Here is a 288,358-nt window from a genome sequence, read left to right on the forward strand (position 1 = left end):
AAATGAAAGGGAGGAAACAGAGGGGGTGACGGCCGCTGAAGCTTCCATATTTCTGGCAGGAACGTGACCGTCCCAAAGTGAACGGGTTAGCGATGGACCCTCGTCTGTTCGTATACGAGAGGAATGTCCAGAGGCTCTCAAAGAGAGAGTGAGCCTGGGGGTTCAGTTGCAATGTTAGTGCGACCGGTGTGTGATTGGACCGTGCCGAGCTTTCATTGACATTCAGTAATTAGCGCCATCATTTGGCCGCCAGCAGAAACGCTGCGTAACTCAAATGAGGATAGTTTGAAATTGTAATTTTGAGGAAACCACCGAGACATGTTCATTATATTGTCCGACTTCTCCCCTCAAAATGTGGCCCTACAAAACGTTTACTGTGCCTAACTGTGCCTAACTAGGAGTCACGATTACCCTCGGCGCTGTGGTTAGACAAAGTTTAGCTATTTCGACTAGTTACGTACACTGGAGGGGTTGTTCTGCCTGCATGCTTTGCGAAAGCGCATGTATTACGGCGCCATGTTAGCAAACTTGTTGGGCCGCAGCGGCGAGTGTGATCGTGGTTTCGAAATTCTAAAAACTGATTTGGCTACTGTTAAGCACCCGCTACAAATCTCTAATTGCAATCAGTAGCCTAACTGTTATTGTTAAAAAGTTAATTATCAGAAGTTAGTAGAGCGGCTAACTAGTTAACATTATTTACCTGTTTTCTGATGTGTGCCAACGCAGGTGTTACTGTGCCGCAGAAGCCGCCTTCATACCAGAAAGTGCCTATTCTCAGAAATTTTGGTTCACCTTCACTGAAACACCTGGCATATGAATCACCCTGCTTGGTCTACGCGTAAGTTTGCACTGACGAGGGGAAGTGCGGATGCGCATTTGTCGTCTTGAGACAGTCCCCCAGACACGGTCGAGAAAGCACCTACCTAAGCTTTCCAGAACGCCTCCAAACCGATGGAAGGCGCTTCTCTGCAGAAAGCGAGGTCCAGGGGCAGAGGCTCTTTTTTTTTGCTTCGCTTGTGCGGCAGAGCACAATGTGTCCGACGTCGATTGCAGCAGCACAAGTCCGCTCACTCGACGATAGCCTGACAGGGTGCCATATTCGAGTTACTCACTTGGCGTCCTGTAATCAGCAGCTAGACTGCTGGCGAAAGCGAAATGAAGCGCAGTTTCGACACGGTGCGTCCGGGACTGACAACAGTGTCGCATAGCAGTGCACCGCCGTCACAACAAGACGGTTCTTGGAAAACAACGTGTGCTGCAGCCTCTGTTCAAAACTGATTGGCGTCTATTGTACCAAAGTGCGCAAATATTTCTGCTTCTTTTTATTTCAATCGCTTCTGCCAATTTTTCAAATTCGTTTTTTTTTTGTAATGGCAATGCGAGGAAAGGACCTACCGCATATCGAACCCCGAACCTCCCGCATGCGAGGACTGCCACTTGTTTATTAATTTTGCCATTATTACTACTATTACAGTATATAGGGGTACCTCTTCAGCTCTTCGGCCCGCGGTTGTGGCTTCAGGGAGAAGCCCTGCCCCATTTCGGTGCAGAGATACAGGCGCCAGATTTGCAGCTCTGTTCAGGGCAATGCGATTCAGGGAGCAGGCAAGCAAAACAAAGTCCATGTTTTTCGAGACAAAAAGGTGCCAACTCTCGCCACACGAAGGATCGGACAACACGGAGCGTATCCAAACAGTCATGACAGAAAAGGCATGTGGACAGATCTGCACGCTATGCGCAAATAAACAGCTGCAGACACACCTGTGCACGGTGAAAAGCCACGAGTAAGCGATTCTTATCGGCAGGACTGCACATCACCGGACGTTGCCACGCGCGTCCTGATAACGCGTCGATAACCTCCCGATATTGTGTGGACTTGGCCTTGTAAAACAAAGCCATCCACGTTTGCCAGATGCGGTAAGTGACTGCAGTACGGCCGGCTAGCGGGTTTAAATTTGAGAAATTGTCGACGTTCAGATACGTGGAGAAAGGCGGGGACAGGCTAAATGGTCGATGACCCGCGGTCATCGTGGAGTCTGAACACCAGAAGTCGACGTCGAACGCTATCAACTCTTCGGGAGAAAACCGGCCGTCCGCTGAGGCGAATGAAATCGCGAGCAATATCGTCAGTACACAGAGCAGTGTATTTATTCTCGCCTTTATTCTCGCTTCCAGAAGCTTGTCTGCGCGCTTATCTCGGGTGCTATCCGATCCGGCGCTGTTATACATATCGCCGTCGCCTGGGATCGGTACACAGCAGCGCCGTATAACGCGTTTTACGGAGTTGCCAGCACCGGGAAACGGAACCGAAAGACTGTTGTCAACGTCTTCCGTGGTTTGTGGCACGTGGTCTCAAAGCGGAGCACCACTGAGGCTGAACGAAGCGGCGCCCAGGCGATGACAGCTCCGATTCATCGACTGGTGTGCACGCTGCTCGTCGTTCGATGCTCTTCAGCGCGATGCGAGGAAGGCGCACTTTCTTCGCGCTGCTTGCACCTTCCTTTTTGCTGAACTTCGCTGTGCGAGAAGTCTCCGCCCTGGGAAATGGAGGTGAGTGCGGGTTGTATCGTTCATGTGCGCTTGCCCACCCACCCTCTCTGTGGCGTTAGTGACGCTGAACTTGGAAGGACTTCGGGTGGCTGCGTTCACGCTCCAAAAAAAAAAAAAAGACAAGCCTGCTTCTGCCGTACAGCGCACCGCTTTCACCGAAATTCGCGGAGGTTCTCAACTTAAACTTCATCCTAGCTTTCTTTTTTCCCAGAGTGTTTTTTTTTTCTTAAGCAAACGCACGAGCCAACAGCTGCTTATTGTGTTTCCTCGTCTTGTGTCCTTGTGTAGCATGCGCTGTTGAAATTATTATTTGACGCCCAGCATGCTTTCGGTAGGCACACATTTGGGGGCAGACATACACTAAAAGACGACGAAGCACCTAAGCAGCGCATCTTGTTCAAACCGATACGGCAGCTAAAACCCAGGACACGAACTTCACACGCACACTTTCTCTAAAGTGAAAAACTTGCACTCCACTGCTTTCTTTTCAGATTTAGATCGGAATAAAACCATGACTTCCTTTCAGAAGGTAGAGTGATTTAGTTCTCAATCGAAATACCCCGAGTGTTTCTTCATGTGGCCTGGGGTCTAAAATTGTCGGCAAACTCCGACCATGCATGATTCAGCACGTTTTCATAAGCGTTAATGAAGTGAAGCCCGCTAATTGCACGAAAAGTTCTTAGATGCCCAAAACGTCGGCGAAAAGCTGCCAAAGTCCGCTGGCCATGAACAAAGCTCTGAGCCTACCGTTAACTCCACTCCCTCAAGTAAACGGAAAGGCAATGGCCGGATGAGCCATGTGTGCAGCCAAGCAATCTTCCGGTCCCGCAAGCGGTGATGGAGGTGCGCGTGCACCCATGGTCACAGTCAGCCAAGCTTCCAACAGGACAGGGACACCTCTCCTTGCGATCGCCAGTGAGTTGCCGCCACTCTTGACCTCATCCCTCCACCTCAATATTGTAGGGCATCATTACCTGCTTGCGGGTTCTCGCTCATTTTATTTTTCGCATTCGTTCCATGGCCTCCTATTTACGACTCCTTAGGTGAAGGATAGTAGAACAGACGACTACTTAACCTTCTTCGGAGGCATATGCCGCCGACTGCTGTCTCCCACTTGTTAATGTGTGGCTCTCCGATCGATTCTTCAACTCGCGCTTGCTCTCGTGGCCTGCTTTCGCCACGACGGACGGGAATCGATGGACGTCCTCCCTTTGAAGCCTTCCAATACCAGGGGGCCGTCGTAAACCGCAGCCTCCACGCCAGGCCATTGAACTTTAATTTATACTGCTGCGTACCCATTTCACAGCGTAAGCTTTACGGAAAGCTTCCTACGGGACTAACAGCGTCGCCGCAAATGGCGTTGTATGTCGACACCGGTAAGTCCCGTTTGCTGGCCAAAAAGAGCCCTATCGAGGCGGACCTAGCTGAACCGCGACGTAGATGTTGGCTGCGAAGGGGCAGTTTTCGGAGATGTGCCTTCTCTTGCGATGTTGCTCAGATCAGAGATGCAGGTCTGGGAAAAGCCTAGGAGGTTTTCGCCGCGTCATGATTTCATGATGTTCGCTCCATCAGCCACCATCAGCCACCACCAGACCAACGTGCCCATCAGTTATTGTTGCACGCCTAAATGTTTGATGGTAGAGGCTTCAAAACTAAAAAGACCCAGACTCTTTGCCTTAACCGGTGGCGAAGAAGTCCCTTTCCTTCGTCCCCGTCTATGAAAACTCCTCCCATTCGCCTGACACATAGGTATGCACATTACCCTTTCGCAGACGAGCGCGGAAGTTTCTGGTGAACCATTTAATGGCCACAATTTTGCCCTGTTGCTCAAGCAGTTGAAAAGCAGGACCATAATTCACGGCGCATAAGAAACTTAAACATGGCGTAAGAAAAAAAATTGCTTTTATTTTCTTCTGCACAGTGCGGGGTTTCCCTTCACTCTCCTTACTCTCAGGTTCACAAGCTATTGCTAGGCTATGTCAATGCCCTATCCAGCTTTTTTGTCCTCCTCTGAAGTGCTTGAAATAAACATGATGGAAACATAAGACATGAAAAGAAACACATTTGACTCGAGTCAAATATTGTTTTCTTAAAAAAAAGTTAAAAAGTCACTTTTTTTACTTAAAGTTAAAAAGTCAGGTGGGCGGATGAGATTAAGAGGTCTGCGGGGATAGGATGGCCGCAACTGGCAAAGGACAGGGTTCAGTGTAGAGAGATATGGGAGAGGCCTTTTACCTGCAGTGGGCGTATTCAGGCTGATGATGATGATGATACTTCGGTCTGTCTGTGTGTGCGTGCGTGCGTGCGTGTGCGTGTGTGTGCGTGTGTGTGCGTGTGTGTGCGTGTGCGTGTGTGTGTGTGTGTGTGTGCGCGCGCGTGTGCGTGTGCGTGTGTGTGCGCGCGCGCGTGTGCGTGTGCGCGTGTGTGCGTGTGCGCGTGTGCGCGTGCGCGTGCGTGTGTGTGAAATTCAAAGGGCTATCGACAACACAAAGATCAAAGCCAGCGTGGCATGCGATGAAAAAGCCATATTTCAGCTGTTTAGCCTGTTTAAACTGCCACGAGCAGCTGTATGACTGTAATGACCTCCACAGAGGCATCCAGGCGAGCCGTTCAGCCTAGCAAATGACCGGCTCTTGAAGTACGGCACCTTGTCCAGCAAATCCGGTTAAGCCCAATAGGTTCTTGCATCCATCCTTGCAATCCTACCGCAAGGCCACGCAGTCGACGGCTCGATGCCATCAACATACCGCTGCAAAAGGGCTGAAAGATCCCGAACTTAATTTGCACCACACATTTTCCAGAGGAGCCATGGCATAGCCGGCCCCCGTACGTTGTACGCGAATCAGTTGCTTTCGCCGCAGCCAGGACTGGAGCGTGAAGTCATTGTGCCGAAAGCCTGCGTAATGATCATCCGACAGCATCGGCGAGGGCAGTGGCGATAACAGTATCGGGGACGCAATCTTTGAGCCCCGTCGCCGTAAGTGGGATGACGCATAATGCCTATCAAAAGTGGCGTGATCGCTTTGTGCATCCCTTATCTGCGAGGTGAGGAGCACGATGAGCAAGTGGCGACAATAAAGGTGGATGCATTTTAATTCACCAAGAAGGCACGATGAGTCATTTTGTCGCTTATCGTCTTGAACATTAATGTGAGGTAGTGATATTTATAGAAGTAATTAAAGTTCATTTCGCGCCCTTTACTCATTCTGCAGACGTTAGCTTGGTTTGATTTTCCTCCATTTTTTTGCAGGTGTTCGATGTCGTAAGTTTTAACTCTACTGCTCGACATTTCATCTTCGACATAACGGGAAGGTTTATAGCGCTACAGTGGACAGGATTAAAGAGGCAGTATTCCTTCTGAAAAGACATACACGTCACCAGTGTTTTGGTGGCCACCAACCTCAACATGCCTCATAGAGAAAGGGCATGAGAGTAGACTTCATATATATACGAATTCGAACTGTTAGCGTAACCAGCCTTCCGATATTCCGCTTTCTGAGGTCGTACCAAGTCGCCCGTAAAATTGCTGACAGTTTACTTCGGACTGCCGGTTTACTCAAAAATACAAACTTTTATAACACGCGCTTACCCGAAACATGGCATTAACCTACCCCACGCGCCAACTATGACCTTACATCGCTGAAGTACACATAACTATCTTTACTAAACAAATTAGAGCAGAAGAGGCCTCATGTGTGAAGGATTATCATTTGATGTTGCATTTAACACACTGTCCATTTTGTGAACATTTCCTACGCCTGTTTTTCCTGAATCCGCCTGTTTTATTCGTTTATCATAGCGTGCTAACTTGTTCCTGCTAAGTACGTTGTTCAAGGTTAAGTTCAGACCAATATAACAAACGAATAAGGTTTCTCTTTTTATCTATGCAACAGTATTGTGTTGCATGACGTGTGTTAACCACATTTCTAGTTTTGGCTATGTATGATGCCAGAGCTTCTATAATTTGTTTGCTGTCTTGTGTTTTACGGAATACATACTAGTGTAATTGACGCCCGCTGACGACTGCCACGTTTTGGAGAAGGGCCTCGTCAAGCTGCTACTCGCGCAGCTTTTTGCCCTAGCCACTTTCTTTCTCGTAGAGGAAGTAAACTTCAAACTTCATCTGTTCTGTTCTGTTCTTATGGACCTAATTTGACATGTCCCGCTATCGAATTGGAGGTCAGGAGCTCGCAATATTATTCAGTTATTAGCCCGTGCTATTACCCTAGAGAACACCTTTTGATTCGCTTTAATCGGCCTCCAAGCGTTTTACACTTGCAGGGACGTGACTTCCCCGACTGATATCTCTCACGTATTCGGCCAGCGCGAACACTGATGATTGCACTGCATTCTTGCCTTTGAGAGCCAGCAGACGGCATGAACACAACGTCCTTTCGCCACTGCATATGGCTCCACAAGAGCAGACAGCAAACATTATTCGCAAATAAGAAGTCGTACGCCTTCCCTCCACCGTACCCTCACTGCACTTGGAACAAAAACCGAGACTAGCACTCTCTTCCCCCCACTATTCCTCTGTGGTTCGGACGGCGTGACACAAGTTACTGCCTCAGCACTCTGTATACGCGGCCCAGACACAGAACACATTTTGAACACCCGTTGCCCCGCCGCTGTGATCTCCTATTCGCTGATTCATTTACACAACACATGCTGTAGACTTTTTGCTTAGGTCCAAGCAGGGAGGACACAAAGAGCAAATATGCAAGAGCAAAAAGTCAGGGGTAGAAAATATGCACGGCAAATAAAATTTAAAGAAATGCCTATACAGCATCTAAAGTACGTCAAGAAGGGCCTTCAAAAAGTCACCACCGGATATCACACTATCGGACAGGGCATTCCAGTCGGTCCCCACTCACGAAAAAAACAAAACAAAGAAAACTGAGAACCATTAGTTTTCGCGAAGTATGGCGCTAAGCTATGATCGCGGTGATGCTGAGTTCGACGCGTTTCTGAAAACTGCACACAGAGGGCGGGAGAAATGCCTAGTTTGCCGTGAATGGTGGAGGAAAGATAGGCGGAGAACCCTGTGTCTTACGTGAAGTGGTGTGATATTATCTGCCATCATTAATAAAGATGGGGGAACCAGTGCTTTTCCACCTATTAAAAATAAATCGTACGGAATGTCTTCGTACTTTTACCAGTTCTGTTATGTCCTTTTTGCTTTGTGCGGATCCCAAACGATCACAGAATATCCAAGTTTTAGTCTTGTGAGAGAGTTATAGGCTAGTAGTGATTTGCAGTTGCTTCCGCTGCTCCTTCAGACTCGGACGGTCGCCTGCGGGCCCTAACGGAGCAAGCACATCTTCGCAAGGCCTCAAATAAAATTGTTGCAATGTGTGCTGCTGGGCGAATTGGATTTGCAGATATTTTTAAAACATGCAGCGCTGGCAGACGAACTGCACCTTATATATTTTGAGTGAAAGTTTACGAACGATGAAAGAACCGGAAGAGTCGCAAACCTTTCTACATTTATCGTCACGAACACGAGAAGTGACACGCCCTCTTCACATTTCTTTTTTTACAGTTGTTGTTTTCTGTTTTTTTTTTTCGGACATGTCACTTCTCGTGTTCGTGACGATAAAGGCAGAAAAGGTGGCGACTCTTGCGGTTCTTGCATCGTTCAAATCTTCGGACAGCGCTGCGTATGCCCGTCTCTTGCCAGTTTTGCTTCTCAACTTTCACTCAAAATATGTAAGGTGCAGTTCGGCGCTCTCTGGAATGAAGCTGTTAGTTCAGCGCAACTGTGTCCATTTTTCGTCGTCCTTCGCCTGCCAGCGCTGCATGTCTTGTTCCCCTCCTTCAATTCCTCTGTCGCTGCCACACCATCCTCCCAGTATGCCGAATAGTGTCAGCCGTTTGCGCATTGCAAACGCGGTTATATCAGATGCGATAGCCCAAGATTTATTGTCGTTACACCAGAACTCGATCCGTCGATGTCCGGAGTGAGGAAATTCGCAGATTGGTCGACAGAGGTGACGTGATCTTGTCAGGTCATCACGACTTGCCCTGCGGGTTGTGAGCAAACTAGTTTCTGGACAAAAAACTAGATAGAGAATCGAAGTGAGAAATAAAAAATCTCTGCCTCTCCCGTAACCGAGAGTAGAGTAAGCATGAAATGTTTACGGGCCTAATGTCATCTCGGTGGACACCCGAACCGCACCGTACAGGAAGGGAGGAACGCCACCACCCGTTCAGCGCGATGCCTTGCCATTTGAACTTTGAGGAAAGGAAATGGCGCAGTAATTCTCTGCCATCTCGGTGGACACCCGAACCGCACCGTAAAGGAAGGGAGGAACGCCACCACCCGTTCGGCGCGATGCCTTGCCATTTGAACTTTGAGGAAAGGAAATGGCGCAGTAATTCTCTGCCATCTCGGTGGACACCCGAACCGCACCGTAAAGGAAGGGAGGAACGCCACCACCCGTTCGGCGCGATGCCTTGCCCTTTGAACGCAGCGCTTCTCCCCCGGGCCCCTGTGCGCCTGCGCGGCTTTGCTTCGATGCGCGAAGCCCCTAAGAGATCACGTATGACAACGAAGTGTATCGTGGCATTTATGTGCTTTTTGCACGCGTTATTGGAAATCGGAAATTATAATTCCGTGCATTATCAAACGCACAGCTCGACTGATATCTTGATAAACATTGAGAAGGCACTGGCAGCAGCTATTTTTTGTGACTCATTTGGAGACCAACCGGCGCTTGCATGCCGGTCGCGTAGGAGGGCTTAGAGAGTCTCGTTAAATCTCGTTAAGTCTCGTACGGTGCCCGGATGTTCTCGTTTCAGAGCCCGGATGACTGGAATTTAGTGGATTTCAGTGCCCGGATGATGGCTCTCGGTCTCGGCGTGACGTCACCACACTGCCGAAAACGGGAGCTAAAAGCATTTCATGCTTAAAAAAGCTTGGCAGTGGTTTAGCTCTGGTTATACCGGGTAAATGGCGTTAGCAATGGTGCGCGCGCTCTTCTGGCGATTCTTCGGCGTGTTGCCTCCGCCTGGTAGCATTGCGGCGTTCCTGAGCAGTCAGGTGTTGAGATTCATCGGTGACCGATGACGTGGAACCACTCTGCGAGGTAGAACGTTGTCGCCGAGCTGCATCCTTAGCACGACGCTTTGCAAGACGTTCTTCACGCTGTTGTGGCGTCTCTTGTGCACGTTGTCGCTTTCTCGCTTCTTCCTGTCGCTGCCACTTCTCCTTAGAGGACTGCATAGCAAAGCATTCACGCCAAGGCAAGCGCGCATTTATAGACGCTTTACAGCGCCGGAGCATGGGCGCAACCATATTTGGTCACGTGACCATTCCGCCACGCTGCCAGGGAGTGCACAGAACGTTAGAGCGGAAGCTTGGGCGAGTTGGTACGATATTTTTTTTTTCTGATTAACAGCGCGAACTTGGCCGAGGACAGAAGAAAGACACATGGACGGGCGCTGTGTCAGTGCCCGTCCATGTGTCTTTCTTCTGTCCTCGGCCAAGTTCGCGCTGTTATTCAGAAAAAATGCCCACAGAACGCCATCGCCCGTTCGGCTCTACGCCTTGCCCGTCGGTAAATTGGTTTTTGAGGAAAGGAAATGTATCTGCCTCGCATATCTCGGCGTATATATGCGAAATATGCGCATATCTCGCATATCTCGCATATATACGCCCAGATATGCGAGGCAGATGCGAGGCGTAACGGGAAGGGAGGAAGATGGGAGTGAACGAAGAGACCATATTCACTAGACGCGCCTTTGTTCATTCCAAACCTCCGAGCTGGCGGGGCTGAGTGGTTAGCGTGCTCGGCTCGCAATCCGGAGTCCCTAGTTCGATTCCCCAGCCCGACCAATTTCCTACTCGGTGTTATTTATTTATGTGGTCTGTCTAGAAAGTAGGCTAATTGCTTAACCGATATCATTTGAATGCCATCGATGAACTGCGCGCCAATGCTGCTAACGCCGGCCTTCGAAGCCGGCGTTAGCAGCTAATGTCCAACCAGCCAATGTCATTAGCATCTCTGCAGCGCCGTGACACTAACGTACCCACAAGAAATGAAGATTTGTGGGAAATCCCAAGGTTCCTAACATTTTATAAATATCAAGCCCTGTCACATAACCTTCCATTTATACTAAACAAAATTACACACACTTTAGAATTTGTTTTGTTACACTTTATTATGTTTTCTTTTTCTTTCTTTCTGTTCTTGTACTTTATTTCTACTAATTGATTGTACAATGCTGTTGTCACGTTCTTGAAATGTGTTTTCTTACATATATGTAGTTTCACTTATGTTGCTTACCTGCTATAATTTCAGTGCTAATGATCTTGTACAAACTCTTTAATTATTGTTGCAAATTATAGGTAACATGTCTGTTTTAAATATATTATGATGTTACTGATACCGTTATGTGACGGTCTTCTTGGCCTTAGTCAACCTGCATGAGCGGCTTTTAGCCAAGAAGACCCTCCAGGCACTTTCTGGAAAAAATAAACATCGAATCGAAATTGAATTGAAAGTGGCGGACCTCCTAGTGGCGCCATCTGGCGTAGACAGAGCAAACTGCTCGGCGCCGCTGCCGCGCGGCGCGTCGACGGCGCTGCCATCTGGAGGAGCGCGGCTGAAGCAACGCTGTTCAAGGTTATCCGTCCCTACCGACCAGGGCTACGCGACGAGGCGAAACTCACAGTAGTATTGCTAACGCAATAAGTGAATAAGTCAACGTAATAAGTCAATTTATTCCTAACGCAATAAATTGACATATGCAAATATCGCGACCGTCACAGCATAGTGGATACCTGCCACTGCAGCTAGGAGTACGAATATAGCGGTTGATGCACCGACAGTCGCAAGGAAACTTACACAAAACCAAACGGAAGTTGCAACAAAACCTGCGACAGTAGTGAAATCTAATGTCATTGCATTGCATTTTTGAGGTGGCTGAAGCGTTCCCATATTTTTTTTTTGTTTGGCGCAGACGGAATTACCAAAAGGTGTTACGGCGAGCTGGGCTGCTTCAGCATCGACGGCGTATTCTACCATCCGCTCTACCGGCCCATCAACTTCTTCCCCGAGGAGCGACACGTGGTCAACACCGAGTTCCTGCTGTTCACGCGTCAGAATCCCGTGCAGGAGGACTTCCTCTTGTGGAACTCCACCGCGGAGCAGATCGGCAGGAGTCACTTCAATGCCACTCGCCCGACCAAGATCATCACGCACGGTTGGCTGGACACCGTCTTCTTTGGAGCGTGGCTCAAGGTTCGGCAACTTATTAGGGGTGGCTCATGACCGTGTGCTAAGTGAAAAATGCTCATGATGGGTGATGGACAGAGACGTCAAAGCGTTTTGTAGAAATTCGTTTTCTTGAATTCTCTTCACCCCTTGTCATTTACCTCAGCCAATGAAGAGGCTTGGGCCAGTGACAACGTTATGCCAAGACATTGTAATTAGGAAATCCTCAATACGCAGACTGGCTTCTCATGAGCAGTAGAACGTTTCTTTGGGGAGTATATCAGAGCTCAACTGAAAGCTCACGTCACTGGCCAATGAGCCGATAACTAAGGGCCATCGCCCCATTACCGTCGGAATCGCTCACTCAGTGATTCGGATAACTTTATTTATTTACCACAACACCCACAGCTCCAATTTTTAGATGGCATTAGAGTGGTGGTGAGGAGGATAGTACAAAGAACATGTCATGTGAAGATTTGCATATGCATACATGAACACTGAAAACAAAGAGTCACTTTTCTTTGTGAAAACATTGAAATGCGCTTCAACAACGAATCGCAAAAAAGTAATGATAAAAATAAGGCAGAAAGAAGAAGCAATGAGGCACAACAGAACGAAACTGGCCGAAAGTCTATTATTACTCCAGCCCTTTGTTGGGTGAAGGTCCAGCCTTGCTGCTCCCCAGTGTCGAATAGTCTTGCCGCATGACCGAATCGCGAAAAAATGGCATCCTTGTCGGGCCGGAGATCAACGCGTTTGTCTTTCCATTCCAGCACTGCACAGCTGAGCTGCGAGCTCTTCAGGGACCTCCAGAAGGGCTAGCTGAGCGCAGGGCGCAACATTTTGGATTGGGGCCCTGCGTATAAACCGCACTCACTGCAACCGAACCGACAGAACGCAATGAATGACGGTCCCCACTCTAAGTTATGGCCTGGTATATATATATATATATATATATATATATATATATATATATATATATATATATATATATATATATATATATATATATATTGTATAGTTAGTCCTGCTGCTGCACGGCTGGCATATTTTTTTTCGGCAGAACAGATGAACAAATCATACACGGGTGCCTCGGCTTCGACCAGTGCGCATATCGATTTCCTTTACTAGTCGTACTGGATCCGACATTTCTGTGCCCGAACTCGACTTTGCATCATGCATAGCGGGTTTGAAAACTCACGAACTTTCGAGCTGAAACGCAAAAGGCTGCAGCGGTTTAATCATGACGACTCAGCAAATGTAACCCGTCCTTGCACATAAGCGACACCGATATGTCTAAAAAGGAATTAATGCGATGGAAAGCTGAAGTTGGATCCGCTAACAAGCACGTACGGTTTCCTGCCGCGGTGCAATATGCAGGTCTGCGTATGGCCTCTTCAGATTACAGCAATTCGGCTCGATCAGTTCGCATAAGATTAACCTTTCAGGGCAATCTACCGGGAATAAGAAAAATCGGAAATAAGAAGAATCTAGCGGCAGACAGTCTAATGTGAGAAGCGGTTTATACGCCTGGAAGAAATCCAGAGATACAGCCTTGAAACTTTTTCCTATCGCTTATTCTGCGATTTCTTCCACAGAACATGAAAACGGCCTTCTTGCTAGTCGGGGACTACAACGTCATAATCGTCGACTGGCGAGGAGGAAACGGCCTTCCTTACACGCAAGCCGCAGCCAACACGAGGCTGGTCGGAGCCGAAATCGCTGTCTTCATCAGGAAGCTTCAGGCAAGTCCTGAAACGAATACGTTGACGACTGCAATAGTTCTTGTTTGTGGGATCTGTAAGCTCTGCAGCGCTCCTGAAATACAGGCGTCCACACGGCTGACGTTTAAATACAGTCACTCCACGACAGTATGAGCTGTCATAGATGTTCCTCCTCCAAAAATTTGCCTGATCGTTCTCCTAAGGTTCCGTATGTGCATACGCTGACACGAAAGCCTCCACAAGTGAAGCAAGTTTCACAATTTTATTTGCGAACGTAGCCACCGTGTGTGTGAAAGGCGGAATCCTTTGCGACAGAAAGCCTTCTCATCTTCAGACTTTCTTCCGACTCTTAGTGTGAATTTTTTTTCTCATCGTTAGCCGCGAAATCATGGCCTGTTGCGAAGGTTTGCCTCGCTGTTGTGTCTTGGCGCTGCCGCAGACGACTTTAGTTCTGTGTAAGAGAAAGATGTTCAGGCTTCCTTCTTGCAACATTTTTAATAGCTCGGAATCCAATTTTTGAAGCTACCATCCTTCGCGTAGCATGTTCCCAAAGTGCAGGATAAGGAACACAAAAAAAAGAAGAGACTAAGCTCCCGACTTCCAGGAGGCGGGGATCACTCCTATCGGCACCGCTGACGCACTTGCAGAAGTCACGTAATTATCCGATATGACAGCCTCGCACTCCTTGGCGAAAAACGGCGCCAGACGCAGTGGCGCTCTTCTGTGGCGAGGGAGATGGGCCATGCGGAGGCACGAGCGAAACCGCCGAACCTCCAGTGCCGCTGCTGCACGACCACCGCGATCGCTCATGGGCGCCGGTGCACGTGAGCCGCATTTCGCTGCTGCGGATGGCCAGCGTGTGCGCTTGGTTGCAACTCGCAGACGGCGCTCGGTGCACAGCCCGAGACTTTCCACATACTGGGCCACAGCCTGGGTTCCCACGTGGCCGGCTACGCGGGCGAACGATTGCCGAATCTCGGACGAATCACGGGTAAGGCGACCTTTTTCCTCCCTTCGGTTGTTTCCCTCGGCCGCGCATTTGGCGGCCCTTGCAGACCCGGCTGCCACATGCCACAGCCGCATGCGCAAGGAGGATGTTCTGTGGCGGCATGGCAGACAGCTCCACTAGCTGAATTAGCCGGTGGCTGGACACCACATTTACGGAATCGCATAGTGTAATGCGCATTAAAGCTCCAAGTTGTGCAAGCTAGCTGGTACTGACTCAGTGTTGAACAGCACGGGAGGACAGGACATACTGTACTAGAATGCTCAGCAGCGTTTAACTGAATAGTTAAATATTTTATTTTAACTCTATAGGTATGTTTTTTAATAGTGTTAAACTGTTTAACAATGAAAAGTGTAATGTGTGCGGCGAGTGTGATCATTGGCTGACATGGACCTATGAGCCAAGATCGCTTTGCGCGAGTCCCAGAGTCCCCCATAGTACGCAGTATGCAGCCCAGCAGAATGGCGTAGCAGTGAGCATTACAACGAGCGACGTAGGTACCATGGCAATGCGCACAGCGCCGATATTAATTAACACGCGTGCCGAATGGGGATGACAGCATGCGCTAACAATACTCAGGCAGCAGTTTTAGTCAGGCTGAACAGCTTCGACGCAGTTCGTCTATTTCAATTCGTAATGAGCCGCCGCGGCGTCTCAATGGTTACGGCTCTCGGCTGCAGACCCGAAAGACGCGGGTTCGGTAATGTTGATGGAGGCGAAATTCTAGAGGCCCGTGTACTGTGCGATGTCAGTGCACGTTGAAGAATACCAGGTGGTCGAAATTTCCGGAGACCTTCACAACGGCGTCCCTCATAACTTGAGTCGCTATGGGACGTTATACGCCCAGAAACCAAGCAATTCATACTGAGAATCTTGACATGTTACAACGCTTGCGTATTTCGAGAGGAGTAATCTTAAGAATGAATATTCTGGTAGCACTCGCGCGTTACCACGCGTGTCAGGATCACTCCAGCCTTCTGAGCACACACACGCACACAACCGTTGAGCGACGCAGGGAGTGCGCTCACGTGGTTTTTAATATGGCGCAAATACCTCCTCAACAGGTCCCGATATCTTCCGAGGAAGAGAGGCTGAACGGGAGCCCCGCCGCTATCGCGTTACCAGTAAAATGCGCGGTAACTGAATTCAGCTGGATACCCATCGGAGATGAATGGCTTTGCTATTGAAGAACTCCAATGCCCCGCAGATGGAAGGACAAGGGTGGCCACTAGACGGTGTCAAGGTTTGAAGCCCGAAATAAGCTTCTACCAGAAATGTTAAGAAGCCGGGTATAGCGAAAATACTTTGACTCGGAGATAGACTGTCCTGCATTTTACTGAAAACGCTTCGACTCGGACAAGCAGTGCGGCTCTAAGGGAGTGGGCCCCTTAAGAAATACTTCGTTTAGCTGGCGCATCCGAACCGTTCCTGCAGCGCTTTCACCAGACACGCGCCCATTCCCTGGTTCTAGGTTTGGACCCCGCCGAACCGTACTTCCAGAAAATGCCGAAGGAGGTACGCCTCGACCCGACGGACGCCCATTTTGTTGACGCCGTGCATACCGACGGAGCATCCTTTGTTACAGACATATGTAAGTTTTCTAGCACTAGTCAAATCTACTTGAAAAAATTTTTTGATGGCCTTCCGAAAGGAACGCGCTTGACCACAGTGCCACGCGATCGCAGGACACGGCTGTGAGCGCACTGCGCAACAGTTTGTCTTTTTGTAACGACCACGTGACCAGCTCTCTGTAAGCCCTTGTGGTGTCCTCTCTTGTGAGCACCGGTTCAACGCATAGACTACTACTGCGTTTCCTTGGGCTAGCTGACAATCGCGCACGCGCAAAAAGCACTCCTTGGTAAGCGTGAACTCTCATAAAGGTTGTTCCAGGCGGAATAAGAGCATGCCGACTATGCGTGAACTGCGTACGGACACCTTCTCACTCGGACAGCCCGACTGACTGCCCGACTGAGAGCAGTGTCGGATAAGCCTAGGCAGTTCTCTTTGAGTGCCGCGGTGCCCTCTTGTCGACGCAGACAGCGCACGGCTTGGAGAAAAACGTGTGGGAAGGGAGAGATGATGCCCGCAGGCCGTTACTGTGAGGGTGCACAGGGCGCGCACTAAAAGTTCAGCCTGAAACTCAACCCTGAGTGTTTTAAAAATTTCAGCAGCGCCCTCGTAGCTTTCCTCAGAGATGGAGTTTCAGGCCTCTGAGAGGGGACGAGGATTGTGTGCTGCGTAGCAACCGAAGCACCCTCTCCTCCCAGTGAAAGGCGAAGGCCTTGGCATGTACGACCCCGTGGGCCACGTCGACTTCTACCCGAACGGCGGCATCAAGATGCCCGGTTGCGACCTGGGCTCAAGGGTGTTCAAGTTCGTCACGGAAGGCCTGGTTGGCGGTGAGCGTTTTTCAGCCTCGCTCTCACTAATCAGATTTCTCTGTAAGTGCCTGAACCTGAAATCAGTTAGGTAAAGCAAAAAGAAAGGTAATTAGATTTTGTTGCGGAAGCAACACTACGCAAGGTGTGAGCAATTTCACGGAGCCCCTAGGACTCCCACTGCGCATGCGCGAGGAGCGAGTGTGAGACAGTTACTGCGTAATTTCCTTTCCTCAAATACAATTTCAATTTTCTTAATTACGGCCCCTTTTTTTTTCTTCCACTCCCACTTCCTCCCTTCCTGTACGGTGCGGTTCAGGTGTCCATCGAGATGAGAGAGAATTACTGCGCAATTTCCTTTCCTCAAAATGCGTTGCGTTCAAAGGGCAAGGCATCGCGCCGAACGGGTGGTGGTGTTCCGTGGACTACCTGGCAGCGCTACGACACGCTGTCGCGTTCCACTCCTAAAGGCGAAGCTTAAGCGCCATTAATTAGCAGTTAATTAGTAGTTAGTAATTAATCAGTAATTAGTCATTACTTCGTCATCAATTATGTGTGATGTCATCCAGTGGTGATGTCACCAGTGTCACATAGGCAAAGTGGTGCGGAAAACGCTTTCGCCTCTACGCGCTTTAAAGGGACACTGAGGAGAAATTGAAGTTGGCTTGTATCGACAGAATACGATCTCCTGATTACAAAAACGCTACTCATACTGACAACAAAGCTCTTGTAACGTAGAAAAGAGCAAGAACCAAAATACAGGTATCGCCGCCACAGGCCAAACTCACAAGTACAAGCGTGCTGACGTCATAGGACAAAACAGTGTTGCTAGAACCAATGGTCCTAGCAACACTAGGACACGAGTATTCACGAATCACTGAGGCGCAGCCAATGCATGCGCAAATCTCCTTTACGTCGCCAGATGGCGCCACGTACCCGGCAGCTACGCGCGCGCCTGCAGCATCGGGACCAATAAGCGCCTGCTCACCGGCGGTAGGCGGGCTCTCGGTATTCCGCTAACGGTAACAAGGTACACGGTATGCTACGAGAACGGGATCCATCGTAACGCTGGCAAAACGCCGGTGCAAACGTAAACGAAGCGACTGTAGCGACCGTAGCGACGGCCGCAATAGCCGATAGATGCCCTCAACGTGCGGCCGGCGGTAGCTTTCTTTTCGACTGCTGCTAGGCCGCACTGCTGGCCGGCAGAAATCACGGAGTCTGCGTTACGTCATGTGCACGTCATGTTTCACGTCACTTAGTCCTGTTTCGTCATAAGAGAATCCCAAGTTTGAATCAGAGCTGCGGGAAAAACTTTTTCAACTTCGAATACAAATTTCTTAGAAATAAATGCGTCTTTCGCTGCCGGCCAAGTGGCAACAAAGCCATGAAATGCCGAACTACCGGATTTTGCTTTAAAAAAAATATGAATAGAGCTCTCCTCACTGTCCCTTTAAAAAACGCGTTCACACTTGGGAATTCGGCGGCGAGAGCGAGCGGAATCCGCTGCCGCGGCAGATTCCGCTGGAATACCCAGCGGAAAACCCGATCGGTCCAGGACCGAATTCTGCCGACGGAAAAAATTCCGCCGATTCTTATCGGCCAATAGGACGGCGAGTACGAAGTTGCATTCCCGTGGCGACAAATATGGCGGCGCCCTTCGATGGATGACACCTCGCTTCGGATTGGATTGGATTCGTCATTGTTACTGCCTTCTGCAGCGCGTTCACTGGCCATAAATGGGCCGCCGGTCTTTCGCTTCGTCTCATCTCGCCCATAAGAAAACGTACGATTAATAAATTTGCTTTATTTTTTTTCTATTTAGAGTAACGATTTTGGCCCCTTCAGGGGCGTGCACATGGTTATGGCGTATAGACTGCATCGATTAACCTCTTGCCACATCTCTGTACGCCGTGAGCAGACGACGAGCGGAGACTTGGTGGCCGGCAAGAGTGAACGAGGCAGCATTTCGGCGGCGGCGGATTTCGCTGGCCGCCGAAATGCCGAAGTGTGAACGCGCACAGTCGAAGTGCCCCCTGAGATGCCGCCGCCGCTGCGATTGCCGCGCCGTTGCTTCCGCAATTCCACTCGGAATTGCCATTGGTCAAACCACAGACAATTTTTTTCAAGACGGTATGCGCTTTGTGAGAGCGGGTTTTAAAGCGAAAGCTTTACTACTTGCACTTTCAGCATTTGCCGTGGCGCGGCGGTGCCACCATTGACCTTTAGTTGACCTCTGTGTGACGTCATGTGTGACATCCCGCCGAAGAGAAGGGCGACCGACTCGCGCCGTCGCAAGCCGCGGTGGTGCCACCACCGGCGCCTAACTCCTGCGCTCTCCGCTAGGAGCGTAACAGGTGTTGTGACGTCACGCCGAAGAGAAGGGCGACCGACTCGCGCCGTCGCAAGCCGCGGCGGTGCCACCACCGGCGCCTAACTCCTGCGCTCTCCGCTAGGAGCGCGATTGTGGCGTTACGCTGAAGAGATTAGGCTCGACTCACATCGCTAGAAAGCAGTAGCTGTGCCAACCACCAGCGGCTTAACATTGCTTCGCGATCTCGCGCCATCCGTGTGCGACGGCGGTGCACATGAACGGCGGCCTGACTTGAATGCATTGTACTGGACTGTATTGGATTGGATTAGAACAGATTAGATTAGATTATATTAGATTACATTAGATTACATTGGATTGGATTGCATTGGATTGGATTGTATAACAGATGCATCGCCACAAGTCTAACCAGAAGCACCACCACCAGCTGCACTGCCAGCTGAACCATGGCGTAGGTACGGATATTGCTTTCGCAATTACCGGGCTTAACCAAGCTAAGCCACAGCGAATTTTTTTCTCCCTGCATAAGCCTTCGTTAACTACTGATCAGGACAGTACCACGAAACAAGGCAACAACGAAGGGCATCACTTCCACAAGCAGCGTGGTACCTTACACAGGCTCGGGAGGCATCATCTCCACGCGCATTTCCTACTTCAAAACATGTCAAGTTTTAGCAATCAGAAAGATTTTAGTTTAGATTTCAATCTCCTCTATTTCTTAACCTGAAGACCTTCGCTGCCGCTTTTAACAGCCTCCTCCTATCGCTAAATGCATCCAGTTACCATACTTTGTGGTGGGCCTCTACTGCCAAGAATAAGCATTCCGTATATTTAGTGATGTAGATCTACACCAGCAGCTGGGTAGCATACCCTGACTATAAATGGGAGTGCGATGGCACATTCCCTTCTTACTCCCACAGAGGCTAATTCGTGTCAACGGGGTACGCACACAGGCTCTGTGCTTGTGCACCTTCTTGCATCTTCTATGCCCATGTGCAGCCGTGCTCAATATGAGATGTACACAAAACTGCGAATTTTCTAGCCTTTTTTGCAGTAAATTTGAGAATGAGTTTTTGATATTATAGACCAAGTGGATAAACAGTTAGCAAACAGAAAAAAACACTGCTTGCTGCACATGATTATGGAGTAATCAATAAATTAATGCTCAGAATTTGTTCCCTCCCATATTACTCACGACTGCACCTTTTCCATAAAATAGGCCCGACTAATTCCACCCTAGTGAATTTTTGTGCCTTCGCGGCGTCTGTGTACGAGGCAGCGCTCTTCTGTAGAGCTTCGTGGCCACCGTCTCGTTTGACACTGCTCTTCGGTACACCGTGCACAGCTGCCGACCCGCCCAGGTTCCCTTCTTACTTCAGTTCCCCCCCACCCACGATCCACTCCGGTCCCCTTTTAGGCAGCAATGCCCTCTCACTTTCTACAGCGCCGCCCTTCGCTCTGTGCACAGGGGCCCGAGCCATCGGCATATGCCACCACCAGCGGGCCATCGACTACGTCCTGGAGAGCATCACGGACGTGCAGTGCCCGTCGCTGGCCTTCGCCTGCTCCTCGTACGCGATGTTCGAGAGGGGCCGCTGCGCCGACTGCGGCCGCGACGGGTCCCTCTGCGCCCGCATGGGGATGCACGCCGACGGGTGGAGGCGCTTCGGGGATGACACCCGCTCGGTGCGCATGTTCCTCGGAACCAACGAGGGCCCGCCCTTCTGCGGTGAGCGGGAACCGGACGAAGCAATGCGGCAAAACAACTTTGATTTGCGCTTCTTTGTGAACACTGCGTTGTAATTTAACCACCCACCAAATGATTACGTGGCGCTAAAGTTTCTCACGTACACCTCTTCGTTGTTCCCGGCCTCTGCAATGTCGGAATGCAAAAAGAAAATAACGGCAATGTGTTCATTGAAAACAAATTTTAACACAGTACACAGGAAAACAAACAAATTTACGTATCCTACGAACGTTTGAAAGCATAAACAATGGGCACACATTACCATGCAGATACATAAAATCAGTAACAAAAACTCGGTAGCATTCAGTCACCCTGCCGACGTAGCAGTGCGCCCTGTGATTTAAGAGAGTCCACACGCAACGTTGAATGCATAGGCGAGAGAAAGATTGTGCCTACTCTCTCCTTACTTATCTCCTGTCTTATCTGTTATCTGGCTATCTTCAACGGGCCACCCACGAGGCAGCGAAGACGGCAGTACAGCGGTAATGATGGGAGACACGATCATACTCCTGCCCAAAGCTTGGAGGCTTGAATCGCTCACGTAACGTGCAACAAACACTCAGTGCTTATCCCGCTTCCTTTTTCGTGACAAGCTGTGGTGCTAGCGATTCGCGTGCGAGGGCTTTCCCACTCCGCTTATTTTGCCTCGGCTGGCTCTACCTGCCGCCGGCACAAGTGGTGTTAACCTCGCCTCAATGGGCCCTACCCGTTGTTCTCTTCCTTCCTCAGCACCGTGTGTGTCTGAGGTAACAGTTGCCAACACCCGGGGGCTGGCCAGAGAGAAAACACACTTTCTGCGGGCGTATCGCAAAGCACGAGACAAAGCCGGGAACACAAACCCTGAAGACGAAAGCTCGACTTTACGGCTCGTGTCAAGCGTTTTTCACGTGTGCCCTACGCTAAAGATATGTCAATGCACGAAAATGACACCTCGGCCAGCGTTTTTGAATGGCACCGGAGCACAGAATTTTTTGTGAATTAACCCCGTTTACATATTTTACGTTCGATGGTTCCTCGTACAAGGATCTTCTATTTTCACCGCCTTGACCGAGGTGGCCTCGGGGATTGAGTCTTCTCTATCCGTACTTCCTGGTCTTGTTGCATAACCGGGCCGGATTCGAAGGCGAACACTCATGTGCGTCATCCGACGCGCCCGTATACCGTGGTGTAGATTTTTACCAGGATGGCAGATGTCCGTAAAATAAAATAAACTTCATACTGCACGCTTACCCAGCCATCGTAGAGGTCTTCAGAAAGGTGCGATTAGCGACCGAGGCCTCGAATCAGCTCACAGAAGGAACAGAAGAAACTCGCGAGGAGGAAGCCCGTCAGCGAGTTGGCGGTGAGAGGGAAAGTAAAGGAATTCAGGATCTCGCTGTAAAACATATTCGGCTTTAACCGAGGAGGTCAACCCTAGTGTTCAAGCAGTGCACGACAATCTCACAGCTAACATTAAGGAGTGCGAAGTAGACGTATGCGGTAATACGGTCAGAAGGGGTACCAGCAAGCTTTCTCAGTAGGCGAAAGATCAGAGTAAGAAACGCCAAAGCTACCTAATAGAACTGGCAGAGCGCAGGCTATATGAAGCTGCATGCAGGCACGGCCGCGGAGCTACGGCAGCTCCGCAGTCCCCAAAGAAATGGGCGCCCCGCGGCGCGCCAATCAGGAGGAAACGGCCGCGCCGGAGAACGAACGGCTCTGGATCAGCTCATTCACGTAACGTCGGTTGTGCGGCGCGCCTGTTCAAGCAACCATGGCGAGCAACAAGATGGCGGTCATATTCGTCGTGCCTAGTCGCGCCCGCACGAGCGACACAATCCTGTTGCCCGGCAAATCCGACAATAACCCCTCTCACCTAAAGGCTTGGCGGAGGCTGTCCCGTACGCATATTAGAGGAGTGGGCTGAGCCGCCCCCTCCCCATCTCCATTTATGAAGTGTCCGCGAGCACTCCTCAGTTGGGGGGTTTAGTTTCGAGCCTCGCTATTCTTGGTCCCGTCTGTAGCGCTGCTTTTGTGCAAAGGAGAAAGCATCTGACTCAGTCGCAACCTTAGCACTCACGCATTTGTACAGCCACGCTGCATGCCACCACAGTCCTCCATAAGGGTAACGATAAAATTTCAATAAGGACCGATGTCAGTCAGGGAGACACTATCCCTCCAATACTATACACCGCCTCTTCACAGGAGGTGTTCAGAGACCCTGATAGGAAACAGTCGAGGATAAGATTTAATGAAGAATACCTAAGTAATCTGCGATTCGTTGACGGTATTGCTTTGCTAAGGCACTCACGACAGGAACTGCAAAGCATGACCAACCATACAGGCACAGGCACAGGCACAGGCACAGCACTACTACGAGTCTAAAAATGAATATGCAGAAAACCAAAGTAATGTTCCACAGTCTCGCAAGGGAACAGCAGTACGCAATCGGTAACCAGGTGCTGGAAGGGGTAGGTAAGAATATACGTCTACTTAGGGCAGCCATAGTAAGCGCTGGTCCGAATCGCGAGAGCGAAAACTAGAAGAATACGAATGGGATGGAGCAAATATGGCAGGTTCTCTCAGGTCATGAATGGCAGTTTACCAAGACCTCTCAAGATAAAAGTATAAAACAGCTGTATCTTACCGGTACTCACCTATGGGGCAGAAACGTGGAGGCTAACGAAAATGGTTCAGCTCAAGTTAAGGACAACGCAGCGAGCTATGCAAAGAAAAATGATAGGTGTAACGTTAAGAGACAGGAAGAGGGCAGAGTGGGTGAGGGATCAAACTCTGGTTAATTACATTTTAGTCGAAATCAAGAAGAGGAAATGCGTTTGGGCAGGGCATGCAATGCTAAGGCAAGGAACCGCTGGTCCTTAACGGTAACGGAGTGGATTCTAAGAGAAGGCAAGCGTAGCAGGGGGCGGCAGATAGATAGGTGGGCGGATGAGGTTAGGAAGTTTGCGGGGATACGGTGGCCGCAGTTTAAAGGACAGAGTTAGTTGGAGAGACATGGGAGAGGTCTTTGTCCTGCACCGGACGTAGTGCGGCTGCTGCTGCTCCTGATGATAAAATGTAGCACAGTCTTGACCAAAACTCTTCCGACCAGGGGGTCTTTTCTTGAGCCCACTAGTGCAGCATTCACCGAACCAACCACTAAAAAGCCAAAGGGCCTTGAAAGGCTGGAACAAGGCTTCTGTTAGCATTAAAGAAGTTTACACCTTGACGAGTGCCTTGAATCCGCCACCAGTCGGCAGAAAAACAAACCCTGTGGCACAGAGATTTTTGAAGGGGGTGTAAACAACGGCATAAAAAACACTTCGCATGGCGCCTGCAGTTTCGTTATGAAAGAGGAAGAATAGGCTTCGCTCGAAGAAGGTGGTTCGTTTCAGCCTGGCGTAGTTCTTCAGAGGGACTGGCGGTAGTCAGCGTCCTACGAAATCCACCGCCAAATATAAAGGCAAGGCCAAATCCAACGCCACAGACAAAAGCCGCATCCTTCTTCTCGACCTGATGGAACGGGAAGGGGTGAAGAATTTTCTTAGTGCCGTTAAGTGGAGAGATTCAAGCTTCCCGTGGTCACCGTTGAGGGTGTGATTGACGAAAATTTTTGAGCAAAGATGTGACATTGAGTCTGCGGACAGTACCATTAGGTGCGATGATTTGAGGCGTCACCTTAGAATTCCTCGCGCAGTACGCACCAAAAGACGCCAGGCCAAAGCAACCGTGACCAGGAGGGGTGCGTGGGGTTTCAATGGTGCAGTAATCGCTGCTACTGACTGCTTTTGGTATTACAGACGACAAGGAGGAATCCTAACGCGGTAGGTCGTGCACGAACCGACAGAAGCGTTTTGCCGATAGTTGAGTCCGGCCCAACTCTGGGCAATGCCGGAATGATGTGGGAAACTTGTGCAAGGAATTGCATATCGAGCCTTTTTGTCAAAGTAGTTTCCGCTTCGTAAACCGTTAAGCCGTGTTACCATATTGCTCGAAAATATAATTCCTGAGGACTGGGTTTTATTAATAATTCAAAGTTTTAAAACGAGAGCTCCATTAAGGTAGTCCCCGTTCTTTCACTGCATTTATGTTTCTTGCGCATCGGTTTCTAAAAACTTCCCTGCCCCTTCAGCGTTCGGGTGAGTCGTATTGCACTTCCAGTTGCTTTTTCGAATGGGAACAAAAATAGGCCTCACTGCACAACCTACAGAGACTGCCATTCTAATGAGTTCCGTAGACAAACTATCAAGTACTGGGAAATCGACAACTCCGTGAGCGAATGGACGGACGGGGCGAAGAGCCCTCAAAGAAGAGACGAACGGTGACTGCTGCACATTATGCTTTTCGGTCGTTCTGTTGTGTTCCCTGCCGTTAAGATCTAGTGACCAGTTCTGATATATGAGTTAAAATGCACCATGTATCTCTATTTCTTTTTCTGCCGAGAGAAGACAGTCAGGCAGTTTCCGGATTTGCTGGCCGGGAAAAAAGAAGGCAAAAATCAGTAAGAGAATGTCCTGAATTTTTGCGGTATGGGCCAGAGACATGATGAAGCTATAGCTATAAGACGTTTTAGCAAACCATTAGCGTGCTTCGCCTACTGGTTGCACACGTCTGCCATGCACGCGCAGGCGCCGTCAGTTTCTGGTGCAGTAACCATAGCACGGTAAGCTGAGGCTTTCCGCAAACTGCGCATGTTTATGACACGCGCCTAATCATAGCTCCGACGGCAGCGGCAGCGGTAGCCTATTCGCGGTGACTGTAATATAAGGCGCTCAATTTATTTTTGTCTGACGTCATAGTTTATGCACTGGACGCTCAGAGCGCTTGCTTACAGCCGTTCCGAAAAGTGGCTCATCCCTTTCCGATTTTTCTACTCCTCCGCGACGAGGCGGAATATTAGACACCGACCACCACCAGCACCGCCTGCAGCGGCCACTGACGCGCATGTTCCGCGAAGCCTGCAGCGGGGAGGGACAGCTACACAGCGGCACACGCTGTGCTCGAGCGCTCTGTTCCCTCCCAGGGCGTTACTCGGAAACACCGCGCATGCGTGCAGCAGACGTGGGCAGCCAGTGCTCGACGTAGAGGTGTGCTTAAACGGGCACAGAGGAAAAATTTAACTTTTGCCTATATCGACAGATTACCGCGACCTAATGGAAAAGCGGCTATAGAGCGCTTAAAACGGGGCCTTTCTTGAGGTAGACAAAGTAGAAGAATAAAATACAGGTATGGCTACCACCGAGTGTTTTAGTGCACAAACTGCGGTGGGTGAATTTTCATCGTGGATCACGGAGGAAAGCATTTACCGTGATTCAATTCCAAACGGTGATCACGGAGTCCAGTACGGCATGGACGTCACCCGCTTCAGTCGAGTGGCGGGTAGATTATATTGTAATGCAATTTTCTGGCCAAGGAATACCCCTCTTCGTGGCCCACAAACATCAAGCCAGAAGGCACCGCAGAATGAAGAGAACAAAATTTGGATGGAATCAGTCCCTCCTAAACACTGCAGTAAAAATGAGCTAAAACGTTCTAATGGCAATTGGATATTCAAGAAACAAAATTAGGTGCAAAAGACATTCGCCCAATGACTTGAATGGTTCTTAAAATGGACAACTTTTTAATAGTTGGGGAAGCAAAAAAGGTCGAGTCCAAAGGGACGACTTGATATGGGCGTAGTAAATTTAGCACTGGCGCCGCATTCTAACTACGTGTTTCCATAAAGTCGTGGGCGTTTACTTGTTGGAGTGCTATAACACTAACAAGCAGTAATAGTCAAGCTCAGTGCTGCAGCAGAGGCGTGCATTACGGGAAGCGAGTGTGTACTGCAGGAGAGCGGTTTATTGAGTGGGATGCGTCTTTCTTTGTCCTTGCAGCCTTCCACTACCTGGTGAACGTGGAGATGCTGAAGAACGCGGGTGCTTCCGTCGCGAGCGGCGATCTGTTCCTCAGGCTGGAGGGAACGAGGGGTGGCTCCGAAATGAAGCTCAACAAAGGGTGCGCTCTCTCTCTCTCTCTCGGTGACTGCGACAGCCCTTTCCGTCCCGAAGGTCAGCTTCGACCACGACCGTCGTGAACGAGACCTTCTCTGATATAGTGCTCTTTGAGAGCCACTCCAAGTCATTAAACTAATCGGAATGGGTAGCCCATAGGTATTATTTCCACTTTAGAACACGAATAACTCCTCCGGAATGTCGGAAGCGAGGATAGTGTCTACAGTTACCGTCAGGTCAGGTAGGGGGATGAGATTAGGAACGCTTTCAGCAGCACGACGACCGAGTACAAAAGGCACGAAGACAAGCAATTGGCGCTGCATGAACTTCAACTTTAGTTTAGAAAATTACCAAACCATTGCATGTACACCCGCAGAAAACAAGACGCCCACCAGGGTTACAAAAAATGCAAACACGTGGTAACCTGTTGTAATCCTGGTGGAAGTTTTCTTTTGTTTTTTCTTTTTCCGTGCGTGTATAGGCAGTGGTTTGGCAATTCTCCGAACTATTTCTTGTCTTCGTATCTTTTGCGCTTTGTCCTGGTGCTGCTGTAAACGATGCAACAGCGACTAGCTCCAAAGCTTGTCCTGTCGAGATTCGGTAGGATTTAAGACTGGCCTTGGTCCTGCAGAGAACGCAGTGCGCTTGACGATGGTTCTAACAGTTTTTGTCCACAACGCCGGGATCACTGGGTCTTATTTGTCGCGCAGAAACTTCGACTTTCACTATTCACACTGTAAGACCTGTAAGGCGAGTTCAGATAAGATCACGATATAGAAGGCCGGTCGACATCTTGGATTTCCTTAATATTTTTGTACAGCATTGCACGATGTGCAGAAATAAAGGGATCTGCAATTGTTTTTGTTGAGCAAAATATTTTGAAGCCCAAAAATTTTTTATCACAGAGAGGTGAGTTCCCAATCTTACTATGATCATAGTGTCTGAAGGTATCTCTCGTAAACCGTGCTCCGCCGCCTGGAAACCGCCCAGGTCTTCATCCTGTGTAATCTGCAATTCAATCTAGCTAAGACTGCACCCAACAGGTAACCGGACTAGGAATTATTATTGAATTACCTTTTGTGTTGGGCGGTTCTTGGCTTTGATTAGATTACTAGAAAGTGCCGGGCAATAACTAAAGAGCAAGTAAATTTTTTAAAGAAAAGCTTCGACGTCGTCCCCATGAAGCCGTTATAATCGTGGAAAGAGAGAAGACGGAAGGATTAAGCATAGGCTTAAGGGAGAAGGGAATCGATGATAGAAGAAACTGATGATGGCGAAAGCAGCTGGCACGAAGACAGAGAGATAACGTACAGAAAAACTAAAAGCGGGAGATGCTGGTACTGACGGTTGGCACCATGGCCCATGTCATCTAGACAAGACCTCTTCCGACGGATGTCGATTGTTCATGGGTGCCAAAATGACCTGCAACAACTGGTATGCTGGCGCCTTGCAGGAAAAACACGGTAAAGATGATCTACTGCCTCTGTTCATTCATTCGCATAACTAAATTTGCGAGTTGAGAGAGGTGCACTCTGAAAAAGCTCAGATAAACGGAGAGAAGCGCTTATTGCAGAGCGTCTGGCTATATCTATTTACACTGACCACCACTCGGCGTCGATCTTTCTTCCTTAGCACAGCCACCCTTCACCCGAAGGCCATATACACCTTCGTCACCACGACTCCGGTGAACATAGGCGACATTCGGAGGGCATTCATCACGTACAAGAGCACGAGCTTCTTCAGCCTTTTCGCCCCGAAGATGCACCTGTGGAAGGTCGAAATCATGCCCATGAACAGGCCAACCAAGAGGCAGTGAGTACCGCTGGTTTCCTGGTCGTCCCTTTGGCCGTTCCAACCTTCTGTTCAGTCAGCTAGGCTGCTAGCTCGGCCGATGTTCGCTTTATGGGAATGGGCATGGTGCATACATAAAGTGCTCCGTCGAGTGACGTCGCTTTAAAGCGACGCTTATCTTGATCCTGAATCGGCACATTTTGTGTGCGTGATTAGTTCCTCGCAGAAGAACAACCGTTTACATTTTAAATTACCGCCTTTAACAGAGAAAAATCGGATCGAGGTTCGCGCAGTGAAACAAGAACTTTTCTGTGCGGTTTGTGTTCAGTGCGGTGTTGTCGGCGCTCCTCGCTTGTCCTGTCTCCCGCACTGCCCCCTGCCAAGTACCGGAGGGCCGAAGTTGTTTCCAGCAGTCATTTTGTACGCTTGTTTCCAGAGGGCGACTTTCGGCTTGATCGTCAGTTTGCCATGCATCGGGAGTAAGACAGTACGTAGAGCTGGCTGCTAGCACTGACGCGTACGTGTTCTCTTTTCTGCAGAGAGAGAGCGAAGAGGACGATCGCTTTCTGTTCGACAGCTCTGGGCGGCCTGACCTCCGGGAGAGCGACCGCCCTCTCACCGTGCTAATCCGTCCACACCTGGTAAAATAAACGCCACCTAGCATACGCGTCATGCCTCCATTCACTGACCGGCCTGGAAGCTTGTATATATGGCCACCCAGCGAATGCAAGCACAACCATTATTAGCGCAACTTTTCAGCAGACAGATTGCCATCACTCGCATATTTGAGCCCAATGTGGCACTTCCGACCATTAATCAAGAGACAGAAGGAGAGGGGGCGAAAGAAGACAAACATATGACGAACAAAAGTTGCGGGAAAAAAAGCATCATTTGAAGTTTGTTCATTATCTGGTTCTGAGCTAGCTGATTCATGCTCGAGTAAAATGCGGTGCGCCTGCCCAGCCTTTTTTTCGCCTCGTTCTTACAGCCATTCACTTCACTTGAGAAGACGGTCGAAGAGGCACCTTTTTCGTGGGTGTCTGGCCTTGGAGAGACGCTTGAGCCCGTTTGTAAGTGGCGGATACCAGGCTTCACAGGGGTTCGAACCTAGTTCCTCTAGGCACATGGTCTGCCATTAGCGGAGGCCACGTCTCAAACGCGGATGTGAAGGAATTTATTCTGCGGTTATTGTCGACATTTTGGTATGCGCTTTTTGGCGTTCCATATTTGATATAATTGGACCAAATGAAACGGACAACGGGAATCCCGAACTCTTACATATTTTTTTTCATTTCAGGGAAGTAGGTATCTGTACGAGTGCATGTTTTCCATAAAAAAAAAAAAACTCGATGTCAAGTGAACTGATAATAATTCAGAGATTCAAACGCATAAGTATTATCAGGCAACAGGCAGGTTCGCACTTGCCTGTTGCCTGTTTCTGAAAATCTCCGTAAAAGCCGGAGTGGCAATCGCATGGTGACTCTCAGTAACGACGATTTGAACGGCGTGAATACTATTGGCCGCAAGAGTGCCCCACTTGACTTGGAAGAAGAGCGGCGCCCGCAGGTATGTATGTTTAGTGGGTGGAGGACGGCCAGTAGCATACGCCGATGTGGTTCCACCAAACGATCACCTACGTGGCCTATGCTGATTTGCTTTAGGCAGTATAACAGAAACGAATTACTGTTGTCCATCGCTGTGGCTTTGATGTCGCTCCTCTGCAGCAAGATCGGGGTCAGCCCTGGACAGTTATTTGCGAAGATCCTACGTCATCACACGTGGCCTTTTGTTTTCGCCAGAAGAATCAGCCGACACAGCGCTAGGTTAATGCAAACACCGATATATTACAAAACACACCCAGAACGACAACAAGTTGTCATCCACGCCTGTTTGTTAATAAAGATGGCTCAGAGAAAAATTCTACGTCAACGGTGTGCTGCCAGCGTGAAAGCAACCGGCAGAGTTCGAAGCGCAACTGGGCGCTCCTGAGTCTAGCAACTCTTGTTTGCACTCACTTACTGCCACTGCTTACGGAGGAATATTTATTCATGCGACACAAAGGAGGCTGCGATACAAAATTTGCGACTGCTCGAAACGGTGTGACGCCATCGAAGGAGGCAAATACGAAATGTAAACCAGTAATAGTCAGTACTGTTACAACTGCACCAACTACAAAGGAGTACGATAGAACTTTATGCACATTGCTCGCACGTGAGTGCCTTAAGTGTCCGCGGTAATTTTTCAACAGAGGATTGGCGCCGACGTCGCAGAGACGCTAAGGACACAGATACTCTGCAAGCGTTGAGACACGGTAGGTGCAATCACCGCTCCCCTTACCGCACTGCGACTAGAGCTGAAGAGGCCGTCAGCAGGGCTGCTGCCAGAGGAGCGTTTACGAGGCTGCCCGCTATGTGTTGTATGCGTACAGGGAAGCATCGCCAAGGACCCGAGATAGGCGCGGCATAAAACAGGCAGTGCATGCGTGTCAGCACGACCAGGGCAAACAAACACTCGGTGATCGGCCGGAATGTAAGCGAGTAAACCTTATCCAAGTGGCGCGCCAGAGAGAACCCTGTGCGAGGAGAGCTCGCTGCGCACAAGATGCAGCTGTCTCAACTCTGGGGAATCCGTGAAGCCCACCACGAAGCGGGATGACGGCCGGTGAAATACGCTGATGCCGCAATCTTCTGCCACGTGCGTTGGCCACGAGCAACACTTGAGGAAGCTGAATGACAAAACCTAGGTCGTCGGGCAACGACGTGAGTATACAGTAATAATTTTCATTTGGGCGTGATTATCGTTTTACAATCGGTCGTCACCGCCATCATCGGCAGCGGCGAAGTAACGTTCGCTGAAAGACAACAACTGTCCCACATTAAGTGCCCTGTTCTTGCAGGAGCCACGGCCGCGCTATCTCGTCTTCCGACTTCATCCACTCTGCTATCCTCACTAGCAGTTCTCCGCGTTACTTGCAGCTTCTCTACGTATGGGCCCAATTATAAACATCACGCATTACAAAAAAAGAAAAGCCTTCGGGACTGTTGAAAGAACAGCAGCCCCTTCAGTCACCAATTGTGATGCATTCTTTAGAAAATGTTAGAAATTTCAGATCTTCGCAAGGAACACGACTAGACTGCCCACAAAAGGGTCAACCCTCCTGGACGTTCTGCCCATTCCTGACATTCCCGCGACATGGCTGTGCACTGTTTCCAGGATGTACAGCCTTTGTCAAAAGTAACCAGGCTGCATGGTTTGCTTCTAGCTCGTACAGTGGAGCCCTTACAGCTTCCCTGAAGCTGAAATGGTCGTTAAATGCAAGGACTGGGGGTCATCTCACCTTCAAACACCTTTTGAGCTTTAGGAAAGCCACAAGGGCTCCACTATACAAGCTAGAATCAAACCATGCAGCCTGGTTACTTTTGACAAAGACTGTACTTACCTCTTAACTAAGCTGCTTAGGAGTCATTGTGTAAATATTTCAGTTTATTTTAGTAGTTTTGTGGTGCAGACAAAAGAAGGAAGATCCAGTGCCGGCACGTCCGGGAAACGGCCCATCTCGACTCAAAAATGGTTCCACATGGCCGGTCAGAATGGGTTTAACACGCAAGCTCCGGCCATTCGCGGCACAGCACCACTCGCGCATTGAGCAGTCGGGGAGTGGAGGAAGCGCACAGCGTCCGCAGTAATGCACACTGTTGGGCAACTTGATGCAGTGACGTATTCAAGAAAAGGTCTGCTTCTGCCTCGTGTGCCGTCGTGTTTTGCGCAGAGTTTTCTCGGACACACACCGTAGTCCTCCTCAGAGGGAGCCAGGGAACACTGTCCAAGAAGGGCGCCAGGCATGGGGTGTCGGCGGTTACTCGCTGCGGTGCCAAGAGCCGTTCAAAGGGTTGCGTTGAGAAACAGACTTAATAACAAGCGGGGACCGATTTGCTGACGACACAGGCCTGCTGCTAAGTAATTTGCGGCGTTTTCTTCGTGACCTAAACAGACAGTGTGGGAAGATATATGTTTAAAAAAATAATATCGAGCGAAGGAAGCAAACTTCAATAGTGCTGTAAGAGAGCAACGGCTGCATTAGTTGTTGGAAGAGGCATGGGAAATCCGTGAGGTGTGGGACAGCGGGTAGCAGAGAAATTCATTTGTTGCCTCTGGGATGTCGAAGGACAGCCAGATGGGAAACACTGGCATGCACCGGTAGCGCTTTAAATTCTAATAGCCTACATGACTGCTGCGTTGAAAGGAAAATACCAATAATTCATTTTGCTTGGTGCTTCAGCCAAAACTACTCGACGAAAGTAAGCCCCTAGAATGGGCTATGCGTTTAGGGCTACAGAAATCTCATCCATCGCTGCAAGTTTGCTGGGAGAATGACGGGAAAGGAATATTTCTGCCGTCACGTCTCCCGTCTCGTCCATAAGCAGCAGTGAACCGTTAATGCATCTTTTAGAGATCTAGTTACACTCGATTTTTAAAAATCTGAGACTGCATTGCTCCAAAGAGTGACAGGGGTAAGCACATCAAATTTTCTGTCCGATCTCACCCACTCTACATTAATTCGTTATTACCAAACATCGTAGTAGATTTTTTCTTGCTGTTTCTGTTTCCTCCTGTTTTCCCACCCTCAGAGTCCGCTCTGCACCCTGACAGACTTTCGGCTGCCTGCGTTTCCATTAGGACAGCATTAGCCCGAGTTCGTGCAACAGCGGCAACCTTAGAGATAAAAAGAGAGCAAACCTGATTAAAGAACGCGTACTCGGGCTAATGCTGTCCTAATGGAAACGCAGCTAGACGAAAATCTGCCAGGGTACAGAGCGGATTCTGAGGGAGAATAAACAGACGCGAACAGCCGAAAATCAGTTGGAGAGATGTGATAAGTCAGTCTGGATAAGCGCTGACGGTGGTAATTATAACGATGATGGATTGCATGTCCCTCCCAAATCCATTTACTTTTTATTTCTGCAAGAATATTGCTTTCTTTTCTAATAAACGCCATTTTTTTTCTGTTTCTTACCATTACCTTTGTCACTTTGAACGTGTTGACACCACCTACTAAATTGTTCGTACTGTCCTAAGGATTGCAGCCGCCGCGGTGGCTCAGTGGTTATGGTGCTCGGCTGCTGACCCGAAAGACGCGGGTTCGATCCCGGCCGCGACGGTTCAATTTCTTTGGAGGAAAAATTCTAGAGGCCCGTGTACTGTGCGATGTCAGTGCATGCCAAAAGAATCTTAGGTGGTCGAAATTTCCGGAGCCCTTCACTACGGCGTCTCTCATAGCCTGAGTCGCTTTGGGACGTTAAACCCTATAAACTAAACTTTCCTAAGGATTGCATAAGACGGAGCAATTTTCCCCAGTGGTTATTCTCTTTTTCGAAGAAGTAGATAAAACTGCGCAACGGAAGACGAGGCAAGAGAACGACAAATACCTGCGCTGACTAACAACCAAATGGTTTGCTGCTACAGATCAGGCGGCATATAAATGAAATGGTACGAGTAAAAGGACAAGAAAAACATGAGAAAAAGACACCGCACAACCTGACTGAAAAAACTCGCCTCACTGATTAAGATACGCATGTTGCTTAGGTAGTAGATTTATCGACGGGCTGCTGATACAGGAGTTGCCTAGCTTTTTTATATGGCAGGCCTCCGAAATGAGCCTCGGGGTCTCATCTTTATATCGGGAGATGATAGTGGCCCGATGGAGATGCGCTTCGCAATCTTTACACCACTTTACTTTACTTTTACGTTTTCGAATCTTTACTTTTATGCGTAGCATATTGCAATCACTCAGTTCAGCCCTTGGGCGCGGCCGGGCAGCCACCAAACCACGTGACGTGACGTGACGTCACGACAGCCAGAGAAAAACCCGTAGGTAAAGATGATGGCGATTCTTGGTGAGAATTGCAAACACAGTAAACAAGGAAAATAAAAAACAAACAAAAACAAAAAAGAAAATAAAATAAAAAAAGGAAAAATAAAGAAAAAATAAAAAAGAAAGGACGGCTGAGCATGGTGGCGGTTGCCACCGCCCCGTTTCAAAGGGGGCGCTCCTAGGTATCCATCCATCCATACGTCACGGAGGAAAAGCTGCTGAGAAAATCGAGTGCCGCCAAGCAATACCTCGCGCAAAAAGACCGCGCAATATGCAACGCATTCTTGGCTTAACCAAGCTAAGCCTGGGCATCTTTTTTTCGAACCAAGCTCGATGACGCGACCGTTAAGATAATGCGATGACCTTTTAATTCTATACCGCACTGATGACGCACAGCAAACAGCTGCGGATATTTTTGACGTGTTCTGTTATGAACGTAATGACCTCCAACTGACATCAGAGCTCCCCTCTAATAATAGACTCAGTTGTGTAGACATGGAACTGGCAATTTCTAACAACCATGTTTGTTGGGCATACTCGCCGCGGTCCAGGAAGAGTCTTATCCCTTGCCGGTCGGCTCATTCCAGATTGTTAAGCGCGGTATCGGCAAGGCATGCCTAAGAGCCGCACTGCAAAGATCATGTCTGCATCAGACAAAAGGCAGTTTCTGCGCACAGGTGAACAGGCTATCCTGCAGCGGGACACCCCAAGAAGATTGTATCAAGTGCTACTGAGTCCTTGCTAGCTGAATGTAGTCTGCGAAAGAACAAGCGCACCGATGCGGGTCAGTCAGAGAGAGAGAAAACAGCGCGTATCCCGTATGTGCACAAAGTTTCGCACAATCTAAAGAAAACAGTGAGCAGAGGAGGCATTAGGCAGTCTTTTTCAGCCAGGAATAAACTTAGCGGACTGTGCAAACGCGTAAACGAGGATGGAAGCAGAAAAAAAGGCTGCCAGAAGAAGCATAAGCGGGAGTTTGTCCATTGTCGTGTTGGTCGTTTACAAGATCCTGACCTCATGTGGCAATTTCTACATCGGCGAGACGGGACGCTGCATTAACGATCGGCTACGTGAACACACAAACGATATAGAGAACAAGTTACGCAGAAACTATCTTGCATTGCACTGCGCAGAGTGTAAAGATTGCGAAGCGCATCTCAATCGAACCACTATCGTCGCCCGATATAAGGATGAGACCCCGAGGCTCATTTCGGAGGCCTGCCGTATAAAAAAGCTAGGCAACTCCTGTATCAGCAGCCCGTCGATAAATCTACTACCTAAGCAACATGCGTATCTTAATCAGTGACGCGAGTTTTTTCATTCAGGTTGTGCAGTGTCTTTTTCTCAAGTTTTTCTTGTGCTTTTACTCGTGTTTTTTTTTTTATTTACCTGCTGCCTCGCCTGTGGCAATAAACCATTTGGTTGTTAGTCAGCGCTCGTGTTCGCCCTTCTCTTGTCTCGTCTTTCGTTGCTCAGTTTTATCCAGTTCCACAAAAATGTATCAAGCAGCCCGCATTTGCCCTCTTCTGGAATTCTCTTTTTTCCTTCCGACGGTAAACTTTCGTTCTCTGCGTCTAGATTCACGCGTTCACAGAGCGCTTCCTCTTAACAAACATCGACGCAGGACAACTCGCATGCAAACATCATCTGGAGTGGCGACACCGACAAATGGCCCTGCGTACGCTCGTTGCGATCGCCGCCATTGTGCGCTGCACGTCTCAAGAAACCTTGCCTCCACAGCATGAAAACGAAGGTAAGTTCCGTTTTTCGATCTTTCGACCCTCGTGTCCGTATCTATATATCTACGAGAAGCCGCAGCTCGAGCTGCCGTCAGAGGTTCCTTGCTTCCTTTAAGTGCGCATCGCCCGCCTTTAAAATGACAATGTCTGGCAAGAATAATATTAGTTGGCACTTGTCATTCCAGTAATTTTTTACAAGCTGGGCAATTCTGAGAACACTTCGAGTGATATTCCTTGGCTCAAGACTTTGCACGTTTTCGGCAGAGAGCACCGAAACAAGGAGGTGTTACGGCGAGCTGGGCTGCTTCAGCATCGACGGCGTCTTCTACCATCCGCTCTACCGGCCCATCAACTTCTTCCCCGAGGAGCGACACGTGGTCAGCACCGGGTTCCTGCTGTTCACGCTCCAAAACCCGATGCAGGAGGACGTCCTCTTGTGGAACTCCACCACGGAGCAGATCGGCAGGAGTCGCTTCAATGCCACTCGCCCGACCAAAATCATCACGCACGGTTGGCTGGACACCGTCATTCTGGGGTCGTGGCTCAAGGTGTGCACGCTCTGGCAGGTTTAGCTCGTTTCCTAGGCCCTAGTAGAAAATTACTTGCCTGAGAGCCTCTCGCTTTTACCTCGAGGAGGCGCTCAGTCTGTTTTCGAGGCAAACCATGATTCATTTGGCCGGATTGGCCCGAAAAGAAAAAGTAACAAAAAGTATGCTACGATGTTAGGTACTCGGGGAGTAAGATTACTCGTTGACGTCCATCCAAGCGCAGCCATAAGGCTACAAAGGTTATTCAACTATTTTCGGGTGGAGCACAGCCCGAACGAACAACGAACAGAAAACAACGAAACATGCAGACGAGCGCTGACTCGCAACCGGGTGATTCCATGGGAGATGAAACTGGCCAAATACTTCAAATTTTCAATACTCGTGATTATATTATACATTGCGCACACATTATTCAGCAGGTCAATAGTCAATTTTGTCTTGTGAAAATTGTAATATTTGAGATGAGAAAAATTGTAAACGGCATCGAGGCAGCGTTTTCACGCGCAGCTCAATTTCGCAAATTTGCAATGGCGTAAGAATCGAGATATATTTGCGCGCTGAAAGTACAGGTGAGAAAGAATGTGTCAAACTTATTTCCGCCGTTGTGAAGAAACTGTCGCTTATTACAAAAGATTTTGGAAACGACAAGGCTCAATCGAGGCTATTTTCAAGTATTTTTTCTCCGCAAATATAAAGCACATCTCTTTCAAATTCGCAAAATCGATAAGCATCGAGTTGCTAACAGAGTAAGAACTTTCACTGTTATATAATATATGGAACTGCAAAAAGTATTGCCCTAAATTTGGCAAGCTATACAACGTGCACAGAAACTTCATCCCGGTGATCTTCCCCAAGTGGACAGCGAAACCTGCACCGTTCTTTCCGCCCATCTTTCCGAGCTGGATATAATGGCTGCACTTAGCGCACTCTGGACCCTAACCGGTAATGTGATTGTGGGCTGGTAACCAGTGGGAAATGATAAAAGGAATGAGAAGACGAGAAGGCACTATCGCGTCTACTCTTATGGCGAAGCTTAAGCGTCCTCCTGATTTTGGAGCCTTCTGTTAGGGCACTTTTCTACAACTACTCTCTTAGAAATGAAGGTGTGCTTTTGATGCAGTTATGCTCTTGTCCCATATATTGCACTCTTTTTCCCGGATTCCCTGCACTTCTGCAAAGCGTACGCCCGCTGCAGGAGTGGATATATACTCCTTCTCTAATGGCACTTCGGAAGGAAAAAAAGAAGAAGGCCGTAGCCGAGCGGGGAATCAGACAGCGGAGTTCTGCGTTGCCTCTTGACTACAGCTGAACGGACTTTTTGAACACGTACCGGGTGTTTCTGCGAACACTGTCAATAATTCTTAAACATTGACTTTTCGACAAAAAAAAAAAAAAAAACCTCTACAGGAGGAAACACTCAGCTGCGGTGGACGGCAGTAACTGTTACAAAACGCACTACCCAGATAGCTACTTGACTAAAATTTACAAATGCAATTTTCAATTAACGAAGTTTGCCGGTTCTAGCCACTGAGTTTGTAGCCACGGAAAAGACTATGCCTTGCCACTTTTTAAAGCGAAGAAAACGACATTTTCAACCCCGGCATAGCGTGAAAGACTCGGTTTTCTTTCTTTTTTTTCCGCATCAAACCGGAACTGAGCGCACGAGGAGCGCTGGAAGTCTAGTAGCGCAAGTGCAACGTCCGCTGGTGACGTGTTGCAGTTACTTCGGCGGCCAGTTGCGAATCGATGTAGCTATATTCCGACTCTCAGCTTAGACCGAGGCCGACGTTATCTCTTGCTTCTTCGCTCGGCGCAAGAAAAAGGCTATAAATCATCGCCAACTGCGTGGCCGTCGATTTCCAGAACACCGATGGGCCTTGCGCCCTGACTGCGCAGCGACCCCCGGAAGAAGGTTTTTTTTTTCTTCCTTTCCCATCAGGCTAGCTTCGTTAAAGGAATAGAGCCAGCTCCTGTGAGAGCGTGCCGGTTTCTAGACATGCACTGAGTAACTGCTCTCAAGCGTTTATTTCTTCTACATTGAATCGGCTTGGCAGCTGAAATAAACGAGTTACTCCGTGGCCTCAAAAATTTTGGCCTTGTAACGCGACTCTGCTTCCCGCCAGGTGGCTCAGATCTGCTGCCGAACACACACACACAAATTTTACATGAAGTGCTCAAACTGCTTTCCCTCCATTGCGATGCACAGAAGAAGGCGGTCTTTTTATGGCGTTCACAGCAGAAAAATGCATCTCTATGGGATTGTTTTAAGTGATGTTCTTACACGTTACTTCACAAGTTCAAGACTGGCTGGTTCCCTCTTGAAAACCTCATTTTCAACATATCCCCAGAGGACTGTGTAAATAAAGCTATTTCTTACACCCTGCCCTGGAGAAATAATTCCAAGGGCGACCTAGGAGGCCAAGCTGTGGTTCTACGGCGCCAACTCCACTGGATGGGAAAGAAATCACCCACGAATTTGCTGAGCCGATGAAGAAAAGTTCGTCGGGGCTCCGTCATGCTGGAACCGCATTTCAACACAAACAGTGGCAACTCTGAGGCGAATCACGCCCTCTAGAACGCAGTCTATGCCCTTCTTTCGAGTAAGGTTTCCGATAATGAAGTAAGCGCGATCACTACGACCGTCACACCAAACGTTTGCTGACCATCTCACCTCCATCCACCTGGGCCCATCTTCTCAGCAACGGAACACTGGACTTGAACAAATAAATAGCAGCGCAAGGAGACAAGGACAAGAAGAGACAACAAGGACGGCGCTGACGCTGTTGTCTCTTCTTGTCCTTGTCTCCTTGCGCTGCTATTTATTTGTTCAAGTCATGTACCAACACGCCCAATTTTCCGCGTTAATCAAGGAACACTGGAGTTGGGCTGGCGCAGTCATTCTCACAAATGTCCACGCTGCGACGTCGAAGAATTGGTCTCTGCATGGGTCGGGTGACACCTCCGCACGCACAGTTTCGCACCCTGACACCGCAGTGGCCATGTCGCCTGCGCACCATCGACACAAGGCAGACGCCAACGCTTGTTGCGAAACTGGCGCTGCAAACCGCGCAAGCCCCCCTTGCTTTGCGGGATAAACTTGTGTTTGTACGATCCCAACACGCAACTCTGGCGAGTAAATGAGCGGATGCTGACGCCTTGTGTCTAACCCGTCTGGAAGCCGCATCAAAAGGGGAAAGAGAAAGAAAACTCTAGGCTGCGCGCTCTGAGAACCGAGATGACTGGCCTTCTTCTAGCGCCCAGCGACCAAGCAAAAGATAACGCCGCCCGCAGCCTAAGCCGAGCGTCGAGGCTCCCTAACCGGGAAAATTACGTTTCGAATTGGCCGCTCCGCCATTGCAAACGTCACGAGCGGATGTTGCGTTTGACTTCCGGTGCTCCTCATGCGCTGAGTTTGTTTGATACGGGAAGAAAACACGGGACTCTCAGGCGCTGCATGGCTCTAGAAAATTACTATCTTTGGTTTAAAAAGTGATACGGCATCGCCTTCTCCATGGCTACAAATTCGCCACTGAAAATAGCCGCCAAACATAGCTAATGAGTAATTTTTAATCATTTACCTAGGTAATTTCTACCTAGTTTTACCTCAGTAACTGATTTTTACCTACTTTTTACCTAACTACCTAGTTTTTACCTAACTACCTAACTAGCACGTTTTTACAATCACTGACGTTCACCACACTTGACAGTTTCCTCCTGTGGATGTCCTTTCTTTCTCGCAAAAGTCTATTATTATGAATTTTTGAAATTATTCGCTTAAACACCCGGGATATATGCTTCACCTTGGATCCGTCGCCACGGTGGCTCAAGTGGTTATGGTTCTCGGCTGCTGACCCGAAAGGCGCTGGTTCGATCTCGGCCCCGGCGGTCGAATTTCGATGGAGGCGAAATTCTAGAGGCCCGTGTGCTGTGCGATGTCAGTGCACGTTAAAGAACCCCAGGTGGTCTAAATTTCCGGAGCCCTTTACTGCGGCGTCCCTCAAAGGCTGAGTCGCTTTGGGACGTGAAACCCCCGTAATCCCGCGGTGGCTTCTTGCGCACATTTCGCGAACTTCCGGAGTTAACTGCACGGATCGCTGCACGGATCGCTGGGAAGCAACTTCATGGTGCACTGTACATTGAAGACTCGACCTTCGCGAACGATATGACTGGCGTCCTGTTGCGTACTTAAGAATTAAGAGTTAAGAATTAAGTGCAGCTTCCACCTGAGCTCTGTCCTTGAGCATTCGCATCGTGGTACCACTACAATACGAATCATGCAGGCTGATGCTTCGCGGCGAATCGCGAAGGTTTACCCGACCTGACAGAAGCGTTATTCATGAAACGAAGCGTCGCTAGTTCTTGCCAAGCGTTTTTCCTAAGAAGGTCGCTGTTTTGAAATAGATGTCAATGGCGGTTTCTTCGGCGGGCATAAAATATTTTCACTTTGCGAGAGTTACAAGACAGCCTCTTCTCATACTCATGTAGGGAAGTACATGCCTTCGCTGAGTGGTATACTATTCAGAATCTTCACTCAGACATACCGTTGCTTTCCCGCCGCTCAAAAGGGGAGCTCTTTACGATCAGTAGAATCAGCGGCGGGCCTTGTGTCCGTGAGGCACGCCACAGGAGACTGCACAGCTCTGCCCCATATTACACACTCGGAGTGAATGAACATCTGGCCGCAGAGAGACTGCATGCACCGGCACGCTTTGACGAAGGAGGCGGTCCACTCCTTTTGGAGGGGAGAGGGGGGGGGGGGGGTAAACTACAGTAGAGTAGCCGCCATGGCCTATCCGGCAGAGTGCCAGTTCTTGGAATGGACTATGGCAACGCTACATCGGTGAAGAAAGAAAACATTAAAACGAAAATTCAGAACGAATGCTCTTGGTCGAGTAAAAAAAGCAAAGAAGCCAACACAAATATAGTCAGTTTTGAATCTTCACTATTCCTACAGAAAAGGGGCCGCTATGATAACATTCCTGGAAGGCCCTGTACCCTGAAGCACGACCTGCTTGCAGGTGCCGTCCAATAGAATTCACCCAAGCCGTTCCTGCCTAAAAGCGGGCCATCATTTCTTATCCCGCCAAAATGTGGTGGAAACAGTGCCGCTCAGCGAGCCGGCAGCACCGCATTCGTCTGTTCCCATCAGAACCAGCACCTCGGGGCATAATTCACCGACTCCACAGAGGAAACGCCGGCTGTGAGCACCCTGTGCGCATTTTTGCTAAGCGCGGTGGCAGCCACAACGGTGCGCCTCTTCATGGCCTGCCACTCCTATGCCCACCAAATTCATGGCGTACTAGTTTTGCAGGACAGTGGAGAGATTTTGCTACAGAAACTATAGCTACAATGTATACGCAGTCAATAGACGGGCTCGACGTCCCATCTGTTCTCCGCCAGGTGGTGACGCGCAGTGGCCGAACGCTCCGCGTGTGCCATACCTGGGACGACGATCAGCTGGACGCCCCACTCCAGCTGTTCTGTGCACTGTATCGTGTGCCTGTGCTCAACTTAAATTGGAACATCACACGCGCCCGAACTGTTCATATGTTAAAATGTAAACAGATTACTTGTACAGTGCATCTCTCCCCCTGCCCTTTTCTAACTGCCCCCTCATCTCTTTCATTTCATTTCTCCAGTCTGCCTGCTATCCCTTTATTTCCGCTTCCCCAGCTGAGGTGCTTCCCGCAGCGATGGCAGATGCCGGTGCTAGAAAAAATCTTTTCCTTCCTTTTATTATTATTTTAATAAAACCACTACTACTACTATACGCAATCCCTTGTAACCTCGAGCGTACCGGAAGCTTGGAATAACGCTAACATTTCATGTTCATCCATAATAAAAGAGGCGTCAAGGACTATAAAAATTGCACACTGATAAGCTTACTGTCCGTTACCTAAAAGGTATTTACTAACGTAATCATTAATAGAGTTAGGGCAACTCTAGACTTCAGTCAACCAAATGATCAGGCAGGCTTTCGTAAAGGCTACTCGACCATATTCACAATATCACTCAGACCGTAGAGAAATCCGCAGAATGTAACCAGACCCATGGGCGTCCGGAGGGGGGGGCAAGGGGGGGCGGCTGCACCCCCCTGGAAAATCACTCACTCGAACCGTGAGTGATGGCCGCACGTCAGGGGCGGCGGTGCGCTCAGCCAAAAGAGTAAAAGCGGCCCTGCTTCCACGCTTTGGGTCACATCTGCAAAGTGCCGCGTCCGGGGACGCGTCGTTGCAGACATACAGCGGCACCGGCGAGCATGTGTTTCGAGCCGTCTTGAGATGTGTGCCTGTTTCTTTGATCTCTAGAGAGATAGCGACACGGAGGCAGACAGTGCACACCCCGGCCACCGATGAATTCTTCAGGAGGGAGGGACAAATCAGCCGTGTCCATCCCCGCTTTGTCGGACTGCTCAGGGGCAAGCGGGCGATGAGTTGGCGCCGCCGCCGCTCGCTGTCTCCTCCGATCCACGGGAGAGCGCAGTTCGGTACAAGCGCCGCTTTCAGAATTTTCGGCAAAGGGGATTAGCTGCTTTTGTTCACGGCGACGCAGTCTCCAGAGGCGCCCCCACACCAGCGTTCCTTGCGTCTTCTCCGGAAACCAGCGCCTTTGGTCAAGGCAGCCCGATGGCGCCTGCCTGGCTCGCCTGTCACCTCTGGCTGGGCCTCAAATCCCAACAGCGCCCATGTACTGTGCGATGTCAGTGCATGGTAAAGAGACCGTCCGTCCCTCATAGCCTGAGTCGTTTTGGGGCTCTGAACCTCATAAAAACACACAAAACAAATTTTCCGACCGGAGTGGCGAGTGTCCCTTCCCCTCGGAAGTCGCGCGGCGTTCCTTGCGTGTGTGCGCCTCTTTGTTTGTGCTTCGGTGTTTTTAGTGGCCGGTTGTCAACGAAGCTGAGAACAACCAAGACAGCGGACGAGAAAACGACGAGCGGCGAGTAGTGTGTGTGCAAATACTCGACTGTGCGGTTGCGCGAGCAAGATGGAGCGAGGTGTATGAAGCTGCGAGCGTGCATTTATCTTGTAAATAAGTTTTCGCTGCATACATAGTCATTTTTTGTTTTCAACGTACGCATTCAACCGTTTTTCCAATCAATGTGTATATATTTTTAACACTACCAACCCCGAGGAACTCCATAGCCAGCTTTGTCTCGCGCGGTCCCGAATGATGGATATTCGACGCTTCTTCAAGCGTCAGCGGTTGTCTGACGAAGCATTATCCAAATGCGCCCCTGCAGATTCTGGTGTGACATGTGACAACGGTGTAGCATTTGAACAGAGTGATGCAAGCTTTTATCACCGGACAGTAGCTGATGTCGTCGACTCCATGGAAGGGACTCTGTCAACAATGAGTTCAGGTGATGCAGCAGGCCGAGATGATTCCATTTCTCCTTTCTTGGGATTCAAGTCCGGATTTGACTAGAGCGATGCAACCTTTCATCACCGGACAGTAGCCGGCGTCGTCGTCTCCATGGAAGGAACTCCACCAGCGAGCTCCGGTCACGCAGTAAGCCGAAACGATTCCCTTTCTCCTTGCTTGGGATCGAAGTCCGGAGACAACATCAAGAAAACAAATAACTTGCCTCAAGAACATGACTTAGGAGAGTTTCTAGGCAAAGCTAAACTCACTGGCATACCGGACTTTTTGAAGTTACGTCTTCTTACTAAGCCATGGTCGCCAAATGTCACATATGATTTTAAGAAGGATGTAACACCTGGAAAGAGGCCTTTTCGACATCAGTGGCTGGGAGATTACGCCCCCTGGCTTGCGTACTCAGCGACAGCGAAAGGCGCCTTTTGTCGTTTTTGCGTCATTTTTCCTCCGCGTGTTCACCGGGGTACTCAAGGTAGTTTTATCGTGCGCGCTTTCAGTAACTACAGAAAAATGCACGAGGCGTGCAGGGATCACGTAAAATCCCAATGGCACCAGGAGGCAATGACGGCCTCACAGAACTTTATGGATGTGATGAAAGGCAAGCAGCTACCCGTTGTACAGCAGCTGAACAGAGCACTGCACGCGCAAGTTGAAAGGAACCGTGAGAAACTATTTCCAATAGTTTCCACCATTGTCTTTTGCGCGACGCATGACTTGCCGATTCGCGGCAAGCAGTCCGATAGTGGAGTCTTCAATGATCTGCTTGACTTTCGTGTAGAAGCTGGAGATACTCTACTTCAGGAGCATTTCGCTTCTTCTGCTGGCAATGCCAAGTACACTTCTGTCCGCGTCCAGAACGAGATCATCACAATCTGTGGCGACATCCTGAGAGAGCAGATAGTTACCGAAACTAACAAAGCGTTTGCTTTTTCCGTTCTTGCTGACGAAACTGCAGATATTTCAGGAAAAGAGCAGATGTCTATAGGCGTTCGCTTTATTGACAAGGCGGAAGTCGAAGTGTGCGTTCGAGAGCAGTTTTTGGGATTTGTAGAGCTGGAGCAATTAAACTCCGCTTGCATCGCCGCGGCAATCTTGAAGCTTTTGACGAATGTCGGACTGATTCTTTCAAACCTCGTTGGACAGGGGTACGATGGATGCTCTACAATGGCTGGAAAAGAAGCTGGAGTGAACAAAATTATACAAAAACAGTTCCCGAAGGCACTATTTTTCCACTGTGCAAGTCACAAACTAAATCTCGTCATCAACGATTTGAACGACGTCTCTGAAATTCGAAACACAATTGGGATAATCAAACAAACCATAAACTTCTTCCGCGAGAGCGTGCTCCGGAGAAAATTGGTGCCCAACATTCCGATGCTGTGTGAGACAAGATGGTCTGCAAAGTACAAGTCTATTAGGATCTTCTCTCAGCATTACGTGGCCATAGTCGAAGCACTCGAGCAGCTCGCGTCCACGGAATCATGCTCGAACGCTGCAACTAGACAACGAGCTCACATCCTCTACTGCGCAACAACAAGCTCATCTTTCATCGTCTGCTTGCATATTGTAGCGAAGTACAGCGCTCGGCTCGAACCAGCTACGAACATTCTGCAAGGTGTATCCATGGACTTCCATTCTGTGCATGACCACATCACTGAGCTGCAACGTATTTTTCGCGGCCACCGGACGAACGCTGTAGAGGAGTTCTCTAACATCATGAATGCAGCAAGGGAGGCAGCCAATCACTTAAATGTGGTGATATCTGTACCAAGACAAGTCTCTCGTCAGGCCCACCGAGGCAACTACGGGATTCAGTCGCCAGAGGAATACTACCGTGTGGCAATATATGTGCCGTACTTGGACTCCCTCACTGCTTCTTTAGCTCGGCGCTTTTCTGAAAGCAATGAGAGGAGCTTCAAACTTCTCCAGCTGCATCCATCAAAAATGAAGCACTTGAGCCGTGTTGAGTTCGCTATTCTCGCCGAAGAACTCCAGTGCTTTTACGGCATCGACAACTTCAAGGAAGAGGCCATCTCTTGGTACGAGATGTGGTGCAACAAAACTGGGGACCCATCAGAAATAACTTACTGCGAGCTTCTACATCAGGCCAAGACATTCTTCCCTGGTGTTGCAAAAGCCATTGAGGTGGCTCTGGCTTTGCCAGTTACTACCTGTACGGTCGAACGCTCCTTCAGTACAATGAGGAGAGTGAAAACGTGGCTACGCTCAACGATGACAAACGACAGACTGGACGGCCTTTGTATGATGAGTGTGCACCGAGAGCGTGTAATGAAGCACAGAAATGAATTTATCACCAGTGTCATCACGCAATTCGCCCAGAAAAATCCGAGGCGTCTACAGTTTCTGTTCAAGGAAGACTGACTGAGTGACTGTCGTTGCGTGTTTGTGAACATATTGTGCTGTGTGCTGGTCATCAATCCGGGTGTGTCGAGAACCCGTATGCAGCAAGACTGAGCACTCTTCTCCACGAAGTGATAGTATCTTTTTGCATTTTTATTAATTTTAATTGTTTCTTCGTTGATAAACTGCAATGTATCTCTCCTAGCCTCGCTTTAATTCGCTGTTTGTAATTTTTCTTTCATGTGTGTATTTTACTTATTTATTTTATTTGTATATAAATAAATAAATTTACTCCGCAAATAGTGCCTTTTTGCTACGAACATACCCCCCCCCCCCCCCCCCCCTCCGGCGCCAACAACCAATGGGGCCCCCCCCCCCTGCAAAAAATTCTGCGGACGCCCTTGACCAGACCCTATATAGTATAGCGTTCATGGATTACGAGAAAGCATATGACTCAGTCGAAAACGCCCCAGTCATGCAGGCATTACGAAATCAGGGCACAGATGAGCATTGTGTAAACATCCCGGAAGATGTATATAGGCGTAACGACTGCACAGTCAACGCAGTCTTGTAGGGAGACACGATCTCGCCGATGCTATTCACCGCCTGTTTACAGGAGGTATTCAGAGGTCTGGATTGGGAACAGCTTGGATTAAGAGTTAATGAAGAATAGGTAAGTATTCATCAATTCGGTGATGGCATTACCTTGCTAATTCACGTAGGGGATGAACTGTAAAACATGATCAATGAGTTACAGACAGCAGTACGGTGGGTCTAAAGATTAATATGCAGAAAACCGAAGTAACGTTCAACAGTGCCCAACGAAGCAGCAGTTTAAAATTAGTAGCGGCTTGAGGGAAGTGGCAAGGAAATACGTCTACTAAAGAAAAATGATAGGTGTAACGTTAAGAGGCCGCAAGCGGGCAGAGTGGGTGAGAGAACAAACGCGGGTTAATGACATGCTAGTCGAAATCAAGAGGAAGAAGTGAGCTTGTACACAGTATGTAATGCGAAGGCAATATAACAGCTGGTCCTTAAGGGTAACGGAGTGGATTCCAAGAGGAGGCAAGCGCAGCAGGGGGCGGCAGAAAGTTAGTTGTGGGGGATGAGACTGAGAAGTTTGCGGGAATACGGTGGCCCCAACTGGCCAGGGACAGGGTTAATTGGAGAGGCATATGGTAGAGGCATTTGTCCTGCAGTGGGCGTAGTCAGGCTGATGATGACGATGACGAATATCGTAGCGTCAGCCGCTTCGTGCATGACGCCAACCGGTACCATGATCGGCGCCAGTAGCCGTGAACCGAAGCGTATACAGAGAGCATTCCTGCGCTGTAAAAGGACGAATACATTTTCTTGAAACAAATTTAAGCTCTTGTTATTTTGCGATAACATTCTGGTAGAAAAACAAACGCAGCAGAACAAACGGGCAACAATGACGAAGGGATGTCAGCGGTGCCTTGAAGCCCGCCTTGGCGTGCCAGCGCAGTCATGCGCAGAGACGAGCTTGCGCTGCTTGCGGAGCACAGACTGAGAAGCGGAGGAAGCGGCTTGGTGGCGACAGAGACAACGACAGTGGCGAGTTTTAGAACATGGTGAGCCTCTCGGTTAGGCGAACAGCGGGAAGTCAGTGCGCATGCCCCAGAACAAAAAAAAAATCGTACAGGTACTTGACGTAGTCAAACCTAATAGACCTGCGACAGCAATTGGAGGTGGCACTTAAGCTCCGCCTCAACGGTATGACGTGATATCTTCAGTGGGTACATGCCCATACATGCGGAATCGGTCATTCTCTACTTAACATTCGTAGATGGCGGCGAGTGCTCATACCACTACAAGCAGCGCTTAAGCGATGCGCCACTGCACTGGCAAGTGGCTACCACAGCCACCGGTATCAGGATTGTGCGACCCACGTTGCTCTTCACCGAGCAGGCTCTCTCTCGCGCAGCTGGCGCGACGCTTCTGCGAACTCACCCGCGCTACTGCCCGAGCTTACCCGGGTACGGTCTTGCGCTGTAGCCTAGCAACCCGAATTACAACCTCACCTTACTCGGGTAAGCTCGGGCTGCTAGGCAACGGCACAACATTGTATGTACTATACCGATCATAAGCTTACGGGACGCGAGTGTGCGGAAAAAAAAAAAACTATTTCGGCGCAGTCAGGAAATCCGGTCGATTGAAATATATCAAGGTATGAGGGGATGTGCATGCTCTACCCGCTGGTAAGTATACCACGTGACTGGGTAGCGAGGTGGAGCTGGAATGAACTTATTACCGAGTGAAGGCCAACAGCGCAGACAAAGTAGAAGAGAACACAGTACTTTCAATATGTACCACCAACTCGCCCGTTTGGCTATAGTGTTATTACCGAGAACACGCGTCCCGTAATATTTTGACTGCGACAGTAAGTAGGTACAGAGTCGATCACACTTGTCTAGATCGCTGGAAAGGTGCCGTTCGGGCGGAATGAAGAGAAATTATGAAGCAGGTATTGACTTTCATTGATAATGATTGCGCTGGACAGCAGCTGAATAGAGACGTGAACGCACAGGCACCAGCGCCCTACCGCTAGCAAAGCAGCTGCGAAAAGATTTCAGTCCATTTGCTCCGCAGCACACCGTCCGAGCACTTTAGACGAGTGTGATCGACTCTGGTGGCAAGGTTCTTGGTCGGTGCACTCTTTCGCACTGATAAACCGACGGGCGTTACTGTTCTGAGCATTCGCACTGGCTACTCCCGAATCACCAATTCTCAACTGCCGGGCGAGCAGCAGCTGCCAAGGCGAAGGTAACAAGCACAGCTGTCCAGCGTCTGTGCAGCCTCGTGCTCAGCGCACCAGAGCAGAAACGCGACCGTCGCGTGCATGGCACAGGAGGAAAAGTTGGCGCTCATCTTCCGCATTACCGTGGCCGTTTGAATCTTTGAAATTTATTTCTGCCTACAGGCCATGAAAACGGCTTTCCTGCTGGTCGGGGACTACAACGTCATAATCGTCGACTGGCGAGGAGGCAACGGCTTTCCGTACACGCAAGCTGCAGCCAACGCACGGCTGGTCGGAGCCGAAGTTGCGGTCCTCATTGCAAAGCTTCAGGTATGCCTCGCGATGATTTCCGTGTGGGCGCAAACGTAGGCGGTTTGCCGCGGTCGTGCAGGCCCTCTTCGGTGTGGGGCCTGACTCAGTTCACGTACTGGGTCACAGCCTGGGTGCTCACGTGGCCGGATACGCCGGCGAGAGGGTGCCGAGCCTCGGGCGAATTACAGGCGAGCTTTTGTTTCTTATTCTCTTTCTACGACACAGCCGGGCAATATCAGACCGCCTCCGTTTCGTTGTTTTCTTTTCAGCATCGAAATGCGCTGTGCGCAGTTGTAAATGGAGCCCATCAAACTGGAGCCAATTCCTTGTCCACAATTTTCGTTACCAACCCTCATCGCCTGATAGTTTTCTGTCTTCAAGTAAAATTTGAAGAAAAAAAAAAGGAAAACAGGCAAACGAACGAAAGAAAGAATAAATGAACAAACTGGCGAACGAAAGAAGAGATCAGTGTTCAGCAGCACAACGCCTTTTCGCGCAGCCACCGCGGCGAGCTTTTTCGTTTTGGTGATTCACTCTGCACGAAGCGACGACGCCGGCAACTATATGAGGCTAGAAATGTATAGCGCCCTGAGAAGTGCTGGCCTGGGCCCACCTGCGCCAATAGAGGATGCTTATTACTTCTCGTTTTAAGCGGGTAGGTGTCGCGATTCCTATCGCGGTAAAAGCGAGTGCTGACAACCTGTAACCAGGTGCTAGTAAATGTCACTCATTTTTCGACAGCCTGGCACTTAGTAGCAGAGGTAATGGCAAATCATACGGCCTGGACAAAACAACGATTTCATTCGAACCCCTATAACCATGACGTGAAACCAAGCATAACTGAAGTTTTTCGCTTGTATATCCAGGCTTAACAAGAGCTAAGCCACTGCGTAATTTTCGAAATGTAGTGGAAGCCCACGCATTAATATTTTTCCAGCAGACGGCTATTCAGATGTAATGGCAAGCCTTAAATTTTAGTAAAGCTAAGACTGCGCGAATAGGACGAGGGCAAGAGGCAAAGAACGATTACAACATCACGCGTGCGCAGCTGTAGTGTTCCTTTCTTTGCCTCTTCTCCATGCTCTGCTCGGCCAGTCTCACCTTTCCTCGAAATGAAGCGACTTGCTCGAAATAACGTTCTACTGTAGCTTTACTTCTGCTTTCTTTTAAAGACTGCGTGAGCATCAAGTTACCAGGGGTTGACTGATGATGATGATGATGATGATGATGTGGAAAACAGTGCCTTCTATGGTCGCCAGGGAAATCAAGTAGGCAGACCGCGCATGCTTTGCTTGCACCATTTCGCTCAGCACCTTCTGCATCATCTGCTTACACAACAGCATGTGAACAAAGCTAACAGGCTGTTGACCATGGTCAAGGCGATTTCAATGAAATTTTTGTTGAACGTAGTCCATACATAAATTCTTGAGCAATTTCTGTTAAATTTATGTTGAATCAAGTTTCATGGCAGTCGTGTCTAATCCTAACTGAAATTAAATGAGGCCTAGCTTAGACATGCGTCTTGTGATCAGAACATTATTCCATTGTGCATATTAAGAACGCATGCCGCGCCTGTTAAGACTAGTAAACGGCTCGAACCCTTCCTTGCACAGAAAAAAGTGCCAGCGGTGCAGTATGCTCTTTAAGCCATACCTTCCGCTGAGGATTCGCATGCGCGCTCATAAAAAAGGGCGCTTAATTGGTGCTTTAATTCAGTTGATTATGGATGAATGACGGTCTTCAACTAGCAGAAAATAGCATGTGAACTTGATTACTTCTACCACACATAAAATAAATAAACAGTTATAACTGACAAATTTACCGATCGGCAGGCCACTACCTGCGCATGCAGATCCGGTTAACCCTGTGTAGGAATATATAAGGATGAAGCTGATATGGACTATTTTCAGCGCTGTGTTTGTCCTCTTCTTCCGTTGGCCTTGTGCCGTTGCGCTGCTTCACTAGAAAATATGTCAGACCAACTCGCCCACCAGTTCATGTTGTACAACTTTATTTCTTGTACAAGGGGCTCTATCTATTCGTCCTCTGTTGTTGAACCGTCCCATTTCGTCCCAGCCATAATCAGCGCTGTGTTTGTCCTCTTCTTCCGTTGGCCTTGTGCCGTTGCGCTGCTTCACTAGAAAATATGTCAGACCAACTCGCCCACCAGTTCATGTTGTACAACTTTATTTCTTGTACAAGGGGCTCTATCTATTCGTCCTCTGTTGTTGAACCGTCCCATTTCGTCCCAGCCATAATCAGCGCTGTGTTTGTCCTCTTCTTCCGTTGGCCTTGTGCCGTTGCGCTGCTTCACTAGAAAATATGTCAGACCAACTCGCCCACCAGTTCATGTTGTACAACTTTATTTCTTGTACAAGGGGCTCTATCTATTCGTCCTCTGTTGTTGAACCGTCCCATTTCGTCCCAGCCATAATCAGCGCTGTGTTTGTCCTCTTCTTCCGTTGGCCTTGTGCCGTTGCGCTGCTTCACTAGAAAATATGTCAGACCAACTCGCCCACCAGTTCATGCTGATATGGAGCTTAAGATTAAAAAAGTATTGAACTCTTATTTAACGTTATAGCCTCGTGTGCAATACTGTTGCATGCTCGTTATGCGATGGTTGTATAGGCATAAGTGTATGTATTTGTTTATGTATACATACACACACATGTGTTTGTGTTTATTTGTAGAGCACTACACGACTGGGGGCTGTCAGCGTCACGTTAACGAGAAGTTCCAGCAATAGTAGAAGAACTGTAGATTGGGCTAGTTGGTGTAGATTCATAATGATGGTTCAACAGCGCAAACACACACAGACCAAGAAGGAGACAATAAATCTGAATATACCGCTCAAAATTGCATCCGTAGTCGGTCCTTCTGACGCAATAGGAATGTGTTCCTAGGAATTTTTTTTTTTTTTTTACCACAGCCGAAATCCAAAATGTTGTGTTGAATCACCCCAGTAATTTAAACAGGAGTTCAACTTGAAAGCAATGCAAAAAATGTGTTGAGAATGCTCAACTCTAGCACGGTGGCCACTTTTCCGCTGAGATCCTACGCGGCCTCAGCATTCGACCAACAAAAGCCCTTCCTGGTCTCAACATGAATTCGAGATAGCATGTCGAGTCGACTCAGAAGAAGTCCGACACGACCACAGTGAGCATTTTTGTAAAGGCCTTCCTGTTCGATGGGCTACAGCGCAGTCGTTGTCGCTGGGATCAGCCTAGAATAGAGTCAAGTGAAAATAATCGTTACATTTCACGAGACTGCGATGTGAAGCGACTGGCGTGCAATGCTGATTATCTTCAACCATTTACTGTTTCCGCTCTCGGTCCTTCACTCGAGTGAAGCCACGTCTTACAGCTGATCTGCAAGCCATCGCGGCTGACGATTAGACTGGAGGAGACCGAGAGAAAAATAGCGATTGCATTTTGCCGGCCCTGACCTGATGTTGCAGGCTTGGACCCTGCCAAACCGTACTTCCAGGGGATGTCAGAGCAAGTCCGGCTCGACCCTACTGACGCTCAGTTCGTGGACGTGGTCCACACCGACGGCGCGTCCATTGTTCTGGGCATATGTGAGTGCTTCGTACAACGTTTGAATTGACTACAAAAAATATTGCACAATGGGTGGTAATAAGGTCAATAATAATAAAACTAGTAATTGACGGATTTGTACAAGCGTCGGTGACGTCACATGAATAAAATAACTTGCACGCACATGCTTCTTCGAGGACGGCGCTTTTTCTTGCTTAGTTCCAATATCTGTCTGGCCTCTTATTGTGCAAGAACGATGGAAGGTGTAACTTGGTTTACATGGGGTTTAACGTCCCAAAGCAACTCAGGGTATGAGGGCCGCCGTAGTGAAGGGCTCCAGAACCCCATGGGGTTCTTTAACGTGCACTGACATCGCACAGCACACGGGCCTCTAGAATTTCGTCTCCATTGAAACGGTACAAAGTTAACAATGGTAATCGAAAGACCCAGAAAACGACGCTGATTGACACAGAGCCTTGGTGTACTTCTTTTCCGCAGGAATAATGAGGTGACTTCTGGCTCCGCAATGCAGGAGACTAACACTCCAAGAGCGCAACGGTTGTTACCTTGCGATTAATAATTACTCGTGAAGCGCTGCGCAAGCCGTTTAGTTCCGCGCTCTTTGTTTCATGAAAACTAGTCTCATAACGCTTTCTACCAAGTTCACCGTGTTTCTCACGATTAGTTTGCAGGATGCTCTGTTTCACTAAGGCTCATCTGTGGTAGTTAAGATGCATGGCACGGTTCGTCCATAGAGGTAGTTTGGCGCACGTGCTGGGTAAGGTCAACTCGTAAACTATAAGCGAGTGTTAATCTATGACCCCGAGGCACTAAACTGCAGCCAGGCATCCGACTCTAGTCTTAAACGTCGCACTGCCCTTACGGCTGTAGCCTTGTTCGATGTGTTGTGTAACTATGCAGCGTGCACAAATGTTCTTTTGACTCGACCACTCTAGTTTTCCCCACTGTCAAGTACAGCATTCTAAGAGAAAAATTTTGAAGACTAGAATATTATAATTGAAGGTAATGGTCCGTTCTTCCGATACACCCTGCCGCGGTAGCTCAGTGGTTACGGCACTCGGTTGATGGCCCGAAAGACGCTGTTGCGATCCCGGCCGCAGCGGTCGCATTTCGATGGAAACGAAGTGCTAGCGGCCCGTGTACTGTGCGATATGTCAGTGCACGTTAAAGAACCCCAGGTGGTCGAAATTTCCGGAGCCCTTCACTACGGCGTCCCTCATAGCCTCAGTTGCTTTGGGATGTTAAACACCAATAAACCAATAAACCAATCTTCCGATACGTCGCCAAAATTTCTGTTAAAGTTTTTCCATCGCTCGCATCGAGTAGTTTGTAGAAAACTAAAGCAAACCGTTTTCGACGATAGCGCAAAAGTTAATAACAAAAAATGCAAGCCTGCCGATGGGAGATCTGAGGATATAGCGAAATCCTAAAATAAGGCAATGAATCTTTGTGGTGTTTGTTTGTTCATTCTTCGAAGCTGCCAGCACGCGGCTTTATTGCTTTGTTTGTGATACCGCACTCTTCTCCACCCCTTACCCCAGACTCATCTCGACTTATCGCATCCAGGAGGTGGTGGTGAAAATATTTTAATGAAACTGTTTAGGAGGCTGTAGCGGCGGGTGGAGCTCTCAGTCCGGAACCCCATTGGCGTAGGCTGCTGTCCGGGCTCTTTCGATGAGTTCTTTTTGACTCGTTTCGTCCGAGCTGGTCAGAGCTGCCTCCCACCCCTCCTGCGTTGGCTGGTTATTGACAGTGACCGCCTGATTTCGTTGGACCTGTACCATACCATATGGTACAGGTCCGCCTTCTCCCCGCAGAATTTGCATTGTGAGTCGAATGACTCCGGGTCTATTACGTGTAGTCTTCGTGGGTTGTTGTAAGTGTTAGTCTGTAGCTTTCGGAGGTGTAGTTCGTCCCCTTTGTCCAGTGTCTTAGCCGGCGGAGGGTATACCCGACGGGATAACCTTAAGTGCTGAAGTATGTCGTTGTAAGTCAGTAGTGGGGTAGGAGGTTCCACGGCATCCGCAATGGGTGCCCGGGGGAGAAATGCTCGGGCTGATGCATGTGCGCTCTCGTTCCCTGGGATGCCCTGGTGACCTGGTACCCATATTAAGTGTTTGTGCGTGGGTTGGTAGCCACGGGTGTAGCTGTCTTGCAGGATTTTAGCTGCTAGTGGTGCGATCCTGCCCCTGAGGTAATTGCGATACGCAGTTTGTGATTCTGCGAGAATGTATTCTGATCTAGTGTGTGTTGCAGCTAGAGCAATCGCCACTTCTTCCGCAGCCAGTATGTCCTGGCTAGCCAGTACTAGTCCGTCCATTGTTTTGTTTTGGTGCACTACCGCGACGGCCGTCATTCCCTGCTCGGGACCCGCAGCATCGACGTAGAACACGCCCTCGCGCTCGCCGTCGTGCCTTTTCATAGATTCGGCTCGTGCTTGTCGTCTTGACTGGTGAAAATCGGGGTGCATATTCCTGGGTAGACAGCCCAGCAAATCGGTTCTTATCGGGCAGGACTCAGCCCCGCAAACTATTTCCTTTGAAAGCCCTTATCGCTGTCTTCCTGACTGGCGGACTATATACCATCACCGCTAGGTGACAAAATATATATATATATATATATATATATATATATATATATATATATATATATATATATATATATATATATATATATATATATATATATATATATATATATATATATAGCGAAGTATACGCTTCGTTAAAGGAAACATATTTATTCAACTCGACGTTTCGATCGGAAGACCGATCTTCTTCAGGAGTGATTTTACATTGTGAATGCATCCCCTTTCTACGAAAGTTGTTGCACGACCACGCACCTGTCGAGCACCTCCCAGCTGGACACGACTGTCAATAAGCAAGCAAAGCAGAGGCCGCATCTGGACGTTGTATTTTCTGACTGAGTACCTGTTCCTCGCACTCTTTTTTTTTGTGTATGTGTGTGTGGGTCGCACTGCCTCTAATAATTTTTTATGCGTATTTTTCTGCTATGTGCTTTGTGTTTCCCACTTACCTGTTCTGTGTGTATATATATATATATAAAGTGCGTCAGCAAAATCTTTCCCGTTGAAAAATGCCTTTGTCCAGAATTGCCGGGTATTCTCTCCAACATGTGATCCGCATGTTGACGAATGACCTCTCCCTCCAGTGAAAGGCGAAGGCCTTGGGATGCACGACCCCGTGGGCCACGTCGACTTCTACCCGAACGGAGGAGCCGGCATGCCGGGCTGCACCCTCGGTTCCAGCATGCACAAGCTGCTCACCGAGGGTGTCCTGAGCGGTGAGAACTCGCTTTCAACGCTGCGTTGCTGAAACGAAAGAAATGCAGAACGAGGACTCGAGCGCCCGGCCGCGTTTCGATGGTGGCGAAACTCAAAGGCGCCCGTACGCTGTGCGATGTCAGTGTAGTGCGTGGGTGGTGGTGAAAACATTTATTACGAATGAACAGGAGGTATGTTTGGATCAGCCCGTAAGGGACCGATCCTTACAAACACTAGGTGGAGGTCCCTAGTATGGGACCCCAGTGGCGGTTGCCGCCGCCCGGGCGCGCCCGACTAAGGCTTGTTGGGCCTGTAAGTCGTGGCAGCCGAGCAGGGTCGCCTCCCAATCCTCCCGGGTTGGGTTGATCCGCAAGTGATTGAAATTATTCCGGAGTAAAAAAAAAAAAGAAAAGTCGGTTTTTGAGGACAGGAAATGACGCAGTAACTGTCTCACGTATCTCGGTGGACACCCAGACCGCGTCGGAAGGGAAGGGGTAAAGGAGGAAGTGGAACAAGAAAGGAAGGAAGAGGTGCCGTAGTGGAGGGCTCCCGGATAATTTTGACCACCTGGGGATCTTTAACGTTCACTGACACCGCACAGCAGACGGGCACTTTTTGCATTCCGCCTCCATCGAAACGCGGCCGCCGAGGTCGGGTTCGAACCCGGGTTCGGGATTCCATCACTACGGCACCTCTTTCTTCTTTCCCTCCCACCTTCCTCCAATACCTCAAAGCGCGGTCCGGTTGTACACCGAGATGTGAGACAGTTACTGCGCCATTTCCTTCCCTCGAAAACCCATTTTCATTTCATTCCTTCTCGCATTGCTCGGGGTCTCACGAACCCCTCCGGTAGCTGTGTTTGAAACAGCTGCCTGCCGAAGCAGTGGGGCATCGCTACTACGCCAGAGGGGTTATCTCACCGCGACCTAACAATGCCAGACATTTTGTGTAGTCGGAATTGGAATAGAATCACAATTGGAATAGATCGGGTAGTGAAAGACGCATGCTATCGCGTTACCTCTGCACCAGTGCAATCGATTTCTTTTTGCAGGTGGCCGTCTATTCTGTCCGAGCCATTTTTGAATTAATCAATCAACCTTACCCCCTGCCACGGTTGCCAGGTAGATGCTTCACACAGGCAAACCGGGTCTGGCGACGTCACCTCCTGCCAGATAATGGGATTTCTCTGCTCTCGTTACTCCACTAATGACGTCACGTCCCGCCAGCCAATCAGCGCATTTTATGACAGACGACGTTTGCGCCAACGACCCGCTGCGACAACAGAGGCCCGACCGTGGCGATGCTGAACTTCGACACGACTTCGAGCCTCACTTCAATTTCGGATTACAACGTATGGATTAATAAATTCCCTCACAGGTGCTCATGCAGTGAATACCAGCCGTCGATAAGAGACGGAAGGCTGTGCTGTCGGCAGACCGCCACTGTGCAGCCCAGGATCGGCTGCATCTGTCACCACCGGCTGCGAGATGGTGGACCGACGCCACCTGCAGTTTTACAACCCCAGTTACCTGCAACAGGCATCCGCCCCGTCACGACAGCTAAAGTACTGCTGCAGGAAGCTAGAAGTGTGGCACCTCGATGCAAGCGGCATATCTCCTCAAACAACGATGCATGCTGCGATTATGACGGGCACCGAATGTTAGTGCCAGTCCGCATTCCCTCTCCTGCGTCGCCGGCTCACCCGCCTCAGTTATTGTGGCTGCGGTTCGCTGCTTGCAGTAATTTTAGGAAGTCTGGCTTGACTAACTAAAACAACGCATACCGCAACCTACTTACCTCTTCATTGATACCCCTCGGCGCATGGGCGGTTAAGCAGTCGTCGCTTACGGGACAGGCACAGCTTCCGACCTCAAGCAGCGCCTCTTACTAACGAGACCCTCCATCAGAGGCACCCTGTTTCGGCAGCAATCCCGCGTTAAATACTCCGAGCAAACAGGCGAGACCGCTGGAAGCGCCGCACATCATTAATCCATCATCATCATCATCATCATCATCATCAGCCTGACTACACCCACTGCAGGGCAAAGGCCTCTCCCATGTCTCTCCAATTAACCCTGTCCTTTGTCAGTTGCCGCCACTGTATCCCTGCAAACTTCTTAATCTCATCCGCCCACCTTACTTTCTGCCGTCCCCTGCTACGTTTGCTTTCTCTTGGAATCCACTCCGTTACCCTTAAGGACCAGCGGTTATCTTGCCTTCGCATTACATGCCCTGCCCAAGCCCACTTCTTCCTCTTGATTTCAACTAGGATGTCATTAACCCGCGTTTGTTCCCTCACCCACTCCGCCTTCTTCCGATCTCTTAACGTTACACCTATCATTTTCATTTCCATAGCTCGCTGCGTTGTTCTTAACTTAAGCTGAACCCTCTTTGTTAGCCTCCACGTTTCTGCCCCATAGGTGAGTACCGGTAGGATACAGCTGTTGTATACTTTTCTCTTCAGGGATATTGGTAAGCTACCATTCATGATCTGAGAGAACCTACAATATGCGCTCCACCCCATTCGTATTCTTCTAGTTATTTCCCTCTCATGATCCGGATCTGCGGTCACAACCTGCCCTAAGTAGACATATTCTCTTACTACTTCCAGCACCTCGCTACCAATTGCGAATTGCTGTTCCCTTGCTAGGTTGTTGAACATTACTTTGGTTTTCTGCATGTTAATTCTTAGCCCCACCGTTCTGCTCTGCCTGTCTAACTGACTGATCATGCTTTGCAGTTCTTGTCCTGAGTGGCTTAGCAAGGCAATGTCATCAGCGAATCGCAAATTACTCAGGTATTCTCCATGAACTCTTATCCCCAACTGTTCCCATTCCAGTCCCCGGAATACCTCCTGTAAGCAGGCAGTGAAGAGCATTGGCGAGATCGTGTCTCCCTGCCTGACCCCTTTCCGTATTGGAATTTTTTTATTGCTGACTTTATGGAGAACTATATTAGCTGTGCAGTCGTTATAAATATCTTCCAATATTTTCACATAACACTCTTCTACACCCTGATTCCGCAATGCCTGCATGACAGCTGAGGTTTCCACCGAGTCAAATGCTTTCTCGTAATCAATGAAGGCTATATATAAGGGTTGGTTATATTCTGCGCATTTCTCTATCACCCGATTGATAGTGTGAATGTGGTCTATTGTCGAGTATCCTTTACGAAAGCCTGCCTGATCATTTGGTTGACTAAAGTCCAAGGTTGTCCTGACTCTATTAGCGATTACCTTAGTAAATACCTTGTAGGCAACGGACAATAAGCTGATTGGTCTGTAATTCTTCAAGTCCTTCACATCTCCTTTCTTATGAATTAAGATAATGTTAGCATTCTTCCAAGCTTCTGGTACTCTCGAGGTCACAAGGCATTGCGAATAGAGGGTGGCTAGTTTTTGTAGCACAATCTCTCCTCCGTCCTTCAACAAATCTGCTGTTACCTGATCCTCACCAGCTGCTTTCCCTCTTTGCATTGCTCCTAAGGCTTTCTTTACTTCCTCCTTCGTTACTGGCAGGATGTCCCATTGCTGTGCTTGACTGCCTCCCTCAGTAACTTGATGATTACATTCGCTACTGTATAGATTTGTGTAGAACTCTTCGGCTAATTCAACTATCTTATCCATATTGCTGATGACATTGCCCTGTTTGTCTTTTAGCGCATACATCTGGTTTTTACTTATGCCCAGTTTTCTCCTCACTGATTTTAGGCTACCGCCGTTCCTTAGAGCATGCTCAATTTTCTCCATGTTAAACTTTCTTATGTCGGCTACCTTGCGCTTATTTATTAACTTCGATAGTTCTGCTAGTTCTATCCTGTCTGTGGAGTTAGACGTCCTCATGCTTTGGCGTTTCTTAATCAGATCTTTGGTCTCCTGAGATAGCTTGCTGGTATCCTGTCGAACCATCCTACCACCTACTTCTGCGGCGCATTAATCCATTCGCCGTAATTGTCGTTGGGAAATTTGTAGCAAATCACTGTCTTGTTTTCCGCTGAGTGATTCGCACGTCACACAACACAGCACGAGCCAAGGGCCTCAGTGTGCGAGCTAAGACTACAAGTTGAACCCACGATGCTGCTCGCCGCAAGCAGGCCGCTGTGACAGGCTGTTCCGAGAAGCGCCGCCATCTCCCGGTACCGTGCCAGGCTGCTGCGAGCATGCACACGAACCCACATCTATTTCTCGGAACTGTGCCGACTTAATCGGTAACAAGACATGCCGAGTAGGTCCGCTACCTTGTCACAGTCTGCTCCACGCTAGCTGCCAGCCTGTGACGTCATCGAGCACAAGGTTGGCCGTAAAAAGAGCTCCCCTTGAGCAGCTCGAGTCGCGAGCGCGAGGGGCAGTCTTTGGAGTTACTTCGTGAAGAAAGTACAGTTCTCAACTGTGCTGTTTGGCAGACAATCTTGGCATCGAGAATAACTTGATACATTGATATATCTCTGAGCCCCAAAAAATCGCCTGAGTTGGCCTTGAAGGCGGAGATTAAGTGCCTCCTTGAGTTCTTAATCCGAGCAAGTTAAGACTTGAAATATTACCATGAAGGCCTCGCCTTCCAGGGAACGAGCCATGGTCTCGCCCGACGAGCGACAGTCAGCATAAAAGATACCGGTTCATTCCGGACCAGAACCAGCGCTTCCAAAGGAGGGGCACAGCATGGAACACAGCGGCGAAGCAGGGGGGCTCTCGACAGCGCAAGGATACAAGAAAAGCGGGCGCTAACACTTGAGCGCGGCACAGAAAACAACACTGAGACGCGAATGGGACGGAGCAGCAGCGATAAGCGCTCGAAACAGTGTACTACATGAATGCTGGCTGCCTGAGTAGCAGCCACGAACGCTAAACAGCTATTCCATCTTCGTCCTCGCGTGGTGCCGCCCCGCAGTCCGCGTTCATCCTGATGGCGGCCGTCCAATGCGCGACCGGGCATTCCCCCCTGAGGCGCTGCTTCCGCTGCCCTTGCGGCGATCACACGGAACAGGGACCTTCAAGTCACTTCAAAGTGCCTTGCCACCACAACATACAACTGCTTTCCTTCCAACAATGAAAAATAAGCGATCAGAACGAGTTTCTGGTTACCTCACCGTCTTTTTCCACCTCTCCATCCCTATTCCCACCTTCAAATTAAAAAGAATAAATTGGCTCGGGGAGGGCATGTATTGCGAAGGCACTGATGTTCATTAAGGGTAACGGACTGTATTCCAAGAGAAGGCAAAGGTAGCAGAAGGCGGCAGAAAGTTACGTGGGTGGACGGTGGCCGCAGCTGGCACAGAACAGGGTCAGTTGGAGAGACATGGGAGAGGCATTTGCCCTATAGTGGGCGCAGTAGGTCTGGTGATGACTGATACCCGCCTTACATCCGGGCAAACGTCCGTGCAGGGGCCCGCTCCGTGAGCGCTTGCAGCCACCAGCGGGCCATCGACTACGTCCTGGAGAGCATCACGGACGTGCAGTGCCCGTCGCTGGCCTTCGCCTGCTCCTCGTACGCGATGTTCGAGAGGGGCCGCTGCGCCGACTGCGGCCCCGACGGGTCGCTCTGCGCCCGCATGGGGATGCACGCCGACGGGTGGAGGCGCTTCAGGAATGACACCCGCTCGGTGCGCATGTTCCTCGGAACCAACGAGGGCCCGCCCTTCTGCGGTGAGCGGAGTTTAAATACTGAAAAATCCGAGCTTCCCCTTCTCAACCATTCCTCATACCAGCCCTCACACAACCATTTAGTCTCTCTCCACCTTTCTGGCTCTCCCATTACTGTCGTCACGCAGTGCAAAGTTCTTGGCTTTCCTTTGCATGCGGCCAAGAACGCGCAAGCCCTCCACTACGCTGTCACCACCTGCCACTCGGTAACTCACCTCCTGCGGCGCGTGGTCACGCGGCGTTCACGTCTCCACGAGGCTCATGCGTGCGAGTTGCCCACGCGCTGGCCCTCAACAAGGTCTTGTACTTTGCACCCTACATTTCCTTCAATCAGACTCAACACTCTCGAGACTGCCCTTGTGGGCCTCTACAAGGCAGCTCTCAACCTCCCTATCACTACCTCTACCGCTAAGATCTTTGCCACAGGCCTCTTTAATTCTCTCCGTTCTCTTCTCTCTCTCCATCGTGACTCGCAGCTTGCCCGCCTTTCCCTAACCCGTCAGGGACAGTGGTTACTGACTCAAGCGGGTATCTTGCCCATTCCCATCGCCCCGTTTACCTCTCCTATTCCAACCCCGGCTACCAATCTTCGTATCCTCCCCCTACCGTCCAACATGTTCCCCGTCCTGCACGCCGGCCGTCGTCATGAGGCCGCGCAGCACCATTCCCCTCTCTTTGATACCCAGGGTGTAGCTTACACGGATGCCTCTTTCGTGGCTCCTCGAGGTTCCTGCAGCTACGCCCTGTACCATCCCCACCTCCCTGCTCCTGAAACCCACACCAGCGGGCCGTATCTACGCCCTCCGGATGCATTGTCCCTCGAGGTCCTCGCCATTGCCCTCCAGCCATTCGCCCTCCTTCCCTCTCTTCAAGAGTAAACAGTCTATTCAGACTCGCAAGCCGCTATACACCACATGCAGAGACGCACCCTAACCCCTCCTCTCCAACAGGAGGTCGAACGAGCGGTCTCCACACTGCAGCCTTCCATCGTTTTCCTCCGCTGGGTCCATGGGCATTCAGGGATTGGCGGCAATGAGCTGGCCCATCAGCTCGCCCGCGACACACTTTTCCGGGCACCGTTGATACCCTGGCCCAAGCCCTCGAAGGACGGTGGGAGACTCACCCTTCGCCGCACCATAAAAGAGGTCTACCTCGAGCTCCGCCTCGACAAACGCCTTTAACTTCCCCCTCATCCATCACTCACGGTGCCGGAGGCTTGCTTTCTTCGGCCCATCCAGGTGAATGCAGTCATCACCCCGTCCCGCCTCTTTCTCTATCGCTATCTATCAGACCCTTCCTGTCCTATGCGGACCTAGCCCATCGCCTCTCCTATTGCCCGGCTGCTCAGCAGTCGGGTTCCTACCCCCCACCTTCTTTATCCATCACCACCTGGATCGACTGGCTTGGCGCTGAAGGGGAATAAGAACAGCGACTTCTGGTCGCCCAGGCGGTCGACATGCTCGGCCTCCAAATTATGGTGAATAAATCTCTTGTACTACTACTACTAAACGGAGCAATTACGAGAAATTATTGTTCACCTGTATTAATAGGTTACAGTCTTCTAAAGACAAATACGTTACAATGCATTCAAGACGGAGTTCTTACACGCTAGAAAACAGCAAACAATTACTTTTATATAGCGCCCTTCGCGGCTGCTTGCCCAAGCGTATTAATTATCATCATCGCCAGCCTGATTACGCCCAATGCAGGGCAAAGCCCTCTCCCATATCTCTACAATTAAGCTGCGGCCACGCTATCCCCGCAAGCTTCCTTACCTCATCCGCTTAACTTTCTGCTCTCCCTGCTGCTCTTGCCTTCTTTCGGAATCCAGCCGCTACCTCTGATGACCATCGGTTATCTTGCCTTCGAATTACGTGCCCTGCTCGAGCCCATTTCTTCCTCTTGATTTCGACTAGGATGTCATTAAACCGCGTTTGTTCCCTCACCCACACCGCCCGCTTCCGATCTCTTAATGCTACAGCTATCATTTTCCTTTCCATAGCTCGCTGCGCTGCCCTTAAGCTGAACCCTTTTCATTATTTTGCCCCATAGGTGAGTACCGGTAAGATACAGCTGGTATATATATTTCTCTTGAAGTATACCGGTAACCTCCAATTCATTATCTGAAAGAACCTGCCAAATGCGATCCACCCTATATTCTTATTCTAGTTATTTCAGTCTCGTGATCCGGATTTGTGGCTACTACCTGCCCTGAGTAGACAACGTATTCCCTTACCACTTCCAACCCCTCGCGACCAATTGTAAACCGCCGTTCCCTTCTGAGACCGTTGAACGACACTTCAGTTTTCTGCATATTAACTTTTAAACCCAGCGTTCTGCTACGCCCGTCTAAGTCACTGATCATGCTTTGAAATTCATCTCCTGATTGAGGTTGCCTTGACTGAGTTTGCAAGGCAATGCGGCCAGCGAATCACAAAATACTGAGGTATTGCCCATTAACTGTTATGCCGAACTGTTCCCAACCAGGGCTGTCCGGAGCCATAGATATTCTTAGAACCTCCGATTCTTAGGAGCCAGAGGTGCTAAGAATCTCTGGCTGCAGAAGCACCCCTGGCTCCAGGCAGGCCCCCACTGGAAACTGAACTAGCGGGTATTAATTGGGATGTCACAGGCGCCCTTGGCGAGGTTAGGCGGACAGAGGAGGTGCTGCAGTGCTAAAGGGCGGGCATGTACTATGCCACCGTGATTTAGCGGACAGAAAAGAACTAGCTCTGGGGTTCCTTATCAATCCGAGTTTAGCTGGCAACATAGAGCGATTATAAGTAACTGTTGTATCTAGGCTTAATAACAGGTACAAACTGAAGGCGGTACAGGACTACTTGCATGCAGCCACGATGACCAGATCGTCGAAAGCTTCTGCGAAGACATTGAATCGGCAATGAGCAAAGGAAAAAATGGCTGAGGCTTAACTTGGTTAAGCCTGGAGAATGCGAAGCTCATCGTGTCGCGTAATTTGGAGGCGCACAACAACAGCGACGGCGCGAGGTGGGCCCCCGTTTTCCACTGTCGTGACGTCATCAAGCCACGTGGTGTGACGTCATGTATCACGTGATTTGGAGGCACACAATCACAGCGACGGCGCGAGGTGGGCCCCCGTTTCTCCACTGTCGTGACGTCATCGTGTCACGTGGTGTGACGCCAAGTATCACGTGATTTGGAGGCGCACAACCACAGCGACGGCGCGAGGTGGGCCCCCGTTTCTCCACTGCCGTGACGTCATCGTGTCACGTGGTGTGGCGTCATCGTGTCACGTGATTTGGAGGCGCACAACCACAGCGACGGCGCGAGGTGGGCCCCCGTTTCTCCACTGTCGTGACGTCATCGTGTCACGTGGTGTGACGTCATGTATCACGTGATTTGGAGGCGCACAACCACAGCGACGGCGCAAGGTGGGCCCCCGTTTCTCCACTGTCGTGACGTCATCGTGTCACGTGGTGTGTCGTCATGTATCACGTGATTTGGAGGCGCACAACCACAGCGACGGCGCGAGGTGGGCCCCCGTTTCTCTACTGTCGTGACGTCATCGTGTCACGTGGTGTGACGTCATGTATCACTTGATTTGGAGGCGCATAACCACGGTGAAGGGCTGAAGTGGTAGCTAAAGTAGTATGCTTCGCATAAAACACAGTACACTGTACTGATGGGCGAATACAAAGTCACAGTAGGCAAGAAAGAGGCTGGATGCCAGGCAGTAGGCGACTATGGCATAGGCTCTAGGAATAGCGGGGGCGGGGGGCCGCCAGTGCAACGAGCTTCTGGATCGTTAGTTATCGAGACTGGTTACTAAGCCGGCCAATTACGCTGTCTACCTTGGCCACCGAGGCTGGGCACACCGCACGGCAGCCGTGCACTCCCGAAACGATACAATGTACTTGCCTGGGTGCGCAAGCTTTTTTAGCTGTGCAAATTCTGCGCAGCCAATATTGCATGGTTCTTGTTTGTCCTTGCAGCGCCGAGTTCAAGCAGAGTTTATCTATAGTATCCAAGTGAAGTTTTTTTCCTTTCTTCTGTGCAGCATTCCACTTCTTGGTAAGCGTGGAGATGCTCTGGAATCCCAGTGCGACAGCCGCAAGCGGCGATCTATTTCTGAGGCTGGAAGGAACAGAGGACAGCTGCGAGATGAAGGTCAACAAAGAGTGCGTGACCTTAGTGTTCTCTCTATAGTCACTGCAGGGTGACTTGTTTACTTGTGATGTGTGCAGGTGTCTGCATAACAGGATTCATCTGGTGCCTAAAGGTGAAGATATGAACTGTGCAGGAACTTAATTGCCGCGGCTGCATTATACAGAGCAGCGACTGCCTCCCGGATTGTGTCCGACACTGGAACTGGCTTTACATATCCAAGAATTTGCGAGGTAGTTGCTTTAGTTTGGTTTTGTACATGAAATGAATGGCAAACACATTCGGTGGTTTTCCAGAGACGGAATTCCCAATTGCTTTCAGGCGTATGGTAATTGGTCGGCGCCCCATGTTATCGCTTTTTGGAGAGCGATATTGGCCAGAGTAGGAATTTAAACCAATCCTGAAAATCGGTCGAGTGAAAGCAGGTTTGCGAATTTGGCCCCTACGCCTCTACCGGCAGGCAACAAGCAACGCAGAAGTCTGGGTCAGCGTGTCCTCCTTCGACTGTTCCTTTTAGGGTGATGACGTGTACGGTGAATTGGTCATCTCTTTCTTTTTCAGCACTGTCACCCTCTACCCAAAGGCCACGTACACCTTCGTGGCTAAGACTCCAACGTACATCGGTGACGTCAAAATGTCATCCGTCACGTACCAGGGCGACAAGCTGTTCAACATTTTCGCACCCAAAATGCTCTTGTGGAGAGTCGGGATCATGCCCATGAGCAGGCCGACGAATAGGAAGTACGTGGTTAAGGCCTTACTTGACCATAATACCGCTTACTAGCGTGTCTGTTTTGTTACTAAGCCTCTGAGACTACAAAAGCCTGCCTTGCATCTCGGAGGCCATCACACTGCAGAATAGTTTACAGTACGACTTCATCCCCAGTGATGCCCCAAGCCTACCTTCCGAGAATGCCATTCTAGACATGCTAGAACAACTGTAGTTGGAACTGGTTTACTTTACGCGAAAATAGCATCGCACTAAACATGGAGCAAAAGGAAGACGCTAAAAGTAAAATAAAACGCGTGTGCTTCATTGAAATTCAGTTGAGTAGAAGCCCTTCGAGAACCTGCTGCAAAGCGATGCATTCAACAAATTGCAGAAGAAAAGCTGTGTAGCACCACGGCAAACGATTTTAAGCTGCTATAAACAGAGGTGAACTCGGCAGCTTTAGAGCGCTGCTCTTACGAGCCCCGTCGCCGTCGGCGTAACCGAGCGCGAGGGGAGCCCCCGCTCTCCTTGAGACCGGCCATGTCGAGCGAACGACAGTACCGCCACTCGCTCACAGACGGCGCCGGAGTGGTGCGCGCCGTTCTGACCTCCATCGAGTTCAGAAGGGGTATGCGCTTAGATGACAGTCTGTTCGTGCTTACCCAATGCACAGAAATAGCTAAGGCGGAAAACAGACCCCTGTATTTAGCCTTCCTGGACATAAGCAGTGCGCGCACCACAACGTGAACAGGGAAGTCGTGTGGAACATATTAAAAGATGAAGATATCCGTCATGGAGTAATTGATTTCCTACAGAAAATACACCGAGTTAATAAAGTTGAAATTGCAAGGGAAGTGATGAAAAGCACTACAGTTATCGAGGTACGCAAAGGGATTAAGGCAGGGTTATCCCCTAGGGATCCCCGCTGTTGTCCATGTTTTATATGATAAATAGGGAAAGAAGGCTACAAGAAAGCAATGTAGGTTATTATAATTTGTCGTACAGATAGACGGAAAGGTCGTTGAGCAAAGGCTCCCCGGTTCAGTGTATGTTGACGATATTGTACTCTTAGCAGATAGTCAGGGAGATTAGCGAACTCTGGCTAATTCAGAAGAGCAATTGTTGTGGAGAAAAAGGACACGCTCTATTTATTTATTTATTTATTTATTTATTTATTTATTTATTTAAGTTTTAGCGCAGATTTCAGTTTTAGCGCAATTAGGTCAGGGGTGATGATTTTCAACGATACGACTGATCAGGTGCTTACAATACAAGGCGATGGAATACCCAGAGCGGTCGAATACAAATATCTAGAGGTGGATAGTCTGTCGGGGCAAAAGGGAGAAAGGGCGAGTGATCGAAAGCTGCTCAGGAACTTGGGCAGCATACCCCGCCTCTAAGTGTGCTAGAGGGCAGGCCCTTCTTCCTTTCTATTCCCACATGGGCGTATTCGTGTTTAGAGTGCAGAGGAGGATGCTTCCGTCAATAACGGCTATAATGCCCACTATGTTCGCATAGCAAGGAAGGTTGTTGTTGTTGTTTATGGGGTTTAACGTCCCAAAGCGACTAAGGCTATGAGAGACGCCGTAGTGGAGGGCTCCGGAAATTTCGACCACCTGGGGTTCTTTAACGTGCACTGACATCGCACAGTACACGGGCCTCTAGAATTTCTCCTCCAAAGAAATTCTAGCCGCCGCGGCCGGGATTGAACCAGAGTCTTTCGGGTCAGCAGCCGACCACCATAACCGCTGAGCCACCGCGGCGGCATAGCAAGGAAGGAGCGAATGTAATGAGTACGGAAGAAACCGCAGAAACAAGACCAAATGGACTCAAATTGTGTAAAAATGACGGAAAAGATCCCGCTGAAACAGGCAGTGTGTGTGTGTGAGCCGTCCCTTTCTTGTTAAGTTCATACGCAGTGTTTTCCGTCATATTTGTTTACGCGTTGCCAACTAGCCGAACTGCAGACCGTTATTAAGTTTTATTGCCACAAAGTCGTACAGTACGTGTCGCGTTTTGTTCGCGCATATGCGAAGGCCAGATAACCGTTGGTCCGTAAGGGTAACGAAGTGGATTCCAGCAGAAGCAAATGTAGCAGGGGACGGCAGAAAGTTAGGTGGGCGGATGAGATTAAGAAGTTTGCGGGGATACGGTGGCCGCAACTGGCAAAGGACAGGGTTAATTGCAGAGACATGGGAGAGGCCTTTGCCCTGCAGTGGGCGTAATGAGGCTGATGATGATGATGAAGATAAACCCTTGCCTGAGGTGTAAAGATTATCGACAAGTATTGAAAACAGAAAAATGAAGTAAAGAAACGTTTTCTTCCTTTATTTCCGTAGGGAAAAAGCCGAGAGGACGAAGTTTTTTTGCTCCCCAGCACTGGGAGGACTTTCTTCCGGAAAGCTGACGCCTTTGTCGCCATGCTGATGTGTGCGTTAAGCGTAAAATAAAGAGGGGACGTTCATGCAATGTGACACACATTTCAGTGTGAGCAGTGTTTGTAACCACGATGTGAAATAAACTGACGAGCACGAATAGCACTTTACTGATGCTGAAAAAAGTGTTCAATAAAGGAACAGTCAAAGAATATGACGAAAGAATGTGAGCACGGGATTTCAGTTATTAATTAACGTTACCTATCGACAATGCGATCGATGACAATTGTTCAAGTGACCGCGGTTTGCATTCTATGCGGACGACGATCACGACAACTCGAGGCGGAGGGGGCTTTTGCAACGTGCGAGGTAGTTGTCGAAATGCCTCCTCTCTGGCCTATTGGAAAACGGTTCCGCTGCCGCTTCCACCGTGCTTAGCGTGGAGGGCGTACGACAGCATAGCGAGCAATATGGCAATGCTCTTTTTGCAAGGGTCTTCAGGCGCCGTAAAACGCAGACATATATGCTTCAAAACACATTCAACGTTTTCGTTGCGAAGGACCCAGCTGTAAAGAGCGCAGATAAACTTTAATCTCCGGAATATGGGCTACAACCTACGCCACAGGATAAGTCAGCGTGTTATAACATTTCCGGGCAACACAGCAAGCAGGAAGGAAAGCGCGAAACGTTGACTCACCACGCGGGGCAAAATGCCTGCCACCTCAGCAGGGCAGACTCGCTCATGTCGCGCACGCTGAACAGTTTCCGTCAGCCGTGCGATGTTCAGCACCTGGCTGCTTGCACGCAAGTAATTAACTGCTCTCCTCTGCGTTGAAAGCAAAGCTATGTAATTAAAAGTGAACTGAAGGAGGGTCCTCGCAGAAGGAGGGCAGTGTCCCGACTGGAACGGCATAAATTTGCATAGACTTTCCATGAAATGCAAATACCGCAAGGTACTCTGGAATGGAGGCAGCCAGCTTCGGTTCACCTTCATTCCCGCAGTACAAGCAGCGGCGTTCAGCAGACGGTCAGCGGAGCCGCCTCTCCGGGCGGGATGCCCCCTTTCTCGAGGCTGCAGAAGGACAGCGTCTTGCTCTTCCTCTGGCTGCAAGCAGAGAATCGCAGGGGTGAGAGGGCAGCATCTGGGTGGACGCAAAACTGCACTGTCTTCTCCACTGGAGCCGACTTTCGATACTCAGCGATGCGAGGAAACCGAAGGTTCTACGCACCCCGCCCGTTGCTACGAGCATCGTGTTAGTTGTGGGTTGCCTCGCGGCTGCATATTGCGCAAAGTGACTGTCAGAAGCCGTGCACCTGCGGTCAGATGTCGCTTATTTTGCACCGTAACTGCTCTGCTCGCGTGCTCCACACGAGTCTGGCACACTGGGGACGTTCGAGGGATACTATGCGAAGCGGCTCTGCCAAAGGCTGACGGAACTTTTTAGGTAGGCCAGCTTGAAGGATGGTACATGCAACGTAGACAGGGCCATTTTCTTTACACAGCTAGCCAAGAGACACGCCATTCTGCACTATCATTCGTTGGGTGCATCTGCATGATCATTTCACAGCTATATGTGTCCTCCACTCTGTAAGAATATTCTTCTTACTGTTTGAAAACTATGTCCACGTCCTACCGTTCAAACTGGCCTAACCAAATGCAATCGCCCCAACTAGCCCGTGAACATGTCAGTCTGCTAGCACGACGCGAGTAGCTATAATAAATGGATACACCGCAGCAGTGGAGTGGTCTGAGCATCCGCCTCACTTGCGGGGGGTGAGGGGTTCGATCCCCAGTGCCGCCGCGCACCCACCTCTGATAATGTGGGCGCAGGCTTTTCCCTGGACTGGTGCCCGGCTTAGTTGGGATGAAATGCCTGGCAAATGGGCCTCGCCCCCCCCCCCTTCCCCCCCCCCCTCGCGCAGACAGAAATACCTCTGCCATGACGCTTTTTGACCTCAGAAGCCCTCGCACCATAGAAAACATCACGACATTTAAAAACACTGACAAAACCGTTGATGCATTGTGCTTTTAGGCTGATGATTTTCCGGTTGATGTTTTTCGCCTTTGCCGCATCCTATTGCCTGAACATGGCGCCAAATAATTTCGCTTTACTTTGGCTGCCGTTGCGGCTTTCTATATTTTTTATGCTTTAACATTTTTTGCATAACAAACATTTCAAACAGCCTGGCGCGCCGCGTTGGATCATCCGATGAGAGGCGCTCGCTTTCAGCGCCGCTTAAACTCTCTCCGTACTCCCGCACTCACTGCTCGCTGGGGGGCGTCGCTATGCCCGCCTATCAAGCCTCTCCGTCTCCACTGATGCCGGTGTTCTCTCACTGAGGGGAGGGAGGGGGGGGGGGGGGGGGTTCGCTCGACTCGCTGCCAGGGCTTCACTCGGCGGCTACGCAGAGACATACACCGGCATTTTCGTCGAAAGGCACTCGTACTGCTTACGCCGCAGTAAAACAGCTTGTGCTGGACAAGATAGGCAATAGTTGATGTTTGTTCAATTATTTCCGAAGAGCCACACAAACGACGACGGAGATCAAGCCATTTACGTGCGTGTTCCCCGCCTTGGTCTCTGTGACGTCGTTTCACAGTGGAACAATACCCAGCGGGGGCGGGACGGCAGTCTGCCTCCGGACTCACCGTTTGCTGACGCGACTGTTCATGGAGATGATGCGGACTCTCCAGAGGTGCAGGTTGGTCCGGAAGAAGATGTACCGGCTGCTCCGGTACGAGAACGATGCCCTGAGGATCTTGCCCACGTGCTTGTCCGTCTTCACGAGAAACGTGTGCTGGGCCTTCGGGTACAGGGTGAGCGGTCGTCTGCGCGAGCAAAGTTTTTGCCTTCGGATGTCTCTGTCATGCCGGCCCGCCAAAAGAACAAAATAAAAAAGCTTCGCCACGGTGCGGCATCCTATGACCAATAAGTTGAGCACGGCATTCTTTGACGCAAGTTCGTAAGGTGCTGAAAATGACGGCCCGCTTGAGTTGTCCGCGATCTCTTTTCTTTTTCTGCGGGTATGGGTGTAGATAGGCTAGAATAAAAATAGAGCATTTTTTCCTCACGAACGTCGCCTTAGGGGAAGAAAAGGGCTCGCTTCCAATTTACTTCCATCGATACATGCCGTCATTGAATAAAGCACATTTCACGTTGAAAAAAAAAAGAGAAGTCCGAAGAAATTAGATGCAAATATGAACTGCTCACGTGTGTGTTGGTACGCGTACACGCTTTGGACGACATGGCCACTGTTTGTCACAGTTTTATAGACAAAACGTGCCATTTAATCTCACATTACCGTTGGCAACAGAATGAACCTGTGATACTTCCCCATCCTTTTAAGAAGTCTTCAGATGACGCAGACAACATTTCGAAAACTGTAGCACATTCTTGCCTCTCCTAAGAAATATTTTTAAGCCACGCATTATAATCCTTTGTTAGGCGCATAAATTATCGCCGCCGATTGTTCTTGCTTCCTCCTCTGTCTTTATTTCGCCTACCCCTATCACTCTCGCTGCCTCTTCTTTTTCTGCCGGCTGAAGATCAGGTGTGCAAGAAAGAACTAGAAGTGTATGCAGTCAGTAAACAATTTTTTTCTTCCTTCTTGTTGTCATTTTTTTAAAGCAATCTAGCACCACCATCTAAATATATAATTCCACCATAAATAAACGATTACGCTCTCTTTCGAAAACACACACTACTGTATTTGATTTTGATCTCATTATAACTGCATCACTTGTGTCATGGGTTGGGGTAGCTTTCATTTGAGCGGCGTATTTCAACAGATCCTGCGTCATCGCATAACGGTCATCGCATAACGGTCACGCTGTCATCGCATAACGGTCACGCTGAGCAATACCGCTGACTAAACTCAAGGTCGTTTACAGGCCTGAGAGATAGCCTTTCTTTCATGTTTCATGTTTGCCTCTTACGAAGCTGGCGTCCGCTTTTTTTTCTTTCCATCGGGCGAGGGAGGTGTCGAAACGTCTCCTCTCTGGACAGCTGCAAACCGCGGTTCTGCTGCCGCTTCCACCGTGCTAGCTCCAGGCGCACACAAGAGTCCAGCGAGCAATATGGCGTCGCCCAGGGGTCACTTAATCAAAGGCTCCCTGGATGCCGACATACATGGTCTGTTCTGAAAGTAGTAGGACTCATTTTTTTAAACAAAATTTATTCAAGATAATAGTACAAACGATTACAATTTTTCAAGGTACCACCCTTCCGCACCTACACGCTGGTGCCAATGAGTTTTACAGTTTTCGTACGCCTCCAGGAACGCCTGGACCGGAATGCTGTTTAGCTCCCTCGTCACGGCCTGTTGAACCACCTCTAGCGATCCGCGATATTTCCCCTCGAGCGTCGATTTTATTCTCGGGAATAGAAAAAAGTCTGCCGGGGCCAAGTCGAGGCTGTAGGGGGGCTGAGGCAGCGTTGCCGCCTTGTGCTGGGCAAAAAATCTGGGTCCTCATTCACATGATGAAGAAGATCCTACCGGTTGGCCTTTTCCTCCTCTGACAACACTCCCGGCACCAACTTCGCGCATGCTTTCCTCATGGATAAGTTTTCTGTCACGATCTTTAAAACTTGGGTTTGAGGAATGCTCAAGTCATCAGAAATCATTCTGATACTCATTCTACGATCGCTGTTAAGTAAATGTTTCACTCGCTACACATTTTCGTTGGTCTTGCTGGTCGAAGGGCGTCTGGAGCGGTCGTCTTCCTCCACTCTTTCCTTACCTTCTAGGAAAAGCTTGTGCCACTCAAAAAACACCTGATCTACCCATGGAAGCGTCACCGTAGGCCTCCTTAATCATGTTGTGAGTCTATTTGTCCGTTTTACCAAGATTTACTCAAAATATGGTCGCGTATCGCTGATCCAGTAAACGCTCGGCATGACGAGACGTTTCGACAGGGGTTCACAGTACAAGCGACCTCTTCTCTTTAACGGCCGAGACCCGACTGCCGATTTTCCCCAGCATTCCCAATATCCCCCTTCAACGATCCTGCACGCGCAGTCCGCCTCTCGTCCGCCCGTTGGCCCAGGAAAAAACCAGTCCTACTACTTTCAGAACAGACCCTGTAATCCTCAGTGGTGTGTCGTCCGTTTCCTTGTCTTTTGTGCTCGTCTTCGTTCGCGCTGTTTATTCAAGAGGTAATAAAGGAGCAACTAGTCATTAGCATCCACCGAAGCGCAGCCATGCGACTACAAAGGAAAGCTGTTAACAAAAGCTTCGTAGCCAAAACAAAATTAGTCCTCGTCTCTGGTTCCACTATCCCGGACGTATACGGTGGTCCAGCGATGGAACCCCAGACCAGGCCGAATTTTTCTTTAACTGCGAAACTTCTATGAAAGCTGTATAGCCTTTTTTTTGTAGCTTTATGCCTGCACTTGGGTGGATGCTAATGAGTAATCACTCCCTCATTACACCAGCGAGTAATATGACGACGGCCAGGGAGCGTAGAATACATTTTTTTTTTTTTAGCGCAAAAGCCCAGGACGAAGAAAGGAGACACACGCAGGACGGCTCATCGGCACTATCGACACTGGTCGCCGCAATCCTTCGTCTAGCAAAACACTCAACGGACTAAAAAATAAAGGGGAGCGCTTTTATTGCGCAGCGATACTTAGACCGTGCACCTCTACATGGGAAAAATACTACGCCACTGAAGATGTGCACCTAGCAGCGGTGAGAAGCGCGAAACGTTTTTTTCTTCACAATGACTTGCCCAAAATGTTAACGAGTAGCCCAAGAAAATTTTGGAAAGTGATAAATCCCCAGCAATCGCGCGACGTAACCATTACTAACGATAATGGCGATTTTGTCTGGGATGCTCAGTGTGCCAACATATTTAACACAGCATTTTCACCATATTCACGAAAGAACCTGATGAACCATTTGTTTCCCTACCTTTCATTACCGAACAGGCAATTCGAGCCATGATTTTTCGTGCCAATAACATTTCGTGTTTAACTGACTAATTAAAATTTTTATCAGCTGGAATCGACGAAATTAATTCAAGTTTTTAAAGAACACAAAGGACATTTCTTGCAAATTTTAGCGCTCACTATTTTCTCAGTCCCTCGCCACGGGTCATCATCAGCCTGACTACGCCCACTGCAGGACAAAGGCCTCTCCCATGTCTCTCCAATTATCACTGTCCATCGCCAGCTGAGGCCACCGTATCCCCGCAAACTTCGTAATCTCATCCGCCCACCTAACTTTCTGCCGCCCCCTGCTGCGTGTGCCTTCTCTTGGAATCCACTCCGTTACCCTTAAGGACCAGCGGTCATCTTGCCTTCGCATCACATGCCAGCTGGCCAAGCCCATATCTTTCTCCTACAGGTATCATCGCAGAAAACTGGACGATGGGGAAGGTGTGTTCAAATCAGGTAACAAACACTCGCCACTCAACTACCGTCCCATTTCGCCGACTAGCAACCGTTGTAAGCTCGTGGAACACGCCACCCAGGTCGTGCAGCACATAGACTCCATAAACTTTCTCACTCCATCCCAAAACGGATTTCGAAAAGGCTTGTCGCGCGAGACGCAGGTTGCGTGTCTTCCTTCAGGGTCTCCATTCCAGCCTTGATGCTAACTGACTGACGGCATCTTTTTAGACTTTGCCAAAGCAAGCACCCGCCATTCGGAATCCACAACAAGCATACACCTCATCGATTCATTAGAAGCCGTGCAGAGGAGAGGTGCCCGTTTCTTTCATCGCTCACTCTCCTCCCACATTACAAAGTGAACAAAAGAGGGGGAAGCCTCACGGTGCTTGCCAACTTTTCGACAAGAAGACGTCTTCGCCCGGGCAAAGCGTCCATCACTGTCTTCACTCCGAGGAGGGGGACTACGTGAGGGGGAGGAGAGTGTCAGGTGGAAAAGGTGTCAGGATGAGCAGTGAGAATCTTCTCCAGGCATGATCACTCTCAAGCTGCAGTCCCATGTATCGAGTCTGTCTTTCCCTCCGTCGCCGCATTCCTTGCCTGGGTCTGTTCCACAAATGCCATTATTCCCAGCTCCGACGGGAGCCACAGATATGCGCACCTCCATCACGCGCGTCTCACCGCGTCCGCCATCTGTTGAGTGCTTGACGACGACATTTCCAAGTCATTTCTCCTCCAGGCAGCAAGCGTCTCCATGAAATCTAAGCCAGCACCTGCTTTATCATCAAAAACGATGACTATATCTCACCTATATCATTACCAAGGGGTGAGAATGCGCAAAGTAAAATTGGACACAACAGTTTAGAGCGAGCTATCGAGCCGAAAAATGCAGCGGCGACGCAGTATTTGCTCGAAGCGAGCAGGCAAGGCTCCGGCATGTTGTCAACGTTAACCACGCAAGCCAGGCAAACACCGGAACGCTAAGTCCGCTGGTTCGCGCATGCATGTACGCAAGATGCAGGGCTAGCGCATGCGTTCTGCGCATGCGCACTACCGTCCCCGCAAAGATCATTGCGTACGCCAAGCAGTTGCGGACGCACCGTTAAAACTGTCTGCGCATGCGCACTCAGACGGCGGCCAACTAGAGAGAGGGAGCTCTCATGTCCAGCTAAAAAAAAAGAAAATGTGGTGCAACGGCCTGTCCCAAATTCTTTCCTTCGTCCATGCTCCAGAATCCCCCAGGAATGTTCCTCTGTAAAGCGCCGCCCCGCGAAGGAAACGAGAGTAATTTTTGCTCCCATTTGCCGCAGTAAGTCGCAGGCTGCACTCGGCAGGTGCGGCGCAGACACGAGGGCTGGAGAGGGAGAACGAAAGCGCCGCCAGAGATCTGACGGAATGGGCTGGCCCTGACATCGGGGAAGCGTAGGGCGCAATTTATATCTCCTCGCGGAACAGGAAAAGCCCCCAAAGGGCCGCGCTGTCGCACACTAACCGCGAGGCGCTGCGATTCCCCACCACACGACATCGAAAGAACGCGGTTAACGGCGATGAATCCCGACTTGTGCGAATAGAAAAAACTCGTAGGCGACCTTCAGTGGATCGTTTGGATGCGGTAGCAGCTAAACGTTCTTTATATCTGAGGATAACACACTGAAGTTGGTTATGTATCCGAGGTGGCGCACTAGGTTCGCTATTTTCGAAGTCAACGCCAACTAAATTTCTTTGCATCCGAGTTTAATACACGCAAGGCTGTTATATCCACAGACTCATCGTGCAAAAGAGCTACCGTACCCTTCGTTGATGTCGATGTCGGCGCTGCCAGCTTCGCCGTCCAGAGTGATGGTGAAATATCCCGTCGCCGGAACAGCGTCGTCGCTCCTGGAAAGCTCCACGGACAAAGAGTACTGGAAGGCTGGAAGAGATATTCGACACGGTCAAGCACCCGTGCGGCACCGGACAGCATTAAATTACCGCACGGATTTTGAATCCTTAGCACACCCCATGCATTCCTTATGGCCGGTTGAACAAGACTTTGCGAAGGCAGAAGCCTGTTATAAGGAAGGTTCTGCAGAGCGTAAGAGCAGTAGGTCAACCGTATTCCTATATCGCACAAAATCTCACCGCGCTCTCTAGTTTTCTCTCATTCGCAAGTTAAGATATTCCCATTGAATTACGCGCTGTTCGCTACTGGCAGCCGAAAAATGGCGTTAGTTGGCGATGTCCAGTAGTGTTCCTGTATGTTCTCCCGCAGGCAGCAGAGTTGCGAAAAAGGCCGCCATTATGTTCCAAGCTCTGCGGGAAAGTCGCTCCTCGTGTGGCAGGTGCCATGTCTAAAACATCGCCGGCAATGTTCGGTACGTCGCTTGCTTTCTATTAGACCAACAGTTACGATGGATCAAAAGCGACACCTTCTTTTTTGTACTATTTAAATTCACAGCCACAGATGCAATAGTCCAGCATTCTTCTCAAAAAAAAAAAAAAAGTGGCTGTGGCTCAACTGAGCTGATGCAGGATGTACAGAGCGAAAGGTCTGTCAAGCATGGTTAGACACGGTTTAGCTTTGGTTCATCTTCACTTTTTCACGTCTTCAGCATAGCAAATCGCGTGATGCATCACGTGCCACAAGTGCCAGAGCGAGAGTCCAGGGCGGCGGTCGGCGCAGCGGCGGACGCGACTGTCAAACGCTCAGCTACGGCGTCGATAAAGAAGAAGATCGGGGCACCTGCCACGCGCGATTTTGCACATGTGCCATGCCTTCTGTTAGAGGTCAAATCCAAGAGCCAGATGACCTTCAGGCTCAGCATGGGAGGAGCAGAGCTTTTCGCTTTAGAACACTACGCTGAAAACTCGACCATCACGTAACTCGTCCAGAAATAGTCGGGGATTAGCCCAGCGTTTTTCCAAATCATGGCATGAACGGAATCGCCATTCATTTAATTAAGAGAAACACAGTATACGCTATGCTAAACAGAGACATTTAGCATAGCATGTACCGACACGCGTCGACCACGTACCGCTCACCACCAGTGAGAGCGCCAGTACCAGAACGCAGAGGCGGATGGTTGACGTTTGCAAACGCTGACCTGGCACAAATTCGGCACTTGAAATAAAGCATAGGATAGACAGTAGGCATGCCTTGGGAGCCCATAGAAACACTACTTATGAAGCAGTCCAAGGTGATATGGGGCAGTCAACGTTCGAAGCGCGTGAAGCAAAAAGTAAGGCTCAGTATGAAAAACGATTGAGGCATATGAATGAGAAACTGCGGGTGGCAAAAATTTCAGACACATATACCGACGCAGTGTCGATACTACGTGGAGGCGAAGAACTAGACGGCTTGATAATAAATACAAATGCCAAAGGGAAGCAACCGCTGGTAAGACAAACTTGGAAAAAAGTACGACCCTCAGAAAATACTTACTATTAAAAAAAAATGCTTAATAAGCCGAAGTTGGAGCTGTACAGGTCGCTAAGTCGAAGATTAAAAGGGAAAACTTTTTTGATAATTCTAAAGGAGTGGTTTACTTTTCGAGGCTAGGGCTGGGTGCTTGAGGAAGAAGTGTTATCGAGCAAAGATTTCAATCCACAGACGACGTTTACTGTTGCTGCATGCTATACAGGCAAACCACAGAATATATTCTCATCCAGTGTAAGACCCTCCAACCCTCAGTGCACGTTTCGTAATAGCCAGGACATGATCATTTTTGAAAAAGTAGAAACAAGTAAGAGACGACTAGAGGATTGGTGGAGAAGGTAGAGAGAGTAGTTTAAAAATGGGAAGAAAATTGGCAGTTAATCATCAGATACTGAGCACGCTATGAATTATCGGCTCTGTGACAATTGTCACACAACCGATACAAAGGAAAGGCTAATAATTGCTTATCTGTATAAATCAGCCCCTGCTGAGAATTACCTGTGAAGTCGGCTGTGCCGCAACGAATTGAACGAATAAAGTTACGTGCGTGCGTAGAAAACAGTGGAGCAGCTCTCCTCCTTGCGGCAGCACATATAAAGAGCACGATACGGGGCGAAGACGTGTTGTCTGCTGCCGAAATGCAAGTATTCGTGCTTGCTGAGTCCCCATGCAATGCGTGTTTTCGGGCTCAAAAGAAATGCGAACAGGAAAATTCAAATTCGAGCACAAGAACACTAACTGAAGGAAGGTAAACGTCGTTCGATGAAACTGTAAAAGCGGTCAGCGCAATTTAGAAGAACTGACCACAGAAGTCCTACGTGAATTAAACATCCCCACCCTGCCGGCCATCGCGCTCGCTCATGATGTGCTCCCGACTTTTCGTAAGCCGCGCTTCGACTTATCCTGCCTCGGTTGTATAGTCAAACAGCATACGGGAAAGGATGAGTGTCGAAAGCCCAGCAGCTTGAAATCATGGATCGGAGGAAGGTGGCACTAGACGCAGAAGCCTGGACCCACTGCCGAATCCATTTCTTGAAATTCGTCGACCATTCTATGGTGTAGTGGATGTGGGAGACATTGGCCATGCAGGGCTTCAGCTGCATGGACGTCCTGTGCCAGCGCAGCGTGAATAAGCCGGCGCTAGAGTATTTGGTTACTCACCGCAGTACGGGAGCGCGTCCATGGTCTGCAGGTACATGCGCACCGACCGGTTGCTCCGGGGCCGCCACTCGTCCGCGTGGAGGCCCATGCGCGCGCAGCGGCTGCCGTCGACGCCGCAGTCCGAGCACTGGCCCCGGACGAACATCTGGTAGGAGGGGCAGGCGAACGCCATCCACTTGCAGGGCTGCTGCTCGCTCACCGTCTCCAGGTAGTAGGACACGGAGCGCTCGTGGTTGCACACCACCGCCGAGCGCATGGCTGCGGTGAGTCGCCAACTGATGTGGCACGCCATCCGTTAGCAGAGAGTCGCTCACCTTGCACGATGCCCTTGCTGTACGTGGACGACACGCTCGTGGTGAAGGAGCACCCGGGCATCTTGTTGCCCCCGTTGGGATAGAAGTCCAGGTGACCAGTGGGCTCGTACATCCCGAGGCCCTCGCCCTTCACTGGACAAGACCGAGAAACGCACTGGAAACAGCCTTCTCTCCCTTTTCACTGCGAGGCTCTGCTCTAATTACCGTCAGCGACGTCTCGCGACAAAACTACCATTATCAGTGGCATATTGGGTCTCAGGCACCCTCCGGAAACAGCTGCGCACCCGCGACAGTGTTTTGCACGATGCTCTACACGCGGCTTTGCTCCCTAGCCGCACGAAAACAGCGCCTCAGGACGGTCTTACTACGCCGTTCCCTTACTGCACACGTGACTGGGCCCGCAGAACGATGGAAAGTTTCGTTCTTCTTGTGTTGGTGCCAGCCTGCGCCTGAGTCGACGCACTGGTAGCGAGGCGAACCACTGTGTGTCCCTTAAACATACTGCCAGACAAAGTGTAAACCCGCTCGGCAGATAGAGTCCGTAGAAGTTGATGGCATGTGCTGCCCGATGGGAAAGACTTCTCGCGGGAGCTGGTCCATCGCACCAACCATACACTGACCTCGTATATCACAGTGGGGGAGCCAGCGATGTCTAATGGCGGGACCGAGGTAAGGCACGCGCGTCTGTTGTACAGAAAAGTCTCGCTGCCCTCGGGAGCACGCCACACAAGTGTGAAGCGCGTTGTGCAGACCTTGTCAGAAGTTTGCAGCCCACCTTGACCATGGCCAATGGACTTCCCCGCGATCGACGTCTGTAAACACTGCTCAGAAAATACTACTAGTCTCTCAGCGAGCACACTATCCCTTTTACAACCATTAAAAGCCGGGAAAGCCTGACAATCATGCAGTTATTCAGCCTATTCAAACATTTTTTTTCCAAGCTTCAATCTGTGATGTTTTTTGAAATTGTCACACGCTTTTCTTTTCTCTCATAGATGCATTCTCTTCATTAGTGCTTCGTACTGCCTTTTACAGGACGTGTACTTTTCAGTGTCGTTTTCTTTTTGCCAATCAAAAGATGTGAGAAGTCGAATTTATACCTACCAAAATCTTGCCTGAGATTCAAGAACTTGTAACAAATAAAATTAAAGAGGGAAGCTTGCCGAGATCGAAGACCGTCCCTCCGTCGGTGTGAAGAATGTCGACGAAGCGTGCGTCAGTCGGGTCTAGACGGGCAAAGTTCGGCATGTGCTGGAAGTACGGGTCGGCAGGATCCAAACCTGAAAGCACCGGTACATCCTAAACTGACACTGCAGTTCGCCGACGGCCAGGGAAACGCGCATTTGACATCACACTCGGTCCAGCCATGATCGAAATCCTGTACTTCTCCAACTACGAACTAAAAGGTGAAGATTCTTAGTCAATCCGTAACAAGGGAGTGATTAGCATCCACTCAAACGCAGCCATGAGGCCACAAAGGAACGCAATGCAGCTTTCCCCGAAACATCGAATACCTCTTTCCACTGGGGAGGAGGAATAAGCATTTCCTACTGACGACGCTGTGAGGGGGCCGAGGCTGCAGTTGCGCTCCACTCGGAGTGTTTGATCAATTCGCTTTCGCCTTCCTGGCTAGCTCAGCTCGTAACGCGACCTCCCCGAACAGGTGGTGGTACCGGGTTCGAACGCGAGACCAGGACGAATTTTTCTTCATGCACGAAGTTTCTGCGGAAGCTGCGTGGCTTTCCTTTGTGGCCGTATGGCTGCGGTTGGGTGGATGTCAGCGAGTAATTACCCCACTTCGGGGGATTCCGCTAAACAGTGGTCCAGACAATCTATCGCCGCTCCGTGCCCAAATACGGTTCACCATCGGCCAGGAGAACAGGAAGACGAAAAAAATTCACCGGGAGTCGAACTTTCCACCTCTTCAAAAAGACTGCCGCTTCAGTGACCCGTCCGCGTCTTTTCTATTTTTCTTTCCTTCTCCCCATTTTTCTTCCCTTCCCTCCAGTGTAGACGGCGTCGCAAAATTTCGTGAAATGTCGCGGTCTCCTGCAATCTAGGAGGGCCTGGAACAACAGGGGTGCTCGTAAAGGGACATTGAAGACAAATGAAATTCGGCGAGTTTCGGTAGGGCACCGCGCTCTCATCACAAAAAGACGAAAACAAAGTCTGAAAGACGGCACACAGGCGTCGCCACCACCGACCGATTGCGCAAGTAAAATGGCTGAGTCGACACCAGTTTCACAGCGACAGCTCTATCCTCGCGGTACAACTTCCGATTTCGATACGGATGAGACAATGACCTTCAATGCCTCACAAGGTCAAAACGAACTTAACAGCGTGGTGGTATGGCCCAAGCTATGGTAATATGACCACGTGATCATAAGACTATGATTATTGGGTATCTGACCATGACCTTAGACCTTGACATTTGATTTGGTACAGTGGAGATCATGCTTAACAAAGCTTCCGCTCGTATAATTGGGTTCAGGCCACGTTGAACCAGCCATTTCTTTTTTTCCGAGAGGCTGCGCTACACCCATATTCGCTTCAAAACGGTGGCCACCCGTCTCTTTCGGTTGAGACATACCTGAACAAGCGCATTTTCAACGGGCGCAGTTTTTTCATACTTCGTAGGATTACACTCAAACATATCTCCCCATGGCAGACTTGCATTTTTTTTGTTGTTAATTAACGTCCTTACCATTGTCAAAAACGGTGCCCGTCGGTTTTCTATGGCAGCCTTAACTAGCCTATACAAGCGATGGACAAACTTCAAAAGAATGATATAGCTACGCGTCGGAAGAATTCATTCTAAAACAGCGCTAACAAGACAAGGACGACTATATCAACACGAGCGTGTTGTACGTTTCCTTCCGTCGTCCTTGTTTTGTTTGCGCTGTTTTAGAATGAGCACCTACCAACTCGCCCAGGCTTCTACTTTGTCGGAAGAATGGACCATACCTTCAATATTTTCATAACAGTACCTTACAATGTTCCACAGTTGCCTGACAATTAAAACTGACGTCCAGAAATGCTGAGCGTGCTTCACGAGTAGGAAAAGGGAATGCGATAGAGGACAGCCCGCTTCACTCCTTTTTTGATTAGAGTGTAACGTAATTGCAGAGGGTTCAGAGATTTCTCCTGAGATGAGGCTCAGGAGAAATTCCTTTCACGCCTGCTATGATAACTTTTGATTGCCATGTACGCGTGCGCACGGTCTTTTGGAGGGCCCATACGCCGATCGCTTTAACCTCTTTAAGCAGTTGTGTCTTCTTGGCGCTAGAATCCCCTTGCTGTGCCTGCCAACCAAGTCGCCCAGCAGCCAACCCTTCTCCCTGACCGAGAGCAGTGCAGCCCCGGCGCCGAAAGAAGGCCACGCACCGGTGATTCGGCCCAGGCCGGGCAGCCTCTCCCCCGCGTATCCGGCCACGTGGGCGCCCAGGCTGTGGCCCAAGATGTGGAAGGTCGACACGTTCGCCCCGAACACCGCCTGCGGGTGAAATGCACGGCTCCCGGTGAGCGGCTTCTGCGCAGCCAATTATGCCGCCGCTCAAGAAACTGCACGAGCCTGAAATCCGCCGCAGTTCATCTCTCGGACCGAGAAAGCACATAAGCAGCAAAACAGTACTCACTGTTCCAACACCCCGTGAACTCTATCAGGCGCCTATGAATGGCGTCTAGTAAACAGAACTCAGCTACAAAAATTCTATTCCATGCGATATACGTGTATCACAGCCTAGCATGTGTTGTTAAACTTAGCAATGTAATGTACAAGTCGGAAAAATGCCAAGTAATTATGAAGAAGACAGCACGCAGGCTCTTCGCTAACAAGAGTAGCTGCCGCAGCAGCACCTATTAGCGCCAAAAGCTGCGCACGTGCCATAATGGCCAGTTACAATACACAGCGCCCTGACAGAACTAGTGCTGCTGCTGCTGGTGCAGTCTGCTAGAGCCGTGACCTTGAGCATTACTATCAGTTAAGCGAGGTCCGACCAAAGGCTCATAAACTGGGAGACTTCAGTTCGTCCAACAGTACTCGCCTTCAGTTTCTCGATCATGGCAGCAATCTCGGCGCCCACGATGCGCGTGTTGGCCGTGGCCTGGCCGTACGGCAGGCCGTTGCCACCGCGCCAGTCGACGACGATGACGTTGTAGTCGCCGGCCAACAGCAGAGCGTTCTTCATTTTCTGACGGGCAGAAAAAAGAAAGCCAATTCCCGTCTTAACGGGCAGAACGGAGCAGCTGAGTACACGTTCGCCTCCACTGTGAAACATCTTCGTTGTTTCTCGGAAATTCTCGCTGTACGCGAGGAAAAACCAATGCACGTTCTTCAGGTTTGTGCACTTCGGGGGAATAAATAATTGACGAAGAAATCCTGCAGCCCCAGAACGTGTACGAATGCGAGGCAGCCATGCACACAGAGGGCCGAGTCAAACTTGTGCGGAGCGCTAGAGCGCGCACTGAAAGCTACAGCGAAGCCAGTTCTAAGAGGTGAAGAAAGACCCACAAGCCAGGTGGGGGCGAACGCCTTTCCTGATAACGACCCTAGCAAAAAAACTGATAGAAATTTCTACAAGTCTCTTAAAAGTATGTATAGGTCGTACAGGTCCTTCTATTAGTCTGATTTATATTCCTACCTGACCTATAGAACTCTGTACCAGACTGGTAGGGAGCAGATAGATCTCATTGTGCCATGTACAAGACCTGATAGGATGATGTATCAGTCTTTTACAGAAAACAGAGATCCTCATACAACATATAGAATGCCAACTGACACACTAATAAAGCCCCGTAGAATATTACAGAAGAGGGCAAATACGGGCTGGTTGGTACATGTTTCACGAATTGGAAAAGCGCTGGTGTAAATTCCTAGTCAAAGTTTGCTTCAGTTTCGTGTCTTTCAGGAGTGCAGAGATATTTTGCTTTTTTTTTCTCCACTTGTTCTGTGGTTGATGTTGATTGCTTTTTGTAGTTTGCTTATAGCAGTTTTCTTTTATTGCCTGCTACTCTGGGCTCAAGCTTTTACTGTTTAATGGGAAAATATTATTCCTGTTTTAAATGTGATCACCCTTCTGCTATTCCTGTTGTGTTCTTGACGAGAAGGTATGTGTTCATAATTTCTAGTCAGTGGCTCCTTTCGTTTGTTTTATGGTTTACAACTTGCAGGATATGCAGTGTTTTGAAATACTTTCTGTCACTCCTCCTGTTGGTGTGGTTGATTTTTATTGGGTTAATACTTTCTACAGAGCATTTTTTTTTGTTTCCTGCAGGACAAGGCAGGTGTGAATATGATGTGGGTTTCATTGTTATTCAATGTAAAAACCTTTGCTGTTTTAAACGTGATCAATTTATTAGTCGTTTTTGAACTGCTTGGTACATTAATTTTGTTGTGTAGATTTTTATTATGCATTCCTTCACAAATTGTTTGCTTCATCATTTGAATTATATGTACTGCCTTTTGTGATAATACAGAAAGATTGTTTTTTACTTATTTTCTTGGCTGTCGAGAAAGCTTGTTTCTCCTCGATGCACATACTACACCTATACAACACATGTAGGTACTGATAGGCGCCATAGATCTGGTACACTAATACGAATACTCTAATACACTGATAGACTTATATACGCAGAATAACGCTGATACATCCAGAATAGAACTAAAAGGAATTTTATCAGTGTATTAGTTGTATCGTTTCATAATGCAATAGACAGAACTGATAGGATTCTTAACAGTTTATCCTATCAGAATTTTTGCTAGGGGATCACCTGTTGTCTCATCCAGTTCTTTATTGTATTTTATGTTTCGCTACGCCCTACTCGACGCTGACTGTGCACAGAGGCAGTAAGTTCGTGCACTTAATACGTTGTAGCCGTCTTAATCAAAGCTCCACGTGAACAGCGTTTGCCTTATTGACTCGGCGGTGTCTATGGCGCTAGGCTGCCTAGTCCAGTGTCGCGGGATCGGCCATTTCAATGGAGGCGAAATGCAATAAAATAGAACGCCCGTGTGCTGTACTTACATGGCACTAGAGGGACGGTCGAAAATAATCCCCAACCTCGCACTACGGCTAAGCCGACGCCCAGCCACGGTGCTTACCGTCATCCACTGTCCAAAGTAGACCGCGTCCAGCCAGCCGTGCGTGATGACCTTGGTAGCCCTGGTGGCGTTGAAGGAGAGCTTCTCGTAGTCGCTCAGGGGCGAGGACCACTTGAGCAGCTGCTCCTTGATGGGGTTCTTGTTGGAGTAGAAGGCGAACATGGTGTTGATGTGGCCGCGCTCCTCGGGAAAGACGTTCACGGGCCGGTAGAGCGGGTGGAAGAACCTCTCCTTGTCCAGGCAGCCCAGCTCCTGGTAGCACTTCTTCCCTGCGGGGGCTGCGCCGAGAGAACTGAACGTATGACCACCCGGGCTCATTTTTACGCCTCTTTTACGCTGATCGGCGAAGACTCCCACGGCAGAGGCGGCAGTATTATATTGTCGCGTAGTGGTCACTGCAGTCCGGCGAGCAGGAAAACATCGAGAATGGCTTGCGAACGAAATTCTTTATTTGGGCTGAGTTGCGCCCGTAAAGAACTGAATGACTCGGCGGCGGCGTAGCAACCGGCGTGCCCGACGGTCGTCGAACAGAATGCCCGCTGTTCTCGGCCGAGCTCAATTTAAAGCTGATAGCGAACTTTCGAGACAAAGCGTGCAAAGTTACTAGGACATTCTGGAACAACGTAGAATCGGCTCCGCCTGGATGCGATCAATCGAGATAAATCTGGTCGCGTCTGGCATCACAAGTAAAGCGATAAAGCGGCGTGCCGGAAGCTTTGAAGAACGAACAAACAGTCACTACCAAGGTGAGCGGCGATACACACTACTCGCAAAATATCAGCGTTGACGCCACAGGCACTGGCGAGCGTTGATAACGGGTAAGAGAAGGAAGTGGGAGAAGAGCAGTAACCTGCTATTTTCCCACGGCATGGGATGGATGGCGTGGATGAGAAGAGGAAATGATGAACGTATCTGCTCACGCTTAAAGGGAACACGGGAGGTCGTGACCGCGCTGTTCGGAGCGCTAGTGCGTCCGGTACGGCCATGCGCTGACGCGAAATGGCGCAGGGGGACCTGCGCCTCATCTGCCACGTTGCCGGCCAGTGCAGTCGTGAGGGACGCACTGGTGCTCCGAACAGCGCGGTCGCGACCTCCCGTGTTCCCTCCGAGTGCGAAACAACCTTAACGCATGCTTGAACTCCAGAGGGCATAGTTGGAGCGGTGACTATGCTTCCCATTGCACTTTCCCCATGCTCTGCCCGCCACAGCTGCGGCAGCGTGTTACATCCCACTAGTCGACGCACCACAGCGCGCATTCATACCAATTCTACTTCCGGGCCCAAATGTTTATTTCAGGCTGGTGACGTCACACCGACCAGCCGACATCCGGTAAGCTTCTCGGAGTCGGAAAGTGGCAGGAAATGTTCACGCTACAGCGTCAGAGCGGACGTTCGGAACAAAAGCCATGGGAGGTGTCACACTAATTTAGGTTGCATCGACAGGGTTGTGACGTCACATGCTGAGCTGTGGAATGAAAATGTTCAAAACTCGAGTTGCGGTGTGACTATGAGGTCGCAGCACGACTCATCATGACATATACGGATGTAGGAAAAGAAAATTGCGGCAATTATTTAGGAATCGAAGCCATGGCCCTTCGGTTGCGAGTCAAGCACGCTACCCCACGTTCTTTTCATTTGGTTGAAGGCAGACCATGTGGTAGATCACGTGGTCTCGTATGCTTACCGAAGTGTGTTTAATTAGAACTAACCATGAAAGAAATTAGTAAATAACCATTAACGCTGCGGCGAGCGCAGGACAAACTTAAAAAGCAAGTTTTTTGCAGCGCATCCGAAGATTAGACCCTTCCCATCACAATGGTGGCTCAGCTTAGTTAAAGAAAAAGAAAGCTGGACTTGTGCGTGCCGCCCTCTCCTGCACGGGTTTCTGCAAATGCACGCCCGCAGCTCTGAAGGTCCCAAACACAATAAAGCCTCAGCCACGGTGGGGAGGCCCAGCTCAAGCCCTGAGGATGTTGACAGCGTGGCTTTTTGGGCTTGTTGGCGCGTATTCATAGCGAGACTGCAGCGCAGCAGGGGGCGAGGACACACGAAAAAGGAACAAAAAAACATGAGCGCTAGCTTCCAACGCGTTTTATTTCACACATGCAGCTCATTTATACGCCAAAGGCATGCTATATCACTTGTGCTAACGCTATTCATGCCTTATAAACGATAGTTCTTCATCACGCAAAAGTTAGCGCTCGTGTTGTTCGTTTCTTCGTGTGTCCTCGTCTCTTGCTGCGCTACAGCCTCGCTATGAAAGGCAGTTGGCTGATCGGGCGCAGAAACAGAGCTATGGCCGTAGGAGCCTTGGATTACGGGCCCCTCTCCGTTCGAGGGGCTCAAAGTTCTTTACTCGGTAAAAGGTTTGCGATCATCATCATCGAGCTGTATGCACAAAAACGCGGAGTACGTGCGCTATGTTCAGCACGCTGGCACAATTCTCTAACAGACCTGTCTACAGTTGAAGCACGCCATTTGTTGATGATGATGATAATTTTTTTATGGCGCAAGGGCATCCGTGGCTGAAGAGCGCCAAGGCACATTTTTTCTTTTTTTCCCCGTCCGCCCAAGGTAAGGCCATTCGCCAAGCGTTTCACCCCACATAAGCTGAGCACCAGTCCCAGGGAAACCTCGAGCCCATTATATCACCTGTTGGCGCCCGGCGGCATTGCAGGGTGTCGAACCCCGCATTTCTCGCACGCGAAGCGGATGCGCAAACCACCAGGCCATCGCAGCGGCACAGCACAGCATTGTATAGTTTAGTTACCGTAACCCTCCTGGAGGAAGAGGTCAACTCATCTAATCTAATGCAAAATTAGTACCCGTATAGTGCATTGGCGTAGGAACAGGTACGACCGCGATTGGGATATGAGGAACCAATATATTTGCTTAAAAATTCAATTTCACATTAGATTGCGCTGCGGTATCGTTTCTCATTCCCAGTCACTTATACGGATTAAATGCAACAGCTGTCATACGTCAGCGGGCGAGCAAGAAACCGTAAATGCTTTCTTATTCCTTCCTCTATTTCAGAAGACTACCTGGTCGCATCGGTGTTCGTTCGGAACGCTTAACAGTTATCCAGCGTTAAACTTTTCTGATGACCTCTGGAATAAAGCTAAGCATACATGCAGTTTTCTTTTAAGTTTCTGCTGATTAGGGTAAGGAAATAAACGCAGGCACGAAATTGGGCAACACAGCAGTTGCCTCCGAGCTGCTGCGCACAAGGAGGGTTCACGGAGGAGCCACCATTCACGCCACAGCTTCAAGACGATACGTTACAGGCTGAATAATTGAATCAGCAATGGCACTCACATACTGCTTCCAACTCATTAAATGGCTACTCAGGGGCAGCCTTTTTATCGTCACCACCAGCCAGGTGAGGTCCGCCGCAGGACAAAGGCCATCTTGTGCTGCGCCTGCCATGTTCAGTCTATGCCAGCAAATCGAATCGCACCTCCCTACTCGACTGCCATCAGGCCTCGGCAGGGTTGTGCTTCATTAACTCTCCTATCCTAACTGACCATCCGTTATCTGTTCCACGCAATCCTCGGCCAAACATCCTCTCGATTTCATCCTGGCCATCATTAACCTGCGTTTGGCCAGCATGGCTTCGAGCATTTAAAGCGCTTTTTTAAGCGTCCGAAAAGAATGAGAAGTGTGTGCGCGTACTCACCCTCGTCTGCTTTGTTTGAGGCTGAGAAGCCCAAACCAGATAAGATGAAAGCCAAAACGAAGCCTCCTTTAAGGCGCTCCATTTTCGCTCCACTTGGCTCGACCTCGATGAACAACGCGGCGGAAATTATCCCTTGCACCTCACCAACGCATCACCTCTTTTAAATCAGTGACGCGATTATAATTTACGCAATATTTCTCGCCCAAGCCCCGAGGCGTGCCCTGGCTTTAGCCAGGAACACGGTGCTCAGACACGGACGCAAAGAGGCATTGTTTTCTCAGCTGGAATCGGCTCTTCCTGTGGACTAGAATTGACGCGAAAGAACTGTGCTCAACTGCGTCAACACCTGTCGTGGCTCGGACCATCGCAGCTGCTTGAATCGCGACGTCAGTTTTCTGGTTCTGCAGTTTTTGTTTGTGTTTTTTGTTTAGTCCGAACAAAGGAGAATTCCTCCCATCATCTGTCTTTGGCATCGAGAGCGAAAAGTGCTAGCAGTATACATCAATGCCCTCGCGTGGCGTTCTGCTGTCTCATCTCAGCCGCCATCTGCTGAGGTGCCCCCCTCCCCAGGTCATCTTCTTAGGGGAGAACAGCGGCAGGCAAGGCCAAAGGAGGCTGCTACAGTCGGTACCCAACGACAGCTCACATAAAATTTATCAGCTCATCGGCGCGCATTTGACCAAAAAGACGATCTGCGCCACAAAAATGCATTCATTGCCATAATTATACCTAATCTGAAACTATATGAGCTGATTATGACAAACATATATCAGTCGATGATGTATCGGAAATTTCGCAATTCTTTTGCAGTGGTCCAGGAGTGGATATGACTCACTGCCGCATCCATGCTCTGGACCTCTTTGAGTCCTGGTGTGGAAAATAGGGTTAAAGTTCCAGCGCAGACTAATGAATCATTAAAAAGGAATGCCGTGCTTTAGTGGAGCGCGATTAAGGCTTCGCTGCTGCCAAGGAGTGCTCTTCGCCTGCACCCGAAGCGACGGCAGCTACGCATGGCGCGACAGCACGTTCGCCCAAAGACCTTTTGGCCGCCCGAACGCCGGAGCTGAAATTTTAAGGCGATTCTGTTGTTTAACCCTTTGCGGGATATTTTTCGCCAAATGGATGAAAAAATTTTCACTGCACGAGCGGAGCGCAGAAATGGTTCTCAACAAATTTTACGATTTTAATGCAAACGGTTAAAAGGAAAAAAGTTGGAAATATTTGGCCCGTTGGCACTAAATGGCGAAGAACGCTTTGGCGGGCTATACTTGGTTCGTTTGAAGCGAACGAGTAAAGCTGCGCAGATAGAACCGGACGAAAGGCACACATACGCACAGACAAAGAAGAAACTACTTTAACCACGAAGTCTCTGTGGAAGCTGTGTAGCTTTTGTTTGTAGCCGCATGGCTGCGCTTGTGCGGATGCCAATGAACTAACTCTTTTTCGAAGATACCCCCCGTGGCCTGTATGCTTGATACCGCCGGACCGATGCTCACCAGTGCCTATGCTGGCCGTACGATCTGCTAAGGAGGCAATGAGGCCAGGTTGTTGAGGATTGACCTGCGTCATCGAATGCCCCTTTAATGTAAAGCACGAGGATGACCCTCGTCTGGGCCGCGCCTGGGTTGCCGTTCACTTTTTCCTTCAGCTGAAAGAGGACGTCTTCTGTGGACATGTCTGGCCTGAACCCGAACACAGCGTCAGAGGAAGATCGTTGCGCCTCCAGGCGGGGAGTAAGGCGCGAACACGACGTGCTCAAGGGGCTCCCGATGTACGATGTGAGCGATATGGGTTATGCAGCGACAAGACAATGCCAGGTTTTGGAACCAGGGTTATCTACGCATGCTTCCAGTCTCGCTCAAGTTTCACAAGAGCACAAACTCCAAAAAATTACTCTGTTCATCAGTTAACAACAGCGACGACTTGCTCAAGCAGGCGGGGCCCGTTTGCTTGATGAAATATGCTTCTGTTATTTCTCTCTCAGTCTATCTTTTTTTGCCCGAGTGGTGAGCCTAGGTTTTTTCTTTTTTCTTAAAAAATAGGACAGCATGTACAACTTTTTCAATGTGTCCTCATGTGGCTACCATAACCATTCTTCACCTGCGTCATACGATGTCTCCCCTAACAGCTGGCCTTATGTATCCAAGGCCGCGGCTGAGAGGGATGACGTGAACAATATCAGCGGCACCCTCTCTGAACACAGTTTCATGTTTCTGGCAGCATTCTGTGACATTCCTTTCTTTGTTTCATGGTAATTCCTTATATCCATCGTCTGTCGCACAGTGTCAAGATGGTGGCTGACTGCTGCAAGCTTAGCGTTGTGAAATCTGCACCTTGCAAGTCGCCGCAGATTTGTGACCTAAACAAAGAAAACAATGCCCGAGAACGTATCAAGAAACATGAAAATGTGTTAACAAAGTGCACCGCTGATATTAGACGCAGCTGAATAGCGGTTATGGTGGCCACATTGAAAAAGTTGAAATGCTCTCCTGTTTATTGAAAAAAAAAGAAAAAAAAAACAAGATTCGATGGTCGGCCAAAACACAGATTGCAAAGAGAAATAATATAGGCATATTTCATCAAGAAAACACCGCCTCCCTGCGTGGGCAAGCCGTCGCTGTTACTAAGTCATGAAGAGGTTCATTTCTCCACCGGCCCCGTTTCCATCTCTTTGCTTCTACTTCCTGCGCCCCCTGGCGGTGTTAGCCTTCTCCGAGTGTCTCTCCCGCCGCTGCGTGCTCATAAGCAGTTTTTTTTTTTTTTAAAAGAACTCAGTTGGCGTACTTCACGCCGCTGCATTTTGTCAGAAATGTCACATTTAATAGCTGTAGAACTTTTCGCCGTACCCTTCTCCCGTTATGAAACAGCGGTGGTGGTATTACGGTACAGGCAGAATCAACTTTACGCTATTCAGCAATTGCTCCGTTCGTGCTTCATAGCAAGAAAAAAAATAAATGTATTCCCTTCCACTTACCGAGAATGCAGAAGGCGAGTGCTCCATAAAACTACACTGGAAACGATTGGGCACGGCAGCAACAGCGGCATGCGGATGCATAATCCTTTCGTCTATCTTGTGCAGCTGATTGCCACTACGCTGGTGATATCGACGCCACACCACAACCCTGGCCTCGTGACACAGACCGTACTACTGCAGCCGAGGAACCACTCCTGCTGTTTCCGGCCTGTGACAGCGGTGGTCAACGACACCTTCGGCTACCTACGAGAGACGTCAACGACGCTGTGCATCGACGGGCCCTCCAGCTCTCCCCAGATGGCGCACTGGAGCCCATTCTGCATAAAGCGAGGACAGACCAGCGCGAACATCATTGGGCACGGCAGCAACAGCGGCATGCGGATGCATAATCCTTTCGTCTATCTTGTGCAGGTAAGAAGACGTTACGGCAAATGTTTTCGCTCAAATGATCCGTTTCTTCTTGTGCTGCCGTGCCCAACGCAGCTATGTCCTTTACTGTGTGATCTGGCAATGAAAGTGGCGGAATTGCTATTGTTGGCCGGGGACATCGAGACGAACCCCGGTCCAGATCTCGCTCAGATTTCCAAGCAGCTAGAGGCAATTGCCGGAGACATAAAAAGCATCAAAGAGGAACGACTAGCATCAATTGAAGCTAAATTGGAAAACGTGGCTGCCCTTGACAGAAAAATATTGGACTGCATAGACCAGGTCGCCAACATGCAAAAAGTCGTTGCCTCGCTGGAACTAAAGCTTGATGACTTGGAAAACCGATCGAGGCGGAGTAACCTTTTAGTATACGGCATTACAGAAGATCCTGATGAAAACAGTGAGTCCTTAGAACAGATTTTTAATGAAGACATTGCTAAGGATATCCTTAAAATTCAACCTGTAGCCATTGAACGCATACATAGGTTGGGAAAGCCTTCAGCTGACAAAACCAGGCCTGTAATACTAAAACTTCTTGACTATCGCGAAAAGACACTTGTGCTAAAAAACTGTAGTAAACTCAAAGGTAGTGAATATGCGATCAGTGAAGATTTCTCAGCCCGAGTACGAGACGTAAGGAAAAAGTTGTGGACTAGTGCGAAAGCAATGAAAGATTCCGGGGCAAAGGTTGCACTAGTGTTCGATAAAATACGCATAAACGGTGAAATGTTCCACTGGGATGAAGAAAACAACTGCCGAGTACCCGTAAAAGCACAGACAAACGCGACAACTAACTCGTGTCCCGAGACAAACGCGAGTACTAGCCAAAAAAACGAACATGGCAAAGCACCAAACCTACGCCCCCGTCATCCCACAAAACGAAACAGATAACTTTTGCAAATGTAAATGCGCGAAGTATTCTTAATAAACTTGAGTCACTAGAATCTCTTCTTATCGGCCTCGAACCTGACTTCATAGCGATCACAGAAACTTGGCTTACTAACGATATCAATGACGAAGAAATTGCCCCACCAAACTATGCTATCGTCCGAAAAGACAGGTTAACACGTGGAGGAGGTGTGGCTATACTAATAAACAAAAAAATTCCCTTCACAATGTTACCAGAAGTTGAGGGTGCCGAGGCACTCTTTTGTAAGTTGATATTTGGAACGAACACTGTCACTGTAGGTTGTGTTTACCACAGTCCTTCGGCAGATCAGCCTGCATTGGTCTCACTATATGAATATATGCATCAACATGTTCAAAAATCCAGACTGATCCTTCTTGGGGACTTCAACCTACCAGATATAGATTGGCAAAGCATGTCGTATCGCTCCCCGTGTTCTGAAACCCTTTTTGATATTATGCTTAGTTTTGACCTGTTCCAAGTTATCAACGAGCCCACACGTGTTCAAGGTAGTGCATCTAACATTCTTGACCTCATCTTCCTCAGCAATCACTTCGCGATCGATCAAACCAACGTAGCAGTCCTCGATGGCATATCAGATCATAAGCTAACATTGTGCACCACACCCATTCAAGCAACAGCAGCTCGTACTATCTCGAAAACTACTTACCCAGACTTCACAAACGCTGATGATTCAAGCATACTTAATTACCTAATTTCGGAGTACGAATCATTTGAAGAACTCGCTAATTATCAAGGTACAAATATAGATACGCTGTGGGAAAGCTTCAAGGCCATTGTATCGCACTGCATCAAAAACTTTGTACCATTGAAGACCAAACGAACAAATACACGTAATCCCTGGATAACACGTGATATCATTCATGGGAAACGCAAAGTAAAACTACTAAGGAAATCACTAAAATCAAAAAATGACTATCAGGTAAAACATAAGCTCACGAACGCCATCCGTGAAATGAAAGCAAAAATTATGGCAGCGAAAACAAACTACTTCTCAGTTACGCTTCCTAATTTTTTAAAACACTCCCCTGGAAAATTTTGGAAATACCTCAGCCCCAAAACACAAAAAGACACCTTCAGTTGCCAAGGACAAAATCAAAACTTCGCAAATTCCTTAAATACATACTTCCAATCTGTGTTCACAGATGACGATGGCCGCACACCGGAGAGTATTCACCGCAATCAAACACCGCTAGACATGCCAACAATAACCGAGACAGGCGTTCTGAACCTACTTTTATCAATAGATACAAAAAAAGCAAATGGTCCTGATAATATTCCAAACACTTTTTTGCAAAGATATGCCGAAGTCAACGCGAAATATTTACATTTAATGTTCAATAAATCTTTATCAACCTGTAGTCTAGCTAATGAATGGAAAATCGCGAAAGTTATTCCTATACACAAAACAGGAGGCAAAGATGACGTTTCAAATTACAGACCAATATCACTAACGTGCACGGTAGGAAAATTATTGGAACACATTATACTAAAGCATATCACCAGTTATGTTGAGCAACATAACATTTTATCGCCTGTTCAACATGGATTTCGAAGGGGACTTTCAACTATCACCCAATTACTCGAACTAACACATGATTTATTCCAGAGCATTGATAACCAAAAGCAAGTTGACTTGATTGCACTTGATTTCTCTAAGGCATTTGACAGAGTAAGCCATAAAAAACTAATTAGCAAACTTACATCAACTTTAGGTGACGGCCCTATTATCAACTGGATCGAGGACTACTTAACTAACCGATCTCAGTATGTTGTAGTTAACAATGATATTTCTTCTATTGCGCTCGTTACGTCGGGAGTACCCCAAGGGTGCGTCCTTGCTCCACTTTTATTTCTCATCTTCATTAATGATCTGCCCTCTAACATACATGTTAAAATTAAACTTTTTGCCGATGACTGCATCCTTTACAACGAAATTAACTCTATAAATGACCACGATGATTTAAACAGCGCCCTTCAAGAAGTGGTAATATGGTGTCACAAATGGCAAATGGAACTGAACATTAAAAAAACAGCCTTCTTATCTGTAACCCGTAAAAAACAAAGGTCCGAATATGTGTACAGCATCAATAACATACCGCTCACCCGAGTTCACGAACACAAATACCTTGGATTAATCATTTCACATGATCTAAGGTGGGAATCACATATTAACAGCATAGTATCATCTGCTTTAAAACGATTGTTCTTCCTTAGAAGACGGCTTCGAGAAGCGCCACCGGAGACCAAACTGTTAGCATATAACACATTTATACGATCAGTTCTCGAATATGGAAATACGATTTGGTTTCCCTACACACAACAACTCATTAACAAACTAGAAGGAGTGCAGAGAAAGGCAATTAGATTTATCTTTAACAAATACAGGAGCAGTGATTCACCATCCCAACTACTAAATCAAGCATGTATTCTTACTTTACAGAAACGCGCCAGACTAGCACGACTAAAATTATTGTTCCAATTAGTTCATAACACATTAAACATAGATACTTCGTTATATATATCTGTAGATGAATCCAGACCATCCCGGCATAAGCACCCATTAACCCTTAAAGAGTACGCATTCCGAACCGACTGTTTCAGAAATTCATTTTTCCCGCTTGCCATAAAAGAATGGAATAGTTTGAACCCCTCTATTACTACTAATGCATCTTTGCAGAAATTTGTAACTTTGGTAGAAGAACAGTTGAGCGATAATTAAATAGATAATTAAATCATAATTATTTAAGTACAACAGACCACTCGTATCACTGCATGTAACAGCATCTTTATGAACATATTACTTACAATGTATAAAATTGCACCCTTTTCTGTGAAAAATATTCTCTCGTTATGTGTTTTATTTTCTGTTATCTGTGTTTTTTTTTCCCCATACTCATGTAATTACTTGAAAATAACAGTGTTTTTAATGTATACCATTCCATTTGTATTCGCTTTGTACCTTCTTACTATATGCCCATCCTGTAAAAATCCCAATGGGATTGACAGTATGTGAAATAAATAAATAAATAAAGGGGTTTCATCTCAAGGTGACATCGACGAAAAGGAACAAAATCACTTAATCCATTTTTGTAGAATCTAGAGCATGGAGAGAGAATCTTTAATCACAGGAATATCAGTACGATAAGTGAAAAACCAGCGGAAAGGACGCGTTGACAGGAAGAAGTACACAGGACAACGCTGTCCTGTGTACTTCTCCCTGTGAACGCGTCCTTTCCGCTGGTTTCCCACTTACCACGCACCAGCTGGCCCAACAAGCTACGCTTCTTCAATATCAGCACGAACTCGCCAGCTTACTCGAGCAGTGGCAAGAACTAAAAGAAGGGATAAACAGGCCGACAGTGTGTGTTTCGGTTCTGAGGCATCCTTTATTGCGCATCCCCAGCCGAAGTCAGCAACGCAGCAGACTGACCTCAGTTCCGGAGATAATTCCATCCTTATTGTAGTAGCAATAGGTTTTCGTCATGTTTTTTCTGTCCCTGCACGAAATGAAGGAATAAGAACGCAAGATTAAGAAGTATATTTACCAAAACACGATTTCACAGAAGAATAAATTGCTAAAGCGATTGTCAGAAAGACATCAAGTTCCTTGTGTTGTAATGTACCCCGAAAATGGGTGCTGCCAAGAAAGCTGATACATCTAAAAATACAATTAAGCTCCGCCAAGAGGAAGGTTATGCTTAAATTTCGCCACTCTATGCGCATATATGACCTCCAACATCACAGAAGAAGTGCGCTCTAGGGGTTGCCAACTTGGGCCAGCAGTGCACGCCGTCCTGGGCATGGTGGTGGTGCGTGGGTATACTCTCGAATCTTCCCTTTGTGAGTGAAAGAGAGGGTAGAAGATGGAGGCACTCAGCCCAAAGAGGTAGTATATCTAAGGGTAAGTCTAGAGAAGCCGTATGAGTAAGCCACGCACGCAAGACCAGCTTCTATGTCGCCGGTCTGTTATATGTATTGCTGGCCAAGTTATCTGATTCCACGTGTGAGTTTACCAGCGCGTGCCCGAAAAGCATGAAGCGTCAGCGATGAGAACTTGTTTGAAACCGTTCGGAAGACAAGGTTTTTGATTTGCTGCGTAAACAACAGGAACGTATCTGGACGATTTTGTCGATTTCTCAAGTTAAACATGGAGCGGAGTTGTTCCGATGACAGTGTCGGTGGTGCCGTCTGTTTCAGAGGCTCAATACAAACGCAGTAGCGGCGCCCAACAAACGTGTGAAGCGATCCTTCCTCAGACTCGCCGCTGCACAGAGAAGACAAGTGTTCGGCGCACTCACTGCGTTCTCAGGGGCTCGTTCATGGGCATAATCTCGACGTATCGCAGCAGCATGTTCTTGCGGAAGAGGAAGAAGCGGCTGCTCGTGTACCTGAAGGAAACCTGCCGCAGTTTGCCGATGTACGTATCGGCCTTCACGACGAAGTTGTTCCTCACCGCTCCGAACAGCCTCAGGGGCCTGCACGCGTGCAGAGAGAAAAAGCAGGAAAGCATTCACTCCAGATTTGTCTCAACACAAACAGGGACAAAAGTGCAGTGTTTCTCGGAAGCTCTCAGAGTACCTCCCGGGTGACCAGGAATAGACGCCTAGTCTTCCCGACGGGCTCAGATATTTAGCCATATAGATACTTAAGCTAGTGAAATGCCCCCCCCCCCCCCCCCCCCCCACACACACACACACACACAGACACATCTAACGCAGGTATGGGAAGTGGTTCTCTTGCCTGTATACGATATAACTAGGTGCGGCCGAAAGCTGTCTGGCCACGAATATATTACACTGAAAGCAGAGCAGAGGTGCCCTTCGAGGAGTGCTGTGAGGATGTGCTAGGAGACTCGGGTGTTCTCGAGTGATGTGCGACTGAATCGAATTCTCCAAGAAAAGTTAGGATAGTAAGCTTCAGTCCCATTAATGAAAGGCTGCCTCGAATCCAGACGTGAAAAGAGAGTTGATCGAGTCTAAGGATAAAAGGTCATGGAGGGGAAAGTTGCCGGAGGTGTAAAGCCGAACATCTGGAGTATCGAAGGCATTTCCAAGGTTTTAGAAGGTAAGCCATACGCAGTGAAAGGCCAACTGTGCAGGCCATGAGAGCCATGAGAAAGTTGTGCTGCAGGACTACGCGGGAAATACCATCGGAAGGCCGGTTCAACGCCAGTCCTTTCTGCACCACTGCGAAGAACCCAGGGCACATTTTGTTTTTTTAATCTCGTTTGGCGCGAACCCAGCAAGTTCGCATGGCAGCCCTGGTTACTGGAGACCCTTAGCGGTGCAAACTTCTTTCCTAAGTAGGGAAGCGCAACTCGTCGGGTCACGGACGCCAGACACCGAGCGAGCTCGGCCTCAGTGCTTAGGCCCTTAACGAAGGAAATAGTGGGGCTGTGAAATGAAACCACACACAGTACTTGCACTGTCTTTCGAGACGCGTCTGAAGAAGCGACAGAACGACGGTGCTTTTCTTTGACGCAGAATGCGGGAACACCAAACCCCGAAGAGGTGCCGCCACTGGACAGGCTCATTTTCCGCGGACGTTCTCCCAGACGGTGTCGGCACTTCTCCCCTCACCAGGGCGCGGTTCACGCGGTCACCAAAGTTGGCGGCGTTTCGACGGAGGCCACACGCAAAAGGCGCCCGGATCCGGAGCCTCTCTCTCTATTCCTTCTTCCACTCCCTTCTTTCACGGCGCGACTGGGGAGTCCACCGAGAAGTGACGCCATCATCCCATTTCCTCAAACTGCGCTCAACTAGCGAGGAGGTGCAGAGGGAAATCGAGAAGGAGAGAGAGAGAGAGCGGGTGCATCGCAGCCTCTTGCACACACCGTTTCAGACAAAGGGGCGCAGTTGTGGTGCTCAAGGAGCTGCATACGCGCAGAAGGAAAATGAACAAAATATAGCTCAGACTAGAAACACCGCCAATATTCTCAGGGAGGCTGGAAAGAGAAAGATTTGGTAAGGCTGGAAGCTTTCATTATCCGTCAAGGTTGCCGGGTGGGGCAGCCTTTGCACTGTGTTTCCCATTGTTATTGCGTAGCCTTGGAGCTGAGTGGACAGCTCTGGACGGTGTGCCTTTGTGTAGAGCTGCCTACGTTTAGTGTTTGTCCCTCTGAGGTTTTAAAAAATACGTTAATGATCCTTAGCAAAATTCACGGTGAAATTTTTGAAACGATACGGGAGAAGTGTTTTAACGACCAATGGCAAGATGAATAAAAAATGTATGCCTGCTTCGCAGTCATGCAGTCCCTACATTATTGCGCAAGAGGTCTCAGATCCCTTGTCAGTACTGGTGGGGGTCCGAGGGACCCCCTGACTTTAAGCACCGCCTGTTGCTGAGGCAGTCAATGCATAGCAAAGAATGCGAGAGCCAAGGAGGGAATGACACCAAGGGAAGGTACACAAGACAACCTCGAGTCGTGTGTCCCTTCCCTTGGCGTCACTTGCTGTCACATTCCTTACGATGAATAAACACTTTGGATGCCTCAATGCTGACAAGCATACACGATACCTCGCAGTAGGAAAAAGGCAGAGTGTTTGCACATGCAACCGAAAGTTTGGGGGGGGGGTGCCAATATGACATCACATGTTTCTGGACCAGCTGCTCTTATAGCGCGTGCATACGGGACCTTCTAACTTGAACTGTTGCTGTCCACGGTACGTACTCTTCGTTGACCTTGATGGTGGCTTTTCCTCTGTCCCCTTCCAAGATGAGCACAAAGTATCCCGTGGCGAATGTTTGTTCCGTCCTCCAGAGCACGATGTTCACGAAGAAGGGAAACGCTGAAGGGAAGCGACGCAAGTCATTAAACGGACGTAAAACAGCTGTGAACACATCAGAGAAATTACTTGGATAGCGCAGATATATGGCTGCAGCGCATCTCGCTTCGTCGCGCCGTTCGTATACCATTAAAGTTATTTATACCTCTAACCCGCCCATGTTTCCCTAGCTGCGCATCGTTTCCTCCCAGCGGAAGGAAGAGGAGGAGCAATTACCGCAGAAGGGCGCCGCGTCCATGGTGTGCAGGTACATGCGGACGGACGTGTTGTCGGCGGGCCGCCACAGGTCGGTGCGCATCCCCATCCGGGCGCAGAGGCGGCCGCTGCGGCCGCAGTCGGCGCAGCGGCCCCGGCGGAAGGAGTCGTACGAGGGGCAGGCGAACGCCAGCGAGGTGCAGTGCTGCTCCGTGATGCTGTCCAGGAAGTACTCGACGGCACGCTCGTGGTTGCACACCACCGAGCGGGCGGCTGCGCCGTCGGCAGCGCTCATTCGCGCACTACGCCAGCATACCATTGTGGCACCGCGGAGGTCTGAGTTAGGTATCTAACGCACTGTTTCCACCAAAGAGGTGTAACTTAGATTAGCGTCCAACTTTGCTTAGAGAAAAATGCAAAATCGAAGACCAACTGCTTCAGAAAAGCGTTGAAACCTGCTCAAATAAAGTATTCTGTACATCTGAGCACCCTGAATGCTGTCTGTACGTCTCACATATATGACAACCGCGGCCATAAGGGTGCCGTTTAGTACCAACTTGAGCACTGGGCCACGAATCTGGGTAAGCAACAAATAGGTGCACTATAATGGCTGCAGACACGGTCACCAATAACGAGGACAGAGTCCGACCGCTCTACAAAGTCAGTATAATGTCTCTACGGCGTCGATGGTTTGGCGACATAGCACGTGTTACGGACTATATGTGAAATACAACGGCACTCCAAGACAAATTACGAGCTACAGTCGCGAAACTCTGCTCCCAAGTTCTTCTCTTTGGCTAAGCTTTCGAAGCAAGTTGATGTGTGAGTCGAACTCGGCCACTGACATTGTGCAGCTCTTCAGCTCCCCTGTTTCACTTGAGATGTTCTGAAATTTTTTAAAATAGACTTTTTGGTTAGAAAAGCGCTTTTTTTCGGCGTAGCATGGCCAGAGGTGTAGCGCATCAGACTGCAGCTAGGACTTGATAAATAACAAACTGATTAACTTTCATTAGTAAACTTTTCAAATGTTACCGTTAGTCTCGATAGTTATTGAGAGGCGTGCAGCGTACCGTAAGTAATATCCATATGAGTTTTTATAATTTCGAAAACGCAGTTACCCTCGGTGCTGTGGCCCAACGAATTTCGCCTACACGGCGCCAAAACACACAGCGCTTTCCAGAAGACTGCAGGCAAAGCAACCCCGCCAGTGAACGCAGCTTGTCAAAAAAAGCCACAATTTGTTGGGCCACGTACAGCGTCGAGAAGAACTGCGTTTTCGAAATTACAAAAACTCATATGGATATTACGTACTTATGGCGGGCCACACGCTTCACAATAAACAAAGAGACTAAAGTAACTGTTGAAAACTCAATCAGCTCAGTATTAGTTAATCAGCGTACTGGTTAGCACGTCTTAGCTGTATTGCGATGCGCTGCATCGCTGACAGTGCTATGTCGAAAAAAGCGCTCTTCGAACTCAAAATCCTATTCTTAAAAATTGTGGGACATCTCAAGTGAAGCACCAGGTATAATTCATTTGCCTGCCGGCAGGTGACGCAACAGTATAGAGAGCTCGCATTTTTCACTAATAACGTAATCAAGGGTTCGACAGAATCCTGTCTGGCGAGGGAGAGGCATAGTGGTAAAATAAAACATACACTCGCCAAAAGATGGTTTATAAAAACTTGACGTTTCGGGACCCGTACGGGTCCCTTGTTCACAATGAATGATGGACGGAATGGGCCGCTTCTTATATGCGCACTTGACAACGCAGTGAGTATTTTACCACTTTCACTAATAACGTAACGTCCTCATTTTCATTTCTTTTTTTTTTTTTTGTCATGAAATGCGGGACATGTGGTATATTCTAAGCAGCTCTAACCAACAAAAACCATAATTTTTATGTTATTCGTGGTACCAAAAGTCTAAATTCAGGAGTGGCACTTCGATAACGGTTTGAGTAAGAGCCTCAAAAAAAAAAAAAAAAAAGCACTGCAGATAAAAGTGCACAAGAAGCACGACACAAGTCATACGCGGACCGGGAAAAGTCAAAAGAAAGGAATACGCGACATCGGTCGTTCCCCGCTGAACATTCGCAGACCCCCGGGAGTCCTCGCACCCCTCCTGGAGCAGCGGTCAAGCGATGCGCCACTGCCCTGCGACGTCTCAGCGACGGCAGCGAAATCTCGCGACAAATCCTCAATTCAACCGCCACCTGCCACGGTGGCAAGCTTGCTCGCCATCCGGTGGGCACGTTGTGACGACGCCACTAGGTCACCTGACGTAGTTGGCCCACCTAGGTTGCTTATCTGGGGATTTTTCGTGGATTTCTCGCTCAGGGTCAATAACGACGACGTCGGTTTCTCTGCGATATGAGTATGCTAAAAAGGAGTAAATTCCGTGAACACCCCAAGCATTCTAACCGCGGCAGTACTTCGACGAGTGCGAAATGTCGAAGCGCTCTCATGTGCGTCGAAATCCGCTCGAGAGAGCGCGTAGCCGCGCAGCTCTCGCTCACCGTCCACGATGCCCTTGGTCAAGACGGCCAGGATGCGCGAGCCCGTGGAGCATCCGGGCATCTTGAGGCCGCCATTGGGATAGAAGTCCACGTGTCCGACCGCCTGGTGCATCCCCAACCCTTCGGCCTTGTCTGGAAGGAGGGAAATACTGCAAGGATTCGCCCTGTCCCACCTGGACGACCTTCTCATGCACGCGAAGGCCTATTCACGGATTCCAGGGCAGTCAGCTGAAACACCTCGCCGCTGAGAGCGGCCGACAGTCCGAAAGAAAGCGTACACCGCCAATGCCATGCATGGCCGTTTTTCTTCACTCGTAACCATTTCCCGCCGTGATCCTCTGCAGTGCACCCTCGCCAGAAGAAGACTACGGCACTAATATGAAGAAGGTTTCGAGTGCACGCTATTTGTAGAGAAGGGATGATTTACAGGATTCCGCTCACATGCGGGTAAGTTTACACTGAACAGACAGGAAGCCGTCATTCGAGGCAACTCGCTTGAAAAATACACCCGATCGAATCCTGATTCCCCCCTTACTTGAAACTGTGGTTCTTGATAAGTTCAGTCAGCGTAGCCCGCGAGTTGAAGGAAGCCTTCTTTATCAAAAGAAAGGGCTTAGAGTGTGTCAGTGGCACATGAAAAATTATTGCATGCGAGTGAAGTTGCGTTTTTATAAGAGAATTGTTAAATTTTAGATGTTGACCACGCATGCCCGATTCAATGAAAGTGATGTTTTATTGTTTTTATAGTTAAGTCCGTTACAGTTTTTCGCTACACCGTGTCACGTTCATTCGGTGCATACTTTCCTAGTATTCATTTTGGCAGAGTTTATCGGTTTTACCCACGCCACCTTGTTAGAAATGTATTCTATCGGTTTTATGGCTCTTCTCACGATGTGACATTAGCTGTTATATAGTCGCCCAGAGCACGTTATTTTTTGTGTCATACCTTTTCAGATTTCGCCGTCTTTTAGCCTTATCTCCGAGTTATGTCTTTGATCGCTTTCATGGCCCTTCACACCATGCGAGGTTGGCTGCACCTGATTACCTCCGCCGCTGTTTTGCTATATATTGTGCACGTTTCCCTCAATAAGAATAAGTTGAGCGCTCTTTCCTATCCCACCTCCGTTGGGCACCTTCTTTTGCGCCGCTTTACGCGGTGATCTGGAATTCGGCACGATCATCCCCCGTTGAAAAACTGAGGAGCGCTAAGTTGGATTGATGCGGCTTCTCTTCCTGTGTGCTGTCGTTCTGCGGCTTGGAGCACAAACTGCAACGCTACGACCGACACTTGCCGCTTCACTAAGCCACTGCTGACCGCCGCCACCAAGGTGCCATCGCCGGTGCTACAGCAGCAGGCGGCAGGAGAGCGGTAACGCCGACGCTGGACACAATCGTGGTCCTCCCAATGCTTCAAGTACCTACCGGACAGATGTCGTCACTTACATATGTCGAACACCGATCCTCCGTCGGTGTGCACAACGTCGACCAGCAGCGCATCGGTAGGGTCAAGTCGCACTTCCTTCGGCATGTGCTGGAAGTAGGGATCGGCAGGATCCAGGCCTGAGGGACGAATACGGTGTATTTGCATTTTGAACCTCTTCTCCAGTTCACTTGGCAGATTTTTAAAAAATGCCCACAGAGGCAAAAGACGCTCGCCTGTGATACGCCCGAGCCTTGCAAGTTTTTCACCAGCGTAACCGGCCACGTGGGCGCCTAAGCTGTGACCCAAGATGTGGAATGTCTCCTGCTTCGCGCCGAACGCTTTCTGTGGAGATGAAAGAAACGCACAGCGACGTCTTTTTGGACCAGTGGCAGCGTGCCTGAACGATGACGTCAAGGCACTCCCTCTGTCGTCACCAGCGGCAACAGGTTCAGCACCGGAAAGTGCGTGCTATTCCTGGTCGCCGTTTGTGAGGGTCTTCCCAAGACATCCAAAAGTGAATGTGCCAGTAACCGTGCGCTCTGAGCGCCGCGTTTGACCACTAAAACCTTGCAAGTAAAGGATGTGGTTCTCGCCAGTTCTTTCTGGCATGCCTCTGCGATTCTTGGTAAGCAGGATTCTGGCGCTCACTTCTCGCATACATGTTTCAAGAACATAATGGCTTGGCCTTTCCTTTGTTGTGCCGTGCTTACCTCGACCTTGCTGACCAGCAGTGCAATCTCGGCTCCAACCAGGCGGCTGTTGGCTGAGGCCTGTGTGTAGGGGAGGGAGTTACCTCCTTGCCAGTCGACTAGGATGACGTTGTAGTCCCCCACCATGAGAAAGGCCTTCTTCATTTCCTAGGGATGAATCGCGAAGGGTGGCGCGTCAGTGTGTACCAGTTGCTGGTAATTATTCAGTGCGCGCGTTGTTTGTGCATACGGGCCACTTCCCTACTCACTTTGGAGGGCTCACAGCGAGTTCGTAGACGTTTCTAATGCACCTGCCTGTGATGTGTGTGTAAGGCAGGAATCCTGGATAAAACAGTGTGTAGGTGCAGAAGCCGGACACTAGCTGCTGCCCGGGACAGCCCCTGCACTGCGATACACTGCTCCCTCCGAGGCCTCAGCGCTGAACATTGAGCGTCTACCACGGCTTCCAGCTCGGCTCATCAATACCAAGAACCTGCACGGTAGAGAACTGTCCTCTTTGCCCAACTGCAAGTTGGGTGATCTGGAAGTTTTTCCGAAAGGACAGTACAATACCTCATACAGCTCAGGCCTAACACGATAGCGTCTGTACTTGATGCCCTGGCACCACTGCGGCCTTCAAAAATAAATTACAACTCGATGGCCAGAAGATCGAAGACAGCGAGATCACAGTGAAGCAGCGAAGGGGGCTCAGGCCGGCGCCAACTGGCATCCCAGTAGCCCTTCCCTGCACTCGTTCTTACCGTCATCCACGAGGCGAAGAATATCGTGTCCATCCAGCCGTGGACGAGCACCTTGGTCGGCCAGCTGGCATTGAAGGTAACTTTGGCGACCTCCTCCGGAGCTGAGGACCACTTGAGAACATCTCCGCGCTTGGGGTTGGCACGCGAGTACACCAGGAACCGGGTGTCGATGTGCTCCCGCTCTTCGGGAAAGAAATTGATGGGCCGATAGATCTCGTGGAAGAAGGGGCCATTCGTGCTGAAGCACCCGAGTTCCGTGAAGCACCTCTCGTTCTCTGAAGCTGTTGGAACACACGGCCAATCGAAACACGCCGCTCGTCACGCCCTACTAGGGAACGGTTGTTTGTACATAGCGCGCCTGTCACGGCGATATCTTGCAACGACCGCACGTCGCAAGGTACACCCGCATTACACGAACGCGAGAACCATTTACAGCCGCCAAAGAAGCGACGCATTTCTCTAAAACTCGTGCCTTCAGGCCTTCATGTTTTTCACTCGTTTTTCTTCTCGCTGAGATTAATTTCACTGTAGCTCTGATTATTGGTTACATCACCGAGCAGTATTCGTTGCTGTGGGACACGTCCACGAACCAGTCATAAAAAGAAGAAAAAAAACAACGGGGAAACACGGCATGGTGCGCCACTGGCGGAGTATCGCGAGTGCTTCACGAGTTGCACTGGGCCTGCGCAAGGTGCGCTGAGAGGAACACGGAACGCAGGTCCAAGGAACTTCCGGTGCTCCTCGTAGGAAAATACGCCAGCTGATTAGTATGCCGACTTCAGAGTTGCTCCATTTCGCACAGCTACGGTCACTATTGTCAAGACAATGTAGAAACCCCAGCAAAATGAAGAGGGGCACTTAGTTCAAAGTAAACAAACAAATTTATTGCTTCCGCATCTAACAAGGCATTAAAGGTATCATGCGCCCAGAAAAAAAAAACTTAGAAAACAAAACAGAATACAGATATCACTTAAAATCGTTAACAGCGGCCTGATAAGTGTTCTCCTTGATACGCCGCTTCGTAATGTTCCACTTAAAGTAAACGAAGTACTCACTGACGTGTTTGGTCTGTTGCAGTGGTGTAGCAGTCCAGAGCAGCGTCAGAACCAAGGTTCCAAGACGGCTCCCCATGACTACGGCACCGCTACTTCGAAGACACGCATAAAGACGCCGAAATGCACGGCATCCTGTCAGCGAACGATGCTTTGTAACAGTGAGAAATATTCATATGTATTGGGCGCGTACGCAACTTATGATCTTCATTGTTGGGACTAATAGGCTAATTTTCGCATAGCTTGTTCGCTCTTCCAAGCGTCAGCGTCGGATAAAACTTTCAAAAGCAAAAACAAAATGACAAAAGCAATCGTCCTCTACGAGGCACTGGAGCCGTATTTTTAGCCGTGTCAACTGCAAAGCATGTCTGTTTTTCTTTAAAACGCATTTTTTTTAACGATAGAGACGAAAAAACTTCACGGAGAACAGTCGGCACAAACAGGCTTGGCCACCAAGAAGAATTGTCCTTGTTTAGAATAGTGCCACACGTCACAGCTTCCAGTATTTTTCCGTTCCATTTCTTCTCTTGATTGTCTCGGCTTCTCGCACCATCTGTCGTTGCCCGAACAATCGCTTCGGCGGGAGAAATGACTCCACCAGCCGTCACACACACACATTTTCTGCCGATGTGAACCCCAGTCAGCCACGAAAAGACGTGCGAAACATGTCAACAAATCCCGAAAGACGTGAAAGAGGCGAGATATTTCTGCACAAGCGTGAGTCACTCTTCGTATTTTTTTCTTTATCCATTGAGCCAGATTGTTCTTGCCAGAAACCGATGCAATTTCTCGGACCACTGACCTCCAGAATCGCGAATGGCTGTGCGATAATGAAAAAACGATGCGATGTACCCTAAAGCGTTTGTTGCTTTTATTTTTAATCTCAGGAAGATTAATTTTGGCCCTATGGCGACTACAAAGTGTGTTGGGCATTTATCATAAGAAAATCGCCACATCGTACGCGCCGGACATAAACTTGAATTCAACAGGCTCATCTTGAAGTACAACATCGGGGTTGTTCACAAGGAAAATACGCGTGTCCAAGAGCGCAACTTTCAGTCCTTGTTACGCAGGCTATCAGCAGCCGCTTTCATGTCGCGATAGGTGCACCTCAAATATTTCCACGCCTAACCCACTCCGTTTCGAGCAATCCGAGAAAGAAAAGAAACGGTGTCTGACGGGTATGTCAGAGAATGACAGAACCAGGTTCAGATGTTTCCGGCAGCGTGTCGATGGACTGCATTATACGATCACCGGTCATCGTCGTCCGGAGATTGCGACGGTCACAGCCCCTGCAGGCTGGTGCAACTACTAAGTGTTCTACCGATTTTTCTTTACGCTACAAGCCCCGCATTAACTTGTGCGAAAAGTAGCGCGGGAAGGCAAGCCCTTTTGACGGTCACCACGCCAGGCGCTCAGCCCGAGGTGCGTCAGCATGGAAGGAATGGAATTTTAGCGGGAAACAATGATGAGCCTTCATCATGGCGAACAATAGCTGAGGGCATATTTTTCCTTTGAATTAGCGGTTTTTGAAGAAAGGAAAGAGAGAGAAACGGGTGCCGTAGTGGAGGGCTCCGCAACAATTTCGACCACCTGGGGATCTTTAACGTGCATTGACATCGCACAGCACAGGGGCGCCTCCATCGAAACGCGGCAGCCACGGTAGGGTTCGAACCCGGATACTCCGGCTCAGTAGCCGAGTGCCCAAACCACTGAGCAACCGCGACGGGTTCTCGGTACTCAGGTGAATTTAAAAGCACTTATTCGGCACTTTTCTGACGTCCGGTACAGCCTCGGGTCCGGTATGCTTCCCTACACGGACGAAGGTTGGTTATCGAGCCGAGCTTATGGGAGAATTGTTATGTTATCAAAGAGATCCTGCAGACAAAAAGCGCCGTGATAGAACATGTGGGTTTTGATGGGAGGTTGCACCATTCATGATTGGCCTCACCACAAAGGCCCCAGCCAATGACTTACATGAGCGTGTTTTCTATTCTTACCTATCCATCAGGCTTTCGCTCCCCCTCCACCTTTTCCTCACCCTGCGGCCCACCCTGCTACCGAAACAGACTTTGAACCCGGGACAGACGCTTCCTCGTTGCCTGATGCTCTACAGCCGTCGGAAACAGCTGATGTGAGCGCAGGCAGCATTTTACGGGGCCAGCAAACCTCTCGGGACTGGCTTCCAACAGATGCCGCTGGTTGCTGAGGGTCCGGGAAAGGTGGGAATGGCCTTCCCTTCAATTTATGCTATTGTCGACTCGATTCTATTCGACCTTGCTGGCTTCCTGTCCGAAGCATCATTTTTAATTCCATGCACACGTAGACGTGAACAGTCGCGGTCAGAACAGTTGCAGTAGTAACTGTTCCTTTTCGTCGCGTACAGGAAGTAAAAGAGTTCACTGTGCGCAAGACCAGCAGCGACATTTTCGCCGCGAGTGTAATTCCCAAAGCATACATAAAATACTCGTCAGTACGAATGCTAAGCGCTTGGAACGGCATTGGAGTCTGTAGGAAGGACACCAGGAATTTCAGGAAACGGGTTTTGAGTAGTTTGGGGAGTTATTTTTCAGCGTAACGATAACGGCCTTGAGGCCGCTGAAGCTGGTGCTTATGTGTCCGATGTCGCCGTTTCGAAGACACGGTCGATGCAAGTGTTTCTAGACGTGGCGACGGTTCCTGCGGGGGTGGTCCAGTCGGAACATCAGGAGGTCTTGAAGACTGTTGCAAACAATGAATCAGTAAGCAAAACTGCCTCGGCTCATGCGTAAGGACTTCCCATAAGCCGTCTGCCAACCCAAACACTCATTTTCACAGGCGTGCGTGTGCCAGCCTGAGATGTGCACGGAGAAAGGCGAAGGACGACGCGGCATCGCCTGGGCAGCAGGGGTCGAGGGGGAGCCGCAACTGCCCCTTCGCCGGGTGCAGCAGGAGGCCTGCTGCGGACAACACCACGGAGCCCAGGGAAGAGCTCCATTCCCGAACCTGTACCCACGTTGCTCCTCCTGCCAAACCCGCCTCGAGCAAATTTTCTGGAAGGTTTTCGCACCAAGTCTCCTTCCAAGCTCGCGTAGTTGCAGTAATCCCTCTTGAAATGACGGAAGAAGCGAGTGCGAACTGCGACAGGCCCTAATGTACGAGCCGAACGCATACCTTAGGCGCTGCACGAGGCCCACCCTCTCATCTCGAGGCGCCATTCTCCCGCTCCTCGTTCACGAGCACCCCACAGGAGCGGGACACCAGCGATTCAAGCCAGCCGCAATGCGTCCTCAGAGGCGCGACAGCGAGTGCAGTAAACCGGCTACAACTATCCCACTAAACTGAACTGGGTGCCATTAGCACAGGAGACCGGCACCTCAACCCAGCCCCTGCTTACTGGGGCTTACCTCTCGACTCGTCGATTTTTTTACCCTCGCAAGCAGGCTGCGGGCGCGCTCCTACTCTCGACACCAGTCGCCATCTGTCGGCGCGCGCGTCCCGAGGGACAGCGGGTCGCGCCGGCGCCGCGCGGTGAACGCATGTTTACGTGTTCGCTTCTGCCGTTGTTGTGCTCCGTCAGCTAACGTATGAGGGTGTGTGCTGTGCGTCACTACTCACATTTTCCCTCTTCCAGACAGTACTGCGGTTATCTTGCGCGCAGTAACTCGTTAACGTGAAATCCGAGGGTAGTCGACCAGGTAGTGTACGGACTGGAAACCAGCACTTCTAAGCAGATTTCTGCGCTGTCGTGTCGTTTGTTGTCGCCTTTTACTTTAGCTATCATCTATGATAATTTTATGCATCAGAATGTATATCTATTGATTTGACTCAGTGGAGTAGTAACTGGATAGGCGAGCTGCAGACTGAAGGTTGTCTCGACGGAGTGCGTGTTTCCGATCACCAGTACGTGTTCGGCATCCTTGCGCTGAGCTTGCTTTTGTTCCCATTAAACACATTTCATGTACACGATTGTAAGCACGACCGCTACCAATTTCAGCTGCTTTTTCCGCACGCATGTCAGACGAATCTGGGGGTAAAGGTTTATCTATAGTATTTTTCTGCTGCTGGTATCTACCTCAGTTTGGTTTGGTTTCATAAGGTTTTACGTGGAAAAGCGACTCAGGCTATGAGGGACGCCGTAGTGGAGGGCTCCAAAAATTTCGACCACCTGGGGTTCTTTAACGTGCGCTGACATCGCACAGTACACGGGCCTCTAGAATTTCGCCTTCATCGAAATTCGGCCGCCGCGGCTGGGATCGAACCCGCGTCTTTCGGGCCAGCAGCCGAGAGACGTAACCACTGAGCCACCGCGGCGGGGCGGTATCTACCTTAATCATAGGAAAATATGCGCGATTTCATTACATTTTCCACACTTAGCTAAAGGGCTACGCAACGCTCTCACACGCGGCGAGAGCTCCTGAATAAAATAACGCGACTTCGGACCTGAGAATTAGTGAAAGCTGGATTAGCTGCTCATATATATTCAAGCTTTGATAAATTAAGTTCAAGTACGTTTTTATGCACCAGGTTGCATAAAACATGACAAAATTTGTTTTCTGTTGGCGCTGCGACTCAGTTGAGCTCACAGCGTTAATCTGTTGATAAACTGGCGCACCACGCAGGCGACAAGAAAGCCCTGTTTGTGCAGGGGGGGCTTTATGGCCGGCATGAAGGAATAAGAGTGCATGGGAATTGGAACTGCATGCTAGCCGCACACCTAATGCTTGATATTGAACAAAAAGTTTCTTTGCGGTGGAGCACCAAGACGGAAGCGATATAAGCACGAGCGCGTTCTAAGCGCCGGCACAATTAACCTGAGTGTCAAACTAAATGTGATTAAAACGCGTCAATGTTATCTCTTTCATAACGTAAATACTTCCTGCAATCCAGCCACGCTGCGAAAGTATGCTCGACAATGTTTTTTTAGCGCCCGAAGCGCGGCTATATGGAGGCGCGGCCGCGGAGCTGCCGCAGCCCCGCAGTCCCCAAAGAAACGCCCGCACCGCGGCGCGCCAGTCGGCGCAAAATGGCCACGCCCGGGAGCGGCTCTGAATTATGGTCTATATGAACTTGGTAACTGACTTTTTAGGCGACAGACAAGTTAATTCCACCCTGTTCACTTTGTGTCAACACCGCTACAACTGCACTTGATCATTTTCTTACGGTTGGGCAGCCCACACTGCTCTGGTGTACGGCGCGGTGCACGCTTTACAGGGGCAAGAAAATTGTCGGTTGCATACCTGCCCAGCACCATGTCCGACACACACTGGAAAGTAAAGCAGAGCATGACGACGCACTTGTTTCATTACATCATACACGTAAGCTATCGAACCTCGCATAAGCAAACAATGAATGCACTGCTAAAATTATAGAACGCTTACAACATTCGATTAAGTTCGAAAGCATGGGCCTTTTTATTTTTGCTCTGTTTTTTACTCATTTTAAATGCATGAATGGCTGAACTGAGGCAGACGCATGATGAATGACTGAATTTTCAGATTTTTTTTTATTCACCACGCTAGAGACGATCCAGACGGCGAACGGGAATGGCAGCCCTCTCATCCGGTGGAAGAACAGAAAACGTTCCGCTGCACCGGACGCAGCCGAGTGCAGTCCAGGCTGCGGTCTCGTGAAATGTCACTTGACATTAAAACGCTGGGATTTGCGGCCACAAGAGCTTATGGGCGGCTTGTGCTATTCTAGATGCTCGTATCCTGCCACGTGCTAACTGGGCGCGCTAACCAACCGGATCACCTGCACGCCTTACGTGCTGCCATCCGGTGGCCCGTTGCATGACACCGCGGAACGTGACTCGCCGTGTGGCGTCATAGACAGAGACAGCGTCAAGGACGCTTATAAAGCCACCGTTCATACCTCTGGGACTCGCGGCCACAAGAGCATATGGATGACTTGAGCTCTTTGCTTTTCCGAGTCGGCCTTTTTTTTCTGCTCAATTTTGTTGTAGTATATTCATGTGGCCGCTGACCCCGACTCTTGTGTTTCAATGGGCGTGGATTTTGCGCACTTGTCGCGCTCGCATCGGACCATTTTTGTTGCGAAAGCAACACTCCGACAGCGAAAGCGAGACCTCGGGTGGCCGCCTCCGCGCCTAGCAGATGGTGCGCTGTTGCCCAGCAACGGGACAGCGCGCGCTCGCTCCGCCCCCTCGCCGTAGCCTAGCGGCGCGATAGAGGTCGCTACTCGCCTGCGCTCGCAGTCTCGCTATAGTCTTGCTATGGGTAAATGGATAAAGCTAATGAGAAAGCACACAAAGACAGACGGAGGCGAGGAAGAAGTAACGTGCTTTCGCATTCCTGTAGGTCAACCAGAGTTAAACTACAGCCAATTTTTTTTTTTCCTGTCACGCACAAGGGTGTGAATATCAGTATCGTTTTAGACCTTATAGTCCGTGAACGTCGCCCCAGACCCACTTCATTCCTGTTTTCTAAGTGCCTGACACTGCTTTTGCTTTGTGCGGGTGATGTGGATGCGAACCCCAGACCAAAGATGGATGATGTGCTCGCACTGTTAAAAGAAAGCAATGCTGAAATGTCACAACCGCTAAAAGAAATGAAACAGGAAATGAATAACATTGGTTTGTGGGGGTTTAACCTCCCAAAGCGACAACGTGCACTGACATCGCACAGTACACGGGCCACTAGCATTTCGCCTCCATCGAAATTCGATCATTTCGGCCGGGATCGAACCCGCGTCTTTTGAGTCAGCAGCCGAGCACCATAACCACTGAGCCATCGCGGCGGACTGGGTTTATTGGGTTTAACGTCTCAAAGCGACTCAGGCTATGAAGGAAGGCTACGTTACTTCCTTTCTAGTCTACGGCAAAGAACACACCGCAGCAAAACCCAACCAGTCAGCCTCGTTGCTCCTGGCGAACTTCCGCAGCATATATAACAAAGCAAACAACTGCTCGGCGGATATCGTTGTGGGCTAGGAAACGTGGCTCACCAAGGGCGTTGCAAGCGCTCATTTTATTCAGAAAAAGAGAGGGCCGATTCACTCATGGTGATTAAAGATTTCCACGCATCTCCTTCCTATCGACCGTCCCTTAGAAATAGTCTGGCTTTCTGCTCAACTTGGTCACAAGTTCTGCATTACAGGCACCTGTTATCGACCACCAAGTAGCCAACCTGAACTATTAGATATGCGCTATCCAGCAGATCCTCGCAAAACTTTCCTGCCATTAACTGGACGAAGCTGTCGACCCCGACAGTCACCACCAGGAGCACATTAATTTCCTTCATTTACTCCTATGTCACCAGCTCCCCTAAACTGTTCAGGAACCCACTTGCGGTAAACATATCCAAGACTTCATCCCAACAAATCACCCTGAGCTCTCAGACATTCACGTTTTGAAAGAAATAAGTGACCACAAAGTTGTACACTGTTCTCTTTCACTACCACGTACCGATAAAAATAAAACTAAAGGGCTTACCTACAAACACGCACGTGCCGAAGTTGAAAAATGGACCAGTTGTCGGAAACTACCACAAACAAATTTCAGGCCAATTTTCAAAAACGAGCGACTAATGTAAGTTGGAGGTAGTTTCGTTTCAAACTCATAGAAGGCTCCGGCGTGCCAGAACGAATGGCAGGCCCACGTACTAACCACCCCTGGTTTGCCACAGATATCAGTACGGCAATAAAGAGGGAAAAAAGAGCATTTAGGAAAGCGGTTCAAACAAATAAATCTACTGAAGCTTCCCGACCCGCCAGAGCTACACGGCTTACTTAAAGCCCCTAGATAAGCAAAGCTGATCTAGGACGCTAATCTGGGGGCTTTAGGCTTACTGGCCGCGGCCAGGGTAGCTGCCCGACATCTGAAAAAATTAACCAATAGCCATCTCTCAACTGGTATACGCAGCAGCGTGCGGCGGAGGGCGTGAGCATGAAAAAGTCGCCGGGAAGGGCTCACCAACTTTTACGCGTGATTGTAGGCTCTTTGCTACGGGAAGAAGTGTATTATTTATAGCTCACGTGTTCGTGACAACGCAGTTCAGTGATTAAGCAAGTTGATGTGCTCTCCTTGGATAATGTTGCAGAGCCCTTTAACATATATATCAAAGGGGTCGTGAAATGTTTTCCGAAAATTTTGAACGACGTGTGTATTTGGAATTCTGACCCCTCATTCTATAGTATACCTTGGTTCGTTTCATCGTCTGGGTTGATTGAATAGCGAAAAAAAACTAAATTTTGGTTTCCCAGCGCGCGTCCCCCTCAACTCACAGCAAACGTCATTTAAGAAGCCAATCAGAGACTTCTGTCGTCAACACAACATGGCGACTTAGCGAGGTCACAGCATGCATACTGAATCGAATATGGCACCGTCGTCTGCTCAGAATGGAGTCTGCTAGCTGTCAAGCTGACACAAGTGCGAGAACTTAGCCGGCACGCCGCACCAGTCGCCGCTTGCGAACTGCCGCCTACTGCAAGCAGATACACGGAGCGGCAAGCATCTTTGCGCCGCTTGACTCATGCCCGGCCCACATCCGGTGTAACACTTGCCACCGCACACCAGCGCCTGCGCTGCTTGGCTACTGAAGTTCGCACCAGAAAAGGCAAAATAGCGATGTTATCAGAAAGTCTGCCGGCTGTACTCGGGCGGCGACAAAGCATGCCTGCCCACGTAGCGCGCTTCGGCAACGGCGCTGGACGCGGGCGCGCCGGGCGACGAACTGCACTGCTCTCTGGCTGCCATGGTCGTCGCTAGGCCTGTTTCGCATCGAAGCCGCGGTGGACAGCGCTTCGGAAGTAGCCTGGGTTATAATAAAATGCCTGCTTTTGGCATCGCTTTACTGTCAACAGCATCGTCTCACAACAAAAAATATGGTCATTTTTGAGGTGCGCTCGGCAGCGGAGCTAGCGGACGCCAGGCGCGCAAGCCGGACCGCAACGGCCGGGCAGCGGGAGCTGAGCGGCGGTTGTGGCAAGAAATTTGCTCGTATTACAGTTGCTGCTCCTACCAGCAACTCGGCATTGTTCAACGATCCTCAAAAATGATCTATTTTCCACACTTCTTGCTGCCACAGTTTATTATTTACGTGAAGAAAAATCTTTAGCTCATTTTTATGACGCCAGCGGACGGGATCCAGGCTTGCCGGCCGGCCTGCAGGCTCGATGTATTTCACATTCGCACCAGAAAAGACAAAACAGCCATGCTATCAGAAAGGCTGCCTGTTATATTCGAGCAGTGGCAGCATGCCGAGCTTTCGGCAACGACGCCGCCTGCGGGCGCACCGGACGATGATCTGCGGGGCTCGCCGGCGGCCCTGATCGTCGCTAAGCATACCTGGTTTCGCATCGATACTATCGATACCGCAGCTGAGGGAGCTTCGGAACTGGTCAGCGCTGTAGAAGGTACTGCTCTCGTCACCCCTTTAACTGTGAACCTGTCCCATAATAAAATAAAGATATGCTCGATTTCCGTGACGCCTTCAACAGCGGAGCTAGGAAATACCAGCTATGCGAGCGGCGACCAGGCAGCAAATAAAGCGGTCACGGGATGAAATTTGCTTGTATCGCCGAATTAAATACTGCCAGCAACTCGGCATCAGCCAACGATCCTCAAAAATGATTCATTTTTGGCATTCATCGGGCTTGTTATGAACGGGAACAAATAATACTAGCGTTTTTTTCTGACGCCGGCGGCCGGCAACCAGGCTGACAGGCCGGCCCCGAGAAACGCGCCCTCACGTTATTATGACGCTGGCCCTCTGCGCGCTCGCATTCTGCCCCTTGTCAGTGCGACGCGCCGCGTGCGGCATTGACATCGGTTGGGCGCAGGCGGCGAGCTGCTGTCAGTCGTTACGCCGTTCGCAACGGCACGTCGCGCGCCCGGCAAGTAGCAGTCATGCCGAGAGCCCGCGACACCTCTGCCTGCGGGAGCCCCGACCGTGAGCCTCCGAACCCCGTCGTGGACTCGAGTCTTCATCTCTATCGCAAGGGGTGGGTTGACTCGCAGCCCCATCTGCAAATTATACGCCTAACCCTCTTTACGCTTCTGGAATATATTTTTCTGCAGCAAAGAACAGAAGCGCGGAGCCGATGCGCGCCGCGATAGCTGCCTCGTTCGTATCGAGTTCCTGTAAGCAGAGAGTCGTCGAGATGGCCTGACCTTGTTCAGCTCGATTCTCTGACTCAAACCACCGCTGTCAAGGAACACCACCTAGATAGGTTCACGTAAACAAGGCTATATCGAGCCGCTGATATTGAAGCCAAGGAGGGTGGAGAAGCAGAACCGAAACCGAAACTGGTCCCAGGTCAGTGATTTACGTATGACCACGCCTTGTTTCACTTTCTGAGTTTTTCATAAAGCTATTATTTTAGGGCAAACGAAAGTTGAAGATATGTCTATACGTTTCTGAAGATCTTAAAATGACGTAGTCGAGTAGTGCGTGTGCCGGCCGATGGCGCCGCAAGGTCGTTTCATGAGCACAAAAAGGCAGCGATTTCGAGCGGGCTTAATTAAATGCAGACTCAATATTGAGTCGAAATATTTCGGAATCAGCATGTCTAATGTTTACGGAAGCAGTAAAAATTAAAACCGGGCAGCTTCATTTTTTTTTCACAACCCCTTAAACGACATCACTTTCAACGTCAACTACCAGATAATTTGGAGATGACTGTGTAATTTAGAGTAATATCTAATCTTTCCAATATTACTGCTCTCCAGACTGACCTTGATGAGCTAACTCCTAATGCCTGCATGGTAAATAACACTAATTGAAACTGCCGCGTCAGTAAACTACCGTGATGTGCATTTTAAATCTAATTTAAGCTTCAGCACTCACACTGAATTGATCACTTCCAAAGCTTTAAAATACTTGGTCTTCTTAAACACTGACTGTGCCGATCCAACCAGGACACAAGACTACACACCCTCAACACGCTCATTGTGCCTGCCAAAGAATACGCATCAGTCATTTGGGACCCTCATCATGCCTACCTTATTAACATGTTGGAATCTATTCAATACAAAGCTGCCCGATTCATCCTTTCCTAATACTCTCGACGCTGAAGTGTAACAGCACAGAAAATATCAATCTCCCGCCACTAGTCATGCACAGAAAATTCACCCTTAATCTTTTTTTCCATGCGCTCTGTCACATCAACACACCATTTACATGTTCACATATTCTTCCAGCACCGCACACATTGGTTCGTGTAGATCACATCACGAAGATTAAACACATTACACAAATACTCGCCTTTCGTCCTGGCTATTAAAGAGCGGAATTCCCTTGCTTCTCATGATGTGGTTATTAAAGAAACACCATCCATTTCCTTTCCAACAGCTCTTTTGTCATTTTTAGTATCTCGCAACCCAGAGTGATGCACATTTTTGTCTCTTTTTGGTTCACTCTTTTTTCGTTTGTTTGAGTGTATATGTGTAGGCCGCTAAGTTCCGACAAACCTGCCATGTTTAGTAACTTTTGAAAGCGGAATTTTTGTTGTCTTTTCTGAACTACTTTGTCTATCTTGCCATATGTGTATTTTTTGTTATTCTTCAAGAACCTGTTCCCAGCCATTTTTTTTCTTTCTCTTTATTATTTTTTGTACCCGGCTTCTTAGCCTGCTTATTCTTGTTTTAAGCCCTTTGTATTTTGTTCAGTAAATCTGTTATGTTTTGTTTGATGAATCCCCCCTCCTCCCCCCCCAATATGTAATGTAATGCCCACAAGGGCCCTAAGGGCATAGAAATAAATAAATCTGCTGTAGTCGTTTTCCTTTGTTTCTTCTACCAAGCTGCACTAGTTGAAAGCAAGCTGCCAATTCAAACCGCACATGTGCAGTGCGTGTTGATCACAGGTGTAGGCTGAAGCAGCAAGCCCACACTTCCCCTTCACTCGCGTAGTTGGCGTCTGGTCGAAACAGACTGTATCGCACAAGCGGTGCGCACGGGCATAATTTTGATTTCATTGTGCACTGTCCAGAGGGCATTGCACATTGTTTCACTCTGGATGCTGACTGGTCGGAGAAACGGCGGAGTTGTCGATATACACGTGAGCAACCGCCAACCGCAGCACCCCAGGATCCAAAAGCATGGCTAGCAGCGTGCAGGCTGAAAATCGTGGAGAAGCAAGCATCGTCAGGCAGCCTACCGCTCTCGGAAAGCAGCGACCGTTCCAGTGGCAGAGCAGGTACTCCTGCAACTGCTCTACTCCTTCTTGCTCGGCACTTAGGGAAAGCGCCATAAGCCTAAATTGCAGCAAAAAAGAGCGCAGTGTGCAGCTTAGTGAATGATGACGATGGAGGTCTATGCAATCTTCGAACCGCTATGACAGACTGCCCACTCATGTATGCCATGTCAGCGAGACAAAACATGAGGATGCACACACAATTAGCCCATCTTTAGCCAACCCCTTGCAGGCTGGTACAGTCTTGCACATTTTACGTGGTAAAACCATGCTGCAATCAATTTCTTGGCATCCAAGAAATACTATGCGATTAAAACAGGACTGGCTGCTCATCCAAGAGTGACCCAAAAATCCACCCCTCTTTCAGCCTCACAGAGCGGTTCAGGTGTCCATCGAGAAGTTACTGCATTTCTCAAAATCATTTTCATTTTCAAACTGTTTTAAATGGCAATCGTAAATGTCACAATGTGATTTATACTGCAGTCAATACCACACTTCCCATTCATTACAGGTATTCAGACATTGTTTTTTCTCTTTGCCTGCTCGAGTGCCGAGTTTAGTGTAGATTGCAAATTGTGGCCTCTAACCACCTGAAGCGACACATGGGCTATGAAGGACGCAATAATGGAGGGCTCCAGAATAGTTTAGACATCTTTAACATGCACCAACATCATAAAGCACACAGACGCTCCAGCATTTTGGCTACATCGAAATATGGCTGAGATGGAACACGTGACCTCAAGATCCGCAGCCAAATGCCAAAGCCACCGTGACAGATCTATCGGGTCAGTGATGATTTAAGCATTCCTGCTTTTTCATTAGAAACAATACCACTACCTGCTTCGATCCTAAAATTTACTATTTGCCCATGCCTGTACGTGTATATATTTACATGAGCCCATCAGCACCATCAGCTGCGTAGAGGAGCGGTCACTGCAGAAGGAATGCAATTCTTGGATATCACAGCAAAAAGAATAACAATGAGGCAGTAAGTATACAATGTACAGCAATGGATGTCAATTCCTATATTTGGAATATATTTTATATTATCAATTTCAAAGTATAAGGTTGAATGGCTGTTTAGATATCTCATGCATGGCCATACTTCTGGCTATCTGTAGGCTGTAAACCCTTCCTATGGGGATCTACCAGCTACAAAAGAGGCATTATAATGCAAGGCACTGATTAAGTACTGACAGGACTACTCCCTGCACTGTCTTCTACATAATGGTATGCATATTCACCACACTCTTTCTGTGATTATATTTCATCCCAGTACATCTAAGCCGTGCGAGAAATTGGGTATGGCGAGGCTCTTGCTTCATATCGTGAAGAACAAAGGATCTTGAGGGGATAAGTAAGGGCAGTGGACAAGTATTTTCCCAGGAAGCAGATCCCAAGACCACAAAGCAGTAAAAACAATCAACACACATTTATGCTCTAAAATTATAACAACATGTCAAAAACAGTTCAGCCCACAGCCTTCTCAAATCACCCTACTCCTCTGAGCAAACCATGATGCTGAGTGAGCTTCCAATATACACCCTTCAACCTGGTCAAAGACTTGTGATCGCCAATCTGCAATAGAATAATAAAAATAATGAGCTGCGACAACAAGAAATCTGAACTGAAATAAATTTAACCCCTTGAAACCCAGAAGCATCACTAAAAATAAACAGCAGAGAAGCACATAACATGTGGTACATTACCTCAACAACATTTCCATCAAGCAAGACAGCGATGATATCAGCATTCCTGATGGTAGACAGCCTGTGTGCAATCACGAGCACTGTGCGACCTGAAGGAAAATATTGTCCGATCATGATCAGTTCACAAAAAGCACTTGCACAACCATAGACAATACCGCACACAATAATAATGACAATGGGGTCAGCGCTGTTTCCTAGTCATCATCATCACCATCAGCCTGACTACGCCCACTGCAGGGCAAAGGCCTCTCCCATGTCTCTCCAATTAACCCTATCCTTCGCTAGTTGCAAATTTCGCTAGTTGCAAATTTCGCTAGTTGCAATTCCCGCAAATTTCTTAATCTCATTCGCCTACCTAACTTTCTGCCGCCCCCTGCTATGCTTGCCTTCTCTTGGTATCCACTCCATTACCCTTAAGGACCAGCGGTTATCTTGCCCTCGTATTACATGCCCTGCCCAAGCCCACTTCTTCCTCTTGATTTCAACTAGGATGCCATTAACCCGCGTTTGTTCTCTCACCCACTCCGCCCACTTCCGATCTCTTAACGTTACACCTATCATTTTTCTTTCTATAGATCGCTGCGTTGTCCTTAACTCAGGCTGAACCCCCTTTGTTAGCCTCCACGTTTCTGCCCCATAGGTGAGTACCGGTAACATACAGCTGTTGTATACTTTTCTCTTGAGGGATATTGGTAAACTGCCATTCATGATCTGAGAGAATCTGCCATATGCACTCCACCCCATTCTTATTCTTCTAGTTATTTCCCTCTCATGATCCGGATCAGCGGTCACTACCTGCCCTCAATAGACATATTCTCTTACTACTTATAGCACCGTGCCACCAATTGCGAACTGCTGCTCTCTTGCTAGACTGTTGAATATTACTTTGGTTTTCTGCATGTTAATCTTTAGCTCCACCATTCTGCTCTGCCTGTATAACTCATTGATCGTGCTTTGACTGCTAGACTGTTGAATATTACTTTGGTTTTCTGCATGTTAATCTTTAGCCCCACCATTCTGCTCTGCCTGTCTAACTCATTGATCCTGCTTTGACGGCTAGATTGTTGAATATTACTTTGGTTTTCTACATGTTAATCTTTAGCCCCACCATTCTGCTCTGCCTGTCTAACTCCTTGATCCTGCTTTGACTGCTAGACTGTTGAATATTACTTTGGTTTTCTGCATGTTAATCTTTAGCCCCACCATTCTGCTCTGCCTGTCTAACTCCTTGATCCTGCTTTGACTGCTAGACTGTTGAATGTTACTTTGGTTTTCTGCATGTTAATTTCTAGCCGCACCGTTCTGCTCTGCCTGTATAACGATTGACCATGCTTTGTAGTTCATGTCCTGAGTGATTTAGCAAGGCAATGTCATCAGCGAATCGCAGATTACTTAGGTATACTCCATTAACTCTTATCCCCAACTGTTCCCATTTCAGGCCCCAGAATGCCTCCTGTAAACAGGCAGTGAATAGCATAGGCGAGATCGTGTCTCCCTGCTGGACACCTTTCCTTATTGGCATTTTATTATTGACTTTATCGAGAACTATGGTAGCTACGCAATTGTTATAAATATCTTCCAATATTTTCACACAACACTCTTCTACACCCTGATTCCACAATGCACAAGCACCAATTTGTCTAAGTCTGAATTTCCCAGCAGATTACATAGTAAGTAAAGATTTGGCAAACCTTTACTCAGCCTATCCAAGGCTGCCTGGACCACTTGCTCTGACTCAGTGTCCAGGGCACTGAAAGAAAATGCATAGAATTTTTTCCAAGAACGTCACGGCAAAAGACATCTGCTGCATGCACTAATGTAAGATTTATTAAAAATGGGCCGACAACTACTGCAAGCTATTGCAACTATTGCAAGAGTAGAACTCCGCTGCTATGTTTCTCACAGAACTGCACAAAAAAAAAAGAAACATGCCAGCCAGCTGGAAAATACTGTAGCCGAATGCAGCGCTTGAAAAAAATAGTGCATCACTGTCATTTAATTTCCTGCAAGCACAACATGCTCCTCTGGAATTTGTGACGCTTTGTGGCTCTGTCAGCGCACAACGTCTGAAATGCCCCGTGGGGGCTCCTCGTCTGCCTAAGCTGGGGTCGGTGGAAGGGAGCCAGTGACAAGGAGGGTTAAGCTGGGGTATGCGCACGCTTCTGCGCTGTTTTAGGATCACTTCAATCCTACGTAATCCTTGTCTACAGGAAACAGCATCTTTTAAACTGCGGGTTACTCAGATGACACAAACACAAGCCTGCTCGGTGCCATTCCATACAGTTGCACCTTTGCTCATTTGCCCGTGCATAGCTGAGTAGTGGCGATGGAAGTACACCAAGAGCAGCAACCAAATTCACTGCGAGGCACTGGCACAGCAGGCCGCCAAACACGGTGGCGCAGTCAAGCGCTGATGGGCCATGTTCAGCGTCATCATGCCGCGCACACAAAATGTAGGCTGTCCAAATGCCAGCATGCGGTAAAGCACTATAGCATGATGTGACATTTGCGACGTACCAAGCGGGAACACTGCCTCAACTGCAAAGTTTGTATTGCAGAGGTTTCTACGGATGCTACAGCGGTGCTGGTCCACAAAGTAGCCGCCCAGAAAACACAGCACCCAGAAACATATAGCGGAGTTCTACTGCTTTAACTCAAATCCATCGCGTAGAAAAAAAATGTTGACCCAATGACTTCGAGTCAAACACGTTAAAATCTCCTGCCTTGTGGCCTCGTCCAGGATGAGCACGTGGGGGTTCTTGAGCAGTGCCCTGGCAATCGCGATTCGCTGCTTCTGTCCACCTGAGACAGTGATGCCACGCTCCCCAACAACGGTGTCATACTGGCGTGGGAACGACATGATAAAGTCGTGGGCGTTGGCCTGCCTCGCAGCTTCATACACCTGCAACAGAAAGCCTCCTCTGCTAAGACACTCCTCTGATTGCGACAGATTTCTCTTTCCTTCTCCTTGACTCATCTTCTGTACTACCGTATTTACTCGCATAATGATCGCACTCGCGTAATGCCCGCACCCTCGAATTTTGTTGGCAAAATTCAGTTTTTTTTATTCCCTGCGTAATGATCGCACCCCGAACTTGCCGCGGCAATTTGTCGACGATGTCGAGTCTAGCCAACGATGATCGTACTTGCTTATCTGTCTGACAGACGGCACATGCAGATTACCATCTTGCTCTGTCATTGCAGCAGCAGCCGCCTGTTGGTTGACCTGCGGTCACACGGGCAGTCTAAATGCGGTTATGCTTAACCGCGGATACCAAACTGAACTGCGGTTATCTCGAATCACGGTTCGCTGTTGTCGTAAGTCTTGTAAGTGTTGTCGTAAGTTGTGGTGAACGAAGTGACGCACTGATCCGGCTAAACTTTATTGTTCTCGTAAATAATAAGCCCTGGGATACGGGAACGTCACAAAATGAATCCTCCTAGAGTATCGTGGGCCTGTACAGAGTTGCTGGTAGGAGTAATAACTGCGATGCAAGCTAGTTTTGCGTTCGCAGCCGCGCAGCAGCTGCCGCCGTTGCAGCGCAAGTAACCCGATCCGCTTGGCCAGCTCCGCTGCGAAGGCGTCGCTGAAATCGATCGTATATATTTCTTTTAATATGAAACAATGAGGTTGTGAGTAAGGCAGCGCCATAAGTAGAACATTCATATAGCGTTGGTCAATTCAAAAGCGCCGTCCACTGTGGCTTCGATACTTACGCCTAGCGACGACTAGGGAATACAGAGCGCTGTCATCCGCCGCGCTCGCGGGCGGCTCCATTGCGGTAAGCGCACGGAATCCAGTACTTCGAGCGTTGCGAACGTGTCACCTAAGTACATCAACGATGCGGCAGGGACCGTACATTTTTCGGCGTAACGGCAGTAAAATGTGTAGCTTGAGTGCCGCGGGACGCTGCTGTTGTACGCTGTTGTCGCGCTATCAGACGAGATCGAAGGCCGCATAAAAGCGCCGTCGCACAGCACTATACACACTGCCTATTTTGATGCGCTGCTCTTGGTACGTGATTTAGTGCGAAGAAAGTATGTTCTTGAAGTGGGCCAGCTCTTGCGCTTTTCGCACTCTACCTTCTCGGTTAACGACGTAAGCCGAGATCACCGAGATCGGTTTGCGATAACCGCGTTTAGCGGCGCAACCGCAGGTAGCGCGCCCGTGTGATAAGGGTTGTCTGCCTGCGACTTGTTTGCGTTTTCGGTACTCAAACATTTTTTGTAAAAAATTTACCCCGCGTAATGATCGCACCCCTAAATTTGCGTCAATTTTTTTTTTCTTAAAGTTCCATCATTATGCGAGTAAATACGGTATGTACATGCATAAAATGCGTCCACGATACATGCATGTGTCTGTGTCATGGACATTTTTCGTTCTAGTCCATGAGACATAGATCCTTCACATGGCCACGACTATGATGCCCATGATTTTAACACCCATGTACAGGTATTCATAGGTTTGTGAAATGTAGGTGCCGAAAAAAATTTGGGTCCATCACAAAAACTGCAGCTATGCATTTTCCCATGATACTGTGGGATACATTCATCGGCAGCCACAAAACTCAGCTCTGTCCCTGGCTCCTATGTTCCATAATTGTTTGTGACCTGCACTAGCCGTACCTCAGTGAACGTTCAAAAACAGAACTTAGTTTATGTTATGCCCACCTGCAACTTACCCGTCATAACCTTGCATAGATGATGCCTGTGGGCACTGTCACTGATTTCAGTCATGCAAGTCACTAATTGCTCAAGCAACAATGAATTCCCACAGCAAACGAAAACTGTATGTACCCTTTCTTTGAGCAGTGAACTGACTTTATTATTTATGCTGACTTTATTACAAACTGCATTCATGACATATCAACAAAGAGGCAGACAAAAAGAAAAAAAAACAGTGAAGGCACCTTATGTAAGCAAAGAGCGAACAAAGCTGTAGCGCATAAATTCTCCAGAGACATTAAGAGCACAAAGGTGACAGATGATCATGATAGTCAGTAATGCGAAGTTTCAGTGCAGCTCTTCACACGCCATCTGGCAGGTGGCATGTTATGCTAGCCACCCCCCGGAATCTTCCCGTGGCAGCCAATACGTTACATGGTGCATCACCTAATCAATAAATGTGACTCTGCATTTGTCAGGGCGACGGAAGGCGTACTAACACAGTAATCATGCGGCCTAGACATCTTGGCCGCCTACGCAATCCCTGGCCCTATCTGGTCCAAGTGCCTGCTGACCACGAAACAGCTCATAAGGTCCGGTTCACACTGTCCTTCGATGCCAGAATCTATGTGTTTACATTCGCAACGATGCAGCGCTAGATTCCCCGTGCCCGTCTTGTAGATTCTGCACTCGTGTTCCTTCCCATCTGCCTGACGTATACCTTGCCGTAAGAAAGGGGAATAGAGTATACCCCACCCTCTACGCACTCAACAGAAGCTGGCCATCCCTTCTGCCAGGTTCCCTGTTGTCAAAGTATTTCATTTTTTGGCCGATTACTTAAGTTTTTTTCGAGCACAGGATGGGAACAGAAGCAGGGACCTTGGTCATGAGTGGCGTTGGGACATACAAGCAATGCCTGGAGCCAATGCAATTGACACGTGAGGACCCATTAGAAGGTTACCTCCGGTATTTTAGATCTACGGCTTATGTTCTCCAGAAGTCACAATTGCTGGAGATATGAACCTTGGAGCTGCAAGCCACTGCTGCCATTCCGGTCTGCCCATCCCAAGCTGAGTAAGAGAGCGACTGCTGAGGAATGCAATCTACAAGTCCTGCGCTCATTTCATGCAAGGAAGTTTACAAGACCAGGTGGCTCGTCTTCACACTACAGGTTACCTTCTGGCCTTAGTTACCTCTGTTGTTGAACACCTTTTGAAGAAGAAAAACAAGAAGCAAATGCTGGTAACAGAGATGACTTAATGCAACTATGCGACAGAGGAGTTGTACCCTACATGTACAAAGTGTCGCATCGACTTAAGAAGACTGCAAGCTGTAGCAACATGAACGTCATAATCTCGGCCCCTATGAAGCTACGTATGCTGTGTGCGTGCGTAAACACAGCGCATCAGAACCTCTTCGATGAGTGTATAGAGGGTGTGGTGTATTCTATTCCCCTTTCTTGCAGCAGGCTTTACATTGCCCAGACGGGAAGATGCCTGAATGAGCGCCTGAAGGAACATGAGCACAGAACCAACAAAACAGGCACAGGGAATCTGGTGCTGCATTGTCGCGAATGCAAACATGAAAATTAAGATTCTGGCATCGAAAGACAGTGTGAACCGGATCTTGCCAGCTGTTCCGCAGTCAGCAGGCATCCAAACCAGATAGTGTGGGAGATTGTGGAGGCTGCCGAGATATCTAGGCTGCAGGATAACTGTGTTGGTGCGCCTTCACCCTGACAGATGCAGAGTTCTGTTTCTTGACGAGGTGATGTGCCATGTAATGTCCTCTGTTGTTTCTTGAAAGAAGCACATAAGTAGTTGTGCCATCTAATAAAAACCAGTCAGAAGTCAGCGCTTGTGTGTCAGCTTTTCTCTGTGCTCGTTTTTTGCTGGGTTGCATTACAATTCTTCATGGATATATCCAGGTTCGACAGTATCTGCCAACAGGTACATGCAATAATGTTCTATTTGACAGCACTGGACATGTAAACAAAGGTCACTGAATTCACAGACACATATTGCAAGCGATTCTCCCTTGACATCACATCAGAACGACAGTCTGCTTTGATGCGCAACTCTTTTGAGGCTGCTCTAGCAGTGCCTTGACATTTATGACTTCTCCAGAAAAGTACGCCACGGTGAAGGGCATGTGGGCAGTCACATGCATCTCACCTCTTCATCAGTTGCATCAGGCTTGCCATAACGGATGTTCTCCTTTATGGTTGTCGCAAACAGCAGAGGCTCCTGCAAGTTACGTTTGTTTCCTGCTGAACAATTGCAACCAACACCCACTTTGGATATATACACGATGATAGCAATTTTTTTTTTCTGCAGAAAGATTAACACATTGCTTGAGATTTTCAGACTGTATGAGCATTTTAACAAAAGAAAGCCCAAAAGAAGTAATCTTGTCATGGGCACAGATAATAAAAACCAGGCAGAGCTAAGCTTAGCTTCTTAGTGCATTAATTTGCGGTGAGAACCAGTTTACCATGCTCTGTACTGTACTGCTTTGCTTTCTTGCTTATTAAACAGCACATAGCAGCTACAGTACACCCAGGCGCGCTATGCTGTGCTAAGTACATACAGTAAAGGCATGTGATATTTTGCAACTTCTTTTCTTTGTTGTTTTCATGCATGGCGGGAACTTCTCTGCTGCGACGACTTTCACACTGTTGAGCGTGCCATTTAGTGAGAGTTTCTTCGTCAGCCACAGCACTAGCAGAACTACAGATAGATGGCACATGCACGTGATGCGACCCCCTGTTCCTCTTGGCTCAATTGTTCGAAGGTTCTGGAGTTGACCAACTCTAGCTCTTACCATCTCCTCCTTTTTTTCTTATTTTAAGTAGCACAGTGACTCTGGTGCCAGGCCAGGTGAAAGTTTGGCATCGCACAAAGTTTCGTGCCCACCATCGGCTTCTCCTTTGTTCCTGTCTTATTTTAGCCCTCTGTTTTTCCTTGGTTAAATCTTATCTTAGGCCGCGCGCTATAGCTCAGGCATCATGCCAGCTGTGTCGTCGGATTAGACAGAAGCTTGGCTCAGGGAGGTCTCCATAAAATGGCTCTTGCCATATTGGAACCAAATGACCTTCTTTCACATGCCATCCACCATGGCAGCAAAGACCAGACACACCGCGGACAGGCCCTAAGCGCACTACACTTGCAAAGCATCAAATTACAAGGATGTTCAGTCAACACACACCTTGTCATGGCTACATCCCTCCCTTGGGCCTTGTGCGAACACAGCCACCTTTCCAGACTGACTACCTCCATTGTCAAACAACAAGACTTGTCACTTAGGTGATTTTGTATATCCAGAACACTTAAACATCACGTATTTTTGCCTACAATGTTGTAAATCCCTCTGGATTATTCTCCCCTCAAATGCCATACCTGTCGAATGAAGCCAATCACGCTGCGTCGAAGCCAGTGAGGGTCTAGGTCCTTCAAATCATGCCCATCTATGGTTATGGACCCACCAGAGACATCATAGAATCGTTCCAGCAAGGCTGCAACCGTAGACTTCCCTGTCAAAAATCAGAAGCTTTAGTAAAGCATCCATACAGAAGGTGTTCAAGAAAGGAACTGTCATTGGCACACCTCTGCTGTCTGGCACAGCAGCCTCACAATGATCCCGTTGAGCCATACTTTGCCTCCGACGAAGCACATTTTGCTGAGTGAAGGCCACTCAAAAACACCACCAGGTCTCCAGTGGAGGATTCCACCAAAGGCTGACACATCCAAACGTGAAAGCTACACCGGCACATTTTGTTTCTAATGAGGTTTGAGAGGCTGCAATAGCTATGACAGCATCGCCTCCAACAATGAGCCAATATAAAGCACTCCTGGCTCTCAAAAAACTTGTCATTCAACTCTTAAATCTTTTCGGCAGCCACTACTCCACACTCAATCCCTGGTGGCAGGGAGAACCCCTGTGCAGATGTTCTATGTAGTAGTCACTCCCTTGAGTAAATTCTTTGCTTTCTCCAGGTTCGTTTACGTTTCTTCGGGGGAGTTCAGCCTCCTCCAAACGGGAGTAGTTCGGTGGTGTTCGAAGCACAGCAGTCCAGAAGCAGAAGGTACGAAGGGGAAATTATATTTACAGAGCATATACAAGGCAAACTTGGTTACAGAAGCATGAAGTCACACAGACATTTCAAGTACTGCAACTTAGAAGGCACTTATCTCACACAGAGATACAGCTTCGGAAAATCTTACTCATCGACCGGCGGTATCGGTTAAAGCCTAGAAGTTTTCCATATGTGCTCAGCACGGAGCCTTGTTGGGACTGCCATTCCTGGCTTTTTCTTCTGTTTTTATCCCTTCCATAAGCAAAGGCGCTGGGGCGGTCATTTCTCTTGACCCGCCATAGTCTTTGAACAACCAATCGCTACTTAACTGCGCGGTAGCCACAGCCCTGTGGGTTGGGCATAGCCTCGAAACCAGGGCTCGAAAAAATAAAACAAATAAAACAAACAAATGAACAAAACATTCATAAAACACTCTCCACGCAACACCCTCGTTTTGCCCCAAGAATGCACTTTTGGTCCCCAAGTGCATGCACATGTGAAAGCGCCTCAGGGCCGCCACACTCGCGTGCTGCGTCCGACCGGATGAGCTTTTACCTCCCCGCATGGCTACAACGGTATCAGTCAGCGGATCAGTCCTTTGATCAGTCGCGGTGGGAGGGAGACCACCCCTTTCGGGACGCCAAGGCCACGACGCACGCGCGCCCTCTTCCCGAGGCGTCATGTCTACGTTCCAGGAGGGCGTCCTCCCCACGCCCGTAATTGCTTCAGCATGTGTTGCTCGCTGCACTGCGCGAGCCACGCGGGAGGTACAAAGGGGAGAGCCGGCGAGGTCGTGTACGAGGCGCGATCTTACACTCGTCCTCTTGAATCTTTTCGGTGGCTACTAGTCCACACTCAATTTCTGGCGGCAGGAAGAACCCCTGTGCAGAGGTTCTACTGCTGCAGCCAATGGGCACATGATTAAAAGATGCATTCGGGAGAATACGGGTGCCTGCCTACACATATAAGGCTAGATGAAACTTCTCCCTGCTAGGGCTGCTACCCCCTGAAATGGAAGATCAGCTTACCACTGCCTGAGGGTCCGCATATGGCAACAATCTTCCCTGCTGGGAGCTTCAGTGAGACATCCTCAAGGACGGTCTGGAAAAAAAGATACGCAGCAGTCCAAGCAAGGCTGTGCATTAAAAAATAAAAAATACAAAAGGCTAAAAGTAAAAATTAAAGCTTGGGCAGCAATCTCTGGAATTTTATGGGACACTGAGATATACAGGGTGTGTCAACTAAGGCTTTGTCCAATTCTTAAAAATAGGCTTTTTGAGTTAGAAGAGCGTTCTTTTGGGCATAGCACTGTCGGCAATGTGGTACATCAGAATTCAGCTAAGATGTGCTAACTAGTAAGCTGGTTAACTAACATTGAATGGTTAATTTTTTAATCATAACTGTTCGGCTCCTTAACTATTCAGAGGTATGTAAGCCTACCGAATTAATATCCATATAACAAATTTTAACAAATGTAGCGGCTTAACAAATGTAGCGACTTAACAAATTTAGCGATTTAACGAATTTAGCGGCTTAACAAATTTTAGTGACATCGCACCAAAATACATACTCTTTCAAGAAGCTTGCAGACAAAGCAACCTCTCCAGTGCACATAACTCGTCAAAATTGCCAAAATTTGTTGGGCCAGACGGTAAACAAGTTTTCAAAATTCTAAAAACTGATATGGATATTAATTATGATGGTCCACATGCCTCTCAATAATTAAGAGCCTAACAGTAATAGTTAAAAAGTTAACTATTCAATATTGTTAACCAGCCTGCTAGTTAGCACATCTTAGACTATTCTGATGCGCTAGAACTTTTACAATGCTATGCCAAAAAAAAGCATTCTTCTAGCTGAAAAGGCCTATTTTTTTAAAACACTCTAAAGTCTTAGGTGAAACACCCAGTACTATTAACCCTTCAATTTCCAATTTTTTCTTTAGTACAGCTGGGCCTTCAGTACCAATTCAGCCTTTGACTCGGAGCAGTGATATTCAATGAATGCTTCTTCTGAACTGAAAGTACTGTATTTATTCGAATCTAGACTGCTAGTTTTCTTTTTTTTTTTGAAACACGTGATATGAAACTCTGAGGTCGGCTTGGATTCAATCATTTTGTCTTTGTGTTCCGGATCAACTTTTTGCTTGCACCGCAACCAGGAGGGTTTTCACGGGCCCAAAGCAAGGCCGCCACCACGCAGTGGAATCAGCACTGCCAGAGTTCGTGAAATTGCGGAGGAGGCCAGCGGTATCTCAAATGACCACAGAAGTGCTACAGGCCAAGGGGCATTTCACGGGACCAGTGAAATGCATGAGCTAACCCTAACAGGCCGCATCAGCACGCATTTCTAGGAGCTGCAGCTCGCTGGATCACTGCACTTCTCATACGACATCCCAGAAAGCCTGGCGTTGCGGAAGTGCAGCATTTCCAAAGCACAGAAGACTGTGCCCTGTACGAGGAAGACAGTGAGAGGGAGCAGGTTCGTGGCGCTAAATGCTATATGAATGCTGTCCTTGTTGTCATTCTGAATTGTTTTTTCGGCCACATTCGCGTTAAGTTTCTTTTTTATTCGGCCTTCAACTTTCGGAAGTGTGCTTAGAACCGAGGCTGGCCTAGATTCGAGTAAATACGGCAAGCATTAGGAAAGAAATCATTGAAGACTGCAAAAGGTTTTTCTTTACACTCTGAAAGCAATATCTGCAAGTTTTTTTCCATGTTATATTGTCATTCTGGATGCTTTGTCCACTGTGTGTTGATTTCTGGTGGCTCTAAACGACTGCTGTCATCCTCATAACTGCGGCTGTGCTTGTCATCAGAAGAATTGTGCTGAAAAGTTGCTTTCATAGCTTCACTCAACAACATGATCCCAGTCAAAGAGAATGCCCATCATTTCTTGCCTAAAAGGACCATGTTTACCACCTGGAACAGCTATAAGATAGCATGCCAGAAAACAGCCAACCAAAATAGCAGCTGGATATAGAGATACCCTGAAGGAACAGAACTACTGCTTCCACCAATTAGAAAAATTATTCGATATCAATCTAACAAATCACCACAGCGTGCCATCTCAGGACAGCTATAAAAATGTTATAAGCCACAGGGCATCATTCTAACGGTTTTGGCAATATGACCCTGCTTCCTGTGGATGTCAATCTGATAGCTTTGGAAGCCAATGGGTGGAGGGATGCATATACACCACACTGCACTGTGCCAAAACAGAGGGTGAAAGGCCAAAACAATTCCTTACAGGTGCCCATGGCTTCAAGGTGAACCAACCAGAGCAAAGTTCCCATTCAAATGTTTGCTCTGTGCTAAGTACAGAGCAGACCACTATACAGTAGGACCCCTCTATAGTAAAGTCACTCAGACCAGCAAAAATCTTTACTACATCAGTTGTTGGTGGCGGCATGGCTCTGAGAACGCTTACTAAATACTAAGTGTAGGTTTATAAAAGAAACACTCAGAAATACCTTCTGAGCTGCTCTTATTGACCCTTTGAGTGATAATTATATTTATTTTCAGTTATCATATTTTCAATTCCGCTTACGTCTCGTGGAAGCACTGCATTTGCATAAATACAACGCGGCTATGAATACAACACCAGTTCGATTCCATGTAAAAACCAAACTTTACATGAACACGTCATTGTCTGCTGCTGTGCTGCGAACATTGCCCTTTTCTTCCCTTCTCTACTCATCACTGCATTTTTACTAGCTTTCCTTTCTCAGCAAACCGTGCCGCCTTCTTCCTACGCTCATAGCTAGCTTTACTATTTTTTCTGTTTCTTTACATGCATGCCACGCACTTTGCCTCAAGGTCCCAAGGCCTTCAAAAAGTTGGCTTCTCCTCGCGCTTATCAGCTTAGAGGTGAAGACATCTCAAAACTGCCGTTTTATCGTCTCTGGTGTCCATTTCCTTTGGAACGTTGGCCTCGCAATCCTTGACTTCGTGCGTGCCAAGATGCAATCATTCTGCGGGAAGTACGTTGCCATGGCCTGACGCTTTTTACTGCAGCCGTTTCTAGCAAAAAAAAAAAAACTTGATGATCATCATCATCATCAGCCTGACTGCGCCCACTGCAGGGCAAAGGCCTCTCCAGTGTCTCTCCAATTAACCCTGTCCTTTGCCAGCTGCGGCCACCGTCCCCTGCAAACTTCTTAATCTCATCTGCCCACCTAGGTAACTTTTTGCTGCCCCTTCCTACTCTTCTCTTGGAATCCACTCCGTTACCCTTATGGAAAAGTGGTTATCTTGCCTTCGCATTACATGCCCTGCCCAAGACAATTTTTTCCTTTTGATTTTCAGCTAAGACGTCATTAACCCGCGTTTTTTTCGCTCACCCACTTTGCCTGCTTCCAGTCTCTTAACGTTACACGTATCATGTTTCTTTCCATAGCTCACTGCGTTGTCCTTAACTTAAGCTGAACCCTCTTTGTTAGCCTCCACGTTTCTGCATTTCTGCCCCCTAGGTGAACATTGGTAAGATACAGCTGTTATACACTTTTATCTTGAGTAATATTGGCAAACTGCTATTTATGATCTGAGATAAGTTGACATATGCACTCCACCCCATTCTTATTCTTCCAGTTATTTCCTTCTCGTGATCCGGATCAGTGGCCACTACCTGCCCTAAGCAGACGTATTCCCTCACCACTTCCAGCACCTCGCTACCAATTGTCAACTGCTGTTCCTTTGCGAGAGAGTTGAACATTACTTTAGTATTCTGCATGGTGATTTCCAGACCTACCGTTTTGATCTGCCTGTCTAACTCATTGATCATGCTTTGCAGCCCACCTCCTGAGTGCCTTAGCAAGGCAATATCATCAGCGAATAACAAAATACGTAGTTAATATCCATTAACTCTTATCCCCAACTCTTTCTAATCCAGGCCTCAGAACAATCCTGTAAACAGGCGGTGAATAGCATTGGTGAGATCGTGTCTCCCTGCCTGACACCCTTCCTTATTGAAATTTTATTGCTGAGTTTATGAAGGACTATGGTAACTATGCAGTCATTATAGATATCTTCCAGTATTTTCACATGACTCTTCTACACCTTGATTCCGCAATGCCTGCATGACTGCTGAGGTTCTCGTAATCAGTGAGCGCTATATACAGGGGTACAGTCGTCTATGGAAGGGGAAATGGGATTGCAGTTTCACTTTACTATATCCGAGTTTACTATAGTGGGGTTCTACTGTAACTATGTACATTCATTCAAGAACTCAAGGTAAAATGCAGGCAAAAGTAACTGGAAGAATTTGGTGTTTGTTGTAGGGCCATCTGGCCCCAATCAACGCCATTAAGTCCAGAATACAGCTGACCTGTTTGGGCCTGGTAGGGTAGGCAAAGTAGACGTGACGGAACTCGACATCTCCACGCAGTGTGCCCAGGTCAAGCTGCTTTGTTCCAGTTATGGCCACTTCATTCTTCAGGTTGATGAGCTGTGAGCAGAAAAAATGGTGCCCTGAATCCCTGCCAACCCCTTTCTTCTGCCTTGAATGATCTTAGCAGCAGTGGCAACGTTACTCCACCATGTGTGGCCCTTCAAACAGATTCACAAAGGTAACAGCCATTCAGTGGATGGAACAGGAAATGACTTGCCTCAAAGACCCTTGAGCCAGCCGAGATTCCACGGACATAGTGCCCAAATAGAACAAACAGCTGTGATAGCGACCTGCACGCGTGCCAAAAGAAAAAAAAAATGATGAAAAAAAAAGCTTTCTGCTCTTTTAACTGTTTTAAGAAAAAAAGTCTCAACTCCTTTGGCAAATCAAATGCACAGCTGAGAAACGATGAGCTCATTTGCAGTGCTCAACACGTTCACTGCACCACTGGTCACTGGTGGGTCAGGTCATCTATTCATGCTCTGCAGCCATGAATACTGGGTCACATGAAGCAATGGGCCACATTTAGACCTAAGGAGGAGGGCCCACAATAAAATGTGTATATGGCTTCATCGTGTAGTCCGCTATTCGGGGCTGCACAGCATGAATAAATGGCCTCACCCACCGGTGACCCAAGACTTAGTGAACGTGTTAAAATTCACTACAGCTCAAACTTCAACTGCTTGAAAACCCAGCCGTACAATAAGAACTGCACATGAAGACGCGACAATGTTTGTTTTGGTATCAATTCCCACAATTTTTAATGGCCTTGAATTTTGTAGCACTACTTCGTGATTTTTCACTGAAAGATGAATCACTCACTAGTACAGAAAGTAATGGTCTATTTATATAGGAGATGTAAGGAAGACTATAAAGCACTCTTGAATTACAAATTATAAACTTGCAAATGAAAAAAACAGATTTGCAATAATTTCGTAGCTGCTTATATAAAGGGAGACTTTTGTTTAATGCTACAGATTTTTATTTCAAAAACTGTGAGAGATACGTTAATGCAGTCTGTGCAGGTTGACTGTACAGCAAGGCATACATTATGCAAATAATATAGCTCAAAACTTATACGATTAATTAACTAAACTTAACCCTTTGAGGGTCGAATTATTTTGAAGAAAACTTTCCCAGGTGGTCAAATTACTTTATTGCGGATCTTAAATCTACAAAATGTATATAATCGAGAATAAATAGTAAAAAAAAATTTGGAACAGTACTTTGGTGACAGCATCACTCACAACTGGAAAATGTTCAATAGAATAGAACAGCAACGGTGATAAGCAAGCTAAGAGCAGCACCAATAAAGATAGAAATCAACTTTCGCCGCCTCTGCAAAACAGTGCCCACAAAGAGAAAACACGTTTTGCGCGACTCCGTTGCGATCCCGCGGCGGAATCGAAACCGCGTAGGCGCGTTGCCACAGCAGGCGAGAATACCTCACGAGCAACGGTGATAAGCAAGCTAAGAGCAGCGCCAATAAAAATAGAAATCAACTTCGGCAGCCCCTGCAAGATAGTGCTGACAAAAAGAAAACTCAAATTTCGCGCGACTCCGTTGCGATCACGCGGCGAAACCAAAACTACAAAAGGGGTGTTGCCGCAGTCTGTGCCGCCGCGCTAAAGCTAGACATAAGTTCTGCTTATCTCCGTAAGAAGGCAGCACAAAATTCAAACACTTCTTGTAAGTCCTAAGAGGTGGCAGCACCCCCCAGTGAGCACGCATTGTTCTTTTGGCGCAAAATTTCAAATGGAAGATCGAAACCGTACCCGTACGGCAAAGACCTTGTGGGACAGAAAACCGCCGCCGTACATATACGGCAAAAACCTTCAAAGGGTTAACCCATCAACTTTTTTTTTTGCTTTCAGGAAGCAAGATTATATTGCGAAATTGAAGGCCGTCAACATCAAAGGTGAGCCTTGTAATTAAATTTTCTTAACTGGAAATATAGTTCAAAATATCGAAGGTCAAAAACATGCATTTGTAGGCCTAATGAGTTGGCTTTCTCGCATACCATTGTTATTAAATGGATGCATCTAAATTGGATACGCAAAAAAAAACTGAAGGAGACACTTAAACTTTGCCTGAAGGGTATGATGCAATAGCGTAATGGGTCAATTCCCGTACATGTAGACGACCATTCTCTGCTTTGCATTTATAGACCCCCCATATCACTCCTCATATCACTCCTGGCGCAGTGGTGCAGTGGTTAAACGATGCGCCACTGCCCTGCGATGGCAGGTGCTCCCAGAGGTGGGCCTCGTGCGGCACGGGTGACCCGAGTGACCAGTCATTAATTCAACTGCCACCTGCCATGGTGGGCGGTCTGCCCACTATCCGGTGGGCAGGCTGTGATGATGCCACAGGGTCACGTGACCCAGGTGGCCCACCTGCCTCCCAGGTTGTTGCTCTCTGGGGACCATCTGCCAGAGCCTGGCTCATGATTTTTCACTCACAACACCGACACAGGATTTTCTGGAGAACAGGGCTCTTGACCCTACCGCATTAATATGGCGTCACCACTTGCACCTCTCACACATCTAATACAGAGGACACCTGCAGTGGTGGGAACAGCCAGGAGCCTTTTGGAGCAGTCCTTGCAGCAGGTGAAAAATAAATTTGGAACAGTAGCCTCGTGTTTTCTAGCAGGAGCCAGATACCGAGAAATTGATAAAAATGAAAATATAGAGGGCGCTTCAACTAACTTATGCCTCAGTTTAAAAAATAACATGCTGCATGAAGAAATTAATGGTGAGTCGTCTCGGCCAGGTTTGTGTGAAATGAGTGAAATTTTGCATATACAATATTAGCTCAAATTTTTCTGTAGAAAAGCTGCCGGGAACGTCCAAAAATCCCCATTTCTGTTGCTTTATCTGATATCACTTCAGCTTGTTTAACCTCAAGGCCCATGAAATTTAAAAATTGGCACATGACTGCACTCCTGTGTCGCAGTCTTAGCATCTTCAAATGCATTTTAGTGGAAGGAACTTGGTTGGGGAAAGTCAAGATGAATAAACAGACCACAGGATCTTTCAGAGACAGAACTGAGATGCTGCAGCAGGAGTGTGACCATGCCATTTCCCGGCACAGCACAGGCATCTGGCAGTACAACATGGTCACGCCTCTCGTGACAAGCGTTCTGTGCACATGTGCAGTATTTTCCTCTGTTGATGGGTTCGGCATTCCCGCGTGCTTTGCTGCTTCCTCTTTAAGTGTTTGTGACAAAGAGAGTCTGTTCATACTTCTGCCGTACGAGCTTGAATATTCATAGTTACAGTGCGAAGAAGACTTCTGGCAGCAACATAAGCTCGATGTCACATGTGCACTTGAGCACGCGTGATAGTGTCACTGTATGCCGACCCATGAAAAATGCCACCCCATCATTGGAAGTGGCTTGATTTAGTCAGAACTCTTAATTTACAAACCAACTTACTGCGCCAAAATTTCAAATTAATGCGGTGAACCGGAAGCTCGGACATTGACAGCACTGCTACAGCGAGCACGGATGAGAGCCATAGAATTGACCTATAAGCAGGAGCGCACCCGAAACCTTTCCCATGGTCTTCTTTTGGAACACGTGGTGATGCTACGCAGATTACCGATGAATCTATTCAACACTGCCTGAATTGAACCTCTTAAAAACAAGTTTTTCTTCACATGTGCACGCAGCGTGTTCGCATGAGCAGTGTTGGCCATACCTCGGCAAAATCACAAGTGCTCACTAAGGCTCACTTACAAAGTTTGGTCTGCCTACGGGCTCACTCAGACTCACACCCACAGAGGCTCACTCGAACTCAAGCTCACTTAGGCTCACAACTCACATGGGCTCACTCAGACTCAGTCATCCAGGGTCACCCACTCATAGCAACTCAAGTCTCACTCACGCTCATCTAGGCTCACTCACTCATTTCAACTCAAGACTCCCTTGGACTTATTCACACATTTCGGCTCACGACTCACCTGGACTCATGACTCATCTGGGCTCACTCACTTAGACTCACGACTTATCTGGGCTCACTCATTTTGACTCGTGACACATCTGTGTTCCCTCATTTGGGCTCACTCGCACATTTCAACTCATGACTCACCCAAGCTCACCTAGAATCAGAACTCTTATGAGCTCATACACAGAACAGCTGAATCGTTTTCATGCCCAACGGCTCAAGTTACATGCCTAAAATGCCAAAAAAAGTTGTTCAAATCACGGTGATGTGATGAGCTCTTAAGGGGGGACACTGGTCTTGAAAAGAAAATTTTATTCATTTAGTCATAGTTATGAAATTTTCAGGGCACATGTATTTTTGTGCGCTGATTCTAGATATGTCATTTAATTTCATGTAAAACAATTCCATGAGCACTTATGCAATTTTTATGCAAGTATTTTGCGGAGAGTTTTCAAGAAAATTTGCTGCAGGAAACTTGCTGAAATGTATGCCATTGGGTTCTCTTGACACCAAGGAATACAATAAGGGTAAAATTATCATCCTGGCTCTCATAGAACTTGAGTAAAAAGGTACTGAAGCTGCCACTTCACACACAGGAATACACACTTTTCTTCTCATTTCTGAAGCGACAACTTCAAAACTCTATAACCGAAGTTCTTTGATAGGCAGGAAGACAATTTCACCCTTATTGCATTCCTTGGTGTCAAGAGAGCCCAATGGCATACATTTCAGCGAGTTTCCCGCAGCAAATTTTCTTCAAAACTCTCCGCAAAATACTAGCATAAAAATTGCATAAGTGCTCAAGGAATTGCTTTACATGAAATTCAATGATATATTCGGAATCAGCACAAAAAAATACATATGCCCTGAAGATTTCGTAACTGTGACTTCATTAATAAAATTTTTTTTTTCAAGACCAGTGTCCCCCCTTAACTGCAGCCAACCTGTAGCCGGCCTGATTGAGAGGCCTAGAGGCGTATTGCTGCCACTCACGGGGCGTAAAGATCTGAGGCCACTGTAGGTGTTCTGCAACCAATTAACAGACAGTAAAGAACTAGAACTGCAATACAATAAGCCACAGGTAATATCCAACGAGAGCAAGTGCAGCATCTAATCAACTTTCTTGCCTTTTGGTAAAGTTCTAGAGTGCAGCACCCAGAAAAATGACGTACCAAAAAACAATGGAATTGCTCTACACCATCATATCAACCAAAAGCGTATTCAGTATTACAAGTGCTCAGGAAACTCACGTTTATGAACATTACAAATCCGTGTCCAATCGGCATCATCGATTCACCTGAGATTATGGGATTACTCAACTTCACATCATGGATTTCTTTTGATTTCACAGGCCTACACTCTACGGGGCTTACCAGAAAGACTCGTATCATGATCTGAATGTAAGCCTGGACTCACGGCTCAGATCATGATCAGAATGTGAGTCTGGACTCGCTCACAACTCAGATCATGATTGGAATGAGAGTCCGGGCTCACTCCTGACTCGGATCATAACCTGAATGTTAGTTCGGACTTACAACTCAGATCACGATTTGAAATGAGCCTCAGTGAGCACAAGTAAGTGGACTCAAGAGTGAGCCCGCCGACCTATGGTGTTGGCAGCACCGCCGAAGCATGTGCCCTTTATCTGATGTCAACAGTGGGTGGTAAAGGGCTCAAAAACAAGGTGGGAAGGGGCTGGATTCTACCTATCATTTTTCTCATCACACATTGGGAAGAGGGACCAGATCCATGATTGTGCACATTCGGCAGTGGCCTCAGGCTGTTTGCATCTGCTGCAGCCATTGGTTGCTGCAATAGTAATCTGACGCAGCCTTGGCACAATTTCACCAAGGACTGCCCATTTTTAGCAACAGATAACACCAGATTTAATGCAATGACACAGGTTGGTGCAAATGGCAGAGCATTCCCACCACTGCATTTGTACATTTAACGGTGCAGAAGAAGTTAACAATGTCGGTGATGATATCCTGCATTGCGATGCCATTTTTGCAAATATACAATGCAGAAAGCCAACTCAACAAGCTTTTAAATGTGCATTTGACGTTCAATATCTCGAACCACATTGCCAATCAAAAAAATTTGGAAACTAGGCTCACCTTTGATGCTGATGGCCTTCAATTTAGCGATACAATCTTGCCCCCTAAAATCTAAAATAGAAAGATTGATTAATTTTAGTATATTAGTCATCTTTAGAATTACTGCACTCTAGCACATACATGATGTCCATCTTGCTGTAGAATTCACCTGAACAGACCGCAGAAACCAGCAGCTTAGCAGCCATATCTCTCGCAGTTTTTAAAATAAAATCTGTATCGCTCTGTACAAAACCTTTCAGCAAATTTTACAGCTTTTAATCAAAATGCTTTTAATCAAAATCTGAGGCTGTGTTTTTCGAGCAACAAGCAACATTAAAAAGCTATGTGCTTACTCAAAAAGCATTCGCACTTCTCTCTGCAATGACACCACATGTCCTAAAAGTACCTCTTCAAAAATGAAACCAAAACCATGAAAAATGCACTTCACTATTAATGAAACATAAACTAGTAGAAAGCTATAGTCTGGGTGCAAGACATAGTTATTGTTGCCACAGGCAAAGTCTTCCAAATATTTGAAATGAACCTTCCTCGAGAGCCACACCCCTACACATAGAACAGAATTGGTTGACATGTCTGTCACTGCTACATGAAGAGGCAGAGTTGTTGGAGAAATGCAGTGCTGCATGTCTGCCACCATTCTAATGCCACGAACACACGGCCTGGCCCCTTACATTTAGAATGAATATGGCACCACCAATTAGACGCACTGCAACACAATGTGATGTGGCCCAACATACGCACTCATCAACAGAACGTTTGTGTAAACCAAGTGAGCATTTTTTGCCGCATTATTATACAACCTGTTGCAATAAGCTTGTAACACACATATATATAAGGGAGTGACATAACAAGGCTCGCTGGGATTCACTGATTTGCAAAGGTTGCAACAGATGGCACTACCAGCATTATACTAAATGCGACAACGATGTTTCAAGGCACACACATTTTGTTGAGCCTCTGTGTTTCTCTTCACTAAATGGTACCATCCTTAGTTCAGCATGCAAGAGCAGACGCACCTCTGAATTATCTGGCTGGAAACGAAAAAAGACATGACCTGTCCAGCATTCAGATTATTTGATTCCATCATGGTACCACCCACATAGAGCACTCCAAGCACAACACCTGCAATAGAAAGTACAAGATAAAGATGGCGATTTTTTCATCAGGTATAGAAAATATACTTAGGAGCAGTGTCATATTGCAACGTGCACGCGCAAGATATCGCTGTGCCCTCACCCTGATTTGACAATTGTGTTTCCTCCGTCTTTACTCCCTTGCCCCAATTACCCACTAAATACTCAGTCAATAAACAGCACGGTTCATTGTTTCCTTGCCATCAGCATGCGTCACATCAGTTGGCTACGAGACGAAACATAGTGTCAGTAGTACGATCAGGCTGGATCACAAAGAAACGTCCCCGCACCTAGGGCCTCGAACGGCTGTTGGCTGCACGCTGCTGGAAGCAAGAAATGGAGACCCTGAAACCAGCAGAACCACAGCGTCTAACGGGAGACTAAGTTAGAAGTTGTTAAAGTAGAAATCTGAACTCTTTTTGCAGACAACGTCAGCAAGCCAGCATCAAAAGCAGCAAAAGCAATGCTCTTCCTCAGCGCGGACACAATTGAAGTGTTCTCAACAATTGTTCATTTGCCGAAGAAGAAAAGCACCGAGAAGACTGCGCCACCATCGTCGCAAAGTTCGAAGAGTACTGCATTGAGCAACAGGACGAAGTGCACGAACGGTATGCGTCTCGCTCACGAGCGCAGGGCAAGGCGGTGCTATTCGAACAGTTCCTCCAGAACCTGAAAAAGCAGGCCATGCACTGTAACTCTGGGACAAGTGCAGCCGATATGGTTCGCAAACAAATTGTATTTGGCATGAACTCACCAAAACTGCGAGAAAAAATGCTGCAGGAGAAAAAGCTTACTGTTGGAAAAGCCGCAGACTTGTGCAAGGCGGCAATCAGTACGTGATAATGAATTCTGGACTCAAACGAAGAATGAGTCCGAAGTCGATGTCATCTCTTGAGCAGAACCGCAGTCAAGCTTTCCAGGTGAGTTTCCAGGTGGAGTTGATGCAACTGTGCTCAAGCCCCTTGATGTTGCCCAACCAATGACAAGACTTAGTCACCCTCCCCATCCTAACACCATTCCCACTTCACACCCTCTTTCCCCTTCCTCCCCGGAGGGATGGATGACCCTATTTAAACCCTGCCAATGATGAACGCTTTGCCCAGACGAAGACAAGTCCTCTCGTTGAAACGTTGGCCAGCATTCTTGAGGCTTTCATCTCCCTTGTTCACTTTGCAATTACCTCTCTACTGTGGCAAGACTTGCTGCTAGTGCAGCAGGCCCAACCATTCCACGTCATGCTGCAGAGCGGAAGCCGATGTTGACGAAGTATAGCATGAAGACGACCACTCTGACATATCTGACGTAGCCATTAGCAGAGATCACGACTGGTGCATGAAGGCCAAAGTTGCCGGGAGGGAAATGACATTCATCCTAGCAAAATATGAGTTTGGCGCCAAAAAAAATACCGTTTCTGAGCGACGTCATCAGCAGCGAAAGAATAAGCCTTAGTCCAGAGCTAGTCAAAAGTGTAAGGAATATGCCAAAACACCAAAACAAACAGGCAGTACAAAAGTTGCTCGGTGTAGCAAACTACTTCAGTAAGTGCTTGCCTTCCCTAGCCCTGTGAACACCAGTTCTGCACTCTCTTCTAGAGCAAAATGTTATATTCGAATGGACTGCCCACCACGAGAGAGTGTGGAAAGATATAATGCAACGCATTCACTAAGGCACCATTACTAGCAATTTTTTACCCGTAGAAAGAAACAAAACTGACGTCAGATGCGTCACAGAATGGCATCGGTTCGGCTCTGCTGCAATGGCACAGCAAAAGTTTTTGAGGCCAGTTGCTTACATGTCTAAAGCCCTAACAGTGTGTGAACAGCGAAGATTTATGCACCGAAAAGAAGTGATGGCTCACGTATCTGGCTGTGAGAAGTTTGACCACTTTACATACTTTACATCTTCCTTGAAAGTAACCATCGGCTGCTGATAGATATAACAAAAACAGGCCGTTGTGGACATGCCACCTAGAGCGCAGCGGTTTTTTTTTAAGACTGCTCAAACATGATTATGCACTACCATTTGTTCCCGGCAAACAGATGGACTTGGCAGACACGCTGTCAGGTTCGTTGGTTTCAGCGGACATCAGGCCTTTGGACACAGAAGAAGTTGTGCCAGCAGCGCTGTGTCCACAAGTGACAGAGCAGCTGCACTACTTGCACGTGGGACGGCATCCGATACCTATCTCAAAGTGGTGGTGCACAACATTGTAGACGGAGATGCGGTTGAAGGTCCGCTCAAATCTGTGACTGCTGAACTTTCAATAGTGGTGGGATACTGTTTAAAGAAACGAAGGCCATTATACCTAGAGGCAAGCGGTCCGAGACATTGAAACGCATACACGCTGGGCATCTTGGCATAGCTAACTGCAGAGCAAGGGCAAGGCAGCTGGCGCACTGGCCGAACATCAATGCTGGCATTGCATCAATGATTTAGGGTTATTCAACCTGCAGAAAGTCTGGTTATAACCAGCCATCAGAGTCACTGATGCTCCGCACCACTCCAACTAAAGCCTGGTAGTATCATGTTGGTGTGAACATATTTCAATATGGCGGGAAATCATCGCTTATGATGCAATGTCAAATTCGAGGAGCTGCGCATCCCAACGGCAGCCAGTGTCACTGAAAAGACCTGGGGCCATGTTTTCGAATAATAGCCCTCAACTCCCCAGAAATGAATTTGCTCTTTTCGCCAAGCTGTATGACTTAAAACATGTTACGCCAAGCCCACTGTTTCTTCGGTCCAATGGGTGAGCCAAAAAGGGAGTTCAAGTAGTGAAACAGATCCTCAAGAAGATCACAGAGGCAAACAAAAGCTTCTGGATCAGTGCGCTCAATTACAGATCGACCCCAGTGGAAGATAGCCGTTCGCCTGGCCAGCTGCTGCAAGGGAGGTGGTGCCTGCGCACACATTCACCAGGCTTTGGACACCACACAGGTCAAGAAGCATGAGCAGACAAAGCATGCCTGGCCCCTCTTCGAAACGAAGATGTTGTGGGATCCCAAGGCAAGGGTAACTGCACGGGCAGGCCCCCACTCCCAGTGAGCACAAACCGACAACAGCAAGACCTTGCAGCACAACCAACAACCCTTACTGGCAACGAAGGAGCAGTTCGCCGCTGACATCTCAGACAGCGATGAATCCAGTGATGACAGCAATTCAGCCCAGGGAGAGTCGCTGACCCTCCCACCGACACCCGCGCATTCAGTTATGCCGAGCAGAGTGACCAGCCCAGCACCCCAGCAGTCCACGCAAGTGACAAAGCCGCCTGACCATCTTCATTACAATAAGAACTCCACACAGATGAGCCACCAGTGCGAAATGAAAACATGTGAAGGATGGGATGTATCGTATCGCAACCTGCATGTGCAAGATATCGCTGTGCCCTCACCCTGAGCCTTCTCTCCATCTTAACCCTCTGCCACTGTTGCCCTCTAAATATGCTCGTTCAATAAACAGCACGGTTCATTGTTTTCTTGGCACTGGCTTGCATTACATCAATCAGCCATGAGACAAAACAGGGGCATCAGTTAGTCTCCTAACAGAAGCCACCGGTGCCCTGAACAAAACGAAATTTCATCAAATTAACTTCAGTGAATTGGGCAAGTTCGCTACTTTCTTGAGACATTACTGCCAAGTGCAAAGAGACTGGGCAAAAGCAATGATCAGGGCGCATGTGAACTTCTGTGAGCGTGCCATATAAAGAAAAGGGGGTGAGAACCATGTAAGTGATACTTCGAATGTCTTCTACGGTTCGGCCTGCGACCTTTTCTATTCACCTTGCCTTGGTACAATGAATCAGTTGTGAGTGCAGCCATTGTCTGTGTCTGTCGGTGTTTCTTCCTCATGTGTTTATGGTTTTTGTGCTGCAGTGATGTCTCAACATCAAACTTCTTTTCATCACATACCTATAAAGACAGCTTAAACTCAAGCAGTACAAGGTGCAGCATCTATTAGACCAGGGGTTCTCAAACTTTTTAGAGCGCAGCTCTTTGGCGTCCGTTCCTGGGTTTCGCGTCGTCGTCGGCCTCGTAACCAGCTCCGCCCCCCTTTCATCCCCCCAGCGCTATCGGCGTCAGCGGCATCAGTCAGTCGCTGCTATCTCTTCCCTCCTCCCTTTATCGTGTTGTCCGCTTGCTGCGCGCGCTTCTGCCCCCATCGTTTGCCGCTGGGTGTACACGCCGCCCCCCTCTTCCTGCGAGTCTCCGGTTGTCAAAGCGCCGGCTCGAACTTAATTCCTTTCTTCGCTCCTCCTCCAATGCAACCCCTGTGCGGTGGCAATCAGAGAGCCAGATCGGTGGCGGCGGATCTGTATATGTGCACCGCCCGAGCCGAAATTGCGAATACGTGTGAAAAATTTAAAAAAAATTCTGTGATAGCGCATACATGTGTTGCTCGATTTCTTTGCCTCAATCTATCGAAAAGGTGAAACAGCTTATTTGCTGCGCTCAAATTTCGCATTAGGAAGTAACGTAATCGTCAGTAATTTTTTGCTTGGAGGAACCCCAAAAGCCTTCAATAAGTTCCGGGGAACCCCCCCCCCCCCCCCTTTCACTTACCAGCAATGTTGTCGACTGCATTTTTGCAAAGGGAAAGTTGCGGAGGTTAAATGTTTATTGCACAGATTAATACAAATACTAATGTGGTGTGTGATGGATGGTACTGCTTCCCTTTTGAGAGCAAGTCAAAGCATGGCTCAGGGCCGGTGAGGGTTCTCGCGGAACACAAGAAGACAGCCCGCGGAACCCCTGTGTTCCGCGGAACCCAGTTTGAGAACCCCTGTATTAGACCATACCACTTTCTTTTACATGGCCACAACACAAATCAGCTCGCTCATTTTTCACGTTTAACATGAAAACTGCAGTTTGTGGCCAATTCTAGAATAGGTAATGAATAATAACAGCTGCCTGATTCCTTGACAACCCAGGAAATATAATTAAATACGTATAGTATTGCTGATTGGCAACAAGCGGTCAAATGGCATACGCAATTTGTGACGTATGGAACAGGCTTCTTACAGCAATCTGCCCTTAGTTCCGTTCCTATCCATTATTAAGCTTGCCTGCTGCCTGAAGGTAAGCCAGATAAGAACTGGAGCTGCTATCATGAACCTGCTTAGCATGAAGGAAGCCTCCGCAACTGCCTGCAACACACAGGCTGTACATCACGCGGCTTGTCTCTGAACAGAAAAAAATGTATAGCAATGTAGACGCCGGATAAACTGCACCCGCAAACTCGCGTGCCAAAATACACTACACCTAAATTTCCACACATGCTTCTAAAAACAAAGAAACTATCTTGATCCTAAGATGTCAGTATAACTCCATGCAGAACTATTACAACACTAAACAACCAAGCTAGAGTAATTGCATCGCAGTAAGCGAGCCCTGTCGCAGAAATTAAACCACAATGAATACGGTAGGCCTTGTAAAAATGGCATTACTATAAGAAAGTCAGCTCTACCATTAAGGCTGAGGTTTGTGAGTCCCTGGAAGCAGCCGATGCCAATTCCAAGTGCGGTATGAAGGTGTTCGGCTTTGTCAACTTCACGCTTGAAAAGCCTTGAGGGAAGGAAAAGGCAAAATGAGGAGGGTGCGTGGTGAAAAATCCGGGGCTACCAGAGCTTTAACAGCAGTAAACAATGGTTAGTACAACACTGGGCCTTCTTGCAAACCTAACCAACCAATAACCCAATAGCCACCTCTCAACTTGTATATGCAGATGCCAGTGACGCAGGAGGGCGTGAGCATGAAAAAGTTGCCGGGAAGGGCTCGCCAACTTTCCCTCGTGATTGTGGCTCCTCTGCAACGTGTAGAAGTGTATTACTTGGCTCACGTGTTCATGACAACACAATGCAGTGATTAGGCGAGTTGATGTGCTCTCCTTGGAAAGTGTTTCAGAGCCCCTTTAGGATTACAATGTGACAGCATGAGAAATCCCTGCCATGCGAGTACTCCTTTTCAGTGGCCTATGCTCTGCCTACACAGAATCGGTCATCTTCCACTTTATATTCACAGATCAAAGGGAGTCCACTCCTGGTGCAAGTGGTCGAGCGATGCCCCACTGGCCTGGAGGAGGGTGGCTACTAGTGGGGCTTGTTGCTCTTCCCGAGCAGCCTCGCACAACCAACCCAACTGCCACGGTGGGGGCAGGTTGTGACAGCAGGTAGCACCACCTGATTTTCCGCTCATGATGCCAGATTTTCTGCGACAGACTCAACGCTGTCGTGTCAACAAACTACGTGGCCTCAGTCACGCCTTCAGTGAATCTGCAGTGAACCTCGGTGCACTCACTCAGCTTCGGTATCCTCCATGGCAAATGAACGCACTGTCCTGATGTTGCTCAGTGCTTCGTCAGCCACACCAGCAGCTCTTGCAGTCTGTGTGCACCAGAAGGGGTTAGACGCAACAGAGAGATTTTTCTTGTTGCTTTCCTTCTCATTTCAATGTTCACACTACAGAATGATACAATGAGCGAACCACAGTTGTCCAGCAAGGGCTTTAATTACTCAGGGCCATCAAACTCCTCACGGCCCTGCGTGGCCTTGGGCACAAACTATCAGCCTGATATGAACACAAACAGTGTGTGCCTACAGCTGATGTTACTGATGCAAGACAGTAGAGCACTGCATGGGCTGCATTCTCAGGCATCGGCCCAGCCCAGGCCCACTACTTCATAGCTCTGCTGAGCCCTGGCCTGGCCTGCCAAGCTCGACGTGAGGGCAGGCCCGTTGCTGCAGCAGGTAAATTGCTCACTGAATGTAAGTGGTCCACTGCTACACAAGTAAAGGAGTGGCTGGCAAAGCTGCTTAAATCGCAGCAATGTTTTATAAAATTTGTTCGGTAAACACAAAACGAAAAGAAGCCGGGCATACCTGCTGGGCATTTTAAACAGTGATCTTGTCTGTGAATAGCGCCGAAGTTCCGAAAGTCAAATGGGAAAGATTACATACATGTGCAATAAAATGTGCACTACTCCCACATTTCTAGTCACTGATTTTTCATGGCCCGTGATGTCTAGCCACCATTGTGGCTCTATCTCATTCGTGTTGCTGCTAGAATGCCCCTAGTATACTTCACCGTGAAATAATGAATCAAAAGCCATACACAGTCCCTCTATGTACGAACCCGTAACTCCCATCCCGGGCTCAGCCCAGGTTCGTAACTTCAAGCTTGAGCCTGGCCTGGGCCTGATGAGAAAGCAAATTTTCCAGCCCGGTCTGAGCCAATGCAATGCTCTACAAGTCAACACTGAGACACTGAACACTGTGAGCACCTCTGATGTCCAGAAAAAGAATAAACCTGGGAGTTTGCATTTCCAGAGCTGCCTTACGTCCTGAAGTGTGCAATTTAAAAGGAAAACTGTGGAGACAAATTCATTTGGATTGCAGCAGCCACAGTAGCTCAGAAACGACACCAAACTGCAGCTGGCAGTGGTCTGTAAGAGCTGATGACATGAAACTAATTTATGCTATCAGCAAACAGCCAATTTGCAAAGCCAAACAGCTCTGAAGGTAGACAAAAGAAGCAAATGTTTAAAAGAAAGAATATTCATTCTTTGCCAAAGCCATGGTGAAGACTCAAGCCTTTTCCTTCTGTTTCCGAAGAAACTATCAACAAGTCTTGGAAGCCATGTGCTCACCTGTTCCTGCGCTTTTCGAGAGAGCACCCGCAAGAAAGAGCCGAACACTGTGCCTGACGCCAGCATCACGGGAAGCACAACCACAGTCCACATGGTCATCTTTGGTGAGATGTAATACAGTGACAAGGCACACCCGATGGTCTGCAGAGAAGCAGTTTTGCTGATGAAGTAAGACGCATCAAAGCCCATAATGCCCCTATGCATTGAAGGCATATGAGTTCTCTGTTTAGTTTTTATTCTGGAACAGCAAATAAATTTGCAAGTTCACACATATAGGTAATTCAGCTAACGCTCTGCCGTTTGATTTACCTTTTCAGGCCATGCCCCTGTTCAGTGTCACACTATAGGATGTAATTTTTATCTAAGTTTGATATTACTACTGCCTCTGGCACTTGCAATGAAGCGAACTTGATGGCCACTGGCATACAGTCAAGAAGAAGCTACTGTGAAACATGCAGACCCACAATTAACAATAAACTGAAAAACACTGGATGGAGTACGAAGTGATAGCAGCATTAGAGATCCCTCCTGCACAAGTACTCCATTGCAGGGAGTCCTCAAACCCCTGCTGCTGGCGCAGGGGTCAACAAGTGATGTGCCCCTGCCCCGCCAGGCGGCTTCTGTTTCCAACACAGCCACCGGTGGGGCTTGCAAGCTCCTGTAAGGCTCAGTTTTTACACAGCGAGTTCCTCGGGTCTCGACCAATGAGCTGATGCACAGAGCCACCATGGGAAGTGCAATGAACTTATTTCACCTAATTTCACTGCCACAGTGGCAGGTGGGCCACCCGCTTTTTCATGAGGTGGACAAACAGATGATGCCAGACTTTCTCTGGACCTCTAATGCTACCACATTAATCACATAGCACGCATTAGATGCTCAAGCAGGAATGCCACTCTCAGAAATAGAATATTTCTAGTCAAATGAAAGCACTCCACAGGAAGTTGTGGCTGGCGAAGGTGACTCTATCCAAAACCTGACTGCCACTAACTTTTGCCAAAGGGCAAGGCTCCAGAAATGTCTCAGGCATTGTGAGGTGCCACTTAACCTTCCAGCCTTTTTCAATACTTATGAAGACATCTCCTAACATTACCGTGGTTTTAAAACTTTCTGTAATTACATCAATTCATAGTTGTTAACAACTTTTCCTTACCACTCTGCGGAGTAACCTCTGGTGTTTTCCAAATTTATATCAATGACCTCCTTAACAATATTTCATCTTGTTTACACTTTTTTGCAGGCGATTGTGTCATTTACCATAAGGACACTTCAGATACTGACCATCTCACCCTTCACAAATACCCTCACACTATTGTCGGTTGTGCAACAACTGGCACTTGGCTCCAAACCCTACTATGAATGTAAACCTATGTCTTATTAGTCCTAAACATGCAAATTCTAACTTCTACTCTATTAAAAAAACACCACTGTGTCTCAGGCTATGTCGTATAAATATCACATTCAGTTAACAGCTAACCTATCATGGTCTTGTCACTTTTCTGCAATCTGTCAGAACGCATGAAGGTGGTTAGGTTCCACATGCAAAAATCTGTGCTCAGGTCACAAACATTCACAAACATTCGTTCATCCAGACTTGGTCTCATCCATATGGCCTCCTCATCAAAAATGCTTGAGTAAATCCAAAACAGAGCTGCTCGGTACATTTCTAGCAAGTGTATCCCTGCTTAAATAGAATAATGATCTCCAATCGCTAGACACTCATTCTAGTGCACTTCTTGGTGCTTACATAATCATTGCAGCTTCACCTTGATATTTGGAAAAACACATTCTTTAAATTTAGCTGCACTAACTCAAGAAATAAAGCTCTGGAATGATCTTCCCGAAACCATAGTTTGTTTGTCTCATCTCGAACAATTCAAAAAGTACCTCAGTATACGTTTACCTGCTTACCATTAAGTACAATTCTGTTTTCTGTTGTACTCCTGCTTCTGTTGCATTTTGTTAGCACTATTTCATATCTTGCCATTTGTTTGCTTGTTTTATTGGGGTTAAACGTCCCAAAGCTACTCGGGCTATAAGGGACGCCATAGTGAAAGGCTCCGGAAATTTTGACCACCTGGGGTTTTTTAGCGTGCACTGACACCGCACAGTACATGGGCCTCTAGAATTTCACCTCCATCGATATTCGACCGCCGCGGCCGGGATCAAACCCACGATATCTTTCCATTTGATTTATTTTTACTTTTCCTGCCATTTGCCTAGTTTTTTTTTTAATTGGCTTAATTTATTTTTAAAAATCTCTGCCTCTCCCGTAACCGACAGTAGAGTAAGCATGAAATGTTTACGGGCATAACACATTGCTTGTAGATGGTACTAGTCAAAATCTTGAAATGTGTCTAGTGTTCGTTGTCAACAGGTCAGGGGCGAGCAGTCTTCTTCTGTGGCGTATCACTCGCAAAGCGATCGCTTTCCGCAAGACGCTTCCTACCTCTCCTTTCATCAGGCTCCATTGCTCGGCTTAAGCAGCTGTGACGGTGGCGGCATTGAAATGCAGGACGATGCAGAAGCGTATACGGACACGACGAGACGCAGGCCTGACAAGAATATATATGCAGCGCGTTCGAATACTCCGGGAGCGTGTATACATCTGCATGCCAGAGGGGGAAAGGGCATGAGCTGAAGGCACAGCGGCCGGTCTTTTACATGGGTGAGTGTAGGACCATAGCGCCATCCTCCCCGGAGGGCGCGATTCCCCCGAAAGCCCTTCTCGCCCTGGAGCTCCCCTCTTTCTCTAAGCGGCCTTCTCTCAAAGCCCCTAACAGATCACGTATGACAACGAAGTGTATTGTGGCATGTATGTGCTTTTTGCACGCGTTATTAGAAATCGGAAATTATAATTCCGTGCATTATCAAATGCACAGCTTGAGTGATATCTTGATGAACATTGAGAAGACACTGGCAGCAGTTACTTTTTGTGACTCATTTGGAGAGCAACCGGCGCTTGTATGCCGGTCCCGTAGGAGGGCTTAGAGAGTCTCGTTGAATCTCGTTAAGTCTCGTACGGTGCCCGGATGTTGGCTCTCGGTCTCGGCGTGACGTCACCACATTGCTGACAACGGGAGCTAAAAGCATTTCATGCTTAATACTTCGCACCACCTTGTGCACTTTTTATACATTGTACATTTGCCCTGTACTACATCGATCATGCTGCTGGCCCTACTACACAATTCTGTATATCCTTTTTGTGATGCCCCCTCCAACCAATGCTACCCAGGGACCAGTATGGTGCAAACAAACAACCAACCAAGCAAGCAAGCAAGCAAGCAAGCAAGCAAATAAATAAATAATGCTGCCTCGAAAGAGTTCCACAAAAGCACCAGTTACGAATGGATAGAAATAGTCTCAACACCTCATCTTACCCCAGCTTGCAATTAAACAAATATGTGTCACACATCACAAAAAAGGGCTCAGTACTGTATGCATTTCCCCCATCCGCCCCCCCTTTCGTTTTTCACCAAAATATCGAAGCTTTTTCTATTAACACCGCACTAAGCATGCATCTCTAGTCCACTCATCTCTAGCCAACTGCCTCCCCCTGGAAGTCATCAACAACTTAGAGCCAAGAATATCTTTCTGCTAGAAAGTGCCGCATGAAGTAACAGCGGAACGCGAAAAGCCATTTTTGTCACCACCCCCTTCTCCCACATCAAACAACAGATAGGAAAACGAGAAGAAGGAAAACACCACCTGAGCCAAGCTTCTGATTCCCTGGGAGATGCACAGCTTGAAGGCACTCTTGAACTCCTGCACATCTCCACTGAGGCTGAAAAATGTGGGGAAGGCACAAACACTGCTTTTTTGCTTTTCAACAAAGCATGCGCGCATTTAATATAGTTTCACAGCTCCCACGTCCCATGACACGATTCATTCATGGCGCTAGAAGCAATGCTCAATACACCAACAACAAAGAGCCTCCAAAAAAGTGATGAGAGTATCGTTTCCTAATAAAATGCCATAAATAATAGGCAGTGCATAAGCACCTACACAACTTTACAGCCTTGTTTTTGGTTGTTGTCCTAGCGATTCACTGAAAGGGAGAGCAGGTATTACACATCTCTGGAAAGCCAAATAACGAATATTATGCAATCTAGGCACTGTTGAATAACTCGTGTAAAAAGTTCCGATACATACTGTATCCGATACATAAAGTATCCAAAATAAATAAATAAATACCGCTTGGCTGGTGAACGAGGAAACACTTTATTACCGAAGGGCCTCACTCGAGGTAAAGCTAGTGTCCAATGTACAGTCTTTGCCAAAAGTAACCAGGCACAGGTGGTTTGTTTCTTAGCCGCGTAGCGAAGCACTTGTGGAAGCCCTTAAGCTATGAATCAGCGTAAAGTAAGGTGAGGGCTTTTCCTCACGTTTTGACATCTTTCGGTCTTTAGAGCTGCCTTAACGACTCCATTATAGAGCTTGGAGGCAAAACCCTGTTGGTCGGTTACTTTTGTACAAACCATAACACGTAATAAACTACTCTGTACACGTACAAAAATAAATGGCCCAACAGCATTTTGCTCATCTCCGATTCAAAACAACAGTCTCACCTCTCGTTTTTCTGTCATAGTTTAGGGTTACCTTTGGTATTTATTGCTACCTTCTTTTGACAACCTAACCATCTCCGCTGTCAACTAAAAACTCATGGTGCACTGTTCTAGGTTCCCAGTTTATTGGCTTTAAATGGCTTGGAGGTAATAGAATTAAGATGTTTATTTATCAAACACCGAAGACAGCCCCTGTGGAAGCCCTGCTACCTCTGCTCTTTCTGTCTGGTACCATCTGCTGAATAGCACACCTCAATTTTTCATCTCTCTTATATGCTATTAAACGAATACAAGACTGTGACAGCCTGTATCACATGTACTGAATTTTACTTCAGAAGGGCATTTGAACATTCTCTAAGCAACTTCAGTGAGCACAAAAACGTCCCACCACAACTATTCGCCACAGAGCCTACCGGCTATAATTGTACTGACTCGGCCATCGATCTTCAGAGGACATGGCAACCCTGCTATGCCGATGTCACCTCATGTGCCTCTATATGTGCAGGTTAGTTTCAAAAGATACAGTTTTTGTAGCAATTACCTCTGTCCAGTTGTGTTGCCATGTCCACACATATTGCTAAATGGTATCAGTGACTGCATTTCAGTGGCATGCCTGTTACGGAAATTTTTCAGGAAACAGTGAGGAAAACCCAGGCATAATTCGAAATCTGTCCTAAACGAACTTCTCCACACCCAGAAAGACATTTTGGTTAAAGTTACCATACTTCAAGAAAAACAAGCATCACCTCAAGCAAGTGCGGTGAACATGCAAACTAGACTTGAAACCACTGAAAAAAAAGCTTATGGTCCTCAATGAACCCCAGATAAGGCTTTCAAAAATCCATGTGAGCAACTGTCAGGTGAAAACTGCTACACTATCCAAGCAACTTGATGGCTTGGAAAATCAGTCCTGGTGCAACAACTTGACTGTAAGAGGTATACTAGTCGAGAATAAAAGCGAAGAGACATGACTGAGAAAAGTAAATGACAAGGTTTCTGGAACAAAGCTTGGAGAAAAGCTATAACACTACTGAAAGAATTCAACATCTCGGAAAAGTGACTGCGGGCAAACATCACCCAGTTATCATAGGATTGCAGATTTCAGGAAAAAAACGAAGATATGGAAAAACTGCTCAAAGCTTCAGAGAGGGCAAATAAGCATTTCAAAGGATTATTCTGAAAGAGTGCAGGAAATTTGGAACAACCTCTAGAATTACACTGCAGACAAAAGTAAAAATGGAGCCAAGGTAAAGCTAGTATTCGATAAGATGAGGGTAAACAAAATCCTATATGCCTGGAACGAAACAACAAATCAAAGGTATAAATACAACACCTCTTCTGAGCTTAGCAACTGACATGTGAAACCTCAGACAAAATTTTTCAGAACCGTAAACTAAACAAACTTGCTGAATTAGAAAGGATAATCAATCCTCACATAATGGTAGTCGCCGAAACGTGGCTGCATAAGGATATACTAGATGCTGAAGTTACTGTAAAAAAGTAAGAAAGGATCATGAAAACAGAGATGGGGGAGTTGCGATATAATTATCAAGGACAACATAGCATTTTCTGTTCTTCTGGACGTGAATGGCGTCCAAGCACTATGGGTTCATCATCATCATCATCATCACCACCACCACCACCAACAGCCTGACTACGCCCACTGCAGGGCAAAGACCTCTCCCATGTCTCTCCAATTAACCCTGTCCTTAGCCAGTTGCGGCCACTGTATCCCCGCAAACTTCTTAATCTCATCTGCCCACCTAACTTTCTGCTGCCCGCTGCTACATTTGCCTTCTCTTGGAATCCACTCCGTTACCCTTAGGAAACAGCTCTTATCTTGCCTTCGCATTACATGCACTGCCCAAGCCCATTTCTTGTCTTGATTTAGACTGGGATGTCGTTAACCAACGTTTGTTCCCTCACCCACTCCGCCCACTTCCAATCTCTTAACGTTGTTACGTTTCGCCTTCGTCGTGGGGAAGAAAACAGCATGGCTGCAGCGGAACGCCGACTAACCCCGAGACACGCGTTGGGTGAGCGCCTGGATTCCCACGGAAGCCGCGTCCGTCTGCCCGGTTGAGCAAGCGTCTCCCCTACACCGCGTTCGAACGCATGAATTGCGCGGGAACGCTGCTCGTGGACATTCCGGCGTCTGCGCTACGTGGATGGCATCGTTCCCCCTCTCCCAGCGCGTGACAGCGGTGCGACCCCTCGGGAGTGTGTGTGTGTTTGTGATTGGTGCCACTGAGAACTTCCTTCCTCGGCAGGCCCGGCCCCCATCTAGGGAACCTAGGGAAAGGGAACTCTTTAAAACCTCGGCAGCGGTACGACCGGAGGGCTTTTTCATCTGATGGTCTCATCATGTGCCGTCCTCATGCAGCGTTCCAGCAGTGAGCGTCTCGTTACCGAGCTCCCTTGTAAATAATGTAAATTTAATTGTATAAAGTCTTCTCTCCATGTCTTTTCCCGCATCCTCGTCTCCGACCTCCTTCATTCCCTCTCCGGCGCCCGACCATGCTACCTCATCTTTAACAACGTTAAGCAACATTAAATGAACAAACAGTCTTCACTGGGGGTGTTTATAGAACCCCTAGTACTCCAGTTGACTTACTAGTAAAGTTCAGTTCAGTTCAGTTTATTTCCTTAACCCCTTAACCGTTTTGGACGAGCTGCGCTCGTCCTTGCCAAGCCGTCCCCAAACCGTTTTGGGCGACTGTAGCTCGTCCTCGCCGAATAGGTTCTTCCTTTCAGCGTTTCGGACGAGCAGCGCTCGTGTGGGGCTTAGATGGCATTTTAGTCGACAGATGGCAGCACTGACCTGATAATTTCGTTTTCTTCTACCGCATAAACATTTTTTTCGTATGGTAACCGGGGCTTTAAAAATGGCGTCCGGCGGAGGCGATGCGTGTTTTGTTGAGCCGTCTTCTCGGAAAAGACGCTTTTCTTCCTCGTCACCTTCTTCAAACGATGGTGATTCAAACACCGAAGTGTACAGTGTTTCAGGGAGCAAGGACGATAGTGATGACGCTGTGCTGATCAGCTCTTCCGATGAAGAAGAGGACAGCTCTGATGCAACATCGCGAGCGCACGACAGTGGATGTAGATCGACGTCAGCAACATCCCTACGCGACCCCCTCGGTTTCCTTTCTTCGCAGCTCCCGGTTAGACCACTATAAGCTCACCTGATGACTTGCTTGAATATATTTATCGCTTATTACCTGCAGGAAGTTGGTTTTCTGTATTGCGAGGAATAATAAACTTCAATATGCTAATTTCACTTCATGTTTGCTTCAAATATTTTGGTAAAGATCGAATGCATGGTTTTTATTGCAATATTGATCGAAATCAGGAATAAAAAAAATAAGCAGTTTTGTTAAGAAATTCGTTGACATAACAAAACGGTGAAGGGGTTAAAGACCCCTATTCAGAGGTATTACATAAAAGGGCTACAGATATAACATGAGGTTTGGTTTAATCTAACATCAGCTGCGTTAACTCTTGGTGGAATCTTGATGGACAGGTAATGGATGCGACTTGGCGGGAAAGGCCGTTCCAGTCGGATGCTGCTCGGGCAAAAAACGAGGCCGAGAATGCAGTGGTACGGGAGCGTGGACGAACAACTTGAAGCAAATGACCAGTGCGCTGGGATATGTGCATGCGGCGTACGATGTAGGGTGCTTCGTGCAATGAACTGTTGAAGAATTTATGAAAAAGGCAGAGACTAGCAATGCGCCGGCAATGAGAAAGAAGTGACAAGTTAATTTCAGCTTTTAAAGGTGATACACTGATGTCGTATGAGTATGCGGAATGAATGAATCTAACAGCGCGATTTTGAACTTGTTCAAGGTTAGCCTTCAGATAATTTTGATGGGGATCCCAGATGGCTGATGTGTATTCAAGTTTAGGTCTTATCAGTGACTGATATGCTAGTAATTTTAAGTCTTTTGGTGCATGGCGTATGTGGCGTTTGAGGAAACCTAGTTTTTTGTTGGCCGATGAAATGATGTTTACAATATGCGCAAGTTACCAAGTTTTGTGGATTCCTACCCATGCACAGTCGCGGGTAAAAAAGATTAGCACACGTGACGGAACACCAGAGCGCCGGAATGACAACGCGTGGCGCTGCGGGTGGCAAAGAGGCTGATAACGAGAGTGCCGGGCCGTTCCCATTCTACAGTATTAGGGGGGTTCAGCGGACTGCCATGGACAGCAAAATTACTGGCTAAAAGCAGCGCTATCATCTATTGTTCCCGCGAGTTCCTTTTGCCAACCATCGCGGACATAAAAAAACAGTAATAAAAAGAAGCCATCTTTGCTCATGATAACCGAGCCAAAAGAAATGGCGCAAGCACAGTCACGTAGGGTCGGCACTTCAACGCTCGGGCGGTGCACGCTTGATAAAGCTTACTCCTGCCGTCCCCTCCTAGGCTGCAAACATGGAAACGGCCCGTTAGGCAGGTCTGCGTACCGCAGCGCCGCGTGGTGAGATATTCGAATTCAGATCGCCATTGATCTGTGCTAATATTTTTCGCTCGCGACTGTACCTATAGCAAAACCCAGTTACTTGGGGATTTCAACATCCCCAGCATTGACTGGGATTCACAATCACCTGGTACACGAGAGGTGCATAGTTGTGAGCAGTTACTAGACCTGGCTTTCTCTCATAACTTGGTTCAAGCTGTACGTGATTACACAAGGATATGCCCTACGACATCATCCATTCTGGATTTGATTTTTGTTTCGGAACACATAAAAGCGTCCACCTGCAATTGGGAAATTGTTGAGGGCCTGTTGGATCATAGAACGGTTCTGACGTAGTTTAAAGCTTCACCAGATGTCATAAATAGGTTCTCCGAAACAACGTTCTTTAATTTTCATGCCACTAATGATGTTCGTGTGTTGGACAGCCTTGATTACTGATATACAGATTTTAAGAAGCTGCAAGACTCTGGTGCTAGTATGGACCAGCTATGCGAATTCTTCGCTGAAGTGATAGCATGGTGCCTTAATTGCTCTGTTCCTAAAGAAACAAAGCGGACAAATAAAAAAGGTCCTTGGATAACTAGAGAAATGCTTCATGTCAAAAGAAGGCTAAACCATAAACAAAAGATACTTTCACTCAACCCTATTATATTAACCATGTGAGTCAGAATTTAAAGGTGCTTCTTAAGGAATCAAAACAGAGGTTTTATAATGAGACTCATGAAATATCTTCGTGAGTCACCTGGTGAACTCTGGTGCATACCAATCTGCCGACTGCTAAGGCCCTTGCTGAGCGTGCTGATGATTTTAATTGTATTTTTAACAAAGCACCATATAGTGAATTCCTGGATATTAAGAAGTTTGTGAATTCCCCAGCATCGCCCCCACTGAAGCGCGTGTACTTCAGGCCTCCATGTCGCGAAGGGGTTGCGGCGGTTGACCTTGATGTAATGAACTGGCTACGCCATCTATCTGCTAGTGCTGAGCCATTCAAAATTTAGCAGAGCCATGCGAAAGTTGTGTGACGATATAGCATGAACTGACATGAGAGGAACGCCGACTGCAACGAGCAGCTGCAGTTGACACAACACGCCGTGCTCTAGCGCCGTCAGCACATCTCCAGTGCTTTCTCTTTTGGAACGTTACACCACATGGCATTACAACAGTTCATGCTCGAAAGCAGCAAAAAACAATATGGCATAGCAAAAAAGAAACAACCCAAGCATTGCGTGGCCACCACTGCTGCGCGGTTGCTCGCGTGATCCTGGCGCCAATAGCTTTGAGGCGTAGCGAGCAGGCACGGTGGAGGGTGCTGGTGACGCAAGGTGAGGAATCCGTTTCTTGGGGCAAGGGGAAAACTGAGCGAGGGAGCATGCGGGAAGAAGCATGTGACACACCTCCGCGGTCGGTCTACGGCAGCGGCACGGCCATGCGCATTCCCCTCCAGCTCAGTTGCGGAACCCACACCTTGCGCGAGCCGCGGCGGAGGTGGCGGCGGCTGCTACTGCAGTCACACTATCAGTGCGATCGCAAAAAGCTTCTCCATGTTTAAGACTTTCGAGTAACGCTGTTTTCTGTAAACGTTTTCAAGGTGATTGCACCTACATTTATTTCTTATTTTGGTTTCCGTTCTGCAGTGTCCTTTTGACTCCTTTTGCGAAAACTGCCTTAACGAAAACCTGAATGCCAAGAGAAATCTCTAACTTCTTTGAATTTCGTTATGAGCGGGTTAACTTATGATATTCAAAAATTATCACTCAATATTCAGTTGTTAAATGCCAAACTATTTTCAGTATAGTACAAAAAATGTGCTTTCCTCTCATTACTTGTCATCTAAAATCTTTGGAATAAGTGCACGTTGTGATCTGGAGTCGATAAAAAGGAATCCCTTGCCGGGCATTTTGATTGTGTTTTTTGCCAAATAAAACACTATAGCCAAAACTTGCAGTGCCCCCAAAAAAAAGAACAAAGTTTCAAAGTCTCAACTCACTACCCCATACAGTGGATGCGGCTGAAACTGTTTTTAAACAAATCATTGAAACATTAAGATAGGTGGCCGCTCAGCTAGTGGGGCTGCTGTGCCCCACTGCCTCTTATCGGCATTTAGTATGGAGAACAAAGTGGGACGTATGTGTCCCATGGTCCTACAAATAGAGGCAGGGGCTCATTATTTTTCAATTTTTTTTAGAATGCCCCAACTTAATGTAAGTCCCACAAATAAGGAGTGCAGGCTGGGCAACATTATCTTTCTTTTTTTTTCTCTGCCCACACTAATACATGTCCTACAAATAGCCCGTTGTGCCCCCAAGTTTGCCACTGCCATTGGCCAAGCAAAGTAAGAGATATTAGTATCAATATACTAGCAGAACAGCAGCTTACCGAGGTTCACTGTTAAATGAACTCACTAACAGCCAAAATTTTAACAACTTTTTGCAGGATAATGCTTCCTCATATATGCGCCACAACAGCCACCAATACCGCATTTACTAGCATAATTCATGCACTTCTTTCTTTAAGCCTTCAAAAAGGGGGCGTACAAATTATGCAAAAATTCTGTAAGCCAGTCGTAAAGAACTCTACGAAGATCAACTTTCCTTAATATTGCCACAAATACGTTGACCGCCAACCCCTTGTTGGTCAAAAAAAAAAGTTGACTCCAAATACAGGACGCACCCCCTCCCGCCCCACGTTACAAGCATATACCCCGGTTATAAACCCGGGTACCAAAATAGGGGTGCTCAAGTTACAAGAGTATATTGGGTAAATGGGAGGATCCTAATTTAGAGAATGGTACAAACACCCTTGAAGAACTTCCATTGCAAGGGATGCCACGTTTTTAAACTTACCAGTTCATAATTTCGCCCGTCTTTGTTTTGTCAAAGAAGCACATGTCCTGCTTCAATACAGACTCCAACAGTGCCTGGCGAAGTCTCGTCGCATAGCGCTCCCCAGTGAAGGACAGTGTTGATATGTAGATGGCTGTGAACACACTCTGGAAGAACAACACCGACCACAGGAGTTTCTCAGCCACCTTTCTGTGAATGACAATGTTAGGACTTCATTGTGATGGCTGTGAGCACACCCTGAAAGCGGTGGAAGCAAAGGTGTTTCAAGCTGGTAAAGGCACATATTAATGCAGCCTTTGACATTAAGGGATGAAAATTAGAGCAAAACTTACCAGCATAGTGCACAGGGACTCCGGAACATTTTTTTTGAGTGGGGAGGGCAAGTCTTCAAGTTTGTTCTGTTATGCATTTATTAATTTCATGCTGAATTTACATACTAAATTTTATATTTTTGTCTATATACCTTTTCTTATCTTGCACTGTTCAAAGGTATATCTGCTAATGCCTATAAAACATGAATTGGGCAGCATTATAGATGTACACACAAAGAATTTCAGTTTCAGTTTATTTTTCAACATACATAATGCGGACGGACTCCCTGACATGAAGCTGTGAAGACAGCTTGACGAGGTTGGGGAGCCAGTGACAGGCAACAGTAACAGCAATACTGTATTTTTACAATCATATGTTGCTAACAAAGAATTTCAACAGTTCTAGCACAGGGCAACAAATAAGAAGAGAAGCAAAGTTAACACAATTATATGCATGATATATTATTTAAAAAAAAAGCATGCTTTTAACGCTCATCTTTTAACAGGACAACTGGCAGTGTGCTAATGCACTCATCTTTTAGACTGCAGTTCCAGCTGCCACATCTCCCCGAACTTCAAGGAAAGAGGAATTCTGGCAAAGAACAAAAAAAGATGAGTGCGTTAGTACACCGTCAGTTGCCCTGTTAGAAATAGAGTGTTCATTCCTTTCTGCCTTGATGTGATTGTGTGCATCTTTCTGGTTCAGCCTGTGATGTTTTGTTCATGCCAGTTTTTACGATCGTGCTCGCCTTAATTTTCTGCCAACATATCTCGGTTATCCCATCACAGGTTTTATCACCATCATGTTTTCATGCTTCATTGCTTCATTGTAGGCCGTGTTGTCTGTACCTTCGCTTCTTAGTGTTATTTTCACCGGCTTTTCCGTATTTTTTATCTTAATCAGTTTTAGTGGTTCTAATCCCATGACCTTATAGCTGTGTCGTTTTTTTTTTACTTCTTTCACAGGCTTTTCCTGTTTCACTTTTAATCTGCTTTGGTGCTTTTATCCCAGTCACCATTTTCGCATGGCTGTTGATTTTATACCTCTTTCATTGTCACTCATTTAGCCGTGCTGGCTGTTGGTTTCATGGGCATCATTTTAGATTTGTTTGATTGCACCATTTTCCCCCTCCCCCTTTTCAAACTGCGTTACTGGCTGTGGGTGGTGATAACGAAAAGGTGACGCATCTGATGGTTCTTTCAAACTTTGATGATCTCTGTACATGCGAGTCACTCCCTCCGGTTTTCCATCTGTATAAAAAGGTGTGGATCGTCTGCCTTCTCAAAATAAAGCTGTTAGACATCGCAGTTGTGTATCCTCCTTGTTCTCATCCGTTGTCTGCCAGCGCTGTGTTTCTCAGAAATTCAGTAATAGATAGAATAAAAAAGCTTTACCAAAATCAACAAAAACTGCCAAGGTGAATTTACTAGCCTCTATGTTTTTATTTGGTCACTTCTTTTTGCATCAGAAGAGCGGACTTGGTAGTCCTGCCCTTCCAATAACCATGCTGACATTCAGAAAAAATATTATGCTTGGTAAAGAAGCTATCGAGCTGGGTGACCATAATCTTCTCAAAACCCTTTGAAAAGACGAGAATGACAGATTGCAGTTGTTAGTTGTTTTTGTTTCCTCCCTTATATATTGCAGAAACTTTTCTATGTATCTATGTATCATATCATCTGGTTTGGTTTGGTTTATGGGGTTTAACGTCCCAAAGCGACTAAGGCTATGAGAGACGCCGTAGTAGACGGCTCCGGAAATTTCGACCACCTGGGAAGCTGCCTGATGCTAGTGAAAGGTTGAAGATATGCACTAAGTACGAACATATAAGATCGATGGCATGGTTTATAGGTCTCATCTGGATACTATCGATGTCTAGAGCTTTACTGTTCTTAAAGAGACTATGCAACAAATTTACCCTTTGAGGTTCAAATTATTTTGAAGAAAACTTTCCCAGGTGGTCAAATTACTTTATTGCGGAACTTGAATCTACAAAATGTATATAATCGAGAATAAATAGTAAAAAAAAATTAGGAACAGTACTTTGGTGACAGCATCACTCACAACTGGAAAATGTTCAATAGAATAGAATAGCAACGGTGATAAGCAAGCTAAGAGCAGCGCCTATAAAGATAGAAATCAACTTCGGCAGCCCCTGCAAGATAGTGCTGACAGAAAGAAAACTCAAATTTCGCGCGACTCCGTTGCGATCACGCGGTGAAACCAAAACTACAAAAGGGGTGTTGCCGCAGTCTGTGCCGCCGCGCTAAAGCTAGACATAAGTTCTGCTTATCTCCGTAAGAAGGCAGCACAAAATTCAAACACTTCTTGTAAGTCCTTGGCAGCACCCCCCAGTGAGCACGCATTGTTCTTTTGGCGCAAAATTTCAAACGGAAGATCGAAACCGTACCCGTATGGCAAAGACCTTGCGGGACAAAAAACCGCCGCCGTACATATACGGCAAAAACCTTCAAAGGGTTAAAAGTCACTTGTAAATGTTTTCAGAGCTTAGAAATGATGCTAAGAAGCATTCACACCAAGTACGAGTGTTCGGAACTGAGCCAGAAATTTATTATGGATTTTTAAAAACCGTGTTTTTTTAAATTCGTGGGGCAATTCGTGTCCTCGTAGTGACCAAGTTTGAAAGTAAAAGCACGAAAATAGACGTCACTAGTCCCATGACGTCAGCAGGCCACCACACGCTGTCATTCACTGGAACCACAACGTCACGGGCACACTTCCGGTGGCCATGAAAATCGTCTGCTCGTGCCACCGCGCGACCCCCTCGGGCAAGCGTGAGCCAGGGCATTGCCTTCGCGCACAATTTACCCCTGCCGCCTCTTCCTGTTGGGAGTTCAGGAGCCACTTACGATAATCCAGGAAGGGCAAAGAGACCAGAGAGATGCTGCCAACTCTGCTGCTCGGGTGCTGGGTGCGACAACCGGAAGTCACAAACTGAATGTCGCCGAATGATGTATTCATGGGAGGGGCCCAGTCCCAGAGCTGTTTTCTTTATTTTTTTCTGTTGCCCCGTGCGCACGTGATGAGGGCGGAGAAGAGCAGCGTAATTTTTAATTGTCTACATCTTCGCTGTTATTGATGCTAGCTCAAAAATTCTTGCACTGGGGTGACGAGTGATGGAATGCCTATCTCTTGTCTTCTTTAGGTAACCTCAATTAATCTATTGCATAGTTCCTTTAAGGCATAAAAATGTGGTGTTCACTTCTGATTCATCCATCAGTCTCAAAAACATGGTTTCCAAGCAATTGCATTGGAAACTGGGGGCATTAATAATCGATGGGTTTTCGTTTGGTATGCCGGTAAAGTGGGAGTTAAAGTGGTCAGATAATGCAGACCTGGAAAGCATTTTACCTCCAATAGTTCAAGCATATCAGTAGGACTAGGGCACACTGCAACTGCATCATTAATAATTTGCAAAGTTCGCTCTGGTCGAGCCATAGGTATGTTGCTGGATAGTTGTAGTCAGTATTGTACCTTTAGCTTTCCTCAGTTCGGGCATAATGCTATTGCAAAGCTTCTTAAAAGCTGCCAGTGTTGATGGATGTTGAAAATTGAAAACTGTTTTTTAAGGAAAGGAAATGGCACAGTAACACTGTAAGGGAGGTGAGGAAGGAGAGAATGAAAGAAGAAAAAGAGAAAGAGGAGCAGTAGACCTCCAGAATAATTTTGACCATCTGGGGATCTGCACTGACATCGCACTGCACATGGGCGCCTTTTGCATTTCGCCTCCATCGAAACGCGGTCGCCACAGTCAGGTTCGAACCCGGGTACTCGAGCTCAGTAGATGAGCGCCTTAACCACTGAGCCACTGCGGCGGGTATATCTTATTTCTTAAAAATGCGTTATACACCTTATTTTTGGACGAATTAAATGTATATGCTCAGGATGAATCCAAGGTCTCCTTGCTTGCTTTTTAAGCTTGAGAGTTTTACTTGAAAACAACAAATATAAAGTTTCAAAAACATGGCCATAAAGGTGTTGTAGGCGTCACTGGCAGGGGGAGACCATCACTAAGAGGAGTGTCTTAAGCTTGGCTCGTACCAGGCGCCAAGCTGAGTGAAGCATTTGTGAGGCATTGTTTCCTGGCCTTTTTGAGAACACGGTCCCTCAGCTTGCAGCTTTTGAACTGCAAAATAATGTTCTCTGCAACTGTGACCTATGTTGGCATGCTATGACAGGCCTCGATATCAGCAGGATAAATCACCTCGCCCACTGCAACGCAAACTGTCCCAACAATCGTCTCAAGATTTTCTTGAGCTGCTTCGATGACTCCGTTCATTATCGAGTTGCACCGCTGCGAATACTGCTCGCACTGAACAAGTTTACTTTCAAGTGCAGTCATCCACTTTTCATTATCTGTGCATCTTTCATGAAGGTGCTCGTTTTCCTTTTCTAAGTCCTTGTTTTCGGCCAGAACAGCACTAAGCTGCTTTTTGAATGCTTCAAATTCCTCACTTGTGAACACTAAACTTTCCTTAACTTCCACCATATAGGCATGAAAGAAGCCAACAGCCACAGAAACCAAGGGGCACAGGGGATTTTTAATCTATTTATTTATTTTTTGGTGTTGATCAATTTAGAATATTACTGAACATGTTATCGCTTAAAGCTAATAGATTAGAAAAGCAGAAGAAAAAACAACCACTGCCGCCGGTGGGATCCGAACCCACGACCTCCGAATTACGCGTCCGGTGCTCTACCTCTGAGCTACGGCGACGGCTGTCAAATCTTCTGCTTTCGGGGGTATTTATGTTTTACAAGTAACCTAACCTTGAGAGTGTTCATCAGCGCCACCCACGTTCATAAGCGGCGGACGTAGAACGTCCTGAGATACCGCAGGTGTGACGTAGAACGCCATCGAACGGAGAGGGTGGAAGCTGCGTGAGAACCCTCTTTATGCTTCCTATGGTGTCAAGGCTGCCAGAACCGAGGCCCTCGCTAAGCAATTAAGCAAACAAGGGAAGGGGTATGAGGGGCTCGTTATAAATATGAAAGAAGCCAACAGCCACAGAAACCAAGGGGCACAGGGGATTTTTAATCTATTTATTTATTTTGTGGTGTTTATCAATTTAGAATATTACTGAACATGTTATCGCTTAAAGCTAATAGATTAGAAAAGCAGAAGAAAAAACAACCACTGCCGCCGGTGGGATCCGAACCCACGACCTCCGAATTACGCGTCCGGTGCTCTACCTCTGAGCTACGGCGACGGCTGTCAAATCTTCTGCTTTCGGGGGTATTTATGTTTTACAAGTAACCTAACCTTGAGAGTGTTCATCAGCGCCACCCACGTTCATAAGCGGCGGACGTAGAACGTCCTGAGATACCGCAGGTGTGACGTAGAACGCCATCGAACGGAGAGGGTGGAAGCTGCGTGAGAACCCTCTTTATGCTTCCTATGGTGTCAAGGCTGCCAGAACCGAGGCCCTCGCTAAGCAATTAAGCAAACAAGGGAAGGGGTATGAGGGGCTCGTTATAAATATGAAAGAAGCCAACAGCCACAGAAACCAAGGGGCACAGGGGATTTTTAATCTATTTATTTATTTTGTGGTGTTGATCAATTTAGAATATTACTGAACATGTTATCGCTTAAAGCTAATAGATTAGAAAAGCAGAAGAAAAAACAACCACTGCCGCCGGTGGGATCCGAACCCACGACCTCCGAATTACGCGTCCGGTGCTCTACCTCTGAGCTACGGCGACGGCTGTCAAATCTTCTGCTTTCGGGGGTATTTATGTTTTACAAGTAACCTAACCTTGAGAGTGTTCATCAGCGCCACCCACGTTCATAAGCGGCGGACGTAGAACGTCCTGAGATACCGCAGGTGTGACGTAGAACGCCATCGAACGGAGAGGGTGGAAGCTGCGTGAGAACCCTCTTTATGCTTCCTATGGTGTCAAGGCTGCCAGAACCGAGGCCCTCGCTAAGCAATTAAGCAAGCAAGGGAAGGGGTATGAGGGGCTCGTTATAAATATGAAAGAAGCCAACAGCCACAGAAACCAAGGGGCACAGGGGATTTTTAATCTATTTATTTATTTTGTGGTGTTGATCAATTTAGAATATTACTGAACATGTTATCGCTTAAAGCTAATAGATTAGAAAATCTATTAGAAAATCTTGTAAAACATAAATACCCCCGAAAGCAGAAGATTTGACAGCCGTCGCCGTAGCTCAGAGGTAGAGCACCGGACGCGTAATTCGGAGGTCGTGGGTTCGGATCCCACTGGCGGCAGTGGTTGTTTTTTTTTCTGCTTTTCTAATCTATTAGCTTTAAGCGATAACATGTTTAGTAATATTCTAAATTGATCAACACCACAAAATAAATAAATAGATTAAAAATCCCCTGTGCCCCTTGGTTTCTGTGGCTGTTGGCTTCTTTCATATTTATAACGAGCCCCTCATACCCCTTCCCTTGCTTGCTTAATTGCTTAGCGAGGGCCTCGGTTCTGGCAGCCTTGACACCATAGGAAGCATAAAGAGGGTTCTCACGCAGCTTCCACCCTCTCCGTTCGATGGCGTTCTACGTCACACCTGCGGTATCTCAGGACGTTCTACGTCCGCCGCTTATGAACGTGGGTGGCGCTGATGAACACTCTCAAGGTTAGGTTACTTGTAAAACATAAATACCCCCGAAAGCAGAAGATTTGACAGCCGTCGCCGTAGCTCAGAGGTAGAGCACCGGACGCGTAATTCGGAGGTCGTGGGTTCGGATCCCACCGGCGGCAGTGGTTGTTTTTTCTTCTGCTTTTCTAATCTATTAGCTTTAAGCGATAACATGTTCAGTAATATTCTAAATTGATCAACACCACAAAATAAATAAATAGATTAAAAATCCCCTGTGCCCCTTGGTTTCTGTGGCTGTTGGCTTCTTTCATATTTATAACGAGCCCCTCATACCCCTTCCCTTGTTTACCATATAGGCATGGCGGTCATGGCTCTCGGAGCGGCTATCTCTGCCAGTGCTTTGTGCGCCATTCATCATGACAATGCTTCAACGAAGGCTGAACAAAGAGCAAGACAGTTTCCAAAATACAAAAGTTTGACTGGGCAGCAACAGCAACAGCGCTTTGCAAAGATAGCAATGTTAAAACTTATGTAGAGAGACTAACCTGCGCAAGCAGAGCAACAAGGATTAGGTGTTTGCACTAAGCGCTGTCGCTGCTGCCAGTTCTGCTTCAATTCTGCTAATCATGCTCAAGAACAGGGATAAGACAGCCAACAACTTCTGTAGGAACATGATTCGTTTAGATTGGTTTATTGGGGTTTGACGTCCCAAAACGACTCAGGCTATGAGGTATGCCATAGTGAAGGGCTCCAAAAATTTCGACCACCTGGGGTTCTTTAACATGCACTGACATCGCACAGTACACGGGCCTGCAGAATTTCGCTTCCACTGAAATTTGACCACCGCGGCCGGGATCGAACCAGCATCTTTCGGGTCAGCAGCAGTTTGTGGCTATGCAACATCGGCGTCATCATCAGCACCAATAATGTCGGCACACAGACACGCACTGACAGACCTTGTAGCCCGTCGGCGTGTGCTTGACCAGCAGTTAGACCCTTTTTATTGTTTTTCGAGCCACCGCATTCTTTTCGGGGTGGTGCAACAGGTAATGGGAGAGGCTGTTTGGTTATCTGCGCTTGAAGCGGGAAGCGCTAGCTTTTCGACTCCAGAGGTGAATTTACAGCACCTCCTCGTTCGATCTAGTGAGCTGGGCAGCTGCAATCATTTGTTGTATCTGAGACGTGCTGCCTAATGCATTTTTCAAAGAAGCACCGTACTGGTTTGTAATAAGTGAGCATTCATTTTAACTGCGCCCTTTATAACTAAACCCGACAGTACACCAATTGCAGATCGTGCAAATCTTCCACATACATAAGTATCTCCGCAACACAGTTCCTGACAAAAGATCGTTGCGACAGTGTTTTTAAAACTGCACAAGTAAGCACACAGACATAAAAACTCCTTCCTCACTCACTTCCCAAAAAGTAATACTGGGTAAAGCTGCGTACTGCAAGACGTGCTCAGCACAATTAAACAGGAAGAATTTGCACCCTGCACATGCTGGAGCCACATAACCAGTTACATGCCAAGTACAGCCTCGAATGCAACAGCAACAGGCAGTGCACATTTTGTCATCTTTATACCACTCCAAATTGCTCTAGTGTGATGTGCACCACCAAATAGCAACTTCAATAGCAGTTTTTGGCTTGTTTTGCCTCGTGTTAAAATTTTCCTATGTGCGCTGCTTATGGTGATGCAATGTTTCCACCATGGTCTGCTCATTGTTCACTGTAGCCAGTGTTCAGTGCAATAGTGTATGTCACTGCACAGTAACCGTACAGTACTTCCAAACAGTAACAACCGTTGCATTGCGTAAACGCCTCTCCATTCCAGGCAGGAAGGTCCATTAGAGCAGACCTTCTCAGACAGAGGCCAAAATTGCTGGCAGAGATTGTTCAGCCCCACATATGGGTGTAATACCTGCCTGTTTAGCTCAAAATAAATCACCTGTGGTGATGCTGGTCCAAAGGAGCCTATGTATGGAGAGGAAAAAAGAAAATACCTCTCCCGTAACCGAGAGTAGAGTAAGCATGAAATGTTTACGGGCCTAACACAGGCTTCATTGCTCGGCTTAAGCAGCTGTGATGGTGGCGGCATTGAAATCCAGGACGATGCAGAAGCGTACGCGGACACGACGAGACGCAGGCCTGACAAGAATGTATATGCAGCGCGTTCGAATACTCCGCGAGCGTGTATACATCTGCCTGCCAGAGGGGGAAAGGGCTTGAAGGCCAAGCGGCCGGTCTTTTACATGGGTGAGTGTAGGACCGCAGTGCCATCCTTGAGGAGCTCGCGAAAGCACTTTTTCAGCCGAAAGCCCTTCTCGCCTTGGAGCTCCCCTCTTTCTCTAAGCGGCCTTCTCTCAAAGCCCCTAACAGATCACGTATGACAACGAAATGTATCGTGGCATGTATGTGCTTTTTGCACGCGTTATTAGAAATCGGAAATTATAATTCCGTGCATTATCAAATGTACAGCTCGACTGATATGTTGATAAACATTGAGAAGACACTGGCAGCAGTTATTTTTTGTGACTCGTTTGAAAGCAACCGACGCTTGTATGCCAGTCCCGTAGGAGGGCTTAGAGAGTCTCGTTGAATCTCGTTAAGTCTCGTACGGTGCCCGGATGTTCTCGTTTCAGTGCCCGGATGATGGCTCTCGGTCTCGGCGTGACGTCACCACACTGCCGACAACAGGCGCTAAAAGCATTTCATGCTTAAAAGCAGTGGCCCCATTTCACATCACGGAGGAAGGAGACTGCCAAAAGCAGTAAAGAAGCTGCAGACACCTTTGCAATGATCAGTTCAGCTTCCTAGCATCATCACTGCGCCTTGCACAAATAAAAATATCTCCTGCACATCCCTTTTCTGGAAGCATCAGAGATGGCACACATTTTAATTATTTCTCCAAGGAAACAATCAGTACTACACTATAATGCAGGATCAAACAAAATGCAAGTTCAGTGAAAACTCCAGCACCAGTAAGATATTAGCCTTTAAACCGGGAGAAAGCATTTCAGTACAGCAAACTGACCCCGCAGCACTGCACGGTACTCCACAGAGTGCACAGGGACGCCTCTGTCAAATACAATATGCCAAGCAAAAAACAGCAAAATGCACTTGCCTGCATGACATAAATAACAAAAAGTTGTGTAGCTGGTCCACGTATTTCTTCAAAAAAGCCAACAGCACTTGCGGCAGGGCTTGAGCCAGAAGATCGTATCCTGCTCAGGACTTCAACAACTGCGCCCAGCAACACCGGGATTTGAATGTTCAGTGCAGCGACAACCAAGGCACTCTGCAAGGTGGGAAACAGAGGAAGCAAGCTGCACACTATACTGAAAGAAGGCCTGATATAATGAGGCCGTCTTCCAGGCCACAAAAATTTGAAGGGACACTGAAGCCCTGCCTTGAGGGTAGGATGCGACAGTGTTAACTGAGTGGCCCTTTGTGCATGTCACTTCACTGACACAATCATCCTCCACTTCACATTCACAGACAGCGGGGAGTCCTCCCCATAGCACTCCGCGCTCAGCGCTGCAGGGGTTAAGCGATGCACCACTGCCCAGGCAGGTGGCTGTTTCAGACACAGCTGTCGGTGGGGCCCGAGAGACCCAGGCTGCTCTCCCCACGCAACCTCTTGCAAACAATCGTTAAATTACTAACTGCCACGGTCAGCAGTTTGCTCCCAATACGGTGAGCGAGTTGCCCCCTGCTATGGTGGGCAGGTTGTGATCATGTCACAATAAGTTCACATGACCTAGGTGGTAGGTGGGCCACCTGCTTTTCGCATTCGTGTAGATCTGTTTATGACTGACGAGACTTATTTACAGACGCACTGCCAAAGCTAATTATTTGCAGTGGGCACAGCGTGACTTAAGGAGACCGCGAAGTTGGCGATGTGCGGGCCGTGCACACATGCTCACTTGCGACATCACCAACGTGCAGGCCACGTGCTGCCGCTCCCTGCTCGCAGTGCATACTGCATGACTTGTGATTGCGGCGTCAAAGATAGAGATAAGCCTGTGAGTTTGAAATCACAGTGATTTAAAAAACTAACCGCATGACAAACCTATAGGTCTGAGGCATTATGAGCAACCTCGAAGAAACATACATGATAAAGTCCATTACATCATGCAATGGAATTCAGCAGAGTAGTAATTTGGGCCTGTTGGTAGTTCATGATGAGGAAGTTAGAGCGAAAAAAAAAACAAAGACAAAGTGGAGACGTGGACGGGACAAGCGCTAACTTTCAACAACTGCTTTATGCATCAGCACGTCCTCAGTGCCCATGACTCCAAAAGAACATCGATTTTTGTTATCATAATGTGTATAATCTTAACTATTTTGAACCATGTATGCCTTCACCACCTTCTGCACACTCGCCTCAGGGTTTAACAACAGCAAGTTTGGGAGACAAGAGGTTTAGCGCATGCGTGGCGGCCCTGCTAGGTTCCCTTCCCGCACTTCAATAAAGCAGTTGTTGAAAGTTAGCGCTTGTCCCGTCCACGTCTCCACTTTGTCTTTGTTTCTTTTTTGCGCTCTAACTGCCTCATCATGCAATGGAAGTTTGCTTTCTGCTTCCAATGTGTAGCAGCTCCAACAAAACATACTCGCGACAACTTCTACATATGTATCGCCTTCTTTTCCACATGGTAAGAAAGACAGTTGGGGTTTGATGCCCCAGCGGCCAGTGCCGATGATGGAGAAAAAGCAGAATGAAGACGAAGCTGACAAAGCTCTGGCGCTCACAAACGCGAGACTACTGAGCAGCACCGTGTTTGCACTGTCCACATTAATCGTATGACTTGCTACTTCACACTACCACTAAAAGGCTTCTCTTACCAGTGGCGAGGCTGCATTTTTTTGCCTAAAAGAGAAGGGGCCCTGGATTTATTGCAAATACTAGTGCAGCAGGAAAAGATGCACACAAGAAGAGGAGCCACAACAGTGCCAACTTTCCACCCAGAGTGGAAAGTTGGCACTGTTGTGGGTCCTCTCCTTGCACCACCAGTGTTCGCAAAGCATTTCTCACCAACCTGCCCGAATGTTTATGCTTCAACTGTTGGCAGTGGGGAGGAGGAAGCTATGCAGGCTATACGGGGACGTGTCCACATTACAGTAATAGTAGTCATCTTCTCCTGCTATGGTGTAAACACCAGTGCATTTATTTAGATGTCTTAGACCACAGCAAAGAGTGAAATTTCCCTGAGCAGAGACATGCCCCTGCAAAGATGAGAAGAACACAGCAGCCCAGCTGGCTCTGTGGCAGGCAGCACACTCACCAGGACAGCCACAAGGAGGGGCAGCCAGTCTGGCCTCAAGAAGCGGAAGAAGGATGCCCAGTCGAAGGACGCTGTGCTACTCTTGTTGCCTTCAAGCAGCCTCGTGCTGTGTTGCCTGCTGCACTGCACTTTCGCTTGGAGCAGGCAACGGCAAATGGCAAAGGAGAGGGTGGCAGTGCACCCTCCACCGAGCAACAGCACATCACGGAGGCAGTGAGATGGTCTCCACTTTGAGAGTGAAGCTGCAGAGGGTTTTGCAAGCCCACTCAAAGGCTTGCCTACACTGAGTTTCGAAAAGGATGTCAGGCTGAAAAAGAAAAAATATATAAGTCTGTCAGTGGCACATATTTCAAAGGCCAAATATGCACCCTGTCACCAATTCAAATTTCCAAAGACACGGATGGGACAAAGACTAGAATCACAACTGCTCTGGATTCATGAGTTCCGTTTGGCCTCTTTTACATGGAAAAACAGATGCTATCACTGCTTTAACCTGCAGCAACGGCGTTAACGGCGCAGTCGTACATAAGCCTTTCTCTGAAACTTCCTGGAGAGCATCCAGAATTAAAGTTCCTGCTTTTCTCAGCTTCGTATACTGAGCTATCTAGCTGCAACGCTGTTTACAGTAAAAATTCTCGGAAAATAAAAGTCCAGCGGGCAACACAACCACATCACATCGCAGCAGTGAGAAGGCGGTGATCGCAGCTTAACGAGATAACATTAATACACAGCACACATTATATAACACTTATCGTGTGCGTTTGTGCAATTACACGGCGAATATATAACGCGTGCCGGGCCACACATGCCCAACCAGCGTAAGTCCTGCTACTGGCATTTACTTTTAAAGCGTTGCGCGTTACTGACTAGTAAAAGCAGTGAGTGCACAGAGAATGAAATGGGTTGTCGATCCTCTCAACGTTAAGACGACAGAGATCCATTCCGCAGAACAATTGGAGCCAAACGAAAATGGGACGCTCACCTTATTCTCGCAGGAACTTTGAACAGAGCCAAATGGCGCCTGCAAAGAAGGCCGCTGACTTTCAACGCGGCGTACAACATCTTCCTACCAGCTCGCGGTGCACGCTACGAAATCGAAACAGTATACCGGTACATGTTTCTCTCGGCATAAAGTTTTCCAGCTGAGGCCTGCGACCTTGATACTTGTCGAGTTAGAAATTAGACGCTAAACTTTCAACAGGTCCCAAAAGTATGCGCATTACATTTAATAGTTCAATTCTTCACGACAAGATATGATCAACGCTTAGTCAAAAGCTTATTAAGCGTAACAAATTGCATAAACTCAAAGAAGCAATCGACGCAAGCTGCATGGTAGCAGCCGATGAATAGAACGCCGGAACCGGAACCAGCTCGTGTGAATCCACAATAATGTACAAACCTGCCTGCACAAATAACCCTGCTTCAGCGCGCATGTTCTAGTTCATGCCTTTGCCGCCAGGCTAACAAAAAATCACGGGCGGCGGCGAAAAATGGCCTCCTCCATCATTTGATCTCAAAGAGGGCAGTTTTAGTGCTTATCCGCGTAATTATTATTTATTTATTTACTTAATATATTTTAAGGATCTTTATTTCAGGGTATGAGATGAGAGATAGATGGAAGAAAACAAATAGAAATCAGAAATATAATAAAAATAGTCATTCACAATACACATTGCAAGAAAATTTTAAGAATAAATAACACATCACCACGAGAAAAAGACAACGTCGGAAAAAGTACGCTAAAGTACCACTAAGAGAAAAAAAAATATAAGGCCGGAAAAAAGTAGGCAAGGGCTGTATTCCACGGTCCACCCCATAGATTACTTGGTTTCCTCGATTTGGCCATGGAGGAAGAATAAATTTGGCTCACTGATCTCCACTAGGTGGTATTAACCAAGACCTACTGAACTACATCCCTGTAGAGTGTAAGTACACTCTAATCCCTGCACATTTGGCGAGGTTCTATGGAGCCATGGAGGAAAAAAAAAAGCAGCGTGCGCCAACTTTTGTTCGCTTTTTGGTTGTTGAGGGTGTTAGTGACACTATCGCACTTAACATCAATAAATTAATGATGATGATGATCACATGGACACACGATAAAATTGTATTCTTTGAAGTAAAACTATAGTGCCTAGTATACTCGCGGCTGTCGCTGTTGATGTCGAAAGCCACGAGATGGCGCCACCAGAGCATGGGCTGTCACTGCATGCACTCCTCCCGATACGCGGCGGTGCGTTCTGTACATCACACAGAGTATTTTTGGTCCTTTCAAAAGCCAACACTTCAATAACGTGTCCTGTAAATGTTTGTCATTGTACATGCACGACAAATAAAATTAAATGCGATAGGACAAGTCGCACACGGAAGAAAAAAAAGAGCAGTGACTAGCAGAGGGCCGCAAAACAGCCAAAATTGCGGAAAAGCAGCTCCAAATTCTTTTCCAATAGCTGCATTGTGTACAGGCGCAGAGAACTTACAGCGGGTACTGCTGCCGAGGAAAGTTTGAACACAAGGGTAATGAACAAACTATTATGCATACTGCAGCGAGCAGGAAACGCGACCTCGAAATCGTGACCAATTCATGATCAGACGGCCGCGGTGGCATACTTATGAACATCGTCTGATTTTCGCATGCAGTTTTTCCTTTTCGCCCTGCCTCTCGCGACTGTTTGATGCCCTTGACAAAAAAATGACAAGTAGCTCGGGCTATTGGGAAGCAGCGTCGGCACGGCGTCCGGCGTCAACTCTGGTTTCCCGCGTGGTATGCGGACTCCTCCGTTTATAATGTGAACGTAATCTCTGAGAATGCACGATGGCTCGAAGTGCAGTTTTCATACCGAGTACGTTTCATCCAGGGTCTTGTCTTTCCGGTGCAAATTCCGCTCCCAGATCTTCCTGCGCGCTTCATCTTTTGGAACAGCGAAAAGCGACGGCTGCTCACCCTTGATCCAATGGTAGCCTGTTGTGCACAAAGGTGTAAAGCAGTGCCGTTGACGCCGACGATTCGGCATTTCTTCACTGTCGGACGGCCAGCGGCAATTATAGCACGAGAAAGGGATCACATGAAAAACTTTCTGTGAGCCGCGTACCACGCAACCGCGTCAATGCACGCGTACGCGTCACTGACTAGCAGACGACAACGAAAAGCGCGCCTTTTCCCGACGGCCCATGCTACAGCAGCGCCGCCGCACTTTCGACGCGCGTCGCGACACGCCAATGCATGGTGAGCGGCGGCGCCTGAACACACTACCCCATTTAAAACAATAAAGGTGGCCATTTTCTCAACAGTTATATGTTAGCGCCACACCGCCGATAGCATTTCTATCCTAGCGACAAAATGCATGAACTAGGACGTGCGCGCTGGAGCCTCTGGAGCAGTGCCATCTGGGTCTTAGTATTATTACCATAGTATTATTCTAGGCACTATAGTATTAACTAGTTAGCAGAAGATTACAATAAAAGTAAACCAACCGATGCAATTTTTTTGGTAATATTGATTTTTAAATATTGCTTCAGTGTAGCAGTGTGAAAGCCGAGCCAGGAGTCACGCCACTAGTCAAATGTCAGCCAAACGTCGTCTCTAGCCCATGTCTCTAGCCGCTGTTTGTGCGCCTGCTGTGGCGTCTGTGGCGTAGCGGTGCTTTAGCTACCTTTGCGGACTGTACTTAGCAGGTTTGGCTGCATTTGTGTGAATCTCCAGCGATGTCCGATTATGACATGGTGACGAAAGCTCCACTGAAGCTCAAGAGCTCATCTGGGATTAAAAAGTAAGCCCGGGATCATTTTTGTGGCTTACCAAAGCTTTGTTGCTGGCATCGGTACGGGTTCGTTTGCGGGCCTATTCCACAAGAGGAACAGCGCAGCGCGGGTGTAGTGATCGAGCCGTCTAATATGCATACGATGCCCAGACTATCCTAGTCGACAAAAAAATATGTGCCGAAAAAAAATGTGGACTATCGTTTCGACACACGGCAACCTTGTTTATCGATAGATGTTTTTCATGCGTGCCACGAATGCAGTTGTGTTCTTAATTTCTTTAGACTAAATTGAACTGTGCCGTTGTTCATAGTGTCTGTTGTCTGCGATCGAAAACCTGACATTTGGATTTTCATTTGCCGCCGGCAACTGTTGATGTCAAATTCTTTTTAACAAAACAAAGAAGGCAGACTTGAGGCAGTAACTGCGGGATCGAAAATAATAGACCTCCAAATGTCTTGCCAGTGATTTTGCCTGGCGAAGCAGTTATACCTGTCACCAGAAGTGATACAGTTGTCAAGGTGTAACAAGTGTACGAATCGTAGAGACTGTAGTATGATTTTTCAACGCAAATTCCTTCAGGAAGAAGAAGAAAGACAAGGATCTGGCTAAAAAGGCTTTGGAGCACGTGAGCGCGGCAGCGTCAGAGGAGCGACAGCAGAAGGAGCCAGTTGTCAGGGAGATACACAGGACGAAGGCAGAGAAGGCATTCTTGAAGATGCAGGAAAAACGGGTAATGTACGTTTAGTGGTTTCAACACTGCATGGAAGTATTTGGAGGGCCATGGACAAGGCCTGCTTCACCAAACCACTGTGTGCTGTAGGCAATATGTGGCTGATGAACTGTTGTCGACGTTCAGCACCAGAACAGTCGTACAAACACAGGCAGAGATGCAGAGTTGACACATGCAACGCTGCGTGTCTCATTCCTGTCCTGTCTGTCTTAAGTGGGTTTTGTGGTAGGCTGCTCACCTGCCCGCCCGGTGGTGGGCACCCTGCCCTGGTATGTATATTCTATATATGTGTATATATATACCTGGCAACCTTCCCACCGTGTGGGACGGCTGCTCGGGAAGAGCAGCCTAGGCCACAACCCACCCACCAGTGGCAGCATCTGCCATAGAAGGGCCGTGGCACATTGCTTGACCACTGCACCAGGAGTGGTAGGAAGGCTCCCAGGGATCTATGAATGCAGAGAATGACCCAATTCCACATATATGGACATTAACCCACTATCGCTATCCGAACAACTGCCATCCATGGACACTGGATCTGAACACCGGAACTGAAGTGAAAACTGAACTGCTAGTGCACCTAATTTGCATTTGGCCTAAATAGGCAAATCGTCAATCGTTTTTGTGTTATACTTGTGTCAGTGTCATTGTTTGGTGCGCTGCCTACATGCTCCTTTTTTTCCCCTTACTTTCTCAACTTATGGGACCAAGGGCCATTCAAGTTGACTAGACCGGCTGTTGTGCTAACCTTCCCTTTATTTATGTGCATGTTTCTTGCTCTCCAAACTTTGAATGAAGTAGTATTCATTCATTCACAAAATTCATTTGCGTTGTGTTGTGTTTAATGGCTCATAAGTGCCTAAGGCTATCATGTGCCAAGCTCAGGGTATAGAAAATTGTTTTATGTAGGATGTCATACAAAAGTCTAAACAAACGACGGTGTAAAATTCACTTGCAAGAAAAAGAGGTGTCCACTGTTAACCAATGGAAAGCACGAGCTTTCAAGATAAGTGCTTTATCCTGTCCTGTCAGCATTCCCAGCACAATACATGCACAACTTAATAAATCAGTGTAATGTCAAAATGCTTATTGCCCATCCCTGTGCCTATTAGAAATTTTTTCCATGTGTCTTGACCAGAGATTTCTAGAGCTTCTGAATCTTTGTTTTTGCAATATCCAAGTGCACATGCAAAGTGTCCGGTTTTTCACATTACATTATATTACTAAAGCCTTGTGTTAACAGCGAAAAATCATTGGTAACAGAGAATATACATTGACTGTTTACAGGAGAACATAACAAACTTGAAATGTTTATAAAGTCAGGGCATTGCTTTGATTGAGTTCGGCAGCCTGCCAACTTTCATGGTCTAGCATTGTTCACTAAATGTGTGCGTGATGTTCTCTGCGCAGCAAATTGAGAGGATCATGGAAAAGGCATCCAAGACTCACAAGCAAAGAGTGGAGGCAAGTTGTCATTCTCTTTATTTCCTAGCACATGCTGTCATTCGGCACAGTTGGAATAACTTCCAACAGTGCTGGAAAATAATAGAAAACGTGGTCTGGTTTCATGTTGCAGCATTCAGCTTACAGAAATCTTCTCACATTACAGCCATCTGCACTAAGGCTCCTAGAGCAGTAGGATATTTTTGTCGAAGTTTGTGCAATTCACCCACTACAATCTGCAAATTGTCCTACCCAACTTTTGTCCGCCCTCAGCTCAATTTTGCGCCATCTGTCTGGAGCCGTAACCAACTTTACTAATCTAGCACGATTAAAGCCGTTCCTAATTGAGTCGCAAGGTTCACATTCAGGAGCTATGATTGTCACACAAGCATAAGAGAAAATAAAGCATGACATTTTTCTTGAATTGTCAGATCTTCATTGTTCGTTCTCTGTTCTTTGCTTACTGCACAGATACTGAAGCGAAAGCTTCACTATGGGACCTTGGGTTGTGGTTTTCACCTTCATTTGACCTTCAGATAAAGCAAAGCAAAAGGAAAGTGCATAACTGGCTCCCTGGGACAGTGGAAAACTGGTCGCCCTTTAGGCTAGGAAGCTTTGAAAGCAAAAGAAAAGCGCATAACTGGCCCTCTGGGGTGGTGGACGCCTTTAAGCTATGAAACCTTGGAGCCCAGCAGCTTTCAAAGCAAAGGAAAGGCGCCAAACTGCCCTCTTAGAACAGTGGACACCTCAGTCCTGCTATGTAGGGGTAGTGACAGATGTGGGCTGCATGGTTGGCATTGGCAATTTTGTGGGCTGCACTGAAGCCATAGGCTGTGGGTGTTCGTTTTGTTCATTAGAGACTGATTATTTTAAGGAAAGGAAGTGCGCACAACTGGCTCCCTGGGTCAGTGGACGCCTGAATCGCGCTTTGAGGTACGTGGGGTGAGGAGAGAGAGATGTGGCCTGCTTGTGTTAGCACTGATGACATTGTGGCGGACACTCGGCACTGGAATAGGCCACAGGTTCACTGGGTGAGCAAACTCTCATGATCAACCAATAACTGCCACCTGCCAGGGTGGGTGCTGCCTATCCAGTGTCCGGAACGCACTCAACGTTACAGACGCCAAGCCCTGGATACGCCATAGCTTTTGCTCTCTGACCAGGTTCAGCAGTAGTTGAACTGCAACCAAATTTTTTTTCATAGCACTGCTCCAAGTGCGCTACCACTCAGTGCGCCATCACGCACATCCCAGTGCTTTAATAAACTCAGTTTTATGCGCATCTGTAGTACTACTCGTAAATTTAACTCATTTGCGCTTTCTTGGGCCGTGTCACTTTCGAATCATCTTCCCGGCTTTATCATTTCCATAGCTAACTGTGACACATTATGGGTTATGGTTGTCTGCATCCTGTTTTGACTAATTTCTTTCTTGTGCAGACTGCTTTTCTGAGTTGTTTGTTTCTGTTTGTATTCTCAGATGTATTCTTGTATTGCGTTTGCTGTCATGCACTGTATTTCTGCAATATTTTTTTAGCCATTTTATTGTTTCTTTGGGTTTCGTTGTCTCATTCTGATGTTAACTTCCCTTCCAGTCTTTTTCTTTTCCCTTCATGTTGTCTCTGTTTACTTATATTGTTGTAACCTCCCTTAGCCAGTGCTCCGAACAAGAGCTTGTAAGGTATTGTGAATAATTAAATAAAAGCAAGGCAGCATAGTGGCTAGTAACTGAGAAAAAAAAAAATGGAGGGGACACTTAAGCTCCACCTGAAAAGTATGAAATGATAGCTTTACTGAGTCGGTGCCCATTCACATATGCGGTCATTCTCTACGTAACATTAATCGATCCCAGGGAGTGCTAAGCAATGTGCCACTGCCCTGCAATGGCAGCTGCTGCCGCCGGTGGTGGTGGTGGTGGAAAACATTTATGTACAGGCATAATACAGGAGGTTATGCATGAGCTAACCCAGAGGGGGCCAGCCCTTACAAATACTAGGTGGAGGTCCCTAGTTCGGGACCCCAGTGGCATCAGCCGCCGCCCACGCTCGCGCGACCAAGGCCCGTTGGGCCTGCAGGTCAGAGCAGCCGAGCAGGGTCACCTCCCAGTCCTCCCGGGTTGGGTTGGGGTGAGGGGGGATAGCAGGGTTGGAGGGGCAGGCCCACACTATGTGGTAGATGTCCGAAGACTTCTCCGCACAGTGCGGACAGCTGCCCGAGAAAGAAGGGTCGAAGTGTTTCAGAGCTGCCGGGCACAGCAAAGTATTGGTATACAGGCGGAGCAGAAGCCGCTCCTCCGCCTTTGAGAGACCTTTACACGGGCGGGGATAAAGACCATGGCCAGATTGATAGAGTAAAACGATGTCTTTGAAGGTGTAAGCTGGAGTGAATTCAAGTTCCTGATCGTCAGGGTCGGAGGTGAATGTCCGGTGAGAGAGCGCGCGGGTGGTGGCGTCAGCTGCCTCATTTCCCTCGAGGCCCACATGAGCGGGAGCCCAAACGATACGCCGGTGCGCGGTGGGGCTTGTGCGACCAATCATTAACTGCTACCTGCCCCAGTGCACAGTTTGCTCACAATCCGATGGGCAGATTGTGATGATGCCACACGGTTACATGACCTAGGCGGCTCACCTGCCTCCCGAGGTTGCTTCTCGGGACGATTTTTTGCTCATGGTCAACGACACCAATGACGTGGCATTTTCTGCAACACAAGCCCCTTAACACAGGCACATTAAAATAAGTTGAGCACTTTTTAAACGTTTTGTAAAGATAAAGTCTTTTAGATGAAGTTTAGTGTTCAAAGAGACCCCAAATAGCCTACTTTTTAGAATTTGCCATGCCTCAAAGATCTTTTTCCTGGAATCTGCATTGCATGAGAGCTGTCCGATGTACATGAAAGGGAAATTGTTTATATGGAGCACATTTTAAATCGGGGAGTAATTACTTATTAACATCCTCTCAAGTGTGGTCATATGGCAACAAAAGAATGCTACACAGCTTTCTCAGGACCTTTGCAGTACTTCAATGAAAATTTATTCCGATCTGGCACACATACTTGGAACCCCTGCCTGACTAGGGTAGCCACTCTACCAGCTGTCTCGGATGGCTACCAGGTGTCAAGATGAGGCTGAATTGTTTGGCAACTGGAAGTGGGAATATTAGTATGTCTGCATGAACGCCCCTCTTTTGAACATCTAGATGGCACTTGCTTAGTGGTCATTGGCGTGGTGTGGCCGGATTTTTTCTAGTTGAATAAAAACAAGCTAAGCTGTCTTTTTGAACATTGTAACACTTAGGTATGCTGCCCCCCCCCCCCCCCTTATGTTTTGATGCTCTGCAAACTGCTGAAACATTAGAGAGTTTTAGTATAGCGTACGTAGACATACGCAAAGGCATAGCGTACGCTATTTTCAGTCGTACTGCGCATGCGCGAAACGCTATTTCAAACCGATGGCTTACGTACGTTCGCGTTACGCACGCTATTTTTCGATTTTAGCGTGCGTGCTCTTGCGTACGCCAAGAAAAATAGCGTTGTCAACATGGCGGCACCCACGTCGCCCGCTTCGGAGAGAAGGTGTCGTTTTACTGGGTTTTTAGGCACATTCGTTGCCCTTAAATGGAACGTGTGATATTCGCTATGCCTCCTCTCGCCGACAGCAGAACGAATAAGTGATAAACTTGCCCTATTTTGGATTCTGTGTAACGATTCCGCCGTTCCTAACCCTATCAAAACACCGCCGACTGTGGATTGGCGTCATTTGGATTTTTATGCCAAGATAGTCATAGCCTTGCCAAAAGTAGCCGTTTAGGCCGTTTCGGCTGTAGGGCAGTAGGGGTCCGAGAGAATAGTAGTACATACCATGACGTTCTTAAAAAAAACTTTGCTCGGTTCGATTACCTAAAAAAAAAGTTAAAAAAAAGCTAGGCCCTGCCTCGACTGCACAGTGCGCGACTCATCGGGGACGCCATGCAACTGGCTATCTACGTGATACGACTTGGATCAGCTTGGCCAATGCGTTGGCTAACCGCGAAAAATACGACACAAAATGTTTTCACATTATCACACCAGATGGCGCCACTGCGGCCTTGGCTATCGTTGCGTTTGTGCGGTTCTACGGTAAACTAAAAGTGCTCTTGCGACTTCCACAGTAACCTCCGGCTAAATGCTTGTGTATAGCGTACGTAAGCGCTCGTACGCTATACTAAAACTCTCTATTTGCCCATCTGTAGTTGTTAAAGAGGTCAAGAGCACTGCTTCGGTCTCATTTTTACCTGGTGTATGTTGTTATGGGTTAAAGCCAGAGTGCAAGTTGTGAGAAAGACTGCATGCACTCCTTGTGTGTGTACTAATCTCAGGTTCAGTGGTGTTTAGTGGGAATTTAAACTGCTCGACATTATTTCAGGATTTCAATCGGCACTTGGACTCTTTAACGGAGCACTACGACATTCCCAAAGTGAGCTGGACGAAATGAGCAGCCGCCTGTCAAATCTGTCGCACAAGACTGTCGCACAAGATGGTCTCAGCCACAGCCTTGTTTGTCTGCGCCTTGGCCACCTTCGCCCATCATGCGGAACTTTTGCCTTGCGGCAACGACTGAAAGGAAGCACTTGCATGCCCAGTGTCACCAGAGTATGTGCCCGCTTTTTTTTTTTTTTTTCTTCCAAAGTCAGATGTGTACAGTGCAAAATGACCTTTGTAGGTCCTGACCTACCTGTGTTTGCAAGAATAAAGTGCAAATGTCAGTGAGGTATGCGTTTATGCTAAAGTTTTGTTTTGTCTCTGCTTTGGATTGAAATTCACGTCAAGATGGCTACAGGTTAGTACAGGTGCACCTCCTTTATGTCTCACACTTGCAAAATGACCACTAGTGGAGCTTAGCAGTTTGTCCAGCCAGCTTCCTCACAATGTGCAAAGCACTTGCTGCGTGGGAGCTAAGATGTCAACAGATGCCCGTTATCTGACAGCATGCAGACAGACAGCTGCGCTTGTTGGGCTTTGCAGTGGTGGCTGCGACATGGAGAAGTTACTATGTCCATTCCAAAGAGTTCAACAGTCAATAGTGGCACAACTTCAACACAATTTTTGCTTAGAAGAGAAAGACAAGGGTGTCAGGCATTAGAAAAATGAAAAAAAAAAAAGAAAGCAATGACAGAAATGAGTGAGAATTGTTACTGGTTATCGTTGGTGAGAATTTCAAGACGACGATGAAACAGGGATAGTATAAGAAAAAGCTGATGTGGCTCAAAGAATGTTCGAGATGGCGAAGGACAACGACCAGCTCCACTCTGCTGTGGCTATGCTCGGGCCAGCATTGCCATGCTCTAACCTTCTATCAGGCAATGCTGCAGAACGACTCACTCCAGCTATGCAGCGCCTGGCAGGGCAGTGGTAGCAGCCATCATGTCAGAGGCATCAAACGCACACCTCGCGTTGCCAACAGCCAGCGCTTCCAGAAATCATTCATGTAGGCAGTTGTCCTCTAACACAACGAACACACTTGTAAGCCACACAAGTACCATGTTTACTTGCACAATTTGTACTCTCGCGTAATTTGCCGAATTTATTACACAGTTTTATAAAGAAAAAAGCTTTTACTTGCACATTTGGCGCTCTCTGCTGTGCCAGACCACCAGCATATGCTCGTGGGTGCGCACACAAGGCAGGCTGTGGAAGTTTGGCACGGCTGCAAAAGGTGCGAGTGGCAAGGGGGTGAATTGCACGCCGTTTACCTTGCTTGGTCGCGCTGGCAGTCGCTGTCACAATCGAACAGTTGCGCGCACACCGGAACGTGAACCTATCGAAGTGTTTGGTGTTCAGTTTGCTGCTAGTCAGCCAGGCCGCACGCACGCGAGGGCACCGTTTTACTGCCTGTTATCTCCATTTGCTTCTTGCCGCTTGTCACTACCTATCTAGGACGTGAGTAAAGAAACCAACTCTCCCAGAACAAGGTTTGGTTTGATTTATAGGGTTTAACGTCCCAAAGTGACTCGGGCTATGCGAGACGCCATAGTGAAGGGCTCTGGTTTACTGAAACAACACCATAAGAAAAGGGTTTAAGTCGCATAGCTAAACATCAACAAATCAGGCAGAGTTCCCACACAGATACGCAGATGGTGTTAAGAGTAATGCGAAACAGTTCTAATTGGTCTTCTGAGTCCGTGTAGCAATTGAATGATCAATCGTGAAGAGTCCAGTCGGTACTTAAGGTGGATGCTGGTAAGGAATGTCGCTAGAGGTGACCTCTCTGGGGCCTGTGGAGCATAGCCGAAGGAGCTTATGCATGTTGCGGATCGCTGCCGGGATGCATTGGCCCAGGAGGGCAGCTTCAGTGCACGTTTCCTACACCTGCTTCAGAACTCAAGTCCCCTTGTCTTGCCCCCGGGGCGGCTGCACAGAGGGGCAGTGGTCGCATAGCGCCCATGTATCGTCACGGCCGTGGTTTCAGATGAACTGGCAGTCCTTGGAGCTGCACACATCTGGCTTCCTTCCGTCTCCGTGTAAGCAACCATTGCTTCCACACAGACGCACGCAGTCTGCTGCGCTCCTTCCCAGTGGCTACGCCGGTTTAGTCAGCTGCGTGCCATAGGTTTCTTACTTCATTTGCTTTCTTAACTGGGCGTCTTGCACTCACTCGTGACACCGCTGCCTTCACGATGGTAGAGGATGGATTTGCAGTGAACTTCTTTTGGCCAGAGAGGGGCACGAGTTAGGGCGGTTGAGACATAGGCACAGTCGAGCTCACTTGCAACGGCTGCAGTTATAACGAACGCTTGCTTACTGCGAACAAGGCTGGTGCCATCGTCCTGTGAATAATATAATATGCAATGCATCTCAGGTGGAATGAGCAAGTGTGGCCGCACAACTCTGTTATAGCCAAACAGCCCAGTTTCTTGCAGGAGTGGAGTGTGAAAAGAGCCTCCAAGGGAAGAATGTGACCACCCAAAAGGCTTAAAGATAACGTGGGATGTATGGAATGGCGACAAAACTTTTTGCCATACATGGCAAAAAAGTCTCCCGTAGACTTCCGCTTTGTTAATATGCGGCTGCAGCCATTGTTGCAACACAGCAACAGTGACATCTCTTTGCAGTATAGTATGCGGGGTTTAACATCCAAAGGTGACTCCAAGGCTATGAGGGACACCGTAGTGGAGGGCTCCACATTGATTTAGGCCACCTGGGGTTCTTTAGGGTGCTCTGATATCGCACAGCACACATTTCATCTCCATCGGAGTGCAGCCGCCTTTGCCGGGATTCAGTCCCACAACCTAGGGATCAGCAGCCAAAGCCACTGAACCATCACTGCAGGTTAAAAAAACATCTTTTCCCAAGCACCTCTTGTGCTCGCCACAAGACATTGAATTTGTGTCCCATCTAAAAAAAAAGAAAAGCCTTTATTTCTCAACAGCTTCTTCGCTTTGGTAATTAAAACTTCAAACCATTGCAGACATTGCACATCAGGTTAACCGTTCATCATAAACTGGCTACAATAGATGCAGGGCAAACGTGCCTTTCTCTTTGCTGGCTGTTGTCACTCATTCAGCCCACAGCCTGACGGTTACTCCAGCCTACGCAGGCAGAGAATTAAAATGTGCTAATGCAGCCAGTTTAATTTAAACACGGCCAAAAAATGGATTGCATACGGCTCTACGCAACTCCACAACAAGAGCACTACACCGACTCTGATGGTAATTTCTAGGGCAAGTAAAATCTGCACTGCAACAGAGGCATGCAAGGCACAATGCCATTGTACAATGCAATCGCAAAACTACGTCACAGACACAGCAATACAAAAAAAACATGCTATCACAACTCTTATATATCTCTTAGTGGATCACAGATTTCCTTTTTCTTTTTTGTAGTTGCACCCTAGACAACCTGTTGAACACTGAAGCACACAGTGTTTGTTGGGACAGCCCAGGACTGCCTCTCTGACTGGTATGGTGTGTTCGGTTTGGAAAAAAAAAAAAAGCAGCCAGCCACAGGCCCAAATGGGACAACGGCAGCATACGCTTCCTCAGGAAAGTGAAACACTTTTTCTTTGCTGAAGAAACTTCATGTGCTGAATCATTTCTTTCTTTAACCAAACACGTCATACAAGAGAGAAGACCAACGAGCTCGGCAACCTTGCTGTCAACACTGAAACAACCAGGCACCTCTATGACTAGGCAAGCATAACATGTATAACAGGCAGAACTTGAATTTTGTGAGATGCTAATCACAACCATATAGTTTTCAGTGGTTATGGGTGCTTGTAGTGCACATGGTGCAAACGGATTGCTGCTTACCCACAGCAGGCCTCTAGTCCCTCTCCTTGTTTTCAGATTCATACGTACAGTCAACATAGGTTCTTCAGCTTACATCTAGGGCATATGCACGTATTTACAAGACCTTATACTGATTACACAAATCAACAGAAAGTGTTATGAAAGTAGCTCGCCTCTATTAAAGGTACACTGAAGACAAAGGCCTGCACCAAATGACAGCTAACGACAGAGAGGCTAATTTAACTGAAAACAGAGTATGTATAAGCTGGAACAGGTCAAAAAGCAAAATACAGGCCATGCTCTCAGTGGCAGTTTTCACAAGCAAACTAACAACATCGATGCTTTTTTTTTTTTTCTTTCTGTAAACTCCGGGCTAGTGTACACCACCACTCACTGCCAACTGGCAATCCTGGAGTTCTTTTCATCATCGACATCACGTGTTCAAATCGAACGGCCGAAGAAAAATGTTCCGTACTTGAAATTTTTCCAGCAATAAAAGCATATTTTGATGCTGAAGAGACATCAGTGTAGCCACAAAGAACCAAATGATTTTTACTGAGAACAAAAACTAGATTGGGTTGTCGTCAGTGTGCCCTTAAAGGAGTAGAGACACCACCTTTTTTTTGTGTTTTCTCTCTTTAGAATGATGCACAGCACATGAGAAATTATAGACAGCCATGTAGATTGCGACAACAAGCGATAATAATTTATAAGTGAATTTTTTCTCTCAAGCTGCTTCAGGTTGAGTTTTAACGGCCAAATGATGGTTGTGATGTACAAGATGTGTTCAGGTCACGTGAGGCGTTGTTAATTCGCATCAACTCTTACACAAGCCTGCTGAGTAGCTCGAATGACAAAAATGATCGAGCAGTGATTATATCGCAGTTTTGTTGCGAAAGCAACACTACGCGAGTCGCCGAGCCATTTCGTGGAGCTGGGGAAAGGCCATACTGCGCATGCGCGAGGAGCAGTGACGCCACACGGCGCACAGCTGGCGCGCTGCCGCCGCCGTTGCTGCGCGGGTGACTCAGGGGTGCCGCCACCGCGCTCGCCAGTTGCGCATGCGCAGTAGCGGTGCATAGCTAGCGTGCCGGGGCCACTGCCACCGCCACGCGCTCTCCATCGCCCCTCTCTCTCTCTCTCTCCTCGTTGCTTTCGCAATCCTCCATGTTTAACCAGAGCTAAACCACTGCCATTTTTTGCATGCCTCATGAGACCTGAATGCGTCTTGTATGTCACAGCCGCTGTTTGGCCTGTTTAAACCAGAATGACACGAAAAAATTCAGTTATAAATTATTATTCAGCATAAATTCAGTTATGCGGTAGGTGAATTCCACGTCCTGACTCAAGTATGCCATTGTCCAGTGCATCACTCCAAAGAAAAAAAAACATGCATCCAAAAACTTGGTGTCTAAGGGTGTCAATAAATGGCATCTATACTTGTGCACTATCTGAAGCAGTGCCGACAGCAAGCTTTGCCCACTTCCACCTCACAAAAGCTTCGGTACACGGCAGTTAAGTCTGTGACGGGGAGGCACAGCAGTCAGCACTTGATAAATATGGTGAACTGTAAATATAAAACATCTAAACAACCTTGGTCCACGACAAGAGCACATTCAACTTTGAAGTGATGTTTGTTTTCTCTGACCGATGCGTGATGATGAACAATGGACAACAACTCTCCTCGCACAAAGGAACCATAGTTTGTTTTGCAACCAACAATGCGACTAGGCCACAAATAATGCAGAAAATGTACACAGTGGTGAACAATACACAACCAAATCTCTTGATATGTTGCATAGTGCCCCCAAAAAATGTTCAGCTAGACAGTTCAACGTTCATGAGGCATGATGGACTAGAATGCGGCTAAATATTGACAAGCATGGTGCTGATGCTTACCCACATTCAAGGCACAAGCAGAACAATGGCTAAGGCGTCTGTCCTGATATGAGACAGAACAAAGCACTCTGTAACAAAAGCTGGGAAGCACCTTTCTCGCCATTCTAGGAATGTTCACAAGCTGGCCACATCCCTGCAGCATTAAGGCATAATGCTACACCTGTGATAATACGAGGGAGTATATGATTGCAGCTCCTACCCTGTGCTATTAATAGCCTGCTCTAATGCACTGCTCGGGTATAGACTAGCAAGAACACCGGAACCATTGAAATGTTGGCTTTTAAAGTGCTTCCCTCAAAAGAGAGCGTATTTAATGTAATTCGTGAAAAGTGGCCACCAAACAGTCTCAAAATGCTGTCTTCATCCCACAAGCCTCCCTGTACCCTAACATGGTCTCACTACAAAGAATTAAAACTGAATTTACTAAGTTCATCCAGAGGTATACTGACATGATTCAATGACTTTCACACAAAGCAGAATTTTAAACAGCAGGTCGTGCAGAATAAATTGCAGCTTGTTAGAAGTAGAGCAACACTGGCAACAAGGTTATGGCAAACTTCCGCACTGTATGTGGGGCTCCTAAAATGTTGTAACATTCGATGCATTCTATGTACTGAGGCATACATGCAAATGACACACACATGCAAATGTGGGCTTATTATGCAGATCCTTGCGATGATCTCCTGTGCAGCCTGAGCCTATAGTAGTGATGGCTTTTTCTCCCATGGTGAGAAGTTGCTCACATCATAGTCACACTACATGGTGGCAGTGCATGTGCTAATTTGACAAATTCCTGGCAAGTTCATCAACGCAAGTAAGTTGAGTGAAACTTGTTGCTGGGCTAGTGTATTTCTTGTTGTGATGTTTAGCAGTGCTGACTTCACCCCAAGAAAACCTCACTACAATGTTTTTTTTTTTTTGTTTCTCCTAATCCTACACCTCGAACTCATTTGCTAGCCATTAGTCAGAAATTAGTTTGTCTGCAGTCACTATGGCCGGTACCAAACGCACACGAACCCACAGCTCTCTTGGCACTCATTCCCAAAATAAAAACTGCATGGCCTGACAACAGGTTTTTCAAGACCCTATTCCCTCCCTCCACACACACACAAGAGGTGCGCATATAGTTTGGCATCACGTGCACACTTATAAATGCCCTTGACATTCCAACAGCACTTGGGGTGCTGCTGGAAGGTGCTCACCCACAAGCCTACAACCTTTGTTCAACCTTAAGTATGTGTATATATTCATATATATATATATATATATGCTCGTAACGGCTTGGCAAAACAACTGAAAACAGTGATGTAGGAAGCAGTGACACCTTAATGTTTTTTAAAAAAATATTGTGCAGCGATTCTGTATTATGTGAGAAAACAGGACAGGTGATGTTCAGTGCTCAGTTTTGTTGGCAAAGAAATGTCTGCACTTTTAGCAAAAGAATGTGGCATGGTCCCGTATGGTAACAGCAGAGCCTACTAGACAGAGGTCACAATGCAACCCCTGTAGCAAATGGAACACACTAACTATTCACAGCATGGACAGACATTTCCAATAGACCTCTCCTTCAACACATGTTGGTTGCATCTGGCACTTCTGAACCCTTCTTGTGGCAAATCATCTGCTACTCTTGTCAGTTGCACTTTCTATTATGGCTACGTGTTTTGGTTTGTTAGTGCCAAAGAGCAAGATACATGCACTAGTTTCCTTGATCATGCACTCACACCAATATGTCGCAGCCTTTCACATGTGCTATGTCTAACCTCACTCTGTTTTACAGACCTGAGAACTATTAGCACATACTTCTATCAACACACTGATGCAATACAGGTCATCTTCTAGCTAAGGATGCTATGGTGACAGACAAATTGAAAAATCTTCAGCCTTGATGAATTCCTTTTTGCTAGAGCTTTGTGCAAACAAACTTCTCAAGGAGAGGCCCACTGACAGGCCTGCCCACCTTCACTTTAACTTAAGCCTGTTTCACATGACAGCGAAAATGCTAGCGAATCCTGTCGCCGCGGCGGAAAAACCTGTTTTGAGTCGTCGCTGCGACGAGCGGCGAGGTTTCAACAAGTTGGAAATTTTCGCTGCGACGCGTCGCTCAATCGCTCAGTCGCTTGCATGTGAACTGGCCTTTAGGGTTGTTGCACTTGAGAAAGAAAGCACTGGTGAACAGAAGAAACCATACTTGTACTTGTTCCAAATTAAGCTGGAGCTGAGCACAACCGATCCACATTTTACAAACCCACTCGATATACAGAAAGAAAGTACCACGGACAAGCGTTCACGGGTTTGCTTCTTTGCAGCCTTCTTGCATTGAAGAAATCTCAGAACTATAAAACACCCACAGCGTGCGAGTGAGGTGTTTCGTCTCAGAACACGTAAAGGTCTGTGCTCGATGTCCAGGCAGTGGCGTGTATCCATTCGGGCAATTCGTCGAGGAACTTCACAAAGGCTGGCTGCTTGTGCTCGTAGCGTTGGAGGCGGTACGTGTGAAAGGCAATGTCCACAGCCAACTTCTTTTCTGGGTAGCCAGGAGGTAGCTGTAATTGTGGGATCACATGCGACACAAGTGCCTGCTAGTAAAAACACAGCATAAGAGTACACATAACACTTCAACTATGACCATAGCAGAGAGCTTCACAGTAGCTTCTACCACCAGAGGCACACTTGCATTTTTTATCCATCAAAACGTGGCCACCGCAGCCGGAATTCGAACCTCACGCCTATTAACAGCATTACATGCTACCTAGAAGAGGGCAAATACGGGCTGGTTGGTACATGTTTTACGAATTGGAAAAACAGCGCAATCAAAGACGAGACACAAGAGAAGGACAAAACACCAGCGCTGACTAACAACCAAATGGTTTATTGGTACAGGCAAGGCAGCATATATATGAAATGGCACGAGTATTTTGTGTTTTTACTCGTGCCATTTCATATATATGCTGCCTTGCCTGTAGCAATAAACCATTTGGTTGTTAGTCAGCGCTGGTGTTTTGTCCTTCTCTTGTGTCTCGTCTTTGATTGCGCTGTTTTTCCAATTCGTAAAACATGCTACCTACCGTAGCGGCAAAATTTATGAGCAACATTTGGAGGGCGGACCTGTCTGCACAATGCATTTCCTGGGCCTTCTTTGTCAGAGAGAAAAGAAGGCCAACTCGTTCTTCCCAGGAACATTTAACTGCCCACCCCTAAGCATGAAACCCCCTCCCCCCATCAGCCCAAGTTAGCCCCTGCTGACCATACTAGTACTCCAAAAGGCTGGCCATGCTCACCTGCAGTTCGAGCCAAAAGTGCCAGGGCCCCATGTCGACACCCTGTGAGAGGTAGACAAAGTGCGTGTCCCTGTTCTTCCAGCCAACGCCCCTGCGCGGCTGTCCGGGAGTGAAGGACCAGCCAGAGAGGCTCACACCTTCCCACGGGGAGATGATCAGCCCCATGTGGCTGGGGCCTGCATTCCAAAGTGCAAGCAAGGCCACCGCATCATGCAGCTTCCATCGCTCTCTGCTGTTTAGGGGGTCTCAAGAAACTCTTTCTGGTTTCCCTTCGTAAAAATACGAAAACTGCCCACAGCTCTTACTTCACAGATTCAGGGAAATGTCCCACAAGGACAAAAGGTAAATTTTGCAGTCTCAGATCCAAGATTTTTTTTATCTATGAGAAAGAGAGAGAAAAATGTCATGTCCTGGCAGTTTTTAACAAACTGTGCAAAGACTTAATTAGAAAAAGCCAGCAGTTCTATTAGAGGCACAGAAGGCATAAGAGAATGGAACCCTTCTTTATTACAGGTTTTGTTAATAAGGAAATTGACCAAAAAACTTTTTTGGATACGAGACAATTTAGAAGAAAAAGCAACCTTTTTCTTTTCCTCTTCCTCCTAAATTATCTCCTACCTAAAAGAAATTCCTCGATTAATTTCCTCTCATAAACAAAACCTGCAATGAAAAGCGCTCAAATTCCGCAGTGCCTTCCACAGCCTCAAGAAGTTCCTTGCACAGATACCTCAATGAGCCCATCAAGAAATGTTGAACAAAGAGTGATGCCAAAGACTAAACATAGCTCTGAAAAGTTTTTCTAAAGCACAGAATGCAATATCAGGACATGCCTCTTGCTTCTCTTGCAACTTTTCCTACGTTTTCACAAGCGTGTTTAATAACATTTCGTCATTGCTTGCACAGTTATATAGACTAGGTAGTTAGGTACCAACAACCTCATTGTGATTTGATGTACTCAGTGATCCTGCAGGTAGTTTTGTGGCAAAGTGAAATGCAGTCAGGAAAATATGAATGAGAAAAAAAAAAATTTGAAGGGACACTTAAGCTCTGCTTCAAGGGTATGGCACGACAGCCTGGTGCGTTAATTCCCGTGGGTCCCTGGGAGTCCTCGTACCCCTCCAGGTGCAACGGTTAAGCGATGTGCCACTGCCCTGCGATGGCAGGTGCTCCCAGAGGTGGGCCTTGTGCGGCCTCAGGTTGTTCTTCCCGAGTGACCAGTCATTAATTCAACTGCCACCTGCCACGGTGGGCGGTTTGCCCACTATCAGGTGGGCAGGTCACGGGACCTGCCTCCCAGGTTGTTGCTCTCTCGGGACCCCCTGCCAGAGCCATGTTCCTCCCTGATTTTTCACTCACAACGCAGACGCTGACAACGCCTGCACTGGATTTTGTGGTGAACGAGGCCTTCAACGCTATCCCGTAAAACATTGGTAGGTTTTTAGTTGGCGGCGTGGCACACTGTCATTTGCATGTGAGGGTTCACTGCAAGTGAAAACTAACCATGCCTGTTCACCTGCACACAGTGGTAAAAATTTACCTACCCTTTATAGTTAAAAAAATGGCTAGCTCACCTGTAAATTCAAAGCTGAGCTTGCGCACATTGGGCTTGGTCATGTTTTGTGACAGAAGACTGAACGTTCCACCTTTGTCAAAGATGGGGCGAGGAAAGTCAATGTAGAAGGTTTCCCTGGAAAATAAATGAGTTTTAACGTAATGTCTGCTTTCCTGGACAAGATCTGGCAGGCATGCCTTGTTGTGTGATGTGTGCAAAGTTGCAGTCAGTGCTGTTCAAAGCTTTCCTACACTTCCCTGCCGCCCAGTGTCAGGCACATGTAGACAGCAGGATCACAGTAACACATCCCGTGAGCATGCATGTTGTACAAGCCTATGAACAACAACTGCTTACAGAAAAGGGCTCACCTAAGCTTTGTGATGACTGGAAAGTAGTACGGCATGCCGCAGTAGACGTGCTCATCGCAATCCACCTCCTTCATGCTGTACTTTGTCCCTATGTGCTTCCGAATTGTGCGTGGCCCGTTGAAGTCGAGGGGCACAGCCCACACTCCTGCATCCTGGTTTGTTACCTTCTGGTGTCTATCATGAAACTTGCGCTCCACATTCTGAAAGAATTAAGAGCACGTGGCCATTTTCTGCTCGCATGATACGCACAGCCCATCCACAGCCTCAAGAGCAGACATAGGACAGCATGGATGAAACGCTGCTTGTTCCAGCTACACATATCCACTTTCTAACACCAGTACTATTTGCTGTATGACCACATTTAGCAATACAGTCACTTTTGCATGACGCATCACACAGTTTTCTGCCTGTATTGGTTTGGTTTATGGAGGTTTAACATCCCAATGCGACTCAGGCTATGAGGCATGCCGTAGTGAAGGACCCCGGAAATTTCGTCCACCTGGAGTTCTTTAACGTGCATGTCATTTTGCATGACATCGCACAGTACACGGGCCTCTAGAATTTCGCCTTCATGAAATTCGACCGCCGCGGCCGGGATCGAACCCGCATCTTTCGGGCCAGCAGCCGAGCGCCATAACCACTGAGCCACCGCGGCGGCTCTGCCTTTATTGGTGCACTGTCGATAGCCCATATAAGATGGCAGATTTCTACTGGCACTATCTGCCACACATGCCATATCTGACATGGAAATATCTGTATCTGAGCTCATTGGTTCATAGCCAAAGATAGCAACAGCCAGCAGTGGGCGACACACAGCCATGAGACATGACACCAGCCTCTGCACTACTAAACATGTCAAGTGCACAACTAAATCCACATCTAACTGCAAAAGTGACACCAGAATGTTGTGGCCAAAGTAGGAGCACAGTTCACAGAAAGGCAGAAACTTGTTTGAAACCAACTAGTGGATCATTATGTTGTTCTCCAATTCATATCAATATACTCAGTGCATGTGTGATGTCAAGAGGCTGCTGACATGGCAAGTCATCATTCTGCAACATCCAGTTCTAATCCTTTGGCAAAAAAGTTCACAATGAAAGCAACATCTCTGAAAATGATGTTCCAGTATTTAGCCTGCCCTACCTCTCAGGTCTGAGGGCACTGGAGGACAGCCGACTCATCTGACATTTTAAAAACCAATAAAGTTTCCCCTCTCTCTGTCTCTCTCCATTAAATTTTCGTTCTAATTAAAAGAACAACAGTTTGGTTTTTTGTCACAATGTTGATGTTTATTCAGCAGCAAAATATGTATTTGTAGCTGAGAAAACTGGATTTAAAAATTAAATGTCTAAAAATGAGAAAAAAATCGTGCTTTGTTTGAAACAACCCACCTTAAAGGAAATGAATGCTTTCCTTTTAGAGTAATTAAATAAAGGATACCATGGCAAAGAACAGATTATGGTCAGCAAAGTAGTAAATACCTACTAATGCCTCGTCTCATATCAAAGTGGGGAAACTGACAATGGAATGCACACTTTTTCTATTAGAATGTTTAAAAGAGATTTAATTCGATATTTCCTAGAGCAATGTTCCTCTGTTTGATATGTCTTGATTTATCTACGTTTATTAAGTGTGAAAAGGGCCGTGAAAATCAAAACCAATGTCACATGTGAAGTGATGTAAGCCAATTCCTTTAATGAGACTGCTACCTGATATAATGCCTTAGATCGCTTTTTCGCGATAGATCTGTATTTATTGTCCTACTTCATGTGTTGCGTATCCTTTGCTATAATGCAATAATGTTATAATGCTTTGTTATAATGTTACATTATAATCGAATACCGTGGTTAGACTGCCCTTGCTTCGAATTGGCTTCAAACTAAACAAACATTTGTGCATGCCTACCAAGTGGGTATCTGTGGCGTGGCACAGCCTGCCTCACGACATGGTTGTCGGGTCATTCAAGCAATGCTGCAAATCGAATGACCTCGATGGCACTGAGGATGGCATCGTCTGGGAGGTTGACAGCCAGAAAGAGGACTCAGTTTCTGAGAACTCTGCCTCCAAAAACGAGGAACAGAGAACGTTTTCGAAAAGAGGTACAGTGTTAGCCATGGTTTCAATTAAAGCTACTAGATACTTTTTTTTGCATCTGCTGGTCTCTCGTTATATTTGTGGTTTTATCTTTTCAAAGTGGCCACCACATAAAGTTGCCACTCACATTACATTCATGTCACGTTACATTCGAGTAAATACATTTGTTGCTGCACTGGAATTCCCCGTGTTTTAAGTGTTTGTTATTTGTTTTAGTAATGAAAAAATGGCACTGTTCCTGAACTTTTTTCAAGGTTTAGGGACCTAGTTAGTTACCCTGTACTTTTTCCCCTGGCGTTTTAGCCTTCTGTAACTAAGAATAAATATTGTAATGTAAATATTGTAATATAATAAAATGAAATGACCATCCTCTTCTGACCACCCAATTCAAACTAATGAAGTCAATTCTAGAAACTCCGTGATCACCCTTTATGAATGAGGGACGCATCCCCTAGCCCCACAAATCTGCAACCAAAAAAAAAAAAAAAAAGCATTTCAGTCATTGCGGTTTGCTCATGAAAACAGCTGCTGGCGGCAATACCTGTATCTCACCCTCTAGCTTTTTTCTAGCTCATAAAAGCTCCGTTTCCAGGAAAAACAGCCTCCTTGATGCTGTCCATCATTACGGGGCAACTTTAATTGGTCCTCAGCCAACTGCCAGCCATGCAAGGTCGAAAAAAGAGGGCCGGTAGACGGTGCACTCACAAGGAGCAGCATCCGCTGTGGTGCAACAGCACCTGGCGTGGCCGAGAAAGGGAAACCCAGTGGGCTCATGGCCACCACAGCGGTCAGCAACACGACTGCAGACAGGACGGCTATTGGCCGCCAACCATCACGTGAAACATGTGTCAGAGGCACCTGGGAAGAGAGAGAGGGGCCCCTCAGGAAAGGTTGCAAGGCTGTAGGCTGCATCTTATCTGGCTGCTGCTGCACAACACTGAACGAGGTGCCATAGAGGAGCACTCACTCATCAGCATCCACACGAGCACATCCACACGGCTACAGGTGGTGTGCAGTCCATGTCGCATTCAGAACAATGTAGCTCATCTACCATTTATTTTCAAATGTCAAGCATCTTGCGAGGCTTATGATTCTCAGTACATGCATGCGGGTGCCTACAGGAGTGCGCGGGTGGGTATATGGGCACATCTGCACCATACGAAAAATGCATCAATGAGGTCACTTCGCCAGTCTCAATGCAAAGCTACGTCACACTTCCAGCTTAACTCAACGCACTACCCACATTCTCCAGGCTGATCGATCATAGAGACATGCAACCACATCCCCCCCACCCCCGACCTTCTCCGCACTCCTTCAGAATGGCACAGCCTTTACACACTGTATTGCCACTGTCACCTGCCTCCCTGGTGTTTACGAAAGCTGTAACTGATGACTTTTCATGGAGAAAATGCGTGGCAACCACTGAACTCGCTTTTTCTGCAGTTCCTCAAATTCGTGTTACACCCTGCAGGGGTTTCTAAGGCAACAGTGAACTGAACTGATGCTACACACTTCCTCAATCAGTGGCATTCCACAGGCAACAGAGCAGACAACAAGGAGTGGGGTCGATGGCTCAAGGAATGGATACCAACTATGGTATCCTCCAGATACTTCCTACACATACAGCACACAAAGTAAACACTAAAAAATTAAGTAAAAGTAATAAATTAGTTTCCTTTCAGAACATGAGTTGCCTTCCTGCACTGCTCTCAGCTAGGCTTAGGTGCCAAGCAACTTCTGCAGGTCCTGAATACCTTGTTATAATTAACCCTAAAGATGAAGCTGCAATGGCAGTGTTAAATCTGCCTTTTCATCATTTTAACCCCAATTTCAACCCAATGCCCATCCATCTTCATAAAGTGACATAGGTCAAGGTTAAAGGAGTATCTTTTTACGCTGATAAACGTGTGTACTGCATACAGTTGAGCACAGACGTAATGAACCCAGATATGTTGAATTACTGGCTATATCGAGCTCAAAATCCTGCGTAAAAGTATACATAACTCCAATTTTGCCAGTCCTTGAATACTGCGCCCCTACAAGTGGCACTTCTCCTGGCAGTGCTCTTTGATCACTTTTCGCGTGTTGGGGCAAGTCAGCTGCACAGCTGACCTGCCCCATGCAGGTGCCCATGCAGGTGCAGCCAAGGGCACCAGCTGGCAGTGCTGTGAAACCGCATGATGAGGTGAACGTGGAGTGCGATCGAGGGCGGTCCGTTGTGCATCACTCTGATGCAGTGAAGCTGACCTACCCAACTAAAGCCCACCGGCGGCTCTCGCCTGGCATGCTTCACTCGCTTTGCTGCCGAAGGCATTGTGGAAGCCAACTGCACCTCCAGTATAATGAGATTATTCTATTTATAGACATCTTACATTAAGCAATGGCTGGTTCCAAAGCACCGTCTGCTGCAGCTTCGATGTGAAGCCGGTGACGTCAGAGCTGAGGTGAGCTGCCAGCACTCCAGCGAGCGGTACATCACAGCAAGAAGTGTGAAGGCATTTTATCCTTGCTTTTAGGTTATAGATGAGCTTATCTATTTCCGTTTAATAATATATCGAACTATCGCTTTATCCAACTATTTCACGATCCCCCTTGAGTTCAACTGTGCTAGACTACTCCCCTGATGTGTAAAACTCAAGACAGGAAAAAAGAGTGCATGTTGCAAAAACAAAAGTCACCCTTGTAGAATGTTCAAGCAGAGACCACTCACCACAAATGATGTGCACGCTATGGAAAGGACGCCGGACATGATGGCCACAACAACTTCAGGGCTGCCCAAAGTGCCATTACGACCCAAAATCGGTATAATGGACGTGTGAATGTTGAAGCACAGGTAGATGGTAAACAGCAGCGGAAGCAGGATGGCACCCAGAAAGACTGCCAGCAGGCCCAGCTTGTTGCCTGCATTCACAAATAATCAGCCAGGCAAAGTCGATCCTAAAATTTCTCACCAAATACACCTTCCTTTGGAGGTGGTGTACGAAAGAAGGTCAGTTTCCCAACCAAAGTTCTCGAGGGCAGTTAAAAATGACAGGTTATATTCACCTTAACGGACAGGCTACTGTTAGGTACAAGTATAAAAATATTGGCACATGCTTGTAGACATTTCCTTATGATGGCAGTAGCAATGGCAGTACTCAAGGTTGTGGCAGAAATTTAATATTCTAGATTGGCAAATAAAGTCAGTCCGGAGCTGACAGTTGCACTGTGCTGTGTTAGAAGTTTTGCAGCTCTCCAGTCAATGCAGTTACTTTGGCTGGATTAGATATGCTACACTTTATGAAGAGGATTGAGCACAATACATAGCATTATTTCTGTTATTTTTGGTAAAAGAAACTTGAGACGCCTTAACATTTTTTCTCATCATATCTTCTAATGTTTTCAGCAAAGCAGGCTACCGCCGTGCTGTCAGCTGCGCTGTCACGAACAAAGAAACTGCCGGCAAAAGCAGTAGATTGTACAGTCCTTGTCAAAAGTAACCAGGCTCCATGGTTAGCTTCTCATTCGTATAACAGAGCCCTCACGCCTTCTCTAAAAATCAAAAAGTTCTTTGAAGGTAAGAACAGGGGTTCTTACCATTCAGAGATTTATAGCTTGAGGGCCGGCATAATAGCTTTAATATACGACTGAGAAGAAAAACGTGCAGCCTGGTTACTTTTGACAAAGACTGTACCTGTGATACATATCACTAGTTTTATTTCACTGACAGTATTTCTATAACCATCTTAGAGCACTCAACTGTAGTGGTTAATGTGATCAGGCCCATTATTGCTGCTGCATGTTGCCTAGGTGGCACAGCAGCTGTGTCCATGGAGTTGCATAGAGCTGCTATGCTACCTGCACATCGTGTCCTTCATGTCAGAGTTTGCAGACACCATCTACCGTTGAGGCTACCGTATCAAAATATTCTTTCAAATTGTTCTGCTGTGTTTGTCAGCTGGGTTTTCGTATTTGGGCAAGGAGCTTTCAGTTGATGCATAAAAAAAATATAGTCGGTAAAAGTGGGTTCCCTTTAAGGAGGAACACGAGTTTCGGAGGAGAGTTTTTAATTTTTTTGGCGCAGAGCGATAGAATTTGGAATGCTTACTGGGAAGTGCACTACATGATTAATGGCTCTCTTCAGCGTACTGGGGTCCTCTTCACGTATCACTTTGCCTACATGCCCACATATGCAGTCATTCTCTACTTTACATTCATTAATCGTGGAGAGTCCTCACACCACTCCTGGGGCAGTGTGCTGGTGACTGTGATAGCCACTGTGATAACGACTCATGTGGCAGAAAGTGGCTTCACTCGCAGCAAGTTCTTTGCAAGAATGACAATAAATAAGTGACTGCGCAGTGTGATTGCACGTTCACTCTGTAAGTGGTGGTGACAGCGGGGAAATATAAGATGAGAGTGTTGAGGAGGCCTTTTGGATACCTTTGCGGCCCAAGCCCAGCGTCCAACGGGAAAGCACACACACGGCCATGCCCGTGCAGACTGCCCACAGTGTGGGCAGATAGCAGCTCAACACATTCTTGGATGACATCCACAGCACCAGCACCAGCCACAGCAGCTGAGTGGCGTCCCAGTACCGCTCGAGAATATTCCAGTCGTCGCACTCTTCGCTTTCACCCAGCACCTTCAACCCCTGCACACAGAGCACACCTGCAAGCTCAGGCACCAGCTCCTGCGTTCTGTGCAGCCTGCAAGGTAACGCTTAAGGTGTTACTAGGCAATGCATCCGGAATGCCGCCCTGGATTTATAACCACTTGTTTCCATAAACAGAAAAAACAAAGGCAGCTGACTATGTCAACAAAGTGATAGCAAAATTAATGCAAAACCAGAAACACACGCTTCACTCAAGTCCATGCCTGAAGAGCAAAGAAGGAACTTGTTGGCAGTGCAGCAGCCAAGCATATACGCTGGCTGCCACCAGAGTTACTGGGTGCACTTTGCAGCTGAATTCAGAGCAGATAACTGAGGGTCCCTAGGGGCAACGGAGTGCATTCTAAAAGCAGGCAAGTGTAGCAGGGGGCTGCAGAGAGTCAGGTGGATGGATGAGATCAGCAAGTTTGATAGTATCAAGTGGCCACAGCTAGCACAGGACACGTCTAATTGGAGCGATATGAGAGAGAAGTACTTGTAATTGGGCATGTTGGTTGTATATTTAGGAAAGGTATGGGAGTGCAGCAAATATGAACATGGATGTAGTGAGGGAAGTCCTGTTTCCTCACTACGTCTGTGTTCGTATTTGTTGTACTCCTATGTCTTTCCTAGACAAGAGAGAGGCCTGCCTTTCTCCTGCAGTGGGTGCGGCAGAGCCAATGTTGTTGATGATGATGATAGCTGACAATTCATGCCACAAATTGTTTCAATGGCTGTTGCAAAATTGAAGCAGCAACACATAAAGAGTGAACTATTTGACACCGTTAGCGCATTCTGTACGAAAAAAAAAAATGGTAGGATTTCGGTTAGTTAAACTGAATAGACGTGCAAAAGCACGTGTTTAGCCTGACTGGCTCACGATTTTCCTTTGCTGGGTTATCGGCACATCTGGCAACAATATTAGACTCAGCTAGGTTATGCTCTGATCGAGGTCAATTCGTGCCACAGATGGATGAAGACAATGATGTGAAATGCATAGCGAGAGAGTGTGTTGCAGTTTAACACAAGGTGTGATCGGCTGTGGCAATAGCATAGTGCTCTCGTGCAGTGCCGAGCAAGGCTGATCTGTTCATGCTACTGTGGATTCGAATCCCAGCTGCTGAAATATTTATTTTAGTTATTTATTCAAGGCCAAGGCTTCAGCAATGGCCCAGATTTTTCAGCTTTAGTCATGAATTAGAGTTTTCACTCTAAAAAAAGAGAAAGGTAACAATACTTTCCATGAAAAATGCACTAAAGCCAACACAAACAAGAAGTGCATTGTTTCTTTTTAGTGATGCATAGCACAGTAGTACTACACATCATGGCATACCATATGAAATTTGCTTGCACCTGTTAAATAACTGGTAACTCAATTTATTCTTCCACAGTTCTTAAAGTTTCGGTTTCAACAACCAATGGTGGCTGTGGCATATAAGAGGAGTTCAGGTCATGAGAGTGATACAACAAAAACTCCAGTATAACCACTCCTTTCTCACTTCAATTCACTCCAACTCTAATGCCAGCCTGCCCCAAGAGCTGGAATGACAACAAATGAATGAGCAGCTATTAGTGCAGACGGTGGCTCCAGTAAGTAAAGCTCTGACATGTACAAAAAGTATGGCTACCTGCGTTGACCTGTGCCACACACTAGAAGACATTTGACACATTGAACCTACCTCTCATTGAGCAAAACCACAATAAGCTACTACTCTTGTTACCTGCGCACGGTCCATTTGGCAATTTCCGAGTTCTGCGTGTTTGCAGTACACTCGGTGAAGAGAATGGTAACTTACCTAGATAACAGGAGTCGCATGCTTGAAATTTGTGACATTTACCACAATTACCTGGATACAGCACAACCATGATTGTAATGCAAGGCACACTCACAGCACATGAAGGACACTGAACTGTTCTGCAGACAGAGATGTTTGTTTCGCAATAAAGGGGCTCTGAAGGGGCTCCGAATAAAGTTGCGGCAGCCTAGGATGTTAAAGGTGCAGTGAAGAGGAATCTGAGCTCGTCTTTTTGCCACGGGAACTCAATCTACACGTTCCGAGCATTCTTAAAAACTTCGCTTTATTGCCATGTGTGGCTGATTTCCCTAATTAAATCGGATTAGCATCCGGCTCCCATCTTTTTTTCTTTTTAATTCTCCCCGTACAGTGGGCAGAGTCGACCAACGCGTAGAGTGCCTTTCAGCCAGCTCCGTGGAGGCTTGCCGCTCTGCCATCGGCGGAGTAATACGTAGTAGCAAATAGTCCGCGCGTATTTTTATTTCTGCAGGCTTATTTTATGGCTATATTATCTGCGAATGAAACTATTCATTCACGGAAACCTAAAAAACAAAATAAAGTGAAAGCAAAGCCTCCACGAAGCTGGCTGAAAGGCACTCCACACGTTGGTCGACTTTGCCCACTGTACGGAGAGATAATTTAACAAAACTTCTGTTTGGGCTAGATGGTGCATAGCTATAAATGAAATGAAATTTAAGCGCACACGAAAAACGCACACAAGAGGAGATACACACAGGACAGGCGCTAACTTCATCTGATTTATTTGCAGGTAAGAGAGCGAAAATATATATATAAAACGAGACATGCGCAATAAAGAAACAGATCGTCATATCACAATGCGTGCTCAAGGTATCTGTATTCTGCCTGCAAAAGATTAACTGATGTGTCACTCACACAGTCATGCCCCCTCTTCCTGATGTGAAATGCTTCTAATAATTCACGTGCCGTCTTATCACCGCTTATCACGGAGAGGATAAAAAAAAAAAAAAGGCGGGAGCCGGACGTTGATCCGACTTAATTAGGGAAATTGGCCACACAGGGCAATAAGTCGAAGTTTCTAAGAATGCTAAGAATGTGTAGATCGAGTTCCTGCGGCAAAAAGATGAGTTCAGATTCCTCTTCACTGCACCTTTAAAGGACGCCGCTTCACAAGAATCCTCCAGCAAGAATTTTTTTAATGTGTTTTGTGAAAGCTAAGTTATCTCCCATCAAAATTTGAATTTACGCGTCTTCGTGCCCTTCTTTTTCCTGTCGTCATTTTTTGCAGGTTGACATGTTGGCGCCTCTGCCAGTCCCCCCCCACCCCTCTCCCCCACCCCTTAGCGCACGGCGGGGGGGGGAGCAGAGCTTCCAGCCGCGGCCATGAGAGCTGCGTGACATCAGCAAGAGGCGTCACAGTGAACCAATGACATCCCTTCGCTGCTGACGTAACGAGCACAGCATGACGCGTTGTGCGTGGATTTGGGCGAAAACTCGGCACTGCAGGTTGCTGCGAGGCATGGAAGCACAAAACTCTTACTGAAAATCATATTGTAAATGATCGGTTCGCTTTTGGGGTCCAGTACATGGCATGAACACTCGGTGGCCAGTACTCTACACAGTGCAAGCGTATTATAGGCAACCTCGAACACCCTTTTCAGGGACCCTTTAAATGCCACTATGACGGAGCATATATGGCAGCAGTAATTGTAAGGCTTGTCCTGCCTGCAGCCAGCAGCCACTTCAACCTCAACTGCAATACAGAGGTCACTTTTAACGGTCAGGGAAAAAAAATGATTCACTTCAGTTATAGTGTAAGCGGCGGCTTTTCACTTCTATCATGAGCAAAAAAAAAAAATCTTGTTATATATCAGAGTGCACATGGTACTTTTAGCTCTGCACTGCTGCCACAAACCGTGGGACAAAAAGGTGGCCCCTTGCTCACCGCTGTGGCTTCCCCGGCCCGTCTTCGGCGCAGCAGTGTGAGGCCCCAGTGGACAGCCATGAGGGCAGCCATCATGGTGGCGTAGTAGAGGCCCACCACCAGGTAGGGCCGGTTGTACCAGGACATGGTGCTCCCCGCTGCAGTCAGCACTAGGGCCAGGGCCACACAGGCCAGCAGGCCCAGACCCCAGCTGCACACAGTGACCAGGAGCGCCTGCACCCGCCCCCACACCTGGAGCACCAGCTCACGCCGGTGCAGCTCACGGCCTGCACATTACCCAGGGGAGGCGAGGTAAGCGCTCCTTCCACAGCATGTTACAGCAGAATATTCCAATTACGTGACTGGTCACGTGTCCGATGATAATGGGCCATGAAAGACTTTCATGCGGAAAGTGGCCTTGAGGTCTCGGGCAGAGCAGAACATTGCTCGAGCACTCTGTACAAATCTGATGCTAACTGTACAGAGCCCAGCAGCAGTGATCTTCCGTTCCGCGAATTTCCTCCCCTTTTTTCCTCACGGAATTTTAGGAGTAAAGTTTGGTGAAAAGGGAAGCTTCAGAGGTTTTCAAAGCAGATATTCTTGCTTTTTTCCAAGCAAGCACGATTGAGGTGTCCACTCTTCCAAGAGGACACTTATGCGCCTTTCCTTTGTTCTCCAAGCTCCACTCCATTGGGTTCACAGCTCAAAGCACGACTAAGGTGTCCACTGCTGGTTACAACAGACAACAGCGACTGCAGCCACAACAGCGACTACAATGACCACAGTGACCGCGCAAAACACAGAAACGGGCAAAAAAAAGCGGTGCTCTAAAATTTTGACAATACATGCAGTGCATGAGATGCTTTAACATGAAGGGCACAAGAGTATGTTACCCCACTTTCGATGGGACCAACAATAAAGGAGAGAAATATGCAGTGAGCTTTAGCACAGCACTGATTACCTCTGAAATGACTAAGTCAGCTTTGGCACGTTTTTCCAGAAAAATATGAAAAAGAACCCAGTAAAGTTGTTTACCTCCGGTTGCTGACGCTTTCATTCGCAGGGCCATTGAAATCAGGGAAATGACAACAATCAGCTTGACAGACAGGTTGCTCAGGGAAACCGAGTAGTTCACCATGACCATGCCGAGGAAGTCGTAGTAGACCGTGCGAATGGTGCTCATTTTGCCATCAGGTCCCAGTATGTTGCCGTCTTTAAGCTCCCGTGCCTCCAGTATCTTGAGAATGAGACCCAGCATGTTGTCTCCTGGCAAGCCGTGAAACATTGAGTAGTCAGTGCAGAAAACAAGCATGACCTCACCACAGCCCACAGGAACTCTGCGAGCGGAATTGTCTTGTAAGTCGAACAGTTTTGGGGACCTCTGTCAGTTTTATACTGACACAATACAAATGAAACCTGAGTTGAGACAAGTCGTGATTCTAATGTTCCAATTCCAATCTGTCTATGTCTTTCCACTCTTGTCCACTAGCTGAAGTGATGCCATGACTTATATAAGCTTTCCACCATTGGCTCAAGCTAAGCAATAAGGGGCCGTGTTGTCGCTGCAGCCAATCACATCAAGCAGGGAAAACAGAACAGGAATAAAAAATGGAATCAGGATAGAATCGCTATGTGATACCAGCCGAGGTGATACATGAACTATTTAACTTGTGTGCACTGGTTAACGCTAGCTCTTGAAGTTTCGCAGCAATGAGCACTCCACAGTACCAAATGACCAACCAATTTGGCTCACTATTCTGCACTGCATAAGGGAAGAGATTGCTTTCAACTGCAAGAAAACTGAAAAAATCCCCAACATAACTCCATACCCAACATAACACATAAGGTGCTCTTTCAGCCTCGCACAAGCAATGGTGGGTTGTCAGTGGCCCTGCACGTGACATAACGAGGTATTCTTGCTTATTATTATTAAACACCTTTCTCAGGAGCAAAATTATTGGAAGCATCTTCTGCAAACATTGAGCAGATGGGTTCCTCAAATGTGACAAAACTGTCGCAGAAGTGAATAAAACCCACAGTGAAGGAAAGGCTGACTACAGGTGCTCTGTGACGTTGATGGGTAAAAAAACTTACAAACGCACCAACTAGGAGAATGCAATGAACACATCTGCTGGTTGGTTTGGTTGGTTGGTTTATGAGGTTTAACGTCCCAAAGCGACTCAGGCTATGAGAGACGCCGTAGTGGAGGGCTCCGGAAATTTAGAACACCCGGGGTTCTTTAACGTGCACTGACATCGCACAGTATGCGGGCCTCTAGAATTTCTCCTCCAAAGAAATTCAACCGCCGCGGCCGGGATCGAACCCGCGTCTTCCGGGTCAGCAGCCGGAAGACGCGGGCTCGATCCCGGCCGCGGCTGTTGAACACATCTGCACCGAAGATTTCATTTCATTTTAGTTCAATTATTTCCAACATATCGTCGGGGTCCCCAGGAAAAAAGCTACTGAGAAAAGGCTTGAGAGTACCTGCAGCCCGCACAAGGCATCAGCATACAGAGTACCATAGTGAAAATAAGAGGTCATACACAAAAAATAGTCACAATTTAGTACAGGTGTCAGGCAATTTACACTGCACGCGCAAAAATAGTCCCAAATTGCTTTGTTTTGTGTTTTCGCAGAAGTTTTGTGTTTTTTAACATAATGTCAGGACCAAAAGTAAAATAAGTAAAAGATGACAAGTAGCACTGATAGAAAATATTAACAGAGAATAATTATTAATGAGGTCAATTTTCTTGGAAAAATTGAACATAAAATAATTTTTAAAGGTCGTCATCAGATGGGCAAAAATACTTTGTGAATTTGTTTTCGGGTCGCAGTGGTCAAGTCAATACCTTGTTGTGCAAGTTATTTAGTAAAAGAGGTAGTTTTTTTTTTTAAGGACTGTAACACATTGGCAGTGCGTCTGTGAGGCACTAACCACATAACGTCACTATGTGTACACAGGAATCACTAGTATACATCGTTAGGTTCAATATGGAATTAAGTTATTGAAACATTATTCGAGGACAGAAATGACTAAATAAGACGAAATTCATATTGATTTAACCCTTACTGTTCGTTATCGAGAAAACAATTCTACAGAAGGACAGCGGTAAGGTACATTGGCGATGCAACGCAATAATTTTTTTTGTAGAATTATAATACTGTTATCACTTCCCAGTGTGGTGATGTCCCACACCAAGGCACAATAGTTAATATGCGATAAAGCGTGGTAGACACGCAATTCTGTTTTCTCAAGAAGAAAATGGCAATATCACGATAGCGCTCCAGTGGCTTTTGAAAGTGATTTGGAAATGGAGCCAATGTGATGTGTCCATGTCAAATGACTCGAAAATGTTACAGCAAGAATTTTGTATTTAACTATTTCAATGGGTGTGCCACTAAGTAGTAATCTTTGGGGTACACAGGCTTGTTTGTTCCTGGCCATAAACAATATTGCTTTGGATTTATTGGTATTTATTTTCAGGCCAATCCAAAAGTTGAGATAGTGCCCTCTCCCCTTTCGCAACCACCTCATTCGTATCACTACCAGAGAAAAAGGATGAATCGATGTTTTGGTGAACAATGTCACTGACGCATATGTTGAATGTTGTCCTAGCACACTACCCTGAGGCACCCTGGACGATATTAATCTCGGAGATCCGAAGAATAACTGCTCAAAACCTCCCCTCTCCTTCTTGGAGTCAGAAAATACACTTGCATCCACACACGATGCTAAGGACAAGACCCAACACTAACCTGCATGTTGAATTGAGCCATCTGGAATGTAGTCCATGTTGTCATACTTTGTGTGGTACACATAGCCATTTTTGGCAAAGGCAAAGTCGAGGCCTGTGGACAGGCAACAGACAAGAAAAAAAAATTAGTCAAATTAATGTTTGTAGCTAATGTAGCGCATAAAAACATAGCAATCAACTTCTTAAGGAGAAAATAGAACACTTTAAAAGTCTAATGTTTAATAAAAATAGCCATAATTGCATCAACACATACAGTTAAACCATGATATAACGAAGTTGAAAAAGACCGGGATTTTTCGTTACATCCAAGTTTTCGGTACATGCAGTTTTCGCGAAGACCCGAAAGGGCAATGCAGAACAGAAACTAAAATAAGAAATGTAGGTGAAATCACCTTGAAAATGTTTACAAGAAACCCCACTATTCGATGTCAGATAGCGCGACTGCTGTGGCAGCAGCCGCCACCTCCGCCGTGGCTTGCGTAAGGCCGGAATACATGGAGTATTTTTAAGGCTGCAAGTCGGCGATTTTCACCCTACGGCATGCACTCAACGCCTGGCGTCGAGAGAAACGCCCACCACCTCCGATCTGGTTAACTCAGCACAAGCTAACAGACAGTTGGCCTAGCGAGTTCTTTACATCAAGGTCAACCACCGCTAGGCGTTTGTTACATGGAGGTCTCAAATACACGTGCTTCAATGGGGGCGGCGTTGAGGAATTCAAAAACTCCGTTATATCAAGGAATTCGCTATATGGAGGTTCATTACATCCAGGTCTAACTGTATTTAGGTTAATCACAACAGGTAATATGACCACAACAACAAAGTTTAAAGAAGCAGAACACCAAATTTTTGGATGCATGTTTTTTTTTTCATCTTCGGAGTGGTGTGCCAATCAATCATATGCATGAGCCATGAAGTGGAATTCACTTACAGCAGCTTAATAATCTACATTCAAATTTTTTTTCTCATGTCATTTTGGCTTCAAAAGCTGAACTGTGGCTCAGGTTCGTTCAGGTGACGTGAGGCGGGCAAAAACTGTGATATAATCGCTGCTTGCTCACTTTTCATTATTCCAGCGCTTGAACAGATTTACACATGACTTGATGCAAATTAAAACGAAAAAAGCAGCTGTCGTACTGGAGTTTTGGTGTGACTCACGTTACCTGAACGAGTCCTGTATGCCACAACCGTAGTTTGCTTCTTGAAACCCGAACAGCATGAGAGAAGAAAACTCAATTATAAATTATTTACCGCTTCTTGGTAAAATCATTGTGAATGTTAAAGTTCTGTAAAGTGCTGCGCATTATTCGAAAGAGAGAAAACACAACTAAAATATGGTGTGTCTACTCCTTTAAGTGCAACTATAAAGGTGCAAGCGTGTGCACATGCAACTGAGTCGAACAACCTGCAGCTCTTTCGTGCTACCTCACCTCAATCCACCACTGGCAGTTTGATGACAAACAGCTAGAATAGTACAGCGTAGGGGGAATACACAAACACTGAACTACATGAGTACACACTGCATTAGACAAAACATGGCTACTTCAGCACTCATAGTGTCTTGCTGACATCATCAACAAGAAAACCCCCACCTATACTCCAAAATTTGCTCAAGCAGTTCTCTTTCACAGCACTATTTCAAGGAAATCCAAACGCATGCGCACAGTTCATGCTACACTGCTCCATCACCATGGTATGCCATCTCCCATCGTCTTATGCACAATCAAACACTGCACGAAAAGACCTTGCAAATCATGGCTACTAATATCGCCAGCGCTACAAACAGTAAGTACAAAAAAAAAATGAAGCCTCAGTCTTTTCAATCAATACGTACAGCCACCATTATTTATATACACAGACCAAAACATGCACAGTGGAATCAATCATGAACTGCTGGAGTGTTTTCCAAGCTGCAAAATATGTCCTGCATATGCTGAGGTGTACTGTCAACATCATCCAAACACTGATGGGGTCATTTGATGCAGCAATTTCCCATAGAATTAAATGTCGCTCATAATAAATAATATTACTTTCACTGTTGCTATAAAAATGCTCAAGCCAATGGTTGTTGATCATGAAAATAAAAGTTAAACTGCAGCATGCGCAGTTTAACTAAGAATAAGAATAAGCTAAGAATAAGAATGTGCATGCAGATAAGATTGGTAATTGATGCCCTCATGACTATTTTTGTTTTCAATTAAATTTTTGTGTACGATGTGCAAATGTGGTGTATAACGGAATCGTTCTTAGTTTTGCAAGACATCCCGCAGGTTTTTGCGGAGAAAAATAGTGTATCACTCGAGGTGGAAAATGTCGATTTTGAGATTTCGCAAAATCGCTAGTTTGGATCCCTGCTGAGAGTAAAATAAAATTTTGTGGAATCTGATTATTTTTCAGTAACTGTATACAAATTTTTATATTGGAAGCAATGCAAAAGAATTTTGTGGCTCCTATAAAGTCGTAAATATTGCTGAAAAAAAGTGCGACGGTTTTAACGTAGTTAAACCTAGCAGACGCGTGAAAGCATCTCTTTAGCCTGGTTGGCTCATGATTTTGCTTTGCTGGGTCATCTAAACGTGTGGCGACAATATTAGGCTCAGGTTAAGCAGATCTGATCCATTCGAGCCGCAGATGGAAGACGATGTGCATTGCACAGCGTGAGAGAGTGTTTCAGTTTAACACGAGGCGTGATCAGCTGTGGCAATAGCATATAGTGCTCTCGTGCAGTGGCCAGCGAAGTTGATCTGTGCGCTCCGCCGCAGGTTCGGAACCCAGCCGTGGCAATATTCATTTTATTTCTGTGTGGGCTATTGATATGCTAGGTTTAACCAAGGTCACCCCCAAGGTCCCACTGGCTGCAGTTTGCGTGTGATCCTTCAAACTAACCCGACTTCACCAAATTTACTCCGAGGCTTCACACAAGATTTTTGGTTGACACCGTGCTTTTGCACTAAAGGTAAGGAATTTAAATAAGGGCAGATTTCGGGAAAAGTAGCAGTAGTAAAGAATCTTGTTAAGGGCATAAATTAAGTGCTTAGAAAACATAGTGCAACAAGGCCACGGACGACACAGAACTGGACGGGACAGGCGCCTGTCCCGTCCACTTCTGTGTCGTCCGTGTCCTTTTTGCGCTATGTTTTCTAAGAACTGCTACCAACTAGCACAAACCAAGCAACTGTTATATAAATTAAGTGCCCAGTAAACTAATTTGTAGTTCTGGAACGGGCCAATGATTTTTAATAAGGCGTTAAAATCATCTAGGGTTCGCAAAATTCGAAAAAAGTCAAACTTTTACTGAGATTTAAAAAAAAAGAAACAACATCTCCAATTTTAATTAAAATTTCCCTGGAACGCCTTCAGAGCCTGGTAATTCTAGATCAAGAAAAAAGTGGTGCATTATATTGTTTTCAATTATAAAATTAAAGGCCTAACACAGACCACATTTCGTTCAGTTACCATTATTGGATATTGTGTGCTAAAAAGAGCAGCGATAATGAATTTTACTTCAAACTGAGCGCATATAGTTACATTTTAGTTAGCACAGAAAGTCTCACAAAATACTTTGGAAGCATGTTTTTGCCTGCAATGAAGTCAAAACAAGAATACATTTGCATCTTGATATGGCTTCTATACATCCGTCTAATGGCATCCAGAATTTTGCCCTACTTCAAAAGTATTCCATGGCGATTTGGCTTGGAATCAGATTTATAAAACATTTAGCTCAAAATTTCATGCCGTTAAGATCAATGATAGCTCCTTTAATTAAACTAAAAGCATGCAAAATATTAGAGTTGTAGTTTGTGCTTGTGGAACTCCAAAATGAGCCAGGCAAAGCCCTTTATCGCAAAAACAAGACCATTCTGTGCATATGTCGGCAAGCTAGTGCCGCCTGCGCCTTCGGTAAGGACAAGCAATGCCGAAATAAGGTAACTTTCGCCACAAAAAAAAAAAAAAATTCTGTCGTGAGCATGAAAACCCAATGACAACTTCAGAGTGAAATCAAATTTTTTTATTACTATTAAAATAACTCTTAAGGAAGGCCCCAAAAAACTCCCCACAAGTACACAAGATCTATTCCAAAAGGATTTATGAATGAAGGAAGGCAGTGCTCTAAGTAGAAAATTTTGTCGAGTATTAAACAGATGGGATTCCAAATACAATCAAAGCATATCATTGGCAAAAAAAAAAAAAAAAACAGAAGATGGTTACCACTCTTCACGTGTGTTTCCACCTTAAAAAACTGAACTCGGAGATTTGCCATCAGCATCTCCGATGAACTGTCCGAGAGTCGGCACATGCATGGCTAGCTCCGTCGAAACCAAGGTGCAGCATGCATCAATACAGCGTGTCTGTCTCTGTGCTAAGGCAACTTTTGCCGATGAGAGGACTCCCATTTGCTGTCAGAGCGAATATTAATTTCATGAATTCAAACACAAGGAATGTCATACAACAAAGCTCATGTTTCCGGCCACTGCAAAAGTGAATGAAGTGGTGATGGTGGGCTAGTTAAATGCTACACACCTTGATTTCGATTGGAAATGAAAGCATATATATAGCCAGTGGCTTAGTAGGCGCGCTCAAAGGAAAGGATTTTTTTTTTATTTTTCTGTGGTTTAATGTCCTAAAGCAACTTGGGCTATGAGGGACACCGCAGTGGAGGGCTCCGGGAATTTCGACCACCTGGGGTTCTTTAACGTGCACTAACATCATACAGCACCCGAGCCTCTGGCACTGCGCCTTCATCAAAATTCAACCAGCTCAGCTAGGATCAAACCCACGAATTTCAGATCAGCAGTTGAGCACCATAACCACTGAGCCCCCACTGAGGCACTGTCAACGAAAATCTACATGATATTAGAATTTGGGACTTCTGACAGTAAGATTTACAGATTTTTAGGACAGGATGAAAGAAAGCTGAGAAAGTACATGATAACCACACGTATCGAATGTAAAGATGCTGAACATAATTTAGGCAATGCTTAGGTGGCCTACACCACTATTTTGGAATAGAATCAGTTCTGTATCAATTTACCGTCTTGTGAAGGGCCACTCCTTGTGGGGATAGCGACATGAACGGTCCCCCTTTATTTGGTAATACAGTTCATAGAAACAGAGCCATGCACCTGAAAAAGCTTTTTATTTGGAAAAGTTTGTGCTTCATCTAAGACACTGAAATTGAAACAATTCAGTGCAGGATGCGCTTTGTCAACAGACTTTGGCATGTAGGACAGTCCTAAAATGCTATATACGCAAGAGACGAGAGCAATAATCGGCTAACGTGTGCTACTAATGTCCTGTGCAAAAGAATTCCATGCAGTAACTGAACACGCTCCAGGTTGTACCTCAGCCTGAATTAACCGGCCAGCTGAAAGGTCCTTTTCCCGTGAAGATACTGATATTTACATTTAAAAAGTTGCCTGTCTTAAAATGCACAAATTATAATTTCTATGGGCATTTGGCAGTCATAAAATTAATTGCAAGACAATAAATAAATATAATAACTTAACAATACTTATGATAGCTACAGAATAAAACATTAGAAGATTCAAGTTAGGAAGGACATAATATTTGTCTTTGCTGGCACTACCATGGCCTGGAAAGAATACCATAAATAGGACTTATATTAACATTCAACATGATTAAAGCTGGGCTGACAAGCAAAACAATGTTTGCAAGGTATTTTCTGAGACTCTGGTTGCTAACTAAAACGGAACCACATAGTCTGTGCTAGGCTATAAGTTTTAGTTTAAATCAATACAATGCAAAAATTTTTTCTTTATATAGAAGTACAAGGTACTGAACCTGTTCCAGGCAAACTTAGACAATTGGAAGGGTGTTTTTTTTTTTTAAATCTTCATGAAATCATGAAAGTTTCCTTTCTTTTGAATTCTTCTGATTCTAGATGATTTAAATGCCAAATTAAGAATCATCTGCCCATTCTAGAAGTGCAAATTTTCTTCAGACACACTAAAAGGACCGGTCAATACTAAGAAAAATTTCAGCCTCAGGTTCTCACTCCTTGTCCCATTATTGCCCTAAAAACTGCTCTAATTGGAATGTCTTACTTTTTCAGCAATGCCTGAGATTTTGTGCCGCAAAATTATAGGAGCCAAAAAATATTGTTGCATTGCTTTCCATGGGAAAGTTTGCATACAACTACAGGAAAAATAATCAGGTTCCACAAAATTTTATTTTACTTTCTGCAGGGATCCAAACTAGTGATTTTTCAAAATCTCAAAATCCCCCGTTTTCAACCTAGGGTGATGCATGTATTTTTTTTTCAAAAAAAAAACTTCAGCATTTGTTGCAAAACTAAGTATCATTCCCTTGTGTTAACACATTTGCCAGTCAGGCGCAAAATTTTCATTGAAAACAAAAAATGGTTATGAGACCACGATTACCGTTCTTATGTAAATACACCTATACACCCACACACACATCCACATGCACTTTCAACCAGCTACAATTTCAAGGTTCCAGCAGTAAGTTGGAGGTGGTTGTTACGCAAATAAAGGAACACATTACACAATTTACAGAATGATAAAGAATCCAGAGATAGTTGCTTTGCGTTACCATAATAGAGGTAAACAGAAGCCCCTGCACAAAGAACAATAAAAAAATTTGACTGTGTGTGTGTGCAGTAGAATACCCAGTTAAATGGCAGATAGCATGTTTTATGATACATATTAACGGCTACATACTGAGTGAGCAGTCTTGAACAGGCCCACAAATACATGCAATTAAAACAAATATGCAACACTGATCAGCTCATTCTCTCATTTGGATTGAAAACGTCAGGCAGGCAGGTTCCTGATGACAGCAGCTTACCTGGTATGCCTCCGAAATCCCTGAAGATACGAAAGTCAGTATCGGATGGGATAAGGCCACTTTGAAAGACTTCTTCCGCGACAATAGAGCCAAATGGCCGCACAGCGCCATCAACATATGCACGCACCAGCCAGGGATCACTGGGACCTGCAACACAGTGGGGTCCCTAGGACCTGCAATGCACCTCTGCAGTGCAGTTCTCCAACTGCTTTTCTTATTAGGACATGCATGCGAACCAACACATGCGCTCAGCTGTCACCTGGCATGTCCTTCAATCACTTTTTTTTTGCCTCATTAAGTGTCCAACGTACACTGTCATCAAACAGAAGAGAACAGATCAGAAGACACACACATTTGCACTCTACGCATCAAATGCTCTACCCTATGTGAGCATGCAAAAAGTGCCATCAAATTCAATCTCTGCTGGCTTCAAGAAGAACACTCAGCTCATCTGAGCTCCTTTGTTAATGACAGCAAGGCCGACTCAATGCTGTGCCCACACTATGTATTCACTACTAAACTTCATACCGGAACTTATGCAGGGACAACCGCTTATGAAAGTATCTTTGGATACACCATTTCACCAAAACAAGTAAGAAATGTTGCACTCACAAAATATGGCATGCTCTCTGCACTATATACGTTTAACTAAGGAAGAGAATGGACTAGTTAGTTGTACTAGCTTTGAAAATGTAAACGCATGAACAAGCCCAGTGTGTTGGGATTCCAACTGTTATTTTCATAAGTTAATGAGTCCAATGGTTCTACTGCATTTTGGATCAACACAGTTTATCGCCACTAATGCAGAGCATTCCACCTACATCCCAGGAAGGCAGTAACACAACATATGTTAGTGCAAGTCAAGTGAGTGTTCTAAAATTCAGTAAACCAGACAGAAGCACTAATTAGTACACTGGGCATTAAGCAGGCAACTAAAGGAGTGAGGAAGACACTTTTTTTTTATCTGATGTGATAGAACACACCTCAAAGTAGAACAAATTGTACTCAATTGTTTCAAACTCTTTGTGCATAGGTAACCTCAAGATATCAAACGAAAGTGACTTCAGTCAAGATTTTCAGCACTGCATGTGGGCACTTAAACCTGTAGAATTTCGAATGAATGTGTCCCATTTGAGTAACAATATGACGATAAAATGGTAACACACGAGTGTAGAAAGATTTCTGATCACATAAAAGGGTTGCCGGAAGTCAAAAATACGACCAGTGCCCACTGCAATACTGTACCCCACAGGAGATCACCCAGCCCTGGTACTCTAAAAGCGACTTCAGGTGAGGAGAAGTAGAAAAGCTACACTGTACTCAGTGAAGTGCCTTACTTGCTTGAAAAAGCAGTTCCTTGCCACCTGCACCACATGCTTCCAGGTTCACGAAGGCTGCCACTTCTTTTGCCCATTCATGCTGTGTGATGAAGCCATGCGAGCCCTGCCACAGAGGTCATGTACAAAAAAAAAAAAAAGCAATGATCCCAGACAGCCAACTATGCAGCTGACTTCAAAGTGTCTGGTCATTTATTTCATTTCTCCTTGCAACTTTTACGCTTCACAGACTCCTAGGAAGTGCACACACAAAACAAAATAACAGCTGCCACTCATAATTTCATAATTTTTCGCTGCAAGGAAAAGTAAAATGTCTATTTTTCCTTCTTATATTCACTCCACTTTGAACCAAGCTCACGTCCTCCAGGAGGACTTGGCACTTGGATGAATGTGCTGGATGTGAGGTGGTTAGTCACTGCGTGCACATGCCAAGTGGCTCACAACAGTGCAAAATGGCACATGTGCTGCTTCCTTCTGCTACTCCTAGTGCCTAACACACTTTGCACTATGCAAATGAAAAAGAAATGCCACAAACAATCAAGCATAGCTCTGCACATTGTTCTTGGCCTGGCCTCACAGCCTCAAACAAGTGCAGAGCACGCAGGCACCCCACTTGCCAAAGTGGGGCAGGGCACGAACAAAGCCACAGCTGACACGAGGAGACAGATGAATTGTCTCTGTTGACAGATGACTGTGAGCACGCGCTCAGGGCACGCATGCAGAGCGACAAGGCCAGCTGTCTCTGGAGACGGTGTGCAGTGCACGAGGAAGAGCGAGCACAAAACTGCGCGCTGACCTGCAGGATGTTCTCCTCCGCTCCATTGAAGAGGAAAATGACGGGGTGGGGCAGCGCTTCCTTTCTCTGCGACAGGACGTGCAGGATCTCAAGCATGATGGCACAGCCAATGGCATCATCGCTGGCACCTGGAACATAGTTCGGACTTTGCGATTCCTCTCTGCCATTCACTGAATCTGGCAGTACATGTAACACAGACAGGGTCAGAGCAAGTTGCTCGGTTTTATGGGGTTTAACATCCCAAAGCAACTTGGGCCATGAGGGGCACCACAGTGGAGGACTGCAGATAATTTCGACCATCTGGGCTTCTTTAACATGCACTGACATCACACAGTATACGGGCCTCTAGTATTTTGTCTCAGTCTCTTCACAAGAGGGCTAAAGACGGTTCAAGTCTGTTATATATGTATAGCTACAGCAATTCCCAATGAATCACATACAGCACTAACATTGTAGCAGGCAGCGAGCACTTTGCATTTCAGCTTGTTAGCCACTTCTCTGCACATGCATTGATCCACACTTCCTCCTGGTTAATCTTTTTTAATACATTTGTGCCTACTGTTGTTTTCAACACGCGTTTATTTACATCTTCATTTGTTAGCACCCGCACTCATAATTAAAACATGGAAGAATGGCAAAAGCTATCGTCACATTTTTTTTTTTTTATGGAAACTTTATTGCTAGAACAGATGATATACAAAAACACTGTTAGGATCGATAGCTACAAAGCTAGTGGCCAGTCTAATACAAAAATTACTTGCAGTTCAGCCACAGAGTGCGGAAGAGTAAAGAGTTAATCATGATATACACAATAGTGCAGGCTAAATACTTTGGCACCTACTTTGGTTCAAACACCCGATCATCAATGGGCTACAAAAGCACCTGCAAACACGTTTTTATGATTTCAGTCAGAAAAGAAATGCTTTCATAATAAGTTACTAAGACAGAGCTACAAATGCTTACTAAATTTGATGTAATCATGATTCGTATGTCAGATTGGAGAGATAATGTGAACAGAATTGTTCTGTAACCCTTTGATAATACCCCTTTGTAATGCTTTTTGGCCCTGAGGGTAATTAAATGAATAAGTATGCACACTTCCAGTGCTACGGCATGTTGGCCTACTCAGAACTAACATTTTGCTATTGAAAAAAGCACTACACAAGCATTTCTTATCTTCCTGCACACAGGCTTACAGCCGAAGCTAAAAAACTATGCTGCCTACCACCACCCCAGCATGCATGCCAAATGCCATAAAATATTTGAATAGCAAGTGAAGTGTAACAGTATAAAAATTAGGAAACAAATTCTCTGGAAACTCAGTCACACTAGTCCCACTTTTTAATAAGCAATAAAAAATGATGCTCCCTCAGCTGCCTAACCAAATATATTTCACATGAAACTTTATGCCCACAGACCTCTTCATGAAACACTTTGGCTGTTGGATGTTTCTACATTACAAGAAAAACCATGTAAATAATTCTACTTTTGCCATTGGAAAATTGTAATGAATGTACAAGTGAAACCTTTCTGCTTGTGTTTATGTGACAAAGGCTTACCTGTATGAAGTGAATAGCACGAAAAAGGAATATAAACAGAACAAAATAAAAATGATGAACAGAACTGACTGGAGCTGTAGAATTGGGCCGGCAATTCATTCACGCGTATCCCTGCATGAGGATGTCAGGCTCATTGTTCGTGCTTCACCGAGCCACGCCCAAATATGGGGGGGGGGGGAGAATCCAAACACAATGGCACTCCGCACTTATAGTGAACAGGTGGTTCTGCCTGGTTGATTGCAACAGGTGGATTCAATCGAAGCATGCTGCCCATGCAGCAGCAAAATACTGCATGTTTTCTTTTTTTTATCCTTTTCACTCACAACCGGTTTTGAGCACATCTCCTTTGTTCATTAAACAGCATTTATTTTCCTTAAACACATTTATGCTTTTTTTATCACCTCCATTAAAGAAAGCACACATTTGTGTTTCATTTGAAAATTAACTGCAATTAACAAATTTGAATCTGACCAGCACTATGGGCAGGCTGGTGGTTCAACATGATTGCAAGAACAGCAGCATGTGGTGAATTTTCAAGGACATCAAAAGCCTAAAATTCCTTCAGCTAACTCTACCGCATCTTATACCCTGCAGGTCTAAGGTAGGGTCACAATTAAGTTACAGAAATGAAATTTAGGGCATATGGTTTACCTACTGTCATATGCTACAAACCACACACTAAAAGCTCTCTCCTTACAAAAGCAGCTCTGAATAGTTACAGACTGCGCAAAGGCTACATCGACTTTGGCCATGGTTTTAACAAGAACATGTGCATTTCATGAGCTCTGAAATATGGTGACAAGTTACTTGCAGAATGCACTGAAGGTTTCATTCCAGTCTGTGACTGTACACAAAGTGCACATACAACACATACAACTAGATTTTAAGCTATAGGATGTCAGCTATAGGAGGACGCATCTGACAATTAAAATTAACATGACATCTTGTACAGTGATCAAGCGGGTTGTCCAAATTTGCTGGAAGCTTTTTCATGGTTTTATGGGGGTTTAACGTCCCAAAGCAACTCAGGTTATGAGGGACGCCGTAGTGGAGGGCTCCGGAAATTTCAACCACCTGGGGTTCTTTAACGTGCACTGACATCGCACATACACGGGCCTCTAAAATTTTGCCACTGTGGGCGGAATCGAACCCGCGTCTATCGGGTCAGCAGCCAAGCACCGTAACCACTGAGCCACCGCGGCAGCTCTGCTGGAAGCGCTGTTATACATTTGCAGAAACGAAAGCATTCAAAGAAAATCAATCATGTTTACTTCCAAACTACAGGACTAGAAAAGCAAGGAATGAAACATCGCAGGAGATTCAAGCTCTTACCCATTTCTTCACTACATTCATTTATAATAGCGCTGAGAACATTTGGGACTGTCAATTGTCACCCTACACAGTTGTCACTCACTGACTTATCTGTTGTTAACAACATGTATGATGTATGTGTCTTAGCTTTCATGTTCCACAATGTATTTTCAGACTTCTATGGTCTTATTTTTAGTGTAGCTCTTCATACTGCTAGCCTTTGTTTTTTTTTTTCATTATGAATCTTCACTGCCTTTTTGTTGTGATATATATGTCAATGATTTACTGTACACTCTCTGTACACAATTTGTATCTTCGTACCCTATTTGTCTTTGTATTTGCCTTCATACACTCATATGAAGCTGAAAGACATGCCATTATGTTATACATAACAAAGAAAAACCATCTGGAAAATGGTTTGGGTCTGAGCAAGTCCAGCTTGAACAACTGAGCACAGGTGGTGCAGAGAGACAACTGCCAAGGATTTCTATTTACTATATATACAGACAGCAGAAACACAAAGAAATGCCCAAGCATCCTCATCTTTCATGCTTAAGTTGCAAGTATATATGCAATGTCGATATATAACTTTTCTTTTTCTGCTAAAGACGCCGCCGCGGTGGCTCAGTGGCTATGGTGCTCGGCTGCTGTCCCGAAAGACGCGGGTTCGATCCCGGCTGCGGCGGCTGAATTTCTTTGGAGGAGAAATTCGAGGCCCGTGTACTGTGTGATGTCAGTGCACGTTAAAGAACCCCAGGTGGTCGAAATTTCCGGAGCCCTCCACTACGGCGTCTCTCATAGCCTCAGTCGCTTTGGGACGTTAAACCCCAATAAGCCAATAAGCCAAGCCTTTTTCTGCTAAAGCAATCGAGGCTATGCTTACACAAGACTTCTTTTTTTTTTTTGTCAATTGCTGTGACCTCCAGGATCTTAATCTACACCACCCTGTATTTTTCTTTTTGCAAGAAAGGTAACTTTATAATGGTTTACAGGGGTTCAACTTCCCAGAGTGACTCCCGCTAAAAGTCTATTTGATTATGTGTGTGTGTGTGTGTGTGTGCGCGAGAAATGGCAACTGTGGATGTCCTGACACTGTAGCTGATCTCAGTGAAGCTGTGTGCTACTGTGCCCATGATCTATGCACTTGCTGGATCGTCCTATACAAAACTTGCTGAGCATCAAAGGGATGCTTTAAACGATGCCTTTTTGCCGGAAGAAAAAAACGGCCTAAATTGTGAACTCACATTCCTTAGACCCCAATGTCAGCTACGGATCACCACGAGCTCTATCGCTTTCTGACCAATATACATTCTGCTGCTGAGCCAGCAGCAAAGGCGATTCGTTCCCCAAAATTCTTGAAGTATTAGAATAACGTCTCACCAAGGAATGCTTTTTGTGCTAAGCAGGAACAGCTATAGCCGGGGAATGCGACAAAAATAGCTCAGCAAGCTCTCCCATAAAACAGCGCGATAACGCCAATCCCCCCCCCCCCCCCTTCCCCCTCCGACCGCGCACGTCACACACACGGCTGTCTCTCATTTATATATGTCGCGTGTACTGTAAGCGCCAGTCTGGAAAACGGTGCGCCGCAGTGCTTCTGTTGCCAGCTGTCAATAACCGGCAGGTTTCTGAAAGCATGGATCAGTAAAATTTGTTTGTCTGTGTTGACGTTCGTCGGCCGGCAGCAAAGTCGCATTTATCACTAAGGACCCAAGTAGCACCGAAACATTGCGATAATGTTACATTTTTGTTACGCTCAAATGTTATTTCTATGTCCTTAATGTCCTTTTTTTCTAATGTTTTTGTAATGTTACATATAAACGTTCGGATAACCTTCCCCAAACATTCGTGAAACATGTAAACAACAGAAATGCAACATTCTCGAAAATGGTGAAGCAGCACCGCACAAGCATGCAGGCCTGCCAGTAGCGACGGCACACAACTTACAACACTACAGCACAGCAACCCGTATTCACTCACCTCCAAACGGATATCATGCCGCCGAGCTTATATACTCGCTACTGCGGGATGTCCCATGAGTGACAGTGGGGAATGCGTAATAACTAAAGTTTTGTGAAAAAATAATGGGGCTCTTCATGTAATCTATGGCGAGTACTATCTAAGAGATGTGGTTACAAGGTACTGTTAGTTGAAAAACATCTTTACTCTAAGAACAGTGAGAAAATGTCTGGAAATCCGTGCTCGAAATATATTTGCAATGTTTTATAGTTGCGACTCTAACATTATAATAAAATTTAGAAGATTACATTAAAACAACGTTTGTTTAGAATGTGAAAGTAACGTTCCCTATGTAACTTATAATGTTATATGTTAATTTTTAATGTTATTGTAACGTTACTATGCAACATGTAACATTACTCCAACTTACATACCATTTTTATAACACTATTCTAATGTTCGGTGCTACCTGGGGAAATTGCATTCAAATATATCTTCGCAGAGTCGATTTTGACTATACTGAAAAGAACGGATTGTATCCGTTCTGAGGTGAGTACTGGCGCTAAAAAATCGTTTTGCCTCCATCGAAACGCAAAAAGGCGCCCGTGTGCATGCACGTTAAAGATCCCCAGGTGGTCGAAATTATTCCGGAGCAGTCCACTACGCGGCACCACTTCCTTTTATATCATAGAGTTTCTTACTATTACCTAGAGGGAAAGCTGGCGGCGCTGCGCTTCAGCCACCATGGACGCTCAAAGCATCATGGGGCGGTGAGCTACTTGTTGCGGAACAGTCGTAGTTTTTCGGGAACACGGAGTGGCACTACTGAGATGTTTCATTCCGAAAAAGCTGTTCATGTGTGCGCAGACGACTTTCGCGCGAACGCAGTGTGCAAAAACCATAGTAGTAAAAATGCATAGACACACGACGCCAATAAAAGGTTTTACTTTTCTGAAATGCCATTAAAAAACATCTTAAAATATCTAAGCAACAACATTTTATTTGAAAACATATTTACTTTTAAAAATGCGCCTGTTAATTGCGAAATATTAGTTTTTATAGTGTTCATTACTTGGCGAGTCGTCTCTTATTTTGGGCCAACTTTGCACTTAAATGCTTTTCTGCTCGTTTGTTGCAATCATTAGACAAGAGCCGCCGCGGTGGCTCAGTGGCTATGGTGCTCGGCTGCTGGCCCGAAAGACGCGGGTTCGATCCCGGCCGCGGCGGTTGAATTTCTTTGGAGGAGAAATTCAAGGCCCGTGTACTGTGCGATGTCAGTGCACGTTAAAGAACCCCAGGTGGTCGAAATTTCCGGAGCCCTCCACTACGGCGTCTCTCATAGCCTCAGTCGCTTTGGGACGTTAAACCCCATAAACCATAAACCAACCTCATTAGACAAGATATTGAATGTTAGGACGTTTGTAGTTATCAAACAGCTTAATTTTTTTATTTTTTGTCCAAAAGTTGCAGTTCCGCAACAAGTAGCTCACCGCCCCATGATGCTTTGAGCGCCCATGGTGGCTAAGTGGTCTCGAGGGGTCGCCATGCAAACTCCCATAGACGGGCTGCCAGCTTTCCCTCTAGGTAATAGTAAGAAACTCTATGTTTTATATCCCTTCCATTGGGCGCAGCGATGGCTCGAGTGGTTATGGCGCTGGGCTGCGGACCCGAAAGACAAATTTCGCCTCCATCGAAATTCTAGAGGCCCGTGTACTGTGCGATGTCAGTGCACGTTAAAGAACCCCAGGTGGTCGAAATTTCCGGAGCCCTTCACTATGGTGTCCCTCATAGCCTGAGTTGCTTTGCACGTTAAGCCTCCAGAAACCAAACCAACCTTCCCAACGGCGCGGCTCCGGTGTCCACCGAGATACGCGAGACAGTTACTGCGCCATTTTCTTTCCTCAAAAATCAATTTTTCTAAAAACTGGGACTCGACGCAAGCATTTTACTCGCGAAATCGGCCGGCAACGGCAACGCCTGTACCCTGAGGACGCGGTATCCTGTCCTCATTTCCTCCCTCAGCTGATCATCAAGACAAAAACATTGCTCTGTTTCCTGGACTGCAAGCTGCCATAATGCAGAAGCCTTTTCCTTGCATACGACAATACCATTTGCACAAGCATGCACAGCACGCTTTGTAGAATCAATTGCTTAGAAACAGCTATAGGCATGTCGAAGTGCAGAGTATACTGGCCCAAAAGGCGGCGCGATAGTGCCCTCCACAGCGCAACTTTAGCAGGCGCATTCTAGTCACGGAGTCTGAAACTACCACGCGCATGCAGCACGTGCGGCTGTAGCTGTCCCGCAAAGCACGAAACGACGACAGCCCTGAAAAAGGCGCGTCGCGGTCGCTGCGTTTAGCCCCGCAAGGTTACGTCAGAACTGCGAGCGTGAAGGCCGCGCAATTTGGCCGACGACGACGTCGTTTCAACGCGGACATGCGCCGTGCCTGGTCGTTTCAGACACGACCTTCGTAGCGACACGAACACACCGAGCATCGCGACAACGATCGCTCGAGACGCCGCGAGCAGCTGTTCTCGGACGAGGGGGCGTGGTGGTCGCGCCGCTAGCAGACGCGCCCGCCTCCATACCGACAGCTGCGAAAAAACGGCGGCCGCTGCGAGCAGTTTCAAAAGAGCTCCGCCGATCGGTTCCCATCCGGGCCGACTGCGGAGCGGCGTCGCTAAGTGCCGACGTTTGACGGCCCGCAAGCATACACGCGCGTAGGACATCGAGGCAGAGAGGTGCAACGTGAGCACGCTCCGAAGACCAGCGAGCCATTTGGGTGTTTTCTTTTGGCCAGCCAATCAAGGGACACGGCATCGAGCTTCGGTGAGCGCGCGCTCGCTTGTCAGAGCCGCGCGAGGCAGACGGCGAACACCGAACGCCGCGAACTGCACCGAGCACGCGTACCGAATGTAGAAGAGGCGCATCGTCCCCTACCTGGACTGCCGGGCGCCGTGTCGAAGTGACAGTTGACGAGCAAGGAATGCTTCTGATCAGCCGCCGGTGGCGTGTCTCTGGGCGCCAGGCGCGCAATCACGTTCTGGATGCCGCGGTAGCTGGACGTGAAGCCGTCGATGAAATCGAGGAAGAAAGAGCCGTTCGGCCTCTGCACGACAAACTCGAGCTGGTGCGCAGGCCGCGCCCGAGTCCTCAGCTGTTCGAGCTCACGCAAGAGGTAGTCCACGGCGAGCACTTCGTTCTCGCGGCTGCCCACCGTCCGCTGGCCGATCGCCACGAGCTTGGCGAGCCGTTGCCTGGCCCTGGCGCCCACGAACACGCGTCCACCGTCAGCGTCGCCGTCCGACGAAACCACGTCCGGAAGGGAGTCCTGCTGGTGGCTCACGAGCGAAGCCGTTCCGATGTAGAAAGCCAGCAGGCATGCGTAGAATGTTTGACCCAGCAACCGCTTTTGGCGTCGAGTTTGCAGCGACCGGAGGGTGCCGTTGGTTTGCGAGATCACGTAGCTGCCTCCGTCTTGCAGAACGCCGTTCCAGGGAGGCTGGTGCACGCCGTTCGTGCCTTTCTGACGGTACCGCAGCGAGCCGTCCCTCGCGTCGCACGCCATATCACGTCGCTCGCCGTTCTCTTCTCCGCCCGACCACCACCGCTTCGCCGACGCTCAGCACGTGACCCGCCTTCCGCGTGCTCTGTGGGAGAGAGCGCCTGCCCCGCTCTCCGCGTGGAGGCGATGTCAGCGCCGTCACGTGGCTGCCGCTTTAGGCCACGTGATACGACTTCGTAGCAGCGATTGGAGCGGGCACAGATTGCTCCCGTTACCTAACGGTGGCGCGCGTGATTTTGAAAGCAGTTCTTTCGTGTATTTCTGCACCATGCTTTCAGAGGCTTTACTCTTTCTTCGGGTGCAGTACGGGCACTTCGGGCTTTTGGGGGAAACGCGCGAGCCTCGCGGCTTGTGCCTCCTCTACTACTACATCTGCCGCCTTTGTAACGTGCCGATACTCCCTTCGGTGGTCCAAAGGCAGATATTGTCCGAGTGTTCTACGCCGCACGTGCAGCCATCCCAGAAGAGGGAGACACTAAGAACCCTGGAAATGCTGATACAGTCAAATCAAAGAAACGACACATTCACTTAAGAAACTGAGGAACACCGTCAACCAAATCTTCCTCCTCATCAGACGCATCGTGAACAGGCGAGGAGGAGTAAAGGAGCGGAGGCCGGGAAACTAATACAGGCATTCGTTCTTAGCAAAGTCATCTACTCTACACTATACGTCACCCTCACAGTCAGAGAACTGGATTTTCTAATTAGACAGTCCTACAAAATTGCACTCAACCTCCCCGTCATAGGTCGAATGAAAAAGTATTACAGTTGGGGATACATACGAAAGACTATCATACACCGAAATTGGCCGTATCATCCTAAAATAAGCAGGAATACATTATGAAGAGATCCGTACACACACCTTGCCAACATGCATCCAGGCTACGTAAGGACAGAAAAGAGGCTACGGCACAACAACTTCACGAGAGATTTTTAGTTCACAAACACACGGCGCACGTGGACGCGGCAGAATATGAGGGCAGAGACGCCTGCTCCCTCGCAGTCGTCGACCACCGAGGCTCAACGCAAGCATCGGCGACGATCGATACAACAGAACTCCTGGAGGAGGCCGAAGAAGCTGCCGTGGCTATAGCCATTACCTCCACCACTGCCCAATCAATTCGAATTTTTGCCTAAGGAAGGGCCCTCCCCGCAGCCATCGAAATGTAGCAAGAAATTTCCGATACCCGCCAGATCCCATTGATCTGGATCCCCGCCCATTCGGACCATCCTGCAAACGAGGTGGCGCACCAATTTGCCCGATGATTCGTGGTTAACCGGGAGGCGCGCCACCCCGAGCTCAGGTCGGCCAAGGTGCGAGCGCGACACGAACTTCAAGATTCTGCTGCGCAGCACGGGAGGCCATTCCTGTCAATATGTTCATAACAGTATTTTACAAACATTCCACATTTGCCTCACTAAAGTGATGTCCAAGAAATTCTTCGATATGCTTATCACCCGCACAGGTCTACCGCTTGGGACTGCAGGAACGGCCATTAGATAAGTTATCTAACTCAATACCAGCGCAGTGGCGCAGTGGGGTAGAGATGCGCCACTGCACTGGCAGGTGGCTGTCATTGTGCGACCCATGTTATCAAGGAGGAGGAGGAGAAAACATTTATTGCAGCACTGCACTGAATTGGGAAGGGAAGCTGTGGATGGACGTTGACCTGGGTGGCAGTCCCTATTCCGGGACGCCATTGGCTGTAGCCCTCTGTGGCAGAAATGTGGTGTGCGCGAGGATCTTCAACACTTGATCTACTACTGCCCAATCTTTAATACTCATCGCAAGGCACTGTTATGTGCTTTAGGACTTCTTCAGAATGTCCCCGTGCACCTAGAGCATGTCCTTGGACCCTGGACTGATGCGACTTCGGCTGAGCGAGGCACAAAAGCTTTCTTAGTTTTTCTAAGGGACACGGGTTTAGTGGACATACTTTGATAGTCATCTAAGGGACATGGTTTTAGTGGACATACTTTGATAATCATGTGTGTTTGTGAGTGTTGAGTACGTTTGATGTCACCTTTCTATTCTCTCTCTCTCTCTCTTTCACCCTCATCTGGAGTAGCATGCCAGGCCTATAACCAGGCAGACCTCTCCATTATTCATTAAAGTCTCTCTCTCCCTCTCCAATAAGTTAGGAACCTAATGGGGAACAATTTGGACGATAGCAAAAACGTTAGCAGAAAAAAAAAAAATGCTAGACTGCCGTCGGGTGATCTGTGGATATATTGATTGTTACAGTGATATATCCTGCATTATACGGAAAAACTGCATCCATAAACGGTCTCCCGCTCAGAACTGTTTTTGTCCAGAATTGTTGGGTGTGTCCCCGTGGGTTTCTCTGAAGCTTGAGGCAACCTTGGGACAGGTACAGTCTGCCCTCGTTGTGCCACACCAAGCAATCAGATTAAGCTGTTGCTTGAATACTTTTCTTTCCCTTTTCATTATTTATTTTCTTAAACACACGAGGCGTTTCGTACGTGCTTTAGTCGAGGAGCGAGAGCGGATTATAGCTATAGATGAATGCCACGGAGGCTTTATCCGCCGCTTCTGCCTGTCATCTGACAAAGTGCACCAACATAGGAAAAAAGAGAATGCACAAGAAAGCACCCTGCTGTTGAACTCAGTGCAGGCTGATTAGAGCGGGTAAGGAATTACTTCTTCAGTGCAGACATGTTAACGCAAAAAACCTCGCAAAAAGGTCCTTTTGGCGTCAGCATAGCAGCGTTCAGCAATAGACGTTAACAAGACCCGTCACTCAAATGGCGTTTCCCAAATACCTTCCGACAAATATGCTCTTCTTTTAAAAAGATAAAAAAAAATAAAAAGTAATAAATTGAATAAAATTTTGTCAGCGCCGAGGTCTAAATCTCGTTTACATAAGAACAGTTTTCTGAACGTGGCAATAAAAGGGCATATACTATGCTGACTACGAAAATGCTTTTACCCTTTCAAAAGAAAATTTATTAATCCTCATGGCACAGGGCATTAGAGAGGGCAATGAGAGAATCAAATCAACATAAAGCATAGAACAGCAAAAGGCTAACTCAAAAGTAAGTGGTCATTATACTATAAACATTCACGACTTCGCAACAAGATATCAAGTTACGAAAGCAGCAGCAACCCAACAAAGCTTACGGCGGTCGAATGTCCCAAAGCGACTCAGGCTGTGAGGGACGCCGTAGTGAGGGGCTCCGGAAATTTTGACCGCCTGGAGTTCTTTAGCGTGCACTGACATCGCGCAGTACACGGGCCTCTGGAATTTCGCCTCCATCGAAATTAGACAGCCGCGGCCCGATCGAGCCCGCGTCAGCAGCCGAGCGCCATAACCCCTGAGCCACCGCGGCGGCCAGTAATAGCTTGGCAACTGTTTGTTTTGCTGTCGTGCATTTACTGTCCGGCTCGTTTCTCAAGCAGTTGCGGACCACAGCGCGTATGGACGAGCCAGAGAGGAGAAAGAGACTTTATGAACGCTAAGCACGGACTGGAGTCCCGTCTTGTTTGCGACAGAGTATTTCATTTATTTCATTTCATTTATTTACCCTAAAGGCCTTTTCAGGCATTACATGGGGGGGGGCATTACATGAGTGCCGCCTTTCGATAGCTCTATTCTTCATAGCAGAGCTCTTTTTTTCTTCATCTTGTATATTCTTCTGTTAAGCTTTGTCTGAACATCGCGTTCGGCGAGGCGTACTCAACCGCACACGCGTATCGTGTTCAATGCTGCATGACTTCCCACGACTCACCCGCTCTAGGTTTTGATAACGAGCATTAGAACACGTGCAAGCGGAAACGGCGATGGCCACCACGCGTGGCGTGTGTTGTAGAACGAACTTTGTAAACTGTCTCGCATACTGCGAACCTTGGTATGCCACCTCGAATATGAAGAACTTTTGTGTGTTAACCTCGGATGAAACGAACCGAAGTGTGCATACCTCGGATATGACGGACTCCTTTGAGTCAGCCTCGAATATAAGGAACGCTTGGATGCTAACGCATTCACAGTATGCACCGGCCGAGGATAGCCTCTTTTTTTGTTTGTACTGCCGAGTTTTTTTTTTTAGTTTTTGTACTGCCGAATGCATTAGCGTGCCGCATATAAGGATGTTTCTTCCCCCCAAACGTCGCAGGATACCCCCATCATCGCCGCTATTGCGGTGATGATCGCGTGTCAAGCTAGCGCCTAATCATATATGATCAAGCGCTATAGCTTGGCACGTGTTCCACGTGTATGAGCTGTTCTCGCTTATCGTCGCCACGCCACTGCTGACCGTTGCGGCACGTTAACTTGTCCTTGCCATTCTTCAGTGCCAGTAGAGTGGTAAAGATAACGTTACCGTTACGTGATCTTCCGTTTCTCCTATGTTTAAAAATAAGCGCAAAATTTAGCAACGTTGCCGTTGACGCATTCGCGTGCAGCCCGACGCCAGCGGTGATGCACGGTAGCAAGGATAAGCTAGAACGTTCTGTTGTCGCTGACGCAGCAGCAGCAACGCCTGCAGCTGAATGCTTTCGTAAGACGTCAACATAGAAGAGGTGCCGTCGAACGCGCTGCCCATACGAGGAAGTCAGAGTCATGTCATACGAGCGCGCTCAAACCCATGCAGAGGCCGCAATTGCGCGGTGTCGCTAGTAACGCGTATTTATGCACCCACTATCGGCTTCGAGCGCGCACTTCTGCGTCACCCCCTATCGAAGTTACGGCAATGACAGAGAGCCGCGATTACGGCCTTGCGATGGAAGCCTTTGTACAGCTCGGCTCGAGTTGCGGGCAAGCGCCATACTTCGATCACGTGGATGAAATTCGCTGCCTTTGCAGTAATGAAATAAATGACAGACAAAAGCAGAAATTCTATTCAGACCGCCTGTTTCGCAAGAAAAAACAAACTGATTTATTTACATCTCTGCAGAACAGCTGCCAAAATGGATCTTGGACGCTTTTCATGAAGCGCAATAAACGATGAGGGGAGCAAAACTGGTCTCTTAATTCTCTAATTCCCCAGCTATTTTCGGTTGCACGAGCTTTTCAAGAGTAATATTCAAATAACAGAGGACGACAGCAGTCTAATCTTGGCGTCAGTTCTGCCTGCTTTTGACGGAATTTTTGTAAGAGTATTTTCTATGCGTGAGCAGCAGACAAGTGAAACGAACGTTCAACAACATTCTCCTTGCGTCGGCCACTATGTACGGTATCGCACGAACAAAGAAATTCACAGGGACACACTGTGTGCCGGAAATGCACGTGCAAGGCATGCCGGGTGCTCCGGCGAAGTGCGCGTGGACAGCGCTCTGGTTGGATAAGGGCGGCATGCGTCCGTGTTCGACGTCGGAATACAGGGCGAAAAAACGAAACAGATGCGAACGTCTCGGCGTGCGTCGTCGCGCTAAGTTTAGGACGCTTCATTCACTCGCTAAAAAGCTCGCCTGTATCGTGCAGCTGCTACACTGATCTCAAATTAATATTAAACATTTCCTAGAGTTTTCGCGCCACCAGGAGTTGAATATATACTTGTGCTGCTCGCAACTGTAGCCTATAGGACTACGTACGAGCGCGCTTTGTAGGTTGCGACGGCGAAAAGCTTACGTCGCCAGCTCTCTTTGTAACCATCTTGAAAACGTAGTAGCACGAAAAAAACGAGGACAAAAAAGACACAGGTACGACAGGACATATGCTGCACTTCCACAGGTCCTGTCGTATACCTGTGTCTTTTTTGTCCTCGTTTTTTACGTGCTGCTACGTTTTCAAGATGGATCAATACCAACTGGCCCAAACTTCGGTGCTTTTGCTCTTTGTAACCCGCCGCGGTGATTCAGCGGTCAGAGCGCGCCGGGCCGCGGCCACGGCGGCCTTGTTTCGATAGGCGCCAGGGCCGAAATTAATCCGGAGCCCATCACTACGGGCTTCGGGAAGTTACACGCCACAATTTTTTGTGATTTTTCTTCAGTCTTCACAAAGCTTTTACGCCTACATCGGAGCTCCAAGAGTTTCATTCCTGCCGCGCGGTAGCGCGTGAGCTGCCGTTGCCTGTAAGCAACTGCGTTTTAATTCCTCTGCTGCAATTGGCACGCTGAGTTCTTCCTTTCGAAAACCTGCGTAATTGCCACAGCTTCTCAAGGAGGCGTCCTGACATGCATGCTCCTGTCAGAAGTGCTTTTGTTCAATGTTTGCTATGGCTTACGGAATGATTACTGCAGAAGCTGCCACGCTAAACAGCCGCCTGAAGCAGCTGTGGTGCGAAAATGACAAATGCGTTGCATTTTCATCGCTACTGTATTCCTTCTGCCTGCGCGAATTACGCACCGAGACTATGCGGCTGACAGGCTCTTCTCATGCGCGTCCATGGGCAGAGCAGCCACGCCAGCAGTGAGGGAGGCGTACGCTTACTGAGTCTTCGGGGCACAAGAAAGAGCCCCGCTCACGCACAAAAATTAACCGAGCATTATAACTATGTGCTGCAATGCACCTCACAGTCTGGTGCGGTGCATTACATGCCACTTGTATATCTGTTGCAACTCTGAACGTTGGGAATTCCTGTGCTTCATTGCCCAATGCTGGTTGCTATACATTATGTAGATGAAAAAAAAAGGGCCCCACCGCGGTGGCTCAGGCGTTACGGCGCTCGGCTGCTGACCCGAAAGACGCGGGTTCGATCCCGGCCGCGGCGGCTGAATTTCGATGAAGGCGAAATTCTAGAGGCCCGTGTATACTCTGTGATGTCAGTGCACGTTAAAGAACCCCAGGTGGTCGAAATTTCCGGAGCCCTTCACTACGGCGTCCCTTATAGCCTGAGTTGCTTTGGGACGTTAAACCCCAAAAAATAATGAAAAAAAAGTGCTAAAATAAATGCTTTCCTTTAGGGTACCGCTTGAAACCTTCAGCGGCTTCAAAATGTAAAATCAGTGTTGCTTCTCATCAAGGCAGACGAGACCCTGTAGCTATTGTCACGTCGTAGTGACGGCAGTCCAGCGATCAGGAAGACACCAACCAGTCTTGGAAACGAAGCTCTTTATTTGGGCTGACTTGCGCCCGCAAAAGAACCGAATCCCTCGGCGGCGTGGAAAGAGAAGTTTATTTTTTTTCGAAAGGAACAAAAATACGAAACAAAACAGTTGAACTCCAGTCCGATCATTCAAGCACATGCGCAGTGCCGCTGCACTGAGCACGTCAGTAGGGCAGTAATGAGGCCGACACTCGACCGCCGCGCAGGACGATGAAGTATGTCGACCATTTGCGCAAAAACTCAGCCTCGCTCATTGACAGTGCGTCCACGCATGCTTGCTCAAAGAGGCGCGTGCGGAGGCGCTGCAACAATGGAAACATGGTTCTTTGCGGACGCCCATTTAAGGAAGCCGCTCCACGCTGCCGCCACAAAACGAACATGCCGACACACAGGAGCATATTTGCAAACAGTTCGCGTAAACTAGTGCGCGCTTCCAGGCGGGTCACAAACATCCGTGACACTAGTACCCAAAAGGTGCGCGCCACTACACAGTCGAACATTGCGTGCCTCAATGTTTCTAAGAGACCGCATTGCGGGCATCGGGCGGAGGGCGCCACGCCCCACGCCGCAAGGCGGTCTCTTGTGGGCAGGACCCGCCAGCCTCGCAGCCAGCCGAAGTCCCTGATATCTGCAGGAAGTGCAGGTGAGGTCAGTTGGCGCCAGCGCGCCCGTCTCGTTTTCTGGAGTTGTTCGCGGAAGAGGTCTGCTACCGTTAGTGCCTCACACATCCTGGAGGGCGGGGTTTCATCAACATCCAGATCGGGCACGCTGGCAGACAACGACGCCAGTGTGCGACGCACGTTAACGAAAAATGCCGGCGGCTGCTCGGCTGTAGGGCCAACCACGTGTTGTGTAAAAAACACGTCACGCGCTGTACCCAGAAAGTATGCGAGGAGTGTTCTCCCGGGATAGTCTGGGTTGCGTACAAGATCTCGTACTCCTCGCAAGGCGAGCACATTGCACATGGTGCGGATGCAAGGTACACTGAACCCACCCATGTACGACGGAAGGCGCATGAACAACCGTGACACAAGTTCGGTTTTGCCCGCCCAAACGAAAGAGCCACAGGCCGAGGTTAGCCTGCGAGCAAACGTACGCGGTGGGTTTGAGACGCGGGCGACAAAAAAACATGCGGCTAGGATTGTGGACTTAACTATACAGCTGCGCTCTGCCATTGAAAGGCGGAAAGTTGACGCCACCGAGAGGCGTCTCTCAGCATTCGTGTGGAGGTTAGTCCTTACAAGGTTAGGCTTACAAGGTTAGGCTTACAAGGTTAGGCTTACAAGGTTAGGCTTAAGGTTGCTTACGCCGCCGCCTCGGCGGCGGCTTAAGCAACAAACGTGCTCGTCAGCCGTCGAACTACGAATGCCCGCCGCTCGAGGCATCGCTCAATTTAAAGCCACCAAGGAAACTTCGAGATAACAGGTCAAGATCATCTACACTAATCTAGAAAAACGTAGATGCAGCTCTTCATGGCTGTGATCAATCGAGATTAGTCCGGTCGCTTCCCGCGTCACGAACAAAAATGATAACATCCCTTTCCTGCGGCCTTGAGCGCAAACGAACGGACACTAAAATGATACGTGGCACTATTTTGTTGCTGCTTACTTCTGGGAGCCTACACCAGTCCGTGTACGGTGTAGCTGTATTGCTGAACTTCGAAAGGAGCAAGTTTCTCAGCTGTTAATGGGAGGGTATAATAACACCTTTGTGTTGCAAAAATCTTTGCAGCGCATTTTCTATAGCATGTAATGCATGAGTGTAATGCAGGAGATCTGAGTGAGAAATAATAAAATTACAAAAAATAGTACAGTGCAGTGTAAAAAAGCTTGCTTCGGATTTTCCAGTACACACAGAGGCTTGATCACAGTTGATTTCAGCATTTTCACAAGTTCCTTTGTCTAAGACTTGCAGAATGTTGAACCAAAGGGATTACCATTCAGTTTTTGCTTTGGCGTTACCACTGCGGCATAGCCTACATTTTAATAAACCTTGGTAAACCATTCCTAACACATTGGTCACACCAAAAAGCCTGGAATGTCTGTGAACACAATACTTTCCTCGGCCTTTTAAAACTAGCATTTTTATAGCATAATTAATGCTGCTGATGTTACGGAACGCAAAGGCCACTTGACCAGCCTCTGCCTTCCTGCAGCATCTTGCACTTCTTGAAACCGGCAACGGCCATCTCAGTGGTGAATCTGGATGATGATATTGTTACGTGGCGGCCAGCCGAAGAATGAGGCGTGATGAACGATGGATAAGAGATGATTTAATGGCCGCTGGCCTAGCGCGGGCGCTCCGTCCCGCGCCACTGCCAGCTCCTTCTTCTTCGTAACAATATGTTCTTGCACTCTCTTACCGTCATTGCTAAATGCTGCTGTGTAGCACTTGTGAAGGCAGACATTATGAACCTCAAGAAGATTTCACGAAGAAGGAATCGGACCACTCGCACCATTCTCGCGACGATCGACCTCAAGGGGGCGTTCGATAACTTGTCGCACGGTCTGGACCTAGAGCAGTTAGCCTTTCTGCCAGCACCTGGTTTCCCCCATGAAGCACACCCAGGAGATCTTTGAAATGAGAAAAACATAGAAGTATTCAGTGCAATGCACCTATATGCAAGCTATAGCTGTAGGTATTTATTTACTTCGCACGCATGTTCCGAACTTGGCAGTCTGCAAATGATGCTTCGCTGCACAGCAACAATTCAATTTTATAACACATGCTAGCTCGCCTAGGTGCTGTAAAATGAAAGGTGAAAAGCAGCTAGACTACGTTGGCTGCTATTTTTTTTTTTTTAAGTTATATGTTACCCAGAAGTTTTTCATAACTGATTGACTCAGAGTGAAAATAACGGCGGAAAACAATTCTTATCACTTTCTAATACGATCTACTGCTCTCCCTCTCCACACACACGACACGAAAGACATTACTGCACCATGCGGGTCCACACAAACCTCAACGTAACACATTGCTTGTAACTTCTCCACACTTTCTGCGTGCTCATGTCGATTGGTCCGCTGGTGAAAACGTTTCATTTTGGGCATGAAGTTAGCAAAAAGTTCTCATATAACAATTTTTAAATACAACAAGTGCTCGTAAATATACGCCGACAATGCAACCTGCAACGTCAGGAAGCGAAACCCCGCCGTGGCCGGTGTCGCCGTTTCGGCAGCTGACGGTATACTGAACGCCGTGTGTGCTGGCCCTGGATTCGAGCAAGTCGCGTGCCGCACAAATGCCTCGTTCAGTCCTTCGCATCTTGTCACGCTGCAGCGACGAGGGGCGAACACACACACACATATCTTCAAACCTACGATTGCCCGCTGCTGCCGTCGTCATGCGAGAACAGCTGTGGCACATAGCCGGAGTTGTCCGAGCGAGAACTTGGTGCTCCCCAATGAAAGAAAACAGATTGCTTTAACAAACTGGCCAACTTCCACAATTCCGTCAAACAAAATGCTCGAAACAGAGCCTAGTAGAGTTGTCCGTGGAGCACGTCGCAGGCCGGCGGCTGCTGTTTTCGCAGTAGCCGCCGGCACTCGGAACATGTTGTATCCCGTTGCGGTGAAGTTGTTGCATTTCGAGGCAGCGCACAACACCCTTTTTCCAGCGATGTGAGCGTTAATACTGAGTGAAGACAGGTCAGAACCGCACGTCTGCAAGCCCTCTGCAAGCAATGCCCACGCAAACGAAACCGCAGGAACGAACCGGAAGTCCAAATTCACGTGACAGAGCTCCGCCGAGACGCAATGTCCTCCGTAGTTTCGGCGGCACTATTAGAAGCTTCTGATGACTTTGCCGGAAGTGACGTCACTTCCGTTCTGGTGACGTCGCTTCCTTCCAGCCAATGGGCGAATCTTATGAGCGACGACAGATTCTTTTATCGATGAGGCAAGTAGCTCTATCAGGCGCAAATGTCAGCTAGCGATAGTTTCGCTAGGCTGCCACACGTATACGGGGTTAATGCACCCTTTCTCTTCCAAAACAAAGAAGACGAACCGGTATTTGACAGGAAAAGCAGCGCCAAGTTCAATCGAACTTCTGAATATGTTTAGGAATGCATACGTGTCCTTCCGTTGCGTGGCTGTATTGATTTTGTGCGTTTGAATAAAGAAGGCACCGAGTGCAGCGAATAATGCAGGGAGGTTTGTCTGACATCGAGTGAATAGAAATTCACCGGAGATATGCGGGCGAGCGAATAAGCGCAAGTATCAAAACAGCGAAGCAGTCCTAAGAGAGGCGGAAACAGTTCTTAACCCTGATGTTTGTCAGGGAGGATGAGGGAAGAAAAACTGTTATGCGCTCACTTTTTAGTTTGCATAATAGTCTGTGCTATGCCCACAGGAACCGCGTAATTTTTTAGTGATAATAACGGCAGGGCAGTGTGGCATGCTGTCCGCAGTGGCGATGTCTGAATTAGCATCCGCCTCGTTTGCGGGAGGCACGGGGCTCGATCTGCTCGGCTGAAGTGAGGCGCGATGATCGGAATGACCCCGTCTTGAGTGGACCACGGTGCCCTTTGGCCACCCTTGCGCCATTAAACACCAGATCACCATCATCGCATCGCTGCCAATGCTTGCGGGGCAAAGCTCGAAGAAATGCGCAAAAGCCTCCAGCGCCAGTCAGCCGAGGCGTGGCCGCGAACATCACCTTTTCGACATTAGTCTGATGGACAGAAGGCGAGCACAGCTGGCCGTTTCTTTGATTGCCTTTATTCTTCACCTCTTTCCTATAGCGGCGCGAGGCGAGCAAATAAATGGTCTGCTGCCCTCCGCGCTTCCGTCTGTTCTCCGAACGAGTTGCGGCTGCAAACATATCGGATGTCTCTCCGTCACTTATTCCTGGTGCCCTTTCTTTCCGTCTTTCTTTTCCTAAGCTGAAGCTGAGAACGGAGACTCAGCTGCATCTATACATGCCGTGTGCCAATCGACAACGTCCGAGTCTGCGGCTGTTGCTGGCGAGCCTGCAGGGTAGGGAGTTCCCGCGCGAACCCACTTGCGAGTGCGCTGAGCCAGCAGCCTCCCCCCTTTGCCGAAAGGCGTTCTCCACTTTTCCGCCCGCTTGGCCGGCGCCGTTTCCCACCGCCAGTTGGGCCGGGCACCGCACAGTATCGATTGACAGCCAAATGTCATCTTGGCCCGCCCAGCACGTGGAGCCGGGCGGTCGCCGACGCGGTGCATGGGTCGCTGACCCCTGGTCAGCGACCCACCGCCTGCCCTGCCTGCCCTGCCTGCCCTGCCTGCCCTGCCTGCCCTGCCTGCCCTGCCAGCCCTGTCTGTCCTGCATGCTTGCCCGCCCGCCCTGCCCTGCCTGTCCTACCTCCGAGAAAAGTTTCCCCTCTCGCCACCACGCAGAAGCAGGACACGCGTGCTACGAGGGCACTTGAGCTTTGCAGTGGCTCAGGGGTCTTTTGGCGCGTCCTTCTCGTCGAGGAGCATTGCCGTCACTGCAGCCCACGCTGCCGTCGTTTCAGACTCCTGCGCGCAGAACAACTGAAGCTATCGCCGAAAAGAAAGTGGACCGACAAGTCTCTGAACGCCTGGCATGGCGTGTACCGCGTTCTGTGTTCAGGACGGCTCAAAGAGCCGGAGGCAGTCGTCGAATCAAAGCTTCTCCAAATTCAGTCCTCTCACCTTGCTTCCTGCCGCAAATCAAAGCGCTCCCCTCTTGATGAGATAAAACAACGCATGGTGCCCCCCGACCCAAGTGCACCGCCGAGACGTATACGCATTATTTCGAATTGAAGCATCCCTTTCTTCTTCCCCTTTTTAGAGCGCAGCTCTTTGGCGTCCGTTCCTGGGTTTCGCGTCGTCCTCGTAACCAGCTCCGCCCCCAATGTCACGCTTTTCAATTGGTCGAAATGCTCGTGACGTCACAGTGCGCGAATTTCAAATGGGGCCAATTGTACTTTGGCTAGTAACCATGCAACCAATCAAAGGGATCGTATAGTGATGCTGCAACTAAGTTGGACTGAGTTTAGTTAATTGCTTAATTAATCAATTAGCCTAATTAATATAGAGGAGAATGAAGAGGTCAGAAGAAAAGAAAAGAAAGACGCGCGCCGCAGCGACAACAGCGTCCGCGGAAGGAGACGCTGCTGAAAAAAAGCAGATAAGTACGAAGCCGCGTTCCCTCCACCACCACGCACTTCCCCACTCAGTAAGACGTTGCTCGTTTCATATACGTTGTGTCGAACATCCTAGACAGTTCCAACAATTGACAGGTTAATGACAGAACACGATGGATAGAAATACAATAATATAAATATGAAATAGCCTAATTAACCTTTCTAGTTAGACCGCATAAATCAATAAAACCGAGAACGAAATTGGTCGAGTTGGGGAATCGAACCAGGGTCTCCGGAGTGCGATACGAGCACGCTAGCCACTCCGTAATGCCAGCTGAATGGTTTGGAATGAACAAAGGCGCGTCTAGCTAATACGGCGTCTTCGTTCACTCCCATCTTCCCCCTTTCCCTTACGGCGAGGTGCAGGTGTCCACCCAGATATGCGAGAGAGATACATTTCCTTTCCTCAAAAAATAAATTTACCGTCCAGCAAGGCGTACAGCCGAATTGGCGATGGCGTTCTGTGGACTCCCTGGCAGCGTTGCAAGACGCTGTCGCGTTCCACTCTTACAAGCGAAGCTTAACATGTTAACCACACATCAGTAACACACGCAGACAGCCAATGGACGCGTCATTCGCTGGCAGCACTTGATTCATCATTCACAACCACATTCTTAACGTACGCTCCCTTGCCGCACATGCCAAGGACGTACACCACGATCACATTCTGCGCCATTCCTCTGTACTTTGATTTGCTGAAACCTGGATGGATCCCGAAGAGCCTCTCGAAATCATAGATTTCCTATACTGCTGTGGTGCTCGCAGAGACCACAACAGAGCGGCGGGAGTCGCTATCTACTTGCGCACAGGTCTCTCTGCAATACCAGTCGAAATGTTTGGCACGTCACATGAAGTGCCTTATACCTAATGTTCTAAACAGCTACGAATCTAACCAGCTGAGCATGTATAACCTCCGACCACATGATTTAAAAGTGTACTTTGTAAATAATATTCCATAACTTCTTTTCATATACTGTAGTTTGTGTATGTATCGGTGTCCTTTTCCCCTTTGTAATCAACGCAGCAGTGTATAACTTTCAAATGCATTTGTTCAGTTTTAATTGTTTTTTTTCTAGTTTCAAACTACATCTCTGTGTACCCATCAGTTCAATCGTAAATATTATAAATTCTTTCTACAGTGTGCTCGTTTCCGATCTGCCACCGTTGTATGCATGTGTTTATTTTATTATTTTGTAATGGCTCTTAGATGAGCCACAGGCATTTTCAAGCTATTTTCTTTAGCTTTTGGCCTGTGGCTCATCCTAAAGACTGTATGCACATTTGTAAAATAAAATAAAGTTTGGTTTGAAGTTGGCGAACTGTGCGCCGCAAAGTTGCCCAACGGCTTGCTGGTAGTAGCTGCCTACTTCGCCCCTACCGCACTCACGAAAGACGTCGTGCACTTCCTGCAACTCGCATTAACCGTCCATCGATCCACACCGATGTTAGTAGTGGGGGACTTTAATGTTGACATAAAGACAAACAGCAATTTCCTAACACTTATGCGGGAGAACATCCCGTTCCTCTCGCTCGTAACGCGTCCCACGGCTGTGACAACCTCGCGAGGCACTTGTATAGATCTCGTCTTTGAGAATCAAGCATTGGTGTACCAAGTCGCACATATATCAGTCTATTTCTCCGACCACAAAGCTTCCTTCATGACTGTCAAGAACTGTTAGTGGAGTCTTTGTTAAAGGAATACGTGTGAAAAATAAAAAAAAAATTATGTGATAGCGCATACATGTGTTGCTCGATTTCTTTGCCTCAATCTATCGAAAAGGTGAAACAGCTTATTTGCTGCGCTCAAATTTCGCATTAGGAAGTAACGTAATCGTCGGTAATTTTTCTTCCTTTCCATTTTTCCCTTTCTTTTCTCTACTTCCATCCGGTCGTATCGTAATGCGTAGCCACTACTACTGCTCTATTTCGTGCGTGAACAATTATTGAGAAATGGTGACTTCCAAACATTTCTGTGCCTGAACCTCCGATGCCTGCACGGCGCGCATGCTCACTTGTCGACGCGGTTGACAACGTGGTAACGGTAAGATAACGTTGCAAGCTAGCGTTCGACGGTAGCGGTAACACTAACGCTGGCCACAGCGCGCACATTCGAGGTTGTGCAGTACAAGATAAGGGGAGAGGCGAAGAGAGGAGAATATTTATCGTAGCGAGGCGCTTAAATTCGCATTAATGCGGTACATGGCTGTCCGAAGGGCGCGCAAGTTATCGACTCAGGTAATCCCAACAGCACGCCCTTGGCGCCTCTCCGAAGAGATCGTTATCAGCCACCAGGTCGCGGAAGAACTGCCGCGGATCGACGAAGTGGGGCGACTGCATGCGTACTGACCCTCGATATCGCTCGCATGGCCGGTTCGAGCAGCGCATGCAAGAAAGACGCCGACGTCTCGCATGACCTTCGCAACGAAAGCTTCCAACAAGATGCCCTCTCTCTCGCGGGGCGACTGTGTGTGGTGCAACACCGATCAACTCCTGTCACTGAGCCGTGCTTCCGTCCTACCGAGTGTCCGCCCGCGAGGCTTTCTGTTTTGCAAAGCCCATGTATGCTCAGCCGTCGCCCAAGTCTTCGAGTCGAGCTGAGAGACCGGGCCAAGCAGGGATTCAGGTGTTGTACCGAGGAGAGCAGCATCAACTGGACAGCGACACGAGTTGGGGACATCCTGGCTCGAATAACGAATAGAAGCGGACTTTGGATGGGCGCGTAATGCGGAATACAGACTACCCGCGATCAGCTTCGGAAGGGACTCAGATGAAGTCCGGAAATCTCTGCGAATAGTATGGAGAGAGAGAGAGAGAGAGAGAGAGCGTGAACAAGAAAAGGTACCCAAGACAAAGCACCGGTTTCCTGCCTCGAATAGGGGAATGCCGTCACGTAAAGGGGAAGGCATAGCTGAATTAAAACATCAATAGTGGCAAGTATATGGGTTACTCAGACATGCTGAGCTGGTAGACGAAGAGAGGACGAGACACCCAGTTCTCTCTTCGTCTACCAGCGCTGCATGTCTGAGTGTGTCAAACCAACCTGCCCAGCAGTACACCCTGCTCAATTATACGGGGACTGAAACTTGCGTCGGCATTAGGAGTAGGTAAGCAGCATTAGGCCCGGACCAGTGTGGCCATGTTGTGACCACAAAGATTGGTTGGTTTGGTTTATTGGGGTTTAACGTCCCAAAGCGACTCAGGCTATGAGAGACGCCGTAGTGAAGGGCTCCGGAAATTTCGACCACCTGGGGTTCTTTAACGTGCACTGACATCGCACAGCACACCCACAAAGATTGCCTATTCCCGATCTCCTACTGGCAGACACGCTCGGTAAAAAATACGACAACATCATGAAGCTAGCCAGTCGTCACCAACATCATCAGCAGCAGCTAGGGCTACGCCCACTGCAGGACAAAAGCATATCCTCCTCAACTCTAATCACCCGTGTCCTGAGCTAGCGGCGGCCACCACATCCTAGCATAGTGTCTCGGAATTCCACGTTCCCACCGATTTGCCGCCGCGGTGGCTCAGTGGTTATGGTGCTCGGCTGCTGACTCGAAAGACGCGGGTTCGATCCCGGCCGCGGCGGTCGAATTTCTATGGAGGCGAAATTCTAGAGGCCCGTGTACTGTGCGATGTCAATGCACGTTAAAGAACTCCAGGTGGTCGAAATTTCCGTAGCCCTTCGCTACGGCGTCCCTCATAGCCTAAGTCGCTTTGGGACGTAAAACCCCATAAACCAACCAAACCAACCAACCATTCCCACCGATTTCATGCCGACCCTGACTAGGTTGTCCTTCCATTGTCCGATTTATTTTCCTTCTTGAAGCCGGCGCAGATGAGCTGTTGTTCTTGTAGACCCCACCACCATCATCAGCCAAATGGGGCCAAACCGCCTTCTCGGTGCTCTCAGTTATCCAGCCGTGGCAGATGTCCCAAGTCCGTCACTCCGAGTCACTTGCGCTGTTCTTCTATCGACATCCGTTGCATTCCCCGAAGGAGAATGCCATCATCATCGCACTGCAGTGCTGAACATACGCCGAGCCTTCTTCTCCTCCTCCTCCATCTTGGCGAGCACACGCGGGAAACCGGCGACGCTTCTGTTCACGAGGCGAAAGCAAGCGCAGCCGGACGTGCCAGCTGGCCGCGTCTGAGACGCACCCAGTCCGTCGGCGGCGGCGTACGAAGGCCGCGAAAAAAATCTGCGGGGGTAACCCTCCCCGCCCTCGCTTTATTTTTGCATTTCCTTCCAGCTTGGCGTCGTCGCATCGACGAGGTGGACGTCGCCGTGCCCGCGCTCCCCGTGTTTTTTTTCCCGCGGCCTTGGCCGGCTTCTCCCGTCGCCACGGGCAGCGAGTTCTTCCTTTTATTTTCACCACTACGCAGAGGGGGGGGGGGGGGGGGGGGTAATTGCGGAAGCGCATGCGTCGTCGAGTGTTTATCCGTCCGGAGAAGAAAAGGAGGAAACACCGGACAGCAGAACACGCCTCCCAGACCGGGCTGCTCTGCCTGCTTACGAAACAAGCTGCAGCGACGTGTGTGTGCGCGCGTGATTCGGGGAAGCCGACCGCTAATTTTTTTAAAAATAGAGATTTTGAGCTAAAAAGACGCATTCTGCGGCATAGTAATACCACTGCTGTCAATAAACAGGCGAATCGTGTTAACTAGCAAAGTGATTATCTAAATTCTAAGAGGTAACTTTTTAACTATATATTACCGGCAGGCACCTGATTGCAATTAGAGATTCGTAGTCAGCCGTTGGTAATAGCCAGATCTCTTTTCAGTATTTAGAAAATGCTATAACCCTCGCCACTGTAGCTTAATTAATTTGGGCCATTTCTCACACCATTCGAGAACCGCTCCGCCATTCCACAGCCGAAACGTCAATAAATTGTTTCAATTGTTTAAGACGTTCATCTGCGTTTTTACTACGACTGACCGACGCAAGAAGTGCTCGAAAGGCCCCGGTCAGGGACGGCGTCTATGTGTGGCGATTTCATCGCTGGCAGAGCAAATTCCCGCAGAGGGAAGTAAATGCTGCCAAGACTACCGCAACTGAAATTTATTTTTTCCTTCGCTTACTCAAGCAGCATACCTAGCTCTACGTTCCTATGACCAGCATAGGCGCTGCTCTTGCTTGTCAAGGGCATATACGTGCCGGCTCGTTGGTGGTCCACGCTTCTTAGGGCAGCGCAAAAGACACGGACAGAACGGACACACACACAGCGCTGACTTACAGCTACGTTTATTCTTGAAATCTACATGCACATATGCACATGGCGTGATGCGCGAGAGGTGGCAAACTGATACAATGCGCAGTAAACAAAAAAGGAAAGTGCTAATTACGTATATATATCGCGCGCTTCGCCAAGCACGCCTGCTCTCTTTTCCAGATAACGCAAGAGAAGGGGTGCCGACGCAAAGGATGGGGAAGGGGTTTTTACCCCACTCATCCTCGCACTCCAAGCTAATGAAGCGAGGCATCGTGACAGCCGCCTTAAAAAAATGCCATATCTATATCATGCTGCCATCAAATGCAAGCCAGCTTCAAAAGCCAGATAACGAGGCTGGGAGCGGCTGGTATTCCGGAACACATCATGCGAACAGTGGCGGAAAATGTGCTTGCCGACTTCCAGCCGAGAACAAAATTTGCCTCCCGTAAAGATGTGGACAGCCATATTATTGCGGCGATATCTCACGTACCGCCTTTGTCTAAAAGTAACCAGGCTGCGGGAGCAGCAGGCGCGCGGCCGTGCGGCGGCGTTGCGCTCGCTGTCGCTGGCCGGCGCTCGCCCGCTCCGCAGCAGCTGACGTAACTTTGCGCCCTCGCCCTCGTTTCCCAGATGATGGAACTACAAGGCGCGTAAGATGTGCGCTTTCGCGCGTTCGCAGCATGGTTGCGCCGGCCGAGGGGGCGCCGTATATCAATCAATCAATCGATCGATCGATCAATCAATCAATCAATCAATCAATAAAGAAATAAATCTGTTAATTAATTCATTGATTAATCAACCAACCAATCAGTCAATCAATTTTCGGCTTCGATTCTGTCGATCAGTCAGTCGACCAGCCAGCCAACAAATCATAGACTATTATTTCGCTGCTATTATCTTGCACTCTTATCGTCCGCCACGCTCCCTGATGACTCCGGCGATAGCGAGAGCGTAATCGTGCATAGACCAACGACAAAACGCAGGATCACCAGAATGTGATGGAAATGGAAAAATTAGGACGACGCTTAAGTTTCGCGTTGAGAGTAGATGCGACAGAGCCTTCACCTTACTTTTTCTTCCATTTTTCGTTGTCATTTCTGCTCATACACACCATTTGTTTCAGTACAGTGAAACATCGTAACACCGCTTTTCGTTCCGCGCAATTTCTGACGCCTAATTAGTAATTAGCAGATTTATATTTCGTTTTACTATTTTTTCAAAAAATTACTACAGCATCACTGCACTTCCCAAACACATGTTCCGTAAGTCACACAAACCACCGCGCATTCAATGGGTGCCCCTGTACCAAAGACCTCCCGTTTACATCCAGATGTACGCGGTTTCCCGCTGTTAACTAGGCGCTGATTCCACATCGTGTGCTGCTGCTTCTTGACTCGCATGCGATCTCGGTCCCGAATGGCAGTCAGAAATTGTGATGCCGGTGTCCACCCTGTGCGCAGTTATTTTCTTGGGAATGTATGTAGGCTGCGTGACATCCTCAGGAACCAAAGTTTCGGAGATCAAGTCATTGGAGTGATGGGTGTTCTCGTTAAAATCATGGTACATAAACTTTGATGTCATACCAACCGACACAAGGTCTGTTCGATTCAGGACTGGTTCTCTGCACTAATTCTGAAAAAGTTCCGTTGGTGCCGGCGCGGTGCAATTCCAGTTTCTTGGTGCAGGTGCAGCGCGTCAGCAGCGTCACAAATCACTGGTGCGGAGATTTTCAATCGAGCGCGTGCACACACAGGCCTTGTCGTGTGCTAACTGGTTCTCGTCCGTCGTGGTGTGTTGTGTTGCGGTGCGTCGCGTCTGTTTTTCGTGCCTCGTGGAGTCATGGACTACGACATCGCCGAATCCACTTTTATGGAATTTTCTGAGTCGTCAGGCAGCGAAGATGAGGAAGCCGACGCGGTGCTTTCTTTTGCAGCAACACAGTTCGGACGGACCGCAACAGAATCCCCACTACTACGAAAGCGTAGTAGCTAGGTATTTCAGCTTCGAATTCAAGAGGCTGTTCAGGCTGTCGCGAGAAACGGAAAAACTCCCTTTAGTTGGCCATTGATGTTAACAAACAAAACGTCGACTGCGCGCGTCGTCTGCTTACACCGTCAAACACGTGCACCACTATCCTGCACCTCCGTCTCTGACGGTGCCGCGGTTCTTTGCACCGAAGCGGCACCACGACTGTACCAAAATCAATCGCGGACGATGGTGCAGGGGGCGCTGTGAATCGAGCGCTTTGGTGCAACGCACCGTGAACCGGTTCCGGCGGTGCAGAGAACCACGGCTGAATCGAATGCAGCTACAGTTGGGGTGTTTCTGCACTTGCCGTAACAGGAAAAAAAAAAGACGCTTCGTGGCCTATGCGGTGAGTGCCCGCCTGGCACGCAGATGGCCTGGGTTCGAACTCCAATGCCGGCTAATTTCTCGTAATAAATTACTTCTGTATTCTGGAATAACCCCTTTAGAGGAACCTCGTCGCTGATTTCGGCTTCATTTGGACCCTCCCCCCCAAACATGTTAGCTTGATTTTAAACCTCTCGTACGACGACTCCGGATTTTCAGCAGAACGAGCTCCTTACGCTGTCGTGTAATAAACCATTCGGTTATTCTGGTTCAGTGGCAAAGCACCGACATAGTACGAAACATCGCATTGCGCGAACAGGGACGACATAACGCGAAAATTCTACTCCGATTCTAGTATTCTGCTTTCGTTTTTCACGCAGCGGGTTTCTTCCGCTCGATGCGGTGGACGATATGCATGGAATGGAATCGGCGGGAGGATATCGTTTTGCAACATAGCATAGTGCATGGGCGAGTTGGTATTGCATCTTTAAGGAACGAAACAGCGCAACTAAAACGAAGGACCAAGAAAAAGAGACACGAACACGCGCTGACTTACAACTGACTGTTTTAATCGGAAAACCGCATATAAATAATCTCTAATCGCTGCGTCACAGCCTCACGTCGTCATCGCAAACTACTAGCATAAAACGAAGGAAAATAACCATTGGCGAAAAGTAAGCACCTACCTACAGGCTCCCACGCTTTTCCAGCAGGTTTTCCGGGAGAGGTGCCAGTGTCAACGTGCAACAGGCTACTGTTGAGAATGAAAACAAAGAAAGAAGAAGTAGCTGAAAACGACACTGGAAGTAAGAACAAAGGGGCGGTGGTCCCATATGTGCATCGGCTGTCTCACAGATGGAAGAAGATAGCGGCGAAGTTTGGGGGCAAGGTCCTGTTTTCAGCGCCTAATAAGCTGAGCAAGGTTCCGGCGTCAGTGAAACGCAAGGAAGAAAACGGTAACGCCACAGAAGGGTGCGGAGTCCGTCACGGCACTCAATTTATGCAGTGCAGGAGTCGGAGTCGTCTACAGGATTCCGTTCTCGTGTGGCCATTTCTACGTGGGCCAAACAGGCAGGTGCCTCAACGAACGCCTTTTGGAACGCGCTAATTCTTTGCGAGGCTCCGGTTCGTCAAAACTGGCTGCACATTGCAAAACATGCCTATGCACTCCGTACTTTGACAACACTGTTGTGCTGTATCGCCATAAAGAACAACTAGTACGGGAAGTAGTAGAGGCGTATCATATCTGCACAGAAGTTGACTCATGTGTGAGCAGCACTTCGATGGCCTTGTCTAAGCGCGAGATAAATCTGTTGGAAAAGCGTGGGAGCCTAGGTGCTTACTTTTCGCCAATGGTTATTTTCCTTCTTTTTATGCTAGTAGTTTGCGGTGACGACGTGAGGCTGTGACGCAGCGATTAGAGATTATTTATATGTGGTTTTCCGATTAAAACAGTCAGTTGTAAGTCAGCGCGTGTTCGTGTCTCTGTTTTTCTTGGTCCTTCGTTTTAGTTGCGCTGTTTCGTTCCTTAAAGGGACACTGAGGAGAAATTGAAGTTGGCTTGTATCGACAGAATACCAGCTCCTGATTACAAAAACGCCACTCATACTGACAACAAAGCTCTTGTAACGTAGAAAAGAGCAAGAACCAAAATACAGGTATCGCCGCCACAGGCCAAACTCGCAAGTACAAGCATCATGACGTCATATAACAAAACAGTGTTGCTAGAACCAATGGTTCTAGCAACGCTAGGACACGAGAAGCACAAATCACTGAGGCGCAGCCAATGCATGCGCAAATCTCCTTGACGTCGCCAGATGGCGCCACGTGCCGGGCAGCTACGCGCTCGCCTGAAGCATCGGGACCAATCAGCGCCTGCTCGCCGGCGTTAGGCGGGCTCCCGGTATTCCGCTAGCGGTATCAAGGTACACGGTATGCTAAAGGTGTCTATTTGCGAGAACTTCGTTGACGACTTCGAGAACGAGATCCATCGTAACGCTCGCAAAACGCCGGTGCAAACGTAAGCGAAGCGACTGTAGCGACGGCCGCAATAGCCGATAGATGCCTTCAACGTGCGGCCGGCGGTAGCTTTCTTTTCGGCTGCTGCTAGGCCGCACTGCTGGCCGCCAGAAATCACGGAGTCTGCATCACGTCATGTCACGTCATGTTTCACGTCACTTAGTCCTCTGTCGTCATAGCCGAATCCCAAGTTTGAATCACAGCGGCGGGAAAAACCTTTTCCACTTCGAATCCAAATTTCTTAGAAATAAATGCATTTTTCGCTGCCGGCCAAGTGGCAACAAAGCCATGACATGCCGAACTATCGGATTTTGCTATAAAAAATATATTAATAGTGCTCTCCTCAGTGTCCCTTTAAAGATATCGTTTTGTTTTCAAAGAACACAACAAAAGATGTCAGAGTGCTGGTGTTGGTCGTGTCCTGCGTGTCGCGGTTATTTATTTATCTTATTTACTTATACATGTTCCTACAGTGCCCTTCTGGGCATTAGGTTTGGTTGGTTTATGGGGGTTTAACGTCCCAAAGCGACTCAGGCTATGAGGGACGCCGTAGTGAAGGGCTCCGGAACTTTCGACCCCCTGGGGTTCTTTAACGTGCACTGATATCGCAAGGGACCTCTAGAACTTCGCCTCCATCGAAATTCGACCGCCGCGGCTGAGATCCAACCCGCGTCTTTCGGGTCAGCAGCCGAGCGCCATAACCGCTCAGCCACCGCGGCGGCCGTTCTGGGTATTGGTGTAGGGGGAAGGTATGAAAAATGGACCGTAGACATGTTGAATGGTACGGCAAAACAGCGCTGACGGACGGGACGGAAGAAGATGAGACAGACACATGCGCTGATCTCATCTTCTTCCGTCCCGTCCGTCATCGCTGTTTTGCCGTACCATTCAACATGAACCAACCAGCCCGACTCAGCCCTCTCCTTGAACTGTAGACATGCGGTGCCATATGCAAGCTTCATCCGTAATGCAAATGGGAAAGAAAGAACGCAACACTTGAATGATAAGACAGTAATGAACAGAACGCAGTATGAAAAATACACCCATAATGCAACTCGGAAACGGCGCATGTAACAATGAGAAAATGGACGAGATGAGGCGCAGTGACATTCCGATCCGGTGAACTGTTCCGGTCGTTTCCATAGCGCGGAGAAAATAGAAAAGTTTGAATACGTCTAGTCGGCAATCATATTCTCGCATTTTCATAGTGTTGCACACGCGGCCGGACACGTAAGCGGGCTTCTTTAAGTAAACTTCCCTTTTGATCCTGGTTTTCTTTTTATGATGTCAAAATACAATGTTAGTACCTGCGCCTCTCTGACTGTTTTGTTGGCATTAGCCTCGTTTTAAAATTGTGATGTACTAAACCGTTACGTTGCCAAGCTTTGTCCATTCGGCTCACGGATTCGTCAGTCGCCGTCAACCCCGTGGCTGCAGCAATCGTGCGCGCTGGAACGAATAAGTGCACAGCAGAGCCTGCGCGTGGCCTTGGAGGGAATTCTCGGAGTGGGGCCCAGCGTTGCGTGTCGCTGGTCGTCGGGGCAACGCAGAGGACAGGCGGCGGTTGTAGACTGCGGAAGCGAAATCCTAGGCAGAAGCGTGCACAATGGGACAGAGCCGGGCGGCACGCAAGCGTCATCGGCAAAGGCAGCGGTGTATTAAGAGGAGCTGTAATCACCTCTCCTTTGTTTCCTTATTTTTGCAGTGGCTGGGTATCGGTTCACTCCAAAGACACGTAGCAACTGGGAGTGGGTGGCTAAACGAAATGGGCAACCCACCCAGTGATGTATGGCAGGCTCCCTACACGCCTCGTATATGGGTCATAAAAAGGACCGCTATACAGGGGTCACGTACACAATCCCCTATTCAAGGCCTCTATGTAGGATCGATATACAGAAGCGTAGTATGCGGCCCCCTGTATAAGGCCTTTATTCACAGGGGCCTCGTAGAGGGGACACATATAGGACCACTACACAGGGCTAGACCTTATTTAGGCGGTAAATGTTCCCCATCGCTGAAAAACCGGGGCATATTTTACCTTCCTGCACTATAATTTATGGCTACTCTCCAAGGCAAAGCCATAGAGAAGCTTCGATGGAGTTTATAGTTACGGATAGCAAATGCGTATCGACCACCGACAAACATTCGCTGCGCTTTGAATGAAAATAAAAATATAGAAGCCACGCTTGGCGTTAATTTAGACCACCTGCAGTGTTTATGACTGCAAAAAAAAAAAAAAAAGGAGAGCGACCGACGACAGACATTTTGTGATTTCGGTCCCACGGAGGTAGCGCTGCTGCAGCCGGGTGTCGACTCAGCAGCTGAAGAACAACGCCTACGCCCAGAAAAGGAAACAGCAGCGCGAACAAGAGCGTGAGGCACGTGCGAGGAAGGACGCCTCAGCAGTGCACTCGGCGTCCATTCTCTGAAACCTAAAACTGCTTAAGCCGCTCTGGTGTCGACGTTGGGTTACCGCGCGAAGTGAATACTTTATCCGAGCATATTTGTAAACATTGAGTCATTACCCAACAACTTTTGTGATTAATCGGTTCTAATTAGCACGTACCGAATAAAGCAGACAGTGCACAAATTTCACGCACACAATAAATACACATTTCACTCGCGTACAAAACACACACGGAGCGCTCAATTGGCTCGATTCGAAGAGGCTGACCGCGCTTCGCCTTTTGAGCAGCCTCTCCCAACTGCGCAAGACTTAAAACATTCCCCTGTTTTTCGCTGCTGCTGCTGGCTGTCGTGGCGTGTCGGACTCTCGAACGACTGCGACGAGCAGCAGTTCTCGGGTTGTTTCGACCGGCGGCGTGCCCCTCAAGAGACACAAAGCATTGGCAGCAGAGAAAGGCGGCCTGAGTTCCCCCGCTCTACAGTGCAGATAGAATCGACCCGAATGAGGGGAAAGAAGAGCGCGTGTCCGGCTTTACGCTGGACTCCCGCTCAGTCGAGCTATGCTGCGCGCTTTTCTGTACACCGCGATCGAACCGAGCCGCCCCCGCTGGAATAAGATGCTGCGCTCGGACGCGCGTGTGGCACCATCGAGCACTCGAGGAAAGCGACGCATGATGAGACCCTTCCCGCCCACTCCTGTATTCTTTTGCTCTCCTCTTTGTTTCCCTCCATTTTTACTCTGGTCTCACTCTTTTTTGTGCAGTTTCATTCCTTTTTCTCCTTGCTTGCTTCTAGTTTTATTTTCCTTTTCCTGCAATAGTTGCATGCCGCGGCGAGTTGCTCGCTCACGTCAACGGAACATTAGGCCTGGCGATGCTGTCACTTTCTCTCCCTCCCCCTCTCTCTCTTGCGTGCGCCTGTGCCACGTTCGAAGCGGTTTGCGATGCGACCGACGCAGGGAAGTTTGCGAAGTTGTGATGGACGCCGTGGCGTGCTTCTGCTGCACGCCGAAAGCTTTCATTGCAACGAAAAAGAATATAGAGGAAATGGGAAAACAGGGCGCTTCGATTATCTGCGCAGTTAATCACGGTCTGGCTCTTCGCAAGCAGAACAGAGTTGTTCTGCGGGGAGACTATTCGCTTGTGTTCGCTTCTATGGCATACACGTGTCTCCACCGTACACGCAGAATCACACAGATTAACGGTTCTTTTGCTTCTCCAGTCCTAAAATATTGCAGCGCCGGTTGTCGCAGCCTGCGCAGCAACAAGAGAGGCTCTACGCTGGACGCCAGCCTCCAGTGGAGGACAACCGAATTCGAACAAGGAGCCAGAGCAGCCTATCACAGATCAGCCCCGGATGGTGTCTGCGGCTGCAGTTTTTTTTTTTGTTCCCCTAGGATCGGGGTACTTTTAAATGTGAAAGAAGCCAACAAATAAACCCGCAGGAATGCCCAAACGAAACACTGGTACCGACGTCAGCGATTTCGAGGAGCGCCGAATGTAAGAAAGACAAGCCTTGCTGCCTTCGCGGCATTGACTGTAAGCGTGTTCAACACGTGTTTGAACAAGAACGAGATCGTCTCATTTATACGTCAATTCCTGTAAACTTTCAGCTCGTCATTCACTACGCCGCTGTAAAATATGTCGCACATTTACTGGCTTTCAACGCCCTAACATTTCCACGAGGAAATTAGTCACACCTTTCATTTGTATGCGCTTCAAAAAAACTTCGTGCTGGGCTAGTTGGTAGGACGTAGTAGAAACTTGGTTCAGCGCAAAAGACGAACACAGAGAAAGGAAACGACGCACACGGAGCGCTTTCGAGTCGTTTCCTTACTCTCTGTTCGTCTTTTACGCTGAACCAAGTTGTATGCGCTGCATAGCTACGACCCGCTACTGAAACTGTTTCTTCAATAATCAAGAATTATTATATGTACGCCTCTATACGTTGTATTCGTTGCAGTCAACGTTAAGTAGCTACAAAATAATCTGGTACCTACATATAACACGCCAGCGGCTGAAGGTATGCAACAGACTTACAGCCGGCATTAACAATAGGGAATGGCATGAAATTCGAATATTACTACTGCGCAACCGCCTGGTCCGAGAATGGCGGAGCCTGCTACTGACTATAGCGTCAAGATTATCGGTGGCCCACGCCGCTCTCGGTGTCCAATCTCGAAATCCACAACGTTTCTCGCGCAGAAAAGGGCGTTTAGAGCAACACTGCAGTCGCTGTATAGCAATGAAATTCAACGTGGATCACTGCATCGTCATCGTCGTCGTCGCCGTATCAGTCCAGGCCGCCGTAACGTTGAACCGCTGCCTGCTTCATTCTGTGCAGGTGCGTGTGTAAGCTCTCATTTATTTTAGATATTTCCAGCTACATTGGGGCTATTGGACTGCTCCGTGTGTGAATGACACGAGGCAAGGCACCTTCGACTACAAAAGAAGTCGTGAAAGTGCTCGCTGACATGTCAACGCAATTTGAAGCCAATCAGGTAGAGCTGAAAAAGGCCCCAACTAACATGATTGAAGATGAGCGCGAGCCAGTTCTCACATCCATGGAATTCATTAACACAAACTTTGAGGAGCTTAAGGCCGAAATAGCTGAAATGAGAAAGGATCTGAAAAACGTAAAGGCTGAAAACATAGAAATAAGGAAGGAAAACAGTCGCCTTGACTCGCAACAGTACAGCAGAAGAAGTGGTCCGGAAATCAATGGGGCTTCCCGTAGTCCAGGACCTTGTCTCCACCCTGAAAAACATATCGCGCCATCTGCACACTGATTTCATTGAGAGTGACATTGATGCCGTGCACCGAGTACCATCGATGAACAAAAAAGAGTCAAATGTTGTGATCAAATTTCACTCCCGTACCGCTAGAGACAAAATGCTGAAAACAGCAAAAAAGCACAGACTAAATACATTTCAACTCGGTTTCATAAGTTCGGAAGAAGGCAGTTCGCCAGTCTAGCTGAACGAGCATTTGTGTCCGGCAAAGAAAGTGCTGCTGGGGAACGCTCTGAAGAAAAAGGAAGAGATGGGTCACGGATGGAAAAATTCTGATGCGGAAAACTGAGAACTCGCACGTGCTGCATGTAACATGCGTAGCTGGCCTCGCCCAGGTTTTGTAATCAATTTTTGTACCCGGTATCTTTGAATGACTTGCACTTCCGCTCAAATCGAAAACAAATGGCTTGGACGGGGTGAGGTATGAAGATGAGATGAAATCAATAATTAGAGGTCTGCGGGAAAACAAAGCTTGTGGCCATGACGGTATACCAGTAAAGGTACTGAAGGACAGTATTGATATTCTTTGCGTTCCCTTATGCAACATATTTAACCATGCGTTGGCTAGTTTTAAATATCCGATTAACGATCGCGAAAGTTGTCCCTGTCTACAAGAATGGTGACCCCAATGACCCCAACAGTTACAGACCTATATCACTGCTCAGTGTGATCAATACTCTTTCCGAAAAATTAATAGCTTTGCAATTTAACAAGTTTCTTCGTGATAACAATGTGATTTGTGCTGAACAGCATGGCTTTGTTCCAGCTAAATCCACAACTACTGCCGTTACATCGCTTTCTCAGCACATCAACACTGCTCTTCACAAAAACCGGATTGCAATAGTACTATTCCTCGACATAAAAAATGGAATTGGAATGCGTTTATCACTCTGGGTTGGTGAAAAAATTAGAAGCTTGTGGCTTTAATCATGACTCGCTCCAGTTCTTTGATAGTTACCTGTCCGCCAGGAAACAAAAATTAGTGGTGAATAATAGACATTCCGCATATCAAACTGTCACTTGCGGGGTTCCACAAGGATTTGTGTTGGGTCCTGTTTTGTTTTCTATTTTCGTGAACGACCTCCCGCAAGCCGTTCAATTTTCTAAGGTCTTTATGTATGCGGGTGACATTGCCCTTTTGTTCACAGCTGAATCACTGTCCCGTCTACAAAACAGAAAAACATCTCAACTTTCTAATATTTCAGAATGGTTTCGTGCTAATAAATTAACGATAAACGTTGACAAAACCAAATATGTGGTATTCCACTCCAGCAAAAGGAACATTGACCCCAACATGATTCACATATCAGTAAACAAGCGCAGTGTTCAGGAGGTCTCTTCGTTCAAATACCTTGGCGTCAATGACTCTTTGACCAGCACTTGCACTGGCAAGGGCAGGCAGATAAGGTATGTAAAAAAGTTAGCTTTTGGCTGCTACGCACTTGTCAAGGCAAAGCGGTACTTGCCCGTACTATACGATCCCTATATTTCTCAGTGTTTCACTGTCGCATTAGCTACTGCTGCGAATCTTGGGGACAGACTTACAAAACTTATAGACTTTTTTCCAGCACGGAGGCTGCAAAAGAGAGCATTGCGTGTGATAGGTCATGCATCGCAAAATTTTAACAACAATAATTTATGTGAGCAACATAGAGTGCTATCATTTGAATCCACGCTTAATTACAAACTATGTATATTGGTGATGTTACGACTCAGCTTGCGACCCGCGTCTGACCAGACGACGACCCCAAAGGAGCATGCCGTGCGCCGAGAAAGTGCCTGCGGTATTTTGTCGCGCTTCGCTGGTTGGGGATGGGCATTCCCGGAGGAGGACGCCCGGGGGCAGCGACCGACGGCGGACGGAACCAAGAGCGCCCGTTCGGGGACCAAGAGGGAAGGAGACGAAGGGATTAACCGTTTCTGTCACGAGCCGACCACACCGTAGACAGCTCGTCGCGCCGCGCAAGGACCACACGGAGCCACGCTGCAGGAATTCGCAGCGGAGTTGCAATTTCTCCTCTCCCGTTGGTGCGAATGTGATTGGTGGCCATCTTGGGGAAATGTGCCTCGTGTTTGATTGGCCCCCGCCTGATGAAGGGGCGGAACATTAGGGGATTTAAGGACGGTGCTGAGTGCGAAACGACGCTCTGGGCCTTGGCGACAAGGCTCATCCAGTCGGTCAACGCTATGAACTCCAAATTTTTGATTATTTGCTCTTCTATTCTTCATTATGTAAAGTAGTTTCTTAAAGTGTCGTTAAACCCGTTTGTTTTTCGTTTCCCAAACTCCGAAGCTTGTGGGGACGCCTTCGTCCCCTGCGTTCACTTTCCCGCACTGCACCCCACTGTTGTTAGCTGCCCCCGAATAGCACTCCCTTTAGTTTGGTTACTCTAGCTAACAGGGGAGGGCGCTCGCGTCGCAGCGACAGCAGCGCCACGGATGGCGTGTTTGGCCGCTCGCGCGCGGGGGAAGGCTAGGTCGCTTCTGCTCGGCATCGGGAAGCGTGTTGGACGTTCACGCGCAAAGCTCCGCTCTTGGCCGCGGGCGTCCTCGTGTGGAAACGTCTTCCCCTCAGCTCGTTCCGTCGGGCCTCGGAGTTTATCCCTTTGCCCTACCGTGGGCGGACGTTCGCTCGTAGCCGTGCTGGGGAGTCGGACATCCTAGATTCCTCAGTGTATTTTGTTGCTAGCTGGCGTTATTGTTGCTATAGCAATAAATGCCTTGTTTGTGTCAGCCAGTGTGTCGTTCCTTTGTTCCCGCAGAGCAAGGCCCGCCGTGGTCGGCGTGCGCTCAGTAGCGTACGCGACCACGGGGTGGGGTCCGCGCGGCTTTGAACTGTGTCAGCCGTGCTTAAACGGGGAGAACGTGTTTATCCCCCCAATTTTAAACCCCATAAGCTTCGGACTTTCCTCAGCCCGACGACTCAACACGCTGCCAAACGGAGCCCGGATTCGAGTTATCCTGTGCGCCACAACAGCGAATAACATTATTAATACTGTTATTAATACTGTAATGCTGCTACTGCGCAGGCGCGCACGGTGCCCATCCAGGTATTTTGAAGCCGTCTTGTGAGTCCGCCTGTTGAAGCGCGGGCTGCGTGCACGCGTTGTTGGTCAAGTGACAGCGGACGTTGGACGCTGACGGCGGCCGCCGCTGAATACACAAGCGCGGGAGACTCGCTACAAATGCTTGCACTGCAATATCAGTGACGGGCTTTGCTAAAACACCACGCAGATTAGATGGGGCCCCGCCGCGGATGCGGCGTATCACAACACGTGGGTTCTTGCTTCAAGAAGGGATATTTGCTCTGCGTGAAGTAAATCAAAGCTGTTACTTCAGTTCGAGCTTATTTGGCATTTACGAATGTACAGACGGCAGCAGTGCCGACAAAAAGCCCCACAAACTCGGCTTGGCCGCATCTACGCCCTCAGAAATGTCCACTCCCACTGTAAGGGAAAATCCGCTATGATTGACAGGGCAGCTGCAACTCACCGAGTTACCTTCCGCAATTGTGCAACATGGAGAGTCACATACACGTTACACCAGGTTTGACCCCGCTAGACGAGACAAGGGATCTTAGCCTATATAATTATTGTCAATTAATTTTGCGAGAAACCACCAGACCACACGCATTTATCGTGCGCTGCGCGGTTTCCGCATGTTGTACCATCACGTTCACGACGGAAAAAATTCAGGAGACACGTATTTCTACGATCTGTTTAGCTCTCCATGGGGATCAGTTCCGTGTGCCTTCGGAGAGGGCGTGCAAAACGCACTCTGGATCGAGATGGAAAGTGAATTTCCTATACGAACATGCAAGCAGTGAATGAACGAAAAATCACACCTCCTGCTTTATTTTTAATTATTCTAGTTTTTTTTCCCCTATCAGAAAGAACTGCTCATGGACCGATTAGCACAGCGTTATGGAACACGGACACACGAGGAAGGAACGCAAGAAGGCACCAGCGCCCGTCCTGTAATCTGTCGAAGAGAAGCAGTGAACCAACCATAGCACAGGCCGAAATCCTCGAAGAACTGCTCATGCGCGTCCTGCTGCAGGGCGACGGTCATAGGAAGGCGTTGGGAGGGCTCTGTCCCATTGCGGACGCTCGGGCAGCCGGGCTCTGTAGGACGACTGTCGATCCGTTTCTGTTGGAAACGCAACGTGGCTGCACTTCAGGCCTCGCCCCACGCTCCCTCGTTTTTGTTCGTTTCACCCTCAGAACCGATTTTCTTCTCGGTCCGTTACGATAGCGTCGTACAATTGACTTGTTTCCTCCTGTCCGGCCATCATCCGTGCGGTTCAGTCGCCGGCTCTTCCGTCCTAGAATCGCTGCTGCCCTGCGTTTTTACGCCGGGACATTAACACGTACGACGCGTTGGCGAAGCCAGATAGTGAACGTCGTTGCGAATGGCGAGTCGATCCACGTGTGGAAAGAAACCATTAGTGAGGAGCCATTACGCGGTGAATTACTGACCACACTGCGTTCGCGTTTGTCTGCTTATGGAAGAGCAGCTAGTGCATCTGGGATGCGACGACCATTTCGAGATTTGTCCCTTTGCCCTCTCTACCAGTGGCATGCCCCATGTACAGAGGCGATGGAAAGAAATGCGAACAGAGCGGAGCCTAGGCCGTTCGCGTTTCTTTTCAACGCGCTTTCACTTCGGTGTTAGCAAAAAGACGCTAGGCTCGTCGATGAGACATCCAGCGTCTTTTTCTTACCAATCAGGTAAAAGCGCGATGAAAAAAAATTCCAACAGCGGCGCGCGTAGGCGCCCCGTTGTTCGCGTTTCTTTCCATCGCGATAGTACGTCGGATACGGTGGCCGCAACTGGCGAAGGGCAGGGTTAATTGGAGAGACATGGGAGAGGCCTTTGCCCTGCAGAGGTCGTAGTCAGGCTGATGATGATGATGACGAGTACATTGGTAGTGTACAATGGAACGATCATTTCTCTTTCTTTAGCCCCAAACCGTATTATGAATCTGTCAACGCTGACGCACAGGCTTTCTAGGCACTATACACAGGCATAACTGGAGGGAGATCGTTGGGAGAGGCCTTTGTCCCCCATTTGACTTCACTGAAATTATGGCGATGATGATGATTACGATGATGCTATATACCGTACGCACTCGTGTGAGGGCCGCAGTTTTCTTTCTTTTTCAAGATTGCGACGAGTTGCTGCCCTTGTACGAAAACGGAAAGGTTCCACTCGATTTTTCCGATTATTGTGAAACCCTGCATAAGAGCACCCCGTTTGTGCGACGACCTGCGCGTTAAGAATTAGCGCGCACCTGATAGACCAGTTGTGGAGATGATTCGATGAACGTCTGGATGACACGACGACTGACAGGTACCACGCGCAATGAAACGGGCTTATTAGCAGACGTCAGAAGTTATTCCTCATATGAATCATGATCAGCTTCACGCGCAACCGCAATGACGAGTTGGCTCCAGGGTTCGAAGCGGCGCTAGGCGCGCTTTCTTTCCTGCTTGCTTCGCTGCCGAAAGCGCAGCTGCGCGGTTGCGCCAGATTCATCGTACAAAAGCTAATAAAACTCGGCTAAGGGAAAGAAATCAATTATCCTTCGAGTTTCTCGCTCATAAGGAGATGCTTCGCTGGACCTCAGCAAAGGTGCGGCGCAAACCCGTGGCGGCAAGTTTCCGCATGCGCCCCGTTCGTGGGGTGTCGCCATAGACGCTCCCGGAAGAAAGCTCATCACGTGGTGGCCCCAGCGCCTTTCTGGTTGCCTCGCGCCCTTGGTGTCACCTAACGCCAGATGCGACGCCTTTCGTCGAACTCGAGCTAGCAAGTGATAAACTGCTCAGCTGTGCTCATCTCCAAGACGCTGCGACCACTGCATATCCGCTCCGCAAAGGCAGTTGTTATCGAGCCGGGGTCCACAATCCGTTGGTGTCGAGGAAGAGGCAGCTGAGAATATTTTCCAGGCGGTAAGCGGCGCTATAGTGTTGTAAGCCACGCTGTCGGTGCATTCCTCTGCCCTTCCTCTCCACTCGTGGTTGCGTCTTCGGCGTCACGACTGAAAGAAGCGAGCGGTGCCAACCGCCGGCTTGAAGGCGGCGAAAGTCAGCGGCGACGAAGCAAAAGCATTAACAAACAAAATAGTAGTTTCAAGAGAAATCCCCTCGCGTACAGTAAGGAAAAATATTCAGACGTCCCCGTGCCCTCCGTGTAATCCACCGAGGTACGACTGCATGCGGGGGCAAACGATGCAAGATCAGCTCATTTTCTTCGGCGCGACGCGCACCGAAAACGGTCCCCACCGCCGAGCGAGGCTATTCCGGGGTTATCGCGCGGAGAATCGACGCCGAAGGACGGATATACGTCACCCGACGCGTTTTTCTTGGCACCCTCAAAGGTGGGCGTCGGTCTGCAGCGGTTGTCGCGGCGAGACGCCGCGGTGCGAAACGCGGTGGACAAGCACGTCCAGGAGCGTCCAGGAGCGTCCAGGAGCGTTGCTATCGATAGTATTGCTAGCGAAAGCATCGCAGTCGATAGGAAGACTATTGATAGTGAAACTGTCGGTGGTAATATTATTGATAGTAACAGTATTGATATACAGTCTATCCCGGTTATAACGAAGTCGGCGGGAATCGGAAATCACTTCGCTATATCCGCTATTTCGTTATATACGGACTACGAAAAAAAAAATGCTAACATCGGCATACCGATTTATTGCCGCTGAAAGAAGTCGTCTAGCGTCCCCTACAACGCATACAACATCCATACAACAGCATACAACGATCCGCGATAACGATAAAAATGAGCCACGCTTCCATCATGCACAATGCTGCCGCGCTTTCTCCTTGCCTTGCGCACCGCGGCACCGACATAAAACAAAGCGCGCGCTGCCACACCTCCTGCAGACTGCAGTCCAGCCGTGGCGCCGACTGCCTGGGAGAAATAGAGAACCGCGATTGGCCAAGACGGCCGCTCTCTGCGACGTCATCGAAAAAAAAAAATCGTCTCTGTTCTTTTTTACATTTTTCCCCTGCGCGGCGTGCTCTACCCAGGGTGTCGAACCGAAATTTTTTCGGGTTCGGTTCAGGTTCGGGTTCACGCCTTTCGGGTTCAGTTCCGGGTTCGGCTCCGGAGGGACATTCCGTTCTGGTTCGAACCGCTCCGGGTCGCGTCGAACCGGTTCAAACGGGTTCAAACTTTAAAAAATTCTGAACGTAGGTTTTTATTCAACCTTGTTTTGCTGTTCATTTTTCTTTGTGATATCAGCATATGAAACAGCACAGCAAAATTTACTCAATGCTGTTTTACTGTTCGCGGCAAAAAGATTTAAATTTACGCAAGAGCCGCGAAATCAAATGAACTCAGAATTGTGTACATCGCTTTGTATACTAGACTCTATCTGATGAGATACATAAAAAGAAAAGCTGATGGATTTTTCATCTACAATACCTTTCAGCTTCAGCAGTTTCGGAGTCCCCGTCAGGCGAGTAATAGGTCTCTCTTGAAGCTCGTGTCAATCGGGAATTTCTCCGGCGCAAAGTGCTTACGCGGGCGCCGTCAGAACCGCTGCATGCGCCCACTATGAGCGGAAGTTGCCTTGTATTGGCAGGTATATACCGCCAAGACATCTTTCTGTCACCCCAAAAACGGCTTACCAGTCCCCCCCCCCCCCCTCCCCACTCTGGCGGCATATCTGCAGCATGCTTCTAAATATTTAAAATATTTTAATTGCATCACCTGTCCTACATCGCCTTTGTGACTGGTGTTATATATCTCGACCACCTATAGCTCAGTTTCTTCGAAAACACAGCTACTCATGGCTGCCCTCTACTAGAGTGTAAAATTAAGATTTTGGCCTATGCTGATGTCGTCGCCATCTCTTGCTCTGATGAAAAGAATATGATAAAAAAGCAGGCTGGCATTGGTTGGGGGCACTTCGTGCCTGTACGGACACAAACTTGCGACGTCTTAGATGCGACGTTGCGTTGTGACAATGTTGCAATTGGTGCATTGCGAGAGGAGGACTGTAAATTCGTTAAATAGAATTTTTGTGACTTTTCTGAGGCGCTTTCAAAGGGAGCCCATGGGTGGGCAGAATTTCATGCTACCTTGATACAGTCTGGTGAGTCTTTCGTTCAGTGTTTGTCCACTAACCTGTTTCATGATTTTAATTTTTAGAAACCGAAAACCACCGCTTCTTGGCAGCAGTGCATATTAGGTGACTAAATGCTCATCTGTCTTTTATGTACATAGTCGTGAGGGAATTTTGTGCTGACGAATTATATTCCCTAAATTTTCGCTTTTCCTTAATACGGCTTCTCCAGAAGGCAGCTGACAAAAATTCTGATCAGTCATTACTTCCTCTACGTGCAGCCTTACCTAGCCTTTCTTGACGGTCTTGTATTAAGGCGAGTTCAAAGAATGTACGTTCAATAGGCCCCAAAAACCTTTCTTAGACTTCAAACGTCCACCATATGTGTTAGGACGTGCCATCGAGCCAAGGGGACGTTTGTGCCGTGATCAGTGAATAGCAACATCTGCAAGTAACGAGGAACTATTAAACAACGAAATTATTTGTGACGCTATGTTCGTTTGAGACATAGCTCACTTCAGCAGTCTCTTAAAAAGGACATTGAGGTCATGCCTTACACTATAAGATTTGTACGAGTAATGAAGGACACCGGAATTCCGTGTGAACTTTTCCTGTTAATAAGACTGCTTAGCGTGTGAAGAAGCTGTATGCTTAATAAACATGCACAATCGACACTTTCAGCGAAGTCACTGTTCAGAGAACAGTTCATTTTATCTCAGAACATATATGCTGCGAAAGTTCAACCTTGTGACTGGTCGCGCTTTCTTGACGTGCGCGCCTTCAGGAATATTTATGTGCGGGCAGGGTAAGGGAGTGATAGTGGCATGAGGCCGTATGCCGAGGTCGCGGAATTCTACCCAGTCAAATAAGGCAAGACGAGGTCAAGGAGGTTCCGATATTCCATGAGGCAACAATAAAAAGAATCTTCGAAGATGGCCGAGTAGCCTAAGATATCAGTAAACGAAGCTTCTTTGTTGCGCCCGCCGCCACTGGCTCGATTCCCACTCACAGTTAGAGTATTGTAGTTGTTTTTCTTTACTGCTTTAGCAGTTTAGTCTCCTTTCTCACAAATTCAAAAATTTCTCTCTCTGTGTGTGTGTGTGTGTGTGTGTGTGTGTGTGTGTGTGTGTGTGTGTGTGTGTGTGTGTGTGTGTGTGTGTGTGTGTGTGTGTGTGTGTGTGTGTGTGTGTGTGTGTGTGTGTGTGTGTGTGTGTGTGTGTGTGTGTGCGCGTGCATGTGTGTGCGAGCGTGCGTGCGTACGTACGTGCGTGCGTACGTTCGTGCGCCTGAGCATGTGTATGCACACGCGTGTATAATTTGGTGAGCGCGCATCCGGGCACTCACTGGTAAAAAATTGAGAGATGCTTGCAATTGTCGGTAATGCGAGGTTTAAGCGCAACTCATCACATGCCACCTGGCATGTGGCGTATTACGCTGCTATAGCCACTCTTGGGGTCTTCCCGTGGCAGCCACCTTCCAGGTTGCATTTAATTCGCTCTGCTACTTGGACAACCGGTTACGCCGACTACGCTGACTACGACGCGGAACGCGGGTACGGGCGCATAAGAGCTGCGATCTAAAATGGCCCATCTACCTGCAGCCGATCTACCTGAGGTAGAATGCTGTGAATGCTGCAAGTGTGCCGTCGCAAAGCGTTCCACAAAAGAACGCCAACAAGCATGAAGCCTCTTACATATGCAAACGAAAACGCTTGCGAATCCTGCCGCCGCAGTGCAAAAACTTGTCTTTGAGTCGTCGCGGTGGTGAGCGGCGAGGTTCCAGTAAGTTGGAAATCTTCGCTGGGACGAATGCGCCGCTCAGTCACCCATTCGCTTGCATGTGAACCAATACAAACTTCAGAAACAAACAACCCGAAGTGAGGGTTCTCGCACAGCTCCCGCCCTCACCGTTCGACCACGTTTTTTATGCGGCACTCTCGGTAAAAGAAGACGCATTGCGTTCGCTGCTATTGACGAGGGTGGGGCTGGTGAACATTGTCATGGTTCGGTTGCACTACACATAAATGCCTCCGAAAGCCAAAACGATTGGACAGGCGTTGCCGCAGCGCGGAAGTAGCGGACACCTTAAATTTCCTCACTGTGCGCTTTTCTTTAGACTACTTGTATAGCCTCCCCAGAAGGCAGACGACTCAGGTACTTGCAGGGTATTTTTTTCCCTGTACTCTTGTATCGGCAACCTTTTCTGGAGTTCCTTAACACCAGTGCTTTAAAACGTGTTAAGTGAATGTACATTTATTTCTTCTGCTGCAAAAACGTTCTTCTCTAAGCTTCACACACCGACGCTGCCTGTCAAGGCATTACTTCATGCTGAGGAGATGTTTGTGTCATGGACGGTAAGTTGCCGCCTGCGCAATGCGCCAAAGACCATTGACCATTGTTTTATTCTGTGCAATGATGCTACGTTCTCCTGGGTCATAATTACGGCGAACGTACACTTCAGAACACGGATTAGTACCCGTTTTTGCCAGCGGAGAAAAACTGTGTTGTGCCGTGTGATCTATTTATGTTGCTGTGACTGTTTAGTCTGAAGAGCCGTATGATGGACAGCCGCCGCATCACCGGGGTCATCGAAATCTTTGTTTCATGAGCAGTGCGCTTTGATGCGGGGAGTATATGTTGCCCTGGAAGGGCCGCCTTGCTGACTCCCGTATCTATGCATGGGTGTGCCTCTCAGACTTTTTATGTTTAGGGAGGTGGGGACGTGCAGGGGTATCGTGGTCTTGCATTACACAGACTGGTGTTTTGTGGCATGGGCTTACTCCGATTTTCCTTTTCGGCACTATTTCCACGCAATAAAGAAAGAAATCGTGTCCGTAGCTGAATTGGTAGAGCACCGGACGCAAAATTAGGAGGTCAAGGATTCGGATTCTACTGGCGGCATGTGTTTTTTACAGTTTAATCAATTATCGTTAAAAATAATTACTCTTTAAGCTCCTGTTGATGGACACCAGACATTATTAAAAAAAAATACTTCCCCTATGCTTCTTGGTTTCGGTTATTGTTGGCTTCCCTCATGTGCGGCAGCGAGACAGATATAAGCCACCCGTCAGAGAATTCAAGAAACAGCAGTCTGAGAACAGCGTGACGAAGCTGGCCGCTAGCGATTGACATTTGTTTTGTTTTTAATATACATATAAGCAGAACCATTTCAATTCATCGACATAACACAAAATCACTTCATCGCAGTTACATTTCATTTCAGTAGCACCTTTCTAGGCGTTTATCACATTCCAGCGAGTGCATGTACCTGTATTTCCGCATTGCCTCTTTGTGTAATCACTAATTTTTTTTCTAAGTATCGTACCACTGCTACATGCCCGCCTTTCATTGCTTATTTCCGTCGCGTGCAACGACCAATGTTCGGATTCTTTAAAAAGAAAACGCATATGCATATTTCTTTGGTTTGTAATAATAGTATTATGTGTTTTCTAACGCGTCAAAGCGGCGCGGAGTCTATCAGGAACGCTGTAGTGGAGGGCTCCAGATTAGCGTAGACCATCTGGGGTTCCTCAGAGTGCACTCATATCGCACAGCACACACGCATTTTAGCATTTCGCCGCTATCAAAATGAGACCTCACCACCGGTATCGAACCCGCGACCTTGGCATTAGCAGCCTAGCACCACAGCCACTGAGCCATCTTGAGAGGTCGTATTCATGATCTGCTGTCTGAAACAAGGAATGCCTCAGAAAGTAAATGTTGCACAACGTGATTGGGTCATTACGCGTATACTTCACGTATTTATGGTACTCAAAAAAAAAAGAAAAGGGAAAAAGGGAAGCCATTCTAACTCAGTGCTTTACGAGTTAAAGCAGTGCTAACAATGCGTGTAAAGCTGCACGTAAGCATGTAAAAGGGTGATACTATAAAATCCAACGTTTCACATCAATCTGGAGTAAAATACTTTAGAATTACCAAAAGCACATTGCGGAAACCCCAATTAGCTTTCTTTCTATACACGAGACTTCTTTCAGTTTTGTTGTTGAACTGGATGCCATTTCTACTGAATGCGATTTTCGCACTCCATAGCGCCGACAGCTTTCGGTGGGTAAATCTACGCGTTGGCACATGCCATTTGGTCAAAAAAACAGAAACAAAGTATGCCGTCTTCCACAAAATGTGCTGCTGAACCGAGTCCCGAACCGGTTCGGAACGGTTCCTTCGAATCGTTCCGGTTCGGGTTCAGTTCCAAGATGGCGAAAAAAGTTTGGGTTCGGTTCGGTTCCAGTTCTGGCCGAAAATTCGGGTTCGGTTCCGGTTTCGGGTTCAGGTTCGGTTCCGGTTCGACACCCTGGCTCTACCGCTCTACGCCGTAACGCCGTTCAAGGACGGCGCAACACGAGGCCGGCGTGCCATGCGATGCAGTGAAGCAACCTTTCGCTCCGCAGGAGAGCAGACGACGCCACGAAAGGACGCCGTCAGCCGATTTTGCTCTTATTTTCGCGGAAAAAATCGCCTCAAGGACGCAAAAATGTGTTTATTGGCAGATCGTTTTTCGGTTGGTATTAAATCTCTTCGTTATATCCGCTGACACGCACTTATTTACTTCGTTAAAACCGGACCAAAATGTATTGAAAATGCAAAAATGGGAATGGGAAATTGAAATCCCTTCGTTATAACCGCTATTTCGCTATAAGTGGCTTCGTTATAAACGGGCTAGACTGTATTATGCGTTTGTTGGCCAGCGATATAACCAAACATTTGCGGTATCTGATGGATTTCACGGCCTCATGAGGTTTAACGTCCCAAAGAGACTCAAGCTATGAGGGATGCCGTAGTGGAGGTTTCCATGTAAATTTCGACCAGCTGTGGTTCTTTAACATGCACTGGGACAGTTCTAAAAAATACCTGGAACTGCATCCGACGAAAGAACAAACAGCACAGGTTGTGCTGGCTTACACGACACTATCGTGCACAGCAGACGTCGTCTTGCTGACGTAACCCCTGCAGAAATGCTTTTCGCACACATGCTTCGCAACTAGGACATTCGCACGCTAACATTTTATCCAGCAACTTTACGTAGGGAACGCCTGCGGAGCTCGGTGACGCGTAGGCCGCGAGAACAGGTGAGTCCTATCAGTTACTCATACCATCACCTGCATACCACATACTCGGGAAACCAAGTTTAGGATGCAGTGGTACGCGTGGTTGATTTTATAGAATCTATAGTACTATATATATAAGAAGTAGTATCGATACGGCTATCGATAATACTCTCAATAGAGCTATCGAAAGTACTATCAATACTACTATCGAAAATACTAGCTATCGATAGTACTATCGATAGCGCGCTATCAATAGTACTGGCGATTGTCTTTTTTACCCTCGACAGTTCGATAGTGACTCAACGGCGTCCCGGACTAGGGACCCGATCAGCCTTCCCTTAAACTAAGGCATTGTGGCTTTAATACACGTTTTCATCATCATCATCATAGTGACTCAAATATCGATAGTATCGTTAGTACAATCGATAGTTTTGCATCACTAGAAGCAAGTCAACAATCATTTGAGTAAAGGAAGGCGTACAGAGATCAGTCCCTTACGTGGAAAGTGCGGGCACCGTTCACCCGTGGACCGTTATCTCTGGAGTGGAGGAAATGGGTCCTTGACCGCACAAACCAAAAACGCGTTCTTTGACTGAGGTCCCCTACGAGTGATTAAATCGAAACAATCACAAAGCATGTTCGGTTTTTAAGGCTAATATTCCAGGAAATGAGAGATATTTACAACCATTCTGATGCTACATGACGACAATAAGTGGAAGGTAACATGACAGCACGGGGAACCTAACTCGAAGCTTGACAAGGAGGCAATTGCGGTAGCACGCTGTATGAAACGAGGCCTGTCACTTGCCTTTGGAAACTTTTAGACACTGAACGACAACAGGATTTTTTTTTCGTGTTTGTAGCTGAGGGGATGCCAGAAAAAAAAGACAAATACCTCAAAGGAGGAAATGGAAACCGAACCGTAGTCATTGCGTACGTGCATAACACCTCGCACAGCCCCCAAAAAAGATCGCAAATCGCAGCAACTTCCGAGTGGGACTATATCCGCTCCCGAGAAGCTGGGAAAATTGAAACATGACACATGTATTGTAATGAAGTAAGGAGCTTTGCACAGTAATTTGTCGCGTGCTCATCTGGGGTGGTGTATCAGGTTCTCTTGTCTTGCGAACCCAGTTACGTCGGTTAAACTAGCCGGTGTATAAATGAAGGATTAATGGAGGACAGGAGGAAGGTCGGCAATTACAGGGATGGGAACCTTTCTGTGCATTGTCATGACTGCGAAATAAAGAATGAAAAGCCTTGTAAACCTTTGCTCGAAGGGTGCAGAATACTAGCAATGCACAGGAGCCAGGACATGTGGGAGATTAGAAAAACGACCGCATCGAGTGTCAGCACACAGCCCATTGCACTCACTTTCACAGAAACGATGTTTCTGAGTGCGGCCACCTGATGTAGGCATTTTCAGGTGGATGACGTCATGGATATATGTGCGTGCGTGCGTGTGTTTCAATAAACGATTAGTTGGGAGTGTGAGCACTTGTGTTTTCCTTCTCTGTCTTTGGGGGTGTGCGCTCGTACATGGTCAGTGCTTTTGATATACTAGTAGTCGGGTTCTAATTCTGCCGCGACAGCTAAGACCGCAGTGCTGCGAGAAGGCGACGATAACTGCGGTAATTTAAGGCTTGCAGTAATAAAGGTCTAAAAGATTAATGAATGCTTGTGCTGCCATACTCTGCCTTCGTCTGGCAGCATCCGTGCCTTGCCTCTGCACGTTCTACCCGCCCATCCACGTGTCTCTCCGTTGGCCTCTCCACCCGCGTGTTTAAGCTCGGCGCTTAATTTCTCGCGGCGCCTTCCACCCACCCAAAAGCTCGCTCCGAAACGTCCGCCCAAGGGGACGCATTTCCTCCCTCCCCGTGTCCGACAAGCCCCGGTGGCGAACACCGGGCAAGCGACGGATCGAATGCCGGCTCTGCGCAGTCACCGCCGTCTCGCGAGTGGCCGCCACGCTTTCTCCCATCGATCGCAGCAGCCTGCTCTATTGGGGACAACCGTGAAAAGCAGGGAGTGAAATGCGTCGTTGCCTGCTGCGTTTGGTGGGAGGTCGCCGAGACGCAGTTCGCGAGGCCGGGCGGTGTTCCGGATTTGATTCACACCGACTGCAGCTTCCCCCTTCTTTCTACCTCCTCACTATTGCTCGCGGTGCGCCCATATCGTTTGCTGGGCCGACAGACTGCGCCGTCCGCTGCCGTTTTCTTCCTCGTTTCATTTGTGCGTTTTCTCTTTTCGGCACTTGCCTGCCCCTCTACCACTTCCACGATTGTCTACCCTCTGTCAAACATCCATTCCTGTTCTCTTCCCCTTTACCTCTTTTTTTTTGTTTGCCAGCATCACGCCGCACACTGCCTCCATTTTCGTATCTGTAGTGTGAACCCTAAACGAGGTGCTAGGCGTAGTAATCAATTGAATGTATTCTTTCATTCGTGCTTGTACCGCGATGACAGGGGCATTTGGATGAGTTTAAGCACCAGTTATACGTCGCGCTTTCCTTCGAGGGACTGGCTACTGACTTGTGCACTACTTATTTGCTTGCATGTTTGTTTTTTAGCTATCCACGATGGACGCGCCTCATGTCGCCCATGAAGGTGACAAAGACGAAATGTCCCCGCGCTGCTGCCCGATATCAGCGTTGCTTCTCTAAGACTGCCGGTCTTCTGCGCTGCCCACCGTTACTCAGGTCTTGGTGAACTACATCCCCCTTTTACCTGTGCACTCCCCTTTTCAGTTCGTTTGAATATAAATAAAGACCAGTACAAATGCTCGCTTTCCGAAGATAGGCAGGAAAGTAGGTTGAGACGGGTGAATGTTTGGCCCAGAGACATGCTTCAGTGAAAACCAGCCGCAGACGAAGACGTCGTGCCCCTGTCGTTTTCTGCTACGCTTACGGGCTGGATTCCAGCGTTCTGCAGACTAATTCCGCAGAACCTCAGTCTGGGCTATCTGGCTCGCCTGTATTTCAAGCGGGGTTAGGCACCAAAAAAACATACGGGGCACGTTAGCGGCAACGGACAAGAGCGCCACTTGAACGCCTCTATTCGCGTGTTGTGCAGACGACCATTATAGGCACAGAGCTGACTCATTCACGATGCAGACGACGCCTGCACATATTGCGCATATGTTATATGCCGTATATGTCGTCGGCATCCGTCGAACTCGGCCCCGGATTACGAGCAAGGGTGATGTGCGCGTGGTGTTGGCTTAAGTTGAAGCTTAATAATGTGATTATTCGTGGAGCAATCTAGTGATTAGTGGGATGCTAATTAGAGTAATATTATGTACGTATATATAAGCTGCAGTGTGGGAGAGTTCAAAGTCAAGAATGTGGAAAATTTGTTGTAATAAATGCGAATCTGAACGAAGAATAGCTGTGGTGTGCAAAGATAAACCGCCAAAGGGACCCATTTACGCTACGCATCACACTGTTAAAGACGGAGCCTCAGTGTCCCCCTAGTTTTTTTCACCCAGTAAATATCTCCCCAAGAGCATGAATCCAGCATTTCGTGAAGCATTTAATTTCTCGCTAACCTCATGAATGCTACGGAAATGCGCAAAATAGATCAATGGGACCTCGAGAAACTACAGACGATGTGAACGAGCCTTACATTAGAGCCAAGGCTATGATCGGCAGCAGAGCCTGTCACTGGGCGAACTCAGCGGTGTTAGAATATGCGATGCCGTTTCTCAACTACCAGTGTAATAGCACTGGAAATACACACACACACACAAAAGGCGTAGGGTTTTAATATAGCTAAACCGAGTAGATGTGCGAAAGCATGTGTTCAGCCTGGATGGCTCATGGTATTGCTTTGCTGGGTCTTCGGCACGTCTGGCGGCGATGACCGACTCAGATGATGCTCTGCTTCAGGTTAATCTGATCTGATCTGTTCGCGCCGCAGGTCGAAGTTGTTAAAGACGACAATGGGCAGTGCACTCCGCGAGACTGTGCTGCAGTTTAACACGAGGCATGATCGGCTGCGACGATATAGCACAGTGTCTCATGCTGTTTCTCCCCCATCCCCGGTGCCGTCTGTTTTTACTACTACTACTCATGCAGTGGCCAGCGAAGCTAATATTTTCGCGTCGCCGCGGGTTCGAAACCCAGTCGCGGCTTATTTCTGCATGGGCTCTTGCTACGCTAGGTTTCGCCAAGGTCACACTCAAGGTCAAGCTTCACACAAACTCGGTGAGTCGGTGAAGCCTAGCGAAGCAGTGCCTTCGCACCAAAAAGGACTCAGAAACTACACCCCTCCCTCGGTGCCATCGAACGACAGGAACAGCTGCTTCACACAATCTGTTGGATCGAAAATGCAAAAACGTTTCTCACCACAGGAAGACCTTCCCTGCCGCTAAGCCAGCGCTCGTGGTCGCTTGACAAGATGCGCTTTACCAGAAAAAAAAAGCAGAAAAACAAGACGAAGGAAAGGAGGAAAAACAGAGCAGAACAAAAGGCGCGTGTATGTAAGTGAAGAAGCAAACGTGTCAACGCCGTGTGCGTCTCTCCACGTCAGAAACATGTCTTGCACATCCTTCCGTTAGTTCCTTGTTGTTTATGCTTGTATTCTTCGTCTCTTTTTTTTTTGCGCATTCCTCTTTTTCTCCGTTCCTTTCTTTCCTTGACTTTGCAATCTCTTCTTGGAACATGCATCAGCTGCCCCTTCGACCGCGATCCGTGACCTGGAGAGTTCGGCCGTGTCGAAGCAGGCGCCACCAGTGTTGGTCATTCAGCACGAGTAGTGCACCACTGACTCCCCGTGCACCGCGCAACCGTCCCTAGAGCTTGCCCAGAAACACTAGAAATTAATAACGACGATGCGGGGCTGGAAATGGCTGCTGTGAAACTGGGCTCAGTTCTCCTTCTGAAGAGATTTTCGCGCGTCACGCCCTCGAAGTTCCGCGCGCAAATGAATGATATCCGCGTGGCTGTAGTCTCAGCTTCCACAGACACGCCAGTCACTCCTCGGTGGACACCTCAACCGCACCTTGAGAGAAGGGATGAAGCGAGGAGAAGGGGAAGGCGGCGCATTAATTTACCACCTGGAGGTCTATAGTGGGCGTTTTGAGCGCTGGTTAATTAAAGGAAAACGAAATGCGTAGTAACGGTCTCACTTCTGGGTGGACACCTCAACCGTGGCGCGAGGGAAGGAATGGAGCGGAGGAGCGAGCGAAAGAAGAGAGAAAGAGGTGCCGTAGCCGGAATAATTCCGACCGCCTGGGGATCTTTAGCGCGCACTCACATCGCACACCACGCGGGTGCGTTTTGCCGCCATCTACACGCGATCGGGTTCGAACCGGAGCGGGTGCTCCGGCTCACTACAGATTGGTTTGGTTTATGCGACTTTATCATCCCAAAGCAACTCAGGCTATGAGGGACGCCGTAGTGGAGGGCTCTGGAGATTTAGACCACCTGGGGTTCTTTAACGTGCACTGACATCGCACAGCAGACGGGCCTCGAGAATTTCGCCTCCATCGAAAATCGGCCGCCGCGGCCGGGATAGCCGAGCGCCGTAACCACTGAGCCACAGCGGCGGGTGCCCAGGAAGAAGCAGTGGAAAGAGAGAAGGAAGGTGAAAGGCGCCACAACTGCCTCGCTCTGGGCGGGAACCTGCCGTAAAGGCAAAGATGAGCGGAAGGGAGATTTCAAAAGCTTCGCTCTAGACATAAAATTACTTGTTCATTAAACGAAAATAAAAAGGCTGAAATCGTTGGACTCGCAAGTTGTGGAGAGTCTGGACAACCGCGCATACATGCTCAGCTTTTCGTACGTTCGAGTGTCAGCACGGCCCAGAGGCACTCTGTGCTCTTGCAACTTCACAAGAGTGCAGCACATCTGCAGGAATCCGCAGTCCAGGGAGGAGGAGAAAGTCGCCGATGGCTGCCAATTCGTATAATTACTGGCTCCTACGTACCAAGGATTATTCACTGAGAAAAATAGTACTGTGTGAGTAAAGTTTACCACGCAGGATAATTTCCAAACCTGTAAAACTAAAACTGTGCTCACATACTCGGACGCATACAATAAATCACAAGCTAAATTCAGAACTACTCCAACCCCTGCTTTTGGACAGCGTACGCTCGTTGAATATACTGGTTTGTTTTGCCGACTTGGTTGGCTCTTGCAAAGAGTGACCGCGCAGCACGTCGTATTCGTTTCTGGACGCCGAGACTTCGAGAAGTGTATCAGGAAATGCTGCCTGCTTCAAACTGCGATGGTCTGATACTCTTACGCAAGCAGGAGCAAAAGCTGCAGACACCTGTAGAGCCGGTATTGCACAGTTGTAGCTAAAATACTACCGGTAAAAAGGGCGCAAATTACTCATTGGCATCCACCCAGGCGCAGCCATACGGTTGCGTAATTTGCTCTCTTATTACAAATTTACTTCACCTTGGGGAATTCCGATAAAACTTAGGACAGCGCGAAAGAGGGGACAGAAGAAGGAGACAACACAAGCGCTGGCTGACAACTGGCGACATTTTATTCAAGAAGCACAGGGATATGTATGGGTTAAAAAAGATGAACAAAAAAACACACAAGTATAAGCAGGAATCGGCGCACAGCGCAGCATTACAAGAAAAAGGCACGTGCCCGGCCGGGCTGCTAAGACGCTCTCAAGAGAACTACCGGAAACTGCAAAAGCTACAAAAAAACAACATAAGAGTAAACAGTTCGCAGCAAGACAAGTTTATAAAAGAGCTAAAAATATAGCGCAGTTCGCGCGTCTAAAATCTACTGATCTAGGAATGCGATTTCTTTTGGAAACAAAGCGACAGATGGTGTGCTGACGCAATGTTCTTCTTTCTTTTTGATTATGAAAGCTTCCACATTTCCCGCTTGTGCTGGTCACGATATTTTTTGAGGACGCGCGTTTGATTTGAAAGAGGAAAACAACCCTCGCAATCGCGGCAATGGAGTGCAGTTGTGGAACCTCGTGAATTGACATGCTCTCGCGCCCTGTCACTAATGCACCTTCCGTTTGTCCTATGTATGCGTGTTTCCAAAAGAAATCGCATTTCCAGATCATTCTCTCTTCGCTCTCTTTCTGAACGAACTTTTATCCGCAGCCTCCTCCATCATGCATGGAAATAAAGAATTATTATTATTACTAGATTTTAGACGCGCGCCCTGCCGCTAGTTTTTAGCTCTTTTATAAACTTGTCTTGCTGGGAACTGTTTACTCTTAAGTTGTTTTTTTGTAGCTTTTGCAGTTTCCGGTAGTTCTCTTGAGAGCGTCTTAGCAGCCCGGCCGGGCACGTGCCTTTTTCTTGTAATGCTGCGCTGTGCGCCGATTCCTGCTTATAATTGTGTGTTTTTTTTTGTTCATCTTTTTGAACCCATACATATCCCTGTGCTTCTTGGAATAAAATGTCGCCAGTTGTCAGTCAGCGCTTGTGTTGTCTCCTTCTTTTGTCCCCTCTTTCGCGCTGTCTATAAGCATCAACATTCACCAACAAGCCCAGTTCGTCACACTTGTCCCGTGAAACATTTTACCAACACGAATGGCAACAGTCGGTTTGCGCAAAACAACGAATCCTGATGTTTCTTCTATACTGCACTTGAAAATTTCTCACGGGCATCATCCGTCCAGAGGAGAACCATTCAGCGCAAAGGGAATAGTGTTCCGTTCAGTCACAATCGTAATCTCCGGTTGAACACGTGTTCTCTTTTATTTCGAAGCTGCCTGTGCGCATATATGCAGGAAATTACAATTTTAAACGGGCTAGAACGTCAGTTTTCTCTGTCCGGATGTCTGTGCGTCTCTTCTGTTCAATCTCGCTATATTCATTTTCTTGATCCGTTCCAACATTTCGGCTTTCTCAACCTTGTAACAGCCGGTTCACTGACAGCCGTGCTCCCGTCCTCAGCCAACAAACGACAACGCGGCTAGCGCCCTCCAAACAGGTGCGCAGCCCACGAACGGAACTGAGCGACCTGTCTGCCAAGCCTCGGACCAAACGACGGAGCGAGTGAAATACACCGCCAGCCACGAAGCCGCAGTGTCAACTGCGTCAGCTTCCCGCCGCGCGTAGCCGCTCGGCGAGGATGAGAGCAAACAGAATTCTGCGCATGCCACAGCGGACGTGTCACTGTTCCTGGCGTCCGTTGCAAGGCACTGGCATGGCTTTTCCGCCGTGGCTTTCGCAAGTCTGAGGTGCTTAATCTTGTTGTTATGAGACTGTATGCCATGTGGCTTACATATGGAATGCCGGTGCTTCGACTGCTTCCAACAACACCTGGAGGCCAACTGACTGGCATGCCATCATGCGGCATTCGCATGCACCGCAGACACCCCGAGGTTATTTGGGGTATAGCACAAGCGGGACGTGAGGCCTGTCATGGGAAAGAGGGAAAAGAGGAGAGCGGGGGAGCAGTTTATTTAGGAATAGAATTGCCGCATTCTATTCGTTTTCCACAAAAGAAAATGTAATTACACGCCGACGGCTAACATGGACACGGCCTTCAAGCACCCATTAACGATGAAGAGTCGGCAAAATAACGTGCGTCGCATTGTTCCCATGCTCGATAGAAACAATGAGGCTAATGCCCACGCACGGAGTACTGCAGAAAATTAGACTGCATATGCAGTCACAAAAAGGATGTCAAGGACACGACGTATATACGCACCATTTTTTTTTTCCTACTTAAGCGTGTCTTGCTTCGCGATGTCAGGTACGGGTGACCGCGAGCTCTCCAACAATCTGCCAGCCGCACTTCGGCCCCTGCCGCCGCAGTCGCGCCGTGCCTCTGGGCGCCTCGCGGATGCATGCTGCTTGTGTCGTTGGCGGAGCGCGTTACGAGAACTCCCCTTACTCCCTATCGCCCTGCGCAATCAGGAGCTTCCGCGAACTATCGCATCAGAGAGTTTGTGAGATGCCAGTGCGCTTGCAGGGCAAGCACGTCGAGAGAGCAGCATCAGTGCACTGTGCTCGAGTCCAAAACGTAGAAATGAAGTATTAGAAAGGGGAATGTGGTTTGTGCAGTATGCTGTGAGGATTTGAAGCATGTTTTTTTTTTGTTCAGAAGCTAAAAGTGTTTATATTTGTGCAGTATGCATCGTATACGTGGTACACAGGACATTCATCGTCGTCGTCGTCATTATCATCATCAGCAGCAGCAGCCTGTCCACGTCCCCTGCAGGAAAAACGCCGCTATCATATCCCTCCATAAACCCTGTCCTGCGGCCACCTTACACCCGCGAACGTCCTAATCTCATCCGCCCCGCTGCTACGTGCGCCTTCCGACCATTCTGTAGTGATTAGAGACCGTCGCTCATTTTTTATTCGCACTATATGTTTCGCTCATTTCCTCTTCTTGATTCAAGTGGCAGGATATCACTAAGTCGTGGTTGTTGCCTAACCCTGTAGTTTCCTCTACTGCCATTTTCCCTGTATACAGTTTGATTTCAAGTCTTTGCGTTATCTTCCAAGTTTCCGTGCCACGGGTGAGCACTGACAAGACGCAGATATTAGCGGGTTTTAGAACAGCGGCCCTTGTCGTTCAGAGGAGCCAGTGCACGTTGACACCCCTCGGGTTCTGCGCATGCCCAACCGATACGGGCCGCCCTTTTCTATATGTTCTCCTCCATCCTGAGACTGAAGGGACGCAGGGTTAAAACCGCGCTCTGCCGCCTTCCGTAGAGCGTGGGAGAGGTGGAGTCTGTTGTGGGCGTTCTCCCCGCTTTACGGCGCATTCCAACGGATCGATGGCGGCCGACCCGGGTCCAATATTAATCTCCCTTTTCCCCTCGCGATCCGCCGTCGTCGCCGCCGCTGCGCCCGGGAGACATGCCTGCACGCCGACCCCTGCCGTGTACGCGCCAGCAATGGATGGGCCGACGCTTATTTTTATTTCGAGGTCACGGGGGCCGCCATGGCCGACTAGTGCCACTGAATTCCCCTTTGTGACCACCCGCTTCGCTTTACGAAAGGGACTGCTGCATCCTCAGGTAGTTGGAGGTGTAGTACTAGTTTCAGTGCACTAGTACCAGGAAGATTACAGACAAGACCGCTCAATTTGTGGATGGTCGACATCTGCGGTTTACCTAATATTTTCCATGCGTTACTGTTTGATCATGTGGCAAAAACGTACCTTCAGTTATTTTTGTCCCGAAAAAATTCTACGGGCGATTGCGATACTCCCTAATGTGAAATTTGGGCGCAGTTCTGTGGGTGTTCTGATTTTGCGATATATTGAAGTAAAGAATTTGAGAGACAGGTGTATGTACAGTTACACAGCGCTCTTAATTTTCCACGCACTCTCTTCCTTCAAGTAACACTCCTCTTTCAGACTTTGGCTCTGTGGTCGGAGAAATGGATGGAGATATGCTCAGCCAGCTGCGCCATTGCCTGGCTCTCGAGGACGAGGTCTATACAAGTGTCCCACGAGATCGTCACAGTAGTGGGAGCAATCCCGTGGGAAAGGAACAGGGTATTCTAGCGCATATAATCACACGGTTTATGCTAGGAAAACAACGTCCTGAGTGGCGTGGCCGACGCGGACAATCTGTCGCGTGCAGCACATTCCTCAGCACCGCCCGCCAACGGAGCGGAGCGTGGTGCGACTGCGCGGAGGCAGCGCGTAAGCGCGTGCCGCCGCAGACAGACCTCCGCAGTGCAGTGGTGATGGACGACGGCGCGCGCCACTCTGGCGCCATCTATGAGCGAACGGCGGTAATCTCGTTCGGTCGGTTACACCGGCGACGGCGACGCGGCTCAACCCACGAACGGGCGCTTAAGAGCTGCGCTCTAAAAATAATTCGGGGCATGAATTGATCAGGGAGAGGTGGACTCCCGCTTACACGCACTGCTGTTCTTGCTGTGTCGTAAGCTCATACTGAGCAATTTTACAGGGAAATCGCGCTTACCGCACAGTTAGGACAGTTATTTTTGTGGATGCATAAAATTCAGTCGTTGTTTTCCAAAATTTCGCAAACTTGGCCCACGGAGAGCTTCTTTTGATAACTTTGGAAGTCTTCATTTGAAAAAGAAACAAGCTATAACTGTCATCATTTGAAACTACATTCTAAACAAACTGGTCTGCTAAGCAATAAAATACTTATGTTTGTTTGTTTGTTGGTTTTATGGCATATAGGCAACTGAGGCCATCATGCGCCAAGCTCGGGGTATGAAATAAAATACTTATGGACAAATCTTTTCCCGATAAGAAAATATTAATCAGCAAATTAAAAAAAAAAGCACAGAACTACTCCACGAATTTGGACGGCGATTAAAAAAAAACGTTTTTTACATTGATATCGCTGGTAAGTAATACCCACAAGCGTTAAAAACATGCCGCACAATGCTGCTGGCGTGATAGAGCCCCTCTAAAGAGAGAGAGAGAGAGAGAAAGAAACTTTCATTATGAGCAAAAGTAAGAAGGAAGCCCCCAGGGGCTGGAAAAGAACTGTTTTTTAACGCACACTGCTTTTTTTTTTCAACTTTTCAGGCTACCTCAAAATATATTCAGAAATCCACCTGGAATTGCTTACAGGACATTTGTAATTGCCGCTGAGTGCTGCCGGTTATTCTTGTTGATTTTCAATATACTGTGCGCCCATGAAGAGACGATGCCTCTTGTATACGAGGTAGATGCGTCTCGTGCTCGGCAAGCGGACTCCAGGTGGCGTCAGTCACCCATTCTTGACTGAATAAACCCCTGCTTGTAACATGTTGGTGGAGGTGCGGAGTATCTCTTCCGGCCGCAGACGTCCAGTGACTAGCTTGCCGGCAGAAGCGAGCACGAGAGGCATCGGGGTGATGGAGGTGGCGCCACGCTTCCATCCAATGAGAGGACCATCCCGCTACTGCGCAGGCCCCGCGATGGGCGCCGAGAAGGAACAGATCCATAACTACAGCGCAAACGACAGGACAGAGATGAAGAAGGGACACCACACAGCGCTGTGTGGTGTCCCTTCTTCATCCCTTCTTCATCTCTGTCCTGTCGTTTGCGCTGTAGTTATGGATCATCAAAAACACCAACTCGCCCAACAAATGCTTTTGGAGAAGGAACAGGCTGGCAGTCCGGCCGCGGAGGATAGGAGCCGTAACGGGATGGTTGGCGGCGAGGACAAAATCGCGAGATGTGACAGGGCTGACCGCAAAGCTAACACGCGAGAGAGGGGAACAGGCTGCACCGGCAAATAGTCACCGTACGAAGTATTGGGCCAAACATACTCGTCATATGTGATCGGCGTACGGTGGTAATAGCGGGACCGGTGCTCCGGCCCGATCGCGGTATGTTGCTCGGCTGCAACATCCAAGGTACCCGGTGCTCCTCAAACAAAGTCCTAAGGAGGGCGCGTGGGATACGCGGGAGGGGGCGCTGAGGAGTTCCAAGTGAGCTCCAGAGACATGGTCAATTCTTCGCGAACGATCTGGCGGATCGTGGATGCCAGATCACAAGACGTTGTTGTGTCAACAGCTGCCACCGCCGACCCTCCGGCCAAACGTCCGCATTTCGGGGTAAAATGACGCATTCTCTATGGCTCAAACGTGTGGCAGTGCTCGATGACGTCGGTGCGGCAAGATGGGCCATTTAGGCTCTCTCTGCAAGTCCTCCGAGCATCCGGTTCAAGTTCAGCAATTCGCCGATACTGCTGACACACCGTCGATGCCAGATGGCTCCAGCAGTGCGTCTGTTCTTAAGGTTGAAGGTAAAAAAAATTGTGCCTCGGTCCTGACTGAAGGCAATTCCATCCGCTTCCTGACTGACACCGGCTCATCCGCGTCTATTCTTTCTGAAGACCTGTACCACCGATTCTTCGCTGATACTTTCCCGCTTAAATCAACCGCAGTTCAACTCTTGGACTATTCTAAGTCTCGGATTATAGTCCAAGGGTGTTTTGTTGCCGTAGCAAAGTTCCACGACCGTATCGCCTGCATCCTGTTGTACGTTGTCTCGGGAGGAACAACGCTGCTGGGTCTGGATTCCATTGCGGCCCTACAAATGAAGATTAAAGGTGCATCGTTTGAATGTCTTTTCATGGCACCTGATACGCCTCTGCTACCTCCTGAGCTGCGTCCACACTTTGAACATCTCTTCTCCGAGGAACTCGGAGTTGCCCATGGCTACGTACAACCGACCACATCATGCAGTGAGCCAAGTGAGCTCGACGCAAGTGACGACGATTGCGTCTGCCTGCTATCCCCAGGATTCCGTTTCTCCTGTTGCTTGCAAGCTCCGACGGTTGCCGTTTGCCATTCGACAGCAAGTGTCCGAGGAACTCCAGAAGCTTGAAGCTCAAGACATCATTGAACGGGTCGACGCTTCCAAGTGCATTTCTCCTATTGTCGTTGCTCGGAAAAAGGACGAACAAGGCTATTGTGGTTGACAGTTTTCCCTTGCCTCAAACGGAAGAACTTCTACATAGCGTGGCCGGGTCACAGCGTTTTTTAAAGTTGGACCTCGCCTCGGCTTACCATCAAGTACCGCTCAGCACTGAGAGTCGGGAATTGACCACATTCATTACCCATGATGGCCTCTTCCCCTTCAAGCGAGCTTGTTTCGGCCTTGCTTCGGCGCCTTCGGCTTTTCAGAAGATGATGCACTTAATTCTAAAAGGGTGCAGGGGTGTCCTCTTCTACATCGACGACATCATAGTCCATGGCACCACCCGACAGGAGCACCTGACCAAACTTCGTGCTGTTCTCGAGCGCCTGTCCCAAGCCGGACTCAAGCTCAACCACAAATGTGTCTTCGATGTTCCGAAGCTCACTTTCTTGGGGCACGTTGTTAGCGGTGAAGGACTGTTTCCGCTTCTGCCATCGAGGCGATTACGAAGGCTCCGGCTCCATCTAACATCGTTGAGCTTCGCTCCCTCCTTGGACTTGCGTGTTTCTGCTCCGACGTACGCGTTCCCTACTTCGTGGAGGCGACTCAGCCTTCGCTTGGACCGCTGCTGCGGATTCAAGCTTCAAACTACTGAAGTCCATGTTGACGTCATGCGACATGTTGCACTTTTTTTACCCTGCCCTTCCCGTGTGGTCGTAACGACTGACGCTTACGGATATGGCCTTTGGGTCGTGCTTCAGCAAGACAACGGCCATTCCCTGCAAACAGGCATTTTCAAGCTATTTTCTTTAGCTTTTGGCCTGTGGCTCATTTTAAAGAATGTGCACATTTGTGAAATAAAGTTTGGATTCAATTCAATTTCAAAAACTGTTGCGTTTGCCTCCCTGTACCTTGACAGCCCAAGAAAGAAAGTACTCTGTTGGCGAACGTGAGGCTCTATAGCTTGCGTTTGGCCGTGCGAACGCTGGCACGTGTACTTGTGGCGCCGGCCTTTTGTTCTGCGCACCGACCACAGTGCACTTGTCACTTTGCTGTCGACGAAAGGTACATCGGCCGTTGCGAATTTCATGTTGCTCGGCTCGCCTGTTGTGCTACAACTATACTGTACAGTACCATAAAGGCAATGACAACTCTGTTGCGGATGCTTTGTCTTGCCTTCCTTTACCGATCACATCATGCAGTGAACCAAGTGAGTTCGACGCAAGTGACGACGATTTCGTCTGCATGCTATCCCCAGCTGTGACTTTAAAAGATCTACAAGAGGCAACCATCAGCGACGCGGTAGTTGCTCAAGCCATTCACTTTACATTTGCGACATGGCCGGACAAGAAATCCTTCCCGGAGAACCTCAGGTAATACTATCTCATCAGCTCGGAGTTGTCCGTCGTGCAGGGCGTCTTGTACCTAGGTGACAGATTCGTCGGTCCCAAAAGTTTGCGACGACGCCTCATGGACATCGCGCACGAGTCACACCTCGGAATCAGCCACGCGAAGAATCGGCTGCGAGAGCTCTACTGGTGGCCGCGAATGGATGAGCACATCGAAGAAATGGTATGGACATGCGTCGTGTGCCAGTCCTGTGACAAGTCGGCTCGTCCAGTAGCAGCTCTTCTGCAACCTGTCGCCTTGCCAGAGAAACCTTGGGATAAGGTTGGCATTGATATCGTGGGGCCTTTCGACCAAGCTCCTAGTGGCTGCGATCACTCCGCGATCACTCTCAAGGATTATTATAGTAAGTGGCCAGAGGTTTGATTTGATTTGATTTATTTGTTTCCTTTCTGATACAGAAAGAGGAGCAAGAGCAAAAGGCGGAACGCCTGACGATGGCTCTTGCCCCGCACACAGATTGGCACAAACAGTCATTTAACGTAGATTTATGCGAAAAGTTCCACACCAAGGTCTTCGGGGGGAAATAAGAAAAAGTCACAGCACTGAGGGAAAAAAAAGGTAAATAAATTATGCTAGAAAAAAAAACGCGTATGTAGCAAACAATAGACCGCACATGCCAACACAGAATACTTAGTACAAAGAAGCACAAGCAAGTACACAATTCTGAAACATGGTCGTTGCAAGTTTAGCAACATGATAGCAAAATCATAATAGCAACACACAACAGCGAGCAAGCTTCAAAACGATAATGCACTCCCAGAAAATAAACTATGGACAGAAACATCGCAGATTAATTGAATTCTAAGTTATTTTCGAGCAGCAGAGCTTTAAGCGTGTTCTTAGAGACATTAGCACTCAGATCTGTTAATTCTTGCATTTTGTTCAGAAGGTTAGCTGTTTGATATTCAATAAGTTGTCGCCCATCATTCGTCCTTACTTTGGGTGGCCGTAATGTTTCCCTACGAAGTGAGTATGCAGGAGCTGCACTAGAATTCCGTACACTGTAAAGCTTCGCTTTCTTTATGTACTGAAATAATTTGAAATAATAAACTTGATTGGCTTTTAACATTTTATATTTCAGAAAAAGCGGTCTTGTACGCAGTAATTCCGGTGGGCCGTGATATTGCTCAAACATTCTTAACACTTTTTTTTGCAGGCTAATTAATCTTGTGTAGTTGTGACTTGTAGTCGTACCCCAGGCTAAAGCACAGTAGGAAAGCTTGGAATAAAAGAGTGAGTAATAAAGAACAGTCCGTAACCATTGAGGGATGAGTGGGAAAATCTTAAAGAAGCAGCCAATTGTTTTACTAAGGTCAGCTATGAGGCTGTTGACATGAGAATTCCATGATAAACTTTCCTCAAACCACACACCTAAAAATTTCTGGGCTTTGACTTGAGCTATTCCTTTACCATCAAACAAAATATCTATGGCAGAATTCCTAGGCTTGTTTAGTGGTGCAAACAATATGTATTTGGTTTTCTCAATGTTCAAGCATAATTTATTTGTGCTTAACCAAGTAGACAAGTGGAGCAAATAGTTATTGACCGCATGTTCAATTTCCGGGACTGAATGGCTAGAAAAAAAGACTTTGGTATCATCTGCATACATGATCAGTTTTGGGGATCAGGTTCCTTCACTGATAACATCACAACTCAAACAGTTCAACAATTTCTGCTAGGCCTTTTTGCTCGTGAGGGTTACCCTCAAAAGATTGTGTCTGATTACGGACCACAATTCTCATCGGTGGCCATGCAAATTTTCCTCCGCGAACGGGGGATACGCCGTTGCTACTCGTCGGTGTATCCCTCCAATGGACTTGTTGAACGATTCAATCGAGTGCTCAAGTCTTATTTTCAGCTGGCTCTGTGCGAGCGACGCGACCTACGTACAGCTACTGTGGACTACGTCGGTGTCTACCGCTGTACGCCACATGCCACGATAGGAATTGCAACCAGCCGTCCTGCTTCATTGCCGGTTGCCCCGCACAAGACTCAACGTCGTAGGCCTGCCGGATCAGTGCTTCCCAGTGGATCCGACAAAAGCGCTTAAGCTTTTGCGGCAGAGGCCTGAGGAGAAGCAAGTGCAGTACAAGCTTTATGCGGACCAACGGAGTGGCGCCAAGCGTCCCGACTTCTATATCAGCCAGTACGTGCGTATTCGCAAGCCCACTGTACGAGGCAGACTGTCAGCTCGGTTTTCGGAGCCTCGGAAGGTTGGGGAGCAACGTGGACATGCATCTTGATGATGGGCGAGTGTGGCACTCGTCCAAGTTTTCTGCGGTTCGTCCAGAAGTGGTTCAGCAGCAACTGCCCTCCCCTGCTCCAGAGGCCCTTTTCGCTGACATTTGGCCGCCTATCGACTGCACCAGGGTGCTGCCGGCCAGTCCAAATTCCGGAACCATGGTCCAGGGTTCATCTTGGGACGCACCTTCAACCCAGCTGATGTCAGCCGCTGATGTCAGCCGCTGATGTCAGCCGCTGACGTTAGCCGCCCGGGCCCTTCATCGCACCTGGCTTCGCCCGCTCCAGAACCGCGAGCCGCTCCTCAACCCCCGTGTACATCAACGGCGGCAACAGCGGCTTCACTTTGTGCGCCGCCTCGCAGAAGTACACGCCAAAAGAAGCGGCCCGCAAGGTTCAAAGACTATGACATTCAGTAAATTTTTTGTTAAAGTGCAGCGGAAATGTGATAAAGATGAAGTGTGGCAGGTGCGCTGCACGCACTCGCGCGCACGGGGGAAGACGAGGAAGTAGAAAGGATACAGATCGGCTCGACCGTATGCTGCGTGTACTGCTTCTTAATTTCTAATTAGCCCTTCTTACGATACAACAATAACCTTACAGAATTTCAAGATTTCGTCAATGCACTTAGTACATGTCTCGCCGGGAAGCTGAGCCCTTTGCGCAAGCGCTTGTTGTTATTCTTTTTCTGAAATTATCGCAGGCTTCGAGCAAAGGAAGTTTTTTGATAACTTTGGAGCTATGAATGCTATAGAAAAGAAATGAGCGATTAACATAGTTTAAATTTTATTTTGGGTTACAGTCGAGCCCATTTATAGCAAAGCTGACGGTTGCGCGGATTGCGTTCGTTGATTCCGAGGTACGTACTAAGTGGACTTTCCACGCTACAGCCAAAAACACAAAGTCGGAGAGTGTAAGCCCTTACGCGCATATGTTCATTCAAGCCAAACCCAATTACGGCGCTTTCCAAACTACCCAGCCCAGTTACATGCCCCTCGTCGATTACCAACAAGCGGATTTAGGGGCGCAATAAAACTAATCCTCCTGCAAGAACAGTAGCAGTTGGTCGGTCATAGTCCTCACCAGATTCCTGAAGAGTTCTTCTACTTCGCGTAATATTTCTTATTTTCTTCACTGTACGGCTTTCCGGTGTCGGCGTCATCATCTGCACCAGTGTAAGTCGTACCGTCCTTGTCAAAAGTAATTAGGCTGCATGGTTTCCTTCTAGCTTGTATATATGGAGCCCTTGCAGCTTTCCTCAAGATTGAAAGGTGTTGGAAGGTAAGAAGACTCCCAGTCCTTACCTTTAACGACCATATCAGCTCCAGGGAAGCTGTAAGGGCTCCACTGTACGAGCTAGAAGCAAATCATGCAGCCTGGTTACTTTTGACAAAGACTGTACATCGTGCACGCGTTGCCACAAATCCACATGCGTCCGCTAATTCGACAGCGTCCTCCATCGTTCCTGAGTCCCGAAACACTGACTTGCGGATGCAATCCTTGACGCACTCCTTGGTCAACTCCGCCCATGAGGCCTCGCCATTCCACGGTGAGGGGGAAGCACAGAAATTCGAAACGGGACGTCGCGGCGCCCGGTCGGCCAACTGGCGCCAGCTGATGACGCGCCGCCAACAGGACACCTTGAGCACGTGGGTTATGCCCAAGTGGCTGGTCATGCTCGGCGTGTTCATGGTCATCGCAGTGAGAGAAGGCAGCACGCGTGGTGCGGTTGTCGACCACGAGAAGGAGCTTCCTGTCTTTTTTCCCCCCTTATCACGGTCGACCTCAACAAGCTGGCGCAGCAGTGGAGCAGCGGTTATGCTGCGCGCCACTGCCACTGGTGGGCCTCGCTCGACCAAGGTTTCCCTTCCCGCGCAACCTTTCGAGACCAACGATTAATTTGACTGCGGTGCACAGTCTGCTCACAATCCGCTGGGCAGCTTGCAATGTTGCCAAAAGGTTACGCTTCCTTTCGCTCACGGTGAACGACGCCGTATTTTCTGCAGCACGAGCTGCTCGGCGCTATCGCGTCAAAACGCCGCGCATCATTCAGGCCTTGTGTTGTGCACGCAGCAGACGAGGACTGGCTTCCAGCGCACTCACTCTGCCTTGCGACAGAGGGCCATTGAGGTTCGTGCACAGAAGCCGCTGCTTCACTGATTTTCCTGCTGGGTGAGGAGACGACGCCCACGGCAACACCGTGTGCTTCGCAGGTGCAGGCACTCGAGCGTGCCACCTGTGCATGGTCAAGTAGCCAAGGCGCTTTCGACGTTCATCTGAGGCGGAAAAAAAATCGCCTGTTTGGCGTTTAGCACCGCTCTGTAAAGAGTTCTGTAGCAAGGAATTCAGAGTTCTGTTTTGCAACACCAAGTTTTGTGCAACTGGCCCGTACTTGCATCACTGCCCGCTTGGCACAAACAGGTATCCGCCTCCGCG

The 288,358-nt window shown here is 47.9% G+C and overlaps 7 protein-coding genes across 15 annotated transcripts; 3 read left to right on the forward strand and 4 right to left on the reverse strand.

Moving 5' to 3' along the window:
* The first annotated feature begins 1,909 nt into the window (after window positions 1-1,909).
* On the forward strand, window positions 1,910-29,383 carry LOC149365253 (pancreatic lipase-related protein 2-like). 5 transcript variants are annotated; one of them, XM_089541333.1, is made up of 10 exons: window positions 1,910-2,550; window positions 11,515-11,795; window positions 13,367-13,513; window positions 14,375-14,483; window positions 15,970-16,089; window positions 16,766-16,897; window positions 20,677-20,937; window positions 26,811-26,931; window positions 28,560-28,739; window positions 29,258-29,383. In XM_089541333.1, exons 1-10 carry the CDS (start codon window positions 2,445-2,447, stop codon window positions 29,343-29,345), a joined length of 1,545 nt encoding a protein of 514 aa, XP_089397459.1. In that variant the 5' UTR covers window positions 1,910-2,444; the 3' UTR covers window positions 29,346-29,383. The 5 variants fall into 5 exon arrangements, with proteins under 5 accessions (XP_089397459.1, XP_089397454.1, XP_089397475.1 ...); XM_089541328.1 differs by having other exon boundaries at window positions 28,565-28,739; XM_089541349.1 differs by lacking the exon at window positions 20,677-20,937.
* Window positions 29,384-31,108: 1,725 nt separating this feature from the next.
* LOC149365254 (pancreatic triacylglycerol lipase-like) lies at window positions 31,109-69,620 on the forward strand. 5 transcript variants are annotated; one of them, XM_089541305.1, is made up of 11 exons: window positions 31,114-31,477; window positions 36,169-36,343; window positions 36,594-36,877; window positions 49,560-49,706; window positions 49,768-49,876; window positions 53,146-53,265; window positions 56,417-56,548; window positions 61,909-62,169; window positions 66,203-66,323; window positions 66,871-67,050; window positions 69,361-69,619. In XM_089541305.1, the coding sequence occupies exons 1-11, from the start codon at window positions 31,448-31,450 to the stop codon at window positions 69,446-69,448; spliced, it is 1,647 nt and encodes a 548-aa protein (XP_089397431.1). In that variant the 5' UTR covers window positions 31,114-31,447; the 3' UTR covers window positions 69,449-69,619. The 5 variants fall into 5 exon arrangements, with proteins under 5 accessions (XP_089397438.1, XP_089397442.1, XP_089397447.1 ...); XM_089541309.1 differs by having other exon boundaries at window positions 31,119-31,477; window positions 36,215-36,343; window positions 69,361-69,617; XM_089541312.1 differs by lacking the exon at window positions 66,871-67,050 and having other exon boundaries at window positions 31,109-31,477; window positions 69,361-69,620.
* A 346-nt stretch (window positions 69,621-69,966) lies between these two features.
* On the reverse strand, window positions 69,967-87,096 carry LOC149365255 (pancreatic triacylglycerol lipase-like). Its single transcript, XM_089568247.1, has 9 exons — window positions 86,779-87,096; window positions 84,722-84,868; window positions 84,063-84,171; window positions 81,842-81,958; window positions 80,679-80,810; window positions 80,365-80,622; window positions 77,580-77,700; window positions 72,047-72,226; window positions 69,967-70,501 (listed from the first exon to the last, which is right to left on the reverse strand). Exons 1-9 carry the CDS (start codon window positions 87,094-87,096, stop codon window positions 70,414-70,416), a joined length of 1,470 nt encoding a protein of 489 aa, XP_089424373.1. The 3' UTR covers window positions 69,967-70,413.
* Window positions 87,097-98,157: 11,061 nt separating this feature from the next.
* On the reverse strand, window positions 98,158-110,890 carry LOC149365256 (pancreatic lipase-related protein 2-like). The gene is made up of 10 exons (XM_089541357.1): window positions 108,213-110,890; window positions 107,158-107,438; window positions 106,418-106,564; window positions 105,941-106,049; window positions 105,728-105,844; window positions 104,285-104,416; window positions 101,789-102,040; window positions 101,458-101,575; window positions 99,086-99,262; window positions 98,158-98,284 (listed from the first exon to the last, which is right to left on the reverse strand). The coding sequence occupies exons 1-10, from the start codon at window positions 108,286-108,288 to the stop codon at window positions 98,197-98,199; spliced, it is 1,497 nt and encodes a 498-aa protein (XP_089397483.1). The 5' UTR covers window positions 108,289-110,890; the 3' UTR covers window positions 98,158-98,196.
* A 10,866-nt stretch (window positions 110,891-121,756) lies between these two features.
* Window positions 121,757-176,478, reverse strand: LOC149365257 (mitochondrial potassium channel ATP-binding subunit-like). The gene is made up of 18 exons (XM_089541365.1): window positions 176,083-176,478; window positions 175,101-175,407; window positions 172,940-173,113; window positions 162,918-163,063; window positions 154,730-154,805; window positions 151,022-151,162; window positions 149,674-149,759; window positions 148,844-148,941; window positions 143,264-143,369; window positions 136,398-136,470; window positions 136,118-136,237; window positions 131,821-131,893; window positions 130,116-130,249; window positions 128,892-128,963; window positions 124,776-124,954; window positions 123,744-123,802; window positions 122,053-122,141; window positions 121,757-121,921 (listed from the first exon to the last, which is right to left on the reverse strand). Exons 1-18 carry the CDS (start codon window positions 176,160-176,162, stop codon window positions 121,835-121,837), a joined length of 2,100 nt encoding a protein of 699 aa, XP_089397491.1. The 5' UTR covers window positions 176,163-176,478; the 3' UTR covers window positions 121,757-121,834.
* Window positions 176,479-178,458: 1,980 nt separating this feature from the next.
* On the forward strand, window positions 178,459-185,645 carry LOC149365258 (protein FAM32A-like). The gene is made up of 4 exons (XM_089541378.1): window positions 178,459-178,867; window positions 179,439-179,589; window positions 181,000-181,053; window positions 185,431-185,645. Exons 1-4 carry the CDS (start codon window positions 178,803-178,805, stop codon window positions 185,497-185,499), a joined length of 339 nt encoding a protein of 112 aa, XP_089397504.1. The 5' UTR covers window positions 178,459-178,802; the 3' UTR covers window positions 185,500-185,645.
* A 2,755-nt stretch (window positions 185,646-188,400) lies between these two features.
* LOC149365259 (endoplasmic reticulum metallopeptidase 1-like) lies at window positions 188,401-228,024 on the reverse strand. Its single transcript, XM_089541372.1, has 14 exons — window positions 227,304-228,024; window positions 219,532-219,659; window positions 218,736-218,841; window positions 217,399-217,545; window positions 210,572-210,664; window positions 207,851-208,081; window positions 206,837-207,102; window positions 202,909-203,119; window positions 201,197-201,387; window positions 199,192-199,344; window positions 196,393-196,592; window positions 196,044-196,159; window positions 194,473-194,648; window positions 188,401-193,737 (listed from the first exon to the last, which is right to left on the reverse strand). Exons 1-14 carry the CDS (start codon window positions 227,929-227,931, stop codon window positions 193,567-193,569), a joined length of 2,817 nt encoding a protein of 938 aa, XP_089397498.1. The 5' UTR covers window positions 227,932-228,024; the 3' UTR covers window positions 188,401-193,566.
* Between the last annotated feature and the right edge of the window lie 60,334 nt (window positions 228,025-288,358).

The sequence above is a fragment of the Amblyomma mixtum genome, chromosome 1 (assembly GCF_055824585.1).
Source record: "Amblyomma mixtum isolate Tamu chromosome 1, ASM5582458v1, whole genome shotgun sequence".
In the NCBI taxonomy this organism is placed as follows: Eukaryota; Metazoa; Arthropoda; class Arachnida; order Ixodida; family Ixodidae; genus Amblyomma; species Amblyomma mixtum.

Bases quoted from the DNA above. Each gene is read 5' to 3' on its own strand.
- LOC149365253 (XM_089541328.1), top strand. From the start codon at position 2,445: ATGCTCTTCAGCGCGATGCGAGGAAGGCGCACTTTCTTCGCGCTGCTT. The intron at 13,514-14,374 runs GCAAGTCCTGAA...TGCAACTCGCAG, and splicing joins TCTTCATCAGGAAGCTTCAG to ACGGCGCTCGGTGCACAGCC. The intron at 16,898-20,676 runs GTGAGCGTTTTT...CTCTGTGCACAG, and splicing joins CACGGAAGGCCTGGTTGGCG to GGGCCCGAGCCATCGGCATA.
- LOC149365254 (XM_089541305.1), top strand. From the start codon at position 31,448: ATGACAAAACCTAGGTCGTCGGGCAACGAC. The intron at 31,478-36,168 runs GTGAGTATACAG...CTCTGCGTCTAG, and splicing joins CTAGGTCGTCGGGCAACGAC to ATTCACGCGTTCACAGAGCG. The intron at 36,878-49,559 runs GTGTGCACGCTC...TTCTGCCTACAG, and splicing joins TTCTGGGGTCGTGGCTCAAG to GCCATGAAAACGGCTTTCCT.
- LOC149365255 (XM_089568247.1), bottom strand. From the start codon at position 87,096: ATGAGCCCGGGTGGTCATACGTTCAGTTCTCTCGGCGCAGCCCCCGCA. The intron at 80,623-80,678 runs GTGAGCGACTCT...GACTCACCGCAG, and splicing joins CAGCAAGGGCATCGTGCAAG to CCATGCGCTCGGCGGTGGTG. The intron at 70,502-72,046 runs GTGAGTCCGGAG...CTCTGCTTGCAG, and splicing joins AACAGTCGCGTCAGCAAACG to CCAGAGGAAGAGCAAGACGC.
- LOC149365256 (XM_089541357.1), bottom strand. From the start codon at position 108,288: ATGGGGAGCCGTCTTGGAACCTTGGTTCTGACGCTGCTCTGGACTGCT. The intron at 106,050-106,417 runs GTAAGCACGGCA...TCATCTCCACAG, and splicing joins TGCTGGTCAGCAAGGTCGAG to AAAGCGTTCGGCGCGAAGCA. The intron at 101,576-101,788 runs GTAATTGCTCCT...GCTTCCCTTCAG, and splicing joins GGACGCGGCGCCCTTCTGCG to CGTTTCCCTTCTTCGTGAAC.
- LOC149365257 (XM_089541365.1), bottom strand. From the start codon at position 176,162: ATGTTGTACGCCGCGTTGAAAGTCAGCGGCCTTCTTTGCAGGCGCCAT. The intron at 148,942-149,673 runs GTGAGTGCACCG...CCTTCCCTCAAG, and splicing joins ATGGAGGATACCGAAGCTGA to GCTTTTCAAGCGTGAAGTTG. The intron at 136,238-136,397 runs GCAAGTCATTTC...TTCTGCTCACAG, and splicing joins CTGGCTCAAGGGTCTTTGAG to CTCATCAACCTGAAGAATGA.
- LOC149365258 (XM_089541378.1), top strand. From the start codon at position 178,803: ATGTCCGATTATGACATGGTGACGAAAGCTCCACTGAAGCTCAAGAGC. The intron at 179,590-180,999 runs GTAATGTACGTT...TTCTCTGCGCAG, and splicing joins TGAAGATGCAGGAAAAACGG to CAAATTGAGAGGATCATGGA. The intron at 181,054-185,430 runs GCAAGTTGTCAT...ACATTATTTCAG, and splicing joins CTCACAAGCAAAGAGTGGAG to GATTTCAATCGGCACTTGGA.
- LOC149365259 (XM_089541372.1), bottom strand. From the start codon at position 227,931: ATGGCGTGCGACGCGAGGGACGGCTCGCTGCGGTACCGTCAGAAAGGC. The intron at 207,103-207,850 runs GTAAACAACTTT...GGTAATGTGCAG, and splicing joins GAAAGCGTCAGCAACCGGAG to GCCGTGAGCTGCACCGGCGT. The intron at 196,160-196,392 runs GTGAGCCCTTTT...TTTATTTTCCAG, and splicing joins CCAGTCATCACAAAGCTTAG to GGAAACCTTCTACATTGACT.